Source organism: Mytilus californianus, unplaced genomic scaffold, assembly GCF_021869535.1.
Source record: "Mytilus californianus isolate M0D057914Y unplaced genomic scaffold, xbMytCali1.0.p SCAF_10, whole genome shotgun sequence".
In the NCBI taxonomy this organism is placed as follows: Eukaryota; Metazoa; Mollusca; class Bivalvia; order Mytilida; family Mytilidae; genus Mytilus; species Mytilus californianus.
The window spans coordinates 41,894,090-42,182,447 of NW_026262582.1; the positions used below are offsets into that span (position 1 = coordinate 41,894,090).

General features: G+C 32.1%; 1 protein-coding gene across 8 annotated transcripts; it reads left to right on the top strand.

Annotated features, from left to right (window-relative positions):
- Positions 1-11,604: 11,604 nt before the first annotated feature.
- LOC127718149 (cardioacceleratory peptide receptor-like) lies at positions 11,605-203,033 on the top strand. Of its 8 annotated transcripts, none has more exons than XM_052224125.1 (12): positions 11,605-11,899; positions 81,924-82,010; positions 97,438-97,510; positions 167,183-167,569; positions 183,516-183,648; positions 187,520-187,623; positions 191,737-191,830; positions 195,149-195,273; positions 197,115-197,274; positions 198,581-198,700; positions 199,070-199,250; positions 201,398-203,033. In XM_052224125.1, exons 4-12 carry the CDS (start codon positions 167,450-167,452, stop codon positions 201,630-201,632), a joined length of 1,272 nt encoding a protein of 423 aa, XP_052080085.1. In that variant the 5' UTR covers positions 11,605-11,899; positions 81,924-82,010; positions 97,438-97,510; positions 167,183-167,449; the 3' UTR covers positions 201,633-203,033. The 8 variants fall into 8 exon arrangements, with proteins under 8 accessions (XP_052080085.1, XP_052080082.1, XP_052080086.1 ...); XM_052224124.1 differs by lacking the exon at positions 11,605-11,899 and adding an exon at positions 66,936-67,058; XM_052224122.1 differs by lacking the exon at positions 81,924-82,010.
- Positions 203,034-288,358: the final 85,325 nt, after the last annotated feature.

Consider the following 288,358-nt stretch of genomic DNA (forward strand, 5'->3'; position numbering starts at 1 on the left):
GCACCGCCAGTGTTTGGTTGAGTCCCTTTTTGCTCAATGTTTAGTTGCCTAGACGGTTGTTTTTTTTAACTTTTCGTCATTTTAGCCATTGTATTGTCTTTCCTTTTTGTCATAATATTTTAATTAAGAAAAAGACTGGGTTTCTTCTTACATTTTTATGTATCTGGGAATTAAAAAATGAGGAAACTACATAAGCAGATGGTAGTTTATTTTCATTTTCAAATTTCCCATCATATGTATAAATTGTCGAGCAGAGCTAGCTACACATGCACACGTGGGATTACTTGCTAAATTTTAAGTTATATATGCAATAAATTTTATTAATTTTTGAAAGTTAGATTGACACCTACCCAACCTGAACAACGCATTCGACAATCACGAGCTGTAAAATGGACCATGGCTCTTTTTTCTAACTTTGTATTTTTCACAGAGTGAGGATTAGAAAGCTAATAAAACAATAGAATTTGAATATTAAAAGTTAAACAATATACTTATAATAAAGCGAATACTAAATGTTTTGTATTGACACGCGGAATATATTGAATATTGTTACTTATCTGTTACAACTGAGATTCACTTGTTGTCGAGTATCGAGTTGCGAGTTACGAAGGTCGAGTTACGAGTTACGAAGGTCGAGTTGCGAGTTACGAAAGTCGAGTTGCGAGTTGCGAAGGTCGAGTTGCGAGTTACGAAAGTCGAGTTGCGAGTTACAAAGGTCGAATTGCGAGTTACAAACGTCGAGTTGCGAGTTACAAAGGTCGAGTTGCGAGTTGCGAGTTACGAAAGTCGAGTTGCGTGAAAATGGGGAAAACTATTTTTATTTTTTGGTGTATCTCTTTAACATTTTTGAATGATGATTGCTTATAGAATTGTATACAGTATTGTTGATTCTTTTTGTTGTTTGGACTTCATCTAAATCTCGTGTAAAAAAAATGAATGGATTGCTTACATAATCACTACACAAAGTATTTTCTGAAGAAACAGATAGCCTTTTGAAATACAGCGGATGGCTTGTAGTTTATTTATTAAATTTCATAGCTAGCACCGTCATATTAAACGTAAAGGGAGATAGCAACTAAACTATAGTCCATATATGTAAAAGACCCCTTCTGCAGATTTTTTAGCAAATGCACCGACTTGAAATATTGACTCTTTGGGGCAGCTGCAGAGGCATTATATATTTGTTAGGGACCCCAAAATTTATTCTTTGGCAGTGACACTCAAAATTGTGGACGTTTAATTTACTAGTATATATGTCTACATCGGCTAGAGGTGAAGGGAGAAGGCTGAGCGCTTATAAAACCTGTTTAACCCAGGCGCATTTTTGCGTCTGTCCTTAGGCAGGAACCTCTAGCCTTTGTTGGTCTTATATATTTCTTAATTTTGGTTCATCTATAGGTTTTGGAGCATAGAATGGCGTCCATTTTCTTGGTCTAGTGTACATTGTGTTTCGGGGCCTGCTCGGGGCTTCCTCTAGGTGTGGGATTTTTCGCTTTGTTGAAGACCCATTGGTGGCCTTGGGTTGACTTGTATATTTTGGTTGGGTTGTTGTCTTTTTGACAATTCCCCGTTTACATTCTTCATTCTATACATGTAGCTGTCAAAGATACTTTTGTAAAAGAGGCAAAAGACGCAGTTTTGGAATATACAACTTCTTTCTAAATAAAATGCTTCGCTGAGCGCAGCCTGATACGACCGCAGTGGTCAAACCCTGAACAGTTGGGGCAAATTTGGACACAATTTTCAAGCTTGATACTGTCTGAATTTGAATTATGATCAAATTTTTGACATAATATAGGTTTCTGACACAACATAAATGTGGTCAAAGATCTTACAAATCTAATGCGCAATACTGTGCAATTGAAGATTTCTTCTTGAAACTTTTCAAAAATTTGAAATTTTGAAAATTTAAAAAAAAAATATGAACCCTTTTAAAAAAATAAATTGGAAACCCCCCCATTCCCCCCAAATTTTTGAATCGCCCTTTTAGCATTAACCATCAAACTCAATTGCAGTCTTTCCTTTGTAGTATGGAACCTTGTAGTACAATTTTAGAGAGATCGATACACTTAATCACAAGTAACTGTCTGGAAACTAGAAAAATGCTTTTTTTAACCATAAAAGCCCATTTAAATACATCATAGAAGTTTTAAAATAGAAAATGACATCATAGTCATGGCTAAAATTAAAAAAAACCTTAATCAGCAACTTTTAATAGTAATATCTAAAAATAAAATTCCTTCATCAGCATTTAAAAGTAATTTCTAAAAATAAATTGACAGCTAGGACTTTGCAACCATAAAAACCCATTTAAATACATCATTAAAGTAATAAAATAGAAAATGACATCATAATCATGCCTGAAATTAAAACATTTTCATCAGCAAAATTATTTAGTAATATCTAAAAATAAAATTCCTTCACATACATAATCATGGCTAACATTAAATAATTTTTAAAATAGAAAATGTCATCATAATCATGCCAAAAATTAAAAAGCCTCCATCAGCAACATTAAATAGTAACATAAATAAAATTCCTTCACATAATCATGGCTATAATTAAATTACCTTTATTAAAATTTTTTAAAATAGTAACTTCTAAAAATAAATTGACAGCTAATCACCTAAAGACAATACATTTCTTTATGATTAATTTACAAACAGTGTAAGGGAGGTAATTTGACAATATGTGTTTGATTTACCTCCCTTACACTGCTTTAAAATTATGTTTTGTACTTAAGTAATTCTCCATTAACCTGGAAACCCTTGTTTTTCCCCTTTTTTGCCCCTAATTCCTAAACAGTTTGAGCCATAACCCCCCAAAGCAAATTCTTACCATCCCTTTGTGATATGGTAACTTGTGGTATAATTTCAGAGAGATCCATACACCATTTCACAAGTTATTGTCTGGAAACTAGAACAATGCTTATTTGGGCCCCATTTTGGCCCCTAATTCCTGAATTGTTACGACCATAACCCCCAAAATCAATCCCAACCTTCCTTTTGTGGTCATAAACCTTATGGTAAAATTTCATAGAAATCCATACACTTAAACAAAAGTTATTGTCCGGAAACCAATGTGTCTTCGGACGACGACGACGACGACGACTTCGACTTGATCCCAATATACGACCGCAAAATTTTTGCGGTCGTATAAAATGGGTTTATCATACCCAAATCAATCAAGTTAATTTAGGAATAACATGCTGACATGGTGAGATGACACCTGCCTGTCATTCCATATACCAAATATATAGAAGACCTATTGCTTATAGTATCTGTGATATGGACTTGACCACGAAAACTTAACTTTGTTCACTGATCCATGAAATGAGGTCAAGGTCAAGTGAAAACTGTCTGACAGGCATGATGACCTTGCAAGGTACGCACATACCAAATATAGTTATCCTTTTACTTATAATAAGAGAGAAATTAACATAACAAAAAATCTTAACTTTTTTCAAGTAGTCACTGAACCATGAAAATGAGGTCAAGGCCATTGGTCATATGACAGACGGAAAGTTCTTAAGATAAGGCATCTATATACAAAGTATGGAGCACCTATGTCTTCTACTTTCTGAAATACTAAGCTTTTAAGTCAAGAGTTAACGTCGCCGCTGCCGGATCACTAACCCTAAGTCTCGCTTTCTGCGACAGAAGTCGCAGGCGAGACAACAAGACTTATCAACATTTTACAAACAAAAAAACCGAGGTAGAATCAAGGTGCTCTCGAAAGGCAAAACATAAACTACGCCACACGGGACACTTGACGTATAGCTTATGAAAGAATGTATACCGTGATGAGTTATCCGATGGTATCACATTCGGCGGAGACGACGACGCTGTGGTTTAAGGCAATTTGGTATTTAGAGACAGTTTTTCCTACGTGTTATCTTAAATCATGCCACTGGAAAACCCTTAGTTTAGTAGCTTTCATGTAGACAGCAACCCTAAATCCTGAGTTATGCATTCTATCATAAAAGAAAGGCGGAACATACCGAAAGGAGGATTTAAAACTCTTTGGTCAAAGACAAAGTGACAAATCCATGTCCAAATTAAACCACGAAAAAATACAAGACAAACCGCTGTTCACAAAAGGCAACATCACAAACCCATCATAATCTGATTTTAATTGTTTTGGAAGCATAAGTATATTTGGTTCACCATGTGGAACGAACCGTGTTGCTCATGATTTAAAAATTGACAATGTCTCTTTTGTTGTTCCATATTCGAGACAAAAAGTTGATACTATGGTAATAACACTGTGTTATTGGTTGTGATTCGCTGTGAACCAGCTCTCAGTATTTAGCCGAGAGGACAATTTGTTTGGTTCTTTTTGTCTCTGGTCCCTATTTTGAGGAGAATTGAAAATAATAATAATCTATGTTACCATACCATCATACACACTAATATAGGTTTCAGTTTGGTTAAATTAGCATATGATTTTTCAGGGAAAATTATTTTATTTAATTATTTACCACAGAGAGCATTCATTATCTTACATGGTAATTCCAAATTTCCTGAGAGTGTTTTTATGCCTGTCTGAAAGTGAATTAGCAACTTCAAGCTTGAAAATATGTGAATAGGTCGGGAAAACTATCAGAAATATATGATAAGGTCATTAAAGTTTCCATAACTTCTTCGTCTGTCATCTTTCTTGGTGTTCCCGGCCGTGTTTTTATCAACCAATTTTCTCTCTTTTGGCACTTTGGTATTCCACTTTTACATTTCACACCTCATGAAACCTAAACAATATGGTAAAAGGTAACCTATATATGAAAAGGTATACATTTTTAAAATCTAAAATATATGAAAAGGGTGGGGTAACAGAACCCCAGCAGCACTCCCTATCAATTACGTAATAAAGAGTTACTACTCAGTAATACTATATAATACACGTTTGTTTTTTATATAATGCACAATGGCTATCTAATTCATTTTTTTGGGGGTGCATGCGTCCTTTAAGGATACATTTTTTTTTTCAAATATTTCCAGAAATAAAACACCAAATGTGTTTTGTTTTCATTAAAATCCGAACAATTTATTAGAAACTTAATGTCAATATATATATTTTTTCCTAATTTTCAGTAGAAATAATCTTTAAATTTATTCACTTCCATTCTAGACAATTTTTTCTCAAGTGATTCAGAATCAAACAATTCTTTAAGAAAAAAACCTACGCCTCTCTAAAATATGGATGGCAGATGCGTGAAAGTACAACTTGATGCCATACTTACCCGGGTAAAACTTTTTTCAGGTGCTCTCGTGACAGGCTATGCATGATATTAAAATGAAAAGGAAGCACATTTTTTTTAGAAAAATGTACAATACCAAGCTGATACATGTATCTGAAACTACAACATTTGTATCAAGGCTGCATGCAGGTAAAAAAGTAAACTTGTAACAGATAAGGCTTCCGTGCTCATACCGTAAAAACACACGCCATAACATTTCTTAAAACTGTTCCTTTTACTTTTTGTAACAGCGGTATAATAGCTTATTGTAGAATAACGTCTTTCCAAATTTAAAAAAAATCTTATTATGATCTATGCCAGAAAGTTACAATAATGCAGTATTCAGATATACATACATTGAACAACTTGATTATTAACTATTTGGTATATATATATGCACTCTCCGTTTGGGGTTTAATCACAAAGATAACAAAGTTCAAAATTATTTAATTCATCACATAAAGCACATAACGTATCACATTTCTGACTTATTCATGAGATATTTTCCTAAGTTAAATATGCAATTGTGCCTATATCACCCTAAGCCTTTGCGAAAGACGAAGATTTAGCACTTGGTATGCTAATGAATATCCTTTATTCAAACGTCACTGATGAGTCTTTTATAGACGAAACGCGCGTCTGGCGTAGAAAATATAATAAGCCTGGTACCTTTGAAAAGTATTTACTTTAGGCCTAATACAGTGCCATATTCTGTGAGATGTCGATGATTTGCAAGTATATTTCATTTGTCTACATGATTTATTTTCGTATGCTTGATTTGTTCAGTACGGTATACATTTTGTCTTATATCTACATTATAACCTGTTTTATTTTAGAAAATGAACAATGTCGCTCTCATGAAAGAAATTTAAGCGTGCGTGACTTTGCAACATATAGACTCTTATAAATAAGTATCACATAACTCTTTCAAATCCTGCAATCAAAATACCGGGACCCTTCCTCGTGCAGTGTATAACTACGTTCGGGTACATGTATACTTTGTTTATTAAATGCGAAGTAAACCTGAAAATTCTGTTTCAAAAATCAAACGACACGATTGTTTATATATACGACCATTTATATATATAATTCTTAAGAAATTAGAGAAACATAATACTTTTGTAACTCGCAACTCGACCTTCGTAACTCGCAACTCGACTTTCGTTACTCGCAACTAGACCTTCGTAACTCGCAACTCGACCTTCGTAACTCGCAACTCGACCTTCGTAACTCGCAACTCGACTTTCGTAACTCGCAACTCGACCTTCGTAAAACTCGACCTTCGTAACTCGCAACTCGACCTTAGTAACTCGCAACTCGACCTTCGTAACTCGCAACTCGACTTTTTTAACTCGCAACTTGCAACTCGACGATAAGAAACCCTCGTTACAACTAGTGAAATTGTTTACTGAAATTAAAAGCATGTTCAGTATTGAAATACAGTCTAAAGAGCAGGTTGTTTACATGAGGGTCTGGATGGGGTTTACAGAATAGAGAAAAATGGGTAAAAAATAATAAAGAATAAAGAATAACGGGGTGCTAAAATATAAAGAATAGAGAATAACAGGCAACATTTCTAAGGAATAAAGAAAAGTGGCCTAAAAAATTAAAGAAACGAAGACCCCCTTCCCCCAATCCTGACCCTCTTACATGGGGCCGAATATTTCTTAAACTTGTTCAAACCTTTGAAAAACTTTGAACAAGTTCAGCGGTCGATGTTAATCTTGCGACTTAGTCCTCCCAACATTTCTCAGATACATGCAAGCCAATAGTAAATGAACATCAGTTTCCTATTGTTGACCTCCCGATGTTTATTCGATTTTTTGCTTTGTTTGCTTGTTATCTCAATCTCGTATACCCCTTTAAAAATCTTGTTTTATGCATATTAATTAGAATTTTGTTTCTTGATCACTCAGAGTTCGAGCAACTTTTAATATAATACATAAATGAATTTCGGAAAATTACCTTTAAATTGACGTCTTGAATGAAGGGTGTATGCACTCAAAAGAGTTTTTTTTTAATGTGAAATGCACTTTAATATATTTATTTTTTCTTTCCACTCCATTAATTTGAAATACGTGTTGTTTACTGTATTTCTAGTGCACATACATATTTCTATAGTATTAAAGGGATGATAGTGATATATTTGTTCTGAATTCGAGACGATTTCTAACTTTTAAAAACATACCTTTGACAATTCAAATATAAACATTGCTATTATTCATTGTAAAAATGAAGAATTATGTCAAGATAAATCAAAACATTGCTTGTATTTTTTCTTCTTCCCATATTTGATTTTTATATCAAGCGTTTTCCTCCCTTTAGTTAAACATGTATAAATGTCAAAATTCTCACCAAGAACTTCAAATCTTATAGTTTATTTCAGTTGCAATTTTATGAGGATATTCAAAATAACTGTTGTAACCCAATTTTTGACATTGTTACTGATTATGTCTGTTTGTTTTGCTCACACATTGTAGTTTATATAATGGAATTCTATATGACTGTCATACAAGTGAGAAGTTTAGTTACAAATGTAGCTATAAAACCAGGTTTAATCCCCCATCGTCTATATAAGGAAATGCCTGTACCAAGTCAGGAATATGACAGTTGTTTTCAATTCGTTGGATGTGTTTGAGCTTTTGATTATGCCATTTGATAAAAGACTTTTCGTTTTGAATTTTCCTAGGTGTTCGGTATTTTTGTTATTTTACTTTTTACCTCATTGTTGATGTCTTCTGTGGTGTATCAGTGACCTCGAAGAACAGACTTCCACTGGCTTATTTTGTTGTGCGATCTAATTAAATTTATTGTACATAAATTTGATTATCTTTAACTAATCAAGAATAATAAGTACCGCCCATTTAAGTCTTTCATAATATTTGAACTGAAAACGAGACACATTTTTTTTCTATTTCGTTACTGATAAAATTTAAATGAAATTGACCTATTTTCATTGAAGTCTCGATAAATCGATCGATAATCTACAACCGGCTTCGACCTCTAAAGGTAGTTTTGTGTTTTATAGTTTTGATTCGTTGCTGTCTCATTGATACCGGTACCAGCATCTATTTTGATTTGAATTACAGAGTAAAAGTTAGAATAACATTAACAGTACCAAATGTTTTGCTCTAAATACGCATTTCTACAATAAATGTCTCTTCAGTGATGCTCGAGTCTAAAATATATGAAAATCCATTTTTTTTTAAATTGAATAGCTGATAAATCCAAAACGTACAAACAGTATAGCCATAGCAAAAAAAAAAAAAGGAATCAGAGATTTGCATGAGGGGAATATATAATTCTCTAATTTACAATAATTACCAAAATTTTATAACTGCAAATTTCAATAACTCAATATCCGTATTTTCATCCCAGTACCGAAATTAAAATTGCATTTAACTTAAAAAAACAACTTTCAAAAAACATTAATAATGATATTTTCGATGGCTTTTCCTACTCAAAGCAAGTGGATGATCCAATCTTTAGCGTTTCCTAAATTTGTATATACGCAGAAAATATCTTACCAACATGATTAAACAGTTTATTACATACTTAATAGTAAATACAGTTAAATTGTATGTGTAATACAATCATTGGCAAGCGTGCTGTATCGATCAACCACCCGTGATGATATCGATATCAGCACGGTTGCAAAGGCTTTATCACACCTTTTATCTATATGACGTCACGTCATCGATTGCAGTCACTGTTGCAAAGGCTTTATCAAACCCCTAATCTGTATGACGTCATGTATGTGATAGAGCTAAACATTTTTTTTTTATTTCCTCACCTCTATCTTTAGCACTAGAGAGCACCCCTGGTTTTAGTGGGGTTCATGTTCCTCAGTCTTTAGTGGGGTTCATGTTTCTCAGTCTTTAGTGGGGTTCATGTAGTCTTTAGTGGGGTTCATGTTTCTCAATCTTTAGTGGGGTTCATGTTTCTCAGTCTTTAGTGGGGTTCATGTTTCTCAATCTTTAGTTCTCTATGTAGTGTTATTCGTCTTTTCATCGTTTTTCGTCTTTTTGTTTGTCATGGTTTTGTCGGTCTCTTTCGATTTATGAGTTTTGATTATCCCTTTGGTAACTTCCACCTCTTTTTGAAGTACATTCAGAACTCTTCTGCGTTCGTTTTCTGTCTTCTTTGATCAATATGAATTGCGGTATTGTCTGTTGATGTGATTACATTTCAGTAAGTTTTTTCCAGACCTCTTCATTAATGGAATTTTTTTTATAGAATGATATTATATATATATATGACAGTCTACTTCCTTGTCTGTGCTTTTTAGAATGTTTTTGTCTATAATTCTCACAGATATAATTCCATTGATAAAAACGTAATTATCAATTTTTCTAATAATCAAACAGAAACTCTATTATTCGACTTGTAGGGGTTTTTGTTCATAATTCATTTAGTGTCAAATTCTTAGAAATGTTCTGTCTTAACTTTACCATAAAGCACTGAGGTATTCATTGTTCTTTGAATTAACGATTTTGATTGGTCTGCGCGAGAGGGTGACATTAAAACAAATGTTCCCCGCTGAGCCATGGGATACAATAAGTTATCTCCCTCGTATTAGCCAATCAAAATCTGGCATTCTAACGTAAAGTACACTAAAGTGAAATAAACATAACTTCATTATGTTGATATAGATAGTCACAAATTGACAAGTGTATAATACATGTAAAATAAACTAGTCATTTTTGGGGCCCTTCATAGCTTGCTGTTCGGTGTGAGCCTAGGCTCCGTGTTGAAGGCCGTACTTTGACCTATAATGGTTTACTTTTACAAATTGTAACTTGGATGGAGAGTTGTCTCATTGGCACTCATACCATATCTTCTTATATCTATGTCCTCCATGTATATTGTTTGCATGAAAAATATATATACCATCCTATTATAAAATTCTGTTGCACATCTACAACTTTTGCTTGATAATCTTTAACAATATTGTATATTGTGGAAAGTTAAAGTAAATGTGGATAAAACTGAAGTTTTGATTTTTTCAAAAGGTAGAATACAAAAAAAGATACTAAATTCTATTTGAATAATAGAGAAATTGATATAGCTAAAGATTGTATAACATTACAGCGATTCAGCAACTTTAACTCTATGTTGGAATACATTTAAACCATGATATGTATACAGCCGTTGAGCTTTCGTAAGTTCTTTTCTAGATTTATAACAGTCATTATAAAAGCCCAACTTGTTTGAAGGTTTTGTATCATTTTCAAAATATTTCTTCACTCTAGTCAAACCAAAAGTTCTTTTTGATTGTTCAAAATGTATATCTTGAACAACAACATTCATATGCATGTTGTCATTATTAACATTCGTCAAATTTGTAGTCAAAATGGCTCAATTTTTTGCTGGTGGCTTGTTACCGATTCTGGCATTTTATATAATATTTTATAATTTTTACAGATATTAAGGCTAGGGTAAAAAAAAATCTAACACGGCATTAACAGAATGGGAAATGTCGGCTATGAAAAAAAACATTGTATTAAGACGACACTAAGACAGAAAGGTTATGGTAAAAAATCATATTTAACATGACATTAACAGAACCGGAAAGGTCGGCGATGGTAACAAATAAAGCCAACAGTGTATTTGCAGGCCATGAAGACAGAAAGTCTATAGCAAAAAAAAAAAAAAAAAAAACTAACGCGGCATTGACGAAAAAAGGAAATGCCGGCTATTGTAAAAAAAACCAACAGGTTAATATATAATGGTATAATATGACATGAAAGTTCGGCTAAAAGGTCAACTTTGTTGCGGGAGTTTAAATTTTAGATATTATATAATGCTGAATAAAATGAATCGATCATAAACTAAATATTTCAAAAACATTAAAAAAAACATGTATATTATTCAAGTTTTCAAGTCTGAAATACTGATTACAGCTAGGGCGGATGACACTACCGGGGACCAAATATTCATTTATTTTATTTTTTTTTTAAATATGAAAATTTTAATTAGTTTGGTGCTTAGTTTTTGTAATCGTTAATCGTATAAACCAATAGTTTTAGAAAAGACAAATCCTGACCTGTTGTTAATTTAATATTAAAATATTATATGTTGAAATCTTGTGGATATTTTGGGTTGTTGGGTTGTTGTAATTTTTCAGTGTTCTTATACTAATTATATATTATATAATGAAGTGTTAATCTAATTTTGACGATGTCATACTTTTGTATTGAAAGAAAACTTTTATGTAATATTTATCTCATTAGATGGTAAAATCCAACACTTAAATTGATGTAAAATGCACTATAGTATTAAATGTTCTCTTTACACTCCATTAAATTTGAATACATATAGTATGATATTTCTCATAATCTTTAAAATAGTACGCTGAAGGGACGTATATATTATATAGGTGGCCCTATCATTACTCTATCTTTATTCTCGACATCTAGATTTCACTGATGAACACGTTTTTACTTTTAAATGCTCTTTAAATGGATACATAGTTAAAATTTTGTTCGGGTTTTGAGATATTATTCAAACTGTTGATTATGAACTTACATTTTGTGATAATTGAATTGGAAGTTTAGTATTTTACTGAAAACTTTTACGAATGTAAAATATTCATCGAATGCAGAGGTGAATGGTTGTGCTTTGTTATTGTAATAATCGAATGGTATAAAGACAGATCAAACTGTGAGTCTTTTGTTCTCTCCTAAGCTTTATTAAGTTTGTTTTATATACATGTATGTTTATTTGTGAGTCTTCAAATATTGCGCCAACACTTCGAATCATATATGGTTTCTCCATTCCAACTATGACGACGATCTTCAGAAAACTCATTGTGTTTACTTTTATGTTGTAACGGTACAAGAGGGTCTGGATGATGGGATCTTCCGTTCTGTATTTTTTTTATTTTTTTCATACAATTTTACGATATTCCTTATCTTTTTGCCCATTATTCTCTATTCTGTATATTTTAGCACCCATTATTCTTTTTTAATTCCCCTTTATGTTCATTAATCTCTATTCTGTAAACCACACCCAGACCCTCGTACAGTGCAGTTGTGTTTTAACTTATTTCCTTACTCAATTCAATTTTCACCCAAACTAGCCAAGATTACCATCTGTTTTAAACGTGTGTGGCGTTGACAGCAATCAGTGGCTAAGGATTGGATTATGTGAGGGGGCAAAATTCCCACGCCAGTGAAACGCTCTGCTTACAAGAATCTGTAGGCACTCCATTCTTGTTTCTGTTCTGGTAATTATAACATCAATCAATGAAATTCCCGCCTCCAAACTATTGAAGTTGTGTATTATAACGACAAAACTGGAGGATCCCCGAAGGTCTTTACAACAGATGGTTGGTTGCTGAAAAAAGAAAGAAGAATGATAAACGTTGTCAGATCCTTGTAAGCGAAACGTGGACACAGGATCTGTATTTCTATTAAATGACAGCAAACGAAAACAAGAATGTGTCCATAGTACACGGATGCCCTACTCGCACTATCATTTTCTATGTTCAGTGGACCGTGAAATTGGGGTCAAAACTCTAATTTGGCATTAAAGTTAGAAAGATCATATCATAGGGAACATGTGTACTAAATTTCAAGTTGATTGGACTTCAACTTCATCAAAAACTACCTTGACCAAAAACTTTAACCTGAAGCGAGACAGACGGACGAACGGACGGACGGACGTACAGACCGAATAACATAATGCTCCTCTTCTATCGTAGGTGGGACATAACAATGCATAAGAAACACTCGTCCTGTCTGGTAAATTAGTAATGAAAGATTTTCCCCATGCAATGAAATCTCGACTTTAATCACTCAATAATATATAGACCCGCTCTAGTCTTTTCTTGTTGTGTTATGTTGTTTGGTTGCTGTCTTATTGACTTTTATCCAACATTTCCTTTTGTTCATATAATTATTTGAGAGCTATGGTACACTGTTCGATTTTCCATCTCAAACGGCAGACGAATCACCTGAAACATGTGAAACAATTCCAAGATTTTTGTAGAAATTAAAAAGCTCTTTGAAAAATTATGTAGTTCACATCTGCACATGTATTGAAAATCGTTACAATAGCGATATATTATTTCTTGTTATGACGTGAGTAAGAATTCTAACTTTTCCCATCGTTTAATCTGTTCCTTACGTATGATGATAAAATTGAGAATGGAAATGGATCTGCACTTAATCTTTTTTTTATCTATAATATCATATTTTTTTCTTTCCTGGTTAGAATTTACATATTGTATAATACTAGTTGTGGATATGTTTTTGTCCTAGACATTGCATGAAATATTTTTTTATTGCATTTTGAATATAAGATTGATTTACACATTTTCAACTTAAACACTGCTGTGTCGTGACAATGAATAATTATTTTTTTGAAAGTCATTTAAATTTGCATGCGGATGTTTATGTGCAATTAACGTTAAAAGTACATATAAAATGCAGATAACAACGAGTTCATCATTACCAATTAAAGTAAAACTATTGCAAAAAATGGAAAAAAGTTTTTAAAAATCCCAGAAAAAGTAACGCTGATTTTATCAGTCTTGATAATACGTTAAATTCAAAATGTGCAATATTCCAACAAAAGTGTTTTCTAAAGCAATACCAGTTTGTGAGACGGATTGACATTTTGATTCTTTATAAGATAAGGACATGGGGTACGATGTCCAATGTGACAACTATAATGTATACCTGTAAAAATATCAAAAAATCCTGCGCGTATATTAATAAGACTTGAAATAATATTTATTTAGATATATTACATTAAGATATAAACAGGTGTTAGGGAAAGCGGCCATGCATATTAAAAAGTGAAGAAGCAATTGTTGTAAAAATAGTCTCAAAATAAGTAAATGTATAGGACTTTCATGTTTCAAAGTTGGATACATGTACATGTAGTTACATTTAGCAAACGATGGAGATCTAAATTTAAAATATGAGGGAGAAATAAATCAGACAAAAAAATTCAATTTGCAAATGATTTCGTGATATCTAAAGGGTTACATTAATCCTGTAACTATTTAGGAATATATCTTAAAGATGGTGTGGCCACTTTCCCCTAAATTTGATTTCCTAAGAAGGTCAAAATGCAAAGGTTAATAAAAACTATATTTTAATATTTGAGAGTCGAAATATTATGCTTCTAAGATTTTTTTCAATAATTAAGGATAATCATTGAATGTTTCTTTTTATAATTTTATATGGTTGTAAAAGCGTTAAACGAAGCACATTTTGTATGAAGCGCGGAAGCGCCGCTCTTCATATTAAAAAATGTGCGCGCGATCAACGCTTTTACAACCATATAAAATTATAAAAAGAAGCATTCAATTCTTATAATACATTTTATGCTACAGCCATGAAATTAAGAGTTGTATCAAGCTTTTCGTTTGTTTTTCAATGCATTATTTTAACGTTTTCACCGATAGCACCTGCAGTCATATCTGTTGTATTTTATACGGAAATAAAATATTATATTGGAGTGTCACGTGATTACTGTCAGCCAATTAAAGTTACGGTTCTTATGAAACATACATGTAATGTAATTATTTGTACATAAATCTGGAACTTTAAATGTTATTCAGTGCTGTCCATTGCTGTTAAAAAGACGAAAACGTATACATCAGCATAAAACTCGGGGAGATCAAAGATATGTTATTCAGTCTTAATGAAGTAAAATTAACACACCAGAAATTCAAAATATCAATACTCAAATTAACATAAGGAACTTCCTGGTCAAAAACAAATAAAATGCAAATAATTGAACTAGACACTCGAGACACCCAATGGTATGTCTTTATACTATCGTATATTCGATATGTTACGTTTAATACATATTTACAAAGACAGTCTGATATTGACGTCAATTACATATAGTTCATTAACATCTTTAAATTTTTCATTTTCAAACGGATATAAAAACAAAAGCTTTATTTAAGAGGTCTATTTCAATAATAAGGAAGTTCGTTTAGAAAGTTGATATACTATAGGGTTATTGCTTTAACCATGGAATTAAAATAAATTATAATACTTCCTTGCTCTAACATCACTAAATAAATATGCAATTACCTTTTTATATGTTTAATATAATACCAAATGTGTCAGCAAAACTGGTGATACTCTGTTTTAATCCTGCAGCTCTGATCCCAGTGACCATTTTCGCCATCTTGTTTACAGTATCTCTCTAGTTTGTACCAATCAATATCGGTCAAGGTGTAATATTTCTAACTCATCGGAAATGTTCTAAATTTTAGGTTTATTTATATAAAAAAAGACCAGATGAAATATCGAAGACCATGTGTTAACCTGTAGTTGTCTACTTAGAGTTTTATGTCTGGTTGTTAGGTGTCTATTGATGAAAAAGCCAGATCTACTAGGCATTCATAATAACAAACGCACCATATGACATCTTCATTTTCCGATTTTTTGACTTTCTTTCAAATAATTCAAATTTGAATTGCTCCTATTTCTAATTTTAATTGTCTGCAGCGACAAAGTACAAGGTAAATGAATACTATAGGATTAAACACCATTTTTCTAGAGATAATTGATATAAAACTGGACCGATTAACTCAGAAACTAAATAAAAGTCCGAGGGAAGGACTTTTATGTTAAGTTTGTGAGTCAGCGGCCCAGATTACACATCAATAACCTCTAGAAAAAAGTTATCCTTTTGATTCTCAACCGAAACATTAGTTATTTCTTTCTTTCAATTTCAACTTGTGTATTTCATGTGTGTTGCGCATGCATATATCATATCAAAGTGAAATCAACATAGTATTTACATATGCTACGTAAGTAGTTACATATGGTCTATCGTAATGGAAACCATGGAAATTACTTTCAACGAACCTATCAAATACAAGGATGTGTACATATATAGAAATAAGAAGATGTGGTATGAGTGCCCATGAGACAACTCTCCATCCAAGTCACAATGTGTAAAAAGTAAACAATTATAGGTCAAAATACGGCCTCCAACACAGAGCCTTGGCTCACATCGAACAGCAAGCTATATGCACAGCAAATAGGAACTTTTTTTCATATATTAAAAACATATTAAAAGTCTGGAAGAAATCCATGGTTCCGTGTATTTAGTTTAATTAATTTATTAGAAATGAACGTGAGGGTTTGTTCACTTGGTAATTAACCACTTAACATGAAAGCACTTTTGTTTTAGATTTTGTGTATCTGTTATTATATTTAAAATAGTTCTTTAAGTCAGAAATAGTTCGTCAATTATCTAAAATTAAAAACAAACTTTAACACTATTAAACTTTTGATATTTAAAGTTATTATCATTTTTTATAAACTTTAAACTGAAAAGAAAGATAATAGAATCCATATTTCTTCCCCATTTCTGAAGAATTACAATTTTGATATTGCCGATCAATAAACAAAATGCAAGTAGATTGTATTTTTTCACCAGCAGATTTAGTACTTTCAGCTTACATCCGGGTCTTTGACATCACTATACTTAATAGTACATACATTGGTGTGTTTGATCGAAATAAGCAGAAAACGATTTTTGTGTACTAAATATCTGTCTATATAATATGTATGTGAAGTTAGCAGCCGGTTCGTTATTCGATATTCAAAATTTAGTTGAAAATCATAAAAAAATAAATACTTGATAACATTAAAAGCACGATTTTCATAGTTAAGAGGACTGATAAGATACGTAGGAAATCGATTAATGACCTCTTCAAGCTGTCGTAAATTCTCGAATATAAACCCTTTTCTAAGTTGCATATTTGTCTTTATGTAATATAGATTTTTATCAATAACACAACTTCAAATATGTACTTTTATATATGATATTTCTTAACCCAAAAGGAAAAACCTATAACTCTAGAAGCATTTAGAAATAGAAATAGAAATATTTATGGAAAGCCCAAAAAAGAAATATATAGTGAAAACCTACCTGAGACCGCTTAAATGAGGGTGAGACCCCCCTGGTCTTTCAATGTTCATAAAATTCAACTTAATCATAGCTTCTGTATATATAAAGGTTGTATTAGAAGGATTTCCCAGAATAATGTCATCTTCGATATCTACGGAGGGCTTAGATTGTCACTTTTCATCTAAAAATTGTCAAAATTTTAGGACAAAGGGCACAGGGCAATGGTGAGAACCCCCTGATCTCTCAATCTTTCTAATATTATGCAGACATTTAGTTAATAGGTAGATACAAACGTGACTAAAAGGAATTTGGGTACAGTTCTTGTCTTCCATGTTTACGGAGCGCCCAAAGTGCCAGTTGGATATTCAAAATATATAGTGAAAACCTACCCGAGACCGCTTAAATGAGGGTGAGACCCCCCTGTTCTTTCAATGTCCATAAAATTCGACGAATTCATAGACTCTGTATAAATAAAGATTGTATTTAAAGGATTTCCCAGAAAAATGTCATCTTCGATATCTACGGAGGGCTTAGATTGTCACTTTTCAGCTAAAAATTGTCAAAATTTCAGGACAAAGGGCACAGGGCAATGGTGAGAGCCCCTGATCTCTCAATCTGCCTTATATTAAACAGACAGTTAGTTAACAGGTAGATACAAACATAGAAGACAGGAAGTGTACCAAAATTCCTTTTAGTCACGTTTGTATGTACCTGTTAACTAACTGCCTGTTTAATATTAGGCAGATTGAGAGATCAGGGGCTCTCACCATTGCCCTGTGCCTTTTGTCCTGATATTTGGACATTTTGTAGCTGAAAAGTGACAATCTAAGCCCTCCGTAGATATCGAAGATGACATTTTTCTGGGAAATCCTTTTGATACAATCTTTATTTATACAGAGTCTATGAATTCGTCCAATTTTATGGACATTGAAAGAATAGGGGGGTCTCACCGTCATTTAAGCGATCTCGGGTAGGTTTTCACTATGTATTTCTTTTTTGGGTGCTTTCCATATATATTTCTATTTATATTTCTAAATTTTTTCTAGAGTGATCGGTTTTTGTTTTTGTTTTAAGAAATATTAGATATAAAATTACAGTTTTGATGTCGTTTTATTGATAAAAATCTATATTACATAAAGACAAATATGCAAATTACATAAGCATTGATAAGGGTTTATATTTGAGGACAACGAGAGTTTAAGACAACTTGAAGGGGTCATAAAACGATTTCCTACGTATCTTTTCACTCCTTTCAACTATAAAAATCATGCTTTTAATGTTATCAAATATTATATTTTTTATGATTTTCAACTAAATTTGAATATCGAACCGACTGCTAGCAGCCGGTTGGATATTGAATATCGAATATCGAATAACGAACCGGCTGCTAACTTCACATCCATCTATATAATTACCCCTGCTTTGTGTTTTTTTTTCGCTGTTGTTGGTTTTGTCGCATATTTCCCTATGTATTCTCAAATCGCTAAAATACTTTAATAATTACTTATAAAATCTCTTGATGAATCTTAACCTTGTAAGAACTACAAACGGTTACATGCTTTTGATTCAAGTGTCTATAATATCTGAAAGATTATAACATCTCAGTAGGTTAGGATTGAACCTTAAGATCATTTTCTTTTTATGTAATTGCCTCACGATCTTTAAAGCATGTTCATGCTTGAGTCTTGATTTTAATAGTACATTACAAAGCTATGTTCATACAACCTTGTCGGTTTCTTTTGCACTAAAGACGGAAAAATGTTTATTAAGATAAAGTCTCGACTAAAATACTACATAAAACACTTTCAAACTGATAAATGCCTAAAAATTGATATGTTGTTCTGAAGATTTTTTTCTGCGAGTAATGCCATTTTCCTATTTTTTACGAAAGTTTTACGCTAAACAAAATTTTATATTTAGTAAACATTACAATGTTGTTCTTTGGAAATATGCCATAAAACCACTACATGAAGACATAATTGTGAAATATGCAATTTAGAAATCGTGATATTATATCCAGAATACAACTATTATTAATTTAAAAAGTGGTCCCAGTGGTGGTTTTAAAATTGAAAACAAAGAAGGAAATTAATGCAGTTCTAATTTGAATATTAATTGTCGTTTCATTTAAATTGCAATACTGGGTTAAAATAATATTTTGTCTTCTAAAACGGATTTATATATAACTCATTCATCATATGAAAACAATTTTTATTTCTACAAATAAATGCTATATAAAAACTTAATAACAAATTTTACACAAACATAGAAATTACAACCTAGATTGAAAATGGAAAGTTGGTGAATTCTACTCAACTTTGAATATTGACTGATTGATTGGTTTTTTTTGTATGTTTAACGCCATTTTCAGCACTATTGCCTATATCGTAGCAGCCAGTTTTTATTGATTGAGTCTAAGGGAGCTACCATTTGATTTTTATGGGGAGGGGGGCTAGGATGAAACATTTTGTCCTGCGTTTTTTTTAGTTGTAATCCCTGTCCTGCCTTTTTATTTTTCACTCTATTCGGTCCTACCTTTTTTTTATTAGTTTATCCTGACTTTTTTTACATAAATTGTCGTCCTGCCTTTTTTTTGCCAAGTTGCTCATCCTGCCTTTTTTTTTACTCAAAACTCCTGTCCTGCTTTTTTCAAATTTCATCCTAGCCCCCCCCCCCCCCTAAAAATCCAATGGTAGCTCCCTAAATAAATGTTTCAATCTCCGGTTTATAAATTTTGTAATTTTACTGAAATAAAGGTCTGAACTCTCTAAGGCAAAGTTAGTAACCATAAACGTTTCTTTTCTGCTTATTATTATGCAGGTAAAAATAAGATCATTAAAAAAACTGAACTGGTAATTTTAGGTTTTGGAATAAGCTTGTTGAAAAAACTAGATACTAGACGATGTCATCATGACCTACTTTTAATACTTTTTACTAACCATGGAAAAGAGTGTTGATGACGAAACTTCCGGTTTATTTTCTGACAATTTTTACAATAAATTTATACTAATACAAGTTTTATTGCTTCAAGCAAAATCAACCCTTCTATGATTTACTTACTAACACAGATAGACTTCTCAAGACACAAATATATTACATTATAATGCCAATGTCCGAAAAATATCCATTTACTATAAATGATGTAAATTAATTTCTAAATGAAAAGATTATGACAAAACTAATAAAGGCACTATATGTAAACTAAAACTTATTTTAATTTTGATGGTGCAGATTATAGATTCATGAAATTAGCCGTTAAGCAACCAACAATCAATCAATCATTTTCTGCTGATTTCATGACATCAAAGACTTTCCTGAGCATAGAATTGCATCTTATCTTATGTGGTATAAATGGGTATTGATATACATGCTTGCACTTATATCTATATCTACAAGTTTTCTATCTGATTAATATCCGAACAAACCCACTTCGAGAGAAAAAAAATAATTGGAACCGAATAAGGGGCTTATACGTAACAACCTTCCTAGAGTGTGAATGTGATTTAAATAAAAAGCTACATAATTATAATGATAAAGAATTACATATATATTTTTTTAAGTTAGCAAAAGTTGTTGTATAATTTTTTATATTTCAAAACTCAGTTTTTAACCTTCCTCAAAACTACGTCTCAGTATTGTTGTACAATAAGAGTTGATAATGTATATTACAATGAAGTTATCTTTTTGCAGACTCTGAGCACCATGACATCTTATAATATTTAATGTACTACAGCACTATGGTCGTGCCATCACATTCCATTTGTTATATTTTGTCTTATACTTACTTGTGTTTCTATCGCCGCCGCCGTGACCTCGTTTTGATCCGAAAGTTGATCACCTGGTCCAGTTCAATTCATGTGCGATTTCAATCTAAGCGCGAATATAAATAGCTTTGCATGCTGTCGTTGTGCACTTCTGTTTTGTTAACATATTAGCAAATAATACAGTATATGTCTGCAGATCTGATAATTCTCTTTAAATGGTATTTCTAAACTCGTTGTAGCTAACTCTTGACCATGAAAATATGGACTAAGAACCTCCATTCACATTTCATGTGGCTCTGACAATATCTTGACCAGTTCCTGATTGATTGCTTAATTGGTGTTTGTTTTACGCCGCCGCGGCAAAAACGGCTATATCGTGGCGATACCAGTTCACTATACCAGTTCTTGTGTTCTTCCGTGTTAGGTTTTACAATAGACTATTTTCATATTACCGATTTTTGACTCCGAAGTTTATATTTTTTCGATAGGTTACCTACTCTGTGGTAGGACATCCTGGTACCAAGTCAAATAAGAGCAACGTAAAGAAGTAAAATCAAGCTTTCAATCGGTACAATTTTTGGGTAAAATTAACTGCTTCATATTTTCTTTACATGACAAAATCATCGGAAAACAGTAAACTTTCCCCTCAAATTATACCGATTATGTGTTTGATTTAAATTATTTTGGTTGCTCGTACTTGACCGAGTACCAGGATGTCCTACCACATAAAAAGGTACCCTGTCAAAAAATTATATAATCCGGAGTCAAAAGTCGGTAATATGAAAATAGTCTATTGTATGCTGACTGTTTTTCAAAGTACAATTCAGTCTTCCCCAATGGCATTATTGCAGAATGTAAATTCATAACTTGTCCTTTATTAACACGGAAATGCTACAGTTCGTAAGGATATTTGACAAAGATAGATTTTTCTTGTTATCTTCGTTTCTTTGTTTATATTTTGACGTACCAGATTTCATATGCAGATATTTAATTTTGTCTTTCGTCAATAAAGTAATTATAGAGAATATATTGTTGAAGTCATGTTTTTAGTCTACAAAGAAATAAGAATAAGCTCAAGGCATCAAATGCCACCATACTGTTTCTTTAAAAAACAGATTTACAACTCTGAATGACTATGACATTTAATCACTGAAACTTCCTCATTATATGTATTGTACAATGCGTTTGAATATACCATTGAATTTGATTTTGATGAACATTATAAGAAAGTGTAGAATGTTTTGTTGATATGGAATACCACTGAAAAAATGTCATCATATGAAATGCAAAAGTAACTCGTCCAACGTCACTGTTGTAACTAGTGGCTGAAATTACAATCACACAACGCTGCTGATATTCAGTTGTATTTGTAACCGGAGTGTATGCGTTTTTCTAGCTATTAAATACTATGAACCTCAATTGCACTGATAATGTACTCGCTACATAACAACACATGTTTCGTCAATACTTTGTCGAAGAAACTATAAATTCAGTACAAGGACAAAAGTCAACTAGTATATACATTTCTCCCTTCTTTGTTATTAATGAATTCCTGGCCTATCTTCACGAATCTTCGACCCATAACAAGATATTTCCGTGCTACTTAGTGGTTTAATCAGTCTCAAAAACCCTTATAAACATTCAACACTTGTTACGTTCATTAATAACATTGAAGGTTATTGACTTGCTAATTAAAAAAGTTTCTTAGATTTTTTCTGAAAGGAAACTAATCTATCTGTCTTCTAATGATGTCTCTTTAGTAGCTTCATCTACTCAATACCTGTAATAAAGAAGAGAAAAACAAACATCCTTTTTTGCACAAAAAAACAATTATGCTAATTCATAAACCTACGCATGATAAATTGACCTTACAAACTAGGTTTATTTTTTTGTAATATGTACAAAATTTTAACAAAAAATACAGACCTCAAAGGTAAATTCAAAATGGAAGTCCATAACAACTGACAAAATCGAATGTTCGACTTTATCAACAAACAGAACATTTTCTGTACATTTGGCCCATTATTCTCTATTCTGTAAACCCCATCCAGACCCTCGTTTCTCTTGTTTGAGGATATCTTCCGTTGCAACATTGTACAAAAAAAACCTGTTAAAAAAGCTTTAATTTGATAGCTTGCTATGTGGTATTTGTTTTACTCATTGTTGAAGGCAGTTCGGTCATCTATAGTTGCTAATTTCTACACCCATTTGCATTATCCATACGGTAACATCATACTTATACCATTTGTCTAAACGGTAACCTCATAGTTATACCATTTGTCGGTAACCTCACATTTATATCATTTGTCGGTAGCCTCACATGTATACCATTTGTCCATACGGTAACCTCATATCTATACCAATTGTCGGTAACCTCACATTTATACCATTTGTCGGTAGCCTCACATGTATACCATTTGTCCATACGGTAACCTCATATCTATACCAATTGTCGGTAACCTCACATTTATACCATTTGTCTAAACGGTAACCTCATAGTTATACCATTTGTCGGTAACCTCACATTTATACCATTTGTCCATACGGTAACCTCAATATTTATACAATTTGTCCATACGGTAATCTCATATCTATACCATTTGTCCATACGGTAACCTCATATTTATACCATTTGTCCATACGGTAACCTCATATCTATACCAATTGTCCAACAGTAACCCAACATTTGTATCAATTGTCCATACGGTAACCTCATATTTATACATTTAGTCGGTAACCTAATATTTATACCAATTGTCCATACGGTAACCTCACATTTATATCATTTTTCATACGGTAACCTCACATTGATACCATTTGTCCATACGATAACCCCACATTTATACCATTTTCCATACGATAACCTCACAATTATACCATTTTTCCATACGGTAACCTCACATTTATACCATTTTCAACCCCCTCGTCAAAAACCGGGGGTAATCTCAGGTGCTCCGGAAGGCTAAGCAGATCCTACTCACATGCGGCAGCCGTACATATCCAACAAATAATGTCTGCAAGTGTCAAAGGATTTGAGAAAGTAGATGATTAAATGTCATAAAAGCTACATATGTTATACGAATACACCTACCAAGAAGGGAAAACCAACTTACTTTTTTGTATGTTTTTAAATTTTAGTTCATTTATATGTTTTCGAGTTTAGGGTGACGTCCATTTTCACTGAATTAGTACACAATGTTATGTTGGGGCCAGCTGAGGACCACCTCCGGGTGCGGGATTTTCTCGCTGCGTTGAAGACGCATTGGTGGCCTTCGGCTGTTGTGTACTCTTTGGTCGTGTTGTTGTCTCTTTGACATATTCTCCATTTCCATTCTCAATTTTATTACTAAAATTGTCTTTTGTTTTTTAATCACAGTCTTATGAGCGTATATTCCACATCTCCTTACATCAATTCTAATTTACAAAAAAATCCATTGGATGTTAATTGTCTTATCAGAAATCAGTACAATGTATGTATAATTGATTTTCGCCATTTACGCCAACGAGATTACATTGTTCGCAGTGGTTTGATAGATAATCTATTAGGCTTGGTTTTACGTGGAACATCAGTTAATTAGTGACAATAAAAACTCGCTATACATTTTTTTATTTATAAATTTTAGTTTAAGAACGGACGGCCAAAAATATAGTATATTATTTTTAATCATATCAAGAACTTCCAATGGTATATTTGATCATTTTAAAAGATAGTGATACATTTCGCGCTTTAATCCGTTATCTACCAGATACGACATTTATTTTGTTATTTTTAAATAACGCGTTTCTGTGGTATAGTTTCTGTTTTGTTTCTAAACGACATGTCATTGTTATACGTGGTATACATAAGGGTCTTCATGGGGTCCTTCATTTCTGTATTCTTTCAAATCTTTTAAGTCATTTTTCCCTATTCTTTATATTTTTTGCCTATTTTTTTCTATTCTTTTTATTTGAGCATCCAATTATTCTCTATTCTTTATGTTTTTACCCTACTTTTCGCTATTCTTTATTATTTGGTTTTTGTTTCTGTACATTTGGCTCATTATTCTCTATCCTTTAAACCCCATCAAGACCCTCACACATAGTATACATTTGTTTTATCATTTATTAATGACATGTCAATGGCATGCTTTTTTTTATAATTTACGTAATTGCTTTTTAAAGAGGAAACAGTTTGAGTTAAAATTTGATTTAATTACTTACTTAACGACTCAAGTTTTCAAATGATGTTCATATGAATGGGTTATTTCGGTAGTTATATGTTGTTTGAGATGATTTCAAATCGAACTATATACATAAAACAAAACAAGAAAAAAACTTGTATTTCAATTTTGATACAATCAAGTACATTGTTGTGTGTCAGAAACCTCAAGTCAGAAATTTATTGATCCAATTTGTTCTTATTTCGTTTCATGGCTTCATTATACTTAATTGTCATTAAATGAACTAATATTCGTTGTTGCAATTAGTATTTTTTTTTTTTTAGTAACGTATAAATTAAAAGTACATTGAGATAACTTTCCTATCTAACGCCTTCGTAGTAAAAGATTATCTTATTTCATGCCGCACAGGGATTAACTATTGCGGGCGTTTTCGGTTTGCTACTAGTCATGGCAATGTCTTATAAGCATACATTCAATTCATCACTTTGTCTAGAATCAGAGTTAATTATAATTAAAGCTTGAAATATGATATTGGCAACGTTACATGCTTATCATGGGACCGTTCGTTAACCTCTAAATCAGTTTTTTTTGTTTAATTCTTAATGGGTTGGTGTCTCCTTGACTGTTAACCCATTTAACATCTTACTTAATGTTGTCCTTGCTGTCTCTTTGCCTGTTACCCCATTTAACATCTTATTTACTGTTGTCCTTTGATATCAACTTGACTGTTACCCCATTTAACATCTTACTTACTGTCGTCCTTTATGTTATAAAATATCAATCCCCCCAAAAGAAACCCATCCCAAAGATCATTGTTTGTTTGGCTGTGTTGGATGTACCAATACGTAGTCACATGTCAGGTCGGAAATAGTACTTTAATCCAATGACTCGCGTATGGAACAGCCATGCCATTTAAGCGTTTAATAGCCCTTGGAACAACGTTATATGATCTGTAGATGGCCTGTTACACGGCAAAGTTTCTGCCTTATCCAAAATACTGTCATATTCCAATGTCAGTTAAAATTCCCGCCTTTCATGCATCTCGGTTAACCAATTTTTCAAAAACCCCTCTATTCTCGTCCTAAATGTTTGTCACTGAGCGTAAAGCAAATACAAAAATTAGTCAATCAACCAATGTCCAAACTTTAGATTTGCATTACTTTCAAGTTCAAAAAAATTGAGAAATGTGTTTCTAAATTAATATAACTCGAATCAACTAGTGTAAAACCATTCAAACGGAAAAACCAACGGTCTAATCTATATAAAAACGAGAAACGAGAAACGCGTATGAACTACATAAACAGACGACAACTACTGTAATCAGATTCCTGACTTAGGACAGGTGCAAACAAGGATACATTACATCTATCTGGTAAATGACATAATAAAGGCGCGCATAATTGACGAACCTTTCCGGTAAAGACATAATTCCGACATCCCTTTTTGAACCTCACGGTATTGGTAATTTCATTGTTAATTATGTCAGTCCAATTATTTTAACTACTAGTTCGATCATCAAAGAATGTAACATTTTTGCAATCCCATTTTTTTTTATCAACTTTCTATACAGCATCTGCTCCTTATTTAAATCAGTATATATGACTGAATTAAGATATCTTGACACAAGGATAATCATGAATTAACTATTCATAGATAACAGGCTTAAAGACCGTTGGTTTTCCTGTTTGGATTGTTTTACACTAGTCATTTTGGGGCCCTTTATAGCTTGCTGTTCGGTGTGAGCCAAGGCTCCGTGTTGAAGGCCGTACTTTGACCTATAATTGTTTACTCTTTATATATTGTGACTTGGATGGAGAGTTGTATCAGTGGCACTCAAACCACATCTTCTTATTTATATTTAAAACTTTCTACGCCAGACGCGCGTTTTATCATCACAAAAATCATAAATGACGCTCGAATCAATCGAAATTATCATGAAGTGTTATCACAAAGCATGTATCTTGTATTTCTAGAGAAAATGTGATGTCTTTGAATGATTATTTTAAATGTGATAGAACGAAATTATTCAAGTCTAGAAAGGAATTCTTATGTTTAGTGTGTAAATATTGCAAATGTTATTATCAGCGTAAAAACTTTTTTTTTCGGATTTGCAACTAATATCAGTTTAAAAAAAACTATGACACATTAATACCATCAGTATAATTGGATTATTAGTGTTATGTTTTTCTCTCAAAGCCTTTGTCTGAATATGACCACAAGCGATTACATAATTATATTTATATCCTAATCTAGAATTTCACAAAATTTTACTGTTTAATTTTTCTTTCGCGTTCATTACCAGACCATCTTCCGATTTCTAATGAAAGTTTTAGATTTGAACACCGCAGCTTTGTTTTATATAATCTGTCTATAAAATTCAGTTAAAACAGATAACTTACCATTTTGAAGCCGTTTTATAATTCCGAAGCGAAAAGGTTATTTTATTGTAAAGGCGTTGACCGAAGCACATTTTTATGAAGCAAGGAAGCGCATCATACTAAAAATGTGCACACGATTACAAAAAAAAGCAATCGGTTTTATAATTATATTTTTATGCTACAATTATGAAATAACGAATTTTATAAACTTTTTCGTTTTTTTTTTCTTTGCATTGTTGTGACTTGTCATGAAAAGCATGCACGTGCTGTAAAGAATGTTGCATTTATTTGGAACTAACATCTAATTTTGGAATGCATTTGGATTGTTGTCAGCCGATCAGGGTACGGTTTTTTGTGAGACATAAATATATACGTGATGTAATTATTATAAAATAAAAGTCACTCCAAGCGACGTTACGTCTATTTGCGAAAACTCATAAAGACATATAACTATGAAGATGTGGAAATTCTGTCAAATAATTATCATATACTGTGGATTCATTATTATTCGTTAGATACCAATTTTCGTGGGTTTCGTGGGTACAGGTGAACCACGAATTCAAATGTTCAACGAATAACATATTTTCAATAAGCATTGTAAACAGAGATTGACAAAACCACGAAATCAAATATCCACGAATATGCAAGTTTTCAGCAATCCACGAAAATTGATACCCACGAAAATAAATGAATCCACAGTATTTCATTTTGTTACAAGTGCTCGACTCTGAGTACGGGAGTTCGATCACCGGTGTGTTTAACCCAAGTATTATCTGTTCCTATCTCCTAAGCTCCTAACCGATCTTGTTAATTCTATTTTAGAATATGTCATTTTTGCTTCTAGCACGGATGAATTCGCGGCTTTTCGGTACAAGTTAAAAGCAAACATGAGTCGGAGTTTAATCAATAAAGCACAACACATAGCGCTAATATTAAAAATCAAAGCTAGGAGTATTATCAGACTGATGCCATTTAAAGGGAAACAGGGAAACTTGTGTTCCAAATCTGAATCTAACCTGTCTCCGTTATTGTATTAAAATCTTTTCACCGTCTGTTATTTTCAGGAAACAATGTCTACAGTAATGTATTTCGTTTTTTGCTCTGAAAAGATTTTCGTTGACCTATGCATCTTAAAGAGTAATTTTATATCTTTTGTTAACTAATTTCTGTCTCATTGATGTAGTCATTTGTATTAATTTATCATCGCACTTACGATGAACAGTTTGGAAAATTGCTTGACATTTGAATCACTACTGATATATAAATTATATCATCAGAAATAAGCTTGCCAGAATATTCGACATGTTGAATTTGAGCAGTATTTGAAAGAAAAATATACAATTAGCAGTCCAATTTGTTGTTTGACATTAATTTTTTGAACGAAAAGAACATTATTTAGCCGGGTCATTGAAACGCAACCTACGTTCAATCACGTCGACAAATTCTTTTAGTTTGTAATAATTGTGCTGGAAATAACAACCTTGTCATCAAATATAACACTTCCACATGTCTCTACAAGTGAAACGATCATTTTGTTTTGCGACAAACACACGAAAACCTTGCCCCATTCAGAAAAACTCAGATTCCGGTTCAACACTTTAAGCTCGTGCCATAATACACAATATCATAGTTTTAGTACATACATGTACCCTCAATGTTTGATCAGTAATATAATAATATGACTTGGCAGATGCATATACTGATATTCTATCAAATTATGGTACAATTTTTCCGTATTTTACCGAAAGAATCAGTAATTTACCGTTTTTTATGTATCTGCTCCCAGGTATTCTTTGCCATCACTTTGTAATCTTAGATGATCATGGCTCGGGTTGTTTTCCTTTCATCTATTTTATGCGTAAATTGTTTACTAGTTTTCTTTTTGTATCGTATCAAAATTTTATACTATAAATACGGGTTTCTTAAAATGGATTTACAATTACAATGGTTTCAAATACTGTATTTCATAGTTTAGCATAGATAATACCAGTAGTCAGCATAGATAATACACTGTCAGGTAATAAAAGGATGGACTTATAAAGTTCGTGTGGGTAACGAACAAACTCTTGAATTATGAAAGAAATATGATTTTCCAATAGAGAAAGAGAGAGAGAGAGAAGGGGAGCGAGTTGTTTTAAGTGACATTGCTTTATTATTTGTTTACATCACCAAAAATTGCGATGACAACACTACTATTTTTTTTATCTGAGTAACAAATTTCACTCGAAGCCAAAGTCTTAGGGTAAAAGATTTGTTCTGATGGTAAAACAAAATTGCATTGGTCCTAGAACACAGTCGGAAACTGTATTTTATACTTTTTTAAGGGAAAAAGATCGTTTGCCGACATGACATTTTTAGACGATTAGGTACATTTAAGATATCACCTGTGTGTTGTTAATAGACTAACAATATAAAAATAAAAAGATATGGTATGATTGCCAATGAGACAACTCTTCACAAGAGACCAAAGGACACATAAATTAACAACTATAGGTCACCGTACGGCCTTCAACAATGAGTAAAACCAATGCCACATAATCAGCTATAAAAGGTCCCGAAATGACAAATCTAAAACAATTCAAACGAGAAAACTAACGGCCTGGTTTATGTACAAAATAATGAAAAAAAACCAAATATGATATACAACAACAAACGACAAGCACTGAATCACAGGCTCCTGACTTAGGAGAGGCACATATAAAATTGGGCGGGGTTAAACTAGTTAGAAGGCGCCAATACTTCCCCCTAACCTGGGACAGTGGTGCAACAGCACAACAAAAGAATACACTATACAAAACAAAAAACGAAAAACAAAAATGATAAACAGCAACAAACAGTAACCACCTCTCAACTACAGGCTCCTGACCTTGAGACAGGCATATATAGAATGTGGCGGAGTTAAACTAGTTTGAAGGCGCCAAACCTCCCCCTACCCTGGGACAGTGGTGTAACAGTACAACATAAGAACAAACTATAAAAATCAGTTGAAAAGTGCTTATCTCATCAGTTTGATACAAAGCAGAAATACATCTAACAAAAACACAGAGTGGACGTGGCAGGGTACTATACATCCCCACAACAAAAAGTACAGATCTGAGAGTACTCGCAGTTACTGACAGCTTGTTCAAACCCAATAACAACTAATAAAAAAATCGTGCATCTAAGACTAAAATATCAATCAGTACACATCCAAAATCCAATGGATTTAGTGAAAGACGTCATTAACAGTCAGATGTTAGGATGTGCTATCCCGTTGAAAATAAGTTTTCTACATGTACAACCAAAATTCCAAACCAAATTTTTATATCTATGAAAGAATTCAGTAAAGATTTTAAGTAATTTGTGGTAACAAAATTCCAGACTTAATAATTTACCAGTAATTAGATATAAGAAGATGTGGTATGAGTGCCAATAAGACAACCCTCCATCCAAATCAAAATTTATAAAAGTAAACCATTATAGGTCAAAGTACGGTCTTCAACACGGAGCCTTGGCTCACACCGAACAGCAAGCTGTAAAGAGCCCCAAAAATTACTAGTGTAAAACCATTCCACAATTACGGAATAGGAAATAATAGGCAAAGCAGTAAAATAACTCTAAAAAATACATATATTACGTTCATTGAAATCCAAAACAGACACGGGCATAGCGAAGGAGTCGGGATATATAAATACCGTAAGATGGTGCAAAATGAACATCACCGTCCAGAAAAGGAAAATTAACAAAAGGAAAGGAAAAAACGTCCCTTTTGTCGTACATTTTAGTGTAGAGTTTCACGTGTAAAACTGAAATATCTAAATCTAGGAAAGGACAGTTATTACCGTTTACAATTGATTTATTTAAAGTAAGTTCCTTTGGGTAAATTTCGGCAGTATATTAAGAAAATTCTTGATTATTTAACGAAAAAATATCATCAAGAAAACGGGATGTGTTGTTGAATTCATCAATTAAATACAATTTAAACGGGTCTTTTCTGAGTTTGGTCATAAACTGTGTGTACTGTAACAGTACACGAACAAGTCTGCTATGAAAGAGACGCAATTGGTGCACATAGGAATACCTACAACCTGTCGATAAACATTATTGCCAAAACGTACATAAATATTATCAAAGAGAAAATTAACACCTTCAGTCATCTCATCACACCCCCAATAAGTATATCTAGCATATTTACCTTTCTCGTTAGAGAAGAAGGCTTTAAATGAGTTGCAGCAAATATATTTGCATTCAGATTTACCAACGAATAAATTCATTTAAATTCAATCAAAAGCAGTATACAGATTTTCAAATATCATAATTGACCAAGAAAATACAAATCAAGTTAACAAACAAAACTGTGAGTGGGATCAGGGTGCGTAGACAGGTTAATCGTCTCCTGCTATGCAGTTCGTTCTGAAATCCTTTTTAAAAACCGTTAAAATCTTCCCCTATTTTATCTTATGGAATTATATTAAAAAAAAAAGTTATTTAGGTTTAATAACAGATATTGTGTTACTGTACTAGTTATAATACACTACTTCACCCTAAGAAACAAAAAATAGTCATAGGATAACATTTATTAACAATACTATATTTGACGTCCTTGATTTCTCCTTTGAACAACAACAGTATTACTAAGATTGAGGTAAGATGTTTTTTTTAAATGTTTTAACAATAGTGATTGGCATTTCAAAAACGGCCATTTAGAAATATAGAATAACAGAAGTAAATAAATTATGATTTTTCCATATGTTTGTTCTGATAGGAAAATATACTAATCAGCAAGGAATCATTGTGGCTTTGATCGAGCAAATTATACCTTGTAGTATTGTTACTTGGAATATTATATTAAGCTTGAACTACAATAACTGTGACCTTAGATTTTTAAAATACTTTTTAAATAAAATGCAATGACACAAATTGATTATAAACTGACAGAAATTTCTAGTTTATCCTAATCTCTTGAAAATTGAAAATTCACAGTTTAAGTAGCTTTCTTTCCTCGACAGGAGGCCATCGTAAGAATATAAAAGAAAAGGTCAGCAGAGTGCTATCTTCTCTGATTAAACCACCATTCTCTTATAGTTGCCCTATTTAAAAAAATACATGTCGTTCATATATATGACTTTGAATAGATTTAATCAAGAATTTTAGGAACAGCATATTAACTTTTTTCGCCATTGAACCCAAGATTGAATTGTTGTCAAAGTTTGGTAAAATTTTGTGTTGAAAACTATAGATATTAGAAATTTTAAGTTGTAATTGACATACTAATCGTGGAAATGACAATAATACGAGTAAAATCGTAATGGAACATAATATATTATTTTTATTAAAAATACGCTGAAGTTTTAAGTTCGTAACTTTAGTCGTGATGAAATAAACTAGAAAGAGTACAAGACTAAGTCTTGCAGAGGAAATTTAATCTTATTATTCATGCATCGAATAAGAGAAAAAGTAAATTGTGATTTCAGTTTCAGTAACTGAATTTAATTTTCCGTAGAAGACGGTCTTTGGTTTGCTCTCGAATGTAACTGAAAAAAATTTGTATAAATATCCTATAATGTTTTATGCTTCGTTTGTTGTCAACAAGTTAAAAATAAATGATAATGATTTGAATAGATTATAGTTTGTTATCATATATTCTTGCAACAACCAGAGATTCACAACATAAATGTTATTGCACACTTTACCACAGTGTCTTTTGTAGGAAACAAAAGGTATTTTATTTTTTTATTGTGTCAAAAAATTATAATTTAATACTCATCTTTCAGTAATTGAATTTCAGATCATATTACAATACTTAGCAAAGATGCACTTTCTTATTGCAAAAATGAAATACATTTCTCTGTCTGTATAACAGACTCTACGTTCATGAGATTAATATGATTGAATTCCATATGTTTTGTTCAATCATCAAAATCTATTTTAAAAATCTTATTCCATATTAAAATGTTTAATGGAGATTTAATTTTTCAAGTCCGACGTATTGATATTGATGAACAACAGGGATTTTGTCCGTAACACATATCCCCATATTGATTTAGGCAGCAAAGGGTATGGCCTACACTCCGTAACGGTTAGTCTTGAAAAGGTTAAGTCTTTATGTTAATTTGTGTCCAAGGTTAGGGAAGGGTTGAGCAATCAAAAAAATGTTCAATCCCGCCACATGCTTAAATTACCAGTTCCAAGCGTGGAGCCTGTAATTCAGAGGTTGTCTCTGGTTGGTGTCGGGCATTTTTGTGTTTTTCGTTTGTTGTTTTTATGTTAAATCTCTTTTAATTGTTAGCAATTTTGTTATGTCGGGGCCTTTAATTATTGCTTTAAAGGCTGCAGTGAAAAAAAAAATTCTTAGTTTTTGTTAAATAAATTTAAAATACCCAAGCTATACTTTTCACCGTTTAGGAATACATAAAGACAACAGTAGTATACCGCTTTTCGAAATTCATAAATCGATTAAGAATAAAACAAATCCAGGTTACAAACTAAAACTGAGGGAAACACATCAAATACAAGAGGAGAACAACGACACAACAGAAACTCAGCACTAAAATGCAACACACGCATAAACGAACTATAATGTATATAACAATGACAATTTTCCTGACTTGGTACAGGACATTTTAAGAAAAAATGGTTGTTTGAACCTGATATTGTAGCTAGCCAAACCTCCCGCTTTTATGGCAATGTTAAATATAACATTAAAATGACAAGATTACATGACAAGACTACAATACAAATAAATCGGAGAATATACAAGACAGAGACACACACAAATAATAGCTATCAAAAGGTACCAGGATTATAATTTAATACGCCAGACGCGCGTTTCGTCTACATAAGACCCATCAGTGACGCTCAGATAAAAAAGGCTCGAAAGCCAAATCAAGTACAAAGTTGAAGAGCATTGAGGACCAAAAGTTCCAAAAAGTTGTGCTAAATACAGCTAAGGTTATATGCCTGGGATAAGAAAATCCTTAGTTTTTAGACATGTTAGAATAATTCATACTTTTGCAAACAGTAAATTTAAAAAAATGACTAGATATACATGTTAACACCGATATGGTGACTAACTACAGAATAAAAAGGAATACATAAAACAACCTAATTCAGCTCATAAAAAAGGCACAGACATAAAACACGTCTGAACAATAAGTCTGGAGTGAAAAAAAATTAGTCTTGTTAAATAGATTTTAAAATACCATAGCTACACTTTTCTTTGTTAGAGATTTATTTGCATGTTTGTTTGAATATTTTTGTCAGTCGTGATATATGTTTATACAATGCTGGCTGTTGGATCGCACTTATTGCCACATTTACCTGATATGTCTGTTTGGGTTCCTCACCCCATTTTGTCAATATAACGGTTGTTTTTTTACTCGTTCCGTTGAATACTAACGTTTGATTTTGTCAGTTTTTATGGACTTCCCCTTTTTTAAGTTACCTTGGAGTTCGGTATTTTTGTTATACTTTTTCGCCGTTTAGGGTATGTGCACTTATAAATTCCATATCACTATTTGTCAGCCATCACTGAGTTCGATACATGCATACTTTTATATACTCCTTAGAAAAAAATATGAAAACGACATCTTATAAATGTCATGCGTCCGACGCGCTTTTTCTTCACCAGGAACGTTAAAAACCGAATATTTGAAAGCCAAGGATAAATAAGAACCAAAACAAATAAAAAGTCAATTTTGCCTGAGGGAGTTGAAACCTTAGTTTCTATATACTAGTAAGTTCTAAAAAATAAACGGACAATTTAAGAAAGGTTTGTTACAAATCATGTCGGTACCGAAGTTTTGACTACTAAGCTGAAGATACCCTCGGGGTCTGGTATTCCACTAGCTGCGGTATCAACACAGTGCTGTATAAAATGAAAACAACCTTTTTTGTAACTCTATTTTTCCGCCTTTATTGACATTAGTAGACTCAGTAGACTGTCGTAAAAGTACAGCCATCGTAAATCTTGTTCTGACGTTAAATTTAACAACGAAACTGTAACCTTATGCATGACTTACATACAAAAGTGTAATGAGAAGAGGTTACAACCAGTTTAGATTAACCCCAATGGGCCTGATCCTAACATTAGTAGGTACTGAAATGTCAAGCAAATTTCAAAACTGTTAATCGTACAAACATGATTGAACAGGATAACAAAATTGACTACATCAATGAGACAGAAAGCAGTAAACATGATAATTGATAGACAGAAAATTACTTTTTTAGATGCATAGGTCAATGTTAAGTCGTTCATAGTAGAAATCAAATACATATATGCCTACATTGAGTTGGATGTTCTTCCCAGTTAACAAAACACATTATATAACTAATAACAAGGCCAAACAAATAGACATATTGAAAATTTTCAAATATGAAATAAAAAATATAGTAGAATTATATAGTATGACAAATATAGAAATAAGCAGTATGGTAACAAAGATATTTCATTGTAGTGTTCTTTTATTTATCTTTGTATATTATTAATATTTACCGTTTAGTTCATTTTTCGTAATATCCTTTTGGCGTGGCTCGGTATTTATAAATTCCGCCATTGTGTTATTGTGCTATGGTCATTTTTTGTGTTCTTGTATTTCATTTGTGCTTATGTGCTTTGTCTATATACCATTTTGTTTTTCTTTGTTGACATAGTTGTTTGTTTTTATAGTGATTAAGATTATAAAACAATGTTGACTGCTGTACCCAAACTTTTGACATTTTTCCCTATTATGTCTGTTTGTTTTGTTCACACATTGTTGTCAATATAATGGAATTTAATGCGAATGGCATACAAGTGAGAGGTTTAGCTAGCTATACGACCAGGTTTAATCCACCATTTTCTACATATGGGAATGCCTGTACCAAGTCTGTAATATGACAGTTGTTTTCCATTCGTTTGATGTGTTTTAGCTTTTGATTTTGTCATTTGAAAGGGGACTTTCCATTTTGAATTTTTCTTGGAGTTCGATATTTCTGTTATTTTACTTTTTTCATATTTTGAACCAAAACTAATAAATTTTGGAAACAATAATTTCTTAAAACGCAGAATGCCGGTCTCAATTTTGTTGAAATATATGTAATTGTTATCAATGTTTTAAGTGTCTCAGTAAATGTGTTTGTATATACATGTACCTGTAGGTATCTACAAAAGTATATATGTATGCACATGTATCTATATAATTATGCATGTTTGTGTGTTTGCATGTTTGTGTGTTTGCATGTTTGTTGTATGTATGTATGTATGTATGTATGTAAGTATGCGAAAAATGAAACTATTTTGGACAACAAAAAAGGGATCAAATATAGTTTAACAACTTGACAAGCACTTTAAAGGATATTATATTTTGATGTACATGTTCATGGATGTTAACACCTATTTTGTTAACAACAATCTCTTCCACTCTATATTAATTTTTATATTTGATTATAAGCTATTGTCACATTTGCAAATATGGGGAAAAAAGCATCCGTAAACATAATACAATGTACATTGTAATTATATGACATCTTAACTGTATGCAATGTGTAATATCCTACAATAATCTTTAATCGGACAAATACACTTCAACATCTTATTTCCGATCCAGCATTTTTAAGGAACAACATTTTTTGTTGTTGTTGTTTTTTTGTTTGTCATTCACTATTGAAAGTCATTAAGTCATTTTATATTTTCTTCTTTAGTATTATTGTAAGCATGAAATTGTTTTTAAACAATAGGATACGGATTAAGAAATAAAAATCAAGAACTAATTTCCGATGCTATTGATGATTTAACTGCCAATTACTTTAAATCTGTATCACTTGAATTAATGCTTCGGATTTTGTTTTTTGTTCAGTGTAGCAAAATCTCGGGTTGACTATCGTAAAAACCCGATATGCTAGAATATTATTCCTGTCATCCACTGTTTCAGAACCTTCCGGTGTAACTGAGACGTTTTTGTTAAATGAACATTTAATATTTGAACAATACAATACTCTGATTTGAATTGAATTGATTGTTATGTCCTGGATTAAGGGTAGCTAGAATAACCTGAATAATATTTGGGTCAGGGCCGTCGTCAGGTTTATAAGGGATGCACTCTAGTGACACGAACAGGAATTACTCGATGACTTCTTTATTCAGTGTAGCAAAGTCTCGGGTTAAGTATCGTAAAAACAAAATAAAACTGTTTCATTTTCTCGATCAAATGACACTTATTCACATTCATTCAGTTCCGAGGCGAAATTGTTTGTAGATGCTCTAATAAGAAATGGTCTTTGAATTTCCCCTTTTTAGCTCACCGTTCCGAAGGAACTGTGAGCTTTAGCCGTCACTTGGCGTCCGTCGTCGTCCGTCGTCGTCTCCGTCTGGTGTAAACTATTTCAAACATCTCCTCTGAAACTACTGATTCAATTCCGACCAAACTTAAGCTGAATGATCCTTAGGGTATTTAAAATAAAGTTTGTGTTTTATTTTTTGTTTCGTCAAAAAACATGGCCGCTATGGCTAAAAATAGAACATAGGGGTAAAATGCAGTTTTTGGCTTCTATCTAAAAACACCAATGGAGTTAGAACAAATCTGACAGGGGTAAAAGTGTTCATTAGGTGAAGTTCTATCAGCCCTGAAATTTTCAGATGAATCTAATAACCCACAATTGTTGGGTTGCTGCCACTAAATTGGTAATTTTAAGGAAATTTTGCAGTTTTTGGTTATTATCTTTAATAGTATTAATGATAAAGATAAACTGTAAACAGCAAATATGTTCAGCAAAGTAAGATCTACAAATAAGTTCATCTGACCAAAATTGTCAATAAACCCCTTAAGGAGTATTGCCCTTTGAGGACAATGTTACACAATTTGTTTATTATGTTTTCTAACTTTAAAAAATCTACTTCTCTTAAACTACTAAACCAATTCCAGCCAAACTTAAGCTGAATGATCCTTAGGGTATTTCGAATAAAGATTATGTTTTATTTTCTGTTTCGTCAAAAAACATGGCCGGCATGGCTAAAATTAGAACATAGGGGTAACATGCAGTTTTTTGCTAATATATCTCAAACACTTAAGCATTTAGAGCAAATCTGATTAGAGTTTAAAATGTTCATTAGGCCAAGTTCTATCAGCCATGAAATTTTCAAACAAATCTAACAGGCCATTGTTGAGTTGCTGCCACTAAATTGGTAATTTTAAGGAATTTTGCAGTTTTTGGTTATTATCTTGAATATTATTAATGATAAAGATAAACTGTGAACAGCAAAAGTGTTCAGCAAAGTAAGATCTACAAATAAGTTAATATGACCAAAACTGTCAAATGTGTCCTTAAGGAGTTATTGCCCTTTAAAGACAATTTTTCACAATTTGTTAATCTAGTTTGCTTACTTTAAAAAATCTTCTCCTTTGAAACTGCTGATTCAATTTCAGCCAAACTTAGGCTGAATGAGTTTCAGAGTATTAAGTATAAATTTTGTATTTTATTTTCTTGTACGTCAAGAAACAAAGCCACTATGGCTAAAATGTAACATAGGGGTAAAATGTATTTCTTTGCTTTTGAAGAAAATATGACAGATACAAAGAACATCTCAATGGAATTTTTAAGCCATTCATTAATATATATTAAAAAGCAAAATAATCATTGATAGAAGATTTAAGCAAAAAATTACAGGTGAGCGATTCAGGCTCTTGAGAGCCTCTTGTTACAGTTGGTGTTACTTTGCCCCTTAGAACGCTGCTTGTATTTGTACACTTAAATATTGTAGATTCAATACGTCCTTATAAATATGAGGTATATTTGTCAGACACCAGTTGTAGATTTTCAATTGCAACAGTGGTTTACTTTGTTGGACTATTATGGTGTCGAGACAAAGGCGAATGGGGTGTCGGACTTCTGAAACTTATCATAGATACCAAGCTTCAAATGTTATACGCCAGACGCTCGTTTGGTCTACAAAAGACTTATAAGTGACGCTCGAATAAAAAAGATAAATCAAACGAAAATGTATTGTTCTTTGAAATATATTTGACAGGTTGTTCAAGTGTCAGGTGTGAATCTACCGCCTCTCTTTTATTTGGTAAGAAACAAATCGAAAAAGCCAGACCAGATGAAGAGATTCAAATTAGTTATAACATATTACTATTTATGAATGTATGGATTGATTAACACCACTTTTAGTTCTCTTGGCTATATTGTGGCGACCAGTTTTCATTGAATATGAAAGCCAGAGTGTGCAAAGAAAACCAACGATCCTAGTCAATTATGATCGGAGTCGAACGCATCTGCCACATGTGGGTTTCGAACTCGCGACCTCAGTGTTAACAGGCTATTGATAATGTTGAAAAACTACTTAGACCACCGATGCCCTTCTATTTTGGTATGATTTATAATGAGACAAGTATCCACCAAAGACCAAATGACAAAAAAGTAAAAATTTACAGGTTAGGGTGGGACCTTTTACAAAGAGCAAAATTTATATCTTATAATTGGAAAAGCAAGACCAGATGAAGAGATTAAAATTATGTATATTTAGAGGTAAAGGCCGGTTAACTAAATTATTTATATTAACAGTGAAAGGCCGGTTAACTAAATATGAAACAAGACAACAGAAAAAAAAAACTAACGGCTTGATTTAAGATAAATAACTTTTTGTTGTATCGAAGTCATAACATGAATTGATAATTGTGTACCGATTTTACCAATTGTATACCCCTCCCACCATGACATCTTGGCGTAGTATGAATTCACATGGCGGTTGATGCATTCATTACAGTAAAGCCTTATTAAGTCGATGCTTTCGGTCTCGCTCCTTTTGCGATTCCCTAATTTTTTGTCTCTTTTTAATCGATTTTTGAGATTTGAACATCAATAAACTGCTGTTGCCTTGATTTTAGTATGAAGGCAGTATTTTAAGTGAATCAATTCTGCGATTGCATTAACTTGAAACCAGTTTGTGTCAAAGATTTTAAGCTTGTACGAGCCCTTTAAAACATCGAAAAATATACCTATCACCGATGATGATCGTAAACGCAATTTTTAAATTCTTCCTTCATCAACTATGCTATTCAATTGTATCTAAGTATAAATTGATTTTGATGTAATTTTTCATAAAAAAATATAGAAGGTCAAGAGCGTAACAACATTACTGAAAAAAATACAAAGATAAGAAATATGTCAATCGAAAACACATCATTTGAAAAATGATCTCTACTAATTGCGTTGTCAAACATAACAGTGAAATGATAAACCGATAGTAATGATCCAAAAACCGAAGTACTTTTATTTGTTACACGTTGGTTATCATATGATATATTAAAAATGTAGTTTGAAAACCTTTGTCCGTTAATTTCCTCTTCATATATTATGTAATTCTTCTGAAACTATACATGCAGTTGCAAATCCCTAAAACATATGATAAAAGAAGATTTTGGTAACGCCATTTTGGTATGTTTGATCTCAAACTAAATGTTCTTTACTGTTAATTTCGAGCGAAACCAATGAAGGAAATCGGTACTACTATAATTATACATTTGTCTTATGGCTCACCTGCTGTTTGATTTACATATGCAAAATAAGGTTTAATGTCATATGAAACGAGATGCTGGTGATTATTTTGTTAAGCAAATCATTAAACCAATGCATGTATATATACTTAACTATGTCTTCATATTAATTACGACTAGAACACACCCGCGAAATCGCGGGCATTTAGAGCATGGTTGAAAGTATGTAAACTGTTGTAGGATGAATTTTTGTAAAAGATTTTTTGACTGGATAATTTTAGGAAAGGTATCAAAAGTCATATAGGTACTTGGGGACAGGAAAATTTGTTTTTAGTCCTCCCCCTTTTTTCCAAAATCCGTTAGTTTTGGTTTTCTATTAATTTCAATTATTTTCGCGTTTTTCTGTATACTATGAACATACATATACTATAAATAAAGTGTATTTGCTATCTTATATCAATTCCTAGTTTACTATCCACGGCGGTCACTGATATATTATAATAGAGACTCTATTTAATATATCAATGACCGCTGTGGATAGTAAACTTGTAATTGATAGTAAATAACAAATACACTTTATTTATAGTATATGTATGTTCATAGTACACAGAAAAACACGAAAATAATTGTTCTGTCCGCAAGTACCTATGAAAATATAATGTGTAATTTATAAACAGTCCTAGACGGAAGTCTTGTCTAAGAGTTAAACGTCCGTCCGATGACGGAAACTATCTTCGGAAGCCTTTATTTTCGTTTTCCTCCCAAAATAACCCAAACGGAATAATCATAAGCGAGGATGACAAATGCGACTATGCATGGTACATATAGGACACAGAGGCATGATGATTTATTTATTGTGGAAGGAAGAGAAGCGACACACAAAATGAGGTCTTCTCTTTTAATAGTATAATTGACAAAATATATGCCATGCATTGATTGTTGGTCGAAAACTTTCGAGCTTCGGTGCTGAAAGAGCACTAAGCAAACTCCTTTTAGATATGAATGGTTGACCTTAGATGAATTTTATTATTACATCCTTGGCATTAAAATGTTTGGGTTTGAGCTTTCCAAGTGAAAATAGATCCAGAAGATTTACCTATATTGACCTTGATGAACAAGCAACACAGAATCATCGAAAACGTATATAGTAAGTAGATGATTGAACGATATTTATTTGTTGTTGTTTTTATCGATATTGTCCATGCGATTACTATAGTCTTATTGGTCACAACTTTTTGGAATAAGCTGGTTATAATGCACTTCAACTTCGTATTTGATTTGACCTTCCAAATGATTCGAGTGTTACTGATGAGTCATATGTAGACGAAACGCGCGTTTGTATTAAAAAACTAATAACGTGGTATCATTTATAAGTTTTCATCTTTGTTAATTAAACTTTGTCTTGACAATTGTTAAATGATTTCATGTATTTAATTTTTTTTCTTAGAGAATCAGTTAATACTATTTTCCTTTCACATTCATTTTTTTTTTCAATCATTTTCCCGCTTTAACCTGCGATAGCCGAGTTTAGTTTAAACAATATTTATTGAAATAAATCAATACATAGTATATAATTCTGATACATGAAATAAATAGGATTCAGAAACAAGCAAAATTGCTTTTATTAATCTGTCTCCTAGTATACAATTAAATTTCTTATATGGTCATTATCATGTAAGTATGGCATGTTTCTGAAATAGTCAGTTTGTAAAAAACAAAAAAAGTTTTAGAAACAAAATACTGAGTAAACGTGGTAAACAGTACACAGTGTTGTGTGCAGAATGAAATACTTAGGTTTTATAAATGATCGAGCATTTGCATCAAGGATTGAATCGTTTGGTTTTTATTATGTATTTCTGTTACAAAATAAATAAAAGTCTGTTTTGCTCGTCCGATAGTACGGTTGAACCAAATAACAAGGTATTAATGTCAAATTGGACTAGAAAATCTGAAATTGAAGCCAGAAGTTCCTGCCGTAATTGGTAAATTGGTATATATTGGGCAGGATAATCGGAAATGAAATTTGTTTCCAAGTTGCCACAACGACAGTTTGGAGAGTCTACTAAATTTCAAGGAAATAGATGAGAATTTAATGAACTCGAGTTCATCCTTAAGCGAGCTTGAAGAATTTGTTCAATTCGATTTCCTACATAGTAATAAGGAGGAAATTTACTATTTCGAGTACAAATTTGTTTCTTAAAAATTGAAAGAGATTCACATTTTCTTACGTTTAAATGTAGTCTATTCTATAACTTGGTTGTCGCTGGGGGAAAATACTCTGAGTATAAACGGGTCCGTGTATTATATTGAATAACATTATTACATTGTCTTGTATAATGTTCATTGCCGAGTTTCTAACGAAAAGTGTCGTAGTTAAGGTCACTGCAAACTGAAAATCTGTCGGGAGAATTAGAATACCGAAAAACATTAATTCCTGAACAGTACTTTTATGAGGGTTATGATAAAATAATGGATTTTCTTTAAGGAAAGTCTATGTACACGTGTTTTATATTAAAACTTACCCATTCAAGTGTATATAACATATTCATCTTTTTTGTTAAATTTAAGAAATCATATGACTTTAAAAATTGTTTAATCTATTCTGCCTTTTTCATTAAATCCTTTTTTATTTTCTAAAATGTTTTATTCTCATCATAGTTGTATACTATCGGCATATGTCCAATGAGGATCAAGATGTTGAAAAGAAAAAGTGTTTGATTTCATTGAAGTAATTTGATTGTCTCTATTAAGAACTATTTGCGAAGTTTCAAATGAGGACGTCTGAGAGTTTGACGATCCATTGTTGTTTAGATGTAATTATATTGACAAATATCAAAATACTGCAAGAATGAAGGCAATTGATAAATACATGGTATCGGTACTGTATAATTCGTCTGACAATGAACAGACCTAATTTAGGACAAAATCTAAACACGGAAATATTTTACTACCCCACTGTGGGTCTGGATACAATTTGTTTAATCTCATTCAGTCTGTATATGGGAATATTCCAGACGTTTCTATAAAATCATAAAACTGGCTCGCTCTGCTTTCTCGGTTTATTTTCATTTAATTGCATTACATAGATGTTTCTTAAGATTAATCAATTTTGATTTGCAGACAGGAATCAAGAAGCATACAAAAATATGATTTATGTCAATAAAATGCAACACCTATTACTACACGTGCTCTCAATGATAAAGTTACCAAAATGCATTTGAAAACAAACGAAAAGCTCAATTTAGCTCGTAATTACATATAAATAAAATTATACGGCTTTAATGGGTTTTTTTTTTGTAATGTTAAGGGTTGTAAAAGCAGTGACCGTGATCTTCAAACCAAATGTTCTTGGGTAATTGCCGTAATTAGTTTATATTTGAATACGGTAAACTATTGTTGCCTTAAATTCATAAGCCAATAACATTACAAAATGGTACATTTAATTGTGTCAAAGGAGAAGGCCCGGTAAGACCCCTTTTTGGCCACTAAATACAGCTTTTTATAGGAAAGTAGAATACTTTTGTTACATAAATATGGGCTGTATTTGACAACACAATGCACGTGCTTCAGGTACTAGCATCATGAATTCATGCAAAATTACTGAAATCTTCACATTTTTAGCATTTGTGCTAATTCTAAGACGGTTGTTTGTCTCTAATGGTAGTGGCCGCACTTGTATTCAGTCTTAATATTTAAATATATCTAAAAATAAGGAGATGAGGTATGATTGCCAATGAGACAACTATCAACCAAAGTTCAAATAAAGTGGATTTAAGCAAATATAGGCAACCGTACGGCCTTCAACAATGAGAAAAAATATAGTCGGCTATAAAAGGCCCCAACATAAAAAATATGAAATAATTCAATTGATAAAAATAACGGACTAATTTATAACAAAACAATTAACGAAAAACAAATATGACAGACATGAACTAACGACAAAAAATGAACTACAGGCTCCTGACTTGGGATAGGCACATAAAGAAAGTGGCGGGGTTAAACATGTTTGTGAGCGCTCAACCCTCCCCCTAACCTGGGACATGTTGTATTTGACGATAATACATAACATGTATAAAGGTTGAGGCTGAACACAAATGCGATCACTTACATTTTAGACAAAAACCATCTGAAAAGTAATGTTTTATGGCATATTTGAAAGATTGTTTTCACATTTTGAGTTTGAGCGTCTTTAATGACCAAATTAGTTGAAATTTTTACATCAACTAATTGAATCGAGTGAAGTAGACACTTAAGTGTGTAAAAAAAGTCAAAAATTTTCATCAGATGCTCTTCAAATTTTAGGCCAAAATTAACCCTTACCGGATCTTCAACAAAGTTTAACACCATCTATATATTCCAAATAAATTTTGACCTTTTCATAGCAATGCACACTGTTACTCATTCATCTTATATGAATACCTCGTAAATTGAGGATACATTGTTATTTACTTAATGATTTTATTATCGGGCACATGTGCGTTGGTCAGTAATAACAATGAACGTCTTGGTGAAATCAGGCATAAGTAAAGTCAATGAAAACAATAATTCTAAAACATGTATTATTGCATAATTAAGTTTCTTAAATACTGTGATTTGACACAAGGATTGTGGGTAGTGATTTTTTTTTTAAGTTTATTTTTTTTCGTATACTGTTTTAACCGGAACAATATAAACAAAATGGCAGATAAAATGCATGTGTCACATTTGAAAACTGTAAACATTATTTCCAATCGACGGTTGTTGAAGAACAAACAAAAAAAATAATTAAACGGAGTCTACGCGTTGTAACATAGTTTGCAACTGCGCCAACTGTGTCAATTAGCTCATAAAGTTTAGATAAAAATCCTGGATGAAGTTTTACATCTCGAAAAACTCTGTAAAATGTGTGTATTCCAATAATATAATAATTCTTCATATTATCATTTGAATGCAAATTGCATTCCTTTTTTTTTTTTTTTTTATTAAAAACATGTTGGGGCATTGAAATTTGGTGATAAAAGTACACCATTTAAGCAAATTTCATTAAAAAAAACCCTCACAAAAGCAAAGTTCCAAATAAATACAACAGCAATTATGTAAAATCTTTTCAAATATGATCTATGCTAATCAAATATATAGATATAATATATATGAAACAAGGAAAATAATAAGTGATATAAAAACAATGTACTAGTAAATGAATTATCAATGTTATCATCAATTTTAAATTGAAGATTTTCACTACATATGGTTGTAACTCAACATAAGGGAGGCGAAAATTACCGAAGGGACTTTCAAACTCATAAGTCGAAAATAAACTGACAACGCCATAGCTAAAAAAGAAAAAGACAAGTCAGGAACCTACTGGTTGTCGTTTGTTGATGTGGTTCATAAGTGTTTCTCGTTTCTCGTTTTTTATATAGATTAGACCATTGGTTTTCTGTTTTAATGGTTTTACACTAGTCAGCTAGCCCTTTATAGCTTGCTGTTCGGTGTGAACCAAGGCTCCGTGTTTTAGGCCGTACTTTGACCTATAATGGTTTACTTTTGCAAATTGTGACTTTGATGGAGAGTTGTCTCATTGGCACTCTTACCACATCTTCTTATGACTATAAACAACAGTATACAAAACACAACATAGAAAACTAAAGACTGAGCGACACGAACCCCAGCAAAACCCAGTGGTGATCTCATATGATCTCAGGTGTTCCGGAAGGGTAAGCAGAGCCTGCTTCACATGTGGCACCTGTCGTGTTACTCATGCAAGTACAATCCCTGAGCTAAGTCTAATTTGGTAGGACACATTCGGGATAAAGGAGGACGACATTGTAGTTACGACGATTGGAACATATCCTGTACATGCAAGATCTTTGTATAACTATAAATATTTGTATATGAAAGACTTAAACTTTTATTTTAACTTAAGTAAGTAAACTCAATTGATTACTGAATATGTGTTTACATGTTTATCTTTGAAATTAAAATGACTTGTCCTTACAAATACGGATTCTAGAATGTACAGCTAATCAATTTGGTATACTACTGATTGACAATTTAGTTTGGAGAACATATGATTTATTCATTAGTTGTAATTAACTTTGAACTTAACTAAGCTCCAAGAAACTGTAACTTCTCTAAGACTTATAACAGTAATTATTGGCTTTTACATTTGTTTAAGTTTTTTTTTTGTGCTTCGCGTAAATCTCATGGTTCAAGCCATTTCCAACTTATTTGTACAGTTTGTTCTTATCTTGTGCTGCTATACAACTACTCTAGGTTAATGTTTAACCCCGCTACATTCTTAAGGTGGTACCAATCACATTGACTAAAATTAATTTGGCTCGTTTAATATATAAAATTTTTACAAATATTCACTTTGACCCTTTGACAAAAATATAAAAATTTCAAAAAACTTGAACCACACGCTTTATCGGAAAAATTTCATTGGATATATAGCAGTTTGACAAACACTAATTTTGATCATTGAGAAACTTAATATTTCCTTACCAATAGAACGTGGTTAAAACGTTCAGCTGATTTGTACAGACTTATCTCCCTGTAGTAACATGTACCACATTAAGGTGCCTGTCCTGTCCTAAGCTAAGAGCCTTTAATTCAGTGGTTGTAAAAGGAACCTGTCTACTATATCTGTATTTCGTTTTTTGAGTTTGGTCTTGATCATGCCGTTGGTTTGCATGCCCCCGCCGCCACGGAAGAGGTACTAAGTGTCACCCTTGGTAGTCTGTACGTACGTCCCGAAATTGGTTTCCGTTCCCTAAATTTAGTTTGCCTTACTTAAATGTTACTAAACTTATACATAATGCTTATTATCACAAAACACAGATCAAGTTTGAATTTGGATGGCGTCACTTTTATCGTTCTACTGTAATGCCCTTTACAAATAAAAAAAAATGCTTAATTTTTCGTTTCCGTTCTGTAACTTAAGTTTGCTTCAACCAAATGTTAAAAAATTACTAAACTTATACACAATGCTAATTACCACATAACTCAGATCAAGTTCGAATTTGGGTGGCGTCACATTTATCGTTCTTGAGTTATGTCCCGTTGTGACGTTATATGCAAGCGGGAGTATCATATGTGTGCCATGGACACATTCTCCATTTATTTTCCTTTAAATTGCTTTGCATTTTGCATGCCGGGGCCATTTATAGCTTACTATATGGTATGGGTTTATGTAATTGTTGAAGGTCAAATTGTGAATACGGATAAACCTGTACATAAGGGTAACCATCGGGACCAGAGAAAATTTACCTTTCAAGTGTGTTGCGGTGTAAATTGAGGTTCATGTATTCAGTACTACTACACACGATAAGAAGACCGTGACTTGGCTCACATCTCATCAATCGATTAAGAAGAGACCAATCAAGGTAACAAACAACACGTGATGGAATTCAAATGTCATGAATTCAAATGGATCGATGCTGGGTGCGTCGACAGGATAAGCGTCTTCTGCTCTGCAAGACTGTTTTTTTCATTCTTAATAGAGGTAGCAGTTATATAAAGATAAGGAGATGTGGTATTATTGTCAATGAGACAACTATCCACCAAAGTTAAAATGAAATGGATGTAAGCAATTATAGTCAACCGTACTGCCGTCAATAATGAGAAACCCTATACCGTATAGTCGGCTATCAAAGGCCCCGACATGAAAAATGTAAAATAATTCAATTGAGAAAACTAACGGCCTAATTTATAACAAAACAATTTACGAAAAACAAAAATGACAGACATGAACCAACGACAACCACTAAACTACAGGCTCCTGACTTGGGACAATCACATAGGTTAAACATGTTTGAGAGCACTCAATCCTCCTTTAACCTGTGACAGTGGTGTTACAGAACAACATAAAAACAAACTATGAAAAAATCGGTAGAAAAGGGCTTAACTCATCAGATCGATACAATGAAGAAAAAACATTTAACAAAAACACAGACCGGACGTGGCAGGGTATTCATACAGCCATACCAACAAAAAGACACAAAGTACAGATCTGAGAGATCTCGCAGTTACTGACAGCTAGCTCAAAGTCAATAACAAATAATAAAATATAGCAGGTTTGACTCGATTTGTACAGAAAAAAAATTATCTTTGAAATAAACAAAGTCATGTGTTTACAAAGTTGGATTCTAAAATGTACTGCTAAACAATTTGGAAAACTAACTGAGTTTTCAAAATTTAAACCTATGACCAATGACATCAATAACACATCATGTGATATAATTTCTGTTAATGGCAGTTCTTACTTACTTTTGTGTGCTTAATATGTGCAAATATGATATCGAAAACAGGTTTATATATATATATATATATTGAACAATTATTTTTGTTTAAAAAATGAGGACTTGATTAGCTTTTGAACAAGATAAGAAATATGATAAACAGTAGACAAAAATTTTTTTTGGAAATGTTGCCATTATTTGAAATTGCAAAATTCCACATTGTGTTAATTTTATCTTTAGTCCAGAAACGATTTAGATAACAGATTGTTTTATAAATTATTTCGTATTTCTTGCATACTTAATTTTTACAAAATTTACCATGTATGGTAAATTTTGTCTCACATGAGCAACATATGTACAGTAGAATAGTCATATGGCGTTTGTCCTATTAAATCCCTTATCCATTATCCATGACAGACCCTGAAGCTAAGCTTCATGAAAGTTCACTTGAACATCACCTAATGTTTCCTTTAAATTTCTCTTTTTATAATACTTTTAGATGTTAAAATGACTCAGTCTTCGTAACCTGATTTATTTTAAAGCTACATGTATACTGACGAACTTTGTTCACCTCAATTTACCCTCAATTAAGTTCAATGTAACAGAGATCTATGGCCTTTCTGTATCTTTATGCACGAAAATCCATATGAGGTTTTCAAATCAAAGTTTATTACAAATTTGAAGATTTTTATTTCTTTATCGAGTATGTATGGAGATTATGTTTCGTAGCTTAATCGCTGGTATACTATATGTGTGTTTTCCATGGGCGGATTCAGGCGGGGGCGTGGCGGGCGTGCGCCCCCATAAAATTTGCAAAGCATGGGTTGTCCTCAGCTTAATAAAGAATATTTCGATAATTTTACCTCAAACAATTTTTCCCATCGCTCCGCTCGGCAACAATTTAAGTTTGCACCCCTAACTTAAAATCCTGGATCCGCCCCTGTTTGCAGTAATTTCTAGTAATGGACGTAATATTCTAATTTTGATTTATATGTCAATTGTTCAAAGCCTTTACGTTACAGAGAATGTATACTATAAACCAACTAACTTTCGCGAGCGATTTATTTTCGCGATTAGAAAAATAACGCGAATATAAATCGCCGCGAATATGTAAAACTTGGATCTTTCCTTATTTAACCAAATCAAGTAAATTTGAAAATCGCATAAATTAACTCGTCGCGAAACGGGCTAGAAAGGGCTAAACGCGAAATAAAGTATCCGCTAAAATAAGTTTGTTTACAGTATATGAGAAAACCACATGGTTAACAGTCACAGGAAAACCACTCTTTTAACTATTTTCACCTGTTTTTAATTTTGCAGAATTTACAATTGGGAATGTGGTAACATTTTGTTTAGGTCACCTAGCTAGTCAAGAGGGCTATTGTGAGCTATTGCTATCACTCGGTGTCCGTCGTCTGTCGTCGTCCGTCGTTAATTAACTTTTACAAAAATCGTCTCCTCTAAAACTCCTTGGCTAAATAAAACCAAATTTGCCACAATTATGCAAATTATGATCCCGTCTATCAACCAATATGGCTGTACAGGCTAAAACAGAATAAAAGGGAAAATGCAAGTTTTGTGTATTATCTTGTAAACCGCTATAGAAGAGGGGAAATTTGACTGTTGTAGAAATGTTCAGAATAATTAGATCGTCATATCGTCCATATAGACCAAAAAATGTCTGACAACTTCTTATAAGAGTTATGGCCCTTAAATGATAAGTGATTTAACATTTTTTCTTTTGTTTTTACCTATTATTTTGAAAATTTTATTAGATAGAAAGTAGTTTTAGATAGCGAAAGGGATGAATAAGACAAGATATACAAATAAAGTACGACGTAGATGAAATCTTTAGTCAGCTCATTAGTTATTGCCCTTGAATAAGGATTTTACCATTGCTTGTATTTTTATCTCTCAGACTGATCTTGAAGACTATAATGAATAGTGTGAAATCTTAAATTGCAAACATGATTCACAAGACAAAATCTATTAATAAGTTAACATTGCCGAAATCGTAATGTGTCCTTTAATGTTGGAGAGTGATCATTGTTGAAGATGCACATGAATCCAGGTGAGCAATACTGGCTCTTTAAAGCCTTTCTTTTTCAGTTCTTTACCATTCCCCTTTTAATCTCAATCAGTAGACTTACAACGGTAAAATTTTATCACAGTAATGTGTTTTTGTCCCAGGTTGAAGTCAGTTCAGTGAACTGATAACATTAACGTCCTCGTACTTTTTGATTGAAAAAAAAATTGTTTCAATCACAATTCTCTAGTTTCAAAAACGCCTTCAGTTCATTGTAAGCTATCAGAAATATCGGTCAGGAGTATTGGTCTAAATTAAATTTAAAACCTCTCTACAAATGTCATTCCGTTGTCTCTAGGCAATCCATAAACATTAAAGTACATTGTTAAACAAAGATGATCTATCAATGATGCTGTGATAATGTGTCATGCTAATTCTCTTATGATTTGTATTACTTCTTTCTTCATATGTCTGGGTTCCAACCCCCAGAACACCATGCAACGTTCACATAATTTATAAATTACAAATGAAAAAAAAAATTTTTTTTGAAAAAAGGGATTTCCAACCCCCGTCACGTTAGCGTTTTACCCGGTAGCACTATTAAATTTTTTTTTATAAAAAATCACGTACACATGTCAATACACAGAAACTAAAGATTGAGCATCCTGAAGCCCACAAAACTATTAACAGAAAAAATTTAAAACATCAATATATCACAAATACAACACAGAGAACTAAAGCTAAAGTTACACAAACTCCTTGAAAACCTGGTAGAGTCTCAGACCTCAATTGTTCCGGCCGGACAGGAAGCAGTTTAAGTGGCGGTGTAGTGTTGTTAATGCCAAGTAGCAATCCGTTGATAAGCCGAATCATGAGGGTCTGAATGGTGTTTTCAGAATAGAAAACAATCGGAAAAAAATGTAGAATAAAGGGCCAAACTATAAAGATTAGAAATAGGCAAAAAGTGCAGAATAAAAGGCAAAAGAAAAAGAAACAGACAAGAATACTAAAGAATATAGGTGCCAAAATATAAAGAATAGAGAATAATGGCCAAAATAGATAAAGAATAGAGAATTATGAGCAAAATAAATAAAGTATAGAGAATATAATAGGCAAAATAAATAAAAAATAGAGAAAAAGGTCTGAATATTATATACCCATTCAGACCCTCATGCAGATGTCCGTATTTGTGTCTCCTGTGCAGTTTGTCGCAACTACTTTGCAATTATTTTAAACATAGATAAATGAAGATAGCTAGCAAATTGTAACTTTGAAAAAAACGTAGTGACTTTTGGTATTTTCCCTCCTTTTTGGTTTCCTTTTATATTGTTAAATTGAATTACACATTTACATTTGTCACATCTGTCATATATTAGTAAAATATATAAAGAAAGGTTATTCATCATATTCTGAAATCGTGGATAATTTGTCTTCCGAATTCTCATATGATTTGTTATATTTCTCTAAAAGGAAACTATTTGTCACGAAATATTGATTGATGTTCAAAAGTTTGAAATGTAAAATAAAATCCTAACATTTGAATTGCACTGAGAATTGTATATTTTGTGATTTCAAGGATTTACGCATGAATTTTCTGTTAGAATAGTTAAAATGTTTGATTTTTTCTTTAGAACGTTTTTTTTTTCAACGCGTATTGTTGAATTGAAATGTGTAACATCTTTATGTACATGTATGAAATACTAGTATAAAGAAAGGTTATCCTTCCTATTCTGAAGTTGTTGACATGCAATCTGTCTTACGAACCCTTATATTATTTTTTTTTTTCTGTAAACGGAAAAACGATCACAAAATAATGATTGATGTTCAAAATGTTGAAATATTAAATAAAACCTTTAACATTTGAATTGCACTGGGAATTATTTATTCTATAATTTGAAGGTTTCACGCATGATTTTTTCTGTTAGAAAAGATAATAATGTATGCCTTAATTTTAGTTTTTTAATCGTTTTTTTAACGTGTATTATTGAAACGATATTACATCTTAATTTATTTGTATGACATAATCTGAAATTGTGGACAATTTGTCGTACGAATCCTCATATGATTTTTTTTTTCTCTAATCGGAAAAAAAGCATTACGGAACTAATATGATTGATGTATAAAAGTATCAGTGTTAAATGTTAAAGAAAATTCTAAAATTTAAATTTCACCGGGACTTGTATTTTTATGTGATTTAATCGCTAACGACATAATTTCCTGGTAAAACAGTTACAGTATTTTATCTTCATATTTCAAATATTATATTTTCTTTTAAGTATATTCCCAATAATTATACATATAATTTTAACAAAATTAACCACAAAGGACAGTACAACTGACTGCACCAACATGCGTAGAGGTTCCGATACTGAAAACATGATGAGAAATGAATTGATTCGAATTACTTTTACCAATATTCTTGAAATGATCGGTCTGAAAACAGAAAATCTTCTATTATTTTTGCCAGTTATAAGTTTTTCTAACGATCAACACGGTAAACACAGGCACTATTTTTCTGTGTTAATTTGCGGCAAATCCCACCCGCATGACGTCATTCAAATTTGAATAGACGTACAAACAAAGACAATGAAAAGCACGTGGTCAAAATTAGCCTGACTTGGGTAATAGAACAAAATATGTTTGGGTAAAACCCCTGTGACGTACAGGTGTAAGTGACTGTCCCAATTAAATCAAGAACCTGTAATTTAGAGGTTGTTGTTGGTTTATGACTGTCTTATTTGTTTTGTGTAAACGGAACTGTTAGTTAAATAATGCGGCTAGTTTTCTCGTTTAAATTGATTCACGTTTTCTTGTCGGGGCCTTTTAAAGCTGACTATACGATATGGGTTTTACTCATTGTTGAAGGCCGTATGGTGAGCTATAATTGGTAAAATCCACGTCATTTGAACTCTGGTGGATAGTTGTCTCATTTGCAATCATACTAAATCTTATTTTTGTACTACGTGCACACAAACCTACCCCTTCCACTATCTGGATCATATGTGGTAAAAGTAAAACACAAAAGTAAATCACCTTTACATAGATATAAGAAGATGTGGTATGAGTGCCAATGAGACAACTCTCCATCCAAGTCTCAATTTGTAAAAGTAAACAATTATAGGTCAAAGTACGGCCTTCAACACGGAGCCTTGGCTCACACCGAACAGCAAGCTACAAAAGGCCCCAAAAATGACTAGTGTAAACCCATTCAAACAGGAAAACCAACGTCCAGTTACCAACAGGGTGAGGTGACCACAATCTTGAGGTAGGACAATGTAGGAAATAAAAGCCGATACATAGTTTGAAATTAGGCAGGTTCAAAATGTTCTCGCTACTACTTGAAGCTAGCTAAGGTATCCACAGATGTGAATTAGATACTGCAGCCGCTCAAGAAAAGAATCAGAGACAACTCTCATTACATGTTATATACCAAGAATGGCACCGTTAAGAAATATGATAATTGTATACAGTTTGTATTACATAATCTTTAAATTCAAACTTATTATATATAAATAAAAGATAAATTATTTAATTTTTCTCTGACGGATGTTCGTTCCTCTGCTGTACCCCAATGTTTGACATTTATATCTATTATGTCTGTTTGTTTGGCTCACACATTGTTGTCAATATAATGAAATTCTATGCGACTGTCATACAAGTGAGAGGTTTAGCTACCTATCAAACCAGGTTTAATCCACCATTTTCTACATAAGGAAATCCCTGTACCAAATCAGGAATATGACAGTTGTTTTCCATTCGTTTGGTGTGGATGAGCTTTTGATGTTGCCATTTTATTAAGGATTTTCCGTTTTGAATTTTCCTTGGAGTTCGGTATTTTTGTTATTTTGTAAATTTTTTTTGTATGACCAATCTGTAATGACATCGATATCAGTCACTGTTGCACAGGCTTTATCAAACCCAAACAATAAAACATATGTTTTAAGTATATAATAAAGTGTATATGATATTACTTTTTCAATATCACATACCGTACCAACCCTTTACCAATATAATTTCTCGACCTTTCGGGTCCAATCCGAGGCACCAACATTATCCCGAAAACTCGATAAGAAAAAGTTTACATAAAAAAAATTAATCATAATTTAATTCATTCTTATTCGTTGAATTTTCAGACTTATATATATTGGTTTTATCGCTTACAAAAATATGTCCATTGCATTCCTATTTTCCGTGGAATATTAAAAGTTCATTCATTTCAAATTATTTTCCCAGAACTGTTATCAGTTGAAAACATTTGATGATTGCATTTATCAGGAGAAGAAACATTTATGGAAATACATTGCCCATAGGAGTCAACAGAATAAAACAATTAGCGAAACATTGCAACTCAATAGAAAAATTGCGTTCACATGTTTTTTGTTTAAAAACAAAAACATATTTGTACCCTTTTATATGTCATAGTTTTTCTATATTGAAAAAAAATTTAAGTACAAATGTTAAACAATTTAAAAAAAATTCCGTTTTTGTTTTATCAAAATAACAGTTGCAATCTAGTCAGCTTCAATTACACTGATCTTATTAATATAAGGTCAAAACGTGAACACATCCATTGAGAGTAATTCTGTCGGGAAAATTTGAGGATACATATCGTTTTTTCGTATTTGCATTCATCGATTCTGATAATGCATGAACAATTGCAACAATTCCCCAAACTAAAAACATTATTAAAAAAAAACAAATAACATTTGTTAGTTTGTAGGAAGCCGACGAGACAAAAATTATGGCATTTCAGAATCGAAGCATTTATTCTCTTCCATTTAGGAGAGATATAACATTCGAATTAATGTTATGCCTATACATGCTTCCTCTATGAGGGGATGGGCAGAGTTAAAGGGACATGGGAATGAGGGTGTGGGAAACAGGAGTCAGGGGAGGTGAGCGGGATTTAGGGGTGCGGGAACTGGGGAAAAGGGGGAGTAAAAGTAGGGTTATGCTAGGAATTTTTTTTACTGATTTTCGTCTGGGAGTAAAAAAGGGGGGGGATTGGGAGTATGTGGGAAAGAAGTGGAATTTTGGGGTAAGAATGTGGGAATAAGTAAAAGGGAACTCCTGTACGACCCCTCTTCTATGAAATGATAAAATCTTATTGAATAAATAAAAGTTTAGGAAAAGGCTTTCTAACTGTAAATTCTTAAAAAAAATAATGCACGAGCGTCGTAAGGCGAAAAAATTCTCATTGTTGAGAAATATTTTCTTACTTAATCTTTTTCGAGTAAAATACCTGTGTATTTCAAGTTTTGAAAATAAACCAATGGAATTATCTAAGTAGGAAGTAAATTTATAACGATTTTTTCTTGGCAATTGTGGTGTACTGGGATAAAGTTTCTGAAATTGATAATTACACTTAAGAGTCAACTGAAGCCATTATATTTTTAACGTGCATCGCTGTATTTTATCACACATAGTTTAGTATGGATATCATTGATCTTGGAGAAATCCGTTTGCGCCAACATTGCGCCCTTTTGCTCCAACAATACGTTTGCACCAAAAGTGCGTCCTTTTGCGCCTACAATACGTATGCGTCACTAGTTTTTAAAATATTTAGTTTCATTTGCGCCAAAAAAGTAAACGATTGCAACAATTCTAAGACAGCATCTTGTTTTTATAAAATCAATGAACTCTCCTGTCGTTTCTTTTATCCGGGCTTAGCACGTCATATAATCAGATCTGTTATAATTGCCAATGAGACCACTATCCATCAGAGACCAAGTGGCATACATACTAGCAACTATAGAGCACCGTATGACCTCCAACGATGAGCAAAACCCATAATAGCACATTTGAATAGGATGAAATGTACTATTTACAGTCAGACGACAATAAAAGACTGAAATTGGTAGCTTGACAATCTAACATTGTCTCTGCGTTTTACCCCTCTTTAACTTTCATTCATTTTTGAATTATATTTCGTTAATCCAACGACCATGTACATATGTACATCTGCTAAAGGGGAAGCAGAACAATTGACCTCAATCCGAATCGGATGACGGCAAAGACATTCGGAAAACAATTGTTTCCAAAATTTTCCCCCATATAAACGAAAATAAACCACCAAAAACCAGGTTGAAGATAATAAACTACCATGTTCATGCTAGCGTCAGGTCATAGGGTCATATTGATTCATTTATCACGGTAGTTGAAGAAGCGAAATACAAAACACATGTCTTCTGATTTGGTGTCATAGATTTTTTGGTGGCATATCCAAAACAGGGACATAATTTTGTTCTACCTCCAAAGCATAAACAGAACATTTCAATTTTGATATAACGCAAATGTTTCCTGCAGAGCTCCAGAAAGTTATTGGTTTTAAAAAAAAGTGAATTTTGCATAATTGTTTTACTTGTCAGCTCCGATGTCATGTGACTCGTCAGTTGCTCATCCCCATTTTAATTCAATGTTTAAGATCCTATGTATTATTTCGAAATAGCTGTGTGTGATTTAAGAACAGTTTGTCTGACAAATACGGTTTTATCCAAATCCTGTGTCATAAAGGAAGTGTTTAAGGAACCTCAGAAATAATCGTTTTTTTAAAGCATTCTTCTAAAAACTATTATTACTGACTCTATATATAATGATAATACGAGGTAATAAGAGTATCGTTCAAAAACAATTAAAACAAGAATGTGTCCATAGTACACGGATGCCCCACTCGCACTGTAATTTTGTATGTTCAGTGGACCGTGAAATTGGAGTCAAAACTCTAATTTGGCATTAAAATTAGAAAGATCATATCATAGGGAACATGTGTACTAAGTTTCAAGATGATTGGACTTTAACTTCATCAAAAACTACCTTGACCAAAAACTTTAACCTGAAGCGGGACAGACATACGAACGGACGGACGAAAGAACAGACGCACAGACCGAAAAATATAATGCCCCTAGGTGGGGCATAAAAAGTCAAGACAACTGAAGAATCATCAACGAACTTTCTTATTACCTTCAGCGTTAATTTTGTCGATGAAGCGGAAATATAAACAACTGTCATAAAAGTGGGAGATTTAGTTAGCTATAGAATCAGGGTTTAACCCACCATTTTCTTTGTAAAATGCCTTATCTGCTTTTTCGTCTTAAGCTTTCTGGTCAATGTGTGACAGTTTTCTTAAGAAGTCAGGAATATGACAGTTGTTTTCATTCGTTCCCTCAGTTGATAAAGTCTAACGTTTGATTTCAGTTTATTTTTTATGGACTTCCCAAATTTTGTATGTACCTTGGAGTTTGGTATTTTTGTTATACTTTTTTGCCCCTTAGTTGTGAACATCAAAATATTCTTCTTCAGATACATGTATCTATGCAATATATGTACATAGTAGGAAAAAATTTAATTTATTTGTACGAGCTTTAAAACAAGACGAAAAGCGAGGATCGCCGAGCTTTTCTCATGTTTCGTAGTGAGTACAAATAACTCTTATATCTCCGAAAATAAAATATATTGTTTTTTATCCTGTAATTTACAGCTTGACTTTAAACTTAGTTGTTTAAATCCAAATAGTTGTCTCTGATTTTTCAAAGAAATTGACATAGTTTAAGTAAGTGAGGACCGCGACGAGTACCTCACAATCAACTGTCACGCAAAACAAAATATTCACATTATACCGTTTGCTAAATACAGAGCTTAACAAATAGGACGAAAAGCGAGGATCGCCGAGCTTTTCTCCTGTTTCGTAGGAATACAAATAAATCTTATATCTCCGACAATAAAATATATTGTTTTTTATCCTGTAATTTACAGCTTGACTTTAAAAGCTTAGTTGTTTAAATCCAAATAGTTGTCTCTGTTTTTTCAAAGAAATTGACATAGTTTAAGTGCAGACCGCGACGAGTACCTCACAATCAACCGTCACGCAAAACGAAATATTCACATTGCCGTTTGCTCAATACAGAAGTGAAGATACAGGAGACTTTATTTGTAAATAAACTCATCATAAATACCCGGATTGAAATTTTGTATTTGCGCCAGACGCGCGTTTCGTCTACAAAAGACTCATCACTGACTCTGGCCAAATAAAGTACGAAGTTGAAGAGCATTGAGGACCAAAAATTCCTAAAAGTTTTGCCAAATACAGCTAAGGTAATCTATTCCTGAGGTAGAAAAACCTTAGTATTTCAAAAATGTAAAGTTTTGTAAATAGTTAATATAAAAGTACAAATAAAACAAACATTTATATGTATACCTTTTAATCGTACAGTAGTTGGCAGATTGTTCGGGGCAAAAAGGTTTACGGGACCATATATTCTTTAAGTTTATTATTTCATGAAACTTCTGTGGACGTTAACTCATTTAATAATAACAATTTTATACCATTAGTAAACGTCGAACCAATTGTCTTTCCCATGTCATTAATACTCCAAACCGAATTGCTTACTTTCAAATATTACATAATGTGAAATTGCCGTTAGTGATAGACATCCTATATGATACCAAAGTACATCATTAAGCAATTTATTTTATATGTAAATAGCTGAACCTGATTGTTTATTTGGTGTATTAAAGTAAAAGTCTTAGACTTGTCCTATATTTCTTCACACACAAGTCCATTTCCCAATTACCAATTTTGTTTCTAATTTTAGAGTTTAGTGAAGGGAACCAACTGGGTAGGTATAGTAATTATCTATACTTTTAAACGGGAAGACCTCATTTTGTGTGTCGCTTCTCTTCCTTCCACAATAAATTAATCATCATGCCTCTGTGTCCTATCGGTACCATGCATAGTCGCATTTGTCATCCTCTCTTATGATTATTCAGTTTGGGTAATTTTGGGGAGAAAACGAAAATAAAGGCGTCCGGATATTGTTTCCGTCATCGGACGGACTTTTAAGTCTTAGAAAAGACTTCCGTTTAGGACTTTTAAAATTACACATAATTTTCATAAGTACTTGGGGACAGGACAATTATTTTCGCGTTTTTCTGTATACATGTACTATCATATGATCATACATAATTATACTATAAATAAAGTGTATTTGCTATCTACTATCAATTCCAAGTTTACTATCCACGGCGGTCACTGATATATTATATAGAGAGTATATATATATATATATATATATATATATATATATAATCAATTAGTGCTTTTAAGCATGTGGACGTTTTATATTAATCTGTGTGTGAATGAACATCGATTCATGAATTATATCATAATACGATAATCAAATACACATTGAAGTTATCTGAGCTTTAAATTCATAGGATAGGGTAAAGAACAAACATTTTTTTCACATGTTTCAAAATTTTATTAAAAGAATCGATAACGGATTTTTCTCCGTAAATTTCACGACACAGCGTCTGTAACATCTTTACTGCGATAAGATTTTATATGATATTATGATTATTTATAAAGTAATTATAGAAAAATAGAAATGTATTAAAATGACTATGTATAAAATAAAAAAAAGGTTTACTGTATATTCTCCCAGCCAGTGGATATTCAGTAATAATTATGTGTAACAGGGATACTTGATGGAATGCTGTACATTAAGTATTTTGTTAAAACAGCAAAGAGTGCAATAAATAATTTATGAATGTTAAAAAAAAAAAAAAAAAATTTTTCAGTTTTGCTTTTGTTTTTACATTTAAAATTTTCTTTTGGGATTAGCGATATATTATAAGTATTTATTCTTGTATTGAGATAAGAACTGACGGTTTTATTTTAAGTAGAAACATGTTTGTTTTACCTGATATCAAATGTCGAACAAAAATCTCGTAATGAAGTTGTGTTTCTCAATTCGTTGTAAGAAGAACATTGACAGCATTGTTAACAATATTATCTTAGAATTTGTAGGAATTTTTGCACTGCTTCTTAAATACATGTGTACCTAATTAACCACCATAACAAAAAACTCGTTATTAAATCAATTAAGATATATGGTTTAATATTCAATTAAAGTCTCTTGTATAACAGAAAACATTCGATATATGTAAGATATATTGATAATGTCCTTTCACAAAATAAAACATGTTTCATTGAATACTCATACCCTGGTAACTTAAAATTATTGTTGCAGTAAACACGAATGTTTGTTTTATATCTGTATATTTTCTAAAAATAAAACTGCTAAACAAACCTAAGAATCATGACCACTCAGTTGGACATATTTGCCATTGTTAAGATGTAACACTATTATTTACCATGTGGGTTGTATGTATATCAGCTGACACGATATGCCAGACCCTACTTAACTTATAAAGTATCACGAATACATATTTATTCTGAAACTAAAAAAACAACTCAACAGCTTTATAAGTTAGAACAACTGACAGGATAACATCTTCGATGAGTTCTCACAAGGAGTATGGTCGAAACCACAATTTGCTTAATCGTTATATTGTGTCAAGTATTACGACTTGTATTCTCTATCATTATTCGTTTGTCATTATTGCCGTTTTTGTCATGTAATTTTGGAATTACAATTCCATAGTAAGAGGAAATGTTTTTCATATCTGACATCTGTTTCCCTCTTGTCATTCTAGTTATAGGTCATCGCACGGTCTTTTTATTTATATAGATATAGGAAGATGTGGTATGAGTGCCAATGAGACAACTCTCCATCCAAGTTACAATTTATAAAAGTAAACCATTATAGGTCAAGGTACGGCCTTCAACACGGAGTATTTGCTCACACCGAACAGCAAGCTATAAAAGGCCCCAAAAAATTACTAGTGTAAAACCATTCAAACGGAAAAACCAACGGTCTAATCTATATAAAAACGAGAACGAGAAACACGTATGAACTACATAAACAGACGACAACTACTGTAATCAGATTCCTGACTTAGGACAGGTGCAAACATTTGCAGCGGGATTAAACGTTTTAATGGTACCAAACCTTCTCCCTTTTCTGAAACAATAGTATAACATTACAACATAGAAAAACACACTATAAAATATCAATTGGAAGGCTTAACTCAATCAAAAAACGTAAATTAACACACAATGAACGAATAAATTTGACCTGTGACACCTGAATGCAAATACACAGTTAATAAAAAATTACAAGGGATAAAGTCAAAAGTAAATAAACAGGTTTAAACAAAGTTAAAGTATGATATCACTGTGAAATGTCAAACAATTTTTAGAAAATCATCACTTTTGAAGAAACCTGCGTCATATTATACACAGGTAAATGAAAATAATTTTGTTGTTAAGTATACTTCTTCTTCTGTGTGTATAAAATCTTCCTTTTAGGAATACCAAGAAATTTCTTTAATATCAATAAAACTAATCTTACAATTGGTACATATGGGGTGAATATCAACAATAAAACTATACAATTTCACTTGTTCAATAGGGGAACCCTAAATTCTCTATTGGTTGTTGTAAATGTAGAAACAACATGGTCAACATGGTCAAACAGGTTTTCAAGACATCCCTTTGTTACCCATTCCGTGATCAGATTGACTAGTATTATAAATGTGGAGACTCTTTCAATAGATAGTAAACAAAGGAAATGATGATTTTATGATCTACCTATCAATCAATGAAATTAACTTCATTGCTGTTTGGACACACCAAAGTACAAAAACTGTATTTCTGGTGTGATAACAAAATGTTATGTTTGTTCTTTACAGATTGTAAACAGATTTTATGGTCCACCTATAGCAAATTAGCAAATTAATTTCAATGCTCAGTGTACACATTCCATTATATCTGCTGTAAAACAAACTGTAACATGTATTCTTTATGTGGTGTATACAAATTTTATGGTCCACATATAGCAAATAAGCAATATAATTTAATTTCAATGTTCAGTGTACACTTTCCGGTATATCTGCTGTAAAAATAAACCGTTACATTTGTTCTTTATAGAGAGTATGCATCTCTTGTGCCACCTATAGCAAATATTGAATTTAAATTAATGTCAATGTTCAGTGTACCCATTCCGTAATATCTGCTGTAAAACAAACTGTAACATTTGTTCTTTATAGGGTGTATATAGATTTTATGGTCCACCTATAGCAAATAAGCAATTTAAATTAATTTCAATGTTCAGTGTGTACATATTCCGGTATATCTGCTGTAAAAATAAACCGTTACATTTGTTCTTTATAGGAAGTTTACATATTTTATGGTCTACCTTTAGCAAACAAGCCAATCAATATTGATTTTCAGTAATTTCATTGTTCAATGTACATATTCCGGTGTATATGCTATAAAAACAAACTTACTCTCAGATCTGTACTTAGTGTCTTTTTGTTGTGGCGATGTGTAAGTACCCTGTCACGTTCACTCTGTGGTTTTGTTATATGTATTTCTGCTTTGTATCGATCTGATGAGTTGAGCACTTTTCAACTGATTTTTAGAGTTTGTTCTTATGTTTTACTGTTGCACCACTGTCCCAGGATAGAGGGAGGGTTGGTGCGCTTTCAAACTAGTTTAACCCCGCCACATTCTGTATGTGCCTGTCCAAAGTCAGGAGCCTGTAATTCAGCGGTTGTCGTTTGTTGCTATATATCATATTTGTTTTTCATTCATCATTTTGTACATAAATCAGGCCGTTAGTTTTCTTGTTTGAATCGTTTTACATTTGTCATTTCGGGGCCTTTACCTATAGTTGTTAATTTCTGTGTCATTTGGTCTCTTGTGGAGAGTTGTGTCATTGGTAATCATACCACATCTTCTTATTTTTATATTTACATTTGTTCTTAATAGAGTGTATACTTCTCTTGGTCCACCTATAGCAAATAAGTAATTTAAATTAATGTCATTGTTCTGTGTACAAGTTCCGGTATATCTGCTGTAAAAACAAACTTTCTCTAAGTTTCATGCTTTTTTCACATTTCTTGATCGGTGTGAGAAAAATATTTCTCGTCTCTAGAGAAAACTTTGTTCTCGGCAAATGATTGGTTGAAATTTAATATGACGTCTAATTTTCTTGGTTTCTTCTGAATTTCCTATTGTGACGTCATGAAAAAGGCGACCATGTGTGGTGACGTCACATATAAAGAACACAACTTTCTGCAAATCTTTGAAAAGGAAGGAGAAACTTTGTTTATATATCGTCTGAAAATCATTAGACATGTTAGAGAAACAGATTCCACCACTAAAACTCGTGTATTACGATATTTCTCCACTCTCAACAGTTAAATTTAAATTATTTAAAAAGCTCGGCAAGCCTCGCGCTTTAAATATTAAAGTGTAACTGTCTCAAGTGGAGAAATATCGTGACACACTTGGTGCGGTGAAATATATATGTTACATTTGTTCTTTATGGAGAGTATACAGATTTCATGACTCCCCTGTAGCAAAAAAAAAATTTTCAATATTCAGTGTACACATTCGGGTATGTTTACTGTAATAACAAAACGTTATCTTCGTTCTTTTTATAAAATGTTTGCATAACTAATGTTTTGGGAGTCATGTGAAATGCATAAAAAATACTTTGTTTGAAATGCTATATTTTACGCTTTTAGATAAAGGTCAGACAGACCTCTATTCAATTACCCGCAGTTTGAAAATTTTCTATATGAGATCCATTTCATTAGGAGAAAAGTACATTTTCTCTAAACGTACATTGTAATGAAGTCTAAACTTTTAGGAGGGTTTGGATTGGTTTTATAGAATAGAGAATTATAGGAGGAAACTGAGGTAAGGACCGAAAAAATAAAGAAGCAATAAAAATAGGCAAAAACAAAAAAGAAAAAACAAAGAATAGAAAATAACAGGGTGCTTAAATATGAACAAAAAAGAATAATAACCAAAAAAAAAAGAAAAATAGAGAAAACTGGTTTAGAAAAATAAAAAATGAAGAAATGAAGGACACCATCAAGACCCTCTGTTTGTGATCAGTATCTAATATCATAGACTACAAATTAAAAAATGACCGAAAGGTTAATCAATTTAATGTCACGTGACCACGGGTATACAGTTAGAATAAAGAAATTGACATGTCTATCATCTGGGACAATATATTTCAGCAAAATTACTTTTCAAGGAAGTTAAGTTGATTTATCTTCCCCTTTTTAATGATGCAAAATTAAATTGCGAAATAATTGAATATAAGGCGTGTGGTTGAAACATTAAAATGAAGCAATCTATCTTCTATCACGGGTCAACATCCGGTTTCATCATTTGAGGTTTCCTCGTGCAATAATGAAATAGCAATTTCATTTTTTTTTCATTTTCATGAAATAAAAGGAAGGGCGTTTGATAGAAATACAAAACAATCTATCTTTTATCCGCAGGGACGTGCCAACATCCGGTTTCATCAGTTAAGACTTCCTCGTGCCTTAATGAAATGACAATTTCAAAAATGTTTGAATTTAAATCTTACAGTTATTGATTAGATAGACTAACTTTTCACAATGTTCCTACATTGTTGTGTTTACGTGATGTTTTTCAATGTTGTACTTCTTAGCTGTCAACTTTTGTCATTTGATATAATTTCTCATTTTTGCCGTTAAGTCAATTGTCTGAACGTCACCATTTAGATGTAAATTACAAGGAAGCGATGCTTATTATACGATTTTCAACGAAAGTAAATTGCAAATGCTGTCTTTGGTAGTCTGCATTAAATTTATTCAGAACTTGTTTACAATCAAAACAATCTTCAGCTTGACAAATGATATAGACACATGTCTATCATGTAAAGCATTAAATGTTATAGTTTGATCTGGTGCTATTGTGCTTTCAGGTTAATGTCTCAACAACTCGTACACTATTATTATATATTATGGATTGGTAAGCAGTGTTTAACTTTAAATCTTTGGTACGAAGAAAACAAAAGGTTCTTTCACGACGTCGCTGACCCGCCACCTACGTCGACAAATCCACTTAAAATGTCTTAATTGTGTTGCAAATAACAACATTATCTCAAAAGGGGGGGGGGGGGGGGGGTGTGGTTAAGTGACCTTGATTAATTATTTTTTTACACCAATAAAACTTGACGTGAGAACACTATTGTTTGTTTTTACCTGAGTAACACATTTTACTTGAATTCAAAGTCTTAGGGTAAAAGATTCGTTCTGATGGTAGAACAAAATTGCATTGGTCAAGGAACACAGTCTCTAAATGTATTCTATATTTTTTATTAAAAGAAAAAAACAACATCGTTTTCTGACATGAGATTTGTAGACGATTAAGTACAATTAAGAAATCACCGGTACGTCATTACTAGCCCATTAAACGTAAGAAGCTTTCGTCATTTAAGTTAAGGCAACAGTAAGTTACCGATGTTCAGAATTAATCATAAATCAACCAAGAAAATACAAATAAAATTAACAAACAAAAACAAGGGGAATTGGATACTCCAAAAGGAGCGAGATCAGGGTGCGTAATCAGATTGATCGTCTCTTGCTATGCAGTTCATTATTAAATCTATTCAAACACTCTTAAGGATGTTCGCTCCTCTTGTTTTTGATTTTTGCCAGATATTCGCTGTCCTCTGGTTTTATCCTCCTAGTGCCATTAAAAAAAATGCCCACTAACCCCTACTTTTCTTTTCATAATTTTATTCCATATAGTTTAAAAAGCCATATTTAAAATCTTATAAAATTCTTTTTATTTTTTCATAGTTTTTGAAAGAAAAAAGGTGACAATCTTAAATGTATGAAAAATCTAGAGAGAATCACTTCCCGCCAAATTTTTGATGGCTTATATCTCGAAAATAACCACACGGACCCTTCATTTTTTTTCTACTTTTTTTAGTTCCTTTATTTATATACTCCTAATTTATAACAATCTTTTCAAATGCTTGTCAGAGTAGCGAACATCCTTAAACTATCCCTTTTGTATTTTATGCAATTATATAAGAAAATATTGTATAGGTATAACAACAGATATTATGTAACTGTCACTATTACACCTTAAGAAACACAAACTAGTAATAGGATAACATTTTTTAACAATAATATATTTGACTTCCTTGATTTCTCCTGTGAACAACAACAGTATTGCTAAGATTGAGGTAAGATTATATAATGTTTTATATTTAGTGATTTGTATCAATTTGGAAATATAGAATAATAGAAGAATGAAGGATTTTTTTCATGTGTTTATTCTTCTGGGACAATTTACTAATCATCAAGGGGTTATTGTGGCTTTAATCGAGCAAATTATACCTTGTAGTATTGTTACTTGACCTATTATATTAGACTTGAACTACACTAACTGTGACCTTACATTTTTGGAATACTCTTTAAATCAAATGCAATGGCACACATTGACTACAAAATAATAGATATTCCTAGTTTATTATAATCTCTTGAAAATTGTAAATGAACAATACAAGTAGCTTTTTTACTCGACAGGTGGTCATTCGTAAGAATGTAAAAAATAAATGGTCAGCAGAGTGTCATCTGCTCTGATTAAACCACCATTCTCTTATAAGTGCCATATCTAAAAAAAAATGTATGTCGTTCATATATATGACATTGAATATATTTAATCTAGAGTTTTAGGAACAGCACATTAACTTTTACGTAACCGAAGGAACCCAAGTTTGAATAGTTTTCAAAGGTTGGTACAGGTAATATTTTGTGCTGAAAACTATAGATGTTACAAGTTATAAGTTGTGATTAAAATACTTCTCATGGAAATTACAATGATACGAGTAAAATCGTATTGGAACATAATTTTTTTTCTAAGAATACGCTGCAAATTGAAGTTCGTAACTTAAGTGTTGATGAGAAATCAGACATTTAGGTTTATTTGAAAGAACTAAAACGAGTACATGACTGATGGGTGCAGAGGAAAAGCCTATTAATTATGCCTCTAATAAGAGGGTCTGGATTTGAAGGGGGAACTCATTACTGTATTCTTTATTTTTAGACCATTATTCTCTATTCTTTATGTTTGTTGTCCATTATTCGCTATTCTTTATATTTCAGCAGCCCATTACTAGTATTCTCTATTCTATAATATTTTGTCAATGTGTCCCTATTCAAATTTTTGTTGTCATTTTATTCTTTTATTTTGGGCCTATTATTCTGTTTTCTGAAAACCCCATCCAGACCCTCTATTTAGAGGGAGGCCAATTATGATTTCAGTCTCTTTAACAGAAATTTATTTGTTCGTAGTGAACGGCTTTTGGTTAGCTCTCGTATGCAATTGTCAAAAATTTTGTGTAAACATATTTCATGCTTCGTTTGCTTTCAAAAAAATTGATAATAAATTTTAAGAATTTGAATAGATTATAGTAAACTTGGTATATTAAGTAATCGTGCAACGGCTAGTGGTTCACAATAGAAAATGTTATTGCACACTTATCCACAGTGTCTATTTTACGAAACAAAACGTATTGCATTTATTTATTATGTCAGAAAATTTGATACTCATCTTTTAGCAATTGAATTTCAGATCATATTACAATATTTAATAAAGCTGTATTTTCTTATTGCACAAATCAAATACATTTAACTGTCTGTATAACAAACTCTTCTTTTAAGTTGTTTTAAATATGATTTAATTCCAACTTTGTTTTTCAATCATCAAAATATATCATATAAATCGTATTCCATATTAGAATATTTGATAAAAATTTGTTTTAAGTCCGACGTATTAATATTGTTGAACAACTTTGATTTTGTTCTTAACAGATATCCCCATATTATTTATGCAGCAAAGGGTATGGCCTACACCCCATAACGGTCATCCTTGAATATGACTTCCTTTTCTAACTTGTTTTATTTTTTTTTCTTATATGTTGAGCTGTTACACCACTTTCCAACGTTAGGGGAGGGTTGAGTAATCAAAAACATGTTTAATCCTGCCACATTCTGAAAGAGCCATTTCCAAGCCACTGATTAGTTCTGATGTTAAATTTAACTAGGTAACTGTAAACTTATACCTGACCATGATACAAAAGTATCACGAAGAACAGGTTACAACCACTTTAAAATGAATTCCAAGGGCCCTGATTCTAACATCAGTAGATATTGTAATGTCAAGCAATTTCCAAAACTGTTAATAGTACGAACATGATTAAGTAAGATAATAAAATTGACTACTCCAATGAGACAGAAAGCAGTAAACATGATAAATGGAAGATCGAAAATTACTTTTTTAGATGAATAGGTCAACGTTAAGTCGTTCAAAGCAGAAACCAAATACACCAATTTCGATATTGACTTTTATGTTCTCTCAGTTGATAAAACACATTATATTTATAATGACTAGGTCAAACAAAAAAGACATATTTTCAAATATAAAATCAAAATACAGTAGAATTATAAAGTATGGCAAATATAGAAATAAGCAGTACTGTACGTCAGTGCTATTCAACTTCGTACTTTATTTGGCCTTTTTAACTTTTTTTATTCGAGCGTCACCGAGGAGTCTTTTGTAAACGAAACGCGCATCTGGGGTACATAATTTTAAATCCTGGCATCTATGATGAGTTTATTTATTAACAAAGGTGTTTCATATTTTGAATTTAACTTAATACAATTTTGGAAACAATTAATAATTTCTTAAAAAGCAGGACGAATTTCTTGATTTTGATAATATATATGTTATGGTTATCAATGTTTTAAGAGCTTTAACAGTAGGCACGTTTTTGAACCAGATGCGTATCTCGACAATAAATGTCTTTTATATACTCGTTTTTCCTGTGTGTGTTTGTGTAAAACTGATAGTCGAAATTCTGTTTCAAAATATATTTTATGTTTTTCCCGTCGTGTATATGCATGAAATATTTGCCACTGGAACTATACCAACAACCAATCAACGAAGTAAGCATCCAATCCAATTAATCAATCGATAACTTTAGATCTGAAAATGACGTGAGTTTTCCACATGATAATCTTATTTATCTAATTGTAGTTTAACAGTCGAAGTGAAATCATGTAAAATTTAATATAATGATAGCATATTTAAAGGTTGTATTTAAACTGTGATGCTGGTTTCAATGGCGATTATACCATAAGTCTCATGTTATGCAGTTTGCTATACACGTGTAATAGCACAATATGATTTGTGAGGAATTCGACATTGCAGTCTCTGTAATAATTATTTTATTCTCCTTATCAATCAATCAGTTAGTATGAAAATCTTCGCAGGACATCAAACTGTGAAATAATTGGTGTCGATATGCTCATTAGCGTCACTGTTTTAAACTTTAACATCTGTTACAACCCTGAGGTCAAATTTGTTAAAGGGTCCTGTCTGGTGAATGTTATCTTAGTGTAGTGTCAGCAGACTGTAGATTCAAAAATAAATTTTGTTCACGGAACCATTGATACTAAACAAATACGGTGTAAATGTAATATATTTATTATGAACTTTACACTAAATAAAATGAAAATGTATTTTCTGTACTAAATATATAAAACATATTAAATTGTTTGGCCTTGGAAAATCACTCAACTATCTGAAGAATATATTTGCTCCAGAACATGTCAGGAAGCGATTCTTTCGTGGAAAGTAAACCAGCTGACAAACCACTACGCTCAACTTGAACAACAGAATTGACAAAGGAATGACAAAGCGAACCTTCGTCTGACGGCCCATGCGTGGCAGTGGACCAGCCCCCGCGTGACGGTGGGCTACAATGTTTTAAGGTGTTGAGTTGAGGTTGGAGATGTTAAATGAAAAATGCTTGAAAATGAATGAAAATTATGAATGATAAGTGAAATATTTGAAAAGGTGCCACGAAACTCTGACGAAATAGTGATTAGAAATCAGATGAGTCTGAGTGACCCCCAAGTATTGAGAATGAGGAATCCCCCGGGATCACCTTCAATAAGTCAACGAATAACACAATAATAAGGTAAATAAAAGAAACAATATATTCATATAAAGCAACCATGCAGTTCTTTTGTCCATAAATTCGAAATTGACTATAATATAATCAATGATAAACAGATTCAGCAAGCTGCTGTTGTGCATGTTTTATAGAGGTTGGTTGAGTGCGAATATAACACACATAGCAATCTTAAATAATTTTGAAGACAATGTTCAAGTTCTACGTTTTGGCCTCAGAACTCTTTCAAATACTGCCAACATAAAAAAAAAAAAAAAATACATCTTGCTTCATTTTCGTTGTTTTTCTAATAACTGTTACGTTGTCATGTTCATAATAAAGTATTTTCCATTTAAAATTTAAAAGACCATGAGAGAACATTCAGTATAATAAATCAAAAATTACATAGCTGAGAGGTTGATAGAGCAGATTGTAACCACTTGAAAAAACATTTGTCTATTTCGCCACGGTTGACAATGTTTTCTCGGGGTAACAATCAGCTCTATCACTTTCACAGCTATGTGTGTATTCATATAATAGTTTCACAAATGGACAAAAACGTGAATGAGTATATTTCAATTATCTGTGGACTATATTTCGTTTACTACGTCAAAATGAATTGTCGGGAATTCCAGACAGCGTAATTTGTTTAAAGACTTTTCGTCATAGAAATCGAATAGGAACGAACGTACTCTTAACGATAGTTAGGTAAAACAACTATACAAAACACAACCTAAAAAAATAAAAAAAGATTTAACTACTTGTTATTGTTTTTATTGTGTTAACAATAATCTCCTCCACTTTTTATTCATTTTTACATTTAGTTATAAGCTATATCATTATTGCTAATATAGGAAATAGGCATCCGTAAACATAATACAATGTACAATGTACATTATAGATATTCAATATCCTATCAGTATGCAATATGTATTATCCGACATGAATCTTTAAACGGATGAATACAAATTAACACCTTGTTTTTGATTCAGTATTTACTAGTATAAGGAACAATATTAGTTTTGCGGTTGTTTTTTTTTTTGTTTGTCAAGGACTAATTTCCGATGCTATTGATGAATTATTTGTTAATTACTTTAAATTTGTATTACTTAAATTAAGGCATCGGATAACGCATGTTTACACTAACTACATATATTTCAAACTAACGTTTGCTAAGACAACGAACTTCCTTGGTCATACTATAAAAATCCAAACCAGACATGGACTTCTTGAGACTTGCTACAAGTACAAAGGTCCATGGAGGTTGTTAAAGACACTTTAGTTTGCTTAAATTTCGTCTTTAATTCCTTTTACATGTTTTCCGTTTTTTGTTAGATTGTGGTTTGTTTATTTTTTCACCCATATCGATAAGGGTGCGTTCGTTCCTATTCAAGTTCTATTGAAAAGTCTTTAAAGAATTTTCGCAATCTTAAATTCCTGACAATTCATTTTGACGTAATAAACGAAAAAACTATCCACAGATGTCTGAATGTAGCTTCCTTTATTGTCATCGGGAAGTCGATAGATTTGTTCTATCCGGAACCTCGACGTATAGTAGTATCGTCTTCCAATCCACGAACGTGTGCAAGAGCATTCGACCATTCCGATATGGTAGAATATAATTCCTTTCATCCACTGTTTCAGAACCTTCTGGTGTAACTGAGACGTTTTCCATACTATTGGAATGTTCTGTCGGTGTGTCTGTGATATTATAGTCCCCATCTCTGTCTTTCGTCTTTCACAGCATCGTAATATATGCTCCTATAGAGGACAGAATCCTTTTGAACAACCGGACGACTTTTATGGACTGGGACTGTGTACCCTTCGTATTCCTATGTTTACGGGTAGGGTTTAAAGTCTGATTTAAGGGCTGGACACAAGACTTTGGATGTTTGTATATATCTGATAATAACCACTTCTTAATAACATTTTTTTATTATGGCATATTGCACACAAATTACAAGAAGGAGAAGAGTGCCTCCCCTGACTCATTTAAGGGCTGGGCACAGGGCTTTGAAGGTTTGTTTTAATCTGGTTGTGTTTTATCACTTCTTAATCACATTTTTGTATTATGGCATATTGCACACAACTTTCAAGAAGGGGAAGAGTGCCTCTCCTGACTCAATGCAATAATGAATGATCTATGAATTATCATAAATATATTAGGTTGTTTCAGATTATTCAATCCATCTCGTATGGACAAGGATTTGTATAGGCTTTGCCTTATGTCATTTTCCTTTGTAAAATGAACGTTTAATATTCGAACAATAAAATACTCTGAATTGAATTGAATTGAATTGAACATTATATCAAGGTTTAAGGGTAGTAAAACCTGATTGACATTTGGGTCAGGGTCGTCGCACACAGTCCAAAGAGGAATGTTGTATGGCTTATTTTTTGTTCATTGTAGCAAAAATCGGGTTTAGTATCGTAAAAACAAAATAAAAACTGTTTCATTTTCACGATCAAATGGTACTTATTCATATTCGTCCAGTTCCTATGCGAAATTGTTTGAAGATGCTCATAAAATTATAAGAACTGGTCTTTGATTTTCCCCTTTTTATAGTTGGTTTGTCTTCACCCCAGAACGCAGTTTGCATTTGTACACTTACATATTGTAAAGATTCACCATGTCCTTATAAATATAAGGTATATTTGTTAAACACCAGTTGTAGATTTTCTATTACAACAGTGGTTTACTTTCTGGGACTGTTAAAGTGTAGAGACAAAGGTATTGGACGACTGAGGTGTCGGACCAGAGGGGTGTTGTAATTGAGAAACTTATCTTAGATACCAGACTTAAAATTTTATACGCCAGACGCTGGATTCGTCTACAAATAACTTATAGATGACGCTCGAATAAAAAAAAGTTAAATCAAATAAAAATGTACTATTCTTTGAAACGTATTTAGCAGGTTGTTGAAGTACCAGGTTTGAATCTTCCGCCTCTTTTTATTTACCAAGAAACAAATCAGAAAAGCTTGACCAGATTAAGAGATTCAAATTAGTTACTTATAACTATTGACGAATTTATTGATTGATTAATTAGCTTTAAGTACTTTTAGTACTCTTGGATATATCGTGGCGAGTAATTTTTATTGGTGGTGAAAGCCGGATTGTGCAAAGAAAACCAATGATTTTTGGCAGGAAAATTGGCGATCCTAGTATATAAAGATCGGAGTAGAACTCATCTGTCACGTGCGGGTTTCGAACTAGCACCCTTAAAGTTGACAGGCTACTGATAATGTTGAAAAACTACTTAGATCACCGATGCCCTTCTATGGTGGTATGATTAATAATGAGGAAAATATCCAGAAAAGACCAATTAATTAAAAAAATACGGTTTATTGTGAGACCGTTAACAATGAGCAAAACCTATATCAATAGTAAACGGTGAAAGGCGCGGTTAACAAAATATGAAATAAGATAAATAACGTTTTGTTGTATCGAAGTCATAACATGAAATGATAATTTTGTACCGATTTCACCAATTGTATACTACTCCCACCATGACTCACATGGCGATTGATTCATCCATAACAGGTAAGCCTTATCATGTCGATGCATTAGGTCTTGCTCCTTTTGCGACTCCCTCAGGTTTGTAAACTTGGTTTTGTCTCTTCTTAACCGATTAATGATATTTGGACATCAGTAAATTATTATTAATAAGTAATACAAAAGCAAAATTTTGAGTGAACTAATTCATCGATTGCATAAAATTTAAACCAGTTTGTGTCAAAGATTTTAATCTTGTAGGTGCCCTTTAGAAAATCGAAAAACTACCTACCACCCCGTTAATGGTTATAAACGCATTTTTTATTCTTTCTACATCAACTATGCTAGGCGATTGTATCTAAGTGTAAAGTTCATTTTTATGTAATTTTCCATAAAGACATACACAAGGTCAAGAGCGTAATAGCAATACTAAAGAGAATACAGAGATACGAAAGTGTCAATCGAAAAACACATCTTTTGAAATATGATCTCTCCTAATTGAGTCAAACATAACAGTGAAAAGATAAACCGATAGTAACGATCCAAAAACCGAAGAACTTTTATTTGTTACAGGTGTTGTTGGTAATCATCTAATAAACACGCCGTTCGAAACCCTTTGTCCGTTAATATCCTATTCATATAATATGTAATGCTTCTGAAAAAGATTTGTGTTGTTACAAATCCCTCAAACATATGAAATAAGGAGGTTTTAACAGTTTAAGTACCGCCTTTTTGGTATGTTTTATCTCAAATTAAATGTTCTTTACTCTTAAATTCGAGCGCAACCAGTTAAAGAAATCGGTTCTAGTATTATAGATTTGTCTAGTGGCTCACCTGCACTTCCATTTACATCTGAACAATAAGGTTTAATGTCATAGAAAAACGAGTTGCTGGTGATTATTATGTTAAGCAAACCATTAAATCAATGCATGGACATATACTAAACTAGGTCTTTACATGATATTTATGATGAGTTTATAAACTACAGAATCGTGTTGCGAATCTATTAATAAGTAAAATCTGTTATGAGCCAATTCCTAACATGACAAAATTATGTCAAATGACATAATTTTCTACACCATGTTTATTTTTGAACTGTCCATATGTATGTAATTTATTTTTGTCATTTGACATAATTTGTATAGACTGTTCAAAAATGTATATGGTGTAGAAAATTATCTGATTTTGAATATTCATAGAGTGCTTTAGCTAAATTTAGATGTAATGTAGTGCACATCAGAATTGAAACTGGTCGTTATGAAAATATTGGTATAGAAAATAGAGTCTGTTTGAATTGTACTGATGACGTTGAAGATGAACAACAGGTTTTGTTAAACTGTCCTGTATATGCAGATATCCGTAGTGTTATTTTTAATCATGATACTCTCTTTTTATTATATTAATGAAGAAGTGATTGTTTTCAGATTATAAACTTTCTATAGCGTTTTTGTTTTGAGTTCTATTGTTTTACCTTAAATCTTTTTTTTGTTAATATACGTAATTTTAATTTCTTAAACGATTAGCGTCTACGTAAGTCATTATTATAATCCTCAAATTAGTTCAATTTAGCTGAACTGATTAGGATACATTTATATTTTCAATAAGTTTCAATTGAATGCATTCAAAGTCTTTGCGTCCATGTTTTATCATTCCATTTGGGATACATCATTTTTAATAAATTGTTATGGCGGAAATCAATGAAAATAAGTGATGCCTTAAAACACTGTTTGTAGCAAATCGGAAAATTCGAGCAAAGCTAGTCCCATTCGTGACTTCAACGACCGACCATGCGACACCCACCTGCATAGTCATGGTTGTTAAACATCCGGTAGTTGACTTCAAAGACCCACCGTGCAACACCCTCCTGCATAGTCATGGTTGTTGAACATCCCGTTGTAGACTTCAAAGAATGTCGGTCTAGGCCATACAAATGTGAGATTAAAACGTGATACTATGTGTTTCTCACAATCTCCTCATCAGTTTCTACGCAGTACACACCAAAGACTCAACAATGTAATGTTATCAGACATGATACAAACCATAGAATCAACAATGTCATTATTTAGTTAGAATTAAATACTATGTTATTAAACATGATACACATCAGAGAATGAAGAATGTCATTTTTTAGTTCGAAGTAAATGCATTGTTATTAAACGTGATGCACATCAGAGAATCAACAATGTCATTATTTAGTTCGAAATAAATGCATTGTTATTAAACATGATACATATCAGCAAATCCACTCTGTCAATATTTCTTGCGAAGTTGATAATGAATAAAAAGTCATCATTTGGTAGGAAAACAACAATATAAGAGTTTCTGAATTGATATTATGAAAACATTCCGATATCTTTTTTCCGAATATATTTGGCGGGAAATTACACGCGCTAGTTTAATCAAATAATCAAAAATTTATGAAACTGGCAAAATATGGTTTAAATGCTCGAAGATTGACAGAAAATTTAGTAACTAATTTATACACAGTAATCGCCGCGATAAAATTGATTAAATTGCACTGATACTTTACCAAATCGAACATCAATCAATCGAAATACAGTAAATGCCTTGACAATTTCATGGTCAATCTTAATTTGTAGCCTTTAGACGCAGGTAACTTAAGAATTTAACCCAAGCTCGTTAAGGATAATAAACTTTTCCCATTCGCTACTTTTCAAAATAGTTTTACATTTTTATAGTAAAAAGCATGCGATTATCAGGTTAATTTATTTATTTTTTGCGTTTCGAGTGCTAAAAAACTGAAATCAAAGGACGTCATATAAAGTTCTTTCTAATTGCCCACGTAAACCTGTTTGTATATAATTTACAATAATAACGTCATCATGTAGAATTAAATTCCATGAAAGCGATTGCTAACATGTCGTCAAAAGAGAAAATGTTATACTTAATCGCCTGGGAGTTTTTGTAAGAATGCCTTCTGTCCAAATTGTCCAATTATTGAGAATTTCCAGAGCCAAGAAACATATTAACACGTTATTTGTCGATTAGCTTGATTTAAATCTTTTCAGATATATTAAAAGTGGCCTTGAATGTTTTAATTCGTAAAACAAAGTGGGTTTTTTTCGACTGATTAAGCTAACAGTTTTCTTAGATTATACGTCAAATATGTCTTTTTCTTATATTAACTTAATCAACTTTTTGAATTTCTTGATTTGGAAACTTAATTGTACCTCTTGCTTTTCTTAAGATATAAGTGCTAGGGTTTATTAGATAAGATGAACTTTGTTATAGTTTGATCAAAAGTTCAATTATAACATTTTTCTGTGAATGTGTCGAGATTATGACAGTAACTTTATTAGTTGTCAAATCTTGGGATCAATTACGCATTGGTTTGATCTTCATAAGAAATGTCGGGCATTTGATCGTCTGTACTTTTGTGTTTACAATAACGATAACACTAAAAGAATAAACTCAATTATGCAATCTCTTAACAACTAATATATTTCAGTATGTACTTCATGCAGGCTAGTTTAAAGGGTCTGGATGAGGGTCCATCATTTCTGTATTCTTTAATTTTTTTATGCCATTTTTCTCTACTCTTTATACTTTTTGCCAATTATTCTTTTTTCTTTATATTTTAGCACCTCATTATTCTCTATTCTTTATGTTTTTGGTCCATTTCTCTATTCTTTATATTTTTTGCCCATTATTCTCCTATTTTGTAAACCCCCATCCACACTCTCAATTAGTTTTGTTTGTTTGTTATGTGAACCATGGTAAAGATAATCAAAAAACTAGATCTTCCATCAAAATACCTGAGTTTGTTAATAAAAAATGATCATATACAGTCATTCAAAGACGCCATGACATATATAGATATGCTAAAATTTAATGTGTACATGTATTTTACATCATGTATACATTCATGTTCCCCTCTACATTATCTTGCAAAATGTTTTCAGCTTTAAGCTTGCAACATCTTCAAATGTACTAAAACCGCAGCACCGTGTCATCCGCGCTTCTATCAACAACCAACCACTCTTTAATTAATCACAAAACATGATGGCGCAGGACCCGTTTTGTTCATAAATATCGTTCTAGAGTGTCAAGCGCTTGCGCGGGTAGCTGTCTAGTAGCAATAAAATAATCTCTCAACGGTTGAATCCATGCAGGCTATCAATCTTTTTATTTAGTTCTTTTCAACTGATTAGAATACATACTATGTTTCCAAGCTTTGTTTACAATGCTCTGAAAACGCTCCGTTCTACTTCCTGTTTTAAAGACCTTTCGGGATCTTCTGGTTTTGCCGGTTCATTACACACCTTAGAAAATATGAAGGCTTAAATTTCAATGGCTGATGTAATAATTCCCAGAACAGAAAGTAAAACGGAGTGTTGTCCGATCCTTGTTAGCAAAGCACGGACCAGGATCTGCTTTTTAATCAGATTGGCCCCTTTTTACCACCAACATCATAGTTTTCCTAACAATGGCGCTATTGTTAGATTTTTTTAAACCGTTTACTTCAGTGCAAAAACAAATGATCGGCTATGGAAAGCTAAAAGTACAGCATGGGACCTAATATTCGTTATATTATGTCCGAGGTACAACTACTTGTTTTTGTAAGATTTTGATTAAATATTAATATTTAAATTATGTGTCTAGACAATGTTATACAAGATATATAATTGATTTTCTATCAACTGCAAATCTGTTAGATTTTATACTACTTAAGTCGTTTAATAACATTTTCAAACAATTCCCAAATACACACTCAACCATTATAAAGATAGTTATAAAGAAGCGTTTATAAAACACTTTTATCGAGATTAGAATGAAATTCGATATCAAATGCTTCCATCTTCATGATCTTAATAGTGCGTTAACCATAGTGATCTGAGGGATTAAATATAAATTATAAGGAGATGGTGAATGATTGAAAATGAGACAACTATCCTACAGAGACCAAATGACATGAATGTTACATCTATAGGTCACCGTAAGGCCTTTAACAATGATAAAGACCCATACTGTATAGTAATCATCGTTTGTTGCTGTATATCATATTTCTTTTTTGTTCATTATTTTGTACATAAATAAGGCCATTAGTTTTCTCTTTTGAATTGTTTTACATTTGTCATTTGGGAGCCTTTTATGGCTGACTATGTGGTATGGGTTCTGTTTATTGTTGAAGGTCGTAGTTGTAACTTCTATGTCGTTTGGTCTCTGGTGGAAAGTTGTCTCATTGGCAATCATCAAACATTGTCCTATTTTTATATGTAAAAGGCCCCGACATTTTGAAGTGTAATTCAATTCAACCGGCCTGATAAATGATAAATGATAAATGATAAAACAATTTACAAAAGAAAACAGATATGTCAGACAGCAACCTACGACAACCACTGAATTAGAGGCTACTAACCTGATTAACTTTATTCGTTCTCATAACAAACAGATAGGGCAAATACATGGATTGTATACACAGAGAGCCATGTCAAAGAAAGAGGCATTAAAAGGGTTGAAAAATTCAACTATTAAGAAATATAAACAGCAGTTAACCATAATTTGACGTTAAAGACTACTTTTATTCATTTTTGCCTTAAAATTGTATGCGTTAGATTAGGTGCTAATCATGATACCATAATAAATGATGCTAAAACATTTTGATTGTATTTCATCTCTACTTGAAAAAGAAAAATAAGTCAAATCGTTCATCGGATCAAATATGAAGCCACATGATAAATCACATCAACAGATATGAGTTTCAAATTAGATATAAAAAAAAGAAATGAAACTCCATCTCGAAACAAAAAAGTATAACAAAAACACCGAACTCCAAGGTAAATTCAAAAAGGGAAGTCCATAAAAACTAACAAAATCAGACGTCATCATCCAACAGAACGAGCGAAAAACAACTGTCATATTCCTGACTTGATTCAAGCATTTTCCGAAGGAAATGGTTGATTAAAGTTGGTTTCATAGCTAGCTAAACCTCCCACTTGTGTAACAGTTGTTTATAGTTCCGTATAGTGTATGTAATACATTTACATCTAAAGTGCCAAAAATATTATGAAAATCAAGAGTATTTTTCAAAAGATATGACAAGTATAAACAAGGACTTCTTAAACTTTAATAATACTAGTATAGACAAAACAATCAGAAGAATACTACTATTAAAAGGAATACTTAATGTGGGACATAACACTACAGGGAGATAACTTCGAAGTTCTGATAATGTTCGTTTGTCCGGGTCCGATCTTATTTTACACACATTAGTTACGTCCCTATATATTTTTTTAAGAAGTTTTACTTTTACTCCAGTCTATTTCTTTACAATCATTGTTATGAAAGTAGATACTTTGTCAGATGCTTTTAAAAGTCCGTATTACGGAAAAAAACATTTAGGACTTCACAAAAATATAATTTGAATTCATCAGCTCAGTAGTCAGTACATCGGTACTGACATGATTTATAACAAACCCTTTCTTAAATTGTACGTTAAAGAATTTTGAAATTACGAGAAACTAAGGTTTCAACTACCTCAGGCAAAGTTGACCTTAGATAGATTTGGCTATTTTTAGGTTCTTTTTGGTCATATAGCTCTTCAACTGTTTAGGTTATTATACATTCTAGGCTTTCAAATATTTGGTATTGAGCGTTCCTGATGAAGGTAAATATAAAAAAAGCTCTTCGGACGCATGCAATTTATAACATGTTGTTTTAATTTTTTTTCGAATTCAAATATATAATTTTGGAGATCCTAAATGGGCTTCCATAAAAGGTTAAATAGAATTATCATTTACTAAACGTTTGTTGGTTGTTTAAGCGATAGTATTCAGCAAACAACCTTAGTTGCGAATACATTTTGAATCCGTTCCTGGACATTCATTTTTTTTTGGTCTTAATAAAAACTACTATTATTATTCTATGATATAGAGCTTACAGATACCAACAATTTTTTTCAAATCAAATGTTGCTTTTTGCATCGATTTAGAGGAAACAAACTATATTTTTCACTTCCCTTCTGAAACAAATGATGTTTTTCTCAAGAAATTAAGTTGCAGGAGCACTGCGAGAACGCTTAATCTGTGGTTATATCTCAAATTGTTAACATCTTAAAGATAAGTCTCTTTTGAAATATTCTCTCACTTATATGCGTTCTGTCAGGGGATATTCTTTTTCTTCGTAGTGTGTTATTACATAAAAAAAACACGCATAGCTGAGATAGTGGTAGAGCAGACCGAGTTATTACAAAAACAACAAAAGTGAAGCAAGATTTTTTAAATGTTAAAAGTATATGAAAAAGGTCTGAGAACAAAACGTAGAACTTGAACATTGTCTTGTATACTATTGATATAAACTCAGTTCATTGTCATTTAATTTATGATTTTTTGATTGGTCTGCACGAGAGAGTGACATTAAAAAAATATCTTCCGCTGAGGCATGGGATAGAGCAAATTGTCTCCCTCTTATTAACCAATCAAAATGTTGCATTTTAACGTGAAGTATAATAAAATGTTTTGTTAATTCCGTAAAACGTTATATGTTTGATATTGAAAGTATTTATAATGCAATTTTCCATAGAATTTTATATCAAAGGGCAATAATGATTTTAAAAAATATTCATTTTCATTGCAGATATAAACCACTGATACAAATTTCATTAAAACCTGTTAGGAATGGTACGCGTTGAGCGCTTCTAATAGACCGGACGAACGGACGTCTGTAAGTTTTATGTCCCCGCTCCGCATTGTGGCGGGACCACTTAATGGTGGAATGTATGACGTCGTACCTAAAATGGCGTTCCAAGTAATGTTCCAACAAAATAATAACAAAACTAGAAGAGAGAAAATATTCGTGACAAAACTAATCCCTTAAATGAATATGATGATTTTGAGATTTAAAATAAGATGGTACGGAATGCTTAGAGAGGCTATTTTAATTATTGCTGACATTTTGACAGATGATTTAGAGCCAAAGTTTATGCGTTCATATAGTGTTTCCGCAAGTCTCCAGGTTTTGACTGCCCTTAGATACTATGCTCCTGTGTCATTTCAGCAGGTTGTTGGTGATTTAGTTGGTTTAAGTCAACTAACAATATCTAGAATTATAAGTAGAACTTCAAGGGCTTAAACAGCTAAAGCAAGTGATTTTCTAAAGTTCCCATTGTCTCCTAAAAGTACATTCTGGGGGTGATCTCTTCAATAAGTAGAATATCCTGGTTCAGGCAACACAATTTGCTAAAATAGGAATTTATCTATAGAAGTTCGCCTTTAGGTTAATGAAAGAAAGATTGATGATGCATAAGCTGCATAAATGCACACATTTTCCTATTGTTATATGATAATAAACATTCTCACGAAGGTAATTAGTGTTTTAAGTTTTAAGTATCTAAATGGATTTTAATTTGTAAAACTCCGGCATTTACGAATGCACGTAGGACGAAGTTTTAGGTGAAACCACAAGATTATTTGCACATTGCAATTATGTAAGAAAGAATTTGTAAAAATAATTGCAAGAATATTACAACACTGTAATAAAATGTATTATTCCACTGAAAGTTAATATTCATAGCGAAATCATTGGTTGATTGGTTGAGACTATCCCGTTTGACGTCGAACTAAACTTCATATTCCCCTCTAAGTATCATATTCCCCTCTATGCGTCGGGACTTCCATGTGCGACGTTAAGCGCGATTAATGTTGATAACGGTTTGAACGTTTTGTAGAGATAATATAATAGTAATTTCTTTTTAAAAATTATTTCAGACGTAAAATTAAAACAATTAAAAAAAGAAGAAATGATTAAATTTTTATCGGTACGGATTTTCATTGTTAATGTCGTGTTTAGTAATAAAAACAAGCTGATAAAAAAAAGAAATATGTAATTAAATATTTATGTTCAGGAAGTAAAAAAAGTATAGTTGTGGAATAAAACATTCATTTCCCTTGGCTTAGGGAAATATGAAGATTTGTTCATCCTCATGAAATATGAATGTTCTTGGTTACAAATCTTCATATCTCCCTCAAGCATGAGAAAAAATATCATATTATATTATGCATAAGTTTTACGACGAATACACCTATTGTTTCATATTACACCGCTTTCAAAAATACCATTGACAGTTTATACGGGGTAATATGATTAAAGATCATAACAGTTATATTTTACTTTTTTTTTACTTGTCCCCAAGGTCAAATTGATCGAACATCTATATAACAAATGATACAGCTATATGACGGGAGCTACTAGTGGAGCAGTATCTGATTACTATTACTAGACCACCCCCAGTTTTTAGTGGTGTTCGTGTCGCTCAGTCATTTTTTTGTGGTCTGTTTAGTGTTTTGTAGACTTGTTTTTACTTTTAGTTGTCTTTCGTTTTATTTTCGACATAAAATTTTTGAATGTCCCTTATGTATCTTCAGCTTCCTTTTCTTTTTCTTTTCTAGATTTAATGCTATCTTATAAGATACTGTAAACCAACTCATTTTCGCGGATACTATATTTCGCGTTTAGCAATTGTCAGCCGACTTCGCGGCGATTTATTTTCGCGGTTTACTCATTTTCTTGATGTAATTATGTGAGAAAAGACCCAAGTGCTATATATTCGCGACGATTTATTTTCGCGTTATTTTTCCACTGGCGAAAGTCGCGAAAATAAATCGCTCGCAAAAATTTGTTGGTTTTCAGTAGTAATATAGCAATGTAATTTTCAATCGCAGTTTATCCGTTGCATGTGAATTAATGTTTCAAATATCGTTAACTGTGGTAATGACAAATCATGCGATATGTTAATCGAACACCAGTAAATGTTTCGACAAAATATTAGGAAATATGAGCCATATGAGAGGTCTCTTTAAAGCTGTGTTGGGGTTTTATAATCATTTTCTTAGACATGTAAATTAATCAAAAAATTAATTTAACTGATTATCTTGAATCATATTTTTCAATTATTGATTACCAAGTAAAATTAAGATCTGTAATTATAGACTGCAACATTTAAACCTATCCAGAGTGAAAATAGACATGATATATTTATAAGAGAAAACAGTTTTATAAAATACATGTAGGAGATGTGGTGTGATTGCAAATAAGACTGCTACCAAACAGAGTCCAAGTAACATGGAGTTAAGCGGTTATAGTTAACCGTATGCCTTTCAACATTGAGCAAAACCGATACCGTATAGTCAGCTGTAAAATGTACCGACATGACAAACTGTAAAAATTTTCAAACGTAAAAACATCCCCAACGACCTGATTTATGACGAAACAATAAAAGAAAAACAGACATAGCAACCAACGACAACCATAGAATTGCAGGCTCCTGGCTTGGAACACGTAACATTAAGAAAACCAAACGGCGGAGTTGAACATGTTTGTGAGCGCTCAACCGCCACCCTATCTCGGTACTATGATGGAATAGTTCGACATAAGAACAAACTGTAAAAAAACATTTTCGAAATGTCTTGGCTCGCTAGAATGATTGTAATAGGGCATAATGGTGTTTGTTAGAACCAAACTGCCTAAATATTTGTAATAAAAGTTAACTCAAATTGAAATTCCTATGAACACGTAGAAAGAATGCATTAGGTCTATATATAACAATTTTTACAATAGTAAGAAATGTATTATTTTGGTTTAAAGGTCGTCGGGGCGACATATATACTTGATACTATGGGCACAGCATAATTTTGCAGTTCTTGTCAATCATAAAGTATATCTATTCCTATTGTTATTAAAATTGCTGCGAATGTTATAAGAAACTTGATGATAATTCACCCACTAAACATCCTTAATTGATTCTCCCAATCTTGTACTGTGATCACTGAACTGGTTTTGTGAACTATTCACACATGAACAAACAATCCAGTTTTACATGAAAATGTGCTTGAAGATAATCATTAGAAAATCAATATTTTTATCGGCATCCAGACACGTATCTGCATCCGCTAATTCTTCTTAAAATTCGGACGGGTTTTTGTCGTGACTTGTGTTTTAGATTTAAATAAACTGAAATTGATTAAAGTTTTGTTTGACAATATTGGATAGAAAGGTGAATGTAATCTGTTTTGCTTAGCATTTGCAATGCTGATCCCCCCTTTCCCCAACCAGATTACATTTAATTTAAACGCCTTTTCCTAAAAAATTGTGATGATTTAAAGGAGTAGGCCCAGTAATATCCATTTTTGGCCCCAAAATATAGTATTTCAAAAATTTGTTAAAAATGTAAACTTTTAGCTATTTATTGGAAAGTTGAATACTTTTGTTACATAAATATAGGCTGTTTTTGACAATACAATGCACATGCATTACAAGCATTATCAATTCATGCACAATTACTGAAATCTTCACAATTGTAGCATTTGGGCTTATTCTTAGACGGTTTTTGTCTAAAATGGAAGTGGCCGCACTTGTGTTCTTAATATTTAGATATATGCTGTATTTGATGATGATACATAACATATATAAAGGTTGAGACTGACAACGAATGCGGCCACTTCAAGTTTTGACAAAAAAACATCTGAAAAGTGACGTTCTGTCGCATATTTGATAGATTTTTCATATTTAAGCTTGAATTTAGGCGTCTTTAATGAACAAATCAGTCCAAATCTTTTACATAAAGTACTTGAATCGACTGAAGAAGACACTTAAGTGTCGAAAAAAGTGTCGAAAATCTTTCATTGAATGAACTTTAAATTTTAGGTAAAAATAAGTCCGTACCGGACGTTCTCCTTTCAAAGAATCCCGCATTCAAACAATTTACAAATAAAAAGAAATCGTTTGTCACCAATATTTCTATGTTCTAATCTGTTCAGCTAAGCTTTAGCAATGCTAATTTTCCCCAACCAGATTTCATGAATGTAAACGATTTTTTTCTTCAAAAATCAACTTTATTTAGATTTCGAAGCTCCATGCATCCAAACAATTAACAGACTTAAAAAAATTTCATTAATCACCAATATTTCTATTTTCTGCAAATTTATGCATTTCAAACGCTTTTAAGATGCAAAAAACGGGCGTAGTGTCGTATGCTGTAGTTGGTATAACACGTGATTTCCGTTTTTTAAATAAGCTTATGAGACCGGAATCCATTAAAGTTTCCGGTCCATAGTAGAAAACTCAGTTATAGAAAATATCCGAATGTTAAATGCAAAGCAAACGTTTTCACTTAGGTAAACCAAAAGGCGGAAGATACCAAAGGGCCAATCACATTCCGAAGTAGAATAAAAAGCGACACCAACTTTGAAGAACGTAAGGAAATGATATTTTTCTTGTGATTGTTTTCGGGGATATAGGCATATGTTCACGTTTTTTTGTACTTGCATCCTAAACAAATAATAGCATTAATAACTTATGGTTTGATATTTTATAATCAGATACATTTAACACATGTACAGTTTTAGAAGCAAAAATATCAAAACTATTGTCAACATAATCCATAGAACTGTATGCTACAGCATTATTTTTTCTTCTTTGTTTTTAAATTTAAATCACCTCTGGGACTACTATTTAATGTTTGTATGCTGGATATGATTTCATGATTTCTAAATTGCATTATTAACAATGTTTGTGATCATCATGCAGTGATTGAATTGTATATTTCCAAGTTTGCTCAACATTTATTTTTAGTGTAAATCGTGCGTAAAAAATAACAAATGCTCAATACATAAAATAGGTCGCTCAATATAAAAAAAAAATGAAATAATGGTCTGGATGAGTCTTCATATCTCTATTCTATAATTCTGAGGGCCATATTTCTTTGTTCTTTATAGTGTTTGCTCATTAATTTATCTGTTCTTTATATATTTTAGCACCCCTATATTCACTTTTTTAGTTTTTTTTTCTTTCTCTTTTTTGCTCATTTTTTTATTTTTTGATACATTATTCCCTATTGTGTAAAACCCCACCCCCTCAGATATTGTTCATGTACTAATTGCATGGTTTTTAGTGTAATTCTGTTAGTTCATATTAAGTCTATTCTTTGTCTTTATAAACAAGTACAGTTTTGTTTATTGTTGAAGGCCGTATGGTGAATAAAAAGCTGTTAACGTCTACGTCATTTGATCTCTATTGGAAAGTTGTCTCATTTGCAATGATACCACATCTTCTTGTTTTTGTATAAACACAACTGCTTAAACTTAGAATGTTGATGTACTATTAATATCTAAAATTTGGCACTAATAAGATCAAGCTATACAAACCTTTCAGGCAATTACATAACACGAAAAAAATGTTCACCTTCAATTCAAAATTACTGATGGTATAACAATTTAAGCGACTCTCTAATCAAAAGCATGTGAACATTTTGTATTTCTTACATGGTAAAGATTCACCAAGAGCTTTTATTATTAGTTTTAGTATTTTAGTGAGTTCAAAATGATTAGGAAAGTATGTAACAGCATGATTAACAGCGAACAAAAAGAAAAACAAAGCAAACTGGGGTAATTATATAGACAGCAATTTAACACACGTGGTTTTTTGTTGATTTTTCGATCAAACACCTCATTTGTTTGGTATACTTATATAATATAATTTTGGATGTAACACGTCTTCTGATTGGCTGTAAGTGTTTGTCTATCAGCTCACAGACATAATTTTGTCATGTGACCGTGACGTCACCAACGTTTTTTTCAAAATTTACGCCTTAAAAATGGAATTTAGAATTAAATTATAAGGAATGACTGTAATATTTTTTCTGTCTATTCGAAATAACATAAAAAATGTGGTGCATACTTTTAAATAATCCGCTACGCGGGTTATTCAGTGTGCACCACATTTTTCAGGTTATTTCTTCATAGACAGAAAAAATATTACAGTCATTCCTTAAATCAAATACATAGGGAAGTAAGAAATAAGACGATATACAGCGAAAAAAAACCAACAACACAAAGCAGGGGTATTTATTAAGATAGATATTGAACACACATAGTTTTTGTTGCTATTACAATGTAAGATCCTAGACATTAATTTTTCGGTATAACAATATCTAATACATAGGGAAGTATGCAACAAGACGATTGACACCACAAAAAACAACAAAAGCAAAACAAAGCAGGGGTAATTATAAAGATAGATATTTAGCACACATGGTTTTTGTTGCTGTAACGATCATTCACCTCAATTTGTTTCGGTAAAAATATATCAAAGACCTGGATGTACATGTTACCGCAAAGTACGTAATCTGCTGGTAAGAGAATAAAGCCGACTTACATTTAGTTTACTGATCAGCAATAATAGAATTTTAATTCATTAAAAATGATGAAGACATATGGATTCAATCTTCTTTAAGCTTTCGAGCTGATAATTACTTAAATTTTAGTTTTCCTTTTAGTTCTATATATTTCCCCAATTCCACTCTTTTAAGTGGAGCATGATCTGGTTACCCTTAGGCTCTTTTTTCTTTTCATCTTTATTTAGTGGTATATTACTAGGTTTAAGGTTGCAAATGTATTTTCAAACACGGTGTATCAGTTCAATGTTAATTAATGTTTCAACTATTGTTAAAAGTAAACATTATAAATCAAATTTAGATATTTTGATCGAACGGCGTGAAATGTTTGGAAAAAATATCAAGAAAGTTTTTTTTAACGTGGACTATATCAGAAATCCGTTTAAAGCTTTGTGTGGTTATAATAATGATTGTCTCAGACACGTAGATTATTTTGAAAAACATGATTTGCTTATGATAATTTCAGGCAATTTTTTAAATTATAATTGATTACCATGCAAAATTAAGATCTGTTATTATAGACTGTAACCATTAACCCTATCCAGGTTGAAAATAGACATTATATATTCATAAGGAAAACAATACTAAAATGTTTGTAATAGCGCATAATGTTACATGTAGTTTTAAGAACTAAACTGCCTAAAAATTTGGAATAAGAGTAAACTCAAATTGAGATTTTCAGAGACAAGTTGAAAGAATTTATTAAGTCTAAAACAACATATAAACTAATATAAAAGTATTTTTTAACATATTATCTACGCGATAGGCAGATTTGATACTACTTGCAAGCATTACTATGCAGTTCTTGTTAATCATAAAGTATATCTATCCCTATTGTATTAATTGGGATTTACCATGCTAGGAATGTAATCAGAAACTCGATGATAATTCACCCACGAAACATCCTTAATGAAATCTTCTAATCTAGTACTTTGATCACTGAATTGGTTTTAGGAACTTTTAAGTATTTACACTTGAACAAATAATCCATTTTTTACATGAAAATTTGATAATAGTAATTATTGCTTGAAGGTAATCAGTTGAAAATCAATATTTTTATCAGCATCTAGACACTTCATCTGCATCCGCTTATTCTTCTTAAAATGCAGATGTGTTCTTGTCGTGACTTGCATTTTTGATTTAATTAAACTGAAATTTATTAAAGTTTTGCTTGAAAATAGTGGATAGAAAAGTGAATGTAATCTGTTCTGTTACGCATTTGCAATGCTGATTTTCCCCAACCCGATTACATTTAATGTAAACGCTTTTCCCCCTCAAAAATCAATATTATTTAGATTTCAAAGATATAAAATTGAGAATGGAAATGGGGAATGTGCCAAAGAGACAACAACCCGACCACAGAACAGACAACAGCAGAAGGTCCCAAACAGGTCTTCAATGCAGCGAGAAACTCCCGCACCCGGAGGCGTCCTTCAGCTGGCCCCTAAACAAATATATATATACTAGTTCAGTGACAATGAACGCCATACTAAACTCCAAATTGTACACAAGAAACTAAGATCCATGCATCTGAACAATTTACAAATTAACAAAAAGAAATTGATTATCACAAAGATTTCTATTTTCTAATCTGTTCAGCTAAGCTTGAGCAATGTTGATTTTCCCCAACCGGATTTCATGAATGTAAACAACGATTAAAAAATAAACTTTTTTAGATTTCAAAGATCCATTCATCCAAACAATTTACAAATTTGAAAATAAACTTCGTTAATCACCAATATTTTTATTTTCCCTCAAATTTATGCGTTTCAAACGCCTTGATGATTTGAAAAAGGTAGTAGTGTGGTATTGCTATGAACAGTACATGGTATTTCCGTTTAAATTAACATATGAAACCTGAACCCATACGTTAAAATTTCAGATCTATAATAAAAAAAACTTGGTTATAAAATAGATCCAGATGTTAAATTAATGCAAAGCAAGTGTCACAACTTTGCCCAAAAAACCGAGGATACCAAAGAGACAATCGAATTTTGAAGCCGAATAGAAACCGACAACACATTTGAAAAACATAAGGAAACACTATGCTTCTTGTCATTTGTTTTTCGGGAAAATAAGCATGACAACGATTATTTTCCTGCTCGCGTCCACGACAAATAAATAGCATAGTAACTTTATTTTTTTAACCAGATATATTTAACACAGTTTTAGAAGCAAAAATATTAAACTATTGGAATTCAAATGGGAATCAACATAATCTATAGAACTCCATGCTGCAGCATTATTTCTTCTTTTTCTTTTCAAATTTAAATTATAACTGGTACTGCTATTTAATCTTGGTATGATGGATATAGCTTCATGATTTCTAAATTGTATAATTCATAATGTTTATGATGTGGCAATAATTTATTAAATATTTCCAAATTTGCTCAACATTTATTTTAGTGTAAATCGTGCGTAAATAATAGTTAAAGCTCAATACTAACGCGCTTCTTTCTTTTTAATGAAAAATTCAATAGAGCGTATTTTAAAAATATAATATGAGGGTCTGGCTGGGTCTTTATATATCGCTATTTTATAATTCTTATGTCCATTTGTCTCTTTTCTATGTAGTATTTACTCTTTAATTTCTCTGTTCTTAAATTTATATATAGTTTAGCACCCCATTATTTTCTATTCTCTGTTCCGTTTTGCTCTATTCTTTTTTCTTTTGGCACATTATTCCGTAATCTTTAAACCCCATCCACACCATCAGATATTGTATATTTGTACTTGTTGAAGGTTTTAATGTATTTTGGTTCAAATTTAGTCTATTCTTTGTCTTTATAAACAAGAACAGTAGACGTACTACGCGGTATGAGTTTTGCTAATTGTTAACGGCCGTACGGTTACCAATAGACATTTACGGAAAGTCTCGGTACCGACTGTTGACACCGACTCTGACAGGTAAAATGAAGGGGGTCGTCTTAAAATTAAAAAAGAACTAAATAATTAGATTTTGCAAATAACAGTTACACAATATTTTACACAACGATTTATTTAATCAATTAAGGTTTGTCTTCTGTTTACAAATCCAGCACAAGTCTCCACAATTTGTCATATTTAGAGACGAATGTAATAAAAATTAAAGATAAGGAAGAGAAATTACCCCCCCCCCCCCAAAAAAAAAAACAAAAAACAAAAAACAAACAATCGACGTCGATAATGCGACGAAAACAGCTTCAACTACAAAAACTGCTGACATCCGGCAAACGTTGATTAATAACCTCTCAGATTCAGCGGAAGAGTTTCAAGTAGCCCGAACTGAAGCAGAAGCAGAAGCGCCAAATGAGGATGTCTCAGTTGACACAGAACCATCTATTGAAAATGAATATGGGTCTTCTACACAAAAACCAGAAAAACACAAAGGCCAAAAAGCGACCGTTGGTGGACATTATCCGCGAAAACCAGATGGCATATAACAGATTTATTACAAAAAAAAAAAAAAATATCCAAAAATAATGAAAGTTATCAGAATTAGTTCTTCGGAAACAGAATCCGATTGATTGCAGGTTGAGAATTTATTTCCTATATTTTTTTTTTAGTTAATATATACAGTTTCACAAATATTATCCCCTGCTTCTTATCTCAAAGGTATTTGTGAGCTATTGCTCTGATCACTTGGCATCCGTTATCTTTTCCAACTGAAAAATAATTTCCAGAAACGGGAGCCCGCAACATTTTTTTGGCTCTTAAAGGGGGTACACGATCCACATTTTGCCAAACAAATTTGTCATTTTAATTAAATTTTCCAGAAAAAGGGACCAGGTCCCTCTGGGCTCCCCTTAATTGAAATCCACATCTGTTGAATCGAACCAAACTTGGCAGAAATGTTCCTGGATTGCTATTTTCCTTTTTCATAATGGCCGCCCCAGCTTTTAATTTGTTAGCACATATCTTCAAGTAATATGGTCAGCACTGATTATATCTTCCCGCCTCTATGACACCACTTGTTAACTTAGGGAAATTCCTTTTAGTTGTTTATTTTGTTTGTTTGGTTTTTTTTCTAGAGGGGGGGGGGGGGGGGGGGGAGGGAGGGCTAAGAAGAAAATTTTCGTCATACATTTTATTTTCAACAAATATCGAGTCTGACGTTTTCTTACTTGAACTGGTCCTTGATTTGTTACTTCATTGATACATTGGTACTTCCTTTTTATTGCAAATTTCTTCTTCTTTGCTCCCCACCCCAGCACCCTTATCTAAAATAAAGATTACTCTCTAACCTTGGTGTTCCCTTTTTTTTCGTATCTGTAAAACAGAAAGGAAAATGATTTTATCAGAAAACGGGATATGTTTATGTACATATGTATATATAAATTTATATATAACAATGGCATTATAGATGCAGGAATAGAAAATCACTCAAAATAAAGTATCTGGCTTCATATACACGTGTATGAGCTTGGAGAAATATCCAATTGAAATGTGCTGTTACGAAAACTCTGGATGCAAATTTTGATTCTTATTGTCGGTGGAGCGATAGAATGCTCCGTTTGTGGACTCCTCATGAATCAAGTGCGCCGCTCAATTAACTTTTGAGACGACCCCTATAATATTAGCTGTCCGAGTCGGAGTCAACAGTCGGAACCGAGACTTTCCGTAAATCTCTAATAGTTGATAACTTTTACGTCATTTGATCTCCATAGTGGAGAGTTGTCTAATTTGCAATCATACCACATCTTCTTATTTTTGTATCAGCAAAATTGTTTAAACTTAGAATGTTACTATTAAAATCTAAAAACTGGCACTAACAAGATCAAGTTTTACCAACCTTTCAAGCAATTACATAAGAAGAAAATAATTTTCACTTTCAATCCAAAATTACTGATGATTTAATAATTAAGATAATGTTCTTTTTAATCAAAAGCATGTGAACATTTTGTAGTTTTTACAAGGTTAAGATTCATCAAGAGCTTTTATTATTAGTTTAAGTATTTTAGCGAGTTCAAGAGCTTTTATTATTCAATTTAGTTTAATTATTTTAGTGAGATCAAAACACATGGGGAAGTATGCAACAAGACGATTAACAGTGAAAAAAAAAAACACCAACAAAACAACAAAGCAGGGATATTTATTTATACATACACTTAGAACACAAATGATTGTCTGTTGATATAACTGTCAAACACCTCAATGTTTCGGTATAATTATATCAAAGAAATACGGAAGTATGCAACAAGACAATTAACAGCGAAAACAACCTACAAAAAAAAAAAACAAGACGGGAAGGGGTAATTATATAATACAATTATAGCCTTTGTATGAGGTCGATACGATGTTATATCGACCTTAGAGAAGCATATTGACTGGGGGACGAAGTCCGAGGTCGATATGCTTCTCTAGGTCTATATTATATCGTATTGACCTCAACCAAACGCTACAATTGTTATATTATCAATCAACAACTATTGCATGAGTAATGTAAAATTGGGGATTTCAGGAATGTATTTTTAGTAACATGCTGTATACCCTGTGCAATATGCTGTTTTTGACCTACGAAAACTAAACACAACAGTATTGGCGTGCAAACTGAGTAAATACAAATGCACATGTGATCAAGTTTTAACAAATCACAAATCCTTAAAAATATTCGATTAATATTATAAACAGCTATTTAAAAAACACAAATGATTTTCTGTTGATATAACGATCCTACACCTCAATTTTTCAGTATACATGTAATTACTGTAAACTAACTAATTTTCGCTAGCGATTTATTTTTGCGACTTTCGCGAGTAGAAAAATATCGCGAATATAAACCGTCGCGAATATGTAAAACTTTGATTTTCCTTATTTAATACATCAATCAAATTTGAAAATCGCCAAAATAAATCGCCGCGAAATGGGCTGATAAGGACTAAACGCGAAAAAAAGTATCTGCGAAAATAAGTTGGTTTACAGTATGTCAAAGATATACGGAAGTATGCAATAAGACAGTTAACAGCGAAAACAACCTACCAAAAACAAGACAGGGGTCATTATAAAAACAGATATTTAAAAAACACCAATGATTGTCTGTTGATATTACGACCAAACACCTCAACGTTTCGGTATAATTATACCAAAGACATAGGACAGTATGCAACAAAACAATTAACAGCAAAAAAAAAACAAAAAAACAAAAAAACACGGAAACAAAACAAAGCAGGGATAATCATATAGATATATAAAAAACACAAAAGGATTTGTTGTTGATATTACGATAAAACACGACAATTTGTTTCAGTATAATATCATTATATCAAAGAGCTGAATGTATGATCAAAGTTGAAGGTCGTAGTGTGACCTATAGTTGGTTTTTTTCTGCTTTATTTTGGTCTCGGGTGTAGGGTTGTCTCATTGGCAATCATAACCACATCTAACCATGCTGGTAAAACAAAAAGCCTTCTTACATTTTGTTTACTAATCAGCTATAATAAGATTTTTATTCTTTAGAAATTGTGAAGACGTATGATATAATCATCTTACTTTCAAGCTTTTAAGCTGTAAAAAGATAAAAAGATAGCTACGTTAACTCAATTTTTTTTACAGTGTTAAATATTTGTTTCTAATTCAAAAAGAATTTGCAAAGTATTTCTGTCTTTAACAATACATAATTTTTAGATTCTAAAACAAAAGTGCCTTCATGTTTATTAGCTAATTACCGACAAATCAATCAATTGTGGTTATTTCAAATAAATCAAATACATTTTATACACAGAATGATGGATTTCTTTCAAAATATTTACAATGTTTGGAATGTATTCATTAATCTCATTGTACTTAATTGCTGTTTTATTTGCCAAAATAAATTTATTAAAATTGAATAAATCGTAAAATGCAGGCATCATATTTACGTTGTGTTTGTAAGCAATGAAATACTAAACTTGTATTCATCACAAGAAATTTTTAAATTACCAAACTATATGAAAATTACGTACACAAGGATTGATTGATAGATAGACTGATTGATAGATTGTTGGTATTAAACACCACTTTCAGAACTATTTGCTATATTATGGCGGTCAGTTTTTACTGATGGGGGAAGCAGGAGTGCCCGGTTAAACTGACAATCTTGGTCAATTATGACCGAAGTCGAACGCGCCTTGCCACGAGCGGGGCTCACAATCTCAGTGTTGTCAGGCAAGTGATCAACATAGTCTAACAGGTCACTTTTAATTCCTAAAATAAACAGACAAGTAAGCCCTTTTATTTTGATATATTTTTTTCTTGGGGAAATGTAAATAAAGAAAATTAAAAATCAAAACTCTTTGAATTGAAAGAAATTCAATTAGAGACGACCGGATAGTTGCATGAAGATATGGGTTGTAAATTATTGTTTTGTTACTTGAGTTTTGTGTATGTTTTTCGAAAAGCTTCAAATGCACGTAACCACAAAGAAATGTCGCACAATGCCTATATCCTAAGTTGAGACAGTGATTGTCATTCAATTTAAATTCGTCCGAAACCATCTTAAATCAAGTTGCAAGTAAAAATAACAAAAATATTTGTTGAATTCCTTTTAGTTTTGTGTATTTCCCCCATTCCACTCTTTTCCAAATGCAATCACTGGTAAGACACGTTTCACTCCCACTCTTTGGTGCAATTATATGTAAACGACTATGCACGAGGCGAAATGACAATTAAGTTTTTCTCTTATTTCATTTATTTCTGCTATTTATCTTTTTCTTAGAGTTTTCTTTGTTTACCAATATCGTCTTTCAAATCAATCCAGTCTATTAAGCATCTTCATTTTTATCTGCTTAGCCAGCAGTTCAGCTACGGTCATGATTAAACATAATTTAATTTCTCACTTCATTTGATAATAGAAAACTCCACTTAGACGCTTCCAAATTGAAGATTTAAAATCTTTTCAAACAAAGATAAAACGAATTCTCAACAAGGTTGTTATTTATGAAAAAAGAATCGCACTGCATGGAAGATATTTAATTACCACCTATTTTAATTATTTATGAGATATGGATTGAATTGCTACCGTTGTGTCTAATCATTTCAATAAATATACCTACGTGATTGCTTTCAATTTATCTATATGAATTGGAACATAAATTAAGGTAGATTAATTTAGTATTTGTTTTGTCAGTGTGTGAAAATAAATGTCTTGATTAACTTTATATCTTACGGTAGCATAGGCTGATAGATTGCTTAATACTTATTTATAATAAACAAAATATATGTTATTTCTTTTATACTTATAAAAAACAAACAAAATTTATGTTGTATCTTTTAAACTTATAAGTAATAAACTATAAGTTATATCGTGCAATTTTAAAAACACAATAAAAGGGTCTCAAATACATTTTTTCAAGTTATGTACTTTGTATGTTTGTTTGTTGTTGTTAAACACCAATTTCAACAACCATAGCTATATCGTGGCAGTCATTTTATATTAATGGAGGAAGCTGCAGTACCCGGAGAGATCAACCTACCTTAAGTAAGAACACTGGAAATTCTTGTCAATAAAGATTGAAGTCGAGCACACCTTCCAACGATCGGGGTTCAAACTCGCAATCTCAGAGTTCACTGTAGACGAACTTCTTAGACTCATCGGCCACCGAAAAAAATAGAAAGAAAAATAAGATAATCGTAATGGTTGTCTTGCCACATAAGAAATTAAAAAATACATACATTTTTTTGAAGATTTCTCCTCTTATAATATGCAAGTAAAGTTAACGTTTAATTCTTTTTTAAATCAATACATTAATTTCTAAATTCGTAAAAGAGGGTAATAAGTATATTAGATTAAATTATATGAAATTCTTATTCGAAAAAAATTCTTATAAATATATTAAATTGCAATTTTGCTTCAAAATAGACTTATTTAGGTAAAAATCGGGACCGATCATTGACGGCAGTTGCAATTAAAGATGGCGGAATATAAATCAAATTGACCAAACTCAATAATTTTTATTATTATTTCAGATGTGGTTGAATATAACACTGTTCGACTAAAGATTGACGCAAATACATTTTACTGATGGTCAGTCATTTTAAGGTAAGATTGAACGGGTTTTTGTTTTACGTAATTAATTAAAAGTTGATGCACCGAAGAACTTACATGTATACATACATGCGGTGCATTACATTTGCGTGCAATACCATTACATTTGCGCGCAGCTTTTGTTTACATTTTATCTGTGTTACCTGTAAATAGAATGCGTGCAAATGTAATCAAAAACTGCACGCACACGTACATTTGTTTAATCCCCAAATACGCGCAACTGTAATGTGCCCTCTACATGTATTAAAAATTTAAAGTTGTTCTTGTCATATACATGACACGAGAGTTATCTCATTGGCACTCATACCACATCATCTTATATCTATGCATGAAATATTTGCCACTAAACTTTAAACAAACAACAATCAATCAGTCAAAAAATCATTGGAATGTCCAGTGGCAAATACTTCAAGCATGTTCAGGACGATCATACTAAATCATAGCAGGAATATTGATTCTGAATCAGAATGGAATTATAAACTCGGAACGGTATTACCAAACGCGGTGTAAATGTCATGGATGATCTATAAAGTCTCTATGAGTGGGTTCAATGTTCCTTTTGGTAATCCATTATTTTTCACACCGGAAGCATGTGTATTGATGAACATTTTCTTCACTTTTTACAGAGGATGACCTTGAGGTCATTCCGATGTATTGCTATCGCCTAAATTTCCATTATGCAAATTAGTTTTGGGATTTCAACCGATCTATAAAAATCATAGATCCGCGGTCATGACAAGGGAAAAAAGTGCATTTTTATACCTGCGATTCCGTTCTCCGTTCGTACGATGTTTCATCAAAAAATGGAATCATTTCAGTTGTTGATTTAGTACTGAAAATTTGACTGAATTATCTCCTTATTAAATACGGTTTTATATGTTTAATAGGTGTTTAAGAAAGAGGTCAGGTGCTCATGTTCATTCATAAAATTATCGTTCATTCATGAATTTATCGTAAAATCAAAATCACTACACAGGTCACACAGGTTGTATACGTAGTGTCAAAAAGTTACCTGTATAGTATATAAAAATAGACAAACTTAACTGAATCCCCTTACTGTAGTGTGTGATAACATTTTGTGAGGGAATTCGATGTTTGCTTTACCACTGTTCATTTCAACGCACTTTATGACGATACCACTTTATCAATATGAATGAAATTTTTTGCAGTGTTTTAAGAAATAATTTTACTTTAAAATCGCGTATCATTTGTGAACTATTAAATGTTTTACAAGGACGAATTTTCTGTATAAAATCAATAATTGTGTGAACTTTTGAAGCCCAAACTTTTTATAGCCTTAAATACGCTAATGAAAGATCCGAAAACTATACCCATACAGAACGACATGTTTTTGAAATTGTAGCAAAACTTTTGGTTGACAAATTTTAATTCGTTATTGCATAAATATTAACTTGAAATATCTGTCATTTTCTCCCTACCCAGTTTACCTCTATTACTCATTATGATGTGGACTTGACATTGTTATTGAATCTTATGCAATTTGATTGGATTAAGTTATTATTAGATTACCTTCAAACTGTTCATGCTTTTTCGTACGAGTATATTGATTAAATCAGAGCGTGCATGAATGTGTACAGAAAATTAAATGACCTGCAAACTGGACACTGGACCAGTCCATATTACGTTTTATCAATGAATAGATTTTTTTTTTATTTCCCAAATTACAGGGCCCATAAAGGGCATACAATCAGATACAATTGATTTACATAATTGGTAACAACAACAATAATAGCGGCATATAAATAGATATTTAGTATATAAGCATTGGTCAGAATCAGATGAACGAAACTTAAGGTATGAAAGGTAACAATTGCCACTTTTTATCTTTTCACATAATTTTCCACATACACATTAGATAAATTATTTTTGATAGCCTATTGCGGAGAAAAAAGAGAAAGTTTACTGTTAACGTTCTATTCCATTAAATACGCCATTTTTCGAAGATAAATGCAGAAAAACATTTATGAACGGCTACGCCAGGTAAAATTGTTGTTTATCCTAAAAAAAAATACAATTTTCAGTTTCATTAGAATATTATAATAATAATAAATCCCAAATTTATGTAGTCATTAGATAAAGTCCTTATATGTCCGATCTGCCTATTTTTGGACATCAAAAGACAATACGATCGTTTTAAGGTCAATTTCGTCTACCTCACACAATCTTGTTAGGCACTATAATGAAATGGACCTGAAATTTATTTCACATGTTTCCTGAAAATTGATAAATATCAAAGCAACATAGAGCTGTTTGTTCTAGTTCGTATAATGACAATTTAATGTCATGTTTGTTTGTAATGACCCCCCTTTTCGGGATTGCATCAGAATTATAGTTATCTCGTATCGCATGAGGATGACACATGTCAACTGAGCAATTATGTTTGGGACTTAGTTTTAAGAAATGATGTCAAAGTAACATTATGAAAATATTTTTAGTAAGCTGAAATATATATTTATTTTTTACATGTTTATGTCTTGTAAGATATTTTATTTCTGTCCCGTTTTTCAACATTAGCGTCTGGAAAGTTGAAATGTTTTAACTGAATGGTTAATTTAAATTAATTATGAAAATGGTTAAAATTAAATCAATAAAGGAAATTATTGCCCAGTTACAAACACTACCAGGGGATAATCCATAATGATTTTTTTTTCAGTTATATGTTTCAGCACATGTATGATTAACCCAACTTTAGCCTGGTAAACTTGTTGTCTCCTTGTAAAATATAAAACATATTTAAAATGATTTCCTGCTAAAGTCTTATATTGATATAAAGTTAAAACCGTCTTGCTTCTCACTAGTCAACACTCCTGTCCTGTCAGGTTTAATTCTTATATATATGGATGAAAAATAAAAGTCCACAAAACATTAACATGGCAGCAATTGCTTTTACAGCCTTTAAGACTTTGATTTTTTTTTACAGAAGAGTGTCCACCATGCACTTGCATTACACTATAATAATAGTAGAATAGTATGATATACAAATAGATGAAAATTATATATACATGCAACCGTAGTATTAATATAATATATAACAACAAACCAGTGTATTCTCTGGAACTATTATTATATTAGTATAATAGTCTAAGGTATACTGATTTGTATCACTACAATATAATAGTTATTACGGTGAGGTTGAATTTCCTGTCATTTATTCATCCCACGAACTTGTATAAGAAAAAAAAATCTCTGTAAATTAACCTCAGTTTCAGGTATAGAGATGTGATCTGTTTCTGTGACATGTGCTTTTGACCATCCACAAGAACCTGCGGTCATCCGATGTTCAGTACTTCAGTACTTTGATTCCTTTTTCAGTGCTATCCGTATTCTTGTACACCCACTATTCTCTACAGAGAAAATGACAAATTACACTGATAAAAAACCCATAAAAACTTATCCTTAATCTTGATTGTACTGCTTTTTACTCATCTTCGTGATAAAATGAACGAGTTTATATCGTTAACAAATGTATTTGTAATTGAAATTAAGCCCAACAAAGCATCTTTGGAACTGCTGAGCCCCGGTTTTTAGCGCGGTTCTTTAGTTTTCAGTTTTGCTTTCGACTTGTTCTTTCTTGGTATATTTTGCCCTCTCCCTCAAAAAAAAAAAAAAAAAAAAAAAATACCCAATTATGAATAATATAATTTGATCAATGTTTCTTGAAAACGATTTGCAAAAGGTCCACGCGTAAAAAAATGGAATCAGATGCATACGTTTTCAATTTACACAATGTATTTTTTATCTTGTCAAATCATTTACAAAATGAAAACAAAAGTTTATCAGTTTTATGCGTCCGACGCGCTTTTCTGAATTTACATTCATCGGGAACTCGAAAAGCCGAATATTTGAGAGACAAGGATGTATAAGAACCAAAACAGTTGAAGAACTTAGACTATATGACCAAAAGGACCTAAAAATAAATGACGTATTTCCTACTACACTGTGTATGTAATTGTACATAATTTGCACTCTGGACAATTCTTCTAGACTAATAGTTTAATTTTGCTCCCCCTAACAAAAAAAAAAAAAAAAAAACAATTTCAAAAACAAATTTTTTTGAGAAAAATTAAACCTTGCAACATTTGTTTGTCTTCCCAATTGATTTTAATTAGTTATGATATGGCACTTCATTCCTTTCTCTCACTTCTATGTTTATAGAATGTCTGTTATTCGATTTGACGGTTTCCAGAGACAAATAATTTAATAAAACCGCCTTGTTTAAAAGAAGCCAAGACAAAATAATCATCTATTTTGATAAATTAGATCTACTATGCTTTACTATAACGAAGTAGTGGTAAGGTTCATCTATATGAAACAAAAAAGAAAATTTCGTTTGTCGCTTAATTTTGATGAACAAATCATATTAATAAGAAAACTAGGACAAACATCGTTATGATTAACCGATATTCACTTTGTCGCTATTTTTGTAGTAAGGTTCAAGAAGGTTTAAAGAAGAAATCTCGAAGATTTGGGGGGGGGGGGGGGGGGGCGGGGGGGGCTTGGTGGCCGAGTGGTCTAAGTAGTTACTACTGTAATCACTAGCCAGTCAACATTGAGGTTGTGAGTTCGAACCCCGCTCGTGCGAGTGCACTAGACTCCAATCTTAATTGACTAGGATTGTCAGTTTTCCTATCGAAGGTCGGTGGTTTTCTCCGGGCACTCCGGCTTCCTCCACCAAAAAAAACTGGCCGCCACAAAATAGCCCAAAAGCGGTGCTTAAAAGTGGCGTTAAAACACCAAAAATCAAATCAAAAATCAAATCGAAGATTGTGGTGGTGTTTAGGGATGTATTTATTCTGAATAGTAATTTAACAATAGCTTAAAATATTTATTTGCCAAACGTTTACCCTCCAAAAATGAAAGTTTGTTGATAACAAAAACGGTCATCACTTTGTGTGGGCATTAAATGTCTATAATGTGTTCATTTTCTGTCAATTTACTTTTTTTTAAATGTTGAGTTTTTTGAAACACCAAGGTTTTTCTACCCCAGGCATCATGGGTATAGAATGCTTTAATCGTATTTTAAATAACTTTTTTTCAAAGCTCACCAACTTAGTATTTGATTTTACTTTCAACTGTTTGGATTTGAGCTACTAGTATACTGGTGATTCCCATGTAGAGAAAACGCACGTCTGTCGTACCTATAGCTAGTCAACTCGTATTTTGACGAAACTTGATATTTACTTAGAACATGTTCTGAATTTTTGTCTAGTGTCAATCTTTATGTGCACTCGGGTCCTTTTTGACATCGTTATCGAGGGAATTGCAATTCGTGTCCAATTGAAGTTTCAACATTTATGTCGAGTATTCCAATAATGCTTTGGCATAGAATTAGTGTTTAGTCCGTTGCGGGTGCGTTACATGTTTCTTCGCTGAATTGAATAGCGTATATTAAACAATAATACTCCGAATAAACATGCAGAATATTAATCTCAAAGATAAAACTCATGAGTGCACAAGCTGAAATGTCTCGCCTGCTTTTCTGACCATTGATTTAATGCTGAAGGTCTAAAGGATAAAGGTTATACAAATGATTAGCCTGGTATCTTTAATGACTTCTTAATCTAACATTGGGACCTACAACCACATGTGCTATTTATAACGAGAAAATAAACTTCCGTTGGTAATTTACATGTGCTATGTGATACCATGCAGAAAATATATTTCCGGTGGTATTTTTAAACGCGGTGTTACATGTATGAACCAAATAGAAGGGTAAAGGGAACGACTTTGTTTTGTTAAAATTTGTAAATTAGATTTAAAATACTGTAACAGTTTTTCGTTGAGATAGTAGAAGATATATTCACAGGTTTTTTTTAGTATTTGTAACTGATTTACGAGGCACGAAGGTTAAATTATTCGAGCCAAATACGGTACAATTGGAGAGTGGTTATGGAAATCTTTTTTGGTCTTAAAATGCCAGATGATAACATAACTTTGCAGTTTATTTACACGAAGATTCTTCGGATCTCTGATACAAAAATATTAATTCACTAATATACTAGGTAGAACATATAAAATGAATTGCTTGTTGTTTGCTAAACGCCCAGTGGCAAATATTTCATGCACATGGTCAAATGTATTCTTTTTTTGAACAAATAACGTTATCTTGCATTTGGGAACTCAAACACGCGCACATAATAAATTAGGACGTTAAAGAAGAAGAAACAAGTTTATATGAAAAACGTACCAAATGTAATATTACCAGAAGACTATCAATAGTCGTCATGTCCTGTTTATTAGCCAGAAAGTATTCAGCAAATAAAGATTAATAATTTGGACACTTTGTTTTGAATTGCAACATTCTTTTTAATGATGTTGGGCAAAATGTTTTTTCTGATGCAGTTCGTGAACTTTTTAAAATATTTTTCCTTCTTTTATTATGTCATAAGAAATAATAAATCCAAGTATTAGTGATTTAAAAGCTTTCCCGTCATACTATTCTTTAACCCACTTTAAACGTTTAAAAGACTTAGAATAGTTCGTTATAAGTTCAAAAAAAAAAGTAGATTAAACTATGCCTTTCTTCTTTTTTCAAAATGAACTTTCAACAATTTTGATTTGGAGATGAAATGTGAAGGTTAAATAAGACCAATAAAAATCCTTTTGAATTCGAATATCAAATATATTATTAATCTTCCAATTACCAATAACCGAAAATAATCCTTAAGATGTGTTTATGAGACATACGTCTGTCAGATAGAAGTATAAATATATAGAAAATTGTCTTCCATTTTGTTCGTCATGGAGTCAAACTTCTTGTATTTAATACAAAATAGCATCACTGGGGGAAATATCAAAACACTTTGAGTACAATGGGTAAGTTATGTTATTTTTCATATTATAAGTTACATTTTTGCTCGAATGTGTCCAGATTATATCATTCTGCTAATTTATATATAAAATTAACTATCTCGGCTATGGTCTCGTGGTAGCGTGCTCGTCTTGTGGTAGCGTGCTCGCCTCGAGTTCAGAATATCGCGGGTTCCTGATATGCTGTAATATTTGCTAATGAACGTTTTTCACCAATTCATTATCATCAACATATATGCATGTACAATTGTATCATGATTGTTTGTTGATTCTGAAAGAAAAAAATTGAAGAATTTTTACTAGTTTTGCAATTTCAAGAGTCAGATAATAGCTATTACCATACCTTCTCCTTATATCTAAATAAAAATTGCAACGAGTTCAACAGAGAATGTCAGCTCTACCAGACACGTATATTCTCTTACCAGAGACATATACCAGATATATATATGTATATGGCTTTACTGATATAAGATTAACTATTCAAATGAGAACATTCATACAATGGCAAATTTGAGAGAAAATTTTTTTTTTTTATTAAATTATCTGACCGTTTATTAAATGGGATAGAACTAAACTTTGTGTACATTCTTATAGTTTTATGGCGTTTGGTGGTGTAAGTGCAAGAATCTAGAGAAGTGCAGGATACCAGAATGCACGAAGTAAATCATTGATTTTTTTTCTAGCACACCACTTTTCATAAACCCATTGTTAATTCAACATCAAAATACCATAATTGAATGTAATCATGTCTATTAGTACTCAATGTGAACACTAGTAGACCTTTTCAATAACTCTCGACACCGAATAATGACACCTACAGTTTACAGGTAAAATGAAGGGGTCGTCTCAAAACTAAAAATCATTCATGAATAGTATTATTTTTACACCTTCGATTTATCGTTTTACACTATTTTGACGAAAGAACATATTTCAAACAAATATGAACTATATCTCTCTCTTTTGTATAGCATTCTTATTACATGTAGTTTTACGTTGAATTTATTAAACCTTCAAGTAAATAATTACTGCAATCAATTCACATAATCTGCCTTTTTTTCTTCTTAAATTTCATTATTATGTGAGTATTTAGATAAGCGAGTCCGTCAACGCAGATTGTTCCACATGCCAATTGCGATTAATTCGCTTTTGTAATGCTATTTATGAAATTTGCTGAAGCAACATTGTAACAGGACTACCGTCCGTCCGCTAGAGTTGTGTTTCTCAACCGTTCGTCACGTCACTTGTTGTACACATTCAATTTTGGGAGGGGTAAAAGCCTATTTGTTTAAAGGTCAAAGGAAAAGGCCACATCGATAATTTAGTTACGAGAGACTACTCCGCTTTAAGATACCATGTTAAAATTGAGATGTTTCCTACATTAACGGCACCATTTTTTTCTGCGCCACATGCGCATTTTTACAATTAATGTCTCTTCAGTGATGCGTATGGTATTTATATCCCAACAGAGCTTGTTGTCATTGCAGTGTCTTTTTGACAGCGCCGAACTGATTGAGCGTTATAGGTTGTCCGTGTCACGAAAGACGTGAACATACCTTTTTCTCCTGTCGTAGATTCCTTTCCTTTCCTTTCCCTGTTCCTGGAAAATGACCTTCGTGTGTCTTGCAAGAAGCGAGAACTGCTTACCCTTCCCCTTTTCAGGACATAGCTTTGGTCTTCTACTCTTTTCTATTTTTTCCATGCATAAAGGTTTTTAAATTTCATCTCTGACCATACATAGGTGAGATTTAAGATCCCAATTATACTAGTGAAACCCCGCCGCATGTTTTATGCGCCTGAAACAATTCCTAAACAAGTTGGTCATTGCAATTGGTAAGTTTTTGTCACAATAGAATATTTAGTTTACAATTTGATATTTTGACATCATGCTTCGCTGTCATATTTAATTCCTTTTTATTCGATCAAAGATAGTAACTTTGTTTCCTTTTTTTTTTTTTTTTGAGGGGGGGGGGGGGGGTGGGATGGAGATTGGGGTCTTTAACCAAAATGCAGACTATGCGGTAACTGAATGTCTGTTTTATATGTTGCATTGTGTGATTTTTTTTCCTACTGCAGAAGTCATAAAAAATAGCAAGAAAACGAAAAAAAAAAAGCTTACGATTTAAATCTGAATCTGAATCAGAAGAGACACCAAGGGCCTTTAAAAATCTTGGTATCTATTTTGTTATGAGTACCATTGAGACATTGGAAGCCAAAATTAACAGACATTATAGAAACATGTACCGCCCTAGTCAACAGATATAAAACATTGATTAATTAAACATCTACTACAAAAATACAGGTATTTTTTTTTTTTATTTTTTTTTTTTTCATTTTTCAACTCGACGTCTAAAAGAAATGAAACATTGAAGTCCTTCCTTTTCTTCGTAGTTAATTCACAAATAAATTTAGTTTTGATAAACAAATACCTAATAAACAAAATAAGGTACGGTACACAACAATTGCTTATATACACGTCATGTTGGATAGTGGCCTCATTGGCAATCAAAATAATCATATGCGATCAATAATATTTTTAAATTTTATTTTTTGAGACGACCCCTCATATCTCACATGTCGTAGTCGTTCTCAACTGTAGGTATAGACAATTGTTGAAAAGGTCTATTAGTAATTTCTTATGTTCATGATATTAAAAAAATAATCAATTTCTTTTGTTATGAATAACAATGGACTGTGTTTTCGGGATGTAGAAGCAGGGGTTTCCAGAAACCCCGCTCGTCACACCCTGTGGTCAAAATCCATTGTTATTCGTAACAATAGATCTATTCATTTTACACTTGTTTCAGAAATAGAAACTATGAAGTGTAACAATAAAACTGGGGTGTAAAAATCATATATAGACAAGCCTTACTCATTAATATATTTAATCCACTCAAAGCTTCGCATTTCGTGAATTAAATACGTTAATTCGTAAAAGGCGTGCTATATACATAACTTATTATAGTCTTTCGAACATTCAACTCAAGTTTCATGAAAAATATTATAAAACTTTATTTAGAAAATAGTTATAAAATGTCCGTCGGATGGGGACGTTAAATCCGAGGTCCCGTGTTCAGGGAGTACCACGCTCTTTGCACGTTAAAGATCCTTCTCAACAAGCTCTTTTTGAGTGGTCCATAAGTGACCGGTTGTTTGGCAAAATTTTTTCATACTGGTTTTGGCCTTGATATATTTTTCTGTGGTTTATAATTTAACTGTTTGGTAATTTGGTTTTCATGGTCTAACTTTTGTCTAAAATCTGTTAGTATTCATTCTTTGATGAGTTGAGCCTTTTTTCAATTAATGTTTTACATTGTGTCCTTTTATATCGTATTGTTACAACACTGTCTCAGGTTAGGGTGAAGGTTGGCGCCAGATAAAACGTTCAAACCCGCTGCATTTGTTTGCACTTTTCCTAAGTCAGGAACCTGATGTTCAGTGGTTGTCGTTTGTTGATGTGGTTCATAAGTGTTTCTCGTTTCTCGTTTTTTATATAGATTAGACCGTTGGTTTTCCTATTTGAATGGTTTTACACTAGTCATTTTTGGGGCCCTTTATAGCTTGCTGTTCGGTGTGAGCCAAGGCTCCGTGTTGAAGGCCGTACTTTGACCTATAATGGTTTACTTTTACAAATTGTGACATGGATGGAGAGTTGTCTCATTGGCACTCATACCATATCTTCGTATATCTATGTTTAGAATGTGTAATAATATCATTGTCTTTAGTAGACCATTATGCGATTAAGGGTGTTAAAAAAACCTTCAATAAGTCTCACAAATCAGTCAATGTATTCGTTACCATTAAACTATAATATATAGACTTTCGAATATTCAACTCAAGTTTCGTGAAAAATATGATAGAACTTTGTTTATGAAATATAACAGGAAAAACTATCAGCAAAATAAATACGAGCAAGTATGATAGATCGATTATTATTTTTTCTTAATACGGGAAGGGATTGAATTATTCGGGTTGTCGAGGAGGCAAAAATATAACTTGACACCAGATTGTTTCATACGTTCAAGTATAAAATCACATGATGTAAATCGTTTATAAGATATAAGGCTTATGTTCAAATAGCACAACATAACTTTACGTATCGAGTTTAATATTCTTAAGTAATAGCGTTCTTCTTTGAAATTTCTGAAAACTTATAAATGCAATTCATGTTATATTATTCCCACTTGAAGTAAAGGATTGCACCTAGAAATCAATCAAGTTTTCTTATGGATGAAAAATTAATCATTTTATGGAAGCGTTATCCTGCACTAAAGAAAGAGATATGGACGGGTTTTCCTGTACTTAATTCACAAACTCAGTCAACATCAGAAAGAGTTTGAAAGAGGTAGGGACAACTCGAATTGTTTTCACTTACATGTAAAAGTTATTTTATTCAATTATTGAAACGTATACATTATTTATCTCGAATTTGTTTCAATAATTTTAAATATTTTCATTAAGTCAAAATTTTAATCAACACTACATTAAAGCTTTGAAACTAACCGTTCTGTTCATTTGATGTCATTATTTAACAATAAAGAACAAAACTATCCCTTAGATCATTCACAAAGTTGACAAATGACATTTCAGATATTTTGAGAGAAAAACAATTGCGGATCAAAGACTTGAATTAATCACTCCGTATGTATTTTTTAAAACATTAACTGTTGAAAAAAAAACAATTTTCAATGCAAAATTTATCATTTTTGTTTCCATATTTTTAAGGTTCAAATAATATTGTTATAATGGTCTTGTTTCAACACCTTAAGACACTTCTTGATAGTTTTAATAGCTTTGAAATATGCATTGATGTATTTTTTTCGGAAATCACTTGGCTATTGACTTGAAAATGAAATCTCCAACTTGGTAAAACATCTTCCTATTTCGGAATTTTAAAACATTTTGTGTTCTTATGATGTGATTTTACACAACTATCCAAGGTTGGGGAGCGTTGATCGTTCGCAAACATTTCTAATCCTACAACATTCTGTATGTGCCTGTCCCAAGTCATAATTCAGTGGTTGAAGTGGGTTGCTGTCTGTCCTATTTGTCTTTGCTTATTGTTTAAACACAAATCAGGTCGTTGCTTTTCCCGTTTGAATTGTTTCACATTTTGTTATGTCGGGGCCTTTTGTAGCTATATGGTACGGATTTTACTCATTGTTTAATGCCTACAGCGATCTATACTGTTGCTTACACCCACGTCATTCAGACTCTGGTAGATAGCTGTCTCTTTGTCAGCCCTATACTGTTGCTTACACCCACGTCATTCAGACTCTGGTAGATAGCTGTCTCTTTGTCAGCCCTATACTGTTGCTTACACCCACGTCATTCAGACTCTGGTAGATAGCTGTCTCTTTGTCAGCCCTATACTGTTGCTTACACCCACGTATTTCAGACTCTGGTAGATAGCTGTCTCTTTGGCAGCCATACCACCTCTCCTTAATTTTTTTTATATCAAGCTACCTGACGTGTTTTTATAAGTTAATTCATTAATGATGGAATTATTTCAAAGTTGACCAATATTTAAAAGCATTATTAATGTAAACAAAAAACAATGTGAAATAGATTTTACGACAAATCCATCTCAAGAAAAAATGCCAAAAAGGCTCCTAGCTTCTATTCCATTTTTGAGGTTTGAAAAGATTTTTCCGAGGAAAAAAAAATGACCCAAAAATTTAATAACAACAGGTCATAACTTCCATATGTGTGCTTGTTTTCTGTGAAGTGCCAATGATTCAGGTTGAAACTGTAGGCTGAGTTTATTGAACGAAACGTGTGCTTTCTTTTCCCCGACATATGTTATCTTAATAAATTTGAAATAAAAAAAAACAATTGCAGTTAACACCCCTTAATATGTCTAGTTTTAATTTTCCCAATAATTCAACAATTAAAACATAGTAAGTCAATTACATTTAAAAACTAAATAGAATGATACACAATCATCATACAAATGATAGCAAAACAACATGAAGTTTCTTCATGAAGATTAAACTGCAAGAAATCAATTGTAAAAATACCATATCGTACAAAATTTCTATTTGAAATAAAATGTTTCCCGTCAAATGACTAGTTTTGCTCCTCTCCTAATGAAGTATAACTGAAGGTGAGGGTGCCGACCTTTCCTAAATACTGGTAGGCGGTGGTGTTCGTTTAGATGGACTGTGTTTATCCATACCCCGGACGGAGAGAACATAACACTGCCTTAGCCAGACACCGCAAAACTGGTGTAAGTCCTGTTGGGCTGTGAATTGCCCAGGAGGATGTCCACGGGAAGGTAATATTTGGGTGAGTTAGCCGAAGAGTTGGTGAGTGACCTAGGGAGTAGGCGGGAGAGTGAGCCAGAGTGGGTGGATGGCCCAGAGAGAGACAGAGTATAAATAGGCGATTGGGTGAATGAATGAGCAAGAGAAAATGAGTGAGCCACAGTGAGCCAGAGTGGGTGAGAGAGTCATCTAAATATGAGTCAGAGAATGGACGAATGAGTGAACCAATGAAAAAGCGAGCGATAAGTGAGCCAAAGAGCGGGTGAATGATGAGTAAGTGAGTGGGTGGCTGAATGAGCAAGGGAAGATGAGTTAGTCAGAGAGTGGGTGGATGAGCTAAGGTAAGCCAGAGTTAGTGGATGAGCCAGAGCGTGGATGAGTGAGCCAGAGAGGATGAATGAGTGGTTGGATAAGCCAGAGAATGGATTAGTTAGCGTGGGTGAGTGAGCCAGAGAGTGATCCAGTGAGTAGATGAATTAGGAAGAGAGTTGGTGAATGAGCCAGAGAGCGGGTCAGTGATAAGTAAGCGAGTGAGTGAGCGAATGAGCAAGAGAGTGGATGAGCGAATGAGTTTACGATTGGGTGAATGAATGAGCCCCTGGGTGGGTTAGTGCATGAGCAAGATAGTGGATGAGTAAAAGACCAGTGAACATTTGTGAATGATTAGGGAAGTAGAAGGTTGTAGAGTAGGTGAATGCGTAAGAGGGATTTGCTCGATGAAAGTGTATTTTCAAAACAATAACTGTTGAAAAAAGGAATAACAATTTTCTAGGTAAAATCAGTTATTTTTGTTTCCATATTTTTAAGGTTCAAATAATATGGTTACAATGGTCTTGTTTCAACAATTTAAGACACTTCTTGATAGGTTTAACAGCTTTGAAATATGCAATGACATATTTTTATCGGAAATCACTTGGTTATTGACTTGAAGATGAAATCTCCAACTTGGTAAAAGATCTTCCTATTTCGGAATTTTAAAACATTTTGTGTTCTTATGATGTGATTTTACACAACTATTCAAGGTTGGGGAGCGTTGATCGTTCGAAAACATTTCTAATCTTACCACATTCTGTATGTGCCTATCCCAAGTCATAATTCAGTGGTTGAAGTTGGTTGCTGTCTGTCATATTTGCCTTTGTTTATTGTTTAAACACAAATCAGGTCGTTTCTTTTCCCGTTTGAATTGTTTCATATTTTGTTATGTCGGGGCTTCTTGTAGCTACCTGTATATGGTACGGATTTTACTCATTGCTCATTGCTTAATGCCTACAGCGATCTATACTGTTGCTTGCATCCACGTCATTAAGACTCTGGTGGATAGCTGTCTCTATTACAGCCTTACCACCTCTTCTAATATCTTTTTTTTATATCAAGAACCCAAAAATTCCATAACAACAGGTCATAACTTCCATATGTGTGCTTGTTTTCTGTGAAGTGCCAATGATTCAGGTTGAAACAGGAGGCTGAGTTTATTGAACGAAACGTGTGCTTTCTTTTCCCCGACATATGTTATCTTAATAAATTTGAAATAAAAAAAAACAATTGCAGTTAACACCCCTTAATATGTCTAGTTTTAATTTTCCCAATAATTCAACAATTAAAACATAGTAAGTCAATTACATTTAAAAACTAAATAGAATGATACACAATCATCATACAAATGATAGCAAAACAACATGAAGTTTCTTCATGAAGATTAAACTGCAAGAAATCAATTGTAAAAATACCACATCATACAAAATTTCTATTTGAAATAGAATGTTTCCCGTCAAATGACTAGTTTTGCTCCTCTCCTAATGAAGTATAACTGAAGGTGAGGGTGCCGACCTTTCCTAAATACTGGTAGGCGGTGGTGTTCGTTTAGATGGACTGTGTTTATCCATACCCCGGACGGAGAGAACATAACACTGCCTTAGCCAGACACCGCAACACTGGTGTAAGTCCTGTTGGGCTGTGAATTGCCCAGGAGGATGTCCACGGGAAGGTAATATTTGGGTGAGTTAGCCTAAGAGTTGGTGAGTGACATAGGGAGTAGGCGGGAGAGTGAGCCAGAGTGGGTGGATGACCCAGAGAGAGAGCCAGAGTATAAATAGGCGATTGGGTGAATGAATGAGCAAGAGAAAATGAGTGAGCCACAGTGAGCCAGAGTGGGTGAGAGAGTCAGCTAAATATGAGTCAGGGAATGGACGAATGAGTGAACCAATGAGAAAGCGAGCTATAAGTGAGCCAAAGAGCGGGTGAATGATGAGTAAGTGAGTGGGTGGCTGAATGAGCAAGGGAAGATGAGTTAGTCAGAGAGTGGGTGGATGAGCTAAGGTAAGCCAGAGTTAGTGGATGAGCCAGAGCGTGGATGAGTGAGCCAGAGAGGATGAATGAGTGGTTGGATAAGCCAGAGAATGGATTAGTTAGCGTGGGTGAGTGAGCCAGAGAGTGATCCAGTGAGTAGATGAATTAGGAAGAGAGTTGGTGAATGAGCCAGAGAGCGGGTCAGTGATAAGTAAGCGAGTGAGTGAGCGAATGAGCAAGAGAGTGGATGAGCGAATGAGTTTACGATTGGGTGAATGAATGAGCCCCTGGGTGGGTTAGTGCATGAGCAAGATAGTGGATGAGTAAAAGACCAGTGAACATTTGTGAATGATTAGGGAAGTAGAAGGTTGTAGAGTAGGTGAATGCGTAAGAGGGATTTGCTCGATGAAAGTGTATTTTCAAAACAATAACTGTTGAAAAAAGGAATAACAATTTTCTAGGTAAAATCAGTTATTTTTGTTTCCATATTTTTAAGGTTCAAATAATATGGTTACAATGGTCTTGTTTCAACAATTTAAGACACTTCTTGATAGGTTTAACAGCTTTGAAATATGCAATGACATATTTTTATCGGAAATCACTTGGTTATTGACTTGAAGATGAAATCTCCAACTTGGTAAAAGATCTTCCTATTTCGGAATTTTAAAACATTTTGTGTTCTTATGATGTGATTTTACACAACTATTCAAGGTTGGGGAGCGTTGATCGTTCGAAAACATTTCTAATCTTACCACATTCTGTATGTGCCTATCCCAAGTCATAATTCAGTGGTTGAAGTTGGTTGCTGTCTGTCATATTTGCCTTTGTTTATTGTTTAAACACAAATCAGGTCGTTTCTTTTCCCGTTTGAATTGTTTCATATTTTGTTATGTCGGGGCTTCTTGTAGCTACCTGTATATGGTACGGATTTTACTCATTGCTCATTGCTTAATGCCTACAGCGATCTATACTGTTGCTTGCATCCACGTCATTAAGACTCTGGTGGATAGCTGTCTCTATTACAGCCTTACCACCTCTTCTAATATCTTTTTTTTATATCAAGAACCCAAAAATTCCATAACAACAGGTCATAACTTCCATATGTGTGCTTGTTTTCTGTGAAGTGCCAATGATTCAGGTTGAAACTAGAGGCTGAGTTTATTGAACGAAACGTGTGCTTTCTTTTCCCCGACATATGTTATCTTAATAAATTTGAAATAAAAAAAAAACAATTGCAGTCAACACCCCTTAATATGTCTAGTTTTAATTTTCCCAATAATTCAACAATTAAAACATAGTAAGTCAATTACATTTAAAAACTAAATAGAATGATACACAATCATCATACAAATGATAGCAAAACAACATGAAGTTTCTTCATGAAGATTAAACTGCAAGAAATCAATTGTAAAAATACCACATCATACAAAATTTCTATTTGAAATAAAATGTTTCCCGTCAAATGACTAGTTTTGCTCCTCTCCTAATGAAGTATAACTGAAGGTGAGGGTGCCGACCTTTCCTAAATACTGGTAGGCGGTGGTGTTCGTTTAGATGGACTGTGTTTATCCATACCCCGGACGGAGAGAACATAACACTGCCTTAGCCAGACACCGCAACACTGGTGTAAGTCCTGTTGGGCTGTGAATTGCCCAGGAGGATGTCCACGGGAAGGTAATATTTGGGTGAGTTAGCCGAAGAGTTGGTGAGTGACCTAGGGAGTAGGCGGGAGAGTGAGCCAGAGTGGGTGGATGACCCAGAGAGAGAGCCAGAGTATAAATAGGCGATTGGGTGAATGAATGAGCAAGAGAAAATGAGTGAGCCACAGTGAGCCAGAGTGGGTGAGAGAGTCAGCTAAATATGAGTCAGAGAATGGACGAATGAGTGAACCAATGAGAAAGCAAGCGATAAGTGAGCCAAAGAGCGGGTGAATGATGAGTAAGTGAGTGGGTGGCTGAATGAGCAAGGGAAGATGAGTTAGTCAGAGAGTGGGTGGATGAGCTAAGGTAAGCCAGAGTTAGTGGATGAGCCAGAGCGTGGATGAGTGAGCCAGAGAGGATGAATGAGTGGTTGGATAAGCCAGAGAATGGATTAGTTAGCGTGGGTGAGTGAGCCAGAGAGTGATCCAGTGAGTAGATGAATTAGGAAGAGAGTTGGTGAATGAGCCAGAGAGCGGGTCAGTGATAAGTAAGCGAGTGAGTGAGCGAATGAGCAAGAGAGTGGATGAGCGAATGAGTTTACGATTGGGTGAATGAATGAGCCCCTGGGTGGGTTAGTGCATGAGCAAGATAGTGGATGAGTAAAAGACCAGTGAACATTTGTGAATGATTAGGGAAGTAGAAGGTTGTAGAGTAGGTGAATGCGTAAGAGGGATTTGCTCGATGAAAGTGTATTTTCAAAACAATAACTGTTGAAAAAAGGAATAACAATTTTCTAGGTAAAATCAGTTATTTTTGTTTCCATATTTTTAAGGTTCAAATAATATGGTTACAATGGTCTTGTTTCAACAATTTAAGACACTTCTTGATAGGTTTAACAGCTTTGAAATATGCAATGACATATTTTTATCGGAAATCACTTGGTTATTGACTTGAAGATGAAATCTCCAACTTGGTAAAAGATCTTCCTATTTCGGAATTTTAAAACATTTTGTGTTCTTATGATGTGATTTTACACAACTATCCAAGGTTGGGGAGCGTTGATCGTTCGAAAACATTTCTAATCTTACCACATTCTGTATGTGCCTATCCCAAGTCATAATTCAGTGGTTGAAGTTGGTTGCTGTCTGTCATATTTGCCTTTGTTTATTGTTTAAACACAAATCAGGTCGTTTCTTTTCCCGTTTGAATTATTTCATATTTTGTTATGTCCGGGCTTTTTGTAGCTACCTGTATATGGTACGGATTTTACTCATTGCTCATTGCTTAATGCCTACAGCGATCTATACTGTTGCTTGCATCCACGTCATTAAGACTCTGGTGGATAGCTGTCTCTATTACAGCCTTACCACCTCTTCTAATATCTTTTTTTTATATCAAGAACCCAAAAATTCCATAACAACAGGTCATAACTTCCATATGTGTGCTTGTTTTCTGTGAAGTACCAAGGATCGGGGTTGAAACTGTAGGAGGAGTTTTTGAACGTAACACGTGCTTTCTTTTTCCCCGACGTGTGTTATCTTAATTAATTTGAAATAAAAATACAACTGCAGTAAAACCCCTTAATATGTCCAGTTGTAATTTTCCAAATAAATTAACAATTAAAACATAGTAAGTCATTTACATTTAAAACCTAAATAGAATGATACACAATCATCATACAAATGATTGCAAAATAACATGAAGTTTCTTCATGAAGATTAAACTGCAAGAAATCAATTGTAAAAATACCACACCATACAAAGTTTCCCGTCTAATGACTAGTTTTGCTCCTCTCCCAATGAAGTTTAACTGAAGGTGAGGGTGCCGACCTTTCCCAAATACTGGTAGGCGGTGGTGTTCTTTTAGATTGACTGTTTATTCATAGCCCTGACGGAGAGAACATAACACTGCCTTAACTAGACACCACAACACTGGTTGTCCTGTTGGAAGTTATGACCTGTTGTTATGAAATTTTTGTGTTATTTTTTTTCCTCTTCAGAAAAATCTTTTCAAACCTCAAAAATGGGATAGAAGCTAGGACAGGAGAATGTCCATGGAAGGTAATAGTTAGGTGATGAGCGGGAGAGTGGTTGAAGGAGCCAGAAAGTAGGTGAGTGAGCCAGAAAGTGGGTGAGTAAGCCAGAGAATAGGTGAGAGAGTCAGCCAGAGAGAGGGTGAGTGAGTCAGAGTGGATGAGTTAGCCAGAGAATGAGTGGGAGGAATCAGCAAGAGAGTGAATGAGTGAGTTAGAGTGGTTGAATGAGGTAGAGAGTGGGTGAGTAAGCTAGAGAGAGGATGAGTGAGCTAGAGAGGATGAGTTAACCAAAGAATGGATGGATGAGCCAGAGTGTGGGTGAGTAAGGAAAAGAGTGGGTGAATGCGATCGAACGAGTGGTGAGTGAGGCATAGAGCGGGAGAGTGATGAGTAAGGGAGTTGGTAAGCGAATGAGCAAGAGAGTGGATGAGCGAATGAGCAAGAGAGTGGATAAGCGAATGAGCTAGAGAGTGTGTGAGTGAATGAGCAAGAGAGTGAGTGAGTAAATGAGCCCCTGGGTGGATTAGTGAATGAGCAAGATAGTGGATGAGTAAAAGACAAATGAACATTTGTGAATGATTACGGGAGTAGAAGATTGTAGATTAGGTGAATGTACAAGAGGGAGTAGCTGAATGAAATTGAGTGAATGACGGAAAAAGTGAGTAGGTGAGAGGGAGAGCGAGTGAATAAAAGAGATCGATTGAGTAAATGATTTAAAATAAGTGAATGACGACGAAAGAGAGTGGATGAGTGAGTGATTGAATGAATGATCGACGAAGTGAATAAGAGTGAGTAGATGAGCGGGAGAGCAATAAATGAAAGAGTTCGTGGAAGAGTAAATGAGCGAATGAAAAAGTGTGAGTGAATGAGTGCATTAGTTGGATAGTGATTGATTTAGTGAGTGAATGAGCAGAGAGTGAGTGAATGGACGACTGAATAATATCTAGAGGAAGTGAACAAACGAGAGTGAGTGAATTAACTGCATTGAGTGAGTCAGTGAATGAGCGAGAATGTGAATTATTGGGAGTATGGAAACTGAGAACTGTAATATGGTTTATCATTAGTGTTAAGAGATTATTCTTTGTTCATAAGTCATTGTTGTCAAATATATTGTTTGTCCAGCCATGAAAAAAACCTATGAATGATCATATAAACGGATGTAGGGTACATGTCTTTATAAAAGCAATCCCACAACAGAATGGAATACCAGTATTTATTTAGAGTACATGTCATTATGAAATAGAATAGAATACCAGTATACGTGTGAAACCGTTCTGAATGTGTCTCAAAGAGAATATGTAAGATGATTCTGGTAAATTTATGTGTTACCATGTGACTCAGATCTACGTCATTCTATGCCCATGAAATCATCATTTAGAGATAGCAAAACTATGATACAAGCACAGGTCCACTTAGCATGTAATAGGTAAATAATGAGTGGTAGAGTTGAGCCGCTGAAATAGGTAGGTCTCTATATGATAATGTCGAGACATTGAGATAAAATATTTGACAAGGTTGCAGATTGAATCATAAGTATTTGAAACTAATCAGCTATCGATTTTGTTGACAGATGACATTAAAACTAGTCAAAACTGCATCAGATAGTTGCCAAAATTAATTATCTTTCCGTGAAATAGCGTTATTATGTCAAAAAATATATGAAAGGGTATATTTTATTTTATTCTAAACATATTTGAAAAGGGACGTGTACTGGATGTCTCAGCTGTCCATCCCTACCATAAAAGAATTGAAGTAGTCCCCCTAGGATACAAGTCATGCTACTCAAAATCATGAAATAGGCAGTTTAACTAATCTTGTTTTATTAGGTTTGTTATGGTGCTTTGTGTGTAGGTTACTGTGGGTTGATTTATTTTCGTGTGTATCAATTTTTGTGGATACTTCTTTTCCTGGCTCCTTAAACATTTTTATGATATGCACGCTTTATCTTCATAGATTAGCATTTGTTCAATGATTAAAATCAACCATTTACCATTGGAATCGATCTAGTTAATGAGTAAATGAATATGTCTTTCGACCTGGGTATCGGCATTCAGATTCCTGTTTTTCTTTGGTTTTGATGGAAACATAAAATCATCTACATTGAGCTCCTTTGAAAGATGTTATACTCTTTAATTTTAAGAACTAAAACAGTGGTTTAATTTGGATATGGTATTGTCCACCTACTCGTATATGATTAACGTAAACGTTCAGCTGAGTTGAACTGGTGGAAAATGTGAGCATATTGCCTGCCATAACTTATGATTTCAGGTTTTGGTATCTTACCTAAGAACTGAGACCATATATTTGTCCCAACTGAGAATTGCAGAATAGAATGATACTACACTGATATCACCTAGGCTTTTGGTGGAGTTCGTGTTGCTCAGTCCTCTATTTAGTGTTCTGTAGACTATTTTGTTATGGTATGGTCGGTTTTTCCTCGTTTTTATGATTTTTGAATGTAAAAAGATAATGTTTCCAGTTCGGTCAGATACCTATATGATGTAATACGATATAGCATATAGATTAGAAAGTGAAAGGGGCCAGCTTGGTTTCATTTTATCAGAGCTCTAAAACTGACTACTATCCATTTAAGGTCATTATTTAACAATGAAAAACAAAAACTATCCCGTGGATCAGGCATTTATTCACAAAGTTGACAAATGAGGTATGTTGACAAAAATATATCAGAATAAATAAATATCTTCATTGTCATATAAACATAATTAGTTTGTGACAAAAAACAAAAACAAAAACAAACATAATATAGCAGAGAAATAACATTCTATAAGAAATGAACACATGAGAAAAAATTATAAGACATCTGCCTTCAGTTCTAATGACTGTTTTATAAAGGAACCAACATTTTTAACATGATTCATGAGGGGTTTAGCATTTTTATTCCTTTTTGTGCTTCGGTTATAAAAGACATAAAATTATGAGATGGTAAACAATTTTCAAATAGATTATCCCTTAGTTTTTTGTTAATTCTACATTCAAGGAGTAAGTGTTTTTCATCCTCCAGCAATTGGCACAGTTTATACATACTTTCCTGTCTAGGAAATTTATAATAGCGAAAAGACTTGAATTAATCATTCCGAATATATTCTTAACACAGAAACTGTTGAAACTGTTGGATTTTTGCATCTATGGTTTTTATCGAAGTCCATCTTGATGGACTAAAAGCCCGTTTCGACTACTTAAATCTTTATCGAAGTTTGATACCCAGTCCTTTTAACACTCCGTAGAACCGAGTCTCCTTATAATTTTGCTTGACACCGGACGGATACGAACATGCAACGCTGTTGTCAGTCAGCAAAAGGAAGACAATTTTGCAATAATTTGAAATTTCCTCACGTTTCAAGACTCTACCTTATGCAGTTATGTTTCGGGAATAAAATTTTACAAGGTACCTCTTGATAACAATGATACACCATGGGCCGTCTGGATAATTACGCGGTGCATGCTGTATCATTAGTTTCATTATACATTTAAAATAATATGGCAAAAGACAAAGAATTTCAATGATTTTGGTCAGGTAAATTAAAACGCTTATTAATCGAATACTTGTTAAACTTATTTCTTAACTGGTAGCTGAAATATAGGATTATTTTTGTTTATATTCATTGAAAATGACCATCATAAAATTGCTTTTTACAGCATTTTGGTGAACTTGTAACTGGTTTACGAGACCGGAGGCGTTGAATTATTCGACTCGAACATGGTGAAATATAAGTGTGATTATGGAAATCCTTTTGATTTTGAATGTCATGTGCAAGACAAGAAACAAGAAGCGACACGCTTGTCCGTTTAGATTAAAATGTAAAACAAAACTCCGACCAATTCAACAGCTTTTAATAGGAAAAATAGGTAATAAATAAACTACATACTAACTTCCTGACACGGTCTTCAAGTGTACATTGGTGCAAGATCGTGTCTATCGGGTTATAAAGAATGCTGCAGGTCTGTTAAACGATGTGTGATAGTTTAAAAATTAAAACCCAAGCTTTGCACGATTTCTGTAGTAAATTTCACCATCTTAATCTGCTAGGAATATATTAATTATATATTTTACCCAAGATATTTATTACAACATCAACTTTGCATAAACGTGGCTAATTTCATTTCAAAACCAATTTGTTGTTAAAAAAATATCTCCTTGTTCTACAAAATAAAACCTGTGCCGAAAGAAAGAAAACTTTTGTAGATTGAATAAATACATAACCACATTAGTTCTGATTAGAGGCTTTAAATCTGATGTCCAGTGTTGTGAGAGAGTCCTGGTTTATTCACGTTTACAAACACTTGCAACCAACCTTTGAAAGGATAAGGGTAAACCTTTTAAACCCTGTTCCGCCTGGGTTGTGTTGTGATTTCATGGCCAGCTTGTCATTTTTGACCACTTCTTGCTTATACAAAAATAAGGAGATGTGGTACAGTTGCCAATGAGACAACTACCCTCCAAATGACGTAGATGTAACAGGTCGCCGTACGGTTATCAGCAATTTACAAAACCCATACCTTATAGGCAGAACATTAAAAACTGAGTGTTGCATGACGCCAGAAGGATATTTGGAAATATATCTATCGTTATTCGAAGCAAATTAAGCTAAATACCCAAAAGTGTAAATAGCTAGGTCTAATGGACACTCTAGAGACAGATAAAAAATGTGGTAAAATCTAATTACATGTACAGGCCACGAAAATCGAAAGTCAATGCTGCTATCAAAGCCCCGACATTACAAAATGTGAAAAACATCTACGAGAAAACCAACGGCCTGATTAGTTCAGATTAGAGGAGTTAAATCCGATGTCCAGATTTGTGAGTCATGGTTTATTCACGTTTACGAACACTTGCACCAAACTATTGAAAGGGTAGGGTAATCCTTGAGAACCCTGTTCCGCATGGGTTGTGTTCTGATCTCATGGTCAACTTGGCATTTTTCACCACTTCTTCTTTATATAACTGTAAGGAGATGCGATATAAACTATCAACCAAAGTCAAAAGGACCTGGATGTAAGCAACTACAAGTCACCGTATGGTTATTAACAATATAGTCAGAATATTAAAAAGTGAGTGTTGCATGACGCCAGATGTTTATTTGGAAATAGATCTATCGTCATTCGGAGCAAATTCAGCTAAAATTCTAATGAATACCCTAGAGACAGATAAGAGATGTTGTAAAACCTTGCCGCGGTTGACAATGTTTTCTTGTGGTAACAATATGCTCTATCACCCTCTCAGCTATGTGTTATTTATATTATGTAACTGAATGGCAGATCATGATGGCATTGATAGATGAAGCGTGTTAGCATAACTTCTAACAAATAACACAGATTAAAGTTGTTCATTGATTAATGACAAAACACTTTAACGATTTCTGTTCTGTACGTATATTTAAGTTGTTAACATTGAACTAGAAATCTTTTGAAATGGACAGCTGACGATCTAACCGGAAATTAAACATGTTTTACTTCAGATTTGTACTTTTTAGATGCTTTGATATGATTGATCTGTTAGTGTCAATCAAGTACAAATCAGGGTTCATATATGATTATATCCCATTTACATGTTATCTTTTTTAAATACACATGTAAATATATAATTTTTGTATCCTCCTTTTTGTGTAACGCCAAATTTGTACAAGTACTTAAACTTTACAGGAAACTTATCTGTTTCAAGAGTTCCAATCTTTTCAAGACTAATGCTTTAAATTGTGTTCCATTCGAATATATTAATTAGTATTTTATTGGTGCATGTATCACTCACTCTCTTAGTTGTTGTTTGTCGTATATCACTAAACATTAAATTTCAGAACTAGTATTGTTCATAGAAGTTAAGTTTTAATCTTATGCAACTTTTGGGTTTATAGACATAATTATTTGAAAACTGGCTGCTTGCGGAATGACTGCTAAGCAGTGTCTGCTAGCTTGAGCTGATCATATATCTACATAGAAGGCTAATTTTTTGTCTGCTCGCCCTTCATTCTTGTTTTAATGTTTGTGTTGTTCTCTGGATTATAATTTCCGATTTTCCACTCAGCAGTCAATTTGGTAATGTTTACTTACTTTTTCTATAATGTATAATCTTATTTTTCTTATATATACCATTTGCCACTGGATGTTTATCAACCTACAATTAAATGATCAATCGTACATTGATATACCCCCGCATTACACGCGATTGTCATTGTAAGGTTAATCTCTTCGGTACATATTAGAAAGATTATATTTTGACCTCTATTTGTCTTTTGATTATTTGAGTCCCCACAACTCATTATTAGAGCAATTCAAATATTTTTATAAAAGTGGACTTTTAGAAAGTGTGGGCAGTGAATATTTCCGAACGATAGAATACGGACCCGTATTGCTACAATTACGGAAGTTCAAGCGGACTCTGTCGTTCATTTTGTTTTATTGACTTCCATATGTAACGTTCTTTTATGTAATCTTATTGATTTACTCTGAATTCAATAATAGAAAATTTAAATTATCTGTGCATTGCTTATTTATTCAAATCTAACGCTAGTAAAAAAACCACAACATTCTAAATGAGAATCCTTCTCAACATTATTTATATAGTCCTAGAAAATTAAATTTAATCTTAAACCAGTTGAGATGTTCGGCATCTTTCTCGAATTGAAGATGTATGACTGATCCTGATTGGTCCCTGTGTGCAGCTGATAGTATTTATAACTAGACACCCCATGGAACTTTCCGTATACCAAAGTCAAACGGTTATATTTATCTTAGCCCTTAAGGAACTAAGAGGTTTTATCTTAACCTTTAAGAGACATGAATATCAGATTAGAAATTGAGAGGTCATTGAGAATTCTACAAATTGCGTAAAGAAAAGCAACGTGAAACTATTTTTGGGAACAAAAATAATTTTCAAACAAATAATGACGTGATTAGCAAATAGAAGAGTAATGCCAATCTAAAAAAAGAACAGAGTTCCAATGTCCCCTGGGTTACACATATTTTATCTGTCAAAGGTCCAAGGGCAATATATAAAAAAAAACTTCTTTTGTTGATCTTTAAAGTTCTTACTACATATCTTTGAGCAATGAAGGCTTGAGAGAAAATGCAATGTAATTTCCGATATGATATTTCCAAGGGGCATAACTCGTTAAAAATGTTTGATCAGCACTTATTTTCTAATTTGTCCGAGACATTGCTGATATAAACCTATGATATAAGTTTCATAAAAATCTTGCAAGAATTGTACACATGAGAGCGCTAACATTGCAATTTTCCATATAATCAATATTTTCAAGGGCATACATGTACCTCTTTTAAACATTATTAATCGGCACTGATTTTTCAATTCGTCCGAGACATTGTTGATATAAACATATGATATTAGTTTCATAAAAGTCTGGAGAAAATTGTACAAATGACAGCTCTAACGATGTAATTTTTCATCTTATTAATGTTTCTAAGGGACATAACTCTTTAAAAGAAGTTCATCGGCACTGATTTTCAAAACTCGTCCTAGACATTACTGATATAAATCTATGATATAAGTTTTATAAAAATTTGGCATGAATTATACACGTGAAAGCGCTAACAAGACCGGAAGGACTGACGGAAGGACGGACGCTCAATAATTCTATGTCTCTCGCCAAGCGCCGCGCGGGGGGACAAAAAATAGGCTACAATAATGACATCTGTCTTTCTATCATCGGCGTGCATGCCATTTGCTCTGTAGCTACAGTATACCTTTCCGAAATAGAGAATCGAGATCACCGATGCTGCTTTTTCACTGCACTGTGAAACAAATAACATGATCTTATGTTTGTTGGTTGGACAAGCTTTTACCTCCTTAACTCTCACATGCTTTTCTGAATAAATTTTGATGTATTATTAGTAACACAGTGTGCTAGTGACCGAAAACGATATACATGGGGTCAGTAAATTCCATAAGGGGTTCGCCCATATAAATCGAATTAGTTCAATAGCACACTGTGTAACGAATTTATCTTACCGACTATCTTAACACATGTGGCATTTAGAATAGTGGCCTATCAAAGTGATCAAGTCTTCAATAAAAAGAACATACCTCCATTGGTCTTTACAAAAACAAATGCCAACAATAACAACTTGTTAGCGTTTAATATGTCTTCTGCATTTTTTTCAATCGTTCATCATCAATTTCTTCATCTGTTGTCCGGGCGAAAAATTTCTGATTTTTCCTCAATAACGTGTTGTTTTTTTATAAAAGTGAGGCAACACCACTACCGTGTATTAAAATAAACCACGCCTACAAACCCCAGGTAAAGTAACTTTACGGAATATCACTCAGGAAAAGAAGAGTTTCTGATTTCGATTTTATGAATGAAGAAATTTTTTTTCTGTATTTCAAACAAGATATTGATCTGAAAATTTACCGTATACAGTCTGTATCGCTAATAATGCTTCTATTGTAGCCTACATGGAAAACACATGTATTTCGTTATCTAAAATTGTGCACGTATTAATCATGCAATTGCAGGATCTTTTATTTGTTTATTATTTACACACAACATTAAGTTTATATTTTATGCATGTTTCAATCTTAATTATTAACTATGTCTATGAAAAGTGCATAAATGTCATATCCAATATTTACTTCTCTTATCGCATCCTGCACTAAATGTAAGTAGAGGTGTTTTCAATTTCCCTATGGTATTTTAGCGCTGCAATGATTTTTGAGATTAATTTTCGTATTTGTGCAAAATGTGGTAAGGTTTAATCCAGGGGTTCTCTTAACGTTTTCTGAATTAAGATAGATACTGTTGGTGTTGGTTTAACAAACTAAATACCGCCCTTACTGCTGGTTTAAGCTTCAGAAAATTCAAAGATTTTAACTCACGCTTTTCGATAGTTTGTAAATGAGGAGATCCTCTCAAATTTTTCTGAATTGGCTTGGATCACCATAGGCATGAGTGTGCAAACTTTATATTGCACCTATTGCTGGTTGAAACTTAGGTGAAAAATTTAAAAAAATATTTACTCACGCATTTGTAGAAGAAGGGACTCTCTCAAAGTTTTCTGTATTCGTAGATACGTTTGAGGTTGGTTTTAAAACCATACACCGGCCCTATTGTTGGTTGAAATGTTTATATTTATACAGCGCAATGAAAAAGCATCATAGGTGATCTCGATTCAGTGTTTCGGAGATAAAGGTACTGTAGCCTTAAAGCAAAAAGTGTGCATGGTTAAAGGAAAGATAGATTGTTGATTATTTAGAGATTGACAATACTCTTCTAGTTTTTAATCATGTGATTATTTGTCTCATTGATGGACAGTTTACAAGTCTACTTCTCAAGATTAATAGGGTTACAAACATTGCGGCTAGCGCAAAAACACAAACATTCGAAGTTTTAAAGTATTTTGCCGGGTTATCGTAGATTTGACATAATCCTTTAATATGAGACCATTTCTCTCTATAATTTTGTTTTGTTGACCCTTAATTCTCCATTCTTTATATTTGAACACCATTATCCTTTGTTCGTTAAGCTATTATCTATAACTTGACACTTCCTTGAACTTTCCGTATACTAAAGTCAAAAGGATATATTTTCCTTAGCCCTTAAGGAACTAAGAAGTTTTACCTCAACCTTTTAGAAACATAAATACTAAATTAAGTAATTGAGAGGCCATTGATAATTCTACAAATTGCGTGAAGAAAAGCAACGTGGAACTATTTCTGGGGACAAAAATATTTTTTTCAAACAAATAATGACGTGATTAGCAACTAGGAGAGTAATGCCAAAATAAAAAATAGGTTACAATGATGATATATATCTTTCTATTATCCATGCATGCTATTTGCATTTTACCTTCAATACAAGTACCTTTCCGAATAGAGAATCGAGATCACCGATGTTGCTTTGTCATTGCACTGTGAAAAAATAACATGATGTTATGTTTGTTGGTTGGACCAGCGTTTACTTTCTTAACTGTCACATGCTTTTCTGAAATCTTTTTTTATGTATAATGCAATATAAGTAATTTAACGGAATATCACTCATGAATTGTCGAGTTTCCGAATCTGAAAATTAACCGTATACAGTCTGTATCGCTCATAATGATTCTATTGTAGTCTACATTGAAAACACATGTATTTCACAATCTAAAGTCGTGCTGGCATTAATCATGCAATTGCAGGATCTTTTGTTTGTTTATTATTTACATTCAACATTAAGTTAATATTTTATTCATGTTTAAATTTTAAACATTAACTATGTCTATGAAACGTGCATAAATGTCATATCCAATATTTACTTCTCTTATCGCATTCTGCACTAAATGTAAGTAAAGGTGTTTTCAATTTCCCTATGGTATTTTAACGCTGCAATGATTTTTGAAATTAATTTTTGTATCTGTGCAAAATAAGGTAAGATATAATCCAGGGGCTTTCTCGGAGTTTTCTGAATTTAGAAAGATACTGTTGGTGTTGGCTTAACAAGCTTAATACCGCCCTTATTGCTGGTTGAAGCTTTAGAAAATTCAAAGATTTTAACACACGCTTTTTGCATTATTTGTAACTATTATGCTTTTCTGATTTTTTTTTTATGTAAAAAGCAAAATATGAGTTACTTTACTGAATATCACTCATGAATAGACGAGTTTCCGATTTTGAAAATTAACCGTATACAGTCTGTATTGCTCATAATGCTTCTATTGTAGTCTACATTGAAAACACATGTATTTCACAATCTAAAGTCGTGCACGCATTAATCATGCAACTGCAGGATCTTTTGTATGTTTATGATTTACATACAACATTAAATTAATATTTTATTCATGTTTAAATTTTAAACATTAACTATGTCTATGAAACGTGCACATTTGTTATATCCAATATTTACTTCTCTTATCGCATCCTGCTCTAAATGCAAGTAGAGGTGTTTTCAATTTCCCTATGGTATTTTAACGCTGCAATGATTTTTAAAATTAATTTTCGTATCTGTGCAAGATGTGGTAAGGTATAATCCAGGGGCTTTCTCGATGTTTTTCTGAATTTAGAAAGATACTGTTAGTGTTGGTTTAACAAACTTTATACCGCCCTTATTGCTGGTTGAAGCTTCAGAAAATTATAAGATTTTAACTCACGCTTTCTCGAATATTTGTAATTATTATGCTTTTCTAAATTTGTTTTTTGATGTAAAAAGCAAAATATGAGTAGCTTTACGGAATATCACTCATGAATAGATGAGTTTCCGATTTCGATTTTATGAAGGTAGAAAACAGTTTTCTTTATTTCTAACAAGATATTGATCTGTAAATTAACTGTATACAGTCTGTATCGCCAATAATGCTGCTATTGTAGACCACATGGAAAACACATGTATTTCACACAATCCAAAGTCGTGCACGTATTAATCATGAAATTGAAGGATCTTTTGTTTGATTATTATTTACACTCAACATTAAGTTAATATTTTATGCATGTTTAAATTTTAAATGGTAATTATATCTATGAAACGTTCATAAATGTCATATCCAATATTTACTTCTCTTATCGCATCCTGCACTAAATGTACGTAGAGGTGTTTTCAATTTCCCTATGGTATTTTATCGCTGCAATGATTTTTGAAATTAATTTTCATATCTGTGCAACATAAGGTAAGGTATAATCAAGGTGCTTTCATGATGTTTTCTGAATTTAGAAAAATACTGTTAGTGTTGGTTTAACAAATTTAATACCGCCCTTATTGCTGGTTGAAGCTTCAGAAAATTCAAAGATTTTAACTCACGCTTTTTCGATACTTTGTAATTATTTTGCTTTTCTGAATATTTTTTGGTGTAAAAAGCAAAATATGAGTAACTTTACAGAATATCACTCATGAATTGACGAGTTTCCGATTTCGATTTAATGAATGTAGAAAACAGTTTTCTTTATTTCTAACAAGATATTGATCTGTAAATTAACCGTATACAGTCTGTATCGCCAATAATGCTGCTATTGTAGTTCACATGGAAAACACATGTATTTTACACAATCCAAGGTCGTGCCAGTATTAATCATGCAATTGAAGGATCTTTTGTTTGATTATTATTTACACTCAACATTAAGTTAATATTTTATGCATTTTTAAAATTTAAATGTTAATTATGTCTATGAAACGTTCATAATTGTCATATCCAATATTTACTTCTCTTATCGCATTCTGCACTAAATGTAAGTAGAGGTGTTTTCAATTTCCCTATGGTAGTTTAGCGCTGCAATGATTTTTGAAATTAATTTTCGTATCTTTGCAAAATAAGGTATGGTATAATCCAGGGGCTTTCTCGATGTTTTCTGAATTTAAAAAGATACTGTTGGTGTTGGTTTTACAAATTTAATACCGCCCTTATTGCTGGTTGAAGCTTCAGAAAATTCAAAGATTTTAACACACGCTTTTTCGATACTTTGTAATGAAATGCTTTTCTGAAAATTTTTTTTATGTAAAAAGCAAAATAAGAGTAACTTTACGGAATATCACTCATGAATAGACGAGTTTCTGATTTCGAGTTTATGAATGTAGGAAACAATTTTCCTTATTTCTAACAAGATGTTGATCAGTAAATTAACCCTTTACAGTATGTATCGTCAACAATGCTGCTATTATAGTCCACATTGAAAACACATGTACTTCACAATCCAAAGTCGTGCACGTATTAATCAGCAATTGCAGGATCTTTTGTTTGGTTATTATTTACATTCAACATTAAGTTAATATTTTATTCATGTTTAAATTTTAAATGTTAATTATGTTTATGAAACGTTTATAAATGTCATATCCAATATTTACTTCTCTTATCGCATTCCTCACTAAATGAAAGTAGAGGAGTTTTCAATTTCCCTATGGTATTTTAACGCTGCAATGATTTTTGAAATTATTTTTCGTATTTGTGCAAGATGTGGTAAGGTATAATCAATGGGCCCTCTCGACGTTTTCTGAATTTAGAAAGATACTGTTGGTGTTGGTTTTATAAATTTAATACCGCCCTTATTGCTGGTTGAAGCTTCAGAAAATTTAAAGATTTTAACTCACGCTTTTTCGATAATTTGTAAATGAAGGGACCCTCTAAAAGTTTTCTAAATTGGCTTGGATAACCATGGTATCGGGTTAAAAACTTTATATTGCACCTACTGCTGGTTGAAACTTAGTTGAAATATCAAACATATTTACTCACGCATTTGTAGAAGAAGTTCTCTCAAAGTTTTCTGAATTAGTAGATACCTTTGGATTGGTTTTAAAAACTTTGCACCGGTCCTATTGTTGGTTAAAATTTTGAAAAAAAAGTGCCAAGATAATCCCTCATCAAACAAGCTTTTTTCAAAATTCAAGATGGTTTCTTAGTTATATTTACTACATGTTTTTAAAATTGGGATGGAAAGTGTGAGATTCAGTGTATATAGAAACTATAAAATATAGGACATTAAAAAATGAAGGATTGGATGGAAAGTGTGGCAATCAAGGTCGAAAGCAATTATAAATTGACGTTTAGTCAAAAAAATGTCTGAGTATATCTATATGTATATTTGTGAAGTTCATACTTCCTGAGTGATATTCGTAATACTTGTATTGCATTCCATATCAATACTTATTCAGAAAACAATGTACCTGTAAAGAAATCAAAAACTTGTAAAACCAACACACATAAAATCATATTTTTACAGTGCAATGAAAATGCAGCATCGGTGAACTTGTTTCATCGATTCGGAGATAAGGGTACTGTAGCCATAAAGCAAAAAGTGTATGGATAAAGAAAAGATATATTGTTGCCTCTTTAGAGATTGACAATGCTCTTCTAGTTTTTATTCACGTCATTATCTGTGTCATTGATGGAAAGTGTAACAATCCACTTCTCACGATTCGCGGATGCAAACATTGCGGCCAGCACAATAACACAAATGTTCGAGTTTTAAAGTATTCTGACTTGAAATTGTGGAGAATATATCGCAATGGTCGTAAAGCAGACTGTATGTAAATCCACTGGAGGAAAAGCTCCAAAGAAGCATCTTGCACCGTTGTACATACATGTGCACGGATGAATGTGAACTAGAATGGTCATTTCACGAAGAACGAAATAAAAAAAAAAGTAGCGAACAGGTTAAATAATGAGCTTCGAGCACGACAACATGTGTACTCAAGCACGTGAACTAAAAATTTAAACCACGTACGCTGCTAAAAACATTTACCACCCGCTTCTTACTTGTATATTCGTATATTGAAATCAATTTGACACTTTGAGACGGTCTTTGAAATATAACTACTGCTTCTTCGACAACAGAAGATCCTATAAATAACACAGAGATGTCCTAGCTTCTTACTAAAATGTAAATTGTCATCCCACTCGAGGAATAGTTTTAATTTCCAGACAGCTTCAACAGATCACGCCTCCGACAGTTATTACATATTACCTTTCATTATCTTGAAATTGAAACATACAATACATGAGGGTTTGGATGGGGTTTACAGAATAGGGGATAATGGGCCAATTCTTCAGAAAAAATGGGACAAAAACATAGAGAATAGAGAAAAGTAGAACAAAAAAATGAAGAATAGAGAATAATAGAGTGTTAAAATATAAAGAATGGAGAATGATTGGCAATATATATAAAGAATAGACAAAAACGACATAATGAAATAAAAAATACAAAAATAAAGGATCCCCATCCAGACTCTCCTGCATTTTTAGTCTGTCAGTACTTGTTTGATTTCAACGTGTGATATTATAGTATTTTTATTTGTTTGTTATGGTCATGCGTCTAATCAATTATAGAATAGAAGAAAATCTTCAAGGAGAATATGATATCTGTTATCAATATCCCTTTCCTTTGAAGTATATTTTGTTACTTGATTTTTTTCTTTATATTCTGTCATCACTATCTTCATTTGAGATATTATATCATGCATTCTTTTTCAGTCCATGTAAATCAAAATAAAAAATACCGAATTCGCAAAGTTTGAGGAAACTGCCCATAATTGATCATGATCGAAAAAAGATCAGAATATATTTAATACAAACATCACATGATTACTTCGGTAAACTTCGATAATTCCGTTTTAATTCGTTTAATTCGGTTACGGTATTATGCTTCTGTTTCTGGTACAAAATGGAAATAAACAAACTGATTTTACTGTCAATACTTTGTTGCGCATTCCGACCCACCCCATTCTCCCAAATTGTTACAAATTTATTTCAGCTTTGTGACCGAGGATTTGAAAGCCTCGACTGACGGTGCTGGTACAAGATTTAAAGAAGGAGCGTTCAAATCATCATGATGGTTTGCTGGGAGAAATGAATATTTGCGGTTATCACTGGTATTTCATGAATGTTTTCAGACATCCGTTTTGGTGGTAGTAGACTCTTTGCTTTGACATACTTTGTATTTTTCTATTTTTTGAAAAGCATGGCGATTCTCATATCTTCTCTTCCTTCTAGATGTGTCCATTTAAGATGTCTAATCATTGAGCTACCATTAGAGTATTTATATTGGATATCATTTACATAACGAGAACCACCCCGAGTCGACTAATCCCAGTTTTAAATTATCATCCTGGACTGCCGTACACGTACTATTATATTTCGTTTAAGGAATCCAATTGTTCTATTGGCTTTGTTACATATGTTGTTCACATGGTCATTCCTTCTGAGATTTGATGTAAATATGTAGGCCTTATAGCTATGTATTCAGCGCTGTTGACAGACTCGAGAGTGTGACTATGTGAGATGTATGATGTTGCAATTTTGATATTTTTGCCTGCTTATGGGTAGTTTTTTGCATGCATTTTCCGGATGGAAGGACATGTTTTACTTTGTTTCCAACGTAGCAAGTCTTTTCATATATTTTTGTAAGGCATTCGAATTTTTGTCTGCTAATATAGTAAGTTATGCTATAGTATCGTCTGCAAATACACAGACAGAGGTGTTAGTCGTTGATGTAGATCAAGAATAATGTATTTAAACATTAAATGAGTTCTGAGTAGGTCTATGTAAATATATATGAAAATTCTCATGTAATGAATTTTAGTTAAGTATTGCCATGGGGAAATGGTATCCAGCTTTTCTAAAGTCTACAAATAACTATAGTCTATAGAACGAACATTTTAAAAAAAAGTCCTACCAGTCTAAATCCGTTTTCTTTATATGACACAAATTGCTGTGATACGGCAGATGTGTTGACAATTAATTCTTACATTGATTAGGCTGGTAACGGATTTTTAGGGGTGGGGGTATATGTCAGGATGACGGGAAATAGAACAGACATTTCACGATGAACAGAAAAAAAAGCGTACACGTTGAATTTTACTAATTTGCACAAAACTCGTTAAATAATAAGCCTCAAACACCTGAACACGTGAACTTAAATTGTAACCACAATGCCCGTAAAAACTCATTACCACGCGCTTCTTGTACTAACATTGATTGTAATTTGAAATTTTGAGATGGTCTTTGAAATATGACTACAGCTTGTCTGACAATACAAGTCGTGACTCGCTAATTAATAACACAGATATGTCCTTCGTACACATATGTAACTTCATCCCACTAATCAACGTACTGACAAATGACCGTATAGGGAAAACGGTACTATTTATTCTGCCATAGGCGACAATACTAACATTTTCTAAATTTACCAATTTTTATAATAAAAACATGGATAAAACAGTTATGTGTGGTGTTAGTACTTTATTATTCTGTTTTAAAAATTAAAGCCAAATAGTATCATGACCAACTTCCCAAGGAGCTTGTTTATGTTATCCATGCCCACCGTCATTTTACACCAAATTTATGAAATATTGGAAGTCTTTTCGAATAATTCTCTAGAAAATATTTCAATAGGTTTCAAAATTTATAATGGTTAAAGGAAAGATAGATTGTTGATTATTTAGAGATTGACAATACTCTTCTAGTTTTTAATCATGTGATTATTTGTCTCATTGATGGACAGTTTACAAGTCTACTTCTCAAGATTAATAGGGTTACAAACATTGCGGCTAGCGCAAAAACACAAACATTCGAAGTTTTAAAGTATTTTGCCGGGTTATCGTAGATTTGACATAATCCTTTAATATGAGACCATTTCTCTCTATAATTTTGTTTTGTTGACCCTTAATTCTCCATTCTTTATATTTGAACACCATTATCCTTTGTTCGTTAAGCTATTATCTATAACTTGACACTTCCTTGAACTTTCCGTATACTAAAGTCAAAAGGATATATTTTCCTTAGCCCTTAAGGAACTAAGAAGTTTTACCTCAACCTTTTAGAAACATAAATACTAAATTAAGTAATTGAGAGGCCATTGATAATTCTACAAATTGCGTGAAGAAAAGCAACGTGGAACTATTTCTGGGGACAAAAATATTTTTTTCAAACAAATAATGACGTGATTAGCAACTAGGAGAGTAATGCCAAAATAAAAAATAGGTTACAATGATGATATATATCTTTCTATTATCCATGCATGCTATTTGCATTTTACCTTCAATACAAGTACCTTTCCGAATAGAGAATCGAGATCACCGATGTTGCTTTGTCATTGCACTGTGAAAAAATAACATGATGTTATGTTTGTTGGTTGGACCAGCGTTTACTTTCTTAACTGTCACATGCTTTTCTGAAATCTTTTTTTATGTATAATGCAATATAAGTAATTTAACGGAATATCACTCATGAATAGTCGAGTTTCCGAATCTGAAAATTAACCGTATACAGTCTGTATCGCTCATAATGATTCTATTGTAGTCTACATTGAAAACACATGTATTTCACAATCTAAAGTCGTGCTGGCATTAATCATGCAATTGCAGGATCTTTTGTTTGTTTATTATTTACATTCAACATTAAGTTAATATTTTATTCATGTTTAAATTTTAAACATTAACTATGTCTATGAAACGTGCATAAATGTCATATCCAATATTTACTTCTCTTATCGCATTCTGCACTAAATGTAAGTAAAGGTGTTTTCAATTTCCCTATGGTATTTTAACGCTGCAATGATTTTTGAAATTAATTTTTGTATCTGTGCAAAATAAGGTAAGATATAATCCAGGGGCTTTCTCGGAGTTTTCTGAATTTAGAAAGATACTGTTGGTGTTGGCTTAACAAGCTTAATACCGCCCTTATTGCTGGTTGAAGCTTTAGAAAATTCAAAGATTTTAACACACGCTTTTTGCATTATTTGTAACTATTATGCTTTTCTGATTTTTTTTTTATGTAAAAAGCAAAATATGAGTTACTTTACTGAATATCACTCATGAATAGACGAGTTTCCGATTTTGAAAATTAACCGTATACAGTCTGTATTGCTCATAATGCTTCTATTGTAGTCTACATTGAAAACACATGTATTTCACAATCTAAAGTCGTGCACGCATTAATCATGCAACTGCAGGATCTTTTGTATGTTTATGATTTACATACAACATTAAATTAATATTTTATTCATGTTTAAATTTTAAACATTAACTATGTCTATGAAACGTGCACATTTGTTATATCCAATATTTACTTCTCTTATCGCATCCTGCTCTAAATGCAAGTAGAGGTGTTTTCAATTTCCCTATGGTATTTTAACGCTGCAATGATTTTTAAAATTAATTTTCGTATCTGTGCAAGATGTGGTAAGGTATAATCCAGGGGCTTTCTCGATGTTTTTCTGAATTTAGAAAGATACTGTTAGTGTTGGTTTAACAAACTTTATACCGCCCTTATTGCTGGTTGAAGCTTCAGAAAATTATAAGATTTTAACTCACGCTTTCTCGAATATTTGTAATTATTATGCTTTTCTAAATTTGTTTTTTGATGTAAAAAGCAAAATATGAGTAGCTTTACGGAATATCACTCATGAATAGATGAGTTTCCGATTTCGATTTTATGAAGGTAGAAAACAGTTTTCTTTATTTCTAACAAGATATTGATCTGTAAATTAACTGTATACAGTCTGTATCGCCAATAATGCTGCTATTGTAGACCACATGGAAAACACATGTATTTCACACAATCCAAAGTCGTGCACGTATTAATCATGAAATTGAAGGATCTTTTGTTTGATTATTATTTACACTCAACATTAAGTTAATATTTTATGCATGTTTAAATTTTAAATGTTAATTATATCTATGAAACGTTCATAAATGTCATATCCAATATTTACTTCTCTTATCGCATCCTGCACTAAATGTACGTAGAGGTGTTTTCAATTTCCCTATGGTATTTTATCGCTGCAATGATTTTTGAAATTAATTTTCATATCTGTGCAACATAAGGTAAGGTATAATCAAGGTGCTTTCATGATGTTTTCTGAATTTAGAAAAATACTGTTAGTGTTGGTTTAACAAATTTAATACCGCCCTTATTGCTGGTTGAAGCTTCAGAAAATTCAAAGATTTTAACTCACGCTTTTTCGATACTTTGTAATTATTTTGCTTTTCTGAATATTTTTTGGTGTAAAAAGCAAAATATGAGTAACTTTACAGAATATCACTCATGAATTGACGAGTTTCCGATTTCGATTTAATGAATGTAGAAAACAGTTTTCTTTATTTCTAACAAGATATTGATCTGTAAATTAACCGTATACAGTCTGTATCGCCAATAATGCTGCTATTGTAGTTCACATGGAAAACACATGTATTTTACACAATCCAAGGTCGTGCCAGTATTAATCATGCAATTGAAGGATCTTTTGTTTGATTATTATTTACACTCAACATTAAGTTAATATTTTATGCATTTTTAAAATTTAAATGTTAATTATGTCTATGAAACGTTCATAATTGTCATATCCAATATTTACTTCTCTTATCGCATTCTGCACTAAATGTAAGTAGAGGTGTTTTCAATTTCCCTATGGTAGTTTAGCGCTGCAATGATTTTTGAAATTAATTTTCGTATCTTTGCAAAATAAGGTATGGTATAATCCAGGGGCTTTCTCGATGTTTTCTGAATTTAAAAAGATACTGTTGGTGTTGGTTTAACAAATTTAATACCGCCCTTATTGCTGGTTGAAGCTTCAGAAAATTCAAAGATTTTAACACACGCTTTTTCGATACTTTGTAATGAAATGCTTTTCTGAAATTTTTTTTTATGTAAAAAGCAAAATAAGAGTAACTTTACGGAATATCACTCATGAATAGACGAGTTTCTGATTTCGAGTTTATGAATGTAGGAAACAATTTTCCTTATTTCTAACAAGATGTTGATCAGTAAATTAACCCTTTACAGTATGTATCGTCAACAATGCTGCTATTATAGTCCACATTGAAAACACATGTACTTCACAATCCAAAATCGTGCACGTATTAATCAGCAATTGCAGGATCTTTTGTTTGGTTATTATTTACATTCAACATTAAGTTAATATTTTATTCATGTTTAAATTTTAAATGTTAATTATGTTTATGAAACGTTTATAAATGTCATATCCAATATTTACTTCTCTTATCGCATTCCTCACTAAATGAAAGTAGAGGAGTTTTCAATTTCCCTATGGTATTTTAACGCTGCAATGATTTTTGAAATTATTTTTCGTATTTGTGCAAGATGTGGTAAGGTATAATCAATGGGCCCTCTCGACGTTTTCTGAATTTAGAAAGATACTGTTGGTGTTGGTTTTATAAATTTAATACCGCCCTTATTGCTGGTTGAAGCTTCAGAAAATTTAAAGATTTTAACTCACGCTTTTTCGATAATTTGTAAATGAAGGGACCCTCTAAAAGTTTTCTAAATTGGCTTGGATAACCATGGTATCGGGTTAAAAACTTTATATTGCACCTACTGCTGGTTGAAACTTAGTTGAAATATCAAACATATTTACTCACGCATTTGTAGAAGAAGTTCTCTCAAAGTTTTCTGAATTAGTAGATACCTTTGCACCGGTCCTATTGTTGGTTAAAATTTTGAAAAAAAAGTGCCAAGATAATCCCTCATCAAACAAGCTTTTTTTCAAAATTCAAGATGGTTTCTTAGTTATATTTACTACATTTTTTTAAAATTGGGATGGAAAGTGTGAGATTCAAAGTATATAGAAACTATAAAATATAGGACATTAAAAAATGAAGGATTGGATGGAAAGTGTGACAATCAAGGTCGAAAGCAATTATAAATTGACGTTCAGTCAAAAAAATGTCTGAGTATATCTATATGTATATTTGTGAAGTTCATAATTCCTGAGTGATATTCGTAATACTTGTATTGCATTCCATATCAATACTTATTCAGAAAACAATGTACCTGTAAAGAAATCAAAAACTTGTAAAACCAACACACATAAAATCATATTTTTACAGAGCAATGAAAATGCAGCATCGGTGATCTTGATTCATCGATTCGGAGATAATGGTACTGTAGCCATAAAGCAAAAAGTGCATGGATAAAGGAAAGATAGATTGTTGCCTCTTTAGAGATTGACAATGCTCTTCTAGTTTTTATTCACGTCATTATCTGTCTCATTGATGGAAAGTGTAACAATCCACTTCTCACGATTCGCGGATGCAAATATGACCGGACTATTAGGACTGTGCAGTGTGAAATTAGTTTTTAAACAACATTTTATTTATTCAAATGTTTTAATGTATATTTAGGTTTTGCATTTATTTTATTATTCTGAACTTTGTCGTAAATTTAGGCATAAGTGTTTTACACGGATTATGTGTCATAATCTTGGACAAAGGACTTAAATTCATTTACTCTATCCATTTAATTATTTATTCTCTGTAACAGTTTAGACAATAATTTACTTATACGTGTCGGACACCAATTACTCTTCTAAACTATTGTTATTTCTATTTGGCATATGTTAATCATCTTAATCCTTTAATTGCTTGTGCTTATATATATTGTTATTGTTTGTATGTTACTTTACTTTTGGTTTGGAGTTTGTTGTTCGGTCTTGCCGGACTGCTAAAATAAAAGTTTAAGGAGCGAAATATTCCTTCTTGATTTCCATTTAGCCGGAACGCCATTTTACCCGGCTATATCTGGTGTAAGAACATCCGGGCAACGCATCTATCGGATACCTTGTTCTACCTGTGAAGCTGACCCCCCAGCAAACAGAAAAATGGATACGCGGAGAACCAGAAATTTTGGCCGAGACTGGAGATACCAGATGTCTGATCATGGAACTACCTTTCAGACAAGAAATTTACAACATATGGACAACTACCTATGTAAGTTTTGTGGAAAGACTGTGAACAATCAATTTCATTTTAGACAATGTATAGCAAAAACGTCATTTTGCTATAAGTGCAGAAGTTTTGGACATTACGCCAGAATGTGTAATTTTCACAGACAACCGGACGTGAAAGTTGTTAAGGTTAAATCGAAATCCAAGTTACGGCGTGACGCAGAAAGAATGAGAAAATTCAAAGAACAGAAAGCTATGTCAATGTTTCCTTGTGCGGAACTTAATGCCATAGAACTGATGGACTTCTTTCCAACCTTAGATTATAATAGGGAATTTATAGATAACGTTAGACTCAGGCACGATCGAGTGAATTCAGAGAGAGAAAAATTTAAAATCAAAAGTGTACACTATGAAAAGAAATTTAAAGAATTAAATCAAAAGCATACCAGTGTTGTTAGCAATCTAGAAAAACTTCAAAAACAAAACGCAGATGATAAAAAAGATATGGAAAAATTACGGGAACGCATAACTGATCTTGAAGAAGCTAATTTTCGGATTTACGATCAAAGATGCGAAGCAATCGACCAGCAATACCAATAACAACGCGACAAAGAAAATATGCGGGATCGAATCACAAAACTAGAAGACGATTTGGACAATTTTCGGAAAAATACAAGAGAAGATAATCATCCAAACCAAAACTATCGTTACAGAGGACGCCACAACCACAGAAGAAACTTTCGGAACAATTTCAGATAAAAATTAAGACCCGGGTCGTGTCTTCAAGGGCCGCGGGAATATATGACCGGACTATTAGGACTGTGCAGTGTGAAATTAGTTTTTAAACAACATTTTATTTATTCAAATGTTTTAATGTATATTTAGGTTTTGCATTTATTTTATTATTCTGAACTTTGTCGTAAATTTAGGCATAAGTGTTTTACACGGATTATGTGTCATAATCTTGGACAAAGGACTTAAATTCATTTACTCTATCCATTTAATTATTTATTCTCTGTAACAGTTTAGACAATAATTTACTTATACGTGTCGGACACCAATTACTCTTCTAATCTATTGTTATTTCTATTTGGCATATGTTAATCATCTTAATCTTTTAATTGCTTGTGCTTATATATATTGTTATTGTTTGTATGTTACTTTACTTTTGGTTTGGAGTTTGTTGTTCGGTCTTGCCGGACTGCTAAAATAAAAGTTTAAGGAGCGAAATATTCCTTCTTGATTTCCATTTAGCCGGAACGCCATTTTACCCGGCTATACAAACATTGCGGCCAGCACAATAACACAAATGTTCGAGTTTTAAAGTATTCTGACTTGAAATTGTGGAGAATATATCGCAATGGTTGCAAAGCAGACTGTATGTAAATCCACTGGAGGAAAAGCTCCAAAGAAGCATCCTGCACCGTTGTACATACATGTGCACGGATGAATGTGAAATAGAATGGTCATTTCACGAAGAACGAAATAAAAAAAATAGTAACGAACAGGTTAAATAATGAGCTTCGAGCACGACAACATGTGTACTCAAGCACGTGAACTAAAAATTGAAACCACGTACGCTGCTAAAAAAATTTACCACCCGCTTCTTACTTGTATATTCTTATATTGAAATCAATTTGACACTTTGAGACGGTCTTTGAAATATAACTACTGCTTCTTCGACAACAGAAGATCCAATAAATAACACAGAGATGTCCTAGCTTCTTACTAAATGGTAAATTGTCATCCCACTCGAGGAATAGTTTTAATTTCCAGACAGCTTCAACAGATCACGCCTCCGACAGTTATTACAAATTACCTTTTATTATCTTGAAATTGAAACATACAATACATGAGGGTTTGGATGGGGTTTACAGAATAGGGGATAATGGGCCAATTCTTCAGAAAAAATGGGACAAAAACATAGAAAATAGAGAAAAGTAGAACAAAAAAATGAAGAAAAGAGAATAATAGAGTGTTAAAATATAAAGAATGGAGAATGATTGGCAATATATATAAAGAATAGACAAAAACGACATAATGAAATAAAAAATACAAAAATAAAGGATCCCCATCCAGACTCTCCTGCATTTTTAGTCTGTCAGTACTTGTTTGATTTCAACGTGTGATATTATAGTATTTTTATTTGTTTGTTATGGTCATGCGTCTAATCAATTATAGAATAGAAGAAAATCTTCAAGGAGAATATGATATCTGTTATCAATATCCCTTTCCTTTGAAGTATATTTTGTTACTTGATTTTTTTCTTTATATTCTGTCATCACTATCTTCATTTGAGATATTATATCATGCATTCTTTTTCAGTCCATGTAAATCAAAATAAAAAATACCGAATTCGCAAAGTTTGAGGAAACTGCCCATAATTGATCATGATCGAAAAAAGATCAGAATATATTTAATACAAACATCACATGATTACTTCGGTAAACTTCGATAATTCCGTTTTAATTCGTTTAATTCGGTTACGGTATTATGCTTCTGTTTCTAGTACAAAATGGAAATAAACAAACTGATTTTACTGTCAATACTTTGTTGCGCATTCCGACCCACCCCATTCTCCCAAATTGTTACAAATTTATTTCAGCTTTGTGACCGAGGATTTGAAAGCCTCGACTGACGGTGCTGGTACAAGATTTAAAGAAGGAGCGTTCAAATCATCATGATGGTTTGCTGGGAGAAATGAATATTTGCGGTTATCACTGGTATTTCATGAATGTTTTCAGACATCCGTTTTGGTGGTAGTAGACTCTTTGCTTTGACATACTTTGTATTTTTCTATTTTTTGAAAAGCATGGCGATTCTCATATCTTCTCTTCCTTCTAGATGTGTCCATTTAAGATGTCTAATCATTGAGCTACCATTAGAGTATTTATATTGGATATCATTTACATAACGAGAACCACCCCGAGTCGACTAATCCCAGTTTTAAATTATCATCCTGGACTGCCGTACACGTACTATTATATTTCGTTTAAGGAATCCAATTGTTCTATTGGCTTTGTTACATATGTTGTTCACATGGTCATTCCTTCTGAGATTTGATGTAAATATGTAGGCCTTATAGCTATGTATTCAGCGCTGTTGACAGACTCGAGAGTGTGACTATGTGAGATGTATGATGTTGCAATTTTGATATTTTTGCCTGCTTATGGGTAGTTTTTTGCATGCATTTTCCGGATGGAAGGACATGTTTTACTTTGTTTCCAACGTAGCAAGTCTTTTCATATATTTTTGTAAGGCATTCGAATTTTTGTCTGCTAATATAGTAAGTTATGCTATAGTATCGTCTGCAAATACACAGACAGAGGTGTTAGTCGTTGATGTAGATCAAGAATAATGTATTTAAACATTAAATGAGTTCTGAGTAGGTCTATGTAAATATATATGAAAATTCTCATGTAATGAATTTTAGTTAAGTATTGCCATGGGGAAATGGTATCCAGCTTTTCTAAAGTCTACAAATAACTATAGTCTATAGAACGAACATTTTAAAAAAAAGTCCTACCAGTCTAAATCCGTTTTCTTTATATGACACAAATTGCTGTGATACGGCAGATGTGTTGACAATTAATTCTTACATTGATTAGGCTGGTAACGGATTTTTAGGGGTGGGGGTATATGTCAGGATGACGGGAAATAGAACAGACATTTCACGATGAACAGAAAAAAAAGCGTACACGTTGAATTTTACTAATTTGCACAAAACTCGTTAAATAATAAGCCTCAAACACCTGAACACGTGAACTTAAATTGTAACCACAATGCCCGTAAAAACTCATTACCACGCGCTTCTTGTTCTAACATTGATTGTAATTTGAAATTTTGAGATGGTCTTTGAAATATGACTACAGCTTGTCTGACAATACAAGTCGTGACTCGCTAATTAATAACACAGATATGTCCTTCGTACACAAATGTAACTTCATCCCACTAATCAACGTACTGACAAATGACCGTATAGGGAAAACGGTACTATTTATTCTGCCATAGGCGACAATACTAACATTTTCTAAATTTACCAATTTTTATAATAAAAACATGGATAAAACAGTTATGTGTGGTGTTAGTACTTTATTATTCTGTTTTAAAAATTAAAGCCAAATAGTATCATAACCAACTTCCCAAGGAGCTTGTTTATGTTATCCATGCCCACCGTCATTTTACACCAAATTTATGAAATATTGGAAGTCTTTTCGAATAATTCTCTAGAAAATATTTCAATAGGTTTCAAAATTTATATTGTAAATATACACACTGCAGTTATTCATAGATAAATAGAAAAATATATTGTACACTTACATCCAATCACAGCGCTCCTAAGTTGACTTCCTTCACCTGTCTTGGGTACACAAAAGGCAAACCTAAGGCTGGGAAAATATAATAGTACCGTTTTCCGTATAATACCAACGAGTACTTATAGTTCACTAACATTTCATCCAAGTTATAGTAAAATCAAATCAAATCAAATATACATTAATGATAATTATACATTGTCTCACAATATACAATTTATTTGTTCAAAGTTTAGAAACCGGTAGAATTGGATGCTTTGTACAGCATTTCTCTCCTGTTTCGAACCGAGTAAAAATGGATTTCCTATTTGGAGACAATGTATAATTATATTGTTCGTTAAAAATGGAATACTTTGGGCAAAAATCACAAATTTTGAATTTGAAACGGATATAATAAAAATTTCGCAAACTTGTATTCTTTATTAGCGTTATTTATAAAACTCTACGGAAACAGATTATCAACGTCAAAAACTAGACGTTATACGGTCACTGACTGTAAATCACAAATCAATGCAATTTGACTGAGCAAATAGCACAGTTTTAGTAAAAATGTAAAATATGAAAGAACTAAACTGATGTCAGCAAAAATATAAGAAACAAAAATCAAAAACAAATAAAAGACCAATAACAATCTGAATCGCATGATCTCCAACGCAACGTGACCTTTTAAATTTTAATGTGAATTAAAATACTTGTTCAGTAACAAGTGTCAAAACTCACTAAAGATATCAGAATTGATACGTCAGACTCGTGTTTCGTGAATAAGCGTATTCAACAGTTTGCCGTACAAGTGGGTTTTTTTTATAGGAATTCTCCTTTTCTTAGGTCAATTTTATTTTTATATTTCGTTAAATGAATCCAATTTTCTTTCTACTCTGTTACTTACATGTATGCATTTCACATGGTCATTCGGATTTAAATATGTAGCCTAAATAGCTATGCATTAAGCTCTGTTGACAGATTCGAGAGTGTGACCATGCAAGTTCAATGATGTTGCAATTTTGACATTTTTCCAGCTGATGGTTAGTTCTTTGTATTTTCAAGGTGGAAGGACATATTATACTTCGTTTCCCATGTAGCAAATCTATCCATATATTTTTGTAAGTCATTCGAATTTTGCCCAATGAAATAGTAAGGTCACCAAAGATATCAGAATTGATACGTCAGACTCGTGTTTCGAGAATATAAGACTCATCAATGGCAGTCGAATCAAAACATTTGGAAGGCCAAATCAAATACGAAGGAAAAAACCGAAACTTCCGAACAGTTGTGCCAAATACAGCTTATGCTGTATATGCCTGATGGTAGAAAACCTAAGTGTTTCAAATAATTTATATTTTTATAAATAGTAATGCTATAGAAAATGAATATATCAATGATATTTCATGACAACACAAAAGTGCTGACAACCATACTGGTGATACCATCGGGGACGTGATACCATCGGGGACGAAACGTCTACCAGCGATTGATCATCTGAGGGTTGTATCGCAAAATATAACATGTTCAGTATTTTCCGAAACTTAGATATTGTATAACTATCAGTCAATTCATAATGTAAGAAACATAGAATTTGTGATGAGATTATGTAAGTTGTCCTTTCTCATAACTTATGGAAACATTTTTTTATAAGATCTTGATAAAGAAAGTGTTTGTTTCGTTACTTAGTTTTGGTTTCTCAACTGTTGTACTATTTTTCTGAAAAAAATCCAGTATAGAATACACAACAAGTATGGAATATTATGTAGAATTCATGAATTATAAGAGTGAAATAAACAAACATTCAAATAACAAAATTTCAAATATGGCGCGAAAGCCGAAACAAAGATATATGAGCTTTCTATCACCACGCTCAACAAATGAAATTATGATACTCGGAACACCTTCACCTCCAGGAAAAAAGCATACAGTGATCTAAGCACTTGTTGTAAATGTTATTTTTTAACCCAAAAAATTCACTACATGTAAAAGCTAATTTGTTTAACGAAACATTCATTCATGATTGAGTTTTGCTACACTTTTCATGCATTGCTTAAGAAATAATTCTTTGATGCCATGCTTAATGATAATTTTAACATGGGTAGGCATTATATTTGTCATGCCTACGCATGTTAAAATTAGCATAGAGCATGGCATGATAGAATTATTTCGATTCTAATAGGAAAATTTAGAACTCTTGTACTTCGAAGCGGACCAAGGCCTATAATTCGCATTCAAAAGGCATCCATTTTGATTTGATGAAACCAAAACGTTATAGAAAATTCACGATAAACAAATGAAGATACATGTAAACTTACTTTTAGAATGATTTTGTTCAATTTCCTAGCGATCAACATCAAAACAAATGTCCATTTTGATTTCCGGCTTGTTCAAAACACAGCTGACGTTGCTATTTCTATTGTGATGTCAATCACGTGCAGCCCATGTTTTATGGGGATAAGAACATGGCTTTGTTTCCAAAGCGAAAGAAGAACGTCATATTAGAGTTCAATTTTAAACATATTTAACTACGTGAGGGAACTCATGCAAACACTATTTGTGGGAGTATTAAGGACATTCAAACTATATATTAAATCGTATAGAGTTCAAGATTTTCTTTCCACCGCATAATCAAATGTATGTTTTGAACTTTATTTTTTGAAGTATCGTAAATAACTATGAATGAGATTCATACAAGTTTCACGATTTGCTCGCCAATAAATCTGATTAACCACTTGAAAGGCCGGTACTTGTACCAGAAAGGAATATTATGGTTGTTTTAAATCAATTCCAGTGGTTAAAAGATAAGTTATTTCGGGAGTTTCCCCTGTGATTTTGAAGTTCTGATGTTTGGATTTTACTTTGAATTAAAGGAAATGTGGGCTATAAGTCACAGACGATAAATTGATTAATTTTATATAGACTGCACCATAAAATGACACTTCAATACAACACGGAATGTTGATACGTACAAGTTTTTTTTTATTTCCTGAAAGACTTAATTAAAAGGACATGTAAATATAATTAAAAATTAAATCGAAACCATCATGTACTACAAGTACAATTAATATGAAGGATTGATTTGTTTACAGGGGTCCATGTAAATGCAATATAATTGATTCAGAAGGTCGACAGCTTTTACCAGGCCTTAAATGAGGAATTTGTGTAATAAAACAATCTCAAAATATTCGTTTAAGTAATTAATTGTATAACGTGTTTAAAAAAAGTAAGAAGATGTCGATTGAATAATTTAAAAACCATAAGTGAGGGTCGAACGGGTAATAAAACGCCATAGGTGAGGGTCATCAGGAGGATCTTTATTTCCGTGTTATTTAGATTAGATGCAATGTTTTTCATTTCTTTATTTGTTTTGCCCATTATTCTCTATTTGTTTATATATAGCACCCATTAAGCTTTTGTCTTTATTTCTTGGCCTTTTTTCTTTATTTTTTGCTCATAACTCTCTATTCTGTAAACGTCATCCAGACCTTCATAAGTGGAAGAAAGAACGACAACACCGTTGCAGAAAAGACAAAAAAAATATGCAACAACCATCATTTACATTACAAAAAAAGGGAGGGGGCAGGTTCTCTGAAAGTATTAGTAATACATATACAAATGACTGATTGTTGTTTGCTTAGAGTCCAGTGGTAAATTACATGTACATGTATGCCATGAAAATTCAGGACATTGTAATAAAAAAAAATCGAAAACTGATGCTTTGTCACACTAAAATGCTGGAATATGATCAGAGAATCTTAGATAAATATAACCACATTATTCAATAGCAACATTCTCTATAAATTAAAGTTAAAAGAACCCCGACAACAACTATATGAAGGGCCAGAAGATAACCTACAATGTATTTAGAGGCAACATATCTGTCTCTTCGTCATTCAATTTTTTATAATTGGCAGTCCAAATTTCCAACCCTCTATCCCAAATGTCTTGCATCGCAATATTTACCTATTTGCGTTTAGTTTGTCCTGAACATGCATGAAATATTTGTTACTGGACATTAAGCACACACCAATCAATCAAAATACAATAATGGAATATACATCCACTTCATTTGAAGTTTGCTGGATAGTTGTCTCATTGGCTATCATACCACATCTCCTTATTTTTATACTAACGTGACTTTTATTTTAATGTTTAACACCATAGCCTTAACCTGATGACATGCATTAAATTCCAGTCTTTTAATTGACACTGTGAGTCATAAAGTATTCGCAATTGTAATATTATATGTGGAGTGACAATTTTAGGGAAGAAAATGTTCCTAATGATATTTTAAAACTCCATTTAGATAAATTCTACTTCGATTTTTTTGCAATGAGTGTGTCGGTAGCTGCTCGACTTAAAAGTTATAACTCTCTCTTTGGTTTGATTTGATTGATTGGTGTTAAACGCCACTTTCAACACTATTGTGCTATATTTCGTGGCGGTCAGTTTTTATTGGTGGAGGAAGCCGGAGTGCCCGGAGAGAACCACCGACCTTTGGTAGAAAAACTGACAATCCCAGTCAATTAGGATTGGAGTCGAGTGCACCTGCCACGTGCGGGACTCGAACTCCCAACCTCAGCGTTGACTGGCTAGTGATACAATAGTTCGACTACTTAGACCACTCGGCCACCGAATATTTGAAACACATAAAGTATTTTTTTAAGGTTTTTTTTTCTTCGTGAAACATTCCTTTCAATCCATACCCACACTTAATTCAGTAAAACAATGTTACATCTCCATACTGCCTAGACTGAGCAATGAAAATCTGAATCAGGCCATAAGAATATTGCAGGCAGAAATACATGAACGTGTTGATGCCAGACAATTCATGTCAGAAACTCGTCTTATTGTCCTTACAAGAATGGTACTGGCAGACTGGATTTGCTGAGGTCCAATCATGACCAGATCAATATGTAATGACAACGCCACGTCAAAAAAAATATGATTACACAACGTCATTTGCGAGACATGTTCTAGTCGCCGAATGCCATGACAGACAGATTTACTCCATAAATGTTTCCCATATACTGAAATGCCAAAGAATCAACTGCAGAAAAACATTTAAAGCCTTAAAGTTTAAACAGTATAATTGCCAAAATACAATGTAAAAGGTAGGACAGAGGCGAACTCAGAAGGTATAAAACAGAACCGAAAACAAGCCAAAGAGTATTGGTTGACCTTTCTGACAATCATTTTGGCGCTGGTTACAGGCAGGCATTGCCTTCGACGGTGACACATCCATTGACAAAGGGAAAACCAGGGTATCATTGCATACCACATGATTTGAATATTACAAATGACGTAATCGATTTAACTTCCGAACTGCAAATTGTATTTAGACAATAAAGTAATGAATGATATTTATGTTTATAAACTTATTTTACGAAAATTGCATATCTAAAAATGGGAATCCAAAAGAATAATCTAGTGTTGCGTTTTTAAAGTCCGTCAGTATATATACGCACTTCTCTGTGATACATGAAAACTAATTATTTTACCACGTATTCGACGCAAAATCATATAAGATCAACATCAACATAAGGCCAAAGATGTGATTTGTAAGTTTCTAATTGCTAGTAGGTTCTTAATGAGGGTTTGGGTGGGTTTTACAAAATATTACAATAGAATAATTGACACAAAAAATAAAAACACAATAAAGGGCAAAAAAAAAAAAAGAAATAGAAAAAAATATAGAATAGAGAAAAATGGCATAAAAAATTAAAGATTACAGAAATGAAGGACGCCCCTATCCAGACCTTCCTTAATGGTCTGAGGTCAAAAGCAAACATCTAAATAGATAATAAATATTTTGAGAATACATAAAAGGGAGAATGTTTTGGACAATACAAAAGTTATATTTTATGAGGAAACTTGACATCAAACTTAATTTTAATTTAAATTTAATTCGAAATTTATAAACAGACACGGCATGACTAAAATCCGAATAATTCAGTTCCTCGCCGTAATCGACTCGCATCCTCGGTAATGCAGCCACCGTAGAGTAGCGGAATATAACGACTGAATTATTCGGTTTTCGGCGCCTAACTTGCAAAAAGAACAAGACTAATTAAACGGTTCTATTTAATGAAATTAAGTGCAAAAAAATAAATGTTGCACGCTATGAGAGTTATTACGACATATTTAAATGTTGTCGATTAGGACATTCTCGTATGACAAAGATTACAATCTGGCGCCATGACAAAAGGATATTAAGTTACAAAAAATAATATGAAACCTATGATTATGTAATTTTTAAATTGATTTATCATACGAATAATCAATATGAATAAAAAGTGTTAGGTATATGAGACCACAACCCATCATGCAACACAAAACCCAAAAGACATAGGTCAGACAGCTATGCAATATACCATGATCTTAATCTAAAATATGAGGGCTTGGATGGATGGGGGCCTTCATTTCTTTAGGTCATTTTTCTCTATTCTTTTATTTTTTTGCCTATTATTCTCCTTTTATTATCTTTTTACTTATTATTGTCTATTGTTTATATTTTTTTGTCTGTTATTCTTTATTTTTTATTTTCAAGAACACCATTATTTTGACTATTTTCTTTATTCTTTTGCGCTATTTTTCTCTATTCTTAAGTTTTTTGAGGGCCTTAATTTTGCTCAGGGTCTAGAAGAGCAGTGACTAAAGGTACAGGGAGAGATCTATAATATCAATAACAAATTCCCGAGAATGACTAAAATAAAACAAAAGTTTAGGACAATCACTGTACGAAGTTTCGAACTTGGAATAGGAGCACGAATATGTCGTAAGGTTAATTAATTAAGCTTTAATACGAGGATATTCGTCACGATTATGGCACTAAAAAAAAACTCATCATAGATACCAGGATTACAATTTTGTACGCAAGACGCGCGTTTCGTCTACAAAAAGACTATATTGAGGGTTATTGCACAGCCACATCATATCGTCTGTAGAAAATATTAAAAATTAAGCGTACACTATTCCTCGGTATTGCAATATTCAATTTCTGTTGAAAATGGTGACGTCAACTGAGTCTATTATATATAGTAAATTAACATATGTTGTAATCAATAAGGGTCTGGATAAGGGTCCTTCATTTCTTTATTAATTTTTTAGAACAATTTTCTCTATTCTTCTTTTGTTTTCCCAATTATTTTCTTTTCTTTATAATTTATCACTTCATTATTCTCTATTCTTTATTCTATGCCTATTTGTCTCTATTCTTTGATTTTTTTACCCTTTATTCTCCCCTTTTTTGTCCATTATTCTCTATTCTGTAAACCCCATCCAGACCTTCATCAAGACCACAAATGATTCCATGCGATCAACTCGTAATCCAATTACTGTAGTAAAATAAATTTAATTTTTTCTTATGATTATTTAATGAAATAATTTGCTTAAAAATTGTGTTGAGGGAAAACCATGGTCTATTATCTGCAATTTTATGTTGTACCATACTTTGATAACTAAACATGAAACCCAACAAGAATCTAAGAGGAAAGTATGCAGATCTTAGCTATGGTACAACACGTTCATTTTGATGTTATTCCATGACTGAAACTCCACCTCATTTCTGAGATGTAACCGTCTCTCAACTATTTGAAACTATTTATTGGGAAAAAAACATTTGTAATTTTTTTTTTTTTAAGTTTTTGGTAATAATCTTTATAGTTGTTTTTTGCCGCTTCCTAAGAATTTGTATGCATATGATTTTGAATGAGAACCATTAACCAACCCTACAAAAATAAGGAAAACACAGATCTTTTTTTTAAATAATGCATAAAATATTTAATGTAGTTATAATTTTTGTTTTAAAAGTTTTGTTATGCTCACTTACAGACCTACTGGATGCACATTAATAAATCAAATCAAATAACGAAGCCGTTTGTACGAAAAGCTAAAAGGTAAATTTACGCACTTTTTAAAATGAAATGAACAACCTGTAGAATAAAAAAAAATCTACAATATCTTGAAAATTAACAATAAAACAAAACTTGCAATCATTAGAATACCGGTAATGCTTAATATCCTTGTCAGGGCGGAAAAAGAAAGGGTGTGGTTTTACCATATATGAAACTGCATATATGGTTAATGCATGAACTATTTATATGTTCCACTTTTAATGGTTGCTTAGTTTGTCCCCGCCCCCCTTCCTTTCAAAATTTTTGTTTCGTACTGCTTGATAAACCACACAATAATTGGCCCATTGCAACCAATCTATACACGTGTAACATGATGTAAAATACACAAAACGTGACTCCTTGCAACCATATCATATTAAACATAACATCACGTTTTTTTTTCTTATGCATTGTTCATGTTGTAGTGACGTTGTAATGGGAAGCACGCTCTGTCATGAATGTCTTATTTTATTACGAAATAACATCTAATTTCGGAATGCCTCGCGAATGTTGTGAATTGTTTGACAAAATTACGCATTCTTGTGAAACATACATGTAATGTAATTCTTTCACGATGAAAACGTTATAAGATAATATAACAAAAGGTTTCTATTCTAAAATCACGCACAATTATCTTTCTCATTTAACGTAGGATGCATATTTCATAAGATATATCAATTTAAGATCTTTGATATTATTAATATCCTTCAATTAATTGCTGAGCACACTAAAACCCCTTGGTATTTGTCTCTCAATTGTACCCTCTGAAAGAAATTTGTATTCCTTATTACGACAAGACAAATCGACGGTCTATGCTATACAGTTACCGGAAACTTTTTAAAAAGATCGCGTGCATCCGATCATGTATGCATATTGTTGATGTAGGACTTAACATACATAGTTTGTTCTTATGTTGTGTCGTTACACCACTGTCCCAGGTTAGGGGAGGGTTTGGCGCCAAAAAACTAGTTTAACACCGCCACATTCTGTATGTGCCTGTCCCAAGTCAGGAGTCTGTAATTCAGTGGTTGTCGTTTGTTGCTGTATATCATATTTGTTTTTCGTTCATTATTTTGTACATTAATCAGGCCGTTAGTGTTCTCGTTTGAATTGTTTTGCATTTTTCATTTCGGGGCCTGTTACAGCTGACTATGCGGTATGGGTTTTACTCACTGTTTAAGGCCGTACGGTGACCTGTAGTTGTTAATTTCTACATGTCATTTGGTCTCTTGTTGAGAATTGTCTAATTGGCAATCATACCTCATCTTCTCATTTCTATATGTTTGATAATGCTCGAAGATGATATGTACTTTAATTTTCAAGAAATATCAAAATTGTAAGGTATCTGTTATCATTAATTTGTAATAGTAGAATGATGCTGTCCACCTAGCACAACATTAACACATATTTTCACCCCATTTGTAAGAATTTAAATTGCCAGAATAGTACTGAAGATCACGTTTACAGGAAGTATTACTTATTAATATTTCATTATCTCGACAGAGAAACATACAATGTGGTTTTACCAGCTGTCAGTTTCGGTTGAATGATGTGCTATAGATTCAATTGCTCATAATTGGTTTTACAAGAAATACAACACGTTTATTAATATCTCTGAAAGTTCGTGACCTTATCAAAAAAGCAATACGAAAAGGAAATGTCCGGGCCCCCTTTTTGTGGGAAAAGTTCGTGACCTTATCAAAAAAGCAATACGAAAAGGAAATGTCCGGGCCCCCTTTTTGTGGGAAAAATTTAGTTGATTATATAGTGAATCACTGAAGCATGACTGGAGCGGGCCCCCTCTTATGAAAATTTCTGGATCCGCCACTGTTGTCACTAATGAATTGATGGACGAATTGCACCATCCGTCCGTAGCACCTATGTCCGCCCCAAGGTTTTGGTGGGGTACGTGTTTGTTTAGTCTTTAGTTTACTATGTGGTTGTAGTCTGTTGTTTATCTTTTCGTCTTTTTTTCTTTTGGGCAATGGTGTTGTCTGTTTTCTTTGACCTATGTTTTTTATTTCCTTTTAATAACTTCCTCTTTAATTTTTTTTTGGTGGGGGGGGGGGCATTCGTTATAACGGTAAGATTGAACAAGTACATCTGTATTAATTTTGTGCTTGAAATGTGTTATAACGAGCCACGTGATATTGAGTTCGGTTGACAGGTGTTCCACCAAGCCGCATGCTATAATTTAAAATGGCAGGTGTTGTACCAAGCCACGTGACATTGATATCAGTTAACAAGGTTTCTACCGAGCGACGTGAAATCAGTTCGATTAAAAGATATTCTTCAGAGGTGAAATAAGTTCGATTAATAGATGTTTTACAGAGCCATGTGCAATCAGTTTGATTGACAGGTGTTCTACCAAGCCACAGGATCTCACTATAATTGACAGGATTTTTAACCGAGCAGCATAAAATTGAGTTCGGTTGACATGTGTTCTACCGAGCAACGTGCAATCAGTTTGATTAATAAATTTTTTACAGAGCCACATGAAATAAGTTCAATTAATAGGTGTTCTGCCAGGTCACGTGAAATGAATTTTCTGTCGGGTGACGTGAAATCGATCTCGATATTGGAAATATAAATTATATGATTATGAAACTGTTCATCAACTATATATACTCCAGGAACGATTGGCGAATAGAACAACCAAGCCGTACACATATGAAGTGAAAATAATTATTTATTTATAACGTCGAGCCGCTCCTTGTTTAAATTGGTTACAAAAAGTAGTTCAATCAACGTCGTCTATCGGAAAAGTAAATAACTTCAAGAGCCACTACCGGAAGCCCTCTCGACCAATCATATAAATGTATTCCCTAATATGCAAATCATGTATAAATGGATAATGAACTTTCAGTGATTTTTTAAGGCAGTGCAACATACTCAAGGTAATAAACATGTGGATTATAGTTCTCTGTTTTTTTAAAGAACGTTTAGCATTATCCTTTTTTTTAATTTGAAAAGATCAGTAAGGAAATATAGTTGCTTCCGAATCTCTCTTCAGTAAAAAATATGTTACAATGTACACATGTATATGCTTTTGTGATTATTATATACTAGTACACGTAATTGCAGCGTTTATATTGAAAATAATTTATAATAATAAAAATAAGATGTGGTATGATTTCTAATGAGACAACTCTCCACAAGAGACCAAATGACACAGAAATTAACAACTGTAGGTCACTGTAAGACCTTCAACAATGAGCAAAGTCCATACCGCATAGTCAGCTATAAAAGGCCCCGAAATGACAAATGTAAAACAATTCAAACGAGAAATTAAAGATTTATGTACAAAATAATGAACGAAAAACAAATATGCTACATAGTTACATAAGTTTATCGTATATTAAATAGATGTGATGTGTAGACCTAATACACATTTTTTTTTCAAATAAAAAGTATATTAACATATAGTTGTATATGAAAATTAGGAGATGTGGTATAATGAATGTCAATAAGATAGCTATCAACTAGAGTGAAAATAATCGAAGTTTTAGTAAGCAATTATTTTGTTGTGCCGGGCCACGTGAAATCGAGATCGATATTAGACATATTAAATAATTACATAATTATGAAACTCTCAATAAATAAAGAACGATAGTGCAACACAAAATATAGGAAAAAATTGTGTACATAAGTGAGAGAGAAAGAAAAAAATTGGCATAGGATGACATGTCTTCTTGTGGACTGTTACCGTAAGCTTGTGGACTAGCACGTTAAAACTCCGGCTCAGCGTGTCGGTCTAGTACAAAGCATGGTAAATATACATATTAAATTATTATGTTCTCGTCCTGAATATGAATTTTATTTGCAAAGATACGGAAAAATATAACCCTGCGTAGCAACAGTTGAAAATGAATAATCCATCCGCAAAATAATTCCTGTACACCCTCTTAGAATATCAAATTTTATGTTCACCGTACATTGTTTTGCTTTGTTATCTGATCATCTTTGACTTATGAACAATGATTGACTCCATTATTGACTTCTTTTAGTTGCTATTACTTGACCGAGTACAAGAATATAGGGAAAATAGTACTATTACATTTTCCCAGCATTAGGTTGGCCTTTTGTGTACCCAAGGCAGGTGAAGGAAGTCAACTTAGGAGCACTGTGATTGGATGTAAGGGTGCAATATATTTTTTTTATTTATCTATGAATAACTGCAGTGTGTATATTTACAATATAAATTTTGAAACCCATTGGAATATTTTCTAGAGAATTATTCGAAAAGACTTCCAAAATTTCATAAATTTGGTGTAAAATGACGGTGGGTATGGATAACATAAACAAGCTCCGTTGGAAGTTGGTCATGATACTATTTGACTTTAATTTTTAAAACAGAATAATAAAGTACTAACACCATAAATAACTATTTTGTCCAGGTTTATATTATAAAAAGTGGTAAATTTAGAAAATGTTAGTATTGTCGCCTATGGCAGAATAAATAGTACCGTTTTCCCTATATTACCACAGAGTAGGTAACCTGTCGAAAAATTATATACTCCGGAGTCAAAAGTCGGTAATATGAAAATAGTTCATAGTTTTGCTTTTTAATCTGATGAACTATGATTGACTCCATGGTATACCTTGTTTTTTTATGAACTGTAACTGTCTGCAATAAAGACGTGAGGTGTATTAAAGGTTTTAATACTTATTATAATATATGGAAGGCCTCAGCTGTCATATATTAGAGATTTACAAAACGTTACGCTGAAGCTTAAAATGTAAAGTTAAGACAGCGTGATGTTGAATTGAGTCATCAAAATGCTAACTCTAAATTACAATATGCTAAGTTGAATTTGCGCAATGTTGACTTGCAATGACAAGTGCTTTAGTCGTGATAGTATAATGATAAGTCACGATGTTGTGATGATATGCCAAACACACGTAACGTTGGGTTTAAAGTACATGATGTGAAGTTGACGCTGCATGATGTTAGCTTGCAGATTGATACTGCTCAGTCATCCACATCGACAGTTATGATAACAAATAAAATGAATAGCTAAAATGTATGGTGCTGACTTGTTAATAATAAATGTTGAGCTGAGATAGTACGATGTTATATCATTGTGATATTACGATTGGTCTATCATGCAATCTGTTGATTTAAAACACCATGATGCACAGTTGATAGTACATGATGTTAAGTTAAGATAACACGATGCTACACCACTATATTGAAACGAAAGGTTTACCATACAATTTGTTGACTTAAAACAACACGATGCAACGTGTTAAGCTAAGATGCTCACTTGAAACTACATGACGTACAGTTGAAATTGTGTAATGTTAAGCTACGATAGCACGATGTTATATCATTATAATGTCACAATAGGCTTATTATACAATTTGCTCATTTGAAACTACACAACGTACAGTTGAAAGTACGTGATGTCAGGCTTACCACACGATATGCTCATTTAAAACTACATGATTTTCAGTTGAAACTAGGTGATGTTAAGCTAAGATAGCATGTTGTTATATCATTTGAATGTCTCGATAGGCTTACCATACAATATGCTCATTTAAAACTACACAACGTACAGTTGAAAGTATGTGATGTTGAGCTATGATAGCACGATGTTATATCATAATAATATCACGATAGGCTTGCCATACAATATGCATATTCAAAACTACACGACGTACAGTTGAAAGTACGTGTTGTTGAGCTAAGATAGCACGATGTTATATCATTATGACGTCACGAGAGGCTTATCATACAATGTGTTGACTTGAAACTACACGATGTAAATTTGAAGTAGTTTGGTCTTGACTTGAAACAGTAAAATGTTAAGTTATAAAAACAGAACGTAAAGTCAAAATAAAACAATGATAGGATGACATATACTTGTGTAGAATTGAAGATTTGTGGTGTTGACTTCGAATATAGTACAAATATTAGATCGTTTTATGTTAAATTGAAAGACAATAATGATGCGTAAAACATTACAGAATTATGTGAATTGAAACTGCAATTCTATGGAAAAGAATGAGGGACAAATTTCCAGGATTTTTTCTTCTTCATTTGCAAGTTCGGAGGCAAAATGATATACAAAGAAAGTTTTCCATAAATTCATAAAGCAAAAGAATTACCCATCGCTATATATTACTCTTGAATATAGTTTTGCCGTATATTTTACATGTTTTGTTCGGATTTTTTTTTTATGATTAAAAACCAGACTTTTTTTTATGAACAATATTTAAGAAAATATTTATCTATGTTGTGTGTTAATATATTCAACATAATATTGTGCTCATAAGACTTATGACTGTGAGGGTCAAATTTTACTCATATAAAATCACATCTATGTAAGAGTTAGCGGAGAATTTGTATTTACCACTGCCGTTTTCCACGAAATAAAACATAAGAATCTGGAGTCTTAATCTTAAAAAACAAAGATCAACTGATATGACAAATAATACGATTAGCGTAGGACTGAGAGGGTCAGAGCTATATCAGAAGGTGAGCCGCCCCCCCCCCCCCCCCCCCCCCCCCCCCCCCCCCCCGGTCTTGTTAGAGGTATCTGAAAATTTGAATTTTCTTTTCCACGAAATAAAACAAAAAGAATTGATAGGTGGAAGAATCCTACTGCATGGGGCCAACCCAAACATAAAGTATGATAGATTCTGTTGTATACTTTTCGCTCATAAATGAAGTCTATATGAAACCTAATGAAATTTGACATAGAGCCTCCAGTCTAAATCGTCAACTTTCAAAAAAAAACATCATTTACAGAAGTGCCAACCATTTTTTCAGCACCAAGTAAGATAGTGCCCGGGTTTATGTATATATCCACTCGGAGAATATTTTATTTTTTTTTAAATTGGTAAAGTCATTAATGGACAATGACCCCTCCCCTATAACTTATAATAAGAAGCCAATTAATGATTTCCGTCACTTATTTTCTTGTCCATATATATAGTGATTTTCTTGGTTCTTTGCAGCTTCTCTCTATCTATATGTGTTTTCAAAAACAAATAGTCGTTTTAATCAGATAAATCTCATAATTTTCTTCATCAAGATGAAAAGTACTACATATGAATAACATTCCTCTCTCAAAATGTGTATATTTTTTTAGATCTAGACCGATTGTGTTGAGCTATATGAGAATCTAAGGGAGCTACCATGTGATTTTTATGGGGGGGGGGGGGGGGGGGGGTGTGCTAGGACGAAAAATTTTGTCCTGCCTTTTTTTTAGTTGTAATCTCTGTCCTGCCGTTTTATTTTTCACTCTATTCGGTCCTGCATTTTTTACATAAATTGTCATCCTGCCTTTTTTTTGCCAAGTTGCTCATCCTGCCTTTTTTTACTCATAACTCCTGTCCTGCCTTTTTTTCAAATTTCATTCTAGCCCCCAATAAAAATCAAATGGTAGCTCCCTAAGTTGGCGAAAGACACCCGATCTACCCTAAGGGCAATATGTCTAATGAGGAAGAAATTTACAATTTCGGTCACGTCGAGTTACTTGTAGATCTCCTTTTGTTGAAAAGGTTTTCTGTTTTCATTTAGCTATCTATTATACTGTTCATGGGGAGGGGAGAATCGAAAAAAAAAATACACAAAAATGGATAAAAGAAGCCGAAAGATACAAAAGGGATAGTAAAAATCTTAACCAAACTGACAATGTCATGAGAAAAACTCATGAGCCGAAATAAGCGAGAGAAAAAAAATCAAAAGTCAAACAACAGTATATTAAGCGCAACATATAGAAAACCAAAAACTGAGCAACACGAAACCCTCAAAAAAGGGGTGATCTCAGGTGCTCCAGAAGGGTAAGCAGATCCTGTTTCATATGTGGCACCCGTCACTTGGCGATTTTGCAAATAAAGAAGGAATGTGTTATAATTTTCGAGGAACTCCCAAAAAAACAGGAACTACAGGGTGTCAAATCGATGAACGTGCTTAAAATAGGCTCCTTTTCATAAAAAAGAATTGATGAATTTGTATTTAGTGTGTAGTGGCAAATATTACATGCATATAAGGACGAGAATATGTAAGTGTAATATGAATATGAATAAACCTTGGCTCTGTACAAGACATATTTTGCTTGCTTAGCCGAATTTTTAACAAACTAGTTGACAAACCGACTCTGACAATCTATGGAAATCCAAATAGCATCGGTTTTGATTAAGTCCAGATTTTTTGGTTTTTTTTCGGGAAAAGGGGTGCGTTTTACGTACAGTGGCAAATATTACATGCATATCAGGACGAGAACATGTAAGTGTGATATGAATATGAATAAACCCTGCTTTGTTACAAGACATACTTTACTTGCCTAGCCGAATTTTCAACGAACTAGTCGACAAACTGTCTCTGACATTCTATGGAAATCGTAATCGCATCGCTTTTGATTAAGTCCAGATCCTTTTGTTTTATTTCATGGAAAAGAAAATTAAAATTTTCAGATACCTCTAACAAGACCGGGGGAGGGGGGGCTCACATTCTGATATAGCTCTGACCCTCTCAGTCCTACGCTAATCGTATTATTTGTCATATCAGTTGATCTTTGTTTTTTAAGATTAAGACTCCAGATTCTTATGTTTTATTTCGTGGAAAACGGGAGTGGTAAATACAAATTCTCCGCTAACTCTTACATAGATGTGATTTTATATGAGTAAAATTTGACCCTCACAGTCATAAGTCTTATGAGCACAATATTATGTTGTATATATTAACACACAACATAGATAACTATTTTCTTAAATATTGTTCATAAAAAAAAGTCTGGTTTTTAATCATAAAAAAAGATCCAAACAAAACATGTAAAATATACGGCAAAACTATATTCAAGTGTAATATATAGCGAAGGGTAATTCTTTTGCTTAATGAATTTATGGAAAACTTTCTTTGTATATCTTTTTGCCTCCGAACTTGCAAATGAAGAAGAAAAAATCCTGGGAATTTGTCCCTCATTCTTTTCCATAGAATTGCAGTTTTAATTCACATAATTCTGTAATGTTTTACGCATCATTATTGTCTTTCAATTTAACATAAAACGATCTAATATTTGTACTATATTCGAAGTCAACACCAAAAATCTTCAATTCTGCACAAGTATATGTCATCCTATCATTGTTTTATTTTGACTTTACGTTCTGTTTTTATAACTTAACATTTTACTGTTTCAAGTCAAGACCAAACTACTTCAAATTTACATCGTGTAGTTTCAAGTCAACACATTGTATGATAAGCCTCTCGTGACGTCATAATGATATAACATCGTGCTATCTTAGCTCAACAACACGTACTTTCAACTGTACGTCGTGTAGTTTTAAATGAGCATATTGTATGGCAAGCCTATCGTGATATTATTATGATATAACATCGTGCTATCATAGCTCAACATCACATACTTTCAACTGTACGTTGTGTAGTTTTAAATGAGCATATTGTATGGTAAGCCTATCGTGACATTCTAATGCTATAACAACGTGTTATCTTAGCTTGACATCACCTAGTTTCAACTGAAAATCATGTAGTTTTAAATGAGCATATCGTGTGGTAAGCCTAACATCACGTACTTTCAACTGTACGTTGTGTAGTTTCAAATGAGCAAATTGTATAATAAGCCTATTGTGACATTATAATGATATAACATCGTGCTATCGTAGCTTAACATTACACAATTTCAACTGTACGTCATGTAGTTTCAAGTGAGCATCTTAGCTTAACACGTTGCATCGTGTTGTTTTAAGTCAACAAATTGTATGGTAAACCTTTCGTTTCAATATAGTGGTGTAGCATCGTGTTATCTTAACTTAACATCATGTACTATCAACTGTGCATCATGGTGTTTTAAATCAACAGATTGCATGATAGACCAATCGTAATATCACAATGATATAACATCGTACTATCTCAGCTCAACATTTATTATTAACAAGTCAGCACCATACATATTAGCTATTCATTTTATTTGTTATCATAACTGTCGATGTGGATGACTGAGCAGTATCAATCTGCAAGCTAACATCATGCAGCGTCAACTTCACATCATGTACTTTAAACCCAACGTTACGTGTGTTTGGCATATCATCACAACATCGTGACTTATCATTATACTATCACGACTAAAGCACTTGTCATTGCAAGTCAACATTGCGCAAATTCAACTTAGCATATTGTAATTTAGAGTTAGCATTTTGATGACTCAATTCAACATCACGCTGTCTTAACTTTACATTTTAAGCTTCAGCGTAACGTTTTGTAAATCTCTAATATATGACAGCTGAGGCCTTCCATAATAATAAGTAATTACACAAAACACGACTGGAAGTCATTATCAAAGTGTTTCGAGAGAAAGAGATGGCATTTTACCATCAATATTTGAATTCAGATAATGTACTGCATAGATAAAGCTTATTTTATATAATAAAGATAAAGATCATTCACTTTACTACATAGGAAAACATGTGATTTTAACGATTAACATTCGGTATATATATATAGATATAAGAAGATGTGGTATGAGTGCCAATGAAACAACTCTCCATCCAAGTCAAAATTTATAAAAGTGAACCATTATAGGTCAAAGTACAGTCTTCAACACGGAGCCTTGGCTCACACCGAACAGCAAGCTATAAAGGGCCCCAAAATTTACTAGTGTTAAACCATTCAAACGGGAAAAACCAACGGTCTAATCTATATAAAAAACGAGAAACGAGAAACACTTATGAACCTATTCAAACAAACGACAACTACTGAACATCAGATTCCTGACAGGTGCAAACAATTGCAGCGGGTTTAAACGTTTTAATGGTACCAAAACTTCACCCTTATCTGAAACAATAGTGTAACATCACAACATAGAAAGACACACTATACAATATCAATTGAAATGGCTTAACTCAATCAAAAGACATATTAACACCAGTGAACATACACTGAACAAATAAATTTGATCTATGATACAATGTAAATACCAAATAAATAAACCAAGGGAAGAATAATAAAAGTAACATGTTATACCGCTGTGAAATGTTAAACAATTTAAGAAAAACAATATGCTTGAACAAAAACATCAGCCATTATATTCACATGTAATATTATACAGCTTAAAAGCATTAAGTTCATTGTAGGATGTAGCTAATTTATTTATACATTGATTTCTATTACTTACATACATGTATAGTGGTCTTAGTTAAGCATGTTATTTCATACAATTTACTAAACTTAATTTCACAATAATTCAATTAAGTTAATTAGAAATAAAAAAAATCCTATTACGTAGAATTAAATGATTTTAACTCTTTTATTGTCAGAAAATACAATTATGAGCTATTGTTCTGAATATAATTGGAAGATCTATTGTCAATTAAAATCTGCTACTATAGAATTTATACGTCTCATAAGTTCAAGAAAGAAAACTTGAAACGGAGAGAAATCAACGATTGTATTGAAATTAGTGACTATTGCTATAAAGATACAATAGTTTTAACATTTTTTTTTGCAGAGAGAATAACAATTTCCATCTGTTGCTACGAGGCTTAATTCCGCAATTTTGCCGCGTAAGATTTATCTCTCACCTTTTTACACATGCAATTCCTACAATTTGTGTGTGTATCACTAGATTCATGTTCATCTTGTCATCCACAATCATCTCATCCCAATGCAACCCACCAACTCACGAGAATCAAATGGTCGCACCCTTATTCAACAATTATTAAAATCACGATGTGGGAACATATCTCTATGCAGGCTTAGTGCAGGGACCTAAAGTTGTCAACTTCTAAGTCATTTGCAAAATCCGCGGAATACTACTCTACACTAATTGATGGAGTAAAGTAAAATAGTTCCGGAACGGAAAACGGTCAATGTACGGAGTTTTAGTCATGTTGTCTGGTTGAAAGTTGTCTCATTGGCAATCATACAATATCGTCTTATTTTTATATTAGTTGTTCCCTGTACAGAAAAAAAACCCTCAGATTACTATACAGATTCAAATTTGATTAATATATATAGATTGTTATATATACATATACAATATTTGTACATTGAAGGAAAATATAAAATGTATTTGTACGAGCTTGAGAAACGATGGAAAGAAGAGGCTCGCCGTTTCGTAGTGAATAAAAATTCATTTTTTTTTAAATTCATTGTACGAATATTGATTTTATCCTGCAATTCATCATTTTCGCTTAAATGTATATACATTTTTTAATTCCCAATCTATGAATATCTTTTTGCATGAAATCAGCAGGACTTAACGCGGACCGCGACGAGGACACCAAATTGAACTGTGACGTAAACAGTAATTTGAACATAATTGTTCGCTCACAACAGAAACAGGTTACCAGGAGACTATAAAGTTAACCTAATATACGAATATCGCATCCTGTTATCTGTATATTAGAAAGGCCACATATTCTTATATCTAGATAGAAATATACTTCTTAAAACTATTTATAACAATCTAAGATGTAAACATATTATTCATATTGTTAACCGATGTTGTTATTCATGAAAATACAAACTCGAAATTAAAATAAACAGCAAAATACGAAAGAGAAACTTAACTAAGGTATGCGATTAATCGACAGTACTATGTATGTTAGTACATTAACATGTGTATGATAGTATCTGTATCTGCAAAAAAATGTTCAACCACAAAACAGAAACAGGAAATGATATAACTGAATGTCAAGCTATGAGGGTCTGGATCGGGGTTTTCATTTGTATTCTTTAATTTGTAAGGCAATTTTTTCTCTATTATTTAATTTGTTTGCCCATTATTCTGTATCATTTATATGTTAGCACCCCATTATTCTCTATTCTGTATTTCTTGGCAAATTTTTCTCTATTCCTTATTGTTTGGCCCATGTACTTTTATCCCATTATTTTCTATTCTGTAACCCCATTTAGACCCTCATGGATGATTAATTGATACTTTGATTAAAAGTACTGTTGGTAGAGTAACGGAAAGAGTTTTATGTTCTTCAATCTTTATTTAAAAGTTAGTAGAAAAGAAAGCATAGTGATCTGTATTTCACATCGTAACCATTGTGTTGTATTGAAGCCTTTTATTACATCGTAGGGGTTTTCAATTAAGCAATGGTAAAATTCAAAGCGGCACAAGGTCATCGTATTTTTCCAAATGAAAACTCTGACGTGCAAAATAATTTCCCAGATTGGATCAAATAAAAAAATCCTGAAACAGTACCGTACTGAACTGAATAAATCGACTAAATTACAGATGTATAATTTTACCTAAAAATAACATCATTGTCATTGCAAGGGTTCTTTTTTTGCCATGATATAAGGATGGAACTGAATAAGATCACATGAAGAGCTCGGGATAGAGGTTCACGCTGCAGGTGGTTAAGAAATAACTACATCTATGAAAAGAAAAAAAAAACAGTTGCGGGATTTTCCGAATTATTTTTGTTTGAAATTTTCGTTAACAGGGAAATCGATCAGCAAAAAAGATCTACGAAAAGAAAATAAAACACTTCAAAAATTTCGTACGTCCGAGGCGCTTTTTCTGGATTTACATCCATCATAAACGCTTAAAACTAAACATAAGACAGCTAGAGGTGCATAAATAGATAGATTTATTACAAATGAATAAGGCAATATGACCGAAATCGTCTGTCGATTTCTAATTGGAGTCATTGCCTTTCTATAACGATTTCACCCATTTTGCGATTTTGGCGAAAACAAAGCCAACACAGAGACACCTTAAACAGCTAAATTAATCATCAAGACAATATCTACATACAGATTAAAGGGCCGAAATTGTTAGTGAAGTCCTTATCCGAGTTATTACCCTTTAATGATAATTTTTCTTAACAAGTTTTGCTTTTTGGCTTTAATATTGATACTTTAACAGATACAGAGAAAGAGTTTTTCACCGTCCGACTTGGCGCATTTGTAAGTTGTTTTGTATGAAGTAAACAATCCCCGTTAACTAACTAACTAAAAAAGTGTTTTTTTTTAAATACGCGAGGTTCGAATAACCTTGGAGTATTTGAGATGTTTAAGATAAAAAAAAATTGAAAAAATATGGTAGTTATAAATTTCACAGCTGTAATCGGATCCAGGCAGTGGCGATTTTCAAATATTTTAAAAGAATTTGCAAAACTATATTGACTGACGTCACCTCTATATTTAAGAGTAAAAATATGGAGTAAGTATGCAAAGAGCAAATTAAAAATCAGTAGATTTGAAATTACATCATTTAACAAAATATTCTCTCTCATTAATTATGGCGATAATGCGAATACACACAAGGAAGGTTTAAGGAATACTTTCCTTACGCTAACCTAAACAGTATTTCGCTCCCTTTATGGATAACCGCCGTTACGGTATAACAGTCTATCAGTTAGTGTCAAATTGACTGTCTAAATTCTCACGGAAGTTCATTTTTATTAAAATTGATTAATTATTCATAAAATGCAAGATGTTTCATGTAAAGAATTGTGTAACTGGTAAATTCAATGTAAAGGCATGATTGTATAACTCTAATAACAAATTATTACGTTAGGAGTAAACCAATCATCATTGTAAAAATTATAGCTGGTGCATACAAACGTTTGATCATAGGGTTTATGCTTTGGATGTTTACATTTTTTGATATGTCAATACATTGTTTTCATTTTTATTTTATTTCATAAAGAATAATGCTAATTTTTCGTTGAAATACTATTTCTAACTTAAAAATTTTAAGGTTTTATACTAGTTTCCTCGCTTTAAAATTTATTTCACTTATTTTTTGTTTAAGAAAAAAATGTTACTTTTACCTTTAAAGTTTGAAGGGTTTTTCAGTTGATAAACATTTTTTTTTTAAAAGTTTTACATAAACACCACCCATTAACTTAAACAACATATATATTCAATACATTGTGTTGGCATTCGAGGAATGCATACCTGTCATAAATAAAAGCATTCCATCAAGATACCTATCAAATACTTTCAAATTATATGTTTTCATTTTTAAGTATAATAAGTATTCGCCGGAATCATAATAAAATCCAAACAGTCTTGTAAAAAATGAAAACAACACGTTATAAATTGTATGCATCCGAAGCGCTTCTCTGGATTAACTTCATCAGGAACGACCAAAGCCAAATATTTGAAAGCCAATGATATATAAGAACCGGGACAGTTAAAGTGCAACATGACCTATAAAAAATAGCCAAATCCATCTAAGGTAATCTTAGTTTCTTATAATTTTAAAATGCATTTACGGACAATTTTAGAAAGATTTGTTATAAATCATGTCAGTCCCGATGTATTGACTACTGAGCCGATGATACCCTCGGGGACTGATAGTCCACCAGTAGAGGTATTTGAAAGCCAAATATGTAAGCTTTCTGGTCGTTACAACATGTTTTTAACGTTAACATATCATGTTAAATAATTATAATGCACTTTGAACTTAAAGAAACATGCCTATATGTTTTATCTTCCAGATCATTAGCACACGACCCAAAATTTAAACTAGATTATTTTAAAAGCAACATACCAAAATTTCAAATTTCAATGTTTAAAAAAATGATAAGAAGATATATAGATAAAAATTTTGATTATATTTTTGTATATTTAACTACTAATAGTATTTATATATAACGGCATTTGTTAAAATTCAAAAATACATAAAAAATCTACTTGAAATTATATATGAAAAGATTAGAACTATTTTATCTTTAATTGTTGATTTCAACGTCTTTATACTTAAGCCGTTTTCTTTTCAAAAATGACGATTAAATGATCTAGTTTTATTAATTTTTGTATGAAATTTCATATACATGCCCACGTGGGTACGTCTGCCCACATCACAAAAACAAACGTGTTTCTCTATACAATTGTGTGCATTGAAAATACAATGAAATGTTCGAAATGTGAGATTTGATTTGATTATTATTATAATTAAGGGCAACCCGGAGAACACGATATATAGGTATGATAATTGATAATAATTATCTATTATGCTATCATGATAGGTTGTATATCACCTCAGTAAATACTATCGCTCTGAAGTTATTAGCTAATGTGATATCGATTTTTAAAGAAATAATTTTTCTGCCCCAATCAATTTATCATGTTGCTCTCCATCGAGAGATATAAAGTTGGGAAGGACTTTCTGAAGTGATACTATTCTACGATAGGCATCGTATCATTGGAAGCTATTGAACTTAGTGGTATTAATTTTAGCGTTAGCAAAATACAATATCCACATGCTATTACAAAAACATTTTAGATAAATAGATGTCTTAGAATTACAGATATTTTTTAATTCTTATTTTATATGAAAAGAAATGTGTTGACGTTTTAAAAATTAATTATTTTTTAGAACAAAGCAGTAAGAAGATTTCCTCATTAGCGCATAAATATCCATTTGAAGTAGGAGGAAGTTTAAACGATTGATTCAGTTGACAGAGATTTAACAATTGCAGCTTTACTTGACGGAAGTTGAACAAAACTGATAACACCAGCCGTAAGAAAACAAAAAAAGTATTGAAACTTTGAAAAGTGAAAAAAAAAAAAAAAAACTAAGTGTGCAAATTTTAGCTTAAATGGAATGAATTAAGTGAGCGGAATTTAAATTTTTTTGCTCAATATGAACATGTCCACTATCATACCAGAGGAATTTGCTCAAACTACGGTGAGACCTGAAAATGGAACAAACAGCACTGGACATGCTGAGCACAATGCTCACAATTCTGGTCATCCATTGATGGTAAGTTAAATTATAAGCATATACTTTTGGAAACAAATTAGAAAATTCCCAGCTGAATTCAATCACTTCTTAAAAAAGTGTGCCATATGTGGAGCAGGAGCTGCCTTCCCTTCCGGAGCACCTGAGATAACCCCGAGTTTTTGTGGTGTTCTGTTACTCAGCCTTTAGTTTTTTATAAAATGTTTTGTAGACTGCTGTTTCTCTTTTCGTCGCATTGCGCATTTTCTATGATTTTGTCCGTCTCTCTTCGACATAAGGATGTTCGCTACTCTGTTTCAAAATAACAAGCTTTTTAAAAGTCTGTTATAAATTGATAGTATATGAATAAAGGAACTAAAAAAGCAGAAAAAAATGAAGGGTCCGTGTGCTTGTTTTCGAGATATAAGTCATTGAAAATTTGGTGGGAAATAATTTTCTCTAGACTTTTCATACACTTAACATTGACAACCTTTTTCTTTGAAAAATTATGAAAAAATAACAAGGATTTTATAGCATTTTCAAATATGGCTTTTTAAACTATATGTAATAAAATTATGAAAAGAAAAGTAGGAATTAGCGGGGAAATTTTTTTAATGGCATTACATGGATAAAACCAGAGGATTCCGAATATCTGGCAAAAATTCAAAAACAAGAGGAGCGAACATCCTTAACTTCGAATATGATTCTCCCTAAGATATTTTCCGTCTGCTTAGTATATTGGTTTATATCTTCCGTTACTTGCGGTAACTTGGTAATTTCTTTTGAACTACCGTGTTTAATTGTTATATTTTAAGTAAGCAGTTTTTTGTTTATTGGACATTTTGACAAAGTGTTAATTAACTTTGTTGCCTCAATTCAGTGTTGTAATAGGATTTTTAGAAAAATGCTTATATCAATTAGTATTTAAGAAGACAAAGTCTGCACAAATTTGTAAACTGAAAAAAAGCGATTTTTGTTTTGTATACGGAATGTGCAAATTAGCGTAATTTGAAAATTGAAACAATTGTAGTTGAAAGGGAAGATGTTTTTTTTTTAATTATTACCATACCGTTAGTTAAGCGTTAATAATTTTTCCTGTGCACCGATCTTTGTAGCTTTAAATTTAAAGCTTGACTTATTGTATGAACACCTGTCTGTTTATTCAAACTGTATGTGCTGCCCTCTATATGTATTATGGTTACTTGTGTTGTTGGGTTACTGTATCATTGACGTTTACACAACCTCTCATTTTATCAACGTTAAACTGAATATACTTAAAAGTGCCAGTCTGCCTAAGAATCAGGCAGTGGTGAAAACATGACAAACAAAAACCCACTCAAGTTGACATTAATTCATGTTCAAATTGTATAATGGTGCACGAATATAACATTCGTTTCCTTTTCCTGTTCTGGTAATTCAAGATAAAATTTGGTTGAAATACACTAGAAATTAAAAATTAAGGGGAGCTAACTCCGTAATTTGCTATCATTCTAACCAAAAGCTATCTAGAGATTTCCCGAATTACCAGACACGCAGAAACAAAAGACCTACAATTTCTAACTCAGGACTTGAGGGTAACTTAAAATTAGGATGGTTAGGTCGGTGGTTTTTTTTTCGGCCATGTTTTGATTTTTTTTCAAAATTGCTTGATTCTTACAAAGACTGGCACTTAACATTCAATTCATAAAAAAAACTTTATCTGCAAAGCATGTGCTTCAGAAAGACAACTGAAGCTGATCTGTATGCGGTACCCCATCATTTTTCTATTATTTCATTAACGTTGACCGTCAACCTAAGATTCACGTTTAATCTCTATCATTTTGTATTGACCTGGTGTCACTAGCAGACGTTAATTTAACCTTAAATGTTTGATTTACATGTAAATTGAAGATAGAATTCCCTTGGCTTTTAATGATTACTGTCAGGTGACTGTAGATAGGGGAGATTGTCTAAACGTTAATAAGACATGTTGGCAAAAAGTCATGAATAGTAAAGGTTATTTCACGCCAACAAAATTTACCAAATTAATTAACTTTAGCGGTATTTTGATCTAAGGGAAACAAATGGGTTGTATCATTTAAATCATTTTAAGAATACCAATAATATCTATAGGACTAAATGGCTGGACATGAGGTGCGCTATATTGTTATAATTTGCTATGCAGCAATGGAAGCTTAGATTTTAAAATTCAACGTTAATTAAAAAAACTGTTAGATGAAAGGCTAGACAGTAGTTTCCTATTTACTTGTTAACACCCAAGGCCAACTGTTTTAAAGTGTTTTCAATCTATATTTAAGCTTCACATGTGTGTACTTTGGGGGTCTCACACGTCATATTTCTGAACATGTAAACCCCGAATGATAAATGTATAAAGACTACATTTTCGAAAATCTTAGCAAAATTTGAGTTCTTTATATCTACATATCTATTACATGCAAGAATCAATGTAGTTTTTCAACAACGGACAAAAATATGAGATTAACTATTGCGATATCAAGATATGTTGCAATCAAATACTGCTATCAGAATTTAAAATGAGAGTTTTTATTTTTGCGAAACATACCGACAATGTAATCGCCATTTTTTTACAATAATAAGAGCATCGCCGAATTTACAGTATCTTTTTGGGGTTTTTGATGTTTAAGCATGTAGGCTGCAAGCAAAAAACGTTTAAATTTGCAATATGTATGTGAAATTAAAATTGTCTTCAGTAGCATATGTTGCCGAGTTTATGTGTATTTAATACAGTGTTGTAAATATATATTTATCTAAAATTGTAAAATAAGCTTTTAAGTACTGCAACAGTTGTAAGACTCTTTAATATTCAAATTTTCACAAGATTCATAAAATTTGGATTTGGACCTCGTGAATAAAACGAATTAAGGGAAACATTTCCATATTTTTTTCTAGAATTGTGCCTTATAAGAACCTATAGTATTATTGGAACTGTATTGTTCATAAGAAAGTGAAATTTACAAAAATGTTCAGCTATCAAGTATTAAGAATTTGTTAATAAACCTAACAGTAACGTTTTGGTGTAGACTTTTGAAACCAGAATGTATTAGATTTTTAAACGGAAGTTGCACACTTTGTCCTGTGAAAGGGGGAAGGGTCCATGGCCGCAGGATATAATATTTTCTATTTTAAACTTAAACCTACCAAAAATTTGCTCATAGGAATATCATTACAATAGCAAATATTCACAGTGCGGCCAGGATCAATCGTGGTAGTTTTGCAAACGTCACTAGGTAAATTAATGCAAAATCAAATGAATCGTTATAATATCCTGGACCTCAATATTAATCTATTGAAGTCAAAACAAGTATTTATTACTAAACGAGAGACCAAGTACAATCTAAAAGCACCGAACATCTTATCTGGTTAGAATATAATAACATTGTCAACTGTAAATTTTAACACGATATTCAAAAGGAAAATGAAAGATTCACTATAAGGAAATCTGCGACGGTAGTACTTGTCCCGATAGTTTGAGTAACTATTACCGATATACAATATTTTTTGTCCTGTTGCGTCAGACATTTCCTCTTGTGCTGTCAAATTTTTACGGGAACATAATGGTAATGGATGTAACGGCGGACAGATAGCGATAAGGTGTATAGTAAATACATGTAACAGTAGTTTACCGATTTTAAAACTCGTCAATCGACGAAGAAGGCTAATCAAGGTAACAACCAAAAACAGAGAGAATCGCATGAACCCCAAAAGGACCTAAACGGGTGCGTCGACTTGGTTGGCGTCTCCTGCTATGCATGCACTACCCACCGTACAAATCAGTCAAAACGACACAATCAGGACTAGGACACCATCAGTCCTCATTTACCAATTTGTTCTGCATGAGTTGATTAGTTTACCACAGTAAGAAATCGCCGTTTCAGAGTCTAATTTAACTCATCATAAATAACAGGATTACAATTTTGTAAGCCAGACGCGCGTTTCGTCTACAAAAACTCACCAGTGACGCTTGAATGAAAAATGTTTGAAATACCAAATAAAGTACGAAGTTGAAGAGCTTCGAGGACCCAAAATTCCGAAAGGTTTGTCAAATACAGCTAAGGTAATCTATACCTGGGGTAGAAACTCCTTAGTATTATGCATTATCGGAAATATTTTCGAAAGCGTACACAAAAACTTCGTTATTTCATAAAACGTCCAAATTAATGGAATTTCAGTTGTTATTTGTAATTTTGGGTTAGGTACGAACAACGAAATTACCCATAGACTATTAGATTCTAAAACGACGAATTGCATGAAACGTATCAAATATTTCTTGCCAAAAGTAAACTAATTCTAAATACTAGTTATAAATGAAGTCAGATGATGCACGGTTTTTTTAATTTCCTTCTGCATTAATTTGATTATTTTAACATTTGCTTTGAAAGATAAAAATATTCTTAATGAGTTTCATTTTTCTTCAAATCAAAACGAAGCGAAAAATATTATTTTGTTTTTCAAAATGATATTACAGTCATGGAAGTGCATTTATATGCTATCATGGTAACATGCAGATACTACCAAAATTACACCAAGTTTCAGCTTATGATTATTTTATAAAGTGCTCTATATGGAACGCCTTTGGAAGTTAGACAGCTTCAGCACTCTAATCAAAACACCGTGAATGTGTTTGATCAGTAAAAAATGTAAAATAACAAAAATACCGAACCCCAAGGAAAATTTAAAACGGAAAGTCCTTTATCAAATGGCAAAATCAAAAGCTCAAATACATCAAACGAATGGAAAACAACTGTCATATTCCTGACTTTGTACAGTCATTTCATTATGTAGAAAATGGTGGATTGAACCTGGTTTTATAGCTAGCTAAACATCTCACTTGTATGACAGTCATATAGAATTCCATTATATTGACAACAATGTGTGAGCAAAACAGACATAATACTGTTGTTAAAATATGAGGATATCCAGAAAAATTAATAAAATGTTATTTTCATCAATGTGAACTTTTTACATGTTTTTTTTTTGTGTTCACTCTTTTAAACAAAAACTATAGATTTATAATTTAAAGACATATAGCTGTTCTTGGAAAGCCTGTTATTCATAAAATGTATCGAATTTTGTCGAAAGACATCATGTGTAAAATTGTCATCTTCGGACAAATGTTTAATTCCGACATCATAGTGAAATCAAATCCGATATTTTTCACGCTCAAGTGTCAAGATTGTATCATCGAGTTCAATTATAATACAATTTTAGGGGTCATAAAATGATTCTTATCCTTTGATTGATTGGTTGGTGTTTAACGCCACTTTCAGCACTATTTGCTATTTCGTGGCGGTCAGTTTTTATTGGTGGAGAAAGCCGGATTGACCAGGACAGAACCACCGACCCTCGGCAGGAAAACTGACCATCCACATCAATTAAGATTGGAGTTGAAGGCACCTGCAACGTACGGGGTTCGAACTCGCAAAATCACCGTTTACAGGCTAGTGATACACACTTAGCCACCGATGTCCATTTGCTTCTTTGAAAGACAGAAACCAAATAACTCATCATTGATATCTGAAAGTGATGAGTTATATAAGTTTTTTTTTTAATTTCGATTCATCCTTTCTTATATTTCATCTGAAATCCTTTTCATCAGAAAATATTTTTTTAAAGTCTTGCCAGAAATAAATGTTTTAAATTTGTTAATCTGATATGTATTGCAGATATCGTTGATTATCACACGTTTTTTTAGCATTATCATTTTTTTTTAAAGTATAAATACAATGATGTCTCTTAACGAAATGATTTTGTTTCATTTTGTATTTTTCATGCCCGAATATTCAGAAATAATTCTAATGTCTACATTTTGGCCGACTTTAAAGCAATCCTAGTACTATTTTTTACTTGCAACAAGAACCAAATTGAATTTAGTGCTTAAATGTCAAGATAAAAACTGAAATTAAGATGCACGGAAGCAATTGATACTGATAACAAAGTAAAGCATAGTAAATGACAGAATTAGAACACGTTCAAATATTATAGATTATGTTCTTTGCTTTAATTTTTCTTCGTTTTAACAATCATGCTTTAGCATCTTCATTCACTCATTCTTATTTAATTGTTGGCTTAAGCTTTATTAGAAACTTTTTGTTTCATGTAGGCCAGGAACGTCTGTTTTACAGTATCTTTTTTATGTTGTTCAGCTGATAGTGTCATTTACATTATTTGCATATACCATTGGAAGTCGACCATCAGTTACAAAAACGATACAGTACAATGTACTTTTTACTGTGGATTTTTATTGATTGGTTAATTTTTGTTTGCCTAACATCCGGTGTCAAATATTTCATGCATGTTCTGAAAAATATTATTTAACAATTAATACAATAAGAAGGTTCTGCTAGGAAGACTTAAGTGGTCGACCGGGATGAAAGGCGGAATATTTGGAATGCCTCTGGAAAATGATGATATGTTGGATAGGGCACAACTTTTGCCTTGCAACAGCCTCAGATAGTTGTTACAAAAGTTCGTTAACGTACTTAGGGCCTAGCACTCCATCTACACGCAGCATCAAATTGTAATGTCCCCATTCGGCGTGTTTATACATCTACTACTGGAACGAGAGAAGTCAAAGGGATGTTCATATTTCTATTCCCAGTAAAGTTCCTTGTGGTCGGCTTTTTACCGTAGGTAACTGGTTGACATATTTTGTATTGAACTGCTTGCGAGTGAGTCATAATTTTGCAGCGACAACATTCTACATGTCTGTTTATCAATCAAAGCAATATATAATCGTTCCTTTTTATCATGGGAAACAGTTGCGAAAAAGTACAATGTTATTATCTTTGATCTTTTATCACATGATGAAGTTTTATGTATATTTACGGCTTGCAGTAAGTGTGATACGGCGTTTGAACATAAAGCAATCAAAACGATTTACTACATACTCATTATAATTTCATGCATGGAAACAAGACTAACGAGTTCTGAATATTTTGTAAATGACTGTCACAAACGTATTTTTTAAATATAAACATTCCATTTAAATAATTGCTGTCGTGACCTATTAGAACGTTTACTTTTACAAAATACATGCAATACATTTAATAGATCAGAAAAACAAGTCATATAAGCTTTTAATAATTATTTAGTTTGCCGCTGTCCATTAAGTTCATATAAAGTAAAGATATTTTTATCAGCCTTAATTAAAAGGAAATTATCCTTGACTAAAGATAGAGACTGATTCAAGGACGAAAAACCATGATGTGTTTAATCTACAGTAATTTGATTCGGATAAAGCTATTTAACGTTGAATATATGAATAAAAAGTGTTACGGGTTGCATGTTAATGAGACCAAAACCAAAAAAAAACAAAACACATGTTGATTTTCGAGGCACAAAGGTTTGCACGTTATGCATAAGGTGGAATAGACTTGCTTATATTTTGCATTGAAAATGTTTTATGTCTTATCCGGTCGGTGCACCCGGGATCTCGGTCATTAAACTATACTCAGTACTCGGAGCATTAATTTCTACTCGAAACACCAAATCCATTATTTTGATTGGTTGATTTATGAGTCTGAGTACGATAATTGTGCTCGAAATTTTTATGACCGCAAGGCCCGGTCTCGATCATGTGGGAGTTGATTTATATCTTCCTTATAGAGTATAGAATTTCGAACAACTTTAAGCTACAGTTGCCCCTAATTTCATACGACCGCTGGTCCAAATATGACAAATATCAGGGGGACTAATCATCTGTATGAAGTTATGTGATATATCTACTATTTTTCTAAATGCCTGATATTTAAGAAAAATCTAAGATTAGTTTGTACGATGATATTGCTCGTTTCTCAAAAAGTAACCCGTGTTACGTTCTCCTTCGCTTGGCTCATCCGAAAATACAACTTTTCTAATTACTTCAAAATAAAACAACTGAACACTTGTATGGATTGAGAGACAGTTTTAATAAATACTATTATCTAGCATGTAATAGTTACATTGTAACTAATTGTGCAAAAATTGTCCAAAACATCAACACAGTCCTTGATTTGAAAATAGAACAAACTTATCTACAAAGGCATTATGATAAGTATAATCTGATTATAACCGTAAAACTCACTTTGATGTTTTCTCGACAATTAGAAAAAGGTGCCAAAAGAATTCTAAGAAGGTCTAAAACCGAGTTACTTCTTATTACGCAAGAAAAGTAAATAAAAATAATTAATAAATAAGAAATATAAATCATATCGTAATGGCTGTTATATTAAAGCATATCAATAATAAAATTATTATATCCTTTACATGATATAGATATGAGGTTTACTTGATCTGTCGAATATCAACTTCACACTGAGTGTTCGATCAATATCAACTTCACACTGAGTGATCGATCAATATCCCTTTGATTTGTCAATGTAACAATTCAACGACATCACATGAAAGCTATAACTTCTTGATTTCAGTAACTTGAAAAATGTTATTAAAAATCGAAAAGAAGAAATACGTTTATATTAAACAAGTGGTACGGACAATCTCCCTGTATCGGTGTTTTTCGTAAGTTCAAAATCGGACGTCCGTTGAAACCTACTGGAACTTAGATATATAAGAGTCTAGACGCATGCTATACATACATGTATATGATTTTACAGAAATTTCACATTCTTCCATACCACGTCAATGTTATTTAGCACTACACCTTGCTGCTGGAGGCAATTTTGAAGCAATATGCAATTTCAAGTGTTTTTGTTAAAAAAACAAAGAAAGAAAAGCATAAGATAATCTCAACCATTACGAATCGATTTGTACTTGAAAGACACTATATTTAGTTTTACTTCGATAGAACGATAGCGTTTGTTTAGAATGTTCTTATGCATTTTTAAGATGAAATCTCAAAATCATTCAAAATCTTTCAAAATTTTAGTTGTAAGCCATCTTTATGCAAGCAGAAGAAACTGTGATATTGTGAACTTTAGAAAATACTCGCGGACTTAACAATAGCCCTGTGGTGTATTGAATTCAGGAGAAGTTGGCACAGTCTTTGACTTTTTTTTTCTCCAAATAGTAGTTGTGAGTGTTTAACGTCTTACAAAGCAAATAAATTTGTTAAGTCGGACAGCTTCTTTCTCCTGGTAAATCAGATGATGAATTTGTGATAAAAGTCACTGATGATTTGGACGGTTTTATAACAAAACTTACAAGTTCTGCATTACACGTTCATGTTACACGTTACACGTTACACGTTCAGGTAACACGTTCAAGATCCACGTTACGCATTCAAGTTCTACGTTACACGTTCAAGTTCCACGTTACACATTCAGGTAAGACGTTCAAATTCCACGTTACACGTTCAAGTTCCACCTTACACGTTCAAGTTTCACGTAGTACGTTCAGGTAAGACGTTCAAGTTCCACATTACACGTCCATATTACATGTTCAAGTTCCACTTGACACGAACTGTAGTTTATATAGACATGAACTAAGTATTTTCATATAAAGTCAACAGATTCTCATGCCATAGTGACTTGTTATATCAGAGTTAATGTCTGTATTTGTCAATTGACGTCAAGAATGACAAGATTGTATGTAAATCAAATATCCATTAATTCCATACATCTAAAAAATTAAATTACATATCCCAAAGTGGCATGTATCGGATTTTACTACTAAGTCATTCCGGGTTTGGTAATGATATTATGTTACTAGGCTTCATTTTCAATACTTCCTGTCATTTTGAGTGTCATCTTTTCACTCTTCTTGTCAAAATGGAACTAAGATTTATACATTTTATAACAAAAAAATAACCATATATATTATGGAATAAATGTAAGACTTGTCGGTATTTAGTATTCAATTTCATGATATCGTTAGACGCATAGTTCCGTCTAAGTACCCTTGCTTTCAATTTGCTAACGACAAATTGATTTTTCGTATTATTCAAATTTATCGAATATACTATTTCAGTCATTCTGTCTTATCACATTAATCATTCAAACCACAACGAGCATCCGCGTTTCTTAAGAAACATAATTTAATAAATAAAAAAACGTTATACAAACAATATGAATAAATTATTAAATTACACAATACAACATTTAATATGATAGTTTACAAAAGTTCCCCGAGGGTAGCATCAGCTCAGTAGTCAGTACTTCGGTACTCATATGATTTGTATAGCATATCTTTCTTAAATTCTCCGTTGATAAATTATCAAGGTATTAAGAAACTAGCGTTCCAACTTCCTGAGGTAAAGTTGACCTTCAATGAACTAAGCTATTGTGTTTAGGTCATTTTTTAATATTTTCTTATTTGTAATATGAGTAATAAATAAAGGCAACAGTAGTATACCGCTGTTCAAAAGTCATAAATTGACTTAGAGAAAAACAAATCAGGGTTACAAACTAGAACCGAGGGAAACACATCAACTATAAGACGAAAACAACGGAACAACAGAAACACTGAACTGCAACAAAAACAAACGCCAACATACATAGAAACGAATTTTTTTATAACAACTGTCATATTCCTGACTTGGTACAGGACATTTTAAGAAAAAATGGTTGGTTGAACTTCGTTTTAAACCTGTCATTAAGCATTTTCTTATTGTTGCTTCTTCCTCGTGTTTCTGATCACAGAAGAGTTGCATTTAAAAACAATACTGTTGTCCTTAAACCTTGTATCTTAAGGTATTATCAGTTCAGTAGGCAGTACTTCGGTACTGACGTGATTTATAACAAACCTTGCTTAAACTATCCGTTTATAAATAGAAACTAAAGTTTCAACTCCCTCAGGCAAAGTTGACCTTAGATTGATTTGGCTATTATTTTAGGTCCTTTTTTAACGTATAATTGGCTTTTACATATTCGGCTATGAAAATTCATGATCAAGGTAATTCCAGAAAAGCGCGTAGGACGTAAAATATGTACACAGATTTTTTTTAAGTCTCAGGTAATAATATGATAATGCCCGACGGATTCGTTTACTGTATATTAATTACGACACATAATTAATAGTATCGAATTTTGTTGATACATAATATTAATGTATCTCTAAACGACTTTGTTAAATTAATACAGATTTGTTTTCAAGCAGTGCGATTGATGTTTCAGTGTAGAGGGTATGATTTCATAAACAGCAAACTACATTTTCAGTAGGTATTTGATATACGTAGCTGCAAGGCTACAAGTACGGTATACTATAGTTTTATTAATTGTTTCGTCATATTCTTGGTATCCTACCAATATAAATGATTAAATGTCTTAATATAGTTCGATATTTGTTGTCCGGTTTTAAGTATCTTTGAAGACTTTTTGCAACGACTGCTGGTGAACGTTTTGACCACGAGAGTATTACTAACTCAGCAGAGAATAATCCTCTTATAAAACGTTTTAATCCACGACTTCCGACACTCCAGGTGAACACGCTTCCACGAGACCACCGATGCAGTCCTTTTATGATAAATAAACTGTTCAATACTAATAGTGAGACACTTATAGCAATTATTTTGTTTTATTAATAAAGGCCTTACATTTAATTTTTCAAAATTCACAATTAGGGTTACTAGAATTGTAGAAATTTAATATTCTTGGTATAATTTCATATTCAATATCAAACGAATTTGAATTCGTAGCTGTATCAAACTGACGAAGGTATTTTAGGAGAAGTTCTCGCTGTTTATCAATTTATCGATAAAATATATATAAAAATCACACATAAGCATAATATATGTATACATTATTTTTTTATCTCTCGAAAACACAATCTACCGAACTTGAATTGTGCCTTAATCTAAATCATCATAAATGTAAGAGAAGACTGAAATATATAAATATATTGAGTGTGGGAAATCATGGGTTATAACATTTTATCAACATAAAAAATAGTTTTATTTTTCCAATGCGAAAAACCAAACCAAACCAGATGCATTTCGACAAATGCGAAATATTTCCTTCATTAATCACTTAGACTCTGCTAATTACTGAGTCGATCGATAATATTAATAAAATAAATTCTATATCTTGGATCTTGTATTTACATGAACTTTATTAGGATTGGCATTTTCTCAGAACATACTTGTCGTTTTTATATCCGGAATAACAAAAATACAGAATCATGATCTTCTTAATTCGTGTTCATTATTGTGCTTCAGACATACGTTAAACCTATTGAACGAAACCAAGACATATCTTCTTCTCCGGAAAAAAAGTTCTTGCCTCCGCACATAGAAAATATTTTGTATATTAAGGAATGATTACGCTTGTTAATTTCAGATACCAAATATAATTGTGATTTTTCTTCAAGCTATGTTTTCTAACTTTATCATATAATTTTGTTAATTGACAAAATAAAGAAGATTAAGAACGAAAACACCGTACTCCAATGACTGTCAGTAGACAAATACATAAGGAATTATCAAAATAACAATACCTAAGGGCTTGGTAAAAGAGTTCATAAGATAAAGGAGATTTCTGATCATTATTTTTTGGTGAGAAGGAGAACTTAAATAACAATATTGAGTACAAGTAACTTTTATTGTATTACAACATACATGTGTAATAATATATCATATTGGACTAGTGCAAATAAAACCTAAAATTTGTGACGTCATCAGTATCAGAAATAAAACAATTTTTCAAGCTTTGCTATACTAAAAAAGAGTTGTTGCTTGACTGTTGGTGAATTTTATACTTCGCAAGTTCGTGCAATACAAAAGTATACTCGCAACATTATTTACCAGTATTTCTGCAAAAACCCTATTTATTTGGCGCACGGATTTGCAGAATATTGAAAACTTATAATTTCAACAATTGTTTGAAAATTTCAAGTAAATTTAAAATTAATTTTTATCGTTAAATTTAATGATATAATCCGGAAAACTAGCTATAGGTACATAAAAGTCAGAAATGATGTCACAGTGACGTCAAAAAATTATGCTGGAAATGATATGTTTGAACTGAAATGGCCATTTTACACATAGCGATTTGACAAAATTGAATAGTAACCAATTTACTTACATATGAATATATTAATCTCATATTAACATCTTTGTTTAAACACGTTTAAAGAAATATCTTTTTTGGTTAGTATATAAATCATATCTTAAACCCAATGACAAGCTGTCAAATAAACTCACCATTGATACAAAATGTGGCCTTTTCAGATTTTTAATGTACAGCTAAAAGGCTGAAGTCCTAAAAAAACTATTTTGAATTTTTTTTTTATAAAATATATATAGATAAAAATATCTTGCAATCTAAAGTCTTGTGAAAATCTGAAGGATGTCTATGATATAAAGATATATAAAAAATTTTGATTTTTGAATTTAAGTACAAAAACCTTGTCTCATACCTTCTCCTTAGAGCATGTTATTTTTTAGTTTTGTTGTGTATTTAAATGCGTTTTACTCATGATGTTTTGTTTGTTTATAGTGTCTTTAAATTTGTTTCGAAAATTATAATGCGAAGATAATGTTCTACTCCTAAAGATACAAAGAAGCATAGTATTTTCACGCAGCGGCTGCAATTTCAAGCAGGTTTCATGCATTGACAGTGTTAATGCGATCATATAATAATAATAACTTATCGCTATTTTACGAATTTTTTCTTTGATCTTGCTGACTGATAATTTCCTTTCTCAGCGGAGTCGAGTGATATGAAAACGGAGTCGAGTGATATGACAATTATCGCTAGAAACTGAGGGAACACGTGCAGTTTTCAAGGAAATTAACAACGTCTTCATAGGTAAAATAGCGATAACCAGATAATCATTAGTCATCTCAACTCGATTGCTTTTCTCACTTTCGCCGTACCGGCTCAAGCGAGAAAATCAATCTCGTTGAGATAACCAACAATAATCTATAATTATCGCTTAGTATAGCTTATATCAAGGTATCCAGTGTGATTAGGCATTTCTCTACTAAAATGAGACTAAACAATTAAGAGCGGGAAAGGAAAACCTGGATCCATGAAAATGAAATATTGTCAAGCAATTAGATTGTATTGCCTGACATACTAGTAAATAGTAGAGGGAAAGGGAAGTAACCCATGCCTACAAGACATACATGGAATTTCAATTGATTTGTTTTATTGATGTACATTTATGTGATTGAATTATATTCCTCAGTCGCTCTGTAATGTTCGTATCAGGGCTTTATGACGTTATATAGAGCAGAACATATAAATGACGTCTCAATGAGAGACAAGAACTTATATTTCTAGTACGACAACTAAGTGTTAAGGATGTTTGCTCCTCTTGTTTTTGAATTTTTGCCAGATATTCGGAATTTCTGGTTTTATCCATGAAGTGCCATTTTCTTTTCATGATTTTATTACATATAGTTCAAAAAGCCATTTTTGAGGGAGAAAAAAACGATGCCAAAGTTAAATGTATGAAAAATCTAGAGAGAATCTCTTTCCGCCAAATTTCAACGGCTTATATCTCGAAAACAAGCACATGGATTCTTCAATTTTTTCTGCTTTTTAAGTTCCTTTATTCATATACTTTCAATTTATAACAGTCTTTTAAAAAGCTTGTTATTTTGAAACAGAGTATCGAACATCCTTAACAATGTCTAATTTTGGCAAAAGATACCAACCGCGTTTAATACTACGAATCTATTTGTTGCGGAAAACCCGAAAAACACAAGTATCTTAACAATACATCAAAATTGATCAATGTTGACTTTTTTATGCTTGAAATCTACAAATCGTGTTATGCTCCTGATTTCATTATGCTTGTTTATTTCTTTTTCGTGATTTTACAATGGCAACGTTTGAAAATGGTAAACACAATTGACAAAAGCAGATTTAAAACCAATGAAAAGCTGAGAACACGTTGCTGGTGAAAAAATTTATAGTCAAAACTTTTAGAAGATTTAGTTAAGTTTGAAATCTTTCACAACGTAATAAAAGTTTTCAAAAAATGCTTCCGGTACATTAAATAACAAATTACTAAAAAGAATATAATGACCAGTTACCATAAATAAGATGAGAGGATACTTTTTTGTATAGTTCAAATTATTGGGTTAAGCAGTAAAACAGTTATTGTAAATGAGAATGATTTACTGTGAAGGCAAATGCACTTTAATTCAATTGCCATTTGTGACCATGGCTTGAAAAGGAATTATGATATTCCGTTTTACACAAATACTATTAAATCACTTTAGATTTTGATAAAAAAAAAAAGCTGTTAATACAGTAATTTCCCGCTCTGAAACCGATATAATACCTTTACCTTAATCTGATAAGGCAATATTGAATTGCATAAAATTTATCCTTATCAATGACAGTGGCTCGTTTACGTGTCCACGTGCTCTGTCTTGGATGAAATATGCTTAAGTGTATATTTGTTTAGGGATTTCAAGGGCTAAGATTGTTTGCGAGGTTTGATCATTCAAATGGATCGTTTGGCGGAATTGTCCGAAGGTAGTTGTCATAGAGATATGGATTTGTTGATTTTATTTGCTCACTAAACCTGCTTATAAATATATAGGATTGGCGTGTGTGTGTGTGTTTATTTATTGGGGGTTTTTATTTGGGAGTTTAGGAGCGGGTGTTTCCTGTTAATTTTAGTTTTTCTTATTGTGGCTTGAAATGCTGCTTCCAGGAATCTTATTTAATAGTTCAATTTATAATTTTGTCCATGTAATCGAAAAAAATATTAATAAAAATATCAAACTAAATTCAAGGCAAATTCAAAAAGGGGGAAGTCCATAAAAGAGAGGCAAAAGATACTAAATGGGCATAAAACTGACACAATTAAATGATATACTATCAACCATCACAACGAATGCAAAAAAAAATCATATTTCTGACTAACTTCAGGCATTTTCCGAACATAAATTTAAAGTGGATAAAACCTGTTTTTATAGCTAGCTTAACCTCCCACTTGTATGACCACTACTTCCGTTATTTTGCCAAATTTAGTAAAAGAGCTTTTGTTGATTTTGCTATTTCGCGCCTTAGTCTTATATCCAGATCTACAACAAATCATTACTTATTTTGTAACATTTCATTATTCTTATTTTCAGGAAGAACAATTAGCATTCTTGATATTTTTGCTAATCGTTACAACTATTGGTAATTTAATAGTTTTGGTAGCAGTGTCTGTAGCTAAAAATAGATCCAGAATGACTTTCTTCATCATGCATCTAGCTATTGCAGGTTAGTATTGATAATTAGCGTAACAAAACGGCCATTTGTGCTTTGCCATACTTGTATTGTTTTAGGCGTAGTGAGAATAGCCGAGTAGTTTCGATTGCAATCGTTAATTGCAGTTACGTTTTGTCTCATCCGCAACTGTTTCAAGAGTTGTTTCTCTTACCAGAAGGATATTAAATGTTCGAAAGTTTGCTAGCAACATCAAAGAACATTTTATTGTTTCAAAAATTTATTTTTAAAAATGTTTTAAATTTCTGTATTCCTATCCGTTACTGACTTAACAAACAATTAAATTTATCGGCATTTTTACCTATTTGTTATAAATCATTTCATTTGCCTACATGTATGTTACTAACGTATATATTACAACGTGTTGGTTGCTGCACTTTACAAACATTTTCCTTTCGTCTTAGTCGAAAATTCACTGTTACTCGACTTCATTGATATGGTAATTTGGAATTGTACCTACAACCCGATCGCTTCAACGATTACATAGGACTATTATGAACTTTTTTAGATTGTTGGTAAATGGTATCAATATAAAAAATAAAAAGATATAGTATTATAACATTGTACCGATGTCTCCTAAGTCCCCCTTATATATTTCTTAATAGGTTTTCGAACAAATATTCTGATAACCACGAGTGATTTAACACGACTGACACATCTAGTTATGTCGTTGTTTCAATACATTATACCATTACATTCTCCATTTAGTGTTGAGTGATGCATGACAAAATAAATCAAACTGATCGGAAATGATGATGTCTATTTTCATATATATTTTCATGTGCTGAGTGATTGATTTTCTTTATTCATGCAGAAAAATAATGGACAAGAGACGGTCAATGAAACTTCATTTCAGCTCTTTTGATTAAAGTTGTAGATAATCATAGAATTTATAGAATAACTAATCCAAGAATTCAAATATAGAAAAATGTTTAACGAGTGACCGAACAACTGTTACATTTCAATTCAACGATACTTGCCAAGAGTTGATTTTTTGGTTATATTTGAAGTGTTGAACTAGTAGTTCTTTTTTATCACGTTGATCACGGTCTTCCTTAAAGCAATTACATTGTAGGTAGAAAATGCAAGGAACCATATCCTTTTCTACGTATTCTCAATTTGTTTTGATACAACCTTATCTACAAGGTCTTGATTAGGGCGACCTACATTTGCGCGGATTTGAAAATGACAAGCATTACATTTGCGCGGAGAAATGGTATTACGTTTGCGCGAATTTACCTGTAGTTTACCTGAGTTTTTTTTTACCTGTAATTTGTTTTTCGATTATTCTTTTGAACACAAATTGATCATACCACATCTTCTTATTTCATATAAGGATAAACATATATTAGGAAAAGAACATTCATATAGTCAACTTAGAATCTATACGGAAAGTTAATCCATAAAAAATCAAGGGTTTTTTTTCCTTTATTTGACTCGGATATAATAAAGTCCATTTTGTTAGTGGACTTTCAAACTTGTATATGGGTGGATAATTGGAAAGTACAGCTCAATCGTTAACATGTGTATGTAAGATGACCGATAAAACAGTTCAAATCATTTTCTTTTATTTTGTTAAGTAAATTTGTTCAAAATAATTTCAGTTTATATTAAATATACAAAGTAAATTTTGTCTTTTTTTTATAAAAAGTTATGGATTTAATTTTCATATGTTTTTGTATAAATCCGCGAAAATGTAGTAACTTCTCAACAGGTAAATTTCGCGCAAACGTAATGCGTTTTGTCGCGCAAACGTGGACTTTTTTCGCGCAAATGTAAGACGAGTTCGCGCAAACGTAACGCGCTGCTTGATTACACCCATTGTTGTACATGTATGATGTTAGAGAAGTAAAATTATAAGATTTATTTAACATGTGTGAAATATTTTTTTGATAAAAAAACAACGAAAATGTACTTTGAAAACACAAGTTAAAATATAAGATTTTTAATCAATGAAAAGATGAGAACACGTCGCTAGTGAAAAGGCAAAAAAAATAGATTTAATTAAGGTTTGCAATATTTCACAACGTCATAACAAAAAATCAAAAAAAAATTCCAAGACTATAAATTGTTACATGTTGTGCATGGTTACAAATTACTTTGAAAATTACGAATGATGAACAACTCGACGGATTGTTTTGTTTGTATAGTTCAAATAATTCGGTTAAGCTGTAAAACAATTATTGCCAATTTTTTTTGGTGTATGCAAATGCACTTCAATTCAATTGGTATTCTTTACCATAGCGTGCATAGGGCTTATGAACTATGAACGATTTATTCCGTTTTATATAAAATACATTTAAAATCACTTAAACTAAGGCGTTTAACCAATCGCATTATCACTAATTTACCAGAGGTGCAATAATGAACCAGAGACAGTCAATGGGAATCCATACTAGTTCTTATGATTAAAGATGTAGTTAATTATGAAATAACTAATCCAAGAATTCAAATATAGCAAAATATTTAGAGAGTGTCCGAACAACACTTCGATTCAATGATGCGCCTCTCCAGTAAAATATTTTTCGATCTTTGAATTTTTGAATTAGTTATTCCTTTATTACATTGGGCTTTTTAATAGACTAATAAAATTAATGTATTTTGGTAAAAAGGAAGTTTCTACCAATAAAGTAAAACGAAATGTTTAGATAACCAAAGCGCGCAAAAAAAAATAATAAATTTTGTTTCTCAGATCAATAGACTCAAGTTATTATGTAATTATATAAGTAGCAATAACATGTTAACTAATAAATAACGGCAAATTGATTATGATGTCGGATAAAGTATCCTTAACATTGATTAAATGTCAAAACTCAATTTTTAAAAACTAATTTATCAATGCATAAGACTTACACATGTTACCTAATGCATAAATATTCCATTCATGTTTTTCTATGTATATTTAATTTAAGTTATTCGTCAATACTCTCTATTGTCTTTAAAAAGTTACAATATGGTGCATAACAACACTTAATACCAAACCGCTGCTACGTCAATATCTGATGTTAAATGCAATTTTCATGTTTGTGCAATGCGCCGATTACAATTTATCATTCTTGAGATTGCAACAAAGCAAACACTAATGTTTGCCTTTTGCGGTCAAAACCCCTATTAATTATATTGATGATACAGTATTAAACTGTCTACACATAACACCAGTAGGATATAGTTTTCAATATATATTCGGATCTTTTGTTATGGTCAATTGATAAATGTACAACTGAAGTTCATGCTGACCATCATGATAAGAGATATTTGTGAAAATCATTGAACATATAGCCAACTCTTATTTCATCGCACTGAATCATTACTTCGACGGAAAGAAAATAAAAAAGATATGTACTCTTAAGTGAAATACTATGCGTTTCAGTGATTGAATTGAGTTGTCCTACAATTTATTAATTCAGATCCAACGTATCTTCTGAAAGGCATTGATCTTTAGTATCGTTTGGTTACTACCTCATTAACATTTACCCGACACCCCCTTTTATTCAAATCTATTCAAAAAGAAGACCCACGTCTTCTTCATTAACGATCGTCTTTCATGAGCATACAATATATGCCACTGGGCGTTAAGTATACAAATACCAATCAATCATAACTCTTGAAAGATGATAGCAATAAAAAGTTTTATTCCTTCCCTTATTATTATATAAACATCAAAACATCAAATATGTTTACCCCCCTCCCCCCAACACACACGAAAGCAAAACAAAAAAGCAACACAAAACAAAACTAACAAAAATAACAAAAATAACAATAAACAAAACTTAAATAGTCTTAAGTATTTAGAGATTATAGAAGTAAAGGATTATTCCGACTCCCTTATTCTTTTATATATATAATATATTATTTTTTTTTTCAGATTTGTTAGTCGGATTAGTGAGTTTAATGCCTGACTTAATATGGCGACTGGCTGGGCAGTTTTATGGAGGCGAAGTACTTTGCAAAATTGTTAAATTTTCACAGGTATGATATTGAAAATAAGCTTCATGTCCAATGTGCATTTCGTACATAAGAAAAGATTTGTATTTCTTTTACACCAAGCGTAAAATTTGAGGGCCACAAAATTCAACCTACCGTAAGAAAATGAAATGCCTAGGTATAATTTTCATTCATGAAGGTGAACACATTGCATGTTATGCTTGTGTTAAATATGTCTGAACATTTTAGATAAATTCGCGATAATTTACAAAACGTTTATAAATGCCATTGAAGTTCAGTATCAGATAATAATTACTTAGAACAAAATTTTTTTTTTTTTTTTGGTGTTTAACATTTTCCCCACAATAGTAATAATTTAGTTCTCCCAGTAGATAAACGATGTTAAAAAGGTAAAAAGCAAATTTGAAGGAATCACATGAACTCAAAATGGAACGATACCGGCTGCGTCAACAGGATAAATGTGTCGAGCTCTTACTATGCATGCATCATAAGTTCGTTTGTAAGTTCCTGGATAACAAATTTCTACCTGACACACTGCATAACATTAATTTATGTGGATAGATAAGTTAACTGACGCAATCAATAAAAGACAGACACTTATGACGATAAGTAAAGCTACTTATGACAAAAAACAGAGAAAAACATGACGAAAACTACAGAACCGCTTGACGAGAATATATTTGAGAATGAGCACATATATTATGAGTTTGAATATCCCTTTGGTATCTTTCTCCGCTCTTTTTTGCTAACAAAAACAGAGAGTTTTTATTTGGGTTTTTGTTGATCTTGGTTTAATTGTCTGTGTTATGTCAGTTGATTATAAATGTTTCTTTTTTTAACATACACAAACAAATACATAGCATGATATTAATAAGGTTTGATTAATTAGTGCTCTTCATACGAAAAAAAAACACTTACAAGACATCATATTCAATATGAACCAGATTTCCGTGGAAGGAAAATCTATTAATATAAAAATAAGGAGATGTGGTATGATTGCCTATGAGACAACTATCAACCCAAGTTGAAATGAAGTGGATGTAAGCAATTATAGGCAACCGTACGGCCTTTAATAATGAGAAAAACCCATCCCGTATAGTCGGCTATAAAAGGCTGCGACGTGAATTAAGTAAATAAACGTATTGCCGCTATTATTTCATTTACATTTAACCCTAATATCCTTTAATTTTTGTCATATGTTAATACCTGTAAAGAAATAGAAAAAAAAGACAAGTTCCTCAGGCGATAAACCCAGGAGATATTACATAATGGAAATGAATTGAAAAACTCTTATTGAAACGATAAATAATTCTGCTTATAAAATCAGAATACTTAGAAATTAAAGATATAACAAAATAATTCACATTATTCCCAGTAACTATTGAACTAAAGCAATGCCTATTAATGAAACTATTGCAATGAACAAGTACAATTTCAATTTGAGGAAATATATATTTCCCCCAGGATCATTAAACAATTGTTTTATTCAGATAACAATGCAGCAAGTACCCCGTTCATGTGATCATGACTTAATAATGAAGGTTACGTTAATTATCACCTTCACGTGATTATAGTACAATATTCTCGTTAAAGCATTGTAAATCTAAAAGTTATTATTTTCTGTGTTAACTGTTATTGTTGCAACTCGTATATTTTGCTAAACGTTAAAGAAAAATGTTAAAAACTATAAAACAAAAAAATGTTTGAATATCTCGTACATTATTTCTTCTACATGTCATTGCAACTGAGCGTTAAATTGAAACTTATTACTTCAAATTTATTTCTTTCTTTGAAATTATTCGAACGCAGTATGACCTTCCGATTCAAATGTCGCAACATTTTTTTTCTTAGGCAAGATAGACGTAGGCGTGTAAGAAAGTGAGTAAACACATGAGTTAATTAAATTAAATAATAAAATAAACCTAACATTAGGACCATAATTTTTTAGATCAGTATTGACAATACGCAAAGTCAACGACATGAAGAAATGTAACTTCGCTTAATTTAACTGACATTTTTTTTTTAGAAATAACAGCTTAAATGTGATTTTCTGATTGAAATTATCAAATCCATTTGTCATTTACGCTTGGTTTACACAAAACGTTGCACACTAGTTTACAGTTCTTTATAATTTGCATTTGTTTTTGTGGCAGTTCTATCTGTATTTATTTTTAACCCGTACCTAAGGGCATTATGTTTTTCGGTCTGTGCGTCCGTTCGTTCGTCCATCCGTCCGTTTGTCCATTCGTCTTTCTGTTCGTTCGTCCGTCCGTCTGTCCCGCTTCAGGTTAAAGTTTTTGGTTAAATTTTTTTATCAAGGTAGTTTTTTAAGTTGAAGGGAGAAGTTGAAGTCCAATCAACTTGAAACTTAGTACACATGTTCCCTATGATATGATCTTTCTTATTTTAATGCCAAATTAGAGTTTTGACCCCAATTTCACGGTCCACTGAACATAGAAAATAATAATGCGAGTGGGGCATCCGTGTACTATGGTTTTTACATGCTGACCCTAAACCAATGGGTCTTTCTTATACAAAAGTTATGAGACCATGGACGTATTATAAGAGAAATACGAAAGATACCAAAGGGACATTCAAACTCATAAGTCGAAATAAACTGACAACGCCATGAAAAAAAAAAATGACCAAAAGACAAACATCTTTACACAGAACACATCATCTATTAGATAACTAAAGACCAAGCGACACGAAACTTGGCAAAAAACCGGGGTTTATCCTGATCCACATGCGAGATCCGTATTATATTAAAAGAACTACAGAACCCTGACTTCAATCGTTTGAACTATTATACCTCTTGCATTTGAATGACATGTACGAAATTGAAACAGCGTACGTTATTAACACACCAGCGAGTGGCGAACTGCGAAATTGTGACTTCTAGGAATTCCTGCTTACGGAAGCAAACGAACAAACCGGTGTTTAGGAACAAGGATTACACTGGACGTATGGTTGAAAGCTTTTATTATCCTACAACCCATTTTATTTCCAAAGTCAAATTGAACTATTGGATAAGATTTGAGCTAAAATAGTATTGGCTCTTTAATATCTTGTTTGTGTACAAAATATTCATGTAATATGTTACAGTAAAATTCCCTTATAGGTTCATGTAATTTTTACATTGTTATCTTCATTTTTGCAATTCATGAATCTTCACTCTTAAAATTTAGTTTCTGTCGACGCAGTATTAAAGGAACACATGCTTTCCTGTATAGCAAAAGAGGGACGAAAGATACCAGAGGGACAGTCAAACTCATAGATCCAAATAAACTGACAACGCCATGGCCAAAAATAAAAAGACAAACAGACAAACATCTTTACACAGAACACATCATCTACAAAGTTGTAGTAAAACAAAACGTAGATATAGCCCAAGAATAACGTGTCTTCCTAATGCTTTGCATCGAAAAAAAGGATATAAGAAAAGTCAGCAAAACATTCGACAGGAAAACACAAATCCCACTTAAATAAAGGGACTTGACTTGGATAAGTCTGTGTAGCTCCAGTGTTCCCGTAAAGGTTAACAATTCCTGCTCGATTGCATTCATAATACCCGTGTTGCCGTTCATGCCTTTTAAGCGTTGTAATATTCATAATTCTTGTCCGATTACAAATTATTTGTGCAAATTGATCTGTGTTAATCAGTTTATCGACAAGTTTGAAATATAATTAGGTATAAACAGGTTATAATATCTTCTTATCTCATTAAACACCACGTGACTGATAGGATTATATATCGTCAGTTTAGGACTGAAACATCGCAGTTGGTCACAAAAGACTCTTAACGATAATGTACAATTTAGATCTTTTCCATCTTTTCTACAACGCTCTACGGGTTATTAATCAGTGATAATAAATCGTTATAGTTCTTGTCAAAAATGTGCTGCCATGATCAAACCAAATTCGGTAATGATTATTATTCATAGGCTCAAGAGATTTTGTCCGGAAACCGAAAAATTGACGGCCGGACGATCGGATAACATTCATCATCTTATATGTCGACTTCAACATTGTCGCAACTCGGCTAATAATGCAAATAAAGATTGCTAATTTCCGTGTTCCATCCACTTGTTTACTGCTAGTATACATTTGTCAATAATGCAGTTTTCTTTCTTCCAGTGCCTTGTCACATATGGATCAACTTTCGTCCTTGTAGCGTTAAGTATTGATAGATTAGATGCCATAGCTAGACCATTAGGATTTTCCACAAGTAGTAAGATATCTAATTTATTTTTCCTTTTACATGAATGTAACATTTCCTAAGTTTCTTTACTTTAATTCCAATGTAATACAAGTAGACGTCTCGATGTTGTTAAACCAGATCTAATTTAATATTTTTCCCTTATAAGTATCCTCTTACACTTTGATTGACATTACAAATTGGCTTGGAAGTATTAAGTAGAAATTGGTCGAGTAACATATATATTGTGTAATGTTGTCATTTTAACATTGCCATAAAAGCGGGAGGTTTGGCTAGCCACAAAACCAGGTTCAACCCACCATTTTTTTCTTAAAATGTCCTGTACCAAATCAGGAAAATGGCCCTTGTTATATTATAGTTCGTTTCTGTGTGTGTTACATTTTAATGTTGTGTTTCTGTTGTGTCGTAGTTCTCCTCTTATATTTGATGTGTTTCCCTCAGTTTCAGTTTGTAACCCGGATTTGTTTTTTTCTCAATCGATTTATGAATTTCGAACAGCGGTATACTACTGTTGCCTTTATTTAAAAGAATTCACAGTAATTTGAATCAACTGACACACAAGAAGACAAAATATACCACGTGGCAGGTCTTTGATAGTTTCGGTTTATTTTTACAGAAAAACTGTTTTAAACTTAATTTTTTCATATAAGCTTTGGATTTTCAACAGTTTGCCCTCGAGTATCATTGAAGCGACATTTATTGTCCAGATTCGCATCTGGTGCAGTATAATTGAAACTGTAAATGTTATTATAGACTCGAGATAATGTAGGGCTTGACATACAGATAATCTTCTGTTGTTGAATATAGCAATAAGAAGAAGTGGTATGAATGCCAATGCGACAACCCTCCACCAGAGATCAAACGAAGTAGAAGTTAACAACTATAAGTCATCGTGCGGCTTTCAACAATGAGCAAAACTAATAATCACAGTAAGCTATAAAGGCCACGAATTCACAAATGTGAAACATTTGAAGACTGTATGTTCAACTATCAAAGAAGACTATCAAAGATCAAGCAGGAAGCCCAAAGCTCATACAAACTCAATAAAGATAGTGCTTAGGCCAACCACTCCCGAGGTCCATGACATAGAATTTGCGTACAAGTATATGAACATATGGAGTGGTTAAACTGTTTTATCAGCACCTAATTATTCTCCTGGATTATCCAAAAGTTCATAGAGCAACTAACAAAAAAAATTCAGAAAGAGAACTTTATTGCTACTAAAAAGATGCGTGAAGTATCATTTGTCAGTGAACTCCTACAAGATGAATCATAGCTAAAACGTATTTTAGGTTGGTTTTCCCATTTATATTCTACCACATTTATATTTAGATTTGCGTATTCGATCTGTCTGAAATTGATAAGTAGTCAACAATGTCCACACTCTTTGCACAGTTTGCAGTGAACTGTTAGCCCTTTGACGGAATTTCCTCGGCACTGGTCATGATCTATCATATATTTTGATAAATTCTCCATTGACTCCGGTTTTGTTTGTCTTTCCCAATCCTTTTTCTGTCTTGTGCTTTCTTGATTGTTTTAAACTTTTTTCAGGGGGCTTTTTCTCGTTCATTTTAAGACTTAAAGCACGTACGGTTTTGATTGTCAGCTCGGTGTCATCTCTTAGTTTTTATTTATTTAGATAAATGAAATATATACAAAATCTGAAGTCCAGACGTCGAAGGTTGAGCTTATTCTATCGTTTTGGATATTTGAATAAGCTTTTTCAGTTTATAAGTCTATATTTACTGATTACCAAAAAGGTTTTTACTCAGTAGTTACTGTTGGAGATTAATCTAAAAGCAACACTTTCCCAATGTTGCTCGCTATTTCAATTTGCCTGGTTTATCTACATTTCAAAAGATGCAGGCATACAAATACGTATTTGAATGAATACAGGGAGATACCGGGTATACGCCAATTAAACAACACTTCTACATAGATTTCCAAAGACCTTGTAGGTGATGCCTTATTACATAATAACTTATCAACGTTTTTATAGGAGTAACACGTGTCACATGTACAGAAGAATCTGATTACTCCTCCGAAGCATCTGAGATCATTCTCGTTTTATTTTTCGGTTGGGTTTTTAGTATTTAAGGAATGACTGTAATATTTTTTCTGTCTATTAAGAAATAACATCAAAAATGTGGTGCACACTGAATAACTCGCGTAGCGGGTTATTTTAAAGTGTGCACCACATTTTTTATGTTATTTCGAATAGACAGAAAAAATATTACAGTCATTTCTTATAATTTAATTCTAAATTCCATTTTAAACCGGAGTAAACCATGAAAAAACGTTGATGACGTCACGGTCACATGACAAAATTATGTCTATGAGCTGATAAACAAAACAACGTCAGCCAATCAGAAGACGCGTTACATCCAAAATTAAATTATTCTATTGTGTTTGTCTTTTCGTCGTTTTTATGCCATAGCGTTGTAAGTTTCTCTTCCAAATATGAGTTTTGAAGGTTCACTTGGTATCTGCCGCCTCTCTTATATTAAACAATTTAAGTCAACAATAAACAGGTGTCTGTACAGAATGCAAAGCTCTAAATAGTCCCACAAATCTAAAAGGTTTCTCTGTTTTTGCTGAATGAACACTCTGAACGAGATACAATTTCGATCATCACAATGTTTGATATTAACGACAATTGGATTACACCATTGTTGATTACATGTAATCCATCCCTTATCTAACGTAACTTCTTGATTTTGTTTGCCGACCAAGATTGAAAGTCCCGATGAAAATTGTTAGAATCAACAATTTGCTGTAGACACATGTGTATAATTACATTTCAATACGAAAAGGTCAGACAATTGAATAAATTGCGGATGATTCAACATTCTGTAATGTTGATTTAATGTTTACTACGCCTAAATGGTGACATTAAAAAAAAAATAACCCTTAATTTTATATTCCTTCTTTAAATATTACATTTCCGAAACTTATATTGTTTTTTCTTGAGTTTTTAGTTCTTTTCCTTCATTCAATTCTCATCCGCCTTTTAATATATATAATAGAAACGTTGAATAACAAATCAATTTCGTATATTTTCTTTAATGATAAATTCATGAAGGTTCGTTGTTGAAACTGGTTAAAATACATATATATATATATATATAAACGTTACAGATGGAAATATATCGCTTTTCTTTAAAGAACGTCTACAATTTTTGGATTTTTCACCCATACATAATTTCATAGGTAGTTAATTAGAATCGACTATTGAAAATTCAATAGCCGCAACTAATCCAGGTCAATTAATGATTAACTTACTATTATATACGCCATTTTTTCAAAATATGCTTTATTTTTAATCAACAGAAGCTAGAAATAGGATTCTTGTAGCCACAGCTTGGCTGATTGCAACAGTTTTCTCTATTCCTGCCGCTGTTTTATTTAAGACAGATCACTGCATTATAAATTTACCAACAAATGTACATTGGAAGGTGAGTTAATTGGATTATAATATCTAGACTTTTAACTACCTTTAGACTTAGTGTAACTTATATATCATACAAAACTAAGGTTGAATGTGGACTGTAAATAATTGTTAATGTGACTGTCATAAACTGCATAGTTGTATGCCAATACAATTGATAAGATTACACCTTTTAAATTAAAGAGGCGGAAGTTTTCAAAAGAAAAAATCAAAACTCATTTGAGTCGAGGAGAACTGGACAAAATTTTAGCAAAAAACAAAAGTACGACGGAAAAACACATAACAGTTTACAAAACACTAAATAATACTTATGTCTGAGCGACACAAAACCCAACCAAAAAACCTAAGGTGATGCCCAGTGAAAGTGTGAGCACTTATAATATGACATTGCACAGGCATCAATGTGATATATGATCTCTTAAACAAGGCTATTATTGTGTGTGTACTCTGCATTGTTGTTTTCTGCTAATATATCACAAACTGCATAGTTCGACATTTGAAAATCAGTTTGATGCATTACTTACGGCGTTTGTGTAACATTAACTCTTCAACAGAATCACAGGAAAACAGAAAAACTTGAATAAACATTTAACTACCGCATCGAGTGTGATATTTCTCCACTCGAGAGAATTTTAAAAATTGTTAATTTAATCGTCGAGAGTGGAGAAATTGTGTTGCTCGAGATTCGGTGGTGAATTTGATTCTCTAATAACTTTTGATGATATTTAGGCAAATTTTATCTGTAAAAAGATGTGTTCTTTCAGTATGACGTCATTAAATATGATATACTTGTATATGACGTAACAATAGAAATTCAAAAGTAAGAAAGATTGTTTGGCGTCATTGGATTATGAACAACGAAAAACTGTGATCAAACGAACTGCAATTTGATTATGAAAATTATTTACCTAGTCGGGGAAAACATAAATCAGCTATGAATTAGTAAAAAAAAAACTAATATAAGACGTGGCAAAGCGGCTTTAGAAACAAAACAGCGTTTTTATTATATTTAAATTTACCTGTGAACGTTACTTTATTTAACGCCATTTTGTCCTAGGTTAAAGTTGTCTTTTTGACATTGAAACATCTTTATTTGTATTGTGTCATAGATCAAACTTATTCGTCATGTTCGTTCAGTGTATATTTACTTGTTTTTGTGTATTGACTTTTTGATCGAGTTAAGCCATTTCAATTGATATTTTATTGTTTGTCTTTTTATGTTGTAATGTTATACCACTGTGTTTCAGGTTAGGGTGAAAGTTGGCGACTGTTAAACGTTCAAACCCGCTGCATTTTTAAGCACCTGTCCTAAGTCGGGATCCTATTGTTCAGTGGTTGTCGTTTGTAGGTGTGGTTCATAAGTGTTTCTTATTTCTCGTTTTTTATATAGATTAGACCGTTGGTTTTTCTATTTGAATTGTTTTACACTAGTCTTTTTGGGGCCCTTTGTAGCTTGCTGTTCGGTGTGAGCCAAGGCTCCGTGTAAAAGGCCGTACTTTGACATATAATTGTTTACTTTTTACACATTGTAACCAGGATGGATAGTTGTCTCATCGGCACTTATACCACATCTTCTTATTTATATTAACTAAAACATTACAATATCTGTTGTTCATCGTCTATTATGCTTTAAGTTGCAAAATTATATATTATTAATTTACTTTTGGCGGCCTTCTTCACTGGTTAGATTTAGAATACAAAAGTCATTAATCTTCTGTTTTTTATACAAATCAAATGTCTGTTACTAATAACTTCATATACAAAATTTTTGGCAAATAACTTAAATTACTATATGTTATATATTTTGAAATGTTGGTTACTCACTTTCACTAATTAACACTTTTTCAGATATATGTAACCATTATTGCCCTAGCTGTGTTCATTATTCCTGCAATTATTATAGCTATCTGTTATGGTATAATGGTGTTTATTATCGTTAGCAAGAATTCTGCATTGATGGCGACGATGAAAAAGAAGCATGAAAGGAAACCGCTATATTATAGACCAGGTATGGTTTACAAAACAAAAGGAAGAAAGTTAGTCGTGACATAAATCGTGGTGACAAAACATGACAAAGGACAACAACAGCTGTAACATGTGTAATTGCTAACGATATATATAAAAAAAATTAGTTATAATTGCCAATAAAACGACGAGCAACAAGCCACAAAATATCCTCACTTTCAAAAACTGAATTGCATAATTTAAGATTTGATGTACCGGTCAGACGGTTTATTTTTATGTTGTCTTTGTTTTATTTTGTTCGTTTTTCTTTTTGTTTGGATTTTCCAGATTAAATGATAAGGTATTCACTAATAATCATCTTTATTTAACATCATACATTACAGCATATCTTATGTTTTGCATTTCTAAGTTTTGTAACATAATAATCATTTGTCGGTATATGTAAAAGTTACATTATATCAATTTCAAACAGTGTTCTTGGGCAATCTCTGTGCAGAAAATGTTGACCTATAGTTGTTTACATCCTGTCCTGTGGACTGATTGTCTCTAGTTGTTTACATGCTGTCCTGTGGACTGATTGTCTCTAGTTGTTTACATCCTGTCCTGTGAACTGATTGTCTCTAGTTGTTTACATCCTGTCCTGTGGACTGATTGTCTCTAGTTGTTTACATCCTGTCCTGTGGACTGATTGTCTCTAGTTGTTTACATCCTGTCCTGTGGACTGATTGTCTCTAGCTGTTTACATTCTGTCCTGTGGACTGATTGTCTCTAGTTGTTAACATCCTGTCCTGTGGACTGATTGTCTCTAGTTGTTTACAACCTGTCCTGTGGACTGATTGTCTCTAATGGTTAACATCCTGTCCTGTTGACTGATTGTCTCTAGTTGTTTACATCCTGTCCTGTGGACTGATTGTCTCTAGTTGTTTACATCCTGTCCTGTGGACTGATTGTCTCGTTGGAAAGCAAACCATATTTGTATATGCTGCGGGGATTTGTGAATCAAATGACAAAACAAACGTATTTAACCATGTAAACGGTGAACAAGTTCAAAGTAATAGTTTTTAGTGCTATGCCTATTTCCTTTTTTTTACTTGTACCAGTCTCGTAATTGTCTAATGTTTTCAAGTTGATGGATTTTCCTCACTACAATTTTTCAACACTCTTTTTGCCGATACTGTTTTTTGTAACAAAGTTATCAAATTGAAATCAGTTATAATTTAAAAAAAAACTTTTCATTTTCGGGTGTCTATTCTGTTCATACAGATTACTTATGTTCTTTTAAGAGAAATGAAAGGGAGCAGAATAGGTTTATTCTATTTTCACATTTTTGTCTGTTTTGTCTTTTACAGAAATAAAAAATCAACGAAAGAAAGTTTCAAACGTTCAACATGACTCTAGAGCCAGTTCCAGAGGAATTATTCCAAAAGCGAAAATCCGAACAATAAAGATGACATTTGTTATTATCTTAGGTAAACGTTTTTCAGTGCAATTTATAAAAATTATCTCTACTTGTCATATTGAGATATATTCTCCTTGAATTTTGATAGCGTGACTGTGACATGAAGTATACATGTTATATTTACTGAAATTAAGTAAATTGATACTTTGAAAAAAGGGTTTGAAAGCCAAAATATTGAAAATCTATACTAAAATCATATGTTTAATAAGAAGGTTATAGCTTTATGATACACGTTAAAGTTTTTTAATAGTTAATGCCTTCTTTAAATAGGGATATAAGTTGATTGGACATGAAAAAACAGTCTTTTTGTAAATATGTCTTACCTATCAAACTATATTTTTAATATCATAATATTCTAACTACATATATCTTGTTTCAGTATTCATTATGTGCTGGAGTCCTTACTTTTTGTGGAATTTACTCCAAGTTTATGGACATATCAAGTTGAACCACACAAATATGCTGATTACAGTATTTGTTCAGAGTTTGGCACCACTAAATAGTGCAATTAATCCAGTTATATATGGAGTATTTAGTACTAGAATTTGTCGACAACTCAGGTATGTTTAGTTTATAATTTGTTTACGAAATTCAATTAAAAATTTAGCAATCAATCTAAATTAAGGCGTAAGTATTTTACCAATGTTCAAATCTCGTAAATCGATTAAGAAAAGACTAATCAGGGAAAAAAAAGTGGAAATAACCCTACAAGGACCAAGACAGGGTGCTTCGACAGGGTAGCGTTGTGCATGCACCACCCGCTATGCGAATCGTCACCAAGTCAAAATGTCACGTTTGGACATAATCGGTAAAATTACAAATCCGACGACCATTTTGGTATCTTAAGATCTACGATTGCGAAACATGTCGCATGTAAATTGAAAAACAGGCTCATCTTATAAGTCAACCAATTTGTGATGTTGAAGACCGTACGGTGACCTACAGTTTCTAACTTCTACTCCATTTAGTCTCTGACGGAGAGTAATCTCATTGGCAATCATACTACATTTCCTTATTTCCATGCATGCAGATTATGACTAACATACATGAAATTAGTAAACACACGTTTGTCATAATTTTGTTGTCATGTAATGCAGAATGTCTTGTCTCAACGTTTCCTGGCAAAATTAAAACATGAAGCCTTATTTGTGACAGTTTTGCATAGAAGTAATTATTTTTTATAAAGCAACTTTACAGTTATGTTACACAACACAAAATAGTAGGTTCTCTTCGGCTTCCTCCACCAATAAAAAACTGACCGCCACGAAATAACAATAATGTTGAGAGTGGCGTTAAACACACACCTATCAATTAATCAATTATAATAAACAACATGAATTATTAGAACATAAACGTTTGGTTACATCCATAAGTTGCATTTAATCTTGTTAATTTATCTAGCCATACGTTTCCGTAATATTCTGTTTTCAGATCAGACTTAAATGTATCTTTTCATTGTGCTTCACTTTTCTACATTATCGGATCAAACAACGTAGCAAACACACAATTTTGTTATATGCAGTTATTATTTCCATAAAGCCTTGTTTCTGATAACTCTACTCTTCCATACAAAAATGAAATATAAAATACGGTGTGACTGGAGTTTTGTTTTACCATACAACTGAACAGTTATATTTTTCAACAGATTACATTAAAAAAAAATACAATCGTAAAACATTTTTAATGTCGTTTAGTTCATAATTCGTCTTTACGATTGATTTACATCCAACATTTTTAGTTTTAAGTATTCCAGTATGAAGGTAATAACTCTACGTTGTTTTGGATTGCATTCTTTTTTGTATTTTGCACGAAACAGGATATAGCTGCATGGCGATGCTCTCATTTCTACCTGTTTTCATATAATTACATTTGATAATCCGAATCAATGTAAAGCTATTCCAATGTTATTGCTACATTCAATGTAAGCCGTAACAATCTATATCGCATACTGAAAATAAAATTTAATAATTTCACTAACATGAATTATAAATAAAACATGACATATCTAATGATTATTATAAATACGATAATTATTCAATGTTGAATTGACGCAATATTTGTGGTATTAATTATTTTATTTCAGTGCAGGATTCTTACAACTCCTTTTCATATCTTTAACAAAAACAAAAGTCTATCAATTATAACAAAACTTCTTATTCTATACCCAGTAAACCTAACTATGACAGACAATCTTAGCAGCTAAATTAATAATAAATACACTCCTGTTTTATTAACAAATCAAGGCCAAAATTACCACCGTTAGATATCAAACCTTGCGATAATTCATTACCGACTTTATTGACAAGTTAAATGTATTTCGCATACACTTTTTGGACTACACAATCAGCACACTTGATGCAAATTGATAGTTGAGGTATTTTGTATTCATATCTGACTACTAAGAATAGAAACAAATCTTATCAATGTCCGTGCACACATGTGTTTCTTGAATAAATTAACATAATTTAGATTTTGTACTGATCAATCATTTATCATATTCTATTTGATGTTTATGTTTTGAAATAGTACAATAACGTTATTGATGAACAATCATAAATATGTTATCTTTTGATAGTTAAACCTCTATATGACATTTCAAATTTCAAATGATTTAGAGCAGTTGGAGTCAAACGCAACTAACTTGCATTACCTGCTAAATAATCGGTCATGATACACGTTGATAATTGTACCTTTTTATTCATTTCAGAAGATTTAAAGCAGTAAAAGTCATTTGTGATATATTTCCTTTTTGTGCTGACCAATCAACTAAAATGCCATATGATCATTCTACAATGGTTACAGACAACACCTTTACATTTCGACGTCAGATTATTTCTCCTAGGAGATCTATTTATAGCCAAGGGGAAAGTTTTCAAATGGAAACATGTGACCTTATAGCTAGTGTATTGCCTGATAAAAAACCAACAATTATACGAGAATAGAGGAACCTTTTATTCCATTTGTGCACAAAGGGTTAAACCTTTCACTTAAATTGCAGAGGTCATTAAAGAACCGATCTTCATTTGAAAGTTGCAGAGAACGCAATGAATACGTTCACGTTATCAACACATTGTATAGCGGTAATGACTGATGGAAAGATGATGCTAATTGGCATTTTGTCTAATAAGCAATGAAACAATAAATACAGATATGCTTTATGAAAAAAATGTAATAAAAACTCAAATTGAAATGACAAACAATTAATAGATGATTTTGTGATCATTGTGAAAGCTAACTAACTATTATAAAATTATGAAATGTATATTTACAAAAAACGATATATCTTTATATCTGTATAACATGAATTGATGTTAAAGTTTGTTGTTACATAATGGAGACAAGAAAGGGTGAAACACGTCTATTGGGGAGGACAATCTGAACATAATACTACCAAATACCTATGTAGAATAACTCATCCATATCGAACAAATCAGACACAGACATAACATGATAAAAAACTCCATGTATATTTTAACAAAAACAACGAGACTGTTACTTATATATTGTCGTATGAAACGAGTTTCTGGTGATTATAATTCCAATGAAATTATTGAACTAATACAAACCTATATAATAAAGTAAGTTCTCTGTGCACGTTTTTTTTAAATAATAGTACGAATCCATAACGTATAATCATCAAAAATATATTCTTATCGGTGATTCTGGATCGAAAACTTTGACGGCTAATTAACTTTGGGGTTTTGTTGCCGCAGTTTACCGATTATGACTTTGATAAACAATCAACACTGAATCATGGAGCACGTGACAAATAAGTGATATGATAGAGTGATGTTTATTTGGTTTTTTATATTTTCTATGCGTTCTTATTTGTTAATTAACCTTCGTTAAATCAGTTTTGAAATAATTTGGTGTTTTATTTTTTTTAAAGGAGCACTAGCTATGAATTAGACAAACACATAAATACGATTTTTGTTTGTTTCAAACATTTTTAAAAGCAGAATATAGAAATAATATTTAGCAGTAAGTTTTGTTCAATTTCTTCAAAATAAGCTAACAAACATCGCCAATGTAATATTGGCTTGAAAAGTTATTTTTCTCTTATTTCAAACTGATAAATAAATAGAACAGTATATAGAACATGTAGAACAGGAAGAAAATTATGCTAATAACAGATGACAAACTGGATTGCTGATTACAAATCCACATACAAAATAAGATTAAGGAAAAATCTGCTAGTACATATTATTATCAAACACTATTTCTTCAATCTTCTGTCGTGTTCATAAATATAAAGCAATCAATACTTCAATTTTTGCTTGTTATTTTCTTATTTCTGCTTAATAGAAGAGGTTAATTGATGTATAATAAAAATAAATATCTTACTATTTTCATCTTTACTAATGGCAGATCACAGACAATTTAACGAACTGAAGTCATAAAGTAAGGATAAGGATGTAATTTTAGACAATTTATCCATCATAAAAGGTGATTCGATCGAATGGTGGATAACAGGCAGATATATGTTTCCGCTAACAAATTGCAGTCATTAGATAGTAAACGATATCATATCAAATCAGATAATACCAATATAAGCTATTACTACATTATGCAATATGTCATCATGATCCCAACTCCTTAGATACCAAAAAAATGCATAACTTTATATGTAGGAACATTTGTTTGGCTACTGCATTTACCTCAAAAAATATTTTAAGCATAATTGACTGTTGTGTGTTGTTTTCATTATTCAAAACATTTAGTGATATATTTTGCATTTTACCCTTTTTACACTGACCCAAACAAAGCGCACCTGTTTAACGGAATATATAATTATCAACCAATACAAGATCTAAGCAATTACCCATCTCAACATACATAAATTGCAAATAATTGAACCAAAAACACAACAAAGGTTTCAAATAACAACTGTTACATAAATCACAAAAACATTATCTTTTAGCAAAATTTAGGTTAAGGGACACTACTAAAGTCTTATCATTCTTCTTGATGTTGATGCTTATCCTTCCGGAGCACCTGCGATACCCCCCTCCCCCGGCCCAGTTTTTGGTGGGGTTCGTGTTGCTCAGTCTTTGGTTTTCTATGTTTTTTTGTGTATTGTTTTTTGTTTTTCTTTTTTAGCCATAGCATTGTCAGTTTATTTTCGACTTATGAATTTGAATGTCCCTTTGGTATCCTTCGCCTCTCTCTTCTTGGAAAGTTCCTATATATAATCTGCCACGTAAAATACAGAACAAGTCAAGGAGAAGGGTTTTGATTAGAATGCCGACAGTCAGTTGATGCTATCTCGTACACATAACGGAACATTCAGTGATATAATGTTTTACTGTCTGTTGATCTGTTGATCACTAATAATGAAAATCATGTTTTAGAAATTAGCATGTTGACATTTAATTTCAGAAGTCGCTTAATAGCTTGGGTTATATTATGAGCAACATAAAGAAAGACCATGGTTATATATCGATAACCCTTACTAGGAAAGGTACTTTAACTCGAGAAAATAACATAAACATATAAACTGTTCAACGACTTGTGTCATAATCTTTTCGATATGTTACACAAAAAAAAAACAGTTTAACTAGAAAACCACAGAACAAACATCAATTTAACAATTTCAAATCGGAGAGTGTTTCTTTACACTATATGAACGATGCTGTAGTCTTTTTAAGGAAAACGAGTTATATGTGTCCTATACCCGATTGTGGCATTTTGACTGAGTGTGAATTCGCATGGAGAGTGATGCATGCACATCAGGAGACGCCTACCCTGTCGACGCACCCGGTTTCGCTCCTTTTGAGTTCATGCGATTCCATTGGTTTTTGTCTGTTACCTTAGTTTTTCTCTTCTCGTTCGATTAACGAGATTTGAATATCGGTAAACTATTGTCGCCTTAGTTTTATATCATTACCTTGTTCCTGGATACACTTTTTCTTGTGTAGTATTGGCATTTGTGCACGTCTGTGTTTTTTTCCGAAAAATTGAAAAGTCCTGATTACATGTAATAAATAATTAAAATTGTGTTTACCTATTCAGTGTAAATAGTTACAACAGCTATTATTACACCACCCGACTTTAGAAAACCATTAGCAAAATGACATTTGTGCAACATATGCTAACCCTTCCGGTGCACCTGATGTCACCTCCGTTTTTCGTTTCGAATCGCGTTTATTAGTCGTTGTGTTTATGTACTGCTTTGCAGACAGTTGTTTGTATTTCTGCCGTTTATCGTTTTTTGCCATGATTTTGTCAATTTCCTTTCGACCTATGAAGTTTCATTCTCCCTTTAGTGTCTATCGCCTCTTTTTTTAACAGCCAGTTATACAATTTGTTTCTGTATCTCTTTATCTTCATGTTTGATTTATATTCTTATTCATATATCAGCTCAACATGTACCACGATGTTTCGATATTCCATCAATTATGTCTGTTCTTCTAACTAAGTTTGTACTTCTATAATTAAATCTAGACCGAAAAAGTAATTACCGCAGAGAAAATCAGTTTTTTCTTATGAGGATTGGGGGCAATATAGTATCATCATTTATCAATTAATGACATTTTTACGTCATTAACGTATATTAAACATTTTCCTTTATGTACAATTAGTGTATAGTGCAAAGAATTAGCCAAGCCTTGTCTATATCAAGTCTTAGAAATTATATAATATTACTTATTTTTCATGAAGTTTGAAAAAGGTGATGCAAGCTTGTATTGAATTTCTTTCAAAGGTGAATTATTATGCTTCCAAGTTCGTGTATAACCTTTAACGATTTTACTATTCTTTGTTTTGACAATGGAAGGGGAGGGGAAGGGGGTCTATTTTATGTTTTTGAATAACATTTTTTTTATGATAATGGGAGAGGAGGGGTGTTTCATTAGGGTTTTAAATAACAATTTAACATTTTAAACCAGATTCCTGAAAGATTTCTCAAAACTGCATGTTGTAAAGATTTTAGTAAATTTTGAGTTCTTTTTTCAAACAAATAAAACATGAAGGAAATTTCCAGAAAAAAACCTAACTTCTACCGAATATGATATTGCGTAATGTTGATCAGATACACACAATACAATGTCTCACACAGAATCGAAACACCCTGCATTAATATGATTTTGATTTTAGGAATATACATGTGACATGTGCATTTGGCAAACATGAGACTCGTCAAAACATTGTTCCAATTCTAGTTAATTTTAGCAACTTTACTATATAAATTTGATCCGTCCGAAGCGCTTTTCCAAAATAGTTTGCCATCGACTTATTCTGAAAATCACCTGCGCAACCGTTCAGATTGATAAATAAATTGCATATAAAAGTAATTGTCGAATTACACCAAATAAGTGCAAATAAAACAATGAAATATAATATATACATTGTTATAATATGATTAACATATAATTTAAATCCTGCCACTACTTAACCATTGTCAACTAGACGGACAGTATAATCGTAAAAAAAAAGAATATCCTCAAAATGCTAAATATCATACGGAATCAATGATTTGATATTTATATTCATTTTCATTTTCTTTTTTTTATACGACTTTTGACAATATTTTGCTAATTTCTTTTTCTGTAATTTAAAAGTTGGCAATTTGGTGTACAAATTAAAAAAAAAATATGTATAAAGCAAACTTCCCTTTACCGAAAGATGCATATGTTATCATCACAACAACCATTCGATAGTCATTGACAGTAGTGCCACTAGTTGAGCAGGAACTGCTGACCCCTCCAGAGCACCTAAGCGCAGCCCTAAGTTTTTGAGAAGCAAATATTGCTCAATCTTTAGTTTTCTGTCTGGCGATTTGTTATGTTGTTTGTCTTATCGTTGTTTTTCCCTCTCCCCTCACATTTGGACTTTATATTTTTTTATTGCTCCTTGGTATCTTCTTTTCATACTAATTTCTAACTCAGAACAAGACTGAATTGTCAGCATGTAAATTTAGTGTACGTATTCTACATATATACTGATACACTGCAAACAAATAACCATAGTATTTTTCAACACCTTTATGTTTTCAGGTTTATAGTTCTAAATTGGTCTATGATACCGTCAATCTTGCTTTCGATAAATTGATGCTGTAATTCTTCTTTTGTTCAATGTTTTGTTTATGAAGCAATTATTTGTTTATAATTGGTTCTAGTATAGATTTCAAATGCTTTATCATCAAATAAACGAAAAGAACGAAATCGATTTGAATTCGACATTTACTATTATATGTAATTTACTTATCAATCTGAACGGTTGCGCAGGTGATTTATAGAATAAGTCGATGGCAAACTATTTTGGAAAAGCGCTTCGGACGGATCAAGTTTATATAGATTATTTTCATTTTAAAGCAATGGACCGATACCGGTGTAAAATATGGTATTGTTTTCATGCTTTTAGAGGTGTTTCGTCTAATAGTTTGTTTTACCAAATAGGCTACTGTATTGAAAATACCCATATTCTAGTTGAATTATTAATGCCGTTTCTTTACCTTTACCTTTTAGAATTTTCTAAAGGCTTCTGATCTTACCTCCTATACACTTCTAGGAATTTCATTGGTTAATAGCAAACACGTGGAAACCATAACAATATGCAACAAAGATGTAATCGTTTATCAAAGTACATATCGTAATACCTTATATCATGAATTGAAAGTCTATCATATAACTATTTATGGCTAAATGATGCCCCTAGTGTCATTACTGGTAAAAATGATGTTCACATTGATTTTTCTAATTACTTTTATTCATGACTTTTTTATTTTTTGTCGTATTTAAATTTCTTTTAATGTGTCAACGTCTTAAAGAAACTAATGAAAGATACCCCAGGCTTATAATTTTGTACGCAAGACACGCGTTTCGTCTTTAAGAGATTTATTAGTGACGCTCGAATAATAAAAATTAAAAGGCAAAATAAAGTATGGAGTTGAATTTGATAAAGGACTTTCCGTTTTGAATTTTCCTTGGAGTTCTGTATTTTTGTTATTTTACTTTTTGAAAAGCATCAAAAACTTACAATTCTGAAATATTTTGTCACATACAGCTAAGGTTAATTATTCCTGGGGTCAAAAATCTTTAGTATTCCGAACAACTATTTGATTTAAACAGTTAATTTATAAATATGTTCTCTAAAGCATTGCTGATTCCAAAATTACAACAAACGATTCTATAGTTTGCTAAATCAACTTTATCAAGAATGATTTTGATATGTTTAAAAAATAGCGTCAAACTGTTTTTTTGTTTTTTTCTTATTTCGTCCTGAAATTCTGGTAGTTTCTGAAAAATCTGACTTGACGCAATTAAGAATAGGAAAACAGACAAGACTTTACGGGCGAGAGTTTAAAAAAGGAAAATAACACTTTATAACTTGCATGCGTCAGAAGCGCATTTCCGGATTGATTAATCTGGAACCCTTAAAGCCGAATATTTGAAAACCAATTTTTATAAGATCCGGGACATTTGAAGAAAATCTATATTGTTACGTTCTAGGATTTTTGAGTCATGATTCCTGGCGTTTCTTCTATTCAATATAACAAGTACAGTGGTTTATAAAACATACAACATGAAATAAGATTCGTTTATATATGTTACAGCGAGGCGCACTACTTGCACCAAGTTTAATTAAACAATTCTGCTAGCACTCGGTTCAAGACACTTGGGACAATGCATTATAATACTCTACAAACGTGGTGCAGTGAAATATCCTTGGTGCATTACAATCAAATACTCGGCAGACGAGTTGCATTGTTAACGATTTAATTGAGCAAACAGTTCGTCAGCATTTTGATGAAGACCTGGTTAAACTATCAAGACTATTAAATATCACACCAAGCAATCTTATTTGTAAAATACGGAACAAAACGCACTAAGAACATCTGCATGTATCAAGTGTGTAACAAAAAAAGACACAGAGATGTTAACACAATTATGAAATTGTCACATGTTGATACCAAAGTGACAATATAATTTTTCAAATCATCGAAGTGTAAGACTATCACCAAAAAGGGCCTAAAATAATAGTCAAATCCATCTAAGGTCATATTTGCCAGAGTGAGTTGAAAATGTACTTTCTAAATAATTTCTGAATTGAATCAGTTATATTGTAAGCTATATACACAAATGTCACTGTTGCCTTTCTATTAAACATCAGTCCGTAGCAATTTGATATTATTATAATTTGGTAAATAAGTGTTGGTTGTTTAATAACGTTCCATTTATAAAAACGACCAAAAATGCCATTCGACTTTTGTCTTTTCAATTCAGTCGTTCTTTTAGATCTCAAATTTGAATGGATATAAGTTCAAATATAGAAATTAGAAACAAAACTATTAGTGGAAATCTATTAGTCCCAGGAGAACTAACATTGAATGCCATCGTTTAATTTAATACAAATCAAATCACTGACACACTGCTTATTACTCTTTTCAAAGCACGCTAAAATGAAACAGCTTTCTTCATAATCTCAAATCGACGAAATTATTGCGATCGATCTGCATGGTACTAAGCTTTAACATAAATATAATTCTTATTGCAGTAGGACATTATCACATTTTCAGTCACTAAATGATAAATTCGCAATAGGTATTACAAATTTAACTGAAGATGGGAAAGAAAAAAAAACACAATTAACATTTAAAGTAAAAAAAATACCAAAATCAAAAATACATTAGAACGTCAGAACAGTGAGAAAAACTTTAGAAAGATAAACTGATAGTGTATTATATTGACTGGTCCTTTATATGTTTGGCTCTAACAGATGAGCTACGTCGGATAGAAATCGACCTTTTGCAAGTGCACGTATATATACATATATAAGACTTTGATAATTTTGGAACATTCAAATACGAAATAAAAGATTAATGTTGGTTTGTTTTGTAGGATCTTATAACAACTCAGTTTTCAAACAGATACAGAATTTCCGCAGAGATTTTTTCAACCGAAACAGATGTATTGATATTCATTTGCATCAGGTCGATTTCTATCCGACGTAGCTCAGATAATAACAAGGGTGACTCAGATACCCGTATGTAGTAAGTGAGAGAACCAGTCTAGCATGTGATATTTGAAATTAGTTCGAATCAGTATGTGGTCTACATGACGAATGTATTGATAAGTGAATTGCAGTAATTGATTTAATAACAAAAAACAGCTCAGTGCTACATACTAAAGGCGCATGTTTAAATCCTTCCAAAAAATGATATAACATTATTTTTGGAGCTTTCAGATGTTTTTTTTTCACAGAAAATTCTCTCATTTAGCCATTTCATAAGCTTTAAGGTAATTTCGTATTCCATTGTTCCTTCAAAACAATGAGAATAACACTTCACCTTGTTTATGTTTTTTTATCCAATCACAAAGTTTTCGCGTAAGTAAAAATATAACCATGAAAGCGCATGTTTTGATCTTTTTATGAAATTAACTTATATCGTTTTTGGCGCACGCAAATTTTTTCCTAAGTCAGTAAATTTTCTTTTACATAAAATTCAATCTTTTGGAATAATTTACCGTGTCAGAAGCTAAAAGCTTAGGGTCAATATCATAGATCGTCCAGAATAATGGTAATAACATTTCAAAGTTGCTTATAATGTTTTATCAAACCACAAAGTTTTCGTGTATGTCTTTGAAAATTTTACCCTGACCTTGACAAATCACGTGGTTAATTATTGTTCAGATACCGTAAGGATAAATGAACATCATTCGTCTCAGATTTCGGATTCTTTACGTACAGAAAAAAGATAGGCGAAAGATGCCAAAGGGACATTCGAACTCAAAAGTCGAAAACAAATTGACAACGCAATGACAAAAAACGAAAAATGTACATGCTTTATGATATTCAGTTTAGTGTTATGAAGAATGAGCACGGATAACTATTCGTCGCCGGAGTTTGCTAACTGAGATTCCAAATAATATTAAAATATGGAGATGAGGTATGATTGCCAATGAGACAACTATCCACCAAAGTTCAAATGAAGATGATGTAAGCTTTATAGGCAACCGTATGGCCTTCAACAATGAGAAAAAACCCATACTGTATGTTCGGCTTTAAAAGGCCCCAAAACTTATTTTTATAAAGAAAGTGTTTGAATAAAACACAAATTAGGATAACAGACAAGGTCTGACAAGGATAGGTTTAAGAAAATTTAAAAACAACACTATAAATTTTAGGCATCCTAAGCGCTTTTCTGAATTTACCAACATCAGTAAAAATTATAGCCAAACATTTGAAAACCAAGGATGTGTAAGAACTGAGATAGTTGAATACCTATATGACAAAAAAGAATATAAAATAAAAGCTACAACAAACCAATCTAAGGTCAACTTTGCCTGAGGGATATTAAAACAATGCTTTCTTACGAATTTCTGAATTTACTCTGTTAAATGGTAATACCATTAACAGTATCAAATTTTCTGCTAGGCTATAAACAAATCCCACAGCTTTCTTACTTTTAAAAAACAGTCCGTAAAAATTGTTATAATTATGATCTGGTAAACAATTACTGATTGTTTATTAACGTTCCGTTCATATAGGCGGTTATTAACTGCCAATTGCCTTTTGTCATTCCAATTCATTAAATTTGAATGAACATTATTTCAAGTATAGAAGTTAGAAACAAAACTATTAGTGGAAAATTATAGGTCTCAGGAGAACTGACCCTGAAGGTCATCGTTTAATATAAAACAAATCAAATCACCGACACACTGCTTTAGGGATAATCATATTTCTCATCACAGTTCACGCTAAAATGAAATAGTTTTCTCCATGTTCTTCAATGGACAAAACTATAGCGATCGATCTACATGATACTAAGCCTAAGAACAAATATAATTTTTATTGCAGTGGGATACTATCACTAAATGATAAATTCGCAATAGGTGTCACAAATTTAGCGAAAGATTAGAAAGACAAACAAACACAATTATCATTTAAATCTAAAACATAAACAAAAAAATAGCAATACCTGCCTGGGAACAGTATAAATCTTTAGGAAAGTAAAAACAACCAAAAGTGCGTCATTTAGACTGGTGCCATATCCTTTATCTGTTTGGCTCAGATGACAACAAGGGTGATTGAAATATCCGTATGTTACAAGGTTGAAAACCAGCTTAGAATGTGACATTTAATTAATTCGATTTTTTTTTGTATCATATGTAATCTCTTGAAAGAAAGTAATACGAATAGACATTATTTGGTTGACACAAAGAATGGTTTGACAAGAGTTTTGCAGTAATTAATTCAATAACAAGAAACAGTTTGAAAATAAAAATGGTACAAAACTATTTATATATTTCAGAAAATTGATTAATCCATAAGTCAACAACAAATTTTTGACAAATTGTTACTTTCAATATTGAAAAAGCACACGTTTAAATCCTTATATTTTCCTTTAAAGAAACTAATAAATAGATTTTTGACGTCTTCTGATGTTTGCCGATCACAGAAAATTTTCTTTTCAGAACAATCAATAATTCGCCATGTCACAATCTAAAAACATGCTTATATAACTTTGACCATGACAAATCACGTGGTCAATTTTTGTTTGGATACCATGAGGATGAAAATGAACATCATCCATATCATATCTCTGATTCCTTCCGGACATGCTTTATAATATTCAGTGTACAGTTACAAAGTATTGAATAAATCGGATATTCATATAAAGGTTTTTAACGTGATGGAGATAATTTTTATGAATGTCTCCGGAATTTTAAATGTAACATAAAGAATCATTAACGTTGAAGTTGATTTTTTTAAAAATGTTATAAAGATTAAAAGTATTTGAAATTTTTCTGAGGATGCATTTGCCATTAATGTTTTGAAATGATAGTTGCAAATATAAATTACATAACCTTAGAAAATGACAAGATATAAAAGTATTGAGTACGAAACATGCTTATTCAAGCGTGTCTGAGACAACAATGATCGTCCTTTCATAATTTTGTAAAAAAAATATGGTCATTTTGTGGGGAATGTATTTCTGCATACTTTTAAGTCACATACTTTCATACCTTATTAATTCGTATATTATACTTAGAATAGTTAGTAAAAGGAATAGTAAACATGGGTGCTGAATGTTGTTGTAAAGTAGTGAATTTGTACACTTGAATAAGATCAAAGCTGAGTGCGTCTTTTAAGATGTCAAACTGAATCTAAGACACATTTAACATTAATATAATCCATTTGGAGTTGGGGCGTACATGAGTCTTCATATAAAGCACATCCCAAATATACTTCACTGCATATACAAATCTGGATTAGAATACCCAGAAGGGAGATTTTAAATTTTGCCTTTATCGTTATTAAGAAAGGCAATACGTCTTTGTATTATAATGATTGTGTCTAGGGCCAGTAGAAATACCGCGTTTCAATTTATTATATTTACATTCTCGATTATAGATAAATCGTGACTTCTTCGTCAAACTAAATATATATGCGCTTCAGGAAAACAACGACTGAATTACATTGAATGAATCTGAAAATGAAGAAATACAAGATTTTATAGAATTTAAAAAACATGAATTATTACTTATATCAATCAAATCGTTATCTATAATTAACTTAGGAAGACGAATTCTAAAAAGCACAAATGTCGATGAACATTTGCCCTAGCAAAAGTCGTCTAACTCTAGACATGGCTGCGATTCAACATTTTTAACGATTAAACATGATAATATCAGAGGGCAGATGTAGTTTTACTGAATGAAAGTATTTCATACTTTGACTCTGCAAATTACAATGACATAAAAAAAAATACACGTATAGCTGAGCTGTTACTGCAATTAAAGCAATTAAGGACGGCATGTGATATGATTGCGAGTATTCGGACTTACTTTATAACTGTTTTAGCTTAGGTTCTTTAGAATTGGTGTGATTCAGGTTGGCAGTCGGTATAAAATAAACTCATCATAGATACCAGGATTACGATTTGTTTCGCAAGACTCTTCAATGATGCTGCTATCAAAAAAGTAAACAAAAAGAGAAATAAAGTACGAAGTTAAATAAAATTGACGTTTTGCAGTTGTTGTACATGTTTCCCAAATGCAAAAGAAATCTTCAGGACTTAAACATCACAAATAAATTGATCAATTAAAAAATTGTGAGATGTTGTATTTAAAAAGGATAACTATCCAAAAGAAACCAAAGATTGATAATATAAACAACTATTAGGTATATACATGATTAAAACAAACCTTTCTTAAATTGTCAGTTTTTAAGTTACTAAACCATGCAAGGTTTTAACTCCTCAGTCAACATGGTCAAAGTTGACCTAAAATGGATTTGACTATCATTTTAGGTTCTGTTTTGGTCATATAGCTTTCAACTGTATCGTTTCCTTGGCTTTCAAACATTTGGCATTGTGCATTCTTGATGAAGGTCAATTCATAAAAGCGCTTCAAATGCATGGAATTTATACAGTGCTGTATTAATTTTTTTCATTAATTCCTAATCTGTATTTAAAGTATTTCTAGAACAGGAAGGACAATACGGAGGAGAAAAAAATGCCATGAGCAAATAAAAGACAAACATCCCAATGACTTTATCCGACGGACAGACAAACGATTATCTACAACGCACATCAAAATAAAAAAAATAAAACAAAGTATCCTGATATCTCCATTTTAGGCACCCGTTGCGATACGTCAAAGGGAAAGAACGTACGTGAGTTTGGTAAGATGGAAAGAATATATCTCTGACATTTATGTGTCATATCGGCCAACAAATCAAAATGGAGCCAATGAAATTTCCAAAGACAGGATTTCAAGCCTCCAAACATTAACAAAATCATAAAAAATTAAAAACACCATTAAAGTCCTTTGTTGCGTCCGAAGAGCTGTTCTGGATTTACCTTCATCAGGAAAGTTCATAAAAGATTTGAAAGCCATTGATGTATAAATACAAAAGAACATGTGAAAAGCTATACGATCAGGCCTGAAATTAATTACGTCAGACGCGCGTTTTGTCTACAAAAGACTCATCAGTGACGCTTGAATCAAAAGGTTAAAAAGGCTAAATGAAGTATCATCGAGGATCCAAAGTTAAAAAAAAAATCTTATTGTAAAGGTTAAAAGTTGTTGACATTACGTACATACCACACGAACACACGTTTTTATAGCTATGAATTAATTTGTTACAATTTATTATATTGTTTTTGTGGTTTTCATATAGCTGCCGTATGTTTAAAGTGTTATATTTATTCTGTAGATTCTTTTGTTGGAGCTCTCAGCGATTTTACCATGTGTTTTGTGTAAGTTATATGGATTGAGATAGCAGAGGAGATATTATGATTTTTTTCTGTAAATATTATTTGGTGGTAACTACATCACTCAGTATCCAGACATTGTATTTGTTTCCTTGTTTATGTATTTAATAGGAAAAGTTGGACGTTGAAGTGTACTTGATTTTATGCGCTCGGTTGGGTATACATTATAATTTGAAAACCTTTTTTATTCAGCAAATTCCTATTTCATGTTTGATAAAACAATCTTCATTTAAAAAGTGAACAACAACTTAAATGGTAGAAATGGTACGCATATCTATTATTTCCCAATTCGGATTCTGATTTAAATTATTTTGGTGTCCGTTATTTAGTGTTTTGAAAATCCCTTATAATTGCGAAACAGAACCATGCGTTAGCTACGTATAAATATCATTCAATAGTAAAATAACCGAACTCCAAGAAAAGTTCAAAAAGGAAGGTTCCTTATCAAATGGCAAAAGCAAAAGCTCAAACACATCAAACATTTGTCAAACGAATGGAAAATAACTGTCATATTCCTGACTTGGTACAGGCATTTCCTTATGTAGAAAATTATTTTATAGCTATCAATTGATTCTTTACTTTACTTCCGAAAATTGTATTAATATCATTTCAGAGAATAGCTATAATAATTGATTACTTATTTCATGTCTCAAAGGAAAAATGCTGTTTGCCGATCAAGTTTTCTTGTAATACATAAGTACACTAATTTACAACTTTGAAATATCGATGTCACCTCAATTAATATTAAAATTGTTCAATAGATAAAATTTATGAGAGTTTTGTTAGGGAAGGAAATTATCTTTTTTGTTTTTGTTTTGAACAGAATGTTATTTAAAGGAGGATATTTTATATGAACTGACCTATGAAATTGTATATATAGAAAGATTAATAAATGTATCTGACAATATAGTTTGGTTATTATACTATAGTTGTGTCGGTCAGGTGCTGATCCATGTATTGTTTTTAAGAGTATATGGATTAAACCGGAAAAGAGGATGTATTAAGCCTAATTTTAGTACTTTTTAAATGATTTAAAAAAATCATCAAAACAGGATGTCAGAACCATTCTCTAGACCAACTTTATCATTTCTATGGTATTTATGTCATGACTGACCTATGACAGTTCTTTATGAATAGAGATCTCTCAAATCAATTTAAAAACTAGGAGATGTATTTTTTAAAGAAGACAACTATCCACAACAGACTAAAGGACGATGGTGTATACAAGTATTAGATACTGACATGATTTAAAACAAACCTTTCTTAAACTGTCCGGATCCGTTTTAAACATTATAAATTACAAAGGTTTCAACTTCACCACGCAAAGTTGACCTTAAATGGATTTAACTAATATTTAAGTCCTTTTTTGGTCATATAAAAATTCAACTGTTTCGGTTCTTTGACACTTAAACATTCGGCATTGAACATTCCTGGTGAAGGTCAATCCAGAAAAAACGCATCGGACGCATGAAATTTATATTGTGTTGTATTCATATTTTCTCATTAATTCTGGAGGTTTTTTTTCTAGAAATGGCAAAACGATATAAAAGAGGGAAAATACCACGAGCAAATGAAAGACAAACAGCTTAATGACTTAACACGAAGAACAGATACACGCGCATAAAATAAACATATAAAATAATACAAGGTATCCAGGTGTCTATGTATCATTTATTAGCAGTTTCTTCTTCACTTGTGGCACCCGTTGTAATACGTCGAAATGAAAAGGACGGACGTAAGTTTGGTTAGAAGAAAAGAATATATATGTGACATTTATGTGTCAAATCGGGCAACAAATCAAAATGGTGCTTATAAAATTTTCAAAGACAAGATTTCAACTTTACAATTCTAAACAATTGATTAAAAAAACCTCCAAACATTTAACAAAATCATGAACAATAGTACAGACATTTGTTTTGTTCAAAGCGCTTTCCTGTATTTACCTTCACAAGGAAAACATATAAGAAATTGAAAGCCATTGATTTATAATTACCAAAACATGTGAAAAGCTACATTGTAAAGAGGGGCCTGAAAGATAATTTAACCCATCTAAGGTCAACTTTGTCTGCGAGAATTGAAACCTTTCTATTAAGATAATTTCTAAATATTTTAATGGAAAATTTAATTGCAAAAGTATGTCGTAAATCATGTCAGTACCCAAACACCGACGAATGTGGAATTGGCATATTAGAACAATGATGATCATTCATACTTCATTAGAATAGCGTAATCAAATTCTTGCCCACAACTGTATGAAATATCTCTTGTACTTTAGTCAATTTAATTTAAATTCTTCCGTCTTGCTTTCCTTCAATTCGTTTACGCAGTATCACACAGGCCAATAGGAATACACTTGTTGTCTGACGATTAGATTAAGAATTACTATGTCTTAAGATTAAAAGGCATGCAAAGAGATTAAGAGCTCCTTTTACGTTTAACTTCCGTATTATACGTTAAAAAATGATTACCGATCATTAAAAAAAAGAAGATTGTTTGGGAATAATTTTCTGAGCTGCCCAATAAGTTCTTTCATAGCAAGACAGAATGTCATTTTCACCGTTATCAGTGAACATTTCGATATATTTTACGATAGTTTTTACTATTAATGATTCAGAAAGTCTCTCTGGATCAATTTTGCTGTGTTTCCATTTTTCAATAACGGAACTAATTGTTATTGAATGTATATATTTATTTGGAATTCACTGAAATATGTCCTGGCATATGCTGATATACTTTGTCCTCCGATGTATATGAGAGTAATGAACTTCAGATATTTGTGCAACACTTTCCTAGTTATGTTTTTTTTTGGCAATCATGTTTATCCGAAACTATCGGTAATTCAGTATTAATAATATTTAAAAAAAAATTAGTATGTTTGAAAATAAACTAATTCATATCTATCTTTTAATCATTTAATTTCATTATTTACGTTTTTTTTTTTTATTAATACTGTATTGTTCACTTCAAATAAATGTATTAACTTGAACTGGTTTTTGACCACTTTTTTTGTCAAAACCTGGGTCGTCTTAGGCATTTACTTTAGGTCAAATTTAAAATCATAGAATCAAAGAGTCACCGATTACCTTGAAACAAAACACTCTGAGAAAATCAATTTGATATATATATACCTAAGTTAATAAAAATGTCTTGTAAGCAATTAAAACTCCTTTATAATCATCATGTAGACTGATATGATAAGAGACAGACACAGTGGTTAAATTAATATGAAAAGAAAATTGATTATTATTAACTTATTATACAATGTTCACAATTAAACCAACGACCTTGGGACGGAATAAGGCAACGAGCTGAAATTGTATAATTTGTAGATTAGCATTATGATCAGCTTTTGATATGTTCAGGATCAACCTTTGTTTTTTGTGTAATTAAGAAAAAAACTATATAAAAAAATGTATACTCGTTCGATTTTATTATTTTTCAACAATATCATCAGTCTGATTAAAACCAGTCACCACTATCAACTTGCATGGATAGTTGGGCCTGGTTTTAATCAGACTGCAATATTATTTAAAGGAATTCGTTTTGTTTTTCTCTAAAAAAGTGTGATCAGCTTGGCATAACAGAGGACTGTTAATCCTTGAATAAATTAGACTGATACTCTTAAAATAACAAAGTTCTCCAATAAATGTTTGTAACATGATAATTTAGGTCTCAAACCCGCGGTAAAAGGGGTTATTTTACAAAACTGTCCATGTTTTGAAGATTTTAGTTAAAGCCAACAACATACACCAGGAAATAAATCAGCACATATCAGTAAATACCCAATGAACATGTTCATTCAATAACAAATCAATTGATTCATAGAGATTTCATGCTCATTTTTAACCTGCCTTTCAATGCAAGTACCAACTGGACACCAGCGGTGTCAATCAGATGTAGATCCTTAATTTTTTTTTCAAGATCTATTGTAAAACATTTAATAACAATCTTGCAGTAATATGATAACTTTTCAATGTTCTGCTCTTTATGCTATTCTTCGCCCTTCATTGAAAGATCGACTACACAGTCTCAGTAAACAGAGCTTTTTCTTAAATAAATGTGGGAATGGTAGACACAAATTCCTTGTGTAAGGTCATGATTTTTTCTATTTTGAAAACCAAACTGATTCTCACAACAAGTGTATTATATTTGAGCACACAATCGGAATCCCAATGGGTAATAGCACCACTACTAGCCGACTCCTTTTTTTCTGTACTCATATGAAGCAGAATTCATACACAACATTCTTAAAAGACAAAAGAAAAAGCATTTTGCAAGGTTCTTTTATTTTACATCCAGATTAATTGATGATGTTCCGTTACTCAATAACCCACATTTTAGTTATTGCATGCATCTCATATATATAACAGTGATCCTGAAATACAGGATATTACCGAAAGAAGAAGGTCTGATTCATATCTTGATCTTTTCCTAGATATCGACACAGGTTGGCGACTTCAAACTAAAATCTATAATAAACGTGATATTTTCAACTTTCCAATTGTCAACTTTGCAGCTTTCAGCGGTAACATATCTTTTGCTCCATCGCATTGCATTTACATATCTCCGTTGATAAGTAACGCTCGTTCATTTTCACACTAAACACACTTTATTAATAGTGTTGTGCACCATTACACAAAAACTGTTCCAAATGTTACGAGGAATAACGACTTTAAGGATGTACTTAGGTCAGGTTTAGGAATTTTTGTCAGATGTTCGAACTCCTTGGTTTTTTTCCTACGATACAGGGTAAAATATTTTGCCCCAATAACATCCATTTGTCTTTTCATTTAAGACTTCAATAGCTCATAAAAGGTCAAAATTTAAGCAGACTAGATTTCTCTTCTTTCGATTTGAAACCCAAATAATACCAATGCAAATATAAGGTAAAAGTCCGAGTCAGCCTTTTCCCGCCATTTTGTAAAAATTAAATATCTCGAAAAGGAGCTCCATAACCTATCAATATCTTTAGCTTATTTTGTTCCCTAACTTATGCTCTTCTGACTTAAAGTATCAAGTTAATTTTTAAATTCTAGATTTTTAAAACTTCACCCAAGTACATCCTTAATATACCCTCCATAGTTTTACGGTCGACATCACAAATCGTTGACTAATAGGATGCGTCGATTCCGTATCAACTTACTAGCAACATGTTTTCGCGGTCTTAGATCCTAACATATCAGTATAGTCATCTGCTCTGTAATTAACCTATTCCCATTTGTTACAATTTTACTGAGTATTCATTCGGATTGCGGATGATGCTTGCCTAGCAGGAGACGCTTATCATGCTCATCGATATTCCTCTTTTTACTGTTCATGCGATTCCTTTTGTTTTTGTTTTTTGCCTTCATTTGTCCTTTGAACTATTTTGATTCAAGCGTCACTGATGAGTCTTGTTAAGACGAAACGCGCGTCTGGCGTACAATTATAAACCTGGTATTTTGATATGAAATTTCTTAATCGATTTACGAAATATGAATATCATTCAACTAAGGTCTTCTTAACTTACACAGCTGTCCAGGTCTTGAAGATTTAAATTTAGTTGACATATTCTGACAGTCACTTTGTTTTTATATTTAAAATTGTATCATTTCTACCCAAATTACTATTTAACGTGTTTTTAAAGTTTTTACTCTTAGATCTTTCTCGAGCGATACACGTTAATTCCTATTTTATGGTTAAAACGTTATAAAAATGAAATTTGAATATACTCTTTTTGAAAAACATTCAAAAATAACCAGGTTTATAATTGTGTAGGTCAAACGAGGATTTCGTCTACATAACACTCATTTTTAGCGCTCAAATTATAGCAGTTAAAAGGCCAAATCAAATACAAAGTTGAACAGGATTGAAAACCAAAACTTCCAAGTTGAGACTAAGATGACGAAGGCTAACAACATGAATGTCTGTGGCTAGAAAACCTTTAGAATTTCGAATAAATCAACATTTTATCAAAAGTATAAATACTTTCACATCACATTGTATTTGATGTCAACATATGAGTGCTGACTACTAGTCTAGTGATACGCTGGGACAAAATGTCCACTTTTGGTTGGAATCGTCCCAATGCTTGTTGAATGTAAAACCCCATCAAAGATGGCAGACTTTTTATTTGATACATAAGACGCAGGCTGAAATATGCATTTGATACATGTATTTTATTTTAGACAAAAAATATTACAAAATAATAGAAACTTTCTACTTCAAAGATTGTGTGTTGCAAAGAAGATGAGCATGTTGGGGAACACCTTCAAAATTGTTTGAGAAATTTTAGCAGTTTAGCAGGTAAACTAGTTCTTATTAAAATCGATTTACCCTTAATGCTAGAAAGGCATTTATTTTTGAAACAATAAAACATACGAACTATCCATATTCATACATCTATTGAATGTTTTAGCAAAAGACGTCGGAAAGGCTGTGAACGTTTTTTTTTTATATTAAGCTTGACTATTTTTGAAAATGTGAACGTATGATATCGTTATTTCCAATTGTTTCCACACAGTGATCATTTAATATAGAAAGATGAATTTGTCATTTATAATCAACTAATGTAAAATTATAATATGCAACGAAGATATCTGGTATTTATTTAATTAGTAAATAGATATAAAATATTCATCAATTTATGTATAATCATTCAGAAAATATATATGAACTAATTGATTAAAATAACGTTGATCTTATTATATAGACCTTATCGCTAGTCTTGCTTTATTAACAATACAAAAGTGACATAACAAGAGAAAATATCGGATGCCACAAATCAAAAGTGATTTTTGTATGTCGTCATTAGGTCTAGTGTCGCAAAATATTGGTTAAGTGTTGTAGAACCCCAAATAACGATAAGCGTAGCAGGGTATACAGTATAATTTATGTTTCTGTTCGTCTTTTTGTCAGTTGTTTCTGATCAGCTCGTTCGTTCCGTTATATTTTACATTTTGTATAAACAACTCTCCCGAAATAAAGGACTGGAACCGTTCTGAGGGTCGTTAGTATATATGGTACATATTAACTCATAATACATTTTGTGATCAGAAAGAGCTTATTGGTTCTAATGGCGAACGTGGACTTTGGTTAGTCTATAAAAGGTCGTAGGCATACCAGTATGCATACTGTAATCGTGAACTTTATATTCAATTTGTCTAGAGAAATAATGTACAAATTGTTTGAGTTCTGAAAACGGAGGTAACGATCGACCTCATTTTCCTGTGTCTAATTACGGTCAGAAACCTGTTCACGTCATTTTATATCATATCTGAATGAATTGAATTTTAAAAGAATTTATAATTGATGGCTGATAGTGTCTTTTTAATCAATCGCATTCTTTTTTTTTAAAATCTGGACGATATAAATTTGATATATAGATAGAAGTCAGTTGTTGAACAACGTATCCTAATTTCTAGATGTCTTTTGGATATGATTAGTCGTTGGGTTTCAGTCTCATTGACTTATGCCTAACATTTTTGGTTAATCATCAATAGTGAATCATAGAAGTTGTTGTTGATTTGTTTTTTTCCAACTTCAGATATTTGATTGCACAGATAGTTGTTAACAGTGCCCCTTAGTGCTACAACAATATCACTAAGATTTCTCTCTGTATTGTTAGTGCCCAATAAAACCAGATGATTTCATCAGCAGACTTCTTATACATCTATATATTATATGTGTTAGATTAAATTTACAGAGTAATTCTACAAACATGTATACGTTTTTGGTGGCATATCAAAGAAACAATGAAAACGAAAACGAATCTTTGACCGTCTTTTGTTTAGCTTTTATTTTCGGAATAAAAAACCAAAAGTTGAAGCATGGTTTCTAATCATTTGTATCAGAAAAAGCAGTATTATTGAATTTATTACGATTGTCTTTTCAAAAATATCTCAACATTCAGTAACTTCAAACACAGAATAATATACCATATATGGTATTTAAACAAAAAAAATAAGAAAGAAGCAGTTCTGGATGAGAATTTTTATTCTTTTTATTTCCATGATTTTTTACTGTGGTACTAAGCCATCCTAATCAAAAGAGATAAAGAATCAAATTTCTAAGATTTTCTTATGAAGATGTCTCAAAAATTATTTTTCCGGATGATACAAAATTTGTGTTTCAATTTATTTTTTTGGGACTGACAACATATTCACATATCTAGTTCTCTTTCCTGATAAATAATAGCATTTGAAAATAACAAAACAAACAATTGTTATAATATGATTAAGTATGTTATATTCAACATCTTCAATTTGAAATCCTATTACATCATTTTTAAGACAAAAAACATGTTGACCAATATTATAATACATAAAAATTTTGTGTAATAATCATGATAATGTCCAATCGTTTTTAATCCATATGCATTCAAGGAAGAATGGTAATAGTTATCACATTTGAAACATAGCTCACTGTTTTCACTATCAACTACTTTCCAACGATACAGATTATGGTTGGTTGCGAAAATGGTATGCAACAGTTTCCATATAAAAACTTTCAATCTATTATCTTTTAAAAAATGGAAAGTATAAGATAGATTTTTCGTTATAAAATAAATAATATTTTTACTGGTAAATTGGTTTTTCCATGAGCAAAAACCTACTTAAAGCTCTTTATTATAAATATCTTTAAACTTAGGTTTGTCCAGATTGTAATACAATCCATGAAACAAACACTGTAATAAACATATCAGTTTGACATGTAATTTTTTTTAAATCGACGTGCTTCATAAATGTCACAATCTAATTAAAATTCTCACTACATTTAATCAATGACATGAAACTTTCACAAGTGTTAACGTATTGTAATTCTAAAGTTTTTGAGGTTGTGATCTATAACATTTTCTTGTTTTACAGTTTTCCATCAACGAAATTGTCATAACAAATCCCAAATGATTTTATTATAATAAGAAGTATCCGTTTATTGACAATATTGCTGTCTTTGATCGTTTTTCCTGCACAAGGAAGAAGTTGATTTTAAAGTTGTCAGCTCATAAAATATTTGCTTAATTTAAAAACAATTATTATTCATGTATATCATTAGATAATAATTTATTCTTACATATTTCTATGTATAAGTCATTAAAACAATATATGATGTCTACTTCTTTTTCAAAATAGTGATTTTGTTGATCTTTTAAAACACACGAAAACAAACAATGTATTAAAATATGCTATTTAATTAGGTAGGCGGAACTTATAATTAATTAATTGCTTTTATAAAGAATTTGAAACTACTGAATTGTGACATGATTCGATTCTCAGCCAACCAATTTCAGAATTTGTACGAGTGGAACAACTACTGTAAACATTAAAGAATGTTTATGTCTTTAATTTTATACTTCTAATAAATGTATAGGTCTTAAAAAACGTTTTTTTAAAGGTTATCACTTTGTCCTTTTTGGTTTCTGGCTCTTTATCTTTTTAATAAGCTTTGGATTTTCAAATATTGTGGCCTCGAGCATCACTGAAGAGACATTGATTGTCGAAAAGCGCATCTGGTACAGAAAAATTGGTACCGTTTATGTTGTTATTAACAGTGACAGTTTAATACACTACTTAACACGTATTGGTATCTAGTGATTAATACTTATAGTCCTATACGCGGTCAATACCTATACTTTGGCATTGCACACTATAATTATTTTCGCTAAATCCTTTGGATTTGTACTTATTGATATTTTTGTTAGCAGAACATGATTTATCTATAAGTTGAACTTGTAATTTGAACTAGCTTTCAGAAACTACGAGTCTTTATAGATCGGTACTTCGCGACTATTGTTCTACTGTTATTTGTGTTTGTGCTTAGCATCGATTAGTCAAGCCCTTACCAATTGATTCCAACAGTGTTGTCATATGTTCGGGTTGTTGTTACCTTGTCGACACAACCGGTATCGAACCATTTGGAATTCATGGAATTCCCTCAATTTTATTTGTTACCTTGAATCGAAGCTTCTGAATGGATTTATGAAATTTGAACATCGAAAAATTATTGTTTTCCTCAAAGTTACACCCCTGTCCCAGATTAGAAAGATTGTTGAGCGGTCACAAACATGTTAAACCAAGTCATTTTCGTTATTAGTCTGGCTCATGACAGGAACCTTTAATCCAGTGATTATTGTTGAAAGCTGCTTGCCTAATTGTTTTTCTTTTATTGTGGCAGTTGTAGCATAATTACCCAGGCCTTTTATATTTTACAATACGGGTACTTTTTTTTTTTAAATTATTTGTTAAGCTCGTACGATGACCTGTCATTTATTCAATGAATAAACCCATGATATATATATATACAAGGCTAAACATTGTGTACGCCTGACGCGTTTTTTTTCTACAAGAAGACTCATCAGTCATGCTCAAATCAAAAAAGTTAAAAGGCCAAATAAAGTACAAAGTTGAAGGGCATTGAGGTCCCAACACTTCTATATTCGAGTGTTTGTTCTTATTTGATGGTCGTCTCATTGGCAATCGTTCGATATCTCCTGCATGTAGGTAACATTTTACAGGATTTGTCGATACTTCTCGTATCACATTAAAGAACAATTTTAAGCTCTGCCATCTATGAAAAAAAATATTGGAGAGTTCTTTTAACATATAGTAAAGTATAATTTAAGCCGCGAGGAACAAAATATGAATTTGAATAAAACGAGATGAATGCATCACTCAAGCAGAAAACGAACGATACCAAAACCAAAAGACATCAACATAGTGCAGTTTTTAATAATATACAGATGTATTTACAATATGTGAAGATCTAACTCACACCGTGTACATAAAAACTGTTTATTCCATTTAACATAGGCTGTCGTTAGAAAAGTGTAATTTAAACTAACATTTCTTTTATATATTTAAAAAATATATTTACGGGATTGTGGACTTTTGACATGCATTATACACGTGGCGGGATAAAAGTTGTATTTTTAGATCTAAGACGGTAATTTCGTGAAGTGCAATAGTTAAATGTATATAAAAGAATGTTCAACAAAGAAGTGTTTGGTTGGAAAAGAATTCAAAAATTATATTGCGTCAAACGACCAATTTTCCCGACAAATAGTTAACACTTTTGTGTTGACATAAGTTATCGTTGATACATTTATTTTTCTGTACATTTTCGGTTTATTATATATTGCATTATTCGATCGCTAAGGTTTTTCTACTCGATGCATAGATCGCCTCAAAAGTATTGGCCACAACGTTTTCGAATTTTCGTTTCCTAATTGCTTTCAATTGCGTAGTTGATTTAAGCTCTCCAAATGTTTTTCGAGTGACACTGCTCTGTCTTTTGACGAAACACTTGCGTCTGACGTACTCAATTTTAAGCTTGGTATGTTTGAGGAGTTTTACCATATCTATAGTGAACGCGTAATAATATTATTATGCTAACTTAGTGCTTTTACTTGACTGTTTTTTTTACAAAATGTAAATTGAAAACATTTCAAAGCGGTCTGTTATAACATAAGATAAAAGTTTATATTGCAGAGTCAAATATTCATCGACGTCATAAAACAGCAATACGTTTTTATCCGAAATCATGTAGACGTTTGGAAATGCGATAGCTGGGGTGAATACATAATTTACTGCCGCTTGGTACTTTATATCAAAAGTAACGTCTCTAATTGGTTGCATATTTGTGTCCGTAAAGAAGCAAACAAGAAGTTTATATTATTGAATATCACATTCATATTTTCGAATTCTGTTCCTGTTTGTATTTTGACAAATTATGCATCGACATATTAAAGAAATGTCGTTTGAGATTAATTTTATTTTTGCAAGAGTAATAAGCTGATGCTAAAAGTATTGGAGTTGATGATGGTTTGAATTATTAATGATAACATGTTTTTGTGCATTATATTTGTTTTCAATTGAGACAGCTTGCTACTACAAACTAATTTCGACCAACATTTCTGTATATATTTTTTTTCTAATTAAGCGACAACTAATATCTTATCATTTGATAGCGTGTATATGCGCTAACTAAAAAGTGCAATTCCCGACTCGATTGTCTTATTAATCATACATGTATGAAGGGTAAGTTTCTTAATTATTTAAGTTATTTGACGTTTGGATATTGAAATTATGAAATATGGCATGAAGGATTATGTATCATTTATGATAGTGTAATTTCCTATTGATCGTATGCTGGATATCGAATTTGATGTATACTATTACAGTTTTAGGAACTTAAACTGCATGGTTCAAAGAAAAGTAAGGGAAAATTATGATTCTTCAATGTTGAATTTTATGCAAGGTGAACTCCAATTTAAACATTGCATCTACGAATTATATTGATATGGATCTTTCAAAAAAGTAAGGTAGTGTAAATGTGTTGCAGTTTCAAATTTTTCAATGTGTAAACTTTTATTTTCTTTTCCTAAAGTTGAAAAGCGAATTCGTTTTGCTCCTTAAGGCACCAGTGGAAATTTGATTTGACTGTTTATTTATTTTGTTTTAAAATTATTTCTACCATTTTGGCATCAGTTTCAAACTTCTGTCATTTAGAGCAAATCAGCAAAAACTGCTAAAATAGCCATATTGTGAAATATTGCCATTCATATTTTAGATATAAGCAAGAAATTCCATTAATCAATAAAACTGGCATTATTTTAAAAGGCTTGAGTTTGAACACAAAACATACTGACTTCTGGGCTTGAAGCTATGTTTTTTTTTCGGTTATATCATCGTTTCCGGAACGTGCTCTTGGTGATACTGACACAATGTCATAGAAACAAGAGTATTCTAATGGTAGAGGATAGACACTCATAAACTGTTGCTACTGAACCATATTCTGTTTGTATAAAAAACAAAAAATGGTAAATCGGATGTTGAAATGAAACGTTATTGAATATTCATGAGGTTCTCACAATCACACACAATACCACATTCTTAGAATTCAAAATTAAAATATTTCTTCATTAGATGAAATACAGAAATATGATAAGTTGCAACATGTAGTTCGGGGGTTTGAATTTTTTTGCGCCGTCTGCACAGGTGTTTGCACAATGATATCGTAAATCATGCTTATTGTCGTTATTAGCCATTGCAATACATTTTGATTATTAAGATAATCAATGTTATTTAAATACATTAAGGAAGAGTTGAATAACTGAAAACTGCAATTTCAAAACTTAATAACGTTTATAGTTGCAATTTTCATTGTTACAAATGCACTTCCGTTTTGGAAATATGGAGCATGTTCTTGACGTCGGAGAAGAGAGAAAGACAAGATAATTCACAATAATACTATAATGAAGATCGAAAATTAGAGATAACGATCTTCATTTTGGCAGCTTATGAAGCAGTTTCACTCTTGTCTTACATTAGAAAAGGTCCTGCAAATATGCAAAAGATGGATGTAAACAAAAGGGGAAATTATGTGAAGTAAGTATTTTAAATCATCTGCTAACTTATTGAATACAAGTGCTCTAAAGAGCGATTCATGACCCCATCATTTGCAAGCGTAAAAATTAGCGGAAATGATTTCACAGCAAAATCCATGAACAAAAAAACAGTGAACCCATGAGTCTAAAATATAACCATAACCAAAACTCATGGTATTTCACTACTTGTGATTTATATTTGATAATTTGTGGACCTCAGAGTTCATGTATATTTACATCTCAATAAGGGGAAGACCATTTGATTTTCTGTGGGAAAAGGTCATGAACGTAGGAGTTTTTTTGCAAGTAGAATTTTAATTTTTTCTTGTAGCAAACCTGGAATATTTGATGCGGGTGATTTCACACCAATTTCAGTCGTCACATGGATTCATTTCGCCAATAATGTTTTATTCACACCGATTCCTGAGTACTGGGTCATTTCACACAGATTTCACATAATGAAATTACAAATGTATGTTATTTGGCCAAGCACATAAACTTATTAAAACACATTTTTGGAAGCACCGTTTACTCCAGCCATTTTTAGTTAAGTGTGCACACCGTTAAATTTTAGAACGTTTCCCTATATAGGCTGCACAAATTATTTTTAAAAATAAATTGTTTCACAAAATGACCTTTCCTATCTTAGGGTTTGGATGGAGGGTCCTTTATTTCTTTTTATTCTAATTGTTCATACCATTTTTCTGTATTTCTTATAAGTAAACACCCCATTAATCTATTTTGTTTTGTCTATTTGTCTATTTTCTTTGTTTATTGTACACATTGTTCTCTATTCTTTAAAACCCATCCAGACCCTCCAATTTTATCCTGTAAAATCTTCAGGAAAATCAAAACTTTTTACTTCCAAGCAGAAAAACCTGTCTTGTCGTAAAATGTCTTTAAATTTTTATGGCTTCTTAGGCCTCTTTCATAAGATTGCTGCTAACCGGTCAACATTTGGTTATAATCCTGGGAAACAAGTATAAATTGTTGATTATAATTGGTCGTTTAAAATTAGACACATGCTTGTATCAATCTGTGTAGAATATTATGATAAAGGTTGAAGTTTCATATTTAACAAAAAAGTTTAAACATTAACAATATACTATTTGATTGAAATTTTATTCACCTTGCAGAATCATTATAATAAATAAAGTTGTGCCAGTGTGTATTTTACTAGACACTTTTCAGGGACAGAATTAAAAAGTCTATAAAGAAGATTAATTCAAATCAGGTTATGCTAAAACAGTTAAGATTGACAAATAGTTCTTATACAATAAAAGTTATATTTTTAACCTAAATAGCAGAATGACATTTGGTACAAATATTTCGTTTTCACGCAATGACTTTACTTTTAAGATAAAAATTGCAAATTTGAGCATGTAGCAACTGAGATATTATGTAGTAAATCAGTCAATAAAGGTCATTATACAGAATTCATAGAAATGTTGAACATATATACTAACATACATCATTGGAAGTGAAAGTTTGTGCTATTTCTACATTGAAATGCGTATATATATATGCCATCTGACAAACATGCACAACGGATCTGCATAATGTATGATCCATTAAAAATGTCACTTATTTTGCAAAAAACAAATAGTGTATTTTGATAAATGAATGTTTTATATAGTAAATTAAACAACATAAAAATTGATATCTCGATTCTTCCAATAAAAGAAATTAGATACCAGTTGTTTTAAAGTTTAATATGACATATCGACTGAAATATCTGACAATTTGACTTAATTATCTCGATGAGTTGAAAAGTTTCTTTTTATTATTACCTGTTTATTGTAAACTATCCACCAGAGACAAAAGCATAATGACGATATGAACTGCAAGTCACCATTAGGCCTTCAACAATTAGCAATTTCCATATTGTGAAGTCTGCTAAAAAAGACCCGTGAATGACACAATATGAGGCATTTAAAAAAACTACACAAATGGTCTGTTATATCAATGGAAAAGCTTCATTCAGTCTAGCTTTAGGAATTATAATGAGTAATAGGATAACTATAATTGGTATGTGCGTACCTTGCAATATCCTCATGTCTGTCAGACAGGTTTTTCTTGACCTTGATCTCATTTCATGGATCAGCGAACATGGTGAACAAAGTTAAGTTTTCGTGGTCATGTCCATATATCAGATATTATAAGCAATAGGTTTACTATATTTGGTGTATGGAAGATTTGTAAGATGTACATGTCCAACTGGCAGGTGTCATCTGACCTTGACCTCATTTTCATGGTTCATTGATTAAAGTTATTTTTTTCTGTTTTGGTCTATTTTTCTAATACTGTATGCAAAAGGTCAACTATATTTTGTTTATTTCCACTCCATACCATTTTGGCGGTATGATAACTATTTTTCAATCTTTGCAATTTTCAACCTAGCTGAGGAATCGTAGCTCTTAGGACCCAAAAGCTATGGTTCTGCAGCTATTTGCAACTCATATGCAACCATCTAGCCATGCAAGACAAAGCTATGGTTGTTAGTGTGCACACAAGAGAAACGAAATGTATGGTGATCTCCAATGGTGGAATCAATTAAGTTAATAATTTAAAAAAAATAGTGAAGTCTGCAGATAAGAGATATGTCGATAATTACAAATTACATTTGCAGAAAATATTTTTGTTATGTTTAACATGCAAACTCCCGAAATCTATAAAAGATATGTTTTGTGGAAAGCTCCATGGGGGTGTTTAGGGCAGTTGTCTTATTTGTAATGAGTTGTACTATTTCAAGTTTGATAATATATAATAAGGCATCTGGAAAAAAAATAAGAAGAAATATTTGATTACGTTCCTGATTATATCATAAATATCTAAAACTAATCAGATTTCGTAAGATATAAGAATAATACCACCGTGTGAATACATCATGATTAGATATACATGTTTGTCAAATAAGTTTATCTCTCTAGGAAATAACATATTCTTGAAAGCTATACCTTAAGGCAAAAATATTTGATAGGGTGTGTTTTTCTTACAAACATTATAAATATATGGAAAGGGTAGGGTACTGGATGTCGCGGCTGCTTATTCTTACCAAAAATGATTAAAGTACCTCCTCCTTCAAACATACAGAATTGGAAGGTAGTTAACCTTGTGATAGTAAGAACCATCACATCCTAACTGGGGAACTGGATATGAAAATGCTCACATTAATCTATGCCTGTTCCGTGTTTTAAATTTACACCATATCTCATGGTGGTGCTCATCAGAAAGGATATATATATATATAGAGTACACATAAATAGTCAAGTCCTTATTTAACCATGAAAGACAACAAACATCTTTAGTCTGTTTCCATGGTAAACCAGTCATAAAAAGTAGATTATTTTTCTTATATTGCCGGTGACCCTCAAATTTTGTCCCAAATTTATGAAATAGAGACATCAAGCTTTTCAGTATGAAGAAATGAGCAACTTCTGTAATTTTATTTTTTTTGGCTGTGAATATTCAATCAAAGAGGATTTATGTCCATATATTCATTGAGAAACTAGCCTACTTGTACCAATTTTTGCAGAATCTCCTGGATGGACGGATACCCCCAAACGTAATTGTATTTTTATAATCATGCAACAAAGTTTAAGTTCACAAAGTATGAGAAAATTTTGTCATTTTTTTTCTATACCCCTGAAATACCTTAAAAGGTGATTTGTGTATATCAGGCAATATGACCTCTTTGGACGCACATTGTTTTCTCCGTATATATTTATTTTAAACATATCCTATTTACTCATACTTAGATTGTTCTCTCCGCATAACAATGGTCCAATGATAGTACGAACAATCATTTGACCATTAAGATATTATATCGGAGGGTTAAAAAGGCACATACAATGACGTAATTCAAATATTTGATAATCCACACATTTACAACTTTTTTTACAAAGATGAAGTGCCTACAAAAACTGATGGAGGTAGTTTGTATCCATCTTCAAAATTTATTCAATTGCAGTTGTGTTTTGTCTGTTTTTATTTTGAAACAATTTCAACAATTATGTTGTAATTGTACGTCACTGGTAGATCTTATATAGATAAATGTCTGGCGCACACAGTATATGTCTGGGTAGTTTATCATATCGACGCAACCGGACCATCTCCCTATCATTGCCTTTGAAGTGCATGCAATTACCTCAGTTTCAGTTTGTAAATTTGATTTGTCTTCGTAATCTATTTACCCTATTTGAACATCGGTAAACTAATGTTGACTATTCATGTTTATACTCTGATGTTTGTCAGTTTAAATTTCGAACAATCATATACTTATAATTAATTTAGATGTATGTTTCATTATTATACGTTATTTTGATTGGCTAACAGCAATCTCGCGTCATTCTTCATTTCAAAATAAATTTCATGAATTGTATCACACATGATGACACACGTTTCCACAATAAAGTGCACAGATAAATAAAAGAAAAAAATAATAGTAATCGTGTTTTCATGATCATAGCGAAAAAATGTAATTATAAGTATTGAATGCTTCTTTTAGTAATTTCATAGAGTTGTTAGAATGAAGCGCTTCCGCGCTTCATACAAAATGTACTTCGGTCAACGCTTTTACACCCCAATGAATTTACAAAAAGGAAGCATTCAATTCTTAAATAACTGATAAAAAAGAAACATCAGGATACAAACATATGAAAATTTACACATATACAATTTTTCTTTTGTTTTCCCTGGTACGTTTGTCTGGTTATACTAACTTGAACAACACGACGGTTGAGGAGTATCTTCTTACCCTTCCGGAGCACCTGAGATTATTGGAGTTCATATTGCTCAGTTTTTAGTTTTCTATGTTGTGTTTTGTGTACTGTTGTTTGTCTGTTTGTCTGTTGGTCTTTTTCTTTTCTTGCCATGGCGTTGACAGTTTATTATCGACTTATGAGTGTTACTTTGGTATCTTTTGCCTCTCATGCATCTTTAAATATTTCAACAAATGTAAACTTACTTCATGATAATTTACAAATAATTGAAAATAAAATGACAGCAACGCCATATGACCTCTGTCATTCCAAAAGAATCACACTTTAACTAAACTATTATATATAATAAATCAATCATTAAAACTAGTTTAATTACAATTAAATCCTTTAATCGCTCCCGTTCTGATGTGGGCCATCAAGGATCTAACGAAACGCGATAGAGAGGTCAAATCTTATGACCCTTCGAGAGAACCAATCAGAAATCGTCTCCCAATATGTTTAGTTTTCAGTCCCTTCGGAATGTTTTTGTTGTAGTAGAGAAAACCTTGATGCGCGATATATTAGAACGGGAGCAATGCAAGCATTTAATTTTTTATTGGATTGTCATTAAAACAAGCATTTGACCATCGTTATTTCCAATGGCAGCAGACTTGAATTATACAATAATCAATTAATCATCAAAATGAATTGCTTTTTAATGGAAAACACAAAAACGAAATACTTTAGTAATAAAAACATCATTTCTATAATGAATATTTACAATTATTCTCACGTTGACCAGGTTGCTTTGATAAGTTTTTTGCACAACATTTTGTCAACATAACGGAACTATATACGACTTTCATTCATGTGGAAGGTTCCGCTAGCTATACAATATCAAAATAAGAAGATATGGTATGATTGCCAATGAGACACCAGAGACCAAATGACGTACAAGATAACAGCTATAGGTCACCGTACGGTCTTCAATAATGAGCAAACCCATTCCGAATAGTAATCTGTAAAGGGCACAGAAACAACAATGTAAAATAATTCAAACGTGAAAAGTAACGGCCTGAAGTAAGACTTGCTATACAATTATTCTTCTGCTGTTCATCTCTGTTTCAACCTGTCTTTTTTATATTATTTATTGAAACGGTGTTGATTTTTTGTACAATTCAAATCTATAGCAGCTATAGTTCTAACTTAATTTTTTTTAAGATAACAACAGTATGAAAGCCGTGGTAAATTCACATCCAATATGACGTCTCGACTGACCTTATTGTATTAACAGGATATATGAACAAACATCATGTTTACGTAAATTTTATCAGTGGTAATGTTATCGTAAAATTATAAAGTAAACGATCGCCTGGTTCCTTTTTTAAATTGTCTACATTTCAAATTCGTAGAGGTACAAATTGATGTTGTCCCTATACGATCTTAATTCTTAAATCGTATTTGTACTTGTCGCTTCAAAATTGTTCAATTATGTTCAATAAAATTAAAATTTTGATTTTCATTCCAAGGGAAATAACTCAAAATGGTTAAGCTAAAATATGAATTACAGAACCGATATTAAATTTTACCGGCATTTTTTTCCTTAAAAGGGCAGGGCGCCATACCACGCCAAAACATCCTGCAGCAAACAATAGTGGTATGAAAGTGAGCAGTGCTGTCATTAACATTTACTGTTAATTCACACAAATTAAGAAATTAACGAATAAATGATAAATGTTGAACAATAAAATATTATTTTAGAAATCAATATGGCCAGATAGGCCTTATGAATTTTATCCATTTTTTTTTGCGCCCTTTTATTTTATATACTGAATGACCATTTACACTCAGGATTGGGTCGTCAGTAGGCAGTAAAAATGTTTTAAAAAAATATAACAAAACCACCTAGCATTATATAGCTAGTAGCACGAGTAGCATTTTTTGGTAAATTTGTGCTTTTTTTTAAATTTGGACAAAAAAAAATGTTTGGTTTAAATGTAAATAAAATGTGTTTATCTCCCCATTAATACTACTTACATAGATTGGATACTACTACAATTCCTTGTGCAGATGAGAGTTGTCTGTCAAATCTTTATTTAACAAAGAATGAATTGCATAACAATGCACTGAGCTCAAAGCAAAGCAATTTAATAATACACTTAGACAAAGAGCTCAATTCAGTGATATACTTTGTATAACAGGTGCTTCATGAACATTCATCCTCCATAACCACATCTCACAAACATGCCATACTACATAGGTGGATCCAAATTCCTGGAAAAGACATGAATTGGATATCATATTTTTAGTATATACACTGGTTAAAACTTTCACAAAGTTGTGGTAAAATCATTCGATACCTAGCAAGTAACAATCGCTGATCAGTGCACCTCTGTTTGAAATAAGAACATACCTCTATTGTAAACTGGTGAACAAACATTCAAAACTATAAAATGCTATAAGACTTTTCAGTGTCTATTTACCATCACAACTGCATCAACAATATATATATATACATATATAAGACTTATATTGACGTTCGGTCTCTAATCGACTAATAATTCTTTTCAATAATTCGCTCTATTTTCTAATTTTCTATTGTTCGAGACTGTATATTGACATATAGATGTCTTTCAATTACATTCATTTTTGCGTTGGGCTGATTGTTGTACATGTAATATCAACGTGGGATTTATTAATGTAAATAACAGCTATTCGCCAAAGTTCAAATAAAGTGGATGTAAGCAATTATAGACAACCATACAGCCTCCAAAAATGAGGAAACCCCATAGTGGCATACTGCATAATCGACTGTAAAAGAACATTTATAGCTGACTATGAGGTATGGGCTTTGCTCATAGTTGAAGGCCGTTTAGTGACCTATAGTTGTTAATTTCTCTGTCATTTGGTCTCTTGTGGAGAGTTGTCTCATTGGCAACCATACAACATCTTTTTTTTTTATATAACCTGTTTATAATGCGATACAGTTTATATTGATAAGATTTATTAAAAAAAAACCATCATAATTATTTGCATTTGTTCTGTTGATTGATAGTCATGATAGTGGTATAAGGACTGAAATAAGATAAAATATATATATATATTTCTGCTCAACAGTTTTATGGTAAATCAGTTGCAGTAGGTCGTTTGAAGTTTGCAGCATAATTTACATTGTATTTTTTTTTTTACGGTCTGCTAGTGCAATCAATATAATGCTGTGTTCACACGTAATTTGAATTTGATTCGCATTAACTAATTTGAACTATTAAACTTCGCTTTCGAAACATTTAACGTCCGAACGAAAATATTCACACGAATTGCATCGCGCGTCAAATTCGCTTCACTCTTGAATTGGAACGGCGTAAACTTTTAATTCGCATTATCAATAATAAATCATAATTTAATTCAAATAAAAATTGAGAAAGTGTCCACACCACAGTTTAATTTCGAATTAAAGCAAATTACCTAATTCGTATTAACGACACTCATTTCTAATGCAAATTGGATAATGCGATTTAGACAATTCGAATTCGATTCGATTTAAAAAATTAGAGTGTGTGAACGAGATTAGCTAATTAGGCAAACAAGGCATTAAATTCAGAATATGTTGTATGATTGCCAATGAGACAACTATGCTCAGAAGTTCAGATGAAAAAGCAATTAAAGGCAACCATACAGCCTTCGAAAATGAGGAAAACCTTTGTCACGACATGAAAAGTATGCAACATTTCAATTGGCCTGATTTACAACTAAACAACAGGTAGGAAATAGTCCCCACCACCAAATGAGGGATATCCTTTATTTTACTGATGTAAAAAAAGGAAAAAAGATAATGTAGCTTTTTTAACTTATAAAGGGTGAGGGGATTCTTTATACCGGTATTCGGAATATTCTTACTAAAGGATTGATCCACATATTTTTAATAAATAATATAGACTGAAGTCCATTTGGGAACAGTTGATTTGTATTTATATATATACATATATTCCAAATAGTGGACACACCAACATCGAATATTGATAATGTTCTACTTGAATGACTGTAGTGGTAAGAGATCAAATTAAAAGGCTGTCAATAATTACAAACTGAAAGCAGAAACAAATTAATTGTTACAATGGTGACAAGTTCCAGATGAAACTATTTAAAGTCTTTCCCGCATAAAAGTCCTGTGTAAAACGGGATATACCATTTTCAGAGCTGTACCGTCCCTCATATTTAGGTCCTTTTCACACAACAAAATATAAAGAAAATGTTAACTATATATTATGTTTCTATATTAAGGAAGGTTATCAGGAAATTGAGTTGTTTTCGCAACAAACAATAACACTATAAAGTAACATACAGAATTGTAAGCAATCCCTAAAATATAAGGTATCAGGTCCGTTCGCGCCCAATACACTTTCGCAGCCTAAAGGTCACACCCAATTTTTATTCAAATTCCAGTTGAATTATTAGATTTTGTTTTTATATGTATATATCCTAAAAAAAATTATTCCTGAATAAAAATTGGGGAGTTATCATATGAAATGTTTTTTTTTTTTCAATTTGATGATTAATTATTAAATGTTAATTATGTATGATTACTGTTAATTGGTATTAATATTCACAGTTAAATTTGATATTATTGTTGTGTGTTTGAAGATCATGATCTTGCTTCGATGTAAATACTGCAGGAATGAGTAAAACATAGAAGAATTTAAATGAAAAACACAAAAGAAAGTTGCTTTTAACAGCTTGGCCCCTTTGATTTCACTTTATTTTTGGAACAATGATTTTTTTTTTATATTAATACACTAACCAAAACATGATTAAGATTTATTCAACAAAACATAAACAGCTGCGCCATGAGCGCATGATACGCCCGTTGCATTTTCAAAGAATAAAGTTCAATTACTTCTCAATATCATATTAGAAATTAATGAAAATCAAAAGGGAGCTTACGTCAATAGATATAAACAATTCACCCAAGTTTCATGAGAATTGCTGAAAGCATTTTTGAGTTATTGTCAGAAAACTGGAATTCCCCCCCCCCCTTTTTTTAATGAATAAAACCAAATAACTCGGAGATGTAAAATCTAAAATTTACAAAATTCTAAAGGGAGCTTACATCAATAGATATTAACAATTCACCAAAGTTTCTTGCAAGTTGGCGAAAGCAATCTTGAGTAATTGTCCGAAAACTGGAAAATCCCCCATTATTTAATGAATAAAACCCCATGACTTGGAAACGTAAAATCTAAAATTTATAAAATACAAAAGGAAGCTCACGTCAGTAGATCTAAACAGTTGACCAATTAGTTTTATGCTAATTGGTTAAAGCATTTTTGACTAAATGTCCGACATGTTGACGACGGACGGACAGACGGACAACGGTATACCATAATACGTCCCGTAAACGGGCGTATAAAAAAACGTTGTCCGAATCTCACTTCATTTTGAAACAAAGAAAAACAATATATTTATAGCAATACACTTACCAAAACTCGATTACCAAATTAATAATCAGAAAACCAATAAAAAGGGTGCGAACGGACATTGTGTGCGAACATGTAGGGTACGAAAGTGTAAGGGGGCGAACATGAATGGGCGCGAACGTGTTTTAGGACACGGATTCAAAATATAATGGTATGGGGCTACGGAATCGAATTTTACACCCGTTCCGTTGCTCTTGACAGTTGAAATCTCTAGAATGAGATTAAATATATATGCATCAATGTCTATTCAACAGTTTTAGTGTAAATCAGTTGTATTTGTTGGTTGAAATTTGATAGGATATGCTGTACATCTACCTCAGTTCTGACTAAACTATCATAGAGACTTATAAATAATGTGTACAAACCTGCCGTCAAATCATGTACTAAAGAAGAAGAATCAAATAAATTGCACATTAAATCTTATCACATTACATCCAAAAACAATTTAAATCGCATAACAATAATCCAAATTTAACTATTGTGATGTCATGTGTTAAACGGGGATAGACCAAAAAGAATTTTAGGTTTCTGTTGTCATTCACATTCTAATCAAGTTAAACAGTTAAATAAATTATGTATGTTAACTATATTTATATTGGTTTTGAATTTTGTTTCTTTTTCAGAAAAAAATATTCATTTCTCGCAGACAACGCTAAATGATATACATTAACTCGACACTGAATCTAAAAACCCCTTAAACATAATGATATATTGAATCGTCCATAGAGATTTTCTAATATTGATAAAGGTGAAATACGTAGAATCAGAATAGTGCACACAGATATAAGATCAGAGATAAAGCCCTATGTAAGGTGAAAACCCCCATGACATGCATAAAATCATTGTTTATTAAATTTGCCCCCCATTTCTTGAGAAAAATTAGGTTGATTAAATAGGGAATCACTGAAGCATGACTGGGGCTTCTGAATACCCAGCATGGTGAAGACGTAAATTGAGATATATCATTTTTCAGCTATACCAGAGGCGGATACAGGGGGAAGGGAGACCTCCCCTATTTCTTGAGAAAAATTAGGTTGATTAAATAGGGAATCACTGAAGCATGACTGAGGATTCCGAATACCCATCATGGTGAAGACGATGAAGGTAAAAGACATAGCATTCGTGAAATGTACACCGTTTCCATTAGTTTTGAGATAGTATGACTGGCATGAAATTTAATAAATATAGATATGTACATAATTTCATAAACACTGGATATACAGTACATCTACTTCAGGTTTGACTATAGACTAGAGACTTAATGTGTACAAACCTGACGTCAAATTGAAAAAAAAATATAGAAAAAGTTCTGGATTCCCAACATATATTGTCGTTCATATGTTTGGCAATTTTATTTCAAATGTCTGGCTTTGAGCGTTCCCGATGCAGGTAAATCAAGAAAAGCGCTAAGGACATGTCAACTATATATATTGTTTTTGTATAATAAAGTACATCATGAAATTGAAGAGGTTTTGTGAAAAAACACTATATTTGTATGATAGTATCATGTATATTTCAAATTATTGGCAAATTCGACATGGCAGTATTTCCGGAATTACCGCGTAAATGCCATGTGTAAATTGGGATATATACCATTTTCAGGGCTGTAATGTCGTTCATATTTACAAAATAAGGGTCATTTAGACACACCAAAGTGTTAAAGACATGTTCATAATGTCAACTATGTGCCATGTTTTTTGTATAATAAGTGTATCATGAAATTGAGCTGTTTTCGTGAAGAAACACATACAAACATACGTTTATCATACGACTCAAAATGTAAACAACACCTAAAAAATGTTATATGGAATCGTCCATAGCAGGGGAAAGACATAGAATTCGCAAATACACTGTTTCCGTTGATTTGTCAGTTGGTATGACTGACATGAGATGAAATAAATATAGATATGTACATAAACAGCTGATAAAGGTCTATTCAATAGTTGACATCAGTTGTTTGTTGGTTGAAATGTGATGGGATATGCAGTACATCTACTTCAGTTTTCATTATAGACTAGAAACAAAATGTGTACAAACCTGACGTCAAAATGTGTTGAAGAAAATAGTATCACATTCAATCCTATCAATTCATCAAAAATATTACACAAAGAACAATATATTTCACATTACATATGCATTAATCCAAATTTACGTCCATTAAATTACGATCTCAATGGAAGATTTTCCCGCGGAAATTTCATGTGTTAAACGGGATAGACCAAAAAGAATTTTAGATGTATGTTGTCATCCTGATCAATGTACACAGTTAGATAAAATATATATGTTAACTATATTTTATTGGTTTTCAGAAAAGTGATTTTATCAGAAAAAAATATTTATTTGTCGCAGACAACGGTAAATAGTATACATTATCTTGACATGACATGACATATGAAAACCCCTTAAGCATAATGGTGCATGGAATCGTCCATGGAATTGTCCAAACAGATACAGGTGAAATACGTAGAATCATAATTGTGGACACAGAAATAAGATCAGAGATAAGACCCTTATGAGCCTTGTGTAAAGGTAAAAAAAAAAACTGTATAAAATCAGTGTTTAATAAATTTGCTTGATTAACCTTGAAGTTAAGACTAATAACGATTACGTGTATCGAGTGAACCCCCTTAATAAATTAATACTGTGTTCTTGACGACTTCCGCGCGCGGTGATCTGAAGAATTAATATTTTATTCTAGTGTATGTTAAATATTTCAAAAATTGAGAAAATATACCAAAAAGTAAAATCACAAAAATACTGAACTCCGAGGAAATTCAAAACGGAAAGTCCCTAATCAAATGGCAAAATCAAATGATAAAACACATCAAACGAATGGACAACAACCGTCATATTCCTGACTTGGTACAGGCATTTTCAAATGTAGAAAATGGTGGATTGAACCTGGTTTTATAGCGCTAAACCTCTCACTTGTATTACAGTCGATCGAAATTAATAAGTCCAATAATAACATACAACACCATTACCAAATATATTACAAAGAATTTCACAGAAACCAGAGATTTAAAAATACGATCCCAACAAAAAATCGGGGCTGAACCCAGGTTCTCCACAAGGGTAAGCAGTTATACCAATTTAACAATTACATCTACTAATACTTTACAAAGTATTGAAGGAAGGAAATACTGAAACGTCTTTTGACCCTTGTCATTTCACTTTGTTAATTAAATTCACCATCAATCACACCTTCATTTTTAATTAATTTCTAACTAGCAAATAAATATGAAACAATAGAACTCCTTAAATAATTTACATACAATTTTGTGTATTATTTTCAGTTAAAATTTCTGAAATGAAAAATGATAAATTGGTTTGCATGTATCCACCCACACTTAACGTTACAGTATTATGTCCGACATTACTATTTAAGGAAGTCTGAAATAGAAATGTTTTACATGATGAACAAGATCAACATGTAACTTATGAGTTACATATCCAAGTTAACTATAATAGCTAGTATTTGGTAACTACGAAACGGAATTTGTCATTTTTTTCACGGTTTTTTATTTATGTTATAACAATACTAATGATCTCTCGTAGATAAACACCGACAATCCCTAAACCTTTATTCAACTATATGTCAAAACATTATATAGTTATTAGTAAAAAGATATATCATTATATTTCATGTATTTTCTTTTCATAATTAGTGAAATGTCTATACCTCCGAGAAATAAACACATTCTAGGCAAGGAGATTAAAAAATAAACATTTTTTTCGCGATACTTTTATAGATTAATTAGATCGCAAATCTAATGAATCTATCAGAGCGAGAAACCAATATTACTTTTCAAAGGTTAAAGAAAAAACTAAGTTGAAATTATGTCTGCTTGATGTATAGTACAAAGTAAACCAATATATAGTTAAACGTTGATTTGCAAGAAAGTTTTTTGTTCAGTTTAAAGCTAGACGAAAACATGAATAAATCTTAATTTTCATATTGGGGATTCCATTAGAACATATATATATATATTCAAATACTTATAAATATGAGATTCATATGTGACCTAAATGTGCATATTATTTCAAATAGTTTTGGGTCTTCTTGTAGTAATAACAGTCCCTTTGTTAAAAAAAAACCTTGAAAACACAGAGCTTCTGTCTGTTTGATTCCTGTCAACATGTCTTTAACTAATCCACAGCATAAACAAAATGGCGACCAAATAAGCAATTTATATTTAATAATAAATCATGTTATATTCTTATAAATCAATGTTTGAGAAACGGTTTGTTTCAAAGTACAAAAAATTCTAAAAAGAAACACAGGATTACAATGTGTTGCCTTAAGAAACTTTTGTGTTATGTACTAATGTGACGCGACTCTACCCGATTGACATACAATAGATACTAATATAACACTACAAAATGCGCTAACAATACATGATCAATATTATATTTATTGTAAGTGTCTACTCAATGTCTATGCATCACGACAAAAATAAAATGTAGTCTATTCATTCGGTTTGGAAATTAAGAATCTTCTTATATTTTTCAAGTTTAAATCATTAGTTTATCTTATTCTACGTAATTGAAGTTATAATATAACTGTTGAATGTTTTCTAGCAAATAATGCTTTATTTGGTTTGCGTTCCAGTCAAACAGGAGAACACTCAAAGTTGAAAACCATGCCTTAAACCGTACAGATATACTAGTCGATGTATATGTTTTTTTTTACATTTGAATTTAACTGTTTATTTATTGGCAATCTATACAACAATCACTACAATGTCACCAAATTCTGAAATGATCAATTCTTGGCTGAATTTGTTTGAGTGTAGTATTATAAATCATGTCTGATTTTGTTCAAACATATTCTTGAACGAAGAGTTCAAAGTGGTGATGTTTAAATCGAAAATTTCACAAACGCCATCACGAGTTGGTTGACGGTTATGGATTATCTGACGACGAATATATTTCAATTGTTGTAACCATAAACCCGTCCTTTTTTCCTCAAATGTGACGAGGTTTGTACTTATATGAGCTGCAGGACGGGTGTCAAATATGGAGCAGAATCTACATACCCTTCCAGAGCACCTGAGATCATGTCAGGTTTTTGTGGGATTCGTGTTGCTCAGTTTTTAGTTTTCTATGTTGTGTTTTGTGTATTGTTGTTTGTCCTTTCGTCCTTTCGTCATTTTAGTTTTTTTTCATGTCATTATAAGTTTGTTTTCTACTTACGAAGTTTAATAACCCATATTTCCCTTTAGTATCGTTTGTCTCTCTTTGACATTCTAAATTTTTCTCAACAATTTGAGTTTGTCTAAACAGATTCTTAACATTTTTCATTTGAGTAGATATGTCTTAAACGAATTTTGGCATCTGTCATCAAAGAATAAAATTATTATTCAGTTTATTACAAATAAACAGTTCTGAGTTTTTACTGCAACTTAGGTTGGATTAGGGAGGAAGGGGGGGGGGGGGGGGGGGGGGGGCATTTTTTTTTTATACTTAAACCTTTATTGGACTAATGTGAAACAAAATAATTTCGTTTTTTATCTTACAGGTTTAAGATTCAATTTCAACTCAATGTTGTATTTATATTTTCATTAATTTTACTGGAAACAATTTCCTTTTAAACTTTCAATTCGAAAAGTAATATGTTTTCAATTATGTCACAATCAAACAATTTATGTAATAGACTGTGTTTAACAATACTTTTAAGTATCTTTTTTTTTTAGATACAACACTCCTATGTACTTGATATATATTAAGTATGAGTAATGGGGTTTAGAAATTGGACATCATTACACAATAAGGTTAGAAGTTACGACTTAAAAGAAAGGAGGTTTGTTTTACTGCTCAAAGATTAACAACCAGTAAATCAACATTGTTTTCTGTTTATTCTATATAAAAAAATAATAAGACAGGCAGCAAGGAATTACAACCAGTACATTTAAGACTCTTGACTTTGGACAGGCACACATTAAACATTGCGGGTTTATGATTGTTTGTAAACGACCCCCCCCCCCCTTTTTTACGTTGGCCAGTTGTGGTGTAACCTCACAACATAAGAACAAACTTTGAAATCAGTTGAAAAGGGCTTATAACTCTAACCTGTTGAAGGCCGAACGGTGACCTATAGTTGTTGATTTCTATGTTTTTTGGTTTCTTGTGGAGAGTTGTTTCATTGGCAATCATATCACATTTTCTTTTTTTTTTGTATTAACTCATAAGATCGGCACTAAACACAAAAATATCAAACATTAGTCAACAGACTCAAAGGACCGATTTAAGATTACTCACAGTCCGAATGCAACATTATAGCTAATGAAAACTAAAAATCATATCCTCTCAGATTTCAGCATCAATCAGTAAACATCCAATGGATTTAGTTTACAGACAGCAAAAACAATCCGAGAAAAGCATTACAATGTGCCATTGTTTAATCATTATAAACAGAAATAAAACAACATAAGCATATTATCATTCAATTCTTGACTTCCAAATAAAAGTATTAGTCTTAAGAATTGTCTGTACAGAGGGTTTCGCTAATTTTTTCTTGGCATATTAAAATGAACTTTTGAAAGTCATACATTTTTACTAAAGAAAACATACAAATAGTTCAAAATATACATTTTAAAACCTTTTCAGAAGAGTTAAAACTGCTAAGAATGTGTCCATACAATATCTGAGTTATTACTACTAAAAATGCATATGAATATTGATTTTGATTAGAGACAAATTTATAGTGTTCAGACTGTTCATAATGTGTTGAGACAAATTTAGACCGTTATTAGACGGCTGGAAATGTGTTAAGACAAATTACAACAATGTAAAGAATAATGAAAATGTATTAAGACAAATTCAGACGATGAAAAAAACTATTGAGAATGTGTTAAGATAAATTCAGACAGTGTTAAAAATGATAAAAATGTTGAGATATATTCATGAAGCGCATTGGGCTAAAACAAAGCTTTTTAACGTTATGCTTATTAAACATGTTTTAGTTAATAAACTTGCAGACTGACTTGAATATTTAGTTTGTCATATCCTGCACCTTAGATTTGGTCAACTTGCACAAAAACCTCTAGTCTTGTCTCCATTGGGGCGTGTTACTGAAAAAAAACCTATAAGAAAAATGCGACAAAAATTTATCCGTCTAACTTTCTTACTCGTATATACATAAACTTTAAACACTTTTCATCTTGAAACAATGGACTTATAAGTGCACATACTGAACTTTCTCCTGTTAGACATTGTTCAGAAAACATTGGGGAAATGGATATTTTCAGAGTCTTAGAAAGAATTCAATTTATTTTAGACAAAATTTTGTCGTTTCCGAATCTTGTGTCTTTGTAGAGAATTTTAATGAAACAATGATGAAATAGGACATTCATGCAATTAGTATGAGACCTCACAAACATGAGATAATGACGACGACGATGGTTTTTTTACGACCTCGACTACCCATGAGGGTCTTGTACGGTCGGCATCATTATGATTAAAATAGACTATTGAAATATAATTTATCTTTTGTTTTTATCTCTTATCATGAAAACTTTATCAACAACACAACACAAAAATAAAACAACTTTGAACTTTTAAATAAGTACTGGCATGTAAAACTCTATAAAAGACCATGGGGTACAATAAAAGGACTAATTATAATCCTCAATTGAATTCAAAGAAAGTAACGTGTACGTTAGTATTTATATTCTAAATTGAAAACAATGAATATCATACAACCATTTATACTAGATAATCATTTCGTTCTCTGGTTTTATTTCGAGGACGTTTATTTTACTTATACATATTCGTTCTTATTTCATGTCAACATGGAAACTTGTCGTAGATAGATGTTCCAATAAGGTATAAAATATCATTAGATTAGAACTAATAGAAAAAATAGTTGACGTCACTTAATGACTTTTTTTAATCATATCAAAGAACGAAACCTAATTAGTTTTTAAGACGAGAAGCTCGTTCTTCCTGAAACCCCATAAAATCAATTATTATAAGACTATTGACACAAAGGTTGTTATTATTGATCATACGCCTATACAAGGTGTTAAATCAAAGTCAACGCAATGATTTGAAAACTGACTTAACCACTTCCGGTGGACGTTTCTCGTCACCATCCCGGTAGTCAGGCCTTTTTTTTTTATGTTGAAATGAAATAACAGTGATATATTAGAATAAGGAGATGTGGTATGATTGCCAATGAGGTAACTCTCCGCCAGAGACCAAATGACATGAAATTTAACAACTATAGGTCACCGTACGGCCTTGAACAATAAGCAAAATCCATACCACAAAGTAAGCTATAAAAGGCTCCGAAATGACAAAAGTATACCAATTCAAACGATAAAACTTACGGCCTGATTTATGAACAAAAAAAAAAAGAATGAAAAACAAATATGATATACAGTTGCAAACGACAACCACAGAAATACAAACTCCTGACTTGGAACAAGTATATAAAGAATGTGGCGAGGTTAAACTAGTTTGTTGGCGCTAAGCACTCTCCCTAACCTGGGATGGCTGTGTAACCGTACAACATAAGAACAAACTATAAAAATCAGTCAAAATAAAGCAGAAAGAGAGCTAACAAAAACACAGACAGTACGTTGCAGGGTATTTTTAAATCCACACAACAAAAAAGACACAAAATACAGATCTGAGAGTACTCGCAGTTATTGACAGCTAGTTCAAAGCCTATAACAAGTAATAAGACTAAAATATCAACCAGTACACATCCAACATCCAATGGATTTAGAGTAAAGACGTCATTAACAGTCATAGAAAACGCTAATTTCAACATGTTTTTGACATCACACAAAGATATATTCATTTCTGTAAATTCACTGTACAAAGTTAGATTTTTTAAACACTAAGAATTATACATTTCAAAATATAGATTACCTTTGGCACAACTTTTGCCTTACCTATTTGCATACGATTCTTTTTAAAGTGTAATTGATAATTGAAAATCATCGACAAAATATACGATGGTGTAAACTAACGGTGTGTTAACAGAATAGGATCTGTAAATATGTAAAATTATCAATAAACATTCCATAATTTTTCACAAACGAAAAGCTGTAATAAGGAATATCATAATATTTGGCTCCTGAAGTTGAAAAAAAAACACCAAGTACAAATCTTAATTTCTTTCACATTAATGTTTTTTATACTAATATGTTTTCGTAAATGAATAAGGTGATATAAACTCGACATGTAAGTACAGAAAGATTAGTTTGTATTGTCATAAACATTTCAAAATTAACGTATTTGAGCTAAATATCATTTTATGCAATGCCTTTGGTTAAATGAGCTATGGGTAAGGCCTTACCAAAATGTTACTTGACCCTAATTAACATCTTTGTATTTGATATTTTGTAGCAAAATATTTTTTTTTGTAAAGCCATGGCTCATTTCTTACAAATGAATGAAATAATATTAGTTTGGTCACTTTAGTGAAAGTCAAAGAAAAAAGTAAAATAACAAAAATACCGAACTCCAAGAAAAATTCAAAATTTAAAAGTCCCTTATCAAATGGCAAAATCAAAAACGCAAACACATTAAACGAATCGAAAACAACTGTCATATTCCTGAATTGGTACAGGCATTTCCTTATGAATAAAAATACGCCTAATAAAATGTGTATTTATCACAGACTTGTATAAGTAAGGATGATTCTGAATAGTTGACAATCTGCAAGTGAAATTAACTTGCAATTAATCAATTTCTCATTTAGAGAATCTTATTTCGGTTTGATGGCTTTGGATATTTTTTCAACTTGGTGATAATATCACATTCTATTTCTCATTGGTACGAATATGACAGAATAACATTATCATCAAAGGCGAAAACACAATATCAATTGTTTTTTTTTCAGATTTATTTGGTTGAAAAGGAAAAGGTATAAACAGGCCATTGTTTTTGGCTTTTTGAATTCGAAGTGATATAAACACAATATAAAGTGAGTTGCAATTTATCAATTTCTTATTTGGAAAATCGCATTTTGGTTTGGTATCTATTGATATTTTTGTCAGTTTGTAGATAATATCACATCGTATTGTTCAATTGTACGTTTGTGACAATAACATTATCAACGAAAGCGAAAACGCAAAATCAATTAGGCGTTATCTGTTTACCATCCTGAGGTAGGTTTAATTTGAATAACCGCCTTAATATCCTCTGCCTAAGAGACTGTTCTAAACTCCTTGACAGTCCCTTGATAATCAATGACAAAGAAGAGGTTTTTCATGAAACTAGTTTTTTTCCTTGTATACACTCATACCGGTACAAGATTTGACATTGCAAATGTACCTGTAAAAATACAGATTACGTCAAATCAATGGTAAAAACCTAAGGTGGATTTGGTTTTTCATAATGGTCATACAGCTCTACAACATACTAAAGTATGCAAGTCCAATAATGAAAACATACTGTGAATTCATTTTTTTTATTGTGTGCCAATTTTCGTGCATTCAGGAAAATTTGCATTTTCGTAAATATCTAATATCGTGGATTGGAAAAAAAAATATCTGCATATATTTCTATAGAAAATTTGGAAATTCACGACTGGTATCCAACGAGCAAAAAAAAAATTCACAGTATATAGTAATCATACGTGGACGCTTTGCGTTGAATTATACTTGAGAAAAAAATATTAAGTAACGTTACGTTATACGTTTGAATATTTTGCATGTGTTAATTTTGACATACCATCATGTTCGTGTTAACGAAATATACATAAATGTAATATATTCATCCCAAGAAGCAACACAATTGGTCATAATTATTAGTTACTTAGAAAGTGTAAGTGTAAATTTATGCCCAGGGCACAACAACTATAAAACAGAGTGATACCAGATGTAGACAAAAAGGTCCACAGGAACATATATCTGGCACTCGAACATATCCAATTTGAGTGTGAAACATAATCAGGGTTTCACTTCAAGTTTGTTTTGTGTGTTAATTAGCTCTTTGACATTTATACTAGGTATTGAAGAGAAATTATTGGTCGAAATGAGCATCTGGTGGAATAAAACTGATACCCTTAATGTTGATCCTGAGGAAAGATGTCAGAATCCTTTGTAGTATTATTCTATCTTGAACTTGATATCGACCATGTTTCAGTGATAAATTTATTTCATACTAAAAATAATAAGATGAATAGTTACTGAGATAATATGCTTACTCTTACAAAACATTTCATCATATATTTATATCTCATATGATATATATGTCGGCCATTCAAGATATCACGCGTTTAACATGAAGGCGTGTAAAGTATACCCATACTCGTTATTGACGTCTTTGACGAACAATTCATTGCTCACACTAATAAACCAATTTTTACGTGAAAGCTATGAAAAGACTGAACAATATTTCTTTTTTTGTTATTTTCAGTCTTTCATTTTATTTTCAGACTTTTAAAATTTAGTTCGTCTCAGACAAATCGCTTGCAGTTAACTTACATTTGTTCAGTCTATGTTAAGATTTTTCAGTATTTGTTATGTTCTTGTACATATTGAAAACTTACTGAGTTTGTTTAAAAAGCTATTGACCAGAACTGAATTGACCGCAAGCGAAATTTCTGAACAGTGCTGAATTTACCACAGTAAAAAAGTATTAAAATTGCCTGAAAGGCTTAACTTGACTAAATTATTCATTGTTCAGACTTTTAAGATAATGTTAAGATCAGAAAGACTAAAATTCATCCAAAAGAGTCAAGGGATATTATAAAATTTCAAAGAATCGTCATACAAGAAGAAATTTCATACATCAAATAATTCCTTCTGAAAATTATATGACAAAAAGTTCATTCTAAGTAATTTTGTTAGAATTTAAGGTATCGTTAGACAGGAAGAGCCTAGCAGAACTGAAAATTGTTAACATGGTACAACTCATCATTATTTAGTTGCAGTTCATTCATCAAATCATTCAACTATACAGAAGGAGATTAGATGCAACGAAGTCTTTAGGTGGACCTAATGAATCCATTATAGCAATCATTCATTATGCGGGATTTAATAAGTTAATCACTTAATTGACAGGTCAGTAGAACCCTCAAAATGATAAAGGAAAAAGGTTTTAAGAGAGTTATACGAGATGAGATGTCGAAAATCGAGATCGAAATATAACAATATAATAAGCAGATGTAAAATGACCACAAACCAGACAACTAATAGTCAAACTAATATTTTAATCGGTCAACCTGGTATCTTAAGGTGGTACATAACACTACAGGGAGATAACTATGTGAAAATCAACTGAATGTTTTAAATCACGTTCTATTGTTAAGGAAATATTAAGCTTCCCAATGATCAAAATTAGTGTTTGTCAAACTGCTATATATCCAATGAAAATTTTCCGATAAAGTGTGTGGTTCAAGTTTTTTGAAATTTTTATATTTTTGTCAAAGGGTCAAAGTAAATATTTTGTCAAAATTTTATGAAAATTTAACGAGCCAAATTTATTTTAGTCAAGGTGTTTGGTACCACCTTAAGTGGCAAGCTTAGTATCTCAGGAGATCAACCCGGTATCTATATTGGTCTACATAGTGTTTCAAGTAGTCAAAATATTAGTTCGAGCATTCAAAAAAATACAACATAAATAATTAAGTCGATAGATAAGAAATGAAAAAAAAAATATATACGACGAATAGTTACAATAACTGAGCGATGTAAATACAAGTTCAAATATTGAATTTCCCTTTTTGGCATTATATTACAACTGGATTACAGGCTCACAGACCACAGGACAACTACAGTTGAATGTATGAGTTTCAACAATGAGCAAATCTCATACAGTATTGTGAGCTATAAAAAAATCTCCGGCATGCAAATGTAAATTATTTAAGAAAAAAAGCGATGCAAATAAAAGGACAGACAGCAACCAACGACAACAACTGGATTACAGGCTCCCGACATAGAACAGATAGGAACATAAAGAATATAGCGGGTATTTACATGTGTGTGAGCGCTCAACACCCCACTAACATTGAGCTGTTGTGTAACAGCTCATCGTTAATTATTCTGTACTCAACAAACTATTGTTAAAAAGATCCAAGATAAGAAGATCTTAATTTCCTTTTATTGACTGCTCTACTCTAATTACTGAATATGGTCAATTGTCATGATAACACAAAATGTATCGTATTTAGACACGTAAAGACATTACGGTTCTATTTTGAGATTACCCTATTTACTTACTTGTGCCTTCGTGAAACAGAAGAACCCAATTAGAATTGAAGACATAAAAGTTCTTTAATGTGAGAACGGTTTAAAATTGTTACAAATTTATTAAACTGGATTTCAGCTATAATCTGTTAAAACTAAAGTAAACAAGAAGTTTATAAGCACTATACACGTTTGCATACAGAGGTAAATGAGGGACAAAATTGCTCTATATACGTCGAAATCGAAAAATAAATCTATATCTTAACAGAGTAAATTAAAACTTTAAAGATTTTAATAGTTAAAATTTCTAGTTAAGTTCGAAATCTTGGGATTGTTAATTTCGAAATTTCGACTTTAAAAAACTCGACGTTAATTTTTGTTCTTACTTTATTACTTTTACCCTCCAAACCTAACTTCTTGGCGATATCAGAAAGGTTACAACTTCATAACCAAAGTAAAATTAATTCAGTAGATCAATTTTGGTTTTGGATTTTAAAAAATGTCGACGTATATCATCACTGAAGAGAGGTTAATTTGTAGAAAGGTGTACTGGTGCAGTATAAATTGTACTCATGGACTTATTTGGTAGGCCTCTTCACTTTTCATTTTAAAACTAACACGTGATGTTAATTAAAGATTTGTTTCCAGTCCTTTTTTATAATGTGTTATAATGCCTTTCCAGACAAACGAAATTCTTTGAAATCTTTAGGATTATCATATTTGTTCGACAAGCTTTAATGAATTCTTGGAAACGTACCTGTCAACACGTTAGCATGCATATAAGTTGAAACAATGACGAAGTATCATTCCATCAGGAAAAAAAATTGTTTGCGTTTAGTAACCTTACTTGAAGACGTTGTCAAAGAATTGAACTTTTTGACTTTAATATAATGCCAAAAAGGTAAATTCAATATTTGAAGTTGCATTTACATCGCACAGTTTTTGTAACTATTCGTCATATATTTTGTTTTTCATTTCTTATCTATCGACTTACTATTTATGTGATATTTTTTGAAAGCTCGAAATAATATTTTGACCACTTGACATACTATGTAGACCGATATAAATACCAGGTTGATCTCCTGAGATACTAAGTTTGATCGCTTAAAATATTAGTTTGACCGTTGGAGATATAAGTTTGATCATTTGTATAGTAGTGTATTCTTTTAGATACTACAATGACCGCTTGAGATGCTGGGTTCATCACTTGAGGTACTAAGCTGACCACTTGATACATTCGGTTGACCTCTTGCGAATCAATCTTGACCATTAGAGATACTAGGTTGTCTACTAGATATACCTTATTAGCTTCAAAAACAAGGTCGACCACCTGTGTTCTAGGTTGATCACTTGAGCGATTAAGCTGACCGTTGTAGATACTAGGTAGACAGTTTGAGATATTAGGTCGACCACTGGTGATGCTATATAAACCGGTTTTTGAAGTACTATTAAGACCGTTTGAAATACTAGTTTGACCACTTGAGATTCATGTATTTGATTGACGGTTTGATATGCTATATTTACCGTTTATGACACTAGGTTGACCGTTTGAGATATTAAGATGACCACTTGAGATACCAGGTTGACCCTTTTAGATACTGCATTAAACACTTGCTTGAGATACTTCATTAACCACTTGAGATATTAGTATGACTAGTTGGACAACTTCAGATACTACAATGACCGTTTGAGATAATAAATTGACCATTTGGGATACTAGTTTGACTGCTTGAGATACTATATAACAGTACTAGTTTGCCGTTTAAATTACTTTGAAGACCGTTTGATATACACCATTGACTCTTTGTGGTATAAGGTTGCGCGTTTGAGATACTAAGTGGCAAACATAAATAAGAGCATGCTTCAAATATACCACTGTACTTTACTTTTAATTAATCTTCTTATCATTCTGCTGATATCAGGGACTTAATCATCTGAGAAATGTGAAAAAATCGTGTTAACACGGAAATGATTAGTATATTGATACGCAGATGAACTACAATTCTAATACTTGACACTTTTAATTTTGAATTAAACGATTTCCTTACTTTATTGTTCAAGTATAGAAAAACACAATTAGAATTGAAGACATTAAAATCCTTTTATTTTAGATTAGTAAAATGAAAAGCAAATGGAAAAATTGGATTTCAGATATGATTAAAAGTAAAGTACATGAAGTAGTAAGCAGCAAGTGTACTGAGGTTCATGTTATCTTAGATTATTTTTTTTTCTAAATTAAGTCACGCATAATATATGGCAAAGCATATTTATCAGTTGTTGTAAACAAGGAAAGAAAGAAAAACATCTTATATATATATATATAGTGGAATAGTTTTCAGTGGTTAAAAGAATGTTAACACGTGCAAATATGAAAAAAGGCAAGAGAGCGGAAAAAAAATTACAATACCGAACAGATATTATAGCAGATTAGTTTTACATGGATTTGCACTTTTGTTTCATTTGCACAGACAACGTATCGTAATATAATTAAAAATAGGTGTATCCTTCTTCCTGGGTTTGATATTTGAAATATCGAAAAATATTCAATTGGTGACCGAACAACACTGATAATTAACTCATGCGCTACGCGCATTCGTGAACTAATGTGTTGTTCGGTCACTCGTTGAATATTTTTCTCTATTTGAATTCTTCGATTAGTTATTCTATAATTATTATCTTGAAGATAAAACCCTTGTAAAATCATAATTTCTAGTTGCCTAATGGAAAATCCATGCAAGTTGAGATCTCACAAAACATGTTTAACCCCGCCGCATGTTTGCGCCTGTTCCAAGTCAGGAGCCTCTGGCCTTTGTTAGTCTTCTATGTTTTTTAATTTTAGTTTATTTATATGTTTTGGAGTTAAGTATGATGTCCATTTCACTGAACTAGTACACATTGTTGTTTAAGGACCAGATGAAGCCCGCCTCCGGGTGCAGGATTTTCTCGCTGTGTTGAAGACCCATTGGTGGCCTTCGGCTGTTTTCTGCTCTTCGGTCGGGTTGTTGCCTTTTTGACACATTCCCCATTCCCATTCTCAATTTTATGCATATTTTGAGAAAAGAGGTTAGGACAATCTTCGCTGTATTTGTTTCTCTCACATTGTTAAAATCGAAAAGTTGTTCTAATCTTCTGAAAACTGTATAATAAACAGTCTACATAATATACTTATACAATATTCGACTGTTTTACATATTTTCACAAAATCAAAGTTTTAGTCAGCGCTAGATATTTGCTTTGAAAATTTGAAGACACATTTGGTGCATTATTGAAGTGGTTTTTTCGAAGAACATAGTTAACCAAAATGAATAAAATTTTATCTGAAAAGATTATTAGAATAACTTCCAATACGATTTAAGTTTTGATTAAGAATGTCTATTTTATGGATTGTTGGAATAAATACTCACATTTTCCAAAATCTTTGGAAATTGATGTTTTTAGCTACCTTTAAATTGGTTATATGCTTGCAATTATGCCATACAATTGTTTCTGTGAAAATGTAAATTTTGGTACAGATTAAAAGTCTTTTTGCTAATGGCCTTTATTTGAGAGTGGTTCTTTGATGTAGCCCACATGCTTTCTCAGTTACCATATTTTCGTGAAAGAAAAAAGACCAAGGTTAAGGGACATACCTCTGAAAATCATTGGAACGTTTGTGACAACAATTTTCATACATTATATCCAAGCTTCTAAGTAGCACAGATTAATTAAATCTGTATCACATGAATGCTTAAAAAGTATAATTGAAAACAACTCTTACAAAAGCATTACTGATCTAGGGAGTAATTCTCTAAACAAAGGCCTTCCTACTCAAATTCGTTTTTTCAATAATACATGTAAGTTGTCAATGAATAAAAAAAACCTTAAAAATCCAGCCACGGTCATGATGGTTACAAAGGTCCTCGAAATCAGTTTCGTATTCAATCTTTCCATTAATGGAAGACCTGTTTTCGATTTATTCTTATCATATAATTATGATTGATAATCACGCGACGGAAAATTTTATTATAGTGTAAATCGTTGACATTTTTTAACTTCATTTAATTTAAAAAATAATTACAACCCATCCAAAAATACTTATACTATTTAATAAAATTTGTAGGCTTATCAAGTACAGATCGTTTATTGATATTGTGCAACCCACCAGTTAAGTGTTTCAAAAATACAAATATTATTGGAATCTAAAATTTGGCATAACGGCAATCAATGACACCGCGCGCTCTTTGATGAAATCTGTCTGACCGTTACAGTAACAATATTTTGTCTGAATAAAAAAAAATTGGTCATACCCGAATCAAAAGACTTAGTAGGAAGGATGATTGTACCTGATTGAGATATAAATAAAATAATGTTATAAAAATGTACTTATGTGAGTCATGAAAGTATAACGTAACACAAACTCTCTACGCACCCGTTCTATAATTTCAATGTTACGACCTCTCGTATTGTTTTATAGGTTATTTTGTAAGACTGACAATTTTGAGATAAATGAAAATGACTGTTTCGGAAAGAAATACATCATAAAACTGATAGGTGAGTAATTGTGGTGACATTTATTAGGAAATATATATAATATGATTTTCAGAATTGTTACATTACGAGTTTATTTACCTAATTAAAAAGAGAGAGAAAAAAAAAGATGTAGGACGTCTTGATATAACTTTTAATGATATAATTCAACGACAAAACATAATAATTATTTCCTAGGAGAAGCGGATTACGCAACTTTAATCTGGTACAAAAAGAGGAAGAAGCTACTTTGGGGACAAAACAACAAGTCAAATACAGCACTATAGCAAAAAAGGAAAAAGAACGAAAAGACACTCAACAATCAACAAAAAACATAAAAACACTTAAAACCGAGTAACACGAACCCGACTTAAAACCAGGGATGAACCACAAGCAACAGAAAAGGGAGAATTGCAGTTATTTTCCCGAACATTTGTGTTAGTTACTTAAAATAATATTACCTAAATTTCTCCTACCTTAGCAGCAATATTTATATATTATATATATATATATATATATATATATAAGTTTGTGTCACTACCAAACACTTAGTAGAGGAATGATCGTCACTTGCTTTACGTCCAAATGCATTTCTGTCATGAATATTCAGGAATAAAAAACAAATTGGCAATTTATATAACAGGCAGATTTCGCAAGGTGGGAAGACCGGGATGAAGGGCGAAGCATTTGGATTGACACTGGAAAATATGGGTATGCTGGATAGAGGCTAAAATTTGGCCTTGCCAAATGCCACATCCGGACCCGGGAATGTTTGAAGGTGTTCCTTCACGAATATAAGCCGACCACTCCCCCTACACGAGGCATAAGATTCTACCTCACTATTTTGACTGTACATTTTAATTTTTGCATTTCGCACAGCCAGACTGCCCACTTTAACAAGCATTTTACTGCTTGAACGGGAGAAGTTTAGGAATAACCCCAGCTTTTTTTGGGACGCGAATGCTGATTAAAAATGTGTTTGTTAAGCCATAGACAAGAAACAAAGAGAAACCGTTTTGATAATTAGAAATTCCAGGCATTCCAAATATAAACAAGATCAAAAATTGATATAAGCTTAATCATATACATTGTAAATTCATTTTTTGAGATATATATGTCAAAGTATACCTGGACCTGCGTTTATTGACCCTCAAATTTTTTTAAGTTCCCAAAGAATCGAACAAAAAACAAAATACGATTGCCAGAAACAAACAAACAAACACATGTTTTGCTCATTGTTAAAAACCATACGGTGTATTTTTTTTGTTTCTAATGGAAAGTTGTCTCATTGACAATCATACCACACCTCATAGTAAGCTATAAAAGTTATAAACCATTTCAAACGATAAAAGTAACTTCCATTTTGTCTTTAATCTTTTAAATGGATAAGCGACTGTTGTTTGTTAAATAATCAGTGGTTAATATTTCATATATTTTCCTGTGCAAGCAAATAAGAAAATACATCAGACTACGTACGTAAAGATAAAAACATTGAAATTACTAAATGGTCACTTCCACTCCTAGGATAAAACATGAACTTCGAGATTCGAAACGATGTACCGACCGACGCTAACAATGTAATCACGAAATGACGCAAATGCTTCCCAAGACTTGACTTTTTGATTTCATCGATGGAATGCATGCACTTTATATAGTTTAGTTGTACTAAGACTGTTTTACAGTAAACCCATTTCAAGGTGTACTGCATGATATCAATCATATGAAAACGTAGTGATTAACTGCAAAAAGCGTTTATTCATGTCTCATTAATTTCCCAGATGTTGTTTTCAAAGGGATTGAGCGATTAATCAAATATATCTTATTTTAATTTTTGTACAGTTTATTGCATTGTATTATTGTTGCCTATATATGTCTCATATTAAGGAGCGTGAGTTCTTTAAAACATATATAACCCCATAACACACTAAATATGCTGTCTAATTGGAATAGATTCCGTAAGCTGTATTTGACAAAAGCAACAATTTTGGATTTACCTATTAGGTAAAATATGTCAAGTACACATGGACTGCATTTATGTATTCTAATGCCATTTTGATATATACTTATTTATTTTGGGAAGTTCACACAATAACTATGTTTTTAAGCAAACAATAAAACAACAACAAATGATTGACGGAACGAAACGCATGCAATCTTGTAGTTTTCGAAATAGCTGCCGTGACACAAGACAAGATAAATGGTATATTTGTCTATTAGCTTATTGTCATCCATTGTTTTGTTATTGATCAATCATCTGTTGTTACTTTTAAATTTATAATCAGTGGCAAATATTTCATATCCCCCCTTATGATCAAATGGTAGCTCCCTTATAAAAAAAAGGAAAATTTCTAAAAAAAAAAAAAAAAAGAACGTCTCTTTCGCTACTAGAATAAAAAAATAGAGATTTAAAATGATGTACCGTTTTACTATAAATCCATTCTGAGGTGTACTGCATCCTATCAATCAGAACGGAAAATGTGGTGTCAACTGAGTTTGATATACGGCAAGCACTGGTTTTTTATGTCTCATTATATTCCGAAATAGTATTGTCTTAGGTTCTCTACGGTTGATTCAATATATTCCATTTTGATTTTAACAGATTGATGCATCGTTTTGTTAATGTTAATTTATCTAAGGTTAAGTAGTGTGAGCTTTTAAATTCAAGTGTCACACGTGAGCTTCAAGACCATATTTAACCCTGTGACGTACGTACGTTGCTGTAACATATCAGTTGCCTGAATATAGTGGATGCCATTGTCGTTCTGACAGTTTCGCACTTAATGATACTGTACAATTTGTTGTATTAATTATCATTACTGTTTGCTGTAAAATTTTAAGTTACTTCTACGATGGTCACTGTACTTGACATGACAGTAGGAATCAGTGCTCTTTGGTGAAAGGGTGATCACAACCTGTAGATGATTACCATGCTCTCACTTGTATGAACGTCGCATAATGCGCAAATTAAGGGCATAAATATACAAAATAGAGAAAAATAGGCGAATTAATCAGGAAATAGTAATAAGGGAGAGTTTACATATAAGAAAAGAGAAAAATGAGCAAAATATTTAAATAATAGAGAAAAACGGTTTGAAAATTAAACAATAAAAAACGTCCCACCCAGACCCTCCTATTATATTTAACACGTATTGCACAATATATTGAATTTCATGTACTAGCAAGTTTTACACAATTATTGTTTTTAAATTTAGATATTACGATCTTTAATTGTCTTCGAAATTTCAATACAATTTTTAAGTAAGGATTGTAAACAGACTCAACTTATGACATTATGCGACGGATATAAACTAACTTTATATAAATTGAACTAGTACAACATTTCCATTTCGATTAGAGGATTTAGTCAAAATTGTTCCATTAGGAGGTCCTTAAGTATTTAATATATTTATGATTCGAAGTCACGATATCCATAGATCATTTAGCACGTCAATGGCTCGATATCAGGATATCCATATATATTTCAGGATATCCATGAATAATCGGCAATATTTTCATTTTTTTGTGGGATATCATTTATACGTGGAGCTCCATAATTATATATTCTATATATTTCAGAACATCCACTATCCGATTTCACGATATCTTTAGATATTAAAGGAAGCTCATTATTTTCAATGACATTCAGTATCAAATTTCAGGACTATCCTTTAATCAAATTACGGAGATCCATACCATAAATTTGACTAAATGCGCACCTCATATTTCTCCATATCTTTTTCATTGTTTTCAAACTACGAAATTCATTGTAACATATATATAAATAAGTAACCTTTTGAATGATTGATTAATTGTAGTGTTTGACGCCACTTAAAGCACTTCTAGCTATATCATATCGGCCGGTTTTCATTAGTTGAGGAACTCGGGAGTATCCAGTGAGACCGGAGATACTCACCGACCTTCGGTAAGAAAACTGGCAATCCTAGACAATTTATATATGAGCCAAACGCACCTGCCACAAACCACAGTGTTGACAAGCTAGTGATAATTGTAGATGACTAAGACCACTTGACGCAAGCATCATAGGGAAACTTAATAAATGAACACAAGCACACGGTCAGCGGTACAAATATGGTATACATATTGTTCATTGGTAACATCAAAAGTTTTAATGATTAACGAGCGCATATAGTCCATTATTGTTAGAATTGTCCAATAAAACTACGTACGAACGAATCGAATGGGCAACATCCTCAGTCAAATAGATATATTTCAGTTTCATGAAAAGACGAATGAAAAATTTCCATACTTAACAACAACATGTCATGCATATAATTGCAGATTTAGTTGACTAAAAAAAAACTCCCTACCTCATAACGAAAATTAACAACGCTTCTCAAGACTTGACTTTTATATTTGATCAATGTAATGCATGCACTTGATGAAGTTTAGTTATACTTATACCATTTACAGTTAATCCATTCTGAAAGTTCATCATCATATCAATAAAAACAAAACACGTGGTGTCAACTGAATCTGATTGACTCCAAGTTCTCTTTTTCATGTCTCATTGTATTCCAAAATACTGTTGTCCTAAGTTTGCTGCGGTTGATTTCTGTTTCTTATTTACCTTTTGATGCTTTGTTTTGCTAGTGATTTTTATTTATCTAAGGGTAAGGAGTGTGAGCTTCAAAACCATATGTAGCCCTGTAAAATACTTAGGTTGCTGTAAGACATCAGTGGCCTGAATATTGTAAATTTTATTGTCGTTCTGACAGTTTTTCACTAGATGATATAGTAAAATTTTTTATATAAACTGTCAATACTGTTTGCTGTCTCATTAACTCTTTAATTACTTCTACACAGTGCTCTTCTGTGAACGGGTGATTATCACCCAAAGAGTTCAAGTTCAAGTTTCAATTTTTTTATTGTAAACTCTCAGACACATAAAGTGTTATAAGAGGAATTCAATACATATATAATTTCCTTTTTACACATTGTGACTGGGATGGAGAGTTGTCTCATTGGCACTCATACCACATCTACTTTTTTCTATTCAAATGGAAATGGCAGCTAAAGTACTGTAAACCAACTAATTTTCGCTAGCAATTTATTTTCGCGGCTTTCGCGAGTAGAAAAATATCGCGAATATAAACCGTCACGAATATGTAAAACTTTGATTTTCCTTATTTAACTACATTAATCAAATTTGAAAATCGCCAAAATAAATCGCCGCGAAATGGGCTGATAAGGACTAAACGCGAAACAAAGTATCCGCGAAAATAAGTAGGTTTACAGTATATAAATGTGTGTCATTAAATTAATTATGAACAGATGTTTTATCTAAACAGTACAGCTAATTTACAAGATTTTTTCTAAATTCCTCAAATATATAACTATATTTTTTAAGACCTTTATATAACATAATGAGAATAGTCCATACAATTTATATACACATATGCATGGATTTCGTGTATAATATGTTGGAATGTACTGAGTTCTAAGAAATGTTACTTTAACATGGTTACATACAAAAAAGTAGTGGTATTCATTACCTATTTTCTTCAAGTTACATATATGACAAATCCTGTGTTCCATTGATGCACCAACCCATCTACCTGTTTTGACAGGAAATTTTAAATTTGAGCATCTTAGTTAACATATAGTAAAACGATCAATTTAATGGAAAAATGTTTCAAAGCATCAATGAATAAGTCCCAAACTCTTTCTTTACGCACAGATACAATTCAGCTCTAGTTTATCAAATGTAGACTGAATACATTCAATTCATTTTAAAAATGACCATGCTTGGTATTACACTCAGTCTGCACAACATATCAAATTGTATATACTATCACGTTCTACATAAGGAAATGCCTGTACCAAGTCAGAAATATGACAGTTGTTTTCCGTTCGTTTGATGTGTTTGAGCTTTGATTTTGCTATTTGATAAGGGACTTTCTGATTTGAATTGTCTTTAGAGTTCGTTTTTTTGTTGTTGTTATTTTGCTTTTTGTTGTACACAATTGATGTCTTTAAATCTAGATATTTAGAACTTTCATTGTCTTCGAAATATCAAGACAATATCTAAGTAAGGATTTCTTACTGACTCTACTTATATCATTACGCACATTCCAGGACTAACGTTACATGAAACTTGATACTATAACATTTCTTTAAGACATTTTTCTCTATGAGGCGCGGGTTAAGTCAAATTTGTTCCATAAAACAAGGTCCTGAATATTTAGAAACTTCATAATTTAAATTCAAGATATCCATAAATCATCGATGACTCAAAAGTCTCAACACAAAAATTTGGGTACAGACGGACGGAGAATCACAATCCATTTATATATATTTCCAAGCTATTATGACATTTTATTTAGACGTTAACCACATGGAATCATTCATGTTATTAGATATTAAGATCAGAACACAGTTTTTACAGAAATCTTTATAGAAGATGAACCTTTATGACCCATTGACATGCAAAGTCCAGTCAATTGATATATTACCTTCGTAAAATTGCACCCAATTGATATATTTGACATTCTAAAAAGTGACCCATACCAGCGCCAAGTTTTTGTTTACCTTTATATTGGACACCCCTTCCCCCTTGTCCATTACTCAATATCAGGATAACAAGAAATGTTACCAAGCATCCATGAATAATGAATAAAAATCGCCTTATTTCAGGAGATCAATAGATATTTCAGATATATCTAAACATTTATTCCATACACATGGACAGCGGTACAAATGTTGGATACATTTAGTAACATCAACAGTTTTTTGTGGTATTACATGTAGTTACTCTTAATCACAGTAAACTTTAACTGGCGTCTATAGTGCATTATCGCTAGAATTTCTAAATAAAACTACGTACGAAAAATGGGAACTGCCAACCAATGACATTTGTCAAATTACTGAATACGTCGGTTCAAGTTTTGAAAAGATTCTTTAAAGCATCAATTGACTTTTTCTCAATATCCAGTAATCTTTTGTTCTTTTCTGGTGACTATCCCTGCATAAAGGATAATTATAAATGTGAAATTTTCATTTTTCAATTTCATGAAAAGATAAAAAACAACATATCATGCATGCAAGGTAGAAGTTGTTGGCTCAGAGAAAATAACTTTCTACCTTATCACTCAAGTGAATCGAAAACAATGCGATAAACTGTAATTACTAGTTTCTAAAAAAAATAAATAATTTAGTTCTTTTATTTCAAATCATCTATCGCTTTATTTTCGTTTTAACTTATTTATTTCAACAGTCATGGTTTTAGTAAAATAAGTATTTCATTCTATATTTTCTCATCTCTCATGTATATGTCATGACCTCTTGCATTGTTTTACATATTATTTTGTAAAACTGACAATTTTGAGATAAATGAAAATGACTGTTTTGCATGATTGGAAAGAAATATATCATTAAACTGATAGGTGAGTAATTGTGGTGACATTTATTAGGAAATATATATAATATGATTTTCAGAATTGTTACATTACGAGTTCGTATACCTAATTAAAAAGGGAGAACAAAGATGTAGGATGTACTGATATAATTTCTAATGATAAACAAATAATAATAAGTTTTTCCTAACGGAGACGGCGTAAGCAACGTTGATTTGGTATAAAGAGAGAAAGAAGCTACCAATGTAGATATAAAAACCACAGGTCGAAATAAAACACCATTTCCAAAACGAAAAACGAACAAAGAGACACTCAGCCTGCTGGAAATGTTTCGATACCCAATTCTACCTAAACTAAAGTGCAAAGCTGTTTTATTGCTTTGTCTCTGTATCATTTCAATGCGTATTCGTTTACAAAATTCCGCATTGAAAGTCAAATAAATATAGCATTTCCATTGGGTAATTTGATTAAAAGATCATTACAAAGGCATTCAATTGACCATAATCTATTCCTGTTTTCCTCAATTGTGACATCAATGACATTGTACTTACCATGAGTAACACGACGGTTACCACACGTAGTGCAGCAACTTCAAACCCTTCGGGTTCAGATCACCAGAGGTAACCCTGATTTTTGGTTGTGTTTTTAGTCTTTTTGTTTCTATGTTTTGTTTTGTAGACCGTTGTTTGTGTTTTAGTCGTATTTTTTGAGGTTTTACATCATTTTGTATGTCTCTTTCTTCTACTTTAAAGTTTGGATTGTTCCGTTGGTTATTTTCAGTTCAATAGTCTGTCTCTGTTTAAAAATGTTATTTTAAAGTATTCAAAAGCTTATTGCAATCCCTTTCATTTGTTTATATCATAAATTACGTTGTTTCTGGTAAAACAGAACTTTGTCACTTGAATACATTAATTACAGCATGATGTCCCCTGAAAACTACAAGAAAGATGGCTAATAAATTGAAATATTTACTTAAATTTATTGACAAAAAAATTGCATCGTAAAAAAGAAGAAGAAAAATGAATATAAGAATTGGTATTACGTAATAATCCTACGTTATTGACGTTGCCCAGGAAAAAAATACTTATAGGTACATGTTAGCTGTTACAAATCTTATGTTAACCTCTCGTGATATTTCAAGCTTCGAATATACCGTTTTATCAAAGAACATTTCCTACGTTTTCAGCAAATGAGAAATGATAATTTTTTAGTCATAAAAGAAGTAGTTTCATTACAAAAAAGTGATCTTCACTGAGGTTAACTCGTCAATAATTGTATATTATTGAATGGGATTGGCCTAATTTATATCTATACCTATTAGGTAAAATGTGTCAAATATAGCTGAGTATATCTGCGTTTACGGACACCGTTTTGAAATATATGAGTAATTTGAAGTTCATGCAATAACTATTTTAACAAAAAGAAAAAAAAAAAAAAATACAACGAAATACAATTGATGGAACCGAACGCTTGGTATTTTCGAAATGGCTAATTTGACACTTAACACGACCGATAGTATATTTGCCTCTTAAATCTGTATTGATTAATTAGTTGCCCTATAATAAGTGTCATATATTTTATATTGTTTTAAGGCCATATAAATCAGTTACTACATCTAAGTACCTTATTAAAATTCTTAACGATCACTTTGACTAATAGGATAAAACGCAAATTTAGAGACCCGAAAACTGATGCACCGACCCCCGCTAACAATGTAATCACATTATGAAGTAATTGCTTCTCAAGACTTGACTTCTTTTTTTTATCAATGCAATGCATGTACTAAACAGTTTAATGCTACTTATACCGTTTTACAGTAAATCCATTTTAAGGTGCACTGCATTATACCTATCTTCTTCTTCTACAGATACAGAGAATCATTACCATCCAAATGTTTACTTTCCGGTGAGGATCATACAGTTATTCAAACCTACAAAATGTATGGTGGATATTTGTCTCATTGACAAGACCATATCTTCTTATATCGTTTTAATACAAGCTTTGATTTATCAAAAGGGCTATCATGCCACAAGACACGATCGATAGTAAATTTGTCAATTACCTTTTTGTCTTTTCATTTTTTTTTTAAAACTTAAGAAACTATTGTTTGCTTAACATTCAACTGCAAATATATTTTCAAGACCAGAAACAATCAAATCAGACAATACATCAAACAAAACAAAAATAAAATGGTCGATTCACCTCCTACGTACAATAAAATACAAAATTAGAGATCCGAAAACTGATGTACCGACCGACACTAACAACGTAAATGCTTCTCAATACTTGACTTTTTTATTTGATCAATGCAATGCATGCACTTGATAAAGTTTAATTTTACGTAGACAATTTTACAGTATCTCCATTCTAAGGTTTACTGCATCATATCAATCAGAAGAAAACTTGATGTCAACTGAGTTTGATATACTGCAAGTACTGTTTTTTCTTATGTCTCCATATATTCCGAAATAAGTTCGCGGCGGTTGATTTCATATTTTCTATTTCTATTTTACATTTTGATGCATTGTTTTGCTAGTGCTTTTTTTTTATCTAAGATTAAGGAGTGTTGGCTTTCAAAATCATGTGTCAATTTTAATTTTTACATTTGGATACATTGCTTTGCTAGTGTTAATTAATCTTAGGTTAAAGAGTGTGAGCTTCAAAACAATATTCAACTATGTGACGTACGTAAGTTGCTGTAAATATCAGTGGCCTGAATGTAGTGGATGCTATTGTCTTTCTGACAGTTTCTCACTAGATGATATTGTACAATTTGTTGTACAAACTGTCAATACTGTTTGCTGTCTCGTCAACTCTTTAATCACTTCTACAATGGGCATTGTACTTAACATGAGAGTGTGCATCAGTGGTCTTCTGTGAACGGATGATAATCACCAATAGAGTTCAAGTTCAACTTATTTACTGTAAACTCTCAGACACATAACGTGTTATAAGAGGAATTAAATACATATATTCAAATGAAAATGGTAGCTCAAGTATACAAATGTGTGCCATTAAATTAATTTTAAACAGATGTTATATCTAAACAGTACAGGTAATTTATATATTTTTTTGTCAAATCCTCAAAAAATATAGCTATATTCTTGAAGACCTTAATACTACACAATGAGAATAGTCCATACAATTTATATACAGATTGATAACGTGTATACTATGTTGGAATATGTTTTACTATATGTTACTTTTACATAGTTACAAGTACATACATAAAAGTAGTGGTATGCATTACCTATTTTATTCAAGTTACACAAATGACAAATCCTGTGCTCCATGGAATGTACTAACCCATTTTCCTGTTTCGACAGGAAATTTAACATTTGAGCATCTTAGTTTACATATAGTAATACGATCAACTTTATTAAGTTTTAAAAGAAATCTTTCAAGTCCAAATTCTTTGTTTACGCACAGATAAAATTTGACCTCTAGTAGATTTACCCATATCACTATACCATGGCCAGTTCTGGTAGAAATTGTCTTATAACTTTTGCTTTACTAAACCATTAATATAATTATTATGTAAAATATACTGATCTAACTTATATATGAGATAATTCTATATTGATCTGGGTTTTTATGCAACAAGGTCGATTCAAACATACCTTCATAGAGAACTGTTAATAGATCTGCTGCACCCCAGAGTACAAACCAAACAGACCCGTCATACATGTTACAAAAATAAAGAACAGATTACGAACTGTAAATATACAATGACTATTTGTATTAGATTACTCTTACTATCAGGAGATGTGTCTTTAAATCCTGGACCAGTAAAATTTCCATGTGGAACTTGCGAGAAGGGAGTCAGAAAAAACCAACGGGCAATCCAGTGTGATGATTGTAACTTGTGGTTTCATCTAAAATGTATAAATCTACCCTTAAAAGAATATGAACTACTTGGAAATTCAACTGACAGCTGGTTCTGCAAAATATGTTATTTACCAGATTTTAGCGATTCGTATTTTATTGATTTTAACGAGGAATCAAGCGCACCTATAAATGACAGTCTATCGTCATACTCTACTTCCGGTGTAAACAAACTTTTGTTCCAAGATTTGAGAGAGACCAGACGTCTGCATCCAAAGAACTTTATTGCGGCATATGTAAACATAAACAGTCTCAGGTACAAATTTGATGAGGTAAAAGAACTACTCACAGACAATATAGTTGATTTATTGATGATCGCCGAATCGAAATTGGACAATACCTTCCAAGACAACTTATTTCAAGTCGATGGTTATAAATTACAAAGGCGTGACAGAGATCAGCACGGCGGTGGTTTATTTACCTTGATTAAATCAGACTTTCCCTCCAGTAAAAAACAATGTTTTGAATCTGATAAACTTGAAAATATTTGCTATGAAATTTATATAAATGATGCCAAATGGCTTATTATGGGGGCATACAAACCTCCATCCATGAAAAATAATGACTTTATTGATAATTTTACAAAATCACTAGATAAATGTTTTGTGTCATAATATTATTATTTTTGGTGACCTTAATTTTGATATGTTGTCTGCTGAAAAATCTCAGACTTTACAAGATATATGTGATATTTTCAACTTGTCACAACTGGCTAAAGGTCCAACATGTTTTAAAAAGGGTTGTAACCCATCCCTTGTGAATGTTATTATTACAAGTAAAAAAAAATTGTGTTTCAAAAACAACAAATAGTCCAAATGGTGTTAGTGACTGTCACAATATTATTTCTACAGTTGTGAAAGGGAATTTACCTGCACAAAAATGCAGGGACGTAACATATAGAAGTTACAAAACTTTTGATATTGACAAATTTACAAATGATTTACAGAAAATAAAGATTTCAGAATACTGTACTGAGAAAGATTTAAATAGTATTTATGATGATTATTAAAAAGATTTTATAAATATATTAAATAAACATGCACCTGTCAAATCTAGGTGTCAAAGAAGAAAACCACTGCCATGTATGAATAAAGAACTGAGAGGGGCCATATATAGAAAACAAATGCTTTATTCACAATATACTAAAAACCGGAGTGACAAAAATTGGGAGAAATTTAGAAAACAAAGAAATTTGGTAACTAAGATAAAGAGAAAATCAATAAAAGTATACTTTTTAGAACGTTGCTCTGGAGGGTCAAAATCATGCGAGTTTTGGAAAACAGTCAAACCATTTTTCTCAAAAAAGGGGAACTGTGGAGAACAAAAAATATTATTGTGTGAAAATGACAAAATTGTAAATAGTCCAAATGAAGTTTCAAATGTTTTTAATAATTTTTTCTCCACAGTAGCAGACAAAATTGGAGCAGATGTGGTATATGACCCCTCAAATCACCCAAGTATAAAAGAAATTTTGAGTAACATAACAGAAAGCATGTTTCTGATTTTGAATTTAAGAAAGTATCTAACGAAAATGTCAATAAAATCTTGAATAAAATAAACATCAAGAAGGCTACAGGAGCTGATGGTATTCCAGCAAAAATAGTAAAAAATTGTAAATCTTATATTGCACCACAGCTGACAAGTCTTGTAAATTTGTCAATTGAAAATAACTGTTTCCCTGATAAACTTAGAGAAGCCCAAGTGACCCCCCTTCATAAAAAGCGTGACCCATTATTAAAAACAAACTATAGACCAGTTAGTGTCTTACCCATATTTTCTAAAATCTTTGAAAAAATATATGAAATTTAACTAACTGAATACTTTGATAAAATATTTAATCCTTTTTTGTGTGCTTTTAGACGTGGACATGGATGTCAGACCACACTTCTCAGAGTGTTAGAAGATTGGCGTGAAGCTCTTGATAAAAAGCAGTACATTGCAGCGGTATTAATGGATCTTTCTAAGGCTTTTGACTGCCTGCCTCACAATATCTTGCTAGATAAATTATCAGCATATGGTGTATCCCCCCATGCAGTTGCTCTTTTAATTTCCTATTTATCTAATCGTAAACAACAAATTAAAGTCAACAATGTTCTGAGTGGTTGGGCTGACATCCATAAAGGCGTACCACAGGGTTCTATACTAGGGCCATTGTTGTTTAACATATTTATAAATGATATTTTTCTTTTTGTTAAAAATGGTAGTTTATATAACTATGCAGATGATAATACTTTGTCTTTCTGTACTCCAGATTTTGATTTATTAATTTCAACTTTGGAATCTGAGTCAAAAATACTTATTGAGTGGTTCCGGGTGAATAAAATGCAAGCAAATCCCGATAAGTTTCAAGTTTTGGCTGTTGGCAAAAAGACCTTTGAACAAAACTCATCTATACATATTCAAAACTCGAACCTTACATGTGAAAAAACAGTAAAATTATTAGGCATTGAAATTGACTATCAGTTAAATTTTGATGTTCATATCAGCTCAATCTGTAGGAGGGCATCACAGCAATTAAATGCTTTAAAACGTTTGGGCTCAGTTTTGGATAGACTTAGTAAACTTACTATTTTTCATACCTTTATTCTTAGTAATTTTAATTTTTGTCCTTTGGTATGGCATTTTTGCACTGAGAAAAATTCCAAAAAATTAGAAAAGGTGCAGGAAAGAGCACTCCGTTTTGTATATGAGGATTTTACCAGCCCCTACGAGGACCTCTTACTTAAAGCTAAGGTGTCCTCCTTGCAGATTAGACGGATTAGAACAATGGCTCTAGAAACTTTTAAGATTATAAATAATAAAGCTCCTGTGTGCTTACAAAATTTGGTGAGTGTCAAAAAATCTAAGTATTCTTTCAGGTATGCAAATATTCTGGATGTTCCACAGGTAGAGTCAACCCGTTACGGTAAAAAATCTTTCAAATTTGTTGCCGCTACTTTATGGAACAGCCTTCCAAACCATTTCAGGACTGAAAATAGTTTTTCACATTTTAAAAGTCTTGTTCAGTCCTGGAACGGTTTGGAATGTCGCTGTTCTGCTTGCAGATAATTCTTGAGATGTTTATTATTTATGTTGCTTTTGGTTGCTCTGGTCTAGCATGTTTTATTTCATTTTAAATTTGTTGCTAAATTTTTATTGCATGCTATGTAAGTGAGATTTAACGTCGTATAACAGGTTGTTTTATATGTCAAATTAGACTGTTTTTATGTTATGTATATGTTTTTATATTCGGTCAAAAGCTTCTTAGAGCTTGTGTTGTGTCTTTTAACTTATGCCGAATCAAAATAAAGTTTTCTTATCTTATCTTATATTATCAAATGCAGACTTGATACATGCAATCCATCAAAGCTAAAGTTATGTGTACCATTACTGTATACAAAAAGTTATACAATATACCTGATAACTTATTTGGGTTTTGTAATAATTTCTTCCTGAAGTTCAACAGTTTAAGTTGTACTTGATTGTACAGCGGATATCTTCCACTTTCCCCATAAACCATATAATTTGGTGTACTAGTACGGATGTCTAGTATCTTCTTAAAAAACTGCAAATGAACTTTATCAATATCTTTCGTATTTTCGTGTCCCCAAACCTCGGAGGTATAAGGCGAAAAAGGTGAAACCAAAACATCGTCTTGCTGTCGCAAAGGAAAAAAATTGATAAAACAAACAACTTGTTTTCTTTAATTAACATGCAAATAGACTAACAAACAACAATCTGATTATAGAAATTAACAAGTGATCTAATTTTCTAAACAATTCTTACAAGTATCGGCAATTATAGAGCAAATCAGAGACAAACACATTATAATACTAGTTGAAACATTGTTAATGCATTATTTAACTCTGTTTTAATAGGAAGTATAAATAATAGATGTTTAGCTGTGATTTAACACAAAAAGTCAGTCATGTAGATCAAACTCATTATTCTACAAATGTGAACGTTATCTTAAAGATTTATTTAAAAATAAGTTATTTGTCAGGTTGCTTGTACTTATAAATGAGTGATTAGAAAATAATGAATGAAAACATTATTTTACTAAAACCATGAGTGAAAATAACGAAGTTAATACGAAAATAACGCGAAATATGATTTGAAGTAAAAGGACAAAATTCTTTTTTTTTTCCCAGAAGCTAGTCATTACAGTTTATAATAATCGCATTTTTTCCCGATTTACTTGGATGATAATGTTGAAAGTTATATTTTTACCACTGAGCCAACAACTTTTACCTTGCTTGCATGCATGTTATATTGTTTTTTTTTCTTTTGGTAAAATTGATTCAACATTTCTAACTATCCTGTAGGCAGGGATAGTCTATCGAAAATACCAAAAGAATACATGTACTTGATTCTTTAAAGAATCTTGTCAAAACTTGACCGACGTATTTAACAAATTTCATTGGTTGGTAGTTCCAATTCGTTCGTACGTAGTTTTATTTGAGAATTCTATCGATAATGCACTTTAGAGATATCTAAAATATTTATGGATCTCTTGAATTAGGCGATTATTATTCATTATTCATGGATGCATTGAAACATTTCAGGATATACTGATATCGAGGTATGGACAGGGTGTGGGGGTGGGAGCGGGGGTGGTCTCATACATAAAGGTGTACAGAGACGTGCCGCTGGTATGGATTACTCTTTTGTAATGTCAAATAGATCAATGGGTGCAATTTTTTATAATAATATATGTAAAGGGTATGGGTAGGAATTTACATGTCAATGGGTCATAAAGGTTCATCTTCTATAAAAATTTCTGTAATAACTGTGTTCTAATTTTTTTGTCTAATAATATAAAATATTCCACGTTAACCTCTTAATTAAATGTCATAATAGCTGTGAAATATATATATAGATGGGTTGTGATTTTCCATCCGTCTGTACCCAAATTTTTGTGTTGAGACTTTTGTGGTTATGGAAGTTCTCGATGATTTATGGATATCTTGAATTCGAATTATGAAGATTCTAAATATTTCAGGACCTTCTTTGATGGAACAATTTTGACTTAAGGTGGTACCAAACACCTTGACTAAAATGAATTTGGCTCGTTTAATTTTGATTAAATTTTGACAAAATATTTACTTTGACCCTTTGTCAAAAATATAAAAATTTCAAAAAACTTGAACCACACACTTTATCGGAAAAAATTCATTTGATATATAGCAGTTTGACAAACACTAATTTTGATCATTGAGAAGCTTAATATTTCCTTAACAATAGAACGTGATTAAAACGTTCAGCTGATTTTTACAGAGTTATCTCCCTGTTGTGTTATGTACCACCTTAACCCGCGCCTCATGGAAAAAAGTGTCTAATAGAAATGTTATAGTATTAAGTTTCATGTAACGTTAGTCCTTGTCTGTGCGTAATGATAATAAGTAGAGTCAGTAAGAAATCCTTACTTAGATATTGTCTTGATATTTCGAAGACAATAAAGTTCTAGATATTTAGATGTACAAACAACAATTGTGTACAATTTGATAGTACATACAATTTGATATGTTGTGCAAAATGAGTGAAATACCAAGTACGGAGAACATCTATGGGTGATTATCACGCGTTCACAGAAGATAACGGATCCATACTATCATGTCAAGTACAGTGACCATTGTAGAAGTAATTTAAAGTTTAATGAGACAACAAACAGTAATGACAGTGAACATCACGCAAATACGGCTTGACAAGGAATGCAAAGAATAAAAAATAAAGGAGAAATAAAAAAAGCCAGTAAACTGTATAAGAAGTGAGCTGAATAGAGGCTTCTCTGATTACTCTTTCCGGATAGGTTTATGGCAAAAACTCATAGCTAGTGGAATTAACGGTAAAATGTTTAGCGTAATTGTTAATATGAATAAAGGTATAAAATCCTGTGTCAAACAAGCAAATGAATTATCTGATTTTTAAGATGTGATATTTGTGTACGTCAAGGAGAAAATCAATTTTAATTTTTATTTGCAATATTTTTTGAATGACTTATAAATTTTTTGGAAAATTAAAAATTATGTTTCGGGACTTGACATGATTTCAAATTTATGTGAAGAAAAAGTGTTATGTACATTAATTCCTATTGCTGACAACACAATATTATTAGTCGAGAGTCCCGAAAAACTGAAAACCATGTTATAAAAATTTGAGAACTACTGTACGCAATGGAAATTAAAGTTGAACTCACAGAAACAAAATTGTTATTTTTTCAAAATGCAAAACCAGACTGAATTATGATTTTGAATTACTTGGTGAAACATTGAAAGTTGTCGATTGTTGCTAGTACTAGGATTCAATTTTAAAATATAACGGTAATTTCTTTGTAGCAAGAAAAAACTTGATGCAGCAAGCACAAAAATCACTTTTTGCTCCTTTTAGACGTGCTAGAAATTTGAACATTCCAGTAGATCTTCAGTTGCAGGAACGTGTTTTTTAATTTCACTGTTATTTATTAGATAATACTATTTTTTTACGCTGTCAAAATGATATTTCATCACAGCAATTTGACAGAAAAAAAATAATCATGAATTAAAGAAGAAATATGTATTTTCTGATTTTACTTTACCCTGTTTAAAATATGTAAAAATACGGATGTGATATTCGTACAATAAACAAATATCGTTTTGAAGAACCCTGCAGGGTTTTTGACGTTACATTTATGTAAGTGTCCTCTTCGGTGTTGACGTCCTAATTAACTTCTAATAACTGTTAAAAATTATAAAACCAAACAATTGGTCATGAATATTACAGTTGATGATACAACCATACACGAAAATTGCCGGAAAAGAAAAACTGTTGCTGTACCTATTACAAAACCTGGAGGAATCTCGATTTTTATAAAGTTTATTAAACAAAGACATAGACAAATACTATCCATTTAAGCTTACGCCTATATCCTTCTTAAAATGTTTGCTGAATCATATACAAAATTGATTTAACTTGTTTGCTATATTAAAATTTACATATTATGAATGAGGGAACATTTCGAAGTATGTATTCGAACTCTACGTTACATCTGGTATTTTAACGTGCGACTGCAAACGTCTAGAGTGTTTTCTTGTATACATCATGTACACGTTTTGCCATTACGTTAAATTGTCCAATCAGTTATGTGGGGTATAGGAGTCTGTATTTAAAACGATCAAATGACAATGTAAATCAGTTTTATTTTTACACCGTTTTCTCATTACTTACGTTTTAGGTTAAAATAAAATGGTATCATCGCCTTTAAATTTAAGAAACAACATTCTCCATAAAGACACACAAAAGGTCTAATTTGCATAACTCGCATAAAATACATGACGTCTTTGTCGAAATAATACTGATACTGAAAGAAAGACAACACAGAGTATATTTCACGTTGCCAAACCTCTAAAGAGTGCGCTATTATAGAATTCTTTATGAAATAAGTACACGTTTGTTTGTTTGTTTTTTGTTTTGTTTTGTTTTGTTTTGTTTTTGTTTTTTGTTTTTGATTTGTTTTGTTTTGTTTTGTTTTGTTTTGTTTTGTTTTGTTGTGTGTTTTTTTTTTTAAATTAATTAAAGCAGTTAATTGCTACTTACTCAAGGATCAAGTGAGTATACTTTACTGTCGCTATAAGGACAATGTATTAAATAGATTTTTTTCATTGTAATATTGCATTCTCTTATGGTTGCAGCCTGTTATCTATATCTTGCACGAAGAGATATTTCTCGTATCACACTGCACGGAGTGTGAAACAAAAAAGTGATACGAAAATCTGCGTTAATTTGATCGGCTTATCCAGCATCATGAGACGATATTTCGATATTTCCATTGGCTATTCTTTAGGTCATTGATGACTTTCAAAGATATATGACGAGAACAATTAATGCAAAAAATAGCATTTGTTACGAAGGTTAGTCGGACGGTGATGACGATGAAGAGGGATAGTTAGACGTCAAGTGGCAGAACATAATGCAGATTCAAGACGATAACAGGTTAATGCAACATCAATATGAACAGTAACGTATAACCAGTAGGCGTTTATCTCAAACGAACGTTCCAGTAAATACTTGGATTCAAGCTGTCCATAAACAATACGATGATACCAAAAGTCTATGAACTAAAACGGGCTCTTTGTCGATATAAAGTAACAACGAACAATAGTATATACAAGTATTATATAATCTAACAGCCTGTCCTTCAGATGGGACGGTCTGTCACTACAAGACAGTGTGGCTGGAACAGTCTGTCTCTACTAGACAGTTCGTGCTGGTACAGCCTGTCCTCCGAGTGGGACAGTCTGTCACTTCCAGACAGTGCGGACTGGTACAGCTTGTCCTCCGAGTGGGACAGTCTGCTCTGTCAATCCGAGCAACTTGTACGTTCACTTTGTACCCAGTACACAGTGTCCTCTGAGTATTATAACTCTACAAGGACTTAATATAACCGCCGTACGCTCTGTTGATTTGAACATTGACAGCTCATTGACAGCCAATTGATAGCTCCGAATGGCGTTTCTCATTCACTTATATACCCGTGGTCGAATACGTTATTTCCTTGATAGGGGTGTTTTCTAAATGTTCTACTTACGGAAAATAAAAAATCCCTTACGAATACCTCTTTAACCTTCGACCCGGCCACTAACTTTCCCGCACAACTCTAAATCTGCATAACGCTTTCTCCAGCGCTAATCATGTATCGTTACAATAAGATTCTTCGTATTTGTAACCTTAGTGATCAATTAACATTACAGAACCTTGCTTTGTATTTAATCGTCACACTGAGACTGGCTACAGTCTGCTGGTATGTCATCCGAACCGGACACATTCAATTGATTTGTAAAGTTTGTTCAAATGTTGGGCTGTTACACTACGGTCCCAGGTTAGGTAGAGGTTTAGGCACCCGAAACAATGTTTAAGCCAGCCACATTCTATATATGCCTGTCCCAAGTCAGGAGCCTGTATTTCAGTGGTTGTCATTTGCTGCTATACATCCTATTTGTTTTCGTTCATTATTATGTATATTAATAAGGTAGTGAATTTTCATGTTTGTATTTTACTATATTTTTCATTTCGGGGTCTTTTATAGCTGACTATGCGGTATGGGTTTTACTCAATATTGAAGGCCGTATGGTGACCTATAATTGTTAACTTCTATGTCATTTGGTCTCTGGTGGAGTTTTGTCTCGTTGGCAATCATACCACATCTTATTAAATTTTTTAATTATTCTGACTTTGAGTCGAACAGTCTTTGCTCTTTCTCCGTACTACAACACTTGTTATGCTAATGTAGTGTGTTTAGCGGAGAATCAGCAAAATACCAGCTTTAAAGTGTTTGGTTAGACTCAAACTCACAACCTCCCGCACTCGAGACCAAGACGCTACCACAAGACCACCAATACGGTTGACGGAAGGAGACAACCACTTTATGTAATAATGTCCAGTTAACAGGGGGTCTCGGTGGCCGAGTGGTCTAAGTAGTCAAACTACTGTAACACAGCCAGTCAACATGTACGGGGCAGGTGCACTCGACTCCAATCTCAAACTGACTAGTATTGTCAGTTTTCCTACCAAAGGTCGGTGGTTCTCTCCGGGCACTCCGGCTTCCTCAACCAATAAAGACCGACCGCCACGAAATAGCACAATAGTGTTGAAAGTGGCGTTAAACATCAATCAATCAATCAATCAATCAATCAATCAATCAATCAATCCAGTTAACAGTCCATCCCCGGGAAATGATGGAGCGGAGATCCGTAAGACCGACGATCATTTTTTCCTAGGAATGGACAGTTATTTGGACTTTCGCTAACTTGAAATATACCTTAAATATCAGAGTATAACATTTTAAGGAAATTTATTTCATTTTGTAATGGTTTTCTTTTCATTTCCCCCTTGTTGTACCCAATAATCCGCAGTCAAACTTTTAAGATCAAGCTGACCATCTACTCACTTGATTAAGTATTTATGAACAGTGGATTACTTACTTTTAAAAGATCTTGAAAAATATTACTCCTGATTTGTGTTTGAAGTCATTGGATACGCACGTGGGATTGAAAGGATATTTATTTGTGTCTTTCAGTGGTATTTTGGAAGAGAAAAACACCTAACATGTATGCATATATGTTAATGAATTATGTGTTTTTTGTTTGATAAATATTGGATGTAGAATTGTCTAAGAAAAAAACAAACGGTACAACTAGAAAGAATTGCCAGGTATATATCACTATAGTCTAGTTTATTTAACTAATAAGGGTGTGCTCGATTATAAGTCATTTCGGAATGTGATTCTATTTTTCAAATTCTATTTATTGGTACTAAATTCAAAATATTAAAACGAAAATTTAAATAATAAACCGAATTGGATTTTTACCATTTCAGTTTATTTACTTATAACTATTTATTCTATTTAAAATGCAACAAACGATTTTTGCCAAGACATAAGACATTTTTTCACTAAAGCCCCCACATGGGGTATGTTAGTACAACATTATAACAAATAATACAAGTGTGAACATACTCACATTAGAACAACATGGTAAATAAAGGTGCAATAATAGTATATATAATGAATACTGATATGTGACAGGAAGTACAAGTTATAGTTACATGATTAAGCACATGTATTAAAAGGTTTTGATAACGCTTTTGCAAAATTTTGCTATTCCAGTATGTGTAAATACATCTGGTGTATTCTTCAGTTTTTATTTATATTTCAAATCATTTGGGTTATTACATAGATTTAAAGGTAAAAATTTAGATCTTACATTGTTGAAAAAGGAATTAGATTTGTATATTCTGTAATTGAGACATTTTGCAGAATTCATAACATTATTTCTCCATTTCAGCATACACCGATCACTCAAACCTTTCTTAACATTCTTAATAATATTATCAGATTTAGCTATTATTTGATTATCCCACATCAAATTAAATCCCCATTCATATAAAGTATTTTTTAATTTCTAACAACCATTTAGAGTGGTACAAACCCCTTTTACTAAGCTGATACAATACAGAATACAGTGTATATGAATTTTGTCCCTCTTTTACCACACATGATACGTTACCAGAAACAAACCATTGTAGCTTTGATAAAAATATGTAATGGTATTCTTCCCAATTCTCCATAAATCATACAATGAACAGTACTTTTTTTAACCTTAAACATTGTTTTATAAAATTGCATATGCAAGTTTTCTATGATATATCCATTTTCAAAACCCCATACTTCTGCACCATATAACAAAATAGGTACAACCATTGTTTCAAATAGCTCTAATTGCATTTCAATTGGAAATTCAACTTCCTAGCCTTTCTCAAAACTGTAAACATGGCTTTTCTTGCTTGCTGTACAAGATGTGCTTTGACATAATTAAAATTACCCGTACATGAAAATATAATACCAAGGTATTGAACATTTGAAACAATATTTAGGCTTTCACCACTATATTTAAAGTTCATAAAATCTGTTTTAAGTATAGATCTTGAAAATATTACAACTTTTGTCTTCGATATATTTACCTGCATTTTCCAAGTTTGCCAATATAAGTACATGGCATTTTATAAGGCTTGCAACTCTGCTGTCGATTCCATTATATGAATGTGACATAAATTCGACTTAGTCATTTAAGAAAATGGCAAACAATACAGGAGACAGATTTTCTCCTTGGCGTACACCAACATTGGATTAAAAACGTTTGAACAATAGTTACCTTGTCTCACACAAGATTTTGCATTGTTATACATACTATTTATAATCTTTAACATTTTGCCATCAATAGTACATTTTAACAGTTTTTGCCATAAATATACTCTTCTGACAGAGTCGAGAGCATTTTGATAGTCAACAGATACACAATACAATTTTCTACCTCTATATAAGTATAAATCGATCAGGCATTTCAAATTAAAAATATGATCTGTCGTACTATAACCTTTTCTGAACCCTGCTTGATCTTCACTCAATAAACCAGAATTTTTTAAATAATTTACCATGACAACTTAAAATAGTAATACCACGATAATTATCCACTTCATTTTTTATTACCTTTAGTCTTAGAAATAGGACATGTATAACCTTCTGTCCAACTATCAGGTATAATACCACTGTGAAATACAATATTAAATATTCTTACAAAAACAGGCATTAACTTTATTGAATAGATATAGGAAGATGTGGTATGAGTGCCAATGAGACAACTCTCCATCCAAGTTACAATTTATAAAAGTAAACCATTATAGGTCAAGGTACGGCCTTCAACACGGAGCATTGGCTCACACCGAACAGCAAGCTATAAAGGGCCCCAAAAAATTACTAGTGTAAAACCATTCAAACGGAAAAACCAACGGTCCAATCTATATAAAAACGAGAAACGAGAAACACGTATGAACTACATAAACAGACGACAACTACTGTAATCAGATTCCAATTGATATTTTATAGTGTGTTTTTCTATGTTGTGATGTTATACTATGTTTCAGAAAAGGGAGAAGGTTTGGTACCATTAAAACGTTTAATCCCGCTGCAAATGTTTGCACCTGTCCTAAGTCAGGAATCTGATTACAGGTGAACCAACTGACTTGGACAAGTCGAATGATCCAGATCTCATCCAGGCTGGTGGTTGTCTGTCTCTAGAAGACCTAACTGGTTCAGGTGAAGATGCTGTAGAAGTTTCATCAGGACTATCCTCCTGCTGACTTTCTTCACCGCTGTCCGTCGAAGCGTTTCTAATAACCGACTCTGACTCTGTCCCTTCTGCTTCTCTATCTATAGCTTCCGGGGAATGGGCGTCCCCTGCAGAATCAGAATCCTCAGGTGTATCGGTAACAGTAGAGTCATCGTGCTGTTCCTCAGTGATGATAGTGTCACTGCTATCATCAGGCTCCACTATCACAAGCCCAAGTGGCTCCTCATCAGACGATTCATCTGAATGTACAACTTGGCTCTCTGGTCTAATAGATGTGACAGGTGTGGGTTGTTTCTTCCTCAATCTTGGTTTTGCTACGGGTCATTCTCTCTGTACTGGTGGCTCAGTGTCTGTCAGATATCCGATGGGTAGCAAGAGATTTCTGTGTAGGTTTCTTTTCCTTCCCTCGCCACTTTCCTTCTGTACAGTATACACTGGTATCTCCGCATTAGGCTGAGCGAGTACGGTGTAGGGGTCATGCTCCCACTTGTCTGCTAGCTTGTGTTTTCTTTCTCCAAATGCCACTATCTTGACCAGGACACGGTCGCCTTTCTGTATTGTAGCTCCACGGGGACTCTGGTGTCATAACCTTCTTTCCGTCCAAATTGTGACTTCTTGGAGGCTTCTGAAGCAACTTTGTAGGCGTGGTCTAGTCTCTGTCTCAGGTCCTTGTTGTAATTGGATCCTGTGGCATCTTTCCTCAAGCCAAAAGCAATGTCCACTGGAAGTCTTGGGTTGCGTCCGACCATCAAATAGAATGGTGAGTAGCCGGTGAAATCATCTGATGCAGTTGTATACATTAACAAGTGGTTCAACGTAGGCTTTCCAGTTCCTCTTTCGCTCTGGCTCTAGTGTTCCTAGCATTTCAAGTAGTGTTCTTGTTGTTGTTGTTGCCATGGAAGTATCTGTTGTCTGTTTGCTTCGTAAGTGTCCATCCTGTTAACCAGTTGATGTATCATTCCTTTGAGTTCCTCAAATTCTGATGGTGATTCCTAAACTTCAGTAGCTGCCTTGCTGGTTTGTGATTTAGATGAGGTTGGTGACTCCCTCAGTAAATAATCACCCTCTATCTGGCGTATGGCAACTCTAAGTTCATCAAAGGTCTTGATGGTATCATACTTGTGGCCGGATATGTCTTTTAAAGAAGGTGTCTTGAGTCAAGTCCAAAGCATAGAACGTAGCATATCATCAATGTCCTTGAGTTGAACTAATCCTCTTTCTTTGGCTTTCCCAAGTATGCTCTCTAGTCTGCAACTCCAGGTGGTAACGCTCTCATCTGTTCCTTGACGTGCGCTATAAAATTCTGCCAATAATTCCTCCTTCTTTTCCACACTGACATAAACACTGTCTAGCTTCTGTAGTATCTCTTGAACTGAAGCATCTAAATCCAATCTCATGGCAACCGTTCCAGCTTCTCCACGTTAAGATCTTCTTACGGTGTTGAGTATGGCATCTTTGTCATAGTTCTGCTTCATAAGGACTCTCAACTCATGTCTCCATGCCTCAAATGTTACATCTCCAGCTTTGACTTCGGTTCCTGAAAACCATGGTATCTTAGGTGGATGGTTAATAATCGTCTTGGTGACTTTTTTTTCTGGTTTAAATGGTATAGGTGGCGGTTGCAAATCAAGTTTGGCCTCCGGTTCCTCCTTTATCTTTCCCTTCATCTTCAAAAATCCCATCATCCAATCGGTAGGTTCCTCTGGTGTATCTGCCTTAGGTTTGACTCCCATATGTGCAAATGCATCCATCATTTTCTTAATGTCAGGGTCTATCGATAATTATGGACTCTTCGGTTGATGAGTGATGACCTCATCTCCTCCTGTAGCCATGTTGTAAGTGTGTGTGTATCCAACTTACCTGATTACAGTAATAACTGTAAGTACTAATAAATGTAAAGTCAAAATATGTAGTACAAAAAAATAAACAAAGTACAAAATCAAATACAAAGTATGCAATACAATGTATACTCACCAAATGATAATGTAAATACTCAGCAATGTATACTTCCTGTAAAAGGGTTGGGCAGAAATATGAAACTTTTATGCTCACACCTCTAAGACAAGGACACAATAATATCTCCACTCAGTGTCTATGCAAAATAATCTGTAAAGTCACTAAGTCAATGTCTGCTAGTGTCAACTCAAGTACCTAACTACCAAACTATCAAAGAACTAACTCAAAGAATAGCTGCACATAAAGATAAAAAAAAATCTGAAAGATCAAAGTAAGTATATCACAGGTAGGTTAACATGCAATACGGAAGGAATGTAATGTGATTATTAGCAGGTAATTTTTATATAGATATAGGATTTCATGCACATGCACCTTACATACCGTAAAACACTACTACTATTCTGTAAATGTTTACGTAAATTTTACGTTCCTAGTTAAATAAGTTTAAATTTTTTTAGAGTACAAATCACATATAGCACAAATAAACACAAAAGTTAAATAAAATATACTGTACACAAAAATCAAAACACAATGACACTACATGTACATAAACATAAAGCTACACAAGTCACATAACATTTCACACATGTATACAATAACTCCTAAAGTAAATATGTACCATATCATTTAAGTGTGGATATGAAAAAAAAATGTAAAAAAAAAAAAATTCACAAAGTCCTATGTGTATGTACCTAAGAGAGAGAGAGAAAAATAGGATCACATATCCAAAATCAATGTGTATGTGTGTATTTGTCAATTAACAAAGTCCAGTTTTAAGTGACAAGGTGTCTCAAAACACAATAAATGTGTCTAAATATTTTAAATCAATGTTCAACCATCAATCTCAAATGTCACTATGTGTTACTAAGATTTGTTTACAAGTGTTGTGTATGTATAATCTATTTCAATACACTATATGTACTTCTAGTTGACCTTGGCCTTGTTTACTTTTTTAGGGGGGGGGGGGGGGGGGGGGCTAGGTCAAGTATCAAAGAAAAAAAATTATCTAAGTCTATGAAACAAAACACCTATGTTCAATCAACCTAAGTTCACAAAGTATGTCTCACTGTTTCATATATTATAAGCAACAACCACTATACATTCAATGTATAAGTTTTCAGTCTATGTAGTATACAACTTTCAGTGCATAAATATGTACTACAATATACTCAGTTTCAAAAAAAAGTTATCGCAATTTACGCTAGCGGTTATATAAGGTAATGTAATATACACACATTCATCATGTTCAATTCATATAAACATATTAATTCAACTTACAATATCAGTATAAATTAAGAAAAGTTGTTCCAGAATTCCAATCACATGTCGATTTCTGTTTACCTTTTCTTCGTTCATATGAACCGGACGTTGGCCAATAACTAGGTCGGGTGCGTTCGAACAATTTTCACCGTACGGTTTCTTCAATCCAAGAATTCCAATCGTAGATATATCAACGTTGTCACAGAAATGTCCCTACGTGGGTGCCAAATTATATAGTAGCACTTTCTAGACTAATAATAACACAATAATTCTTCTGAGGTGGATTCGTTTTTATTTCTGTATACAATCAGAATCAGGATAATAACAATAATTAAATAAATACTCTACACAATAAATACAATAATAAGATTCTGAGCATTTATCAAGTACATAATTTAGCACATAGATTTCTATCCATGTAATATGATAAACAAATGTTTTACTAATAGAAATAGAAATAAATCTGTTCTGCATGTATTTACAAAAATATGCTTATATTGTTGAGCGTATCTGACAAAGTTAAGTCCATATGCACTTAACGATCCATATTCTATAAACAAGTCTAATATACGAAAAATGACAAACGCGGTTAAAGCAAACTTTAACATATAAGCAAGTTAACAAAACTAAAAGCAAAAGTTGCATGCTGTATAAATGCAGTAAGCATAAAATAGCAACAAACAAAAATACGAACATTACAAAAATAACACTAAGCTTACCTTGCATAAGGTGCAAAGGCCTCCTGAATTATCTAATTGGAATTTAATCACATCTTCCCAGGATTACTAAAAATATACCTGTATAACAAATAAATAAATTGTAATCCATGCTTTACTGTAATTATCCACCTGTTTACGATTTGTACTCGTAGTTAAAATAATCAATCACTACCACATAACTTTTATTATGTTTATATCTTTACCTTTAAAAGTATTAAAAGCATTCATACCGGAACACTCGAATTATCACACAATGTGTATTAAGTAAATTTTTTACCAGATTAGTTAAAAGTACTTTAGTTATGAAAATATGAAAATAACATCTCTTAACCTATTTACTCAAACAGATAATACTTTATTGTACTTTATCTATTGTATATCATTTTATAGCATTCGTCTCGCATTCAACATTTACGCATCGGCCTTTCATTCTAAACATTCATTCTAGGTAAAATAATAAATATCTGGACTATTAACATATAATTAGTAATAGAGAAAGCTAACTGACCTGTATATAGAATATAGAAACTAAGAAAGAATGTATATCAAACTTAGAAAAATATCAAACACATATGACTATGTCCACCATTATATCAAAAGTAATGACCAGAATCAAGAACAAAAGAAATATAGCGCCAAAACATAATGACCAATAGAAATAAAGAAAGTGTGCTGTCTAATGAACCATGAAAAGAAAGCCTTTGAAGTAAAATACAGTGAAACCAAAGTTACCCAAACCAGTAGAAAATGCCGTCTGTCAATAAGTCCAAATGTCAAATAAGTAAATAGAATGAACCAAGCAAGTAAATATACCAATCAATTAATTATAATCTGTAATCAATATACTCATACCTTTAATTAATCCATATAAGTCATTTAATATACAACATACAATACTATAAACTAAATATAGAAATAAACACAATAACTGTAATTCCTATAAAATACAGTCTACCACAATTTATAAAGTCATTTTCGTACAAAACGTTCCTTACCTGGGCCTGCAATTTATTGTTAGTTACATCATGCTTGTTAAGTCTATCAGCCTGTTTAGTTGTTATAAGTAGCTCCAGGGCTTGCAACATCAAGGTTATTACTTTAACAGCCACTTTTTGCCACCGTCATGCTGGGTGTTTCGGCGTTTTCCGTTTGCAAGTGCTTATTGACAGCTGTAATTGATTCATAAATCACTTTAAAATAAGTCACTACATTTACTCTTAAACGATGACAGTATACTATCAGAACCATTTTTCTTTGACGCGGCCATGTTAGTATTGTTTGCCCCCGGCGTATTTTTTTCACCATTTTTAACTTAATTTCCTTCTAGACGAGTGAAATTAACCATAACATTTTATTTTTAATGCACCCACCTAACATACGGCTAAATCATATATCATTCGAAAGCACAACATATGTAATATCTTTTTTGCCCGGTCGTCAACAATTCGTATGGTGCAGTTTCCGTCAAATCACAACGAAAGGTCAAGGACAGACAACTTCTAATGTTACAAGATGTCGGCATTTATGCATATTCTGTCTTCTGAATAATAATATTTTGTATGGACATTTGGAATTCTGTTAGAACAGATGTTAATAGTAACTTATCAAGAGCACTTTGTAATATTAATGTCGGATTTTTAATAAATAGCACCGTTTTCCAGAAATTCCATTGAAAATGACAAAAATGCATGAAAACCAAAATTTTTGTCTGTGATTCAACTGTTATTCACCATAAAACCAAATTACATACTTTATTTAGTGCTAAGGATGTTTTTGACATAATTAGATTACTGCAATTCCGCTTCTTTTTAATAAAACAGCCAAATATAACAACCATGCAGTTGCCAAAAATAACGCCATCTGCAAAAAGATAGTTTTTTAGATGTTCTTTGTTAAAATAATTTGTATGGAGTCGATATTAGGTTGAAAAACACAAATCTTAAAAATGCAAATATGTTAAAGGACAGAATACACAGGTCATTCATGCTTTTAGGGGAAAGTTTTGGAGCGAAACTTTGATACTTCAATATTTCAATATTTATATGTTTCCTTGGTTGCTTATACTGCATTTTGCATTGACTTCGGAAGTGAAAATTACTATAAGCTAGCCACTGAAATGTTCTTTATGCCTGGTCAAGGTATTTAATCTTATCAAACTACGTAATTCTTGTAAATAAATTGAGACTTTCGCAATTATATTTACTTACATTAATTTTTAGATGGAAATTCTAGCAATTCGCAATAACAACACATACACTCCCTGAATAGTTTACATATACATAAATTATAATATAAAGATGATTGATGAATTGTTGTTGTTTGACGCAATTTTCGGTTTATCACTTTTAGCTACTAAAGTATTTAGCGGCGATCAGGTTTTATTGGTTTAGGCCCACGAAGTGGCCAAGGAACCACCGACCATCGGCAGGAAAACTGGCAATCCCCATCAACAAAACATAAGTTATAGTTATTAGTATCAAGGACGAAATTACTGTGTATGTGTCACAGCAAAAATCTACCAATCAGCATCAATTACCTTTTGTAAAAGTAGGCAACCTCTTACAAAACAAAGCAGGTTTGAAATTGATGTTTACTTCAGCTAATGTTACAAGTAATGTTGCGTAATAGAAACAGAAATGTAAATGCATTTGAACCACTTTTGTTTCAAATTGAATTGGCCATAATTTTGCATTAAAATTTCAAATTAGATGTGCCACACAATATTTTAAGGCATTTAGAAAAAATAGCACTATTCTAGTAGATCATCTGTTAAGCATTGGTTAGACATTGGCATATTAACCTAAAGATAGTACATGTACATTAAGAATAAATAGGGTTAAAATGAAGTTATTTTATTCTAAAATATCAAGACAATTGTGAGAAATGATAATTGTGGTTGAATTTATCCAGTTGCAGTTGTTATCTAATAATTCGTTTCTATGTATGTTGCATTGCCCTTTTTTTGTTGTTTTTTTTTTGTCGCACTTCAGTGTTTCTGTTGTTTCTTTGTTTTCCTCTTATTGTTGATGTGTGTTTCCCTCGGTTTTAGTTTGTAACCCGGATTTGTTTTCTCTCAATCGATGTATGACTTTTTAACAGCGGTATACTACTGTTGCCTTTATTTTCATATTTTTCCGTTCGGGTTTCTATTGGTGCGAAGATCTCACAACAATAATAGGTGATTTATAAGTTTATGAAGAAAACCGTACAAAATGTTATGCATAAGTGTTAAAACATGGGTTAAAACAATCTGACTAAAATTCAGATCGTTCACGACTCGCCTGCTCATTTATTGTATGAGAATAACGAAATTAGAGATCTACATTTTAATAAGATTGGGTTTAACTTCATGAGATTGCTTGAAATCAGGTATGTTCTGGTAAATTTTAAGAGATAACTATTTTTAACTCCATTTGAATATGTCTATTATGAAACAAATTCCTTTACGTATAACCTCCATATGTGCATTTTGAACTTCCTTAATTCTACCAACCAATGTTGGAGGAATATTGCTTATTACAATTTTTTGTTATCCAATCGTTTGATGTGTTTCAGCTTTTGGTTTTGTCATTCGATAAGAGACTTTCCTTGTTGAATTTTCACTTGGAGTTCGGTAATTTTTTTTGTTTTACTTTTTTATATTTTGCATCAATATCTGAGTTTTAAGTTATGTTGTCTTTGTTTCGCTCAGCTTTGGACCTTATGGTTTTCTTTTCTTTTGTTGAAAGAAGGAATAAAATGACAAGGAGGGAGTCTCAAACTATAGTCGAAGAAAAACAGATGACAGCATGACAAAGGCGAAAAAGTAGGACAGACACACAAAACTTCTTAAAACACTATACCGAAATGTGAGAACACTACATAAACCAGTATGGTGATTACAGTTTCTCAGGAAGGGTATTTGATTTTAATTAATCTGAATAGTTAATTTTCAGTAAAAGTTAATAAAATAACTAGTAAAGTATATAATAATAGTCCAACATTAAAAGGAATTCGCCGGATTTGATATTGAAAAGCGCACGGTACAAACAGTTTGCATTCGAACATTGAACGAGAATAAACTTAGTTACATGTCTTTCCACATCGGAAAACTATTTTTTTTACCAAATATACATTTTTTGTTCCTTAAAGTTCTTCCATTACCCTTTCTTTTAAATATGGTTGATCATTATCTGCCGATATTGGCAATATTATCCAGCCAATAAAAGCAAAATGATCCCCATTTACAGATGGTGTTTTTAAGGGCAACCGCAAAAGCGTCATTAGAAGGCTGCATTTTGACCTATATCATATAAGTTGCAGTTTAAAATGATGAAAAAAATTCACTCGGCCTATAAACGATAAATCTATTGTATTTTTGACATAAAAATATTAAAACTTCAGAAAATATTTAGATTTTATTGCAATTTTATGATTTATGGAAGTTT

What these genes read in the sequence shown, in the direction of transcription:
- LOC127718149 (XM_052224125.1), top strand. Translation starts at nt 167,450, where the DNA reads ATGAACATGTCCACTATCATACCAGAGGAATTTGCTCAAACTACGGTG. An exon ending in ATTCTGGTCATCCATTGATG is followed by an intron (nt 167,570 to 183,515) that starts GTAAGTTAAATT and finishes TCTTATTTTCAG; the next exon opens with GAAGAACAATTAGCATTCTT. An exon ending in CATGCATCTAGCTATTGCAG is followed by an intron (nt 183,649 to 187,519) that starts GTTAGTATTGAT and finishes TTTTTTTTTCAG; the next exon opens with ATTTGTTAGTCGGATTAGTG.